The sequence below is a fragment of the Eleutherodactylus coqui genome, chromosome 6, assembly GCF_035609145.1.
Source record: "Eleutherodactylus coqui strain aEleCoq1 chromosome 6, aEleCoq1.hap1, whole genome shotgun sequence".
Classification (NCBI taxonomy): Eukaryota; Metazoa; Chordata; class Amphibia; order Anura; family Eleutherodactylidae; genus Eleutherodactylus; species Eleutherodactylus coqui.
In genome coordinates, this window is record NC_089842.1 from 17,063,950 (window position 1) to 17,334,894 (window position 270,945).

The window sequence follows — 270,945 nt, forward strand, 5'->3', positions numbered from 1 at the left end:
TTATGATCTGTGTCGGGGATCCGAGGAGAAGATGCGGCCGGGCTGACAGGTGATGTATGTGTGGTTTGCTTTTTTTCCCCCCTTCTTCAGCTACCACGTATTTTCAGGGAAGGGCTTATATTTCCAGCCTCCCCCCGAAAATCCTCCCATGTGGTGCTACAAGGTCGCGGTATCACCGTGAGAAACAGCAGCGATATCGCACGGACCAGCGATGCCGTGTAGCCCGTGTGAACGAGGCCTTATAAATAACTTTGAACGCCTGTTTCGGCGTGAATCCATCCCCAATAATCTTGTGGGGAGGGGGTCCGCTGTGCATCAACAAAGAGCAGCCAGAGACATATAATCAGTTTAATTATCCAACCACAATATAAGGCAGCGGTCAACCGCGAGGCACAGAGAATCATTAGGAGGAAATTGCCGTTAAGATGAGGCTCGTCCTGCGAAGTGTTCTAGCGGAAATAGTTCGGACAGTCGTGGGCGACCAGGTTCCAGGCTTCATCATAGGCTGCGACCACAGCAGGCAGCAGCGGCCCGGCCTCGGCCCCGTCCAGGTTCTGCACCATCTGCTGCATGCTGGACATCCCCAGGATCACAGCGTCACCGTGACTCGCCTAGAAACAAATAAAGAGTAATGTTCCTGGAGTTCCTAGAAGTCACTGAAATACTCTGGACATTATAGAGGAAGGGCAGCACAATAAGCGATCTCACATGATATTGGCACACTCCTCTCCTGACATGCTCTGTGCTGCTGGGGCTATGTGCCATGACTCTACAACCTCCCTGTAACCTTGCACGTCTTCATTCCCCCCCACAGTCTACGTCAGATAGACCCCTGTACTTTTCACTAAACACTCTGTGCTGCTGTGAGCCCCCCTAACATACGGCCAGATTCCCTCCTCCACCCCGGCTGGAGGCACAGACGGCGCACCTACCTGGAGTTTAGAATGGTGGTACATCCAGCGGAAAGCAGCAGCTGTCAGGCTGGGTCTGTCCTCGCCGTACGCCTCCTCCAGCGCCCTCTGCACCACGTCAATCGCTTGGAAGTGATGCTTCTTCCAGTATCTGTAACAAGGTCAAACAGCCAGGAGACCCTCGTTACTATCAAACAAACAGCGCCCCCCTCCCCTACCATTGAGTGCTTCGGGCCTTTGATAGACAAGTGCTGATCAATGGGATCTGCGGGGCCTTTAGGCATTCTTTACACAGGTGGGATTTGCCGTACGGACCCCCACATGGAAAATCTGCAGCATTTACAGCAGCAGAAAAGTGCATGAGATTGTAAAAGTCTTGTCCGCACATTACAGAAGTTGACCCAAGGAGCGGGGCAGGTTACAGCTCTTCAAATTAGGGGGGCAATTCTGCACCAAACTTTACATTTTTGATATGGATTTTGCTCTACAGATTTGCTGTGGAGAGCCCGCTGTGAACCGTCCGCAGCAAAATCTGCCCCATGTGAACATAGTTAAGGCCCGTATCACACCGGCATAACTGCACACACAGAGAGGATGGAACGCGTCAAAGTCAACGGGTATATTCATCTGTGTGTATTTTATATGCATTTTAGTCACGCAAAAAGCACGCCTATATCACATCTTGTATCCAAGCTAGATGCGGTACAACAGGGTACTAGAGCCTCCGTGCCCGCCAACATCACATCTTGTATCCAAGCTAGAGGCAGCACAACAGGGTACTAGAGCCTCCATGCCCGCCTATATCACATCTTGTATCCAAGCTAGAGGTGGTACCACAGGGTACTAGAGCCTCCATGCCCCCGTATCACATCTTGTATCCAAGCTAAATGCGGTACAACAGGATACTAGAACCTCCATGCCAGCCTGTATCACATCTTGTATCCAAGCTAGTGGCGGTACAACAGGGTACTAGGGCCTCCATGCCAGCCTGTATCACATCTTGTATCCAAAGTTAGAGGCAGTACAGCAGGGTACTAGAGCCTCCATGCCCCTCCTGCCCACCTGTATCACATCTTGTATCCAAGCTAGAGGCGGTACAACAGGGTACTAGAGCCTCCATGCCTACCTGTATCACATCTGGTATCCGAGCTAGAGGCGGTACAACAGGGTACTAGAGCCTCCATGCCCCCCGTATCACATCTTGTATCCAAGCTAGAGGCGGTACAACAGGGTACTAGAGCCTCCATACCCACTGTATCACATCTTGTATCCAAGCTAGAGGCGGTACAACAGGGTACTAGAGCCTCCATGCCCCCCGTATCACATCTTGTATCCAAGCTAGAGGCGGTACAACAGGGTACTAGAGCCTCCATGCCACCTGTATCACATCTTGTATCCAAACTAGATGCAGTACAACAAGGTACTAGAGCCTCCATGCCACCTGTATCACATCTTGTATCCAAGCTAGTGGCGGTACAACAGGGTACTAGAGCCTCCATGCCCACCTGTATCACATCTTGTATCCAAGCTAGAGGCGGTACAACAGGGTACTAGAGCCTCCATGCCCTCCCGTATCACATCTTGTATCCAAGCTAGAGGCGGTACAACAGGGTACTAGAGCCTCCATGCCTGGCTGTATCACATCTTGTATCCAAGCTAGGGGCGGTACAACAGGGTACTTGAGCCTCCATGCCCGCCCGTATCACATCTTGTATCCAAGCTAGAGGCGGTACAACAGGGTACTAGAGCCTCCATGCCCTCCCGTATCACATCTTGTATCCAGGCTAGAGGCGGTACAACAGGGTACTAGAGCCTCCATGCCCACCTGTATCACATCTTGTATCCAAGCTAGAGGCGGTACAGCAGGGTAATAGAGCCTCCATGCCCCTCCTGCCCACCTGTATCACATCTTGTATCCAAGCTAGAGGCGGTACAACAGGGTACTAGAGCCTCCTTGCCTGCCCGTATCACATCTTGTATCCAAGCTAGAGGAGGTACAACAGGGTACTAGAGCCTCCATGCCCCCCATATCACATCTTGTATCCAAGCTAGAGGAGGTACAACAGGGTACTAGAGCCTCCATGCCCCCCATATCACATCTTGTATCCAAGCTAGAGGCGGTACAACAGGGTACTAGAGCCTCCCTACAAGAGTCGGTTCTCCACAATAAATGATGCTTTTGCTCTTATATTATAGTCACTTATAACGACCTTACAATCACAGAGAACATGTGAGACGCACAAATATGGCATGGATATGGACTGCATTGCACCGCCCATTGTTTAAGGCTCTGACGGAGGCGGCGCACCACCTGCTCGCTGCACACGATGTAAGATCTGCCATTGAAAATAACACAAGAAACTCTGCGATCGTTTCCCTAAAGTAATGCGGTTTTGTTACAAAACTGCCTGGCATCGTTGGGGGTTGGGGAACACGTGTTGGCAAAAACGATAATCGGGTGGCGAATCACGTTCACCTGCTAGTTTCCCACGGGCGATCGCGATTTTGACGCCAGAAAATCTTGGCAAAAATCCAGTCTTTGTTCCCGCGGTCTTTGAGCGTCAGCGATGCTTTTTCTTGAGAATAATCTCACATCGCTGCTGCCGCCATGAACAAAAAAAACAACATTTTTCTCTCGCAGCACGGCCTGTGGTTTGGTCAGCAAATAAAATTTTAAAAAAAGAAACTTCATGCACGTGTGATACAATTTTTATTTTCTTATTGAAAACCCACAGAGATGCGATGCAAGACACAGCGCAATCGCAGAGCAAGTTGCATCTTTGCGAGCGCCATATCGGACAAAGCCTCTTCTTTGGCTCATTCACACGGGTGTATTTACGTTTCCCCTTACACATGTAAAGCTGCCTTAACACTGGTGAGAAAATCGAGCAAGAATCTCAGCGGGGCTGGAGGGATATCCCCACTGCTGGGAGAGAGGAATCCCCCAGTGGCCTGATGCTGGGGTTCCCCTGCAGGGGAGTAAAAGGGACCCCCCCCCATTGCTGGGAATTTCCTTATTCTCCCCTGCAGGGAAACATCTCTCTGCCCGCTGTAGGGGAATTCCTCCTGCCTCATTACCCAGCTCCCATAGGAGTCTATGGAGGCTTCTGCACTTGCGCACCAATGATAGGTCAGGTCCCATTTTTCACACAGCAGGGAATTTCAGTCGCTCGTGTTTTTTTTTTGGTGCGTCTTTTTTTTACGCGGCTAAAAAAAACCTTCGTGTGAACGCTTCCATAGGAAACTATTGACTAAGGCCGCCTGCAGACGGGCGGAAATTCTGCTGCGGGATTTCCCTCAGAATTTCCGCCCGTGGAAGCTGCCATAGGATTGTGTTAGAAAACGCAATGCTAGTCAGATGGACGCGATTTGTCCGCGCGACATCTCGGAAAACAAATTCCGCGATTTGTCCGGCATGCTCTATTTCTGTGCGGGTTTCGCAGAGGCCCGCACAGAAATGTCACTCCCCGGCTGCTGCCTCATCACAGAGCCGGAGCTGCGGGAGCAGGTGAGTGCCACGCTGGTCTCTACAGGGGCTCGGGTCGGGTCCCGCTGTGAGAATTCGCGCAGCGGGATCCGACCTGGACGTCTGCAGGCGGCCTAACAGACACGTGTTTTCTGAGCGGATTTCCCCAAATAATTGAGCCCTCAGACAGCAAGTGAAAATCATGCGTTCACTAACAGCCCAAGAAGCGTTTTTGCGCTCCCATAAATGAAACAATTAGCCAATGAATGAGCGCTGACTGGGCAAACAAACCTTCAGGCCCAATAATGGGGCATGCAAATAACACTGATAAACAAAGACCTCGCTACTGGGAGAAAAACGGGTTATTTTCATGGAATTGAGTGCTGAATCTGAAGTCAGAATTCGCCTGGGACATCTGGATCTTAAGTTATAGGACAATTACAGTTTGGCGCCGCTTGGTAGACTTGCCCACGCATTGCTGCATGCCAACATTGTAATTGCTGCCCCATTACCTGCATCACGCCTTCCAGCGCCTCATGTAACACCTCCTGGCAGCAGCGGGTTCCTGCAGCATCTGCGCACATCTGAGCGTGTCGGTAAGCTGAGGTCAGCAGTTACTACGCCTACATAATGCGAGGTGGGCCAAGTGCAAGCTTATAGCTGACAACACGGTTTTCTTACATAGCTAATAGGTCTGCTTTAGGCCGGCTGCACACGGGCGGATTTGCATTGTGGAATCTGGAGCGGGCGCCTGCCTCCACATTCCGCCGCAAATACCGTCCATAGCATGCTATGGAAAAGTCATTCTTCCTGCACATGAGCGGAAACCAATTGCGGTGTCCGCTTGTGGGGGCGGGGGGAATCGCAGCATGCTCCATTTTTGCGTGGATTCAGCACAGATGGTTTCAATTGAAGTCATTGGAAGCTATCCGATCCGCGGCCCTTGACATTGCGGAAAGGTCGCCGAATTTGTGTTATCACTAGGCGATGACGCGGGAAAAGCTGAACTTGTAAGCAACATGTCAGCAGCGGAGCAGCAACTCGGCTGCCGAACGTCGCTCCGAAGTCATTTCCTACATTCTCATCTGGAGTTTTTGGGTGAAGAACATGGGGAAAGATTCCACCAGGATATTACCACCATGGATAAGAGATATGAAGGCCACTTCAACCCCAACAGGATGGCGACTACTGCAGCGGTCAACCACAGACACTCACAAGTGCAGAAGCGAGTGCCTAAAGCCCTTGTGAACGCGCATGAGCGTTGTGAAAAGACTCAAACGAACTTTATTTACACGTTTGTTAACACGATCAAGTTTGTGTAATCTGTCAGGTCTGAAGCACAATTTAGTTGGGTACTATAGTGGTTGTGGCAGTTTCTCGCGTCCGTATGAATAGCCAATGTCAGTGCATAACTTCAGAACCCGACGTCCGAGGCAAAATCCCACTACAGATCGGGACTCTGCGCACTCGGTTTAGTACAGGACACATGAAATAGCCCAAGTAGTAGACAAACTGTTTTTTGTGCTCCAGTGTAATGGCCCCTTAGGCCCGCACTAGTGATCCCCTGTATTAGGATAAGCTCCGCAGTACTGACCTGTCCATGTACGCCCCAGAAAACCTGTTATTGAAGAACCTGCTGGGCGCCTGCTCCTTGTCCTTGTCCTCATATTTGTACCGGCCGGTCAGCAGCCCCCCTGGACAGAAGTTATAGGAGTCAGTAAAGCAGGGCTGTCAGATTCATCATCACCAAAGGCCACATCCGCATTATGGCTGCCTGCAAAGGGACGATTGTAAGGCCTCATTCACAAGGGCGTATTTGCGCTCCATATTATGCGCATTTTTTTCACGCACGTCATACGGACAGCTTAATCCCCATTGGTGCGTGTAAAAAGAAAAATTCCAACACGTCCCGCTTTCATCCGTATTATGCACCCAAATTGGCCATTAAACTCAATCCGCATGATCTGTGTATTCACTGCATATTTATGTATGAAGGCAGGGGACACTATGGAAAAAAACTTGTCTTTTTGTTTTTTGCGCACACAGTGAAAAACAAGTGAAAATACGCGTAACAAAAACCCCAAGAAGGTCCAGATATGCATCAATAGTCACAGTTTCGGTACGTGAAAACGTTACGCATTTCATAAACTAAAACGGTGCCTGCCCTAAATGTAACGACTCCCTAACCCAACTATGGCGCTCTCTGAACCATGATGAGGTTTCTCCCCGTTCACCTCTTTAGCACCTTCCTATCTTGGCAGGTGGCTTGGGTGCCGGGTAGGGCTGGCAGAGCTGAACCGCCACCTGTGCTGAACAGAATGCGGTGGAGGTGTGCCGCCACTCAGAATCCAAGATGGCAGCCGCTCCCTGTGCTGGCGCCACTCCTTCTGCGTAGCGCTGGCTGCGTCCCTCCGGATAAAGAAGAGAGCCGGTCCTTCTGCATCCGGAACTAGTCAAGGGCCACGTAATGCCCACAGGCTGAATTTGGCCCGCCACCTCATTCTGAGTTTGACACATGCGCAGTAGAGCAATTTAATTAATTGTGACCGGCAAAACAGTCGCCTCCTACGACCGGTCTACTGCAAAAATCACCCTCATGAAATAGTTGTGGGCAGCAGTGTCTGAATATAAGAATGGCGCACTCACCGGCCAATGGATTGTAGGCGTAGAAGCGGATGCCAAGCTGGCGCAGGCAGGGGAGCAGCTCCAGCTCTACTTGTCTTGTAATGGCGTTGTACATACCCTGGAGGAGAGGGGTGACATTATAACACCAGGATTGGACAAACATCCCTGTAAGTGCCCTCAGGACACGTCTAACCTTCTGGAGAACCTGACATGTTCCCGCATGGGTAAGGCCGCCTCCACACTGGCGTGAAAAATCGCAGGAGATGTGCGTGTTGCGAGACGCACAAATACGAAACCATTTCTTTTGAATGGGGTCATACACATAAGCGATGGCGCCCGCACGGCACTGCGATGCGGGAAACACATCGCAGCATGTCCTAGGTTTCCGCGAGATCGCCCATTGTCTTCAGCGGGGCTGGCGGCAGCAGCGCCAGCCCATTGAAAGCAATGAGAGAACTCTGCGATCCTCCGCCAGGCTGACAGCCATGCCAGGGAATCCCTTCATCCCCACAGTGATGCAAGGCTGTTTTCCCATGAAAATGCCTCACATACACGGGGCTTTCACATGGTGGCGAGTGCGATATCCGGCTGCGAATCATGACCCGATTTCACGCTCGCCAGTGTGAAGGAGCCCTTAGGGGAATGAAAAAGTTTACCTAGCACAGTCGAGTAAATAATATAGTTCCTAGGGCTTATTTAGAGGGATGACGTAGAATGTCGATGTCAATCGGGGTAAGGGATATAGATGCTGATGCTGTAGTGGATGATGGTTATTGCACAACTGCTGAGGGTTATTGTGCATGGCGAATGCATATTTGTGCAGCAGTGTCTGTTGTGGCCCATGTGGACATTGTATGAGTGGTCTTGATGCCAGTTACGATGGCCGTTGGAAAGTATACATGACCAGGTACTATGCTGGGTCCAGCGTCAATGTCTGATGGACGAACAGTAGGACACATCTTGCCCCATAGGATGTTGCCTGTTTCAGCACAAAAAGTGGAGCGTGGTATGCAAAATGTTGCTTTGCTGGTTGTGTTGGTGCAGTAAGCAGCAAGTATGAGAAGTAGTTGCAAGGTTGGGTGTGGCAGAGTCGTTAGACATGGAGACGCCTGCTGTGGAATAGGTTGGATGTAGTCGGGCTGTCTGGGCTGTGGGAGCTCCATTAGTAGGAGGCCACCATTAAAAGATGGTGAATGTAGAGGATTGTGAACTGCTGAGAATGACCGCGGAGTCACACCATGCCGGCTGAGGAAGACCCCATTTACACTAAAAGATGATCGCTCAAACGACAGCTTGAGTCACAGTGTTGAGTGATCATCTTTGCATAAACTATATTAGCTAATTAGCTTCTAAAAAGGGCTATGCAGGCGGAGCGGGACACTGCTGCTCTCTCTCAGCAAACAATATAGCTGTTTTGCATAAGCAAGCAGCTGCATTGTTCTCAGTGCTTACAGCTCACGTCCTGCTGTGAACTACCAGCGGGACATGAGCTGAAAGAATCTCATCAGTGCTGCCGACTGTGATAACAGCCTTCACCGCTAATAGGAGTTCAGCGCTCAATTCTAGTACACGCATTTAGACCCAACGGTTATCGCTCAAAAGATGGCTTTGAGCGAGAATCATTGTCTAAATGGGCCTTAAGGTCGGGCTCACAAAGCCATAAGCGTAAAATGCTCTATGGGTCACGTGGCATTTTACCACTGTGCAGCCGCCCGTGACCCGCCTATTGGCAGTGAAATTGTACTGCGCATGACAACGTACATCACGGACATTGTCAAGCACAGTCGACCCGTTTTTTTGTTTTTTTTTTGGGGGGGGGCTGTTGTTTAGTTTTTCCATGCCGTTGCAATAACATTGCCTATGCGAGTGTATATACGCTCCCATAGAGAACAATGGCCTATCACTCACGTATATACCCGGCAAAATAGAACATCCCCGATCTTTTTTGCGCTCAGATATTACGCAATTCAACAACAAATGTGACGGGAACTGCGTGAGGCGGTGAAATTGATTGTCTGCAGATTACCGCATATCACACGAGCGTACAGCGCACGCGTAATACGTGGTGATTGTAGTAAAAAGAGATGAATAAAGTGTCCCCCCAGCTGTCCAGTATCAATCAGCTGACGTTCAGGACACTAGAAAAGCTGAGCTGACATCCTTCCCCCTTACTAGATAGAGATTAGAAGGGTAGATAGATACCAGAGTGACAGATAAAGATATGTGATTAATAGATATGCATTGTTATGTGGAGCTTGTAGTCTGTCAGTCATTTTGTACAGTTTGTAGAAAGAAGGTTTAGATGCCTTTCCGCATATAGGAAAGCGGAGTGCTGTAGGAAGCTGTGAGCAGCAGGCTTCAAAGAGCCTGACACATCTCCCTCAGGGGGTCTTTGATGTCCTACAGCCCCTCTGGAGCCAGAGCCAGCAAATGTTTGTTAGGAAATAAGGAGAGGAAATAGGCTTCACACCTTAGTAGCTCTTTCCCTCCCTTACTGGTCCAAATGGTCGTAACTGACCTGATAACTTTTGGAGGCAAAGTTAACAAAAGAACGTGCCCGTAAGACAAAGGAAAATGTAATTTAGGAGTTATGAAAGATCTGTACGTCGCAGCCCGTGGACGAGGATATTTTGTGGAACGTTGCATCTCCGCCAATAAGATGCAGGGATTCCCGCATTTGCACGACACTCAGAAACCGAGGATTGCGTATCTCGGATCAGATGCGTCCAAAACTAATCATGCGTGGGCTCAAAACACACGTAAAATCACAACAGGAAACATCGTTGACATATTTTCATGGTGGGTCACACCCACACGGAGTTATGAAGGAAATATGTATTTCAGGGAATTAGTGTTCCAAGATGAGCCAACCCCCATGGGGGCTGGAAGGAACTATGTGGGAGTTACCCCAGTGAGAGTTTAAAAATCGCACACAAATGTGTGCTCAGGGTCAGCCCCTTGGAGGTCACTATACGTGAGGTCTGGTCCGCAGTTCTGGCGCGACTCCACGCCAAAGAATGGTAACACTCTTCTTTTAATCCCTGTTATTTTACTGTTTGTGATATCCTATGTAAGTCTCTTGCCATTTATCTTGTAACATCATTTTCGTATTTTTCTGTATATAAGCACTGCTCTAGTCTTTGAGAATTAAACTTTAAATTAATTAGTGAGCCTCGTCCGTGTTACACGAAACCATATTCTCCGAAGATTGTATTCATAAGTCATAAATCGGGTTCCAATTTACCGTAACCAAATTGGTGGTGGCAGCGTTTTGTATGCATATTGTAGAGCTCTGGAGTGCGTTAGAACGGATCAGGTGGGTGATTTGAGCTTCCGCTTCGCATGCGTGCCGAAGTGTGGGGACGCTAGATACAAACCAGCCTGTATTCTAACGACTGCCAGCTTGCAATACTGCAGAGTGTTTGAGGACCAGAGGTGGGATCGATAGGTATCGTCCCTTCCCCTCTCTCCTCTTGTCCAGTGAGGGACAAATTGTTAATAAGTGCAGGGCCAGGTGGGTTGCTGTAGAGTTGTGGCTGTGGCTCATGGTCGCTTTTCAGGAGTCTGGAAAGTTGGGTACCAGTCACTCCACAACCTAAGAGCCTTTCCTTCCTCGCCCTCGCCCTGCGTACGTGACAAATTGGTGGCAGCGGTGGGATAACGTTAACACGTTCGTGCCAGGATTAAGCAGTTAGTCCTTGTACGAAAAGAAGCACACAGTCTTTGCGAAGATTGGTGCCCTTCTTACGAGGTTTCACTCAGTGCTTTTTGTGTAAGAGACTTACGATATCTCCAGACAGTCCCCTCCCCTTTCTTCTTGTTTTCTATTCTATCTTTTGTTTGGCAAAGCGACTGCGGAAATGGCAACTAGAAGCCAGGCCGCTAAGCTAAAGGGGCAGGTGACCGAGGTGCTGGGAAAAGACGATTTCTCGCACCAAACCACAGCGAACCCCGATACAGAGATGGATTACTCCATCGGAGAAGAGAACTTTGACTTGCCTATCCGAGAGGCTCTACAACAGCTGAGTGCAAAGAACCCTAAGCAGTACATGTCATTCGTTCGCAAGCTGCAAGAAATCGCAGAGCGTGAACGCCAGGCAGAGCGAGAAGCCACAGAGCGTGAACGCCAAGCTGAGCGTAAGCATCGGCTGCGAATGGCAGAACTCGATGCGCAGATTTTAAGAGCACGGACACGTCGGTCCAACGGTATGAGGAACGTGCAACCCCAACGAGATTTCTTCCCTGTTCTAGAGGAAGACGGAGACCTGGACATTTTCCTGAGGGACTTTGAATGGGTCTGCCACCAGTACCAGCTGCCCACCGAGCAATGGGCAAGGTACTTGACCCCAGGGCTTACGGGCAAGGCCCTGGAGGTGCTTATGGAAGTGCCCCAAGAACAGAATGGTGACTACGAGGTCATCAAAGCAGCCCTGATCCGGAAGTGGACCAAGGGACAACCCATCACCCAGTCTGCGGACCTGGGAGATATCATGCTGAAGGAGCAGTTCCTGGAGACTGGTACGGAGGACATCCGCCAGTGTGTTCAGGTCTGTGACCCCAAAGCTGCAGACAGCTACGTCGCTGACCAGAGACCGAATCTTCAGATATCTGAAACCAGCTGGAGAGAGGGTAAGCAGAACAGTGACTCTGACCAACTCTTACCCCTTTGGCCTGGATCGTCAGGGGGGTCTGCTCCCTCTCCACCCTCCAAGTCTCATAGGGAGACACGCCAATGTTTTTCCTGCAACAAAGTGGGCCATGTCAGCGCCACTTGCCCTGACGTGAAGACATCCCCCTTCTCCAAGCCTCCTGAGCCTGCCGCAGGTATTATCCGGGCAGGTGGGGGTAGTAGAAAGGACACTGGCAACTGGCAAACCATCGCTGTAGGAAAGACTGTGACTATGGAGCTGCATGATACTGATGCAGAGATGACCATCATGCACACTGAACTGGTGTCCCCCACGGACATGATTCCTGAAAGGACTGTGACTGTGATGGAAATTGGGGACACCCACCCTACCCTGCCTATGATCCGGGTGGATCCCGATATGGGTGCAGGGAGGGATTTGTGGGAGGTGGAGGTATCTGATGACCTGCCTTCCAATGTTTTGCTAAGATCTGATGAAATGCACAACTATGAAGTCATTGTTGCTATGAATAAAAATGTTGATGTCATGTGTGTTCCTGCGGAGGTTGGTGATGCTCTTGAATGGTGTAGCAGTGGCAGCGACGACGCGATGTGCACCACTCTTGAGCTCACTGAACTGACGCAGCCTAATAATGTTGAGGTGTCCTGTGACACTGTGGTCCTCAGTGATGTCACAACTATGTGTGATGTCACAGAGGATTCCCCCATATCTCTGGTAATAAGTATGGACAGTGGTCCAAGAAATAACAGCAATGTGAATTGTGCTCGGTCAGAGCCTGCACGTACCATCGCATGGTGTGATGCGGCAGGTGAAAGCCGACCAGTAAACAACGCTGACCCAGAAGTATGCCCGGTTGGATTGAAAGAGGTGGCATTCCCCCAGAATCCAGCTGACATACTGTCTGACCCCAGTGGGGTCCTGTACTTGAAATCCCCCCTGGCTGCTCACACCCAGGAGTTTCATGCCACTGGGCATTCTGATGCCAGCTTGGGGGTGTTGAGGGACCTCACGAGGGAACCTCTCTCTGTGCCCGATGAAGGTAATATCCATGTGGATCTGCTAGCCACCCCGCTGGTGGACGGATCCATCAGGGACACAGATCACAGCCTGCAGCATTCTGGGGGCCAGCGGTCCCAGCTGCAGGAAGGCCTACTCCCCTTCATGTCTGCTTTCACTAGGAAACCAGGGGTGGCCCAGTTGACAGTTCACCAGGTGAACACTGGAAGCCATCCCCCGGGTAGGCAGTCTGCCTACCAAGTCTCCCCAGAGGTGCAGGCAGATATGAAGTGGGACAATGAGGAGATGTTGCACCTGGACATCTTCCAGAAGCCCCAGAGTGCATGGGCCTCTTCTGTAGTCCGGGAGCCAAAGGAGGACCGGACAACCCGGTTCTGTCTGGACTACAAGTTGAACGTCATCACTGTGTCTGAAGCTTATGCGATGCCCCGCCTCGCTGAGCTATTGGACTGGCTGGCCAAGGCCCAATACATAACTATCATGGATCTGCACCAAAGGTTTTGGCAGATACCTGAGACAAAAGAGCATCAACTACAGTTGGTCAGCTGGACCACCAATTGGGAGTGTTCCTTTTCATCCCTGAAGGCTGCTCTGTCCCAGCAGAGCGGAGTAGAGGTGGGTTTCGTAGGCGATCTGTGGGATCAACCTACTACACCCACTCTAAAAAGGGGAGGTGTAGTAAAAAGAGATGAATAAAGTGTCCCCCCAGCTGTCCAGTATCAATCAGCTGACGTTCAGGACACTAGAAAAGCTGAGCTGACATCCTTCCCCCTTACTAGATAGAGATTAGAAGGGTAGATAGATACCAGAGTGACAGATAAAGATATGTGATTAATAGATATGCATTGTTATGTGGAGCTTGTAGTCTGTCAGTCATTTTGTACAGTTTGTAGAAAGAAGGTTTAGATGCCTTTCCGCATATAGGAAAGCGGAGTGCTGTAGGAAGCTGTGAGCAGCAGGCTTCAAAGAGCCTGACACATCTCCCTCAGGGGGTCTTTGATGTCCTACAGCCCCTCTGGAGCCAGAGCCAGCAAATGTTTGTTAGGAAATAAGGAGAGGAAATAGGCTTCACACCTTAGTAGCTCTTTCCCTCCCTTACTGGTCCAAATGGTCGTAACTGACCTGATAACTTTTGGAGGCAAAGTTAACAAAAGAACGTGCCCGTAAGACAAAGGAAAATGTAATTTAGGAGTTATGAAAGATCTGTACGTCGCAGCCCGTGGACGAGGATATTTTGTGGAACGTTGCATCTCCGCCAATAAGATGCAGGGATTCCCGCATTTGCACGACACTCAGAAACCGAGGATTGCGTATCTCGGATCAGATGCGTCCAAAACTAATCATGCGTGGGCTCAAAACACACGTAAAATCACAACAGGAAACATCGTTGACATATTTTCATGGTGGGTCACACCCACACGGAGTTATGAAGGAAATATGTATTTCAGGGAATTAGTGTTCCAAGATGAGCCAACCCCCATGGGGGCTGGAAGGAACTATGTGGGAGTTACCCCAGTGAGAGTTTAAAAATCGCACACAAATGTGTGCTCAGGGTCAGCCCCTTGGAGGTCACTATACGTGAGGTCTGGTCCGCAGTTCTGGCGCGACTCCACGCCAAAGAATGGTAACACTCTTCTTTTAATCCCTGTTATTTTACTGTTTGTGATATCCTATGTAAGTCTCTTGCCATTTATCTTGTAACATCATTTTCGTATTTTTCTGTATATAAGCACTGCTCTAGTCTTTGAGAATTAAACTTTAAATTAATTAGTGAGCCTCGTCCGTGTTACACGAAACCATATTCTCCGAAGATTGTATTCATAAGTCATAAATCGGGTTCCAATTTACCGTAACCAAATTGGTGGTGGCAGCGTTTTGTATGCATATTGTAGAGCTCTGGAGTGCGTTAGAACGGATCAGGTGGGTGATTTGAGCTTCCGCTTCGCATGCGTGCCGAAGTGTGGGGACGCTAGATACAAACCAGCCTGTATTCTAACGACTGCCAGCTTGCAATACTGCAGAGTGTTTGAGGACCAGAGGTGGGATCGATAGGTATCGTCCCTTCCCCTCTCTCCTCTTGTCCAGTGAGGGACAAATTGTTAATAAGTGCAGGGCCAGGTGGGTTGCTGTAGAGTTGTGGCTGTGGCTCATGGTCGCTTTTCAGGAGTCTGGAAAGTTGGGTACCAGTCACTCCACAACCTAAGAGCCTTTCCTTCCTCGCCCTCGCCCTGCGTACGTGACAGTGATCATATGCTTATGTGAGCCCGGCCTAACTAAGAGACCGAATACAGACAGCAAGCAATGACTAGCCGACATGTAAGGCTGCTGTCACGCCTGCGGGGAGGTCAGTTCAGGGTTTCCGTTTTTCTGCTCCGTTTTTGGAGGACAGAAACTGAAATAAAACTTAAAACAACAGATTATTTTTTTCCACCATGGATTTCAAATATTTTTTTTTTTTGTTTGTTTTTAAAGAATGGAAAGCAAACAGAAGGGCTTCAGTTTCCTTCATTCAGTCAGGATTCCGTTTTTTTGGCCAGAAAAATAGCGCAGTCTGCAGCGCACTGTGGAGGCATCGTGTTTCCGGGTCGGTCGTGTGGATCTCCATCACCGTCCACATCAATGTCTACACGTAACTGTCCGATGATGACTAGAAAGGCGTCACCCACCCAAACCTCCGCACCCGTCCCCATGAGCCCGGCACCTGGTAGACGGTCGGCAGCACCCAGTTCCTCTGTTTACAGATGCAGTAGATCTTCATCACCTCCCAGGACGTGTAGTTGGACACACCCAGCTCCTTGAACTTCCCCTGCAAGAAAACCGCCGTTCAGATAAATGCGTCTTGTACCAAACTGGACTGGATGCATTTCTGCATCATAAACTGCGTCACAATCTGCAGCGGATATCAGCCGTTCAGCTACAGCTAGAAGGAGCACGATTCTACAATGCAATCTACGATAAACCTTTACCAGCGCTGCTAATGAGATTTCCTGATCGATAATTAGTTTCTAATGAGTTGGCATGTATACCAATTTTTTTTCACTGTAATCCGGCACAGGCGCCCTGGCAAACCCTCCCCGCGCCCCTCAGCTCTCCCCTACTAGCTGTAACTTCAGCAGCGTACTGCGCAGGCGCCCTGAGGATCGCTACTCCTCTGTCCGAGGTCAGATGACTGTGAAAGTAGTGCTCATTGAGGCGCCTGCGCAGTGCGCCGCTGAAGATACAGCTAGTAATAGAGAACTTTGGAAGAAAGAAGAAAAGCAGGAAGGAGAAGAGCGTAGACCTGAGGATTCGTAACGTACCTGGGGTGGAAGCCTTGATGGAGAAGATCTGTGCAGCAGCTGAGGAGAGGGGGCTTCAGTGGCTGGAGGGCTTGTCGGGAGCAGCATTGGAGATGACAGATAGCGGCTGGATTGGTGGGGGAGAGAAGGCAGTGGAGAGTGCGTGCCGCACCGCTCAATCCAGCGCACAATCCAGTGCACCGGCGCCACATAAGGAGCCCGTCACTGGGCTCTATGAGTAAGTCCTCCACAGCTACACAGGAAAGGAGAGAGGGCAGGCGCGGTGTGGCGCAGTGACCGGCGTTAGGCCCTGTGCTGAGAGGTGGCCAGGGCCTAGTGTGCGACAAGCTGCTCACCAGGCGAGGTGCCGGTCGAAAAGCAGCCCTGCAGCAACCACGGTGTGCAGAGGACAGCTGGAGCAAGAGAAGAGTGGCAGAGCCACCAGTCGGGTGGCAGGGAGCATAAGATGGCAGGCGGCTGGTCCGGTGGTTGGTGGAAGCAAGGGAGCCATAAGAAGATCAGAGGCGGCTGCAGAGACAGGGAGATGGCTGCAGTCTGGAAGGGAGCAGACGGTTAGGAGCAGAAACCCACCGGAAGACGAGATGGAGCAACTGGAAGGAGCAGCGGCTGGTGGGTCTACAGCCCCTATGCAGCTGGGCAAGTTAGCATCTATGGTCTGTGTCTATGCAACTAGTCAGGCACCTGCAGGAGTTAATTTGGGTGGTAATGTGTGGGGTGAGGGAGTGGTGGCAGGCACGCATGGTAGGGGAAGTGATTTTACTAATATGCTAGGGAGAAGGTTGGAGTTTTTGCAGCGGCAGGAGGTGAGGCCAGGGCCGTCGCCTGTGTCACCGTGGAATATGCAGTCAAGAGCGTCATCTAGTAGCAGGAGTGTCCCAGTGGGAAACTCGGCCAGGGTGATTATTGGAGGGGGTGAGCAGACGGAGAAGGAAGATGATGGAATTATTTGGACGATAGGGCAAAAAGGCGAAGTTATGTGTGCCTTCAGGGTCCATTGGGGGCTCACTTAAAGAAGGAATATATACCTAATTTGACGCCTCGGTGCAGAGGTTGAAAAAAAAAATATGGGGGCGGAGGGGGAGCTGTTTGGTGAAGGTTGATATTGAGTCAGTTTTTCGCCTACTGACAGTGGCGCTGGAGAGTATTCGGTTACTGGGAGGGAAGTTTTTTCTACTGCTCGGCGCCTCCCTATGGGAAGTTCCATCCCATGTGCGTATTCGAAGCCTTCAGTTTTTTTCTGGAATGAGTGGTGAGGGAGACCGCAGGAGTGCAATCGGTCATTCACTATCTTGATTATTTCCTGTGTGCTGGGCCTGAAGGGTCGCCTATATGTGCGACATTGTTGGGAAAATTGACATTCTGAGCTGTGGGTCAGAAGTACAAAAGGAAGTCAAAGCGTGCAAAAACAAGAACCATTGAGCCTGCCGGGGGTTAAGCCGCTAAGCAGTCTGCAAGTAAATTATGACAGGATGAGCGAATCCCTCCTATAAGTATCGCCAGAATTCCATATCCATTTTAATGGTTAACAAGTCCCGGTCCCTGATAGAGTAATTACGCTCTGCAGGAAAAAAGGATTTCGAGAAAAATTTATTTTCTTCCCCAAAGCGGCTTTTTGTAGTAAGACCGCCCTGCCCCCAGATGAGGACTCATCGACCTCAAGAAAAAAAAATGGTCTCCCCTCCTCTGGTTGGTGTAAAACCAAGGCTGCTGAAAATGCCTCCTTAAGAGCCTGGAATGCAGATTATGCCTCTGGAGACCAGTGCTTGGCATCAGCTCCCATTCTCATAGAGGCAGATATGGGTGCCATCAGGGAGGAGACATGCGGTATGAACTGTCGATAAAAATTAGCAAGTCCCAAGAATTGCTGCGTAGCTCAGAGTCCGGAAGGACGAGGCCAATTCAAAAACCTTCTTGGGGTCCATCTCTAAACCTTGCTTGGAGACAATGTACCTGAGGAAAGGGAGCGAGTCCTGCTCGAAGAGGCACTTTTCCAGTTTGCGAACAGTCGTTTCTCTCCAAGACGTTGGAGAACCGCACGGACCTGTCTTCGGTGAGTAGGAATGTATAGGGAAAAAAAAATTTGAATATCATCCAGGTAAATCACCAGACATATGAAGAAGGTCCTTAAAAAATATAGGTAATGAAATGCTGGAACATTGCTGGAGCATTGACCAAACCAAATGGCATCACAAGATATTCATAGTGACAGTCATGCGTATTGAAGGCCATCTTCCACTCATCGTCCTCCCAGATGTGGATGAGATTGTAGGAGTCATGTAAATTGAATTTGGTAAAGACCTGGGCCCCCTGTAACCGATCCAATAATTCGGAGAGGAGTGGCAATGGGCACTTGTTCTTGACAGTGATTGCATTAAGTCCTCAGTAGTCAATGCACAGTCTGAGAGATCCATCCTTCACAAAGAAGAAGCCCGCTCCCACAGGGGAAGTAGATTTGCGTATAAAACCCCTCTGTAGGTTGAGCTTGACATACTTGGCAGTGGCCTGTGTCTCTAGAAGAGATAAGGAAATAGACTCTGCCCCGTGGTCGTACAGTACCTAGCATAAGCTCGATTGGGCAATCATAAGGACGATGTGCGAAATCCTGGTAAACTTCTGGAATGCCTTGTGGTCTAGAGGATAAGTGAGCGGTGCATCCTGGATGGAAGGACCACAGGCACTTGGTATGACAGGTATCTCCCCACCTGAGCACCTTGCCCGTTTTCTAATTCAGGGAGGGGTTATGATTCTGGAGCCAAGGTAACCCCAGAAGTAGCAGACTGGTAGTCCCTGGAAGAACCAGTAAAGAGATTGACTCAGAATGGAGGGTGCCAACTCTCAATTCTATGGTCCACTGAATGGATGGCAGTTCTCTGACACATATCGAGACCTAAACGCTGGTCTCTTCCTCAGGGAGAAGGGATTGTTCTCAGTAAGAGAAACCAAGTAATCTTGTAGATATGATACCTTTTAATGGCTAACAGAAATACATGATGTTACAGTGAGCTTTCCAACCTCCCCAGGGTCCTTCCTCAGGCTGAATGAAAAGGATCTGAAGTGGCATTTATATACACACATATACTAGTGAAAGGGTACAGACATGCTGTGATTAATTTGCACTTCGAAAAATACCAGAACAGGATGAGCAAAGTAGTAAATACTCAATTAATAAATATTCAATTAGTCCAGGTTTTATGGTCTCTAAATTGGTGTTAGGGGGTCACCAGGCCAGCTTGTTCTCTCCGCTCCAGATTTCTCATATTCTCCACCAATGCAAGAGCCCCCTCCGAGGTTCATTCTGTTTTTGAGAGTATCAAGGATGGTTATAAACTTCTACTCCAAAATTCTTCTGTGACATTGGGATTTGAAATTGCCTTCAAGTGTAATAACTTTCATGTGTTCTATGTTGTGTCAGTGAATAGAAAAATGCTTCGTCACAGGTAACTCTGTCTCTCTTTAATTGTTTACTAGGTTGGAAAGCTCACTGTAACATCGTGTATTTTGGTTATCCATTAGAAGGTATCCTATCTTCAAGATTACTTGGTTTCTCTTACGGAGAACAATCTCATTTGTTGCATTTACACCCGCTTCGTCCTTCTTCCCTTCTGCACACGCTCATTAACAATGGATCAGTTAAGCGGACAACGTCGGGTCCAAACAAACCTTTCAGTTCAGTCCTGTTACCCAATGACTAACAGAGTTATAAATTATACATTTTTTCGGTCCTTTCCATTTGCTTTATGTTTTTTCAGCGGAAGAAAAATTGATGCGGTCTGGGATATTTTTTAAAAAGCAGATGTTACGTGTGCTGCTGAGACATGTTGTACTACTGTGCTTCCAGCAGCACAGCCCTCACAGGGTTAATTGATTGAGCTGGCTGGGTGTGGTACTTCCTGCTAGCCAATCTTCTGGGTCTGGGCTCACATATAAACCCAGCTCCTGGTCAGTCTGAAGCTGGTCTTGTACTGTTTTGGATGTGTCTGTGTCTAGTGTTCAGGGTAAACGGACATGAACCAGCAAGACACAGATCACACAGCAAGCTTGCAACAGACAAGGATTCATGACTGCTTACCCTGAACACTAGACACAGACACATCCAAAACAGTACAAGACCAGCTGCAGACTGACCAGGAGCTGGGTTTATATGTGAGCCCAGACCCAGGAGATTGGCTAGCAGGAAGTACCACACCCAGCCAGCTCAATCAATTAACCCTGTGAGGGCTGTGCTGCTGGAAGCACAGTAGTACAACATGTCTCAGTAGCACACGTAACAGCAGAAAACAGACAGAACGGAACTGAGGGTGCATTCACACGAACATATATCGGCTCGGTTTTTACGCCCAGCCGATATACGTCGTCCTCATCTGCAGGGGGGGAGCCTGGAAGAGCAAGGAGCAGGAACTGAGCTCCCGCCCCCTCTCTGCCTCCTCTCCACCCCTATGCACTATTTGCAATGGGGAGAGGCGGGACGGGGGTGGGGCTAATTCTCTAAAATTAGCCCCACCCCCGTCCCGCCTCCTCTCATTGCAATTAGTGCGGAGAGGATGCAGAGAGGGGGTGGGAGCTCAGTTCCTGCTCCTGGCTCTTTCATCCTCCCCCCCACCCTGCAGATGAGGACGACGTATATCGGCTCGGCGTTAAAACCGAGCCGATATACGTTCGTGTGAATACACCCTGAAGCTCAGAAAATCAAATTGGAAGCAAACCAGAAACTTTTCCCCAGTTTTGCTGCTCCTCTGATGCAATAGAACGGAAATCAAATCTGTTGATGTGAATGAGCCCCAAGAGCGGTTGGACTAGAGGCGGCATTACCTCCAGGTACAGCTCCTGGCACGCCGCCAGCGTCTCCTCCAGCGGGGTCTGGTGGTCTGGGAGGTGCAGATAGAACAGCTGAACACTGGGGGTCTTCAGTCGCTTAAGAGAGGCTTCTAGCTGCTGCCGCACATTCTCCGCCCCCAGGTTGTTCTTCCCCTCCCACGGGTTGGCTTTGGTCGCCATCTTCACTGCCAGAAAATGACAATCCTAAGTAATGGGGTTAAGCACTTAAGACCCCCCCTAAATAAACCTCAACCACACGCTCTGGAATTTAACCTTAACCCCTTAAGGATGCAGAAATTCTCATTTTTTCCTCCCCCTTTTTAAAAAAATCATAACTTGTATTTAACCATCGATGTAGCTCTGAGGGCTCCTGCACACTTGTGTTTTTCTTGTGCGTTTTTTTTTCACGCGATTGTCAATAGGACTTTCCAATGTTAAAAACGCATCGCACAAAAATTTCAGAAGCACCAATTTGCGATGCGTTTTTAACATTAAAAAAAAGTCCCATTGACAATCGCGTTAAAAAACGCAAGTGTGCAGCAGCTCTTAGGGCTCTTTTTGTGAGACGAGTTGTATTTTTAAATGGTATTATATAATGTACTGAAAAACATTTAAAAAATGGTGGAGTAAAATTTTTTATTTTTTAAAATCATTTTCTGCAGTCTTCGGCCGGCCATAGCTTTTATTTCTCCATCTACATAGTTGTGGGGGAGGGAGGGGGCTCATTTTCTGCAAGACGTCCTGTCGTTTTATTTGTACCATTTTAAGGCTGGATTCACACGAACGTAAATCGGCTTGGTTTTCACGCCGAGCTGATATACGTCGTCCTCATCTGCAGGGGGGGGGGGAGGAAGAGCCAGGGGCAGGAACTGAGTTCCCGCCTCCTCTCCACCCCCTCTCCGCCCCTCTGCACGATTTGCAATGAAAGGAGGCGGGATGGGGCGGGGCTAAGTGGCGAGAATTAGCCCCGCCCTCATCCCGCCTCTCCCCATTGCAAATAGTGCAGAGGGACGGAGAGGAGGCAGAGAAGGGACGGGAGCTCAGAGCACTGCTCCTGGCTCTTCCAGGCTCCCCCCCTGCAGAGAGAGACGACGTATATCGGCTCGGCATGAAAACCCAGCCGATATACGGTCGTCTGAATCCAGCCTAAAGTACATATGACTTTTAATTGCTTTTTATTACATTTTTTCTTGGAGATGGCGTGACCAAAAAACACCAAAACCCGCAAAACTGGTGCTGTGCAGGATAGATAATGCATTACTTTGCTAGATCCGACTCCTACAGACGCAGCGATGCCACATATGTATTATTTGCTTTATAATTTAGATTATTTTATTATAACTATAGCAAAAGTTTTTTTAAATACCTTTTATTTTTTAAAATAATAAGATTTTTAAACTAATTTTTACCCTTCCTTTGCTTAGTCCCCATAGGGGACATGAACATGGGGCTTTGATCGCTCCTGCAGTATGATACAATTCCATAGCATTACATTATACTGTGATCCAATGGGCAATCTATCAAGCCATAGCACAGGCATAATAGGCAATCTGCAATGGCAACCTGCGATCTTATTGCAGGGGGTAGTGCGGGACCCCCGAACTTTGATTGGGACATTTAAATGCTGCAGGTAAGGCCCTTTTAGACAACGAGTTTCACAAAAAAACAAAACAAACAAAACACAATGATTATCACTCAAAAAAGGTCTTGCGCAATAATCGTGTCTAAACCAGGCTTTAGAGTAGACAGCTGCATTTAAAGGGTTAACAGGTCCAATCAGCAGTGCGGCTCATCGCCCCGTGATCTCCCTCCATGTGTACCCCGAAGCAGCAGGACGTAACTGTATATCCTGTAGCATTAAGGGGTTATGGTCTATTCACACAGGCAAGTCTAACATTCCAGAGTCTGCGACTGCCAGAACTTGGACCCATTGAAGTGAATGCAGTCGCTGTTTAAAAGACGGGAAAAAAATGCTAGCGTGTCCGATGTTGGTGCGTCTTCACACATGCAGATTGTCTGTAAAGTCAAGGAGTGCATGAAGAATAAGAACGAGTTCCCCCCTCACGTGACATTTGTGCGTTCGTTCTCTTATTGTTCGTCGTTCAGTTTTTGCGCACATAAGACCCTGAACAACAATGTGAACATCTATGAAGGACGGCCCGTTAACTGTGAATGGAGGCGGGTGGGCAGGAATGATCGCCGGACGCTTCCCCTCCGTCCTGTGTAAATGTATGGGAGCAATTATCGCTGGGGTAACCGTTGGGAGCGTCTGCAATCATCCCGTGTAAACAGACCCCCAGGGTTAGGGTCCATGCACCCGACCGTATATATGGGCCGCATGCTGTCCATGTATTCCACAGCGCACCGCCCATAATAGCCTATGGGGACACACATGGTCAATGTTTCACAAGTATAGCGCAGTGTGCGGGGTCCGTCTGGGGTTTGATACCAGTTGCACACAAGGGAAGTGTGTCCGGCCTCATTAGGAGAGGCTGACCGTGTTCTCCGGGGAGATGAGGGGTCACTACTTTTTGTCACGCATGAAAACCTCTGGCAACATTTTTAATTGCCCCTAAACTAGGGCTCTGGAGAGCATATTATTATATTCCACAACACTTCTGCTCGATTCGCAACCTGATTGGTTGTTTGGGTTGGCTGATTCACAGCGATTGGTTGTTTGGGTTGGCTGATTCACAGCGATTGGTTGTTTGGGTTGGCTGATTCACAGCGATTGGTTGTTTGGGTTGGCTGACTCACAGCGATTGGTTGTTTGGGTTGGCTGATTCACAGCGATTGGTTGTTTGGGTTGGCTGACTCACAGCGATTGGTTGTTTGGGTTGCCTCATTCACAGTGATCGGTTGTTTGGGTTGGCTGATTCACAGCGATTGGTTGTTTGGGTTGCCTCATTCACAGCGATCGGTTGTTTGGGTTGGCTCATTCACAGTGATTGGTTGTTTGGGTTGGCTCATTCACAGTGATGGGTTGTTTGGGTTGGCTCATTCACAGTGATCGGTTGTTTGGGTTGGCTCATTCACAGTGATCGGTTGTTTGGGTTGGCTCATTCACAGCGATTGGTTGTTTGGGTTGGCTCATTCACAGTGATTGGTTGTTTGGGTTGGCTCATTCACAGCGATTGGTTGTTTGGGTTGGCTCATTCACAGTGATCGGTTGTTTGGGTTGGCTCATTCACAGTGATTGGTTGTTTGGGTTGGCTCATTCACAGTGATTGGTTGTTTGGGTTGGCTCATTCACAGTGATTGGTTGTTTGGGTTGGCTCATTCACAGTGATCGGTTGTTTGGGTTGGCTCATTCACAGTGATCGGTTGTTTGGGTTGGCTCATTCACAGTGATTGGTTGTTTGGGTTGGCTCATTCACAGTGATCGGTTGTTTGGGTTGGCTCATTCACAGCGATTGGTTGTTTGGGTTGGCTCATTCACAGTGATCGGTTGTTTGGGTTGGCTCATTCACAGCGATTGGTTGTTTGGGTTGGCTCATTCACAGTGATCGGTTGTTTGGGTTGGCTCATTCACAGTGATTGGTTGTTTGGGTTGGCTCATTCACAGTGATTGGTTGTTTGGGTTGGGTCGAGCAGAGGTGTTGTGGAATATAACAATATGCCTCCAGGAAGCTACAAATCACACAGGCTACTCTTTACCCCCCCCCCCCCCCCACACACACACACACACAACTTGTCCCACATATATGGCAGTTCCTAATTAGCTTCTCTTCCCCCAGGTTCTAGCTTGACCTGTGAAGTGCATCCACCTACCTCCGGAGCGGAGTCCCATCTCCCCCAGTGTCCGCTCACTTTCTCCACCGCCATAATAATGCGCAGTGTCCACCTCATCGTATCCGCGTCTCAGGAACTCCTGCATCACCTCATTACTGGTTTTGGTGTCCATAGTGCTCCCAAATCCCATGGCACCCAGCACGGTGCGAGGACATCTCTGCGGCTGCATGGTGGAAGTGAAGTGACCGAGAGGAGAAAGTCACATATTAATTAGGGAGGGCAGCCAGCCAATGAGGGAGAGGTTCAGACTGATAAAACCTGAACGGCACCCGGAACCCCTCCCCAATCACAGGTGAAGGTTCTGCAAGGTCATCACTGAAACTTCACGCCAAACCAGTGTTAATTGTTAGCAGATAGTAGGAGCGCCTCACACAGGACGGGATATTCCACTACAGCGTTACATAATATTCAGCACCCATATCTGCACTGCTAACGTACGGATCTCGGGAAAAGAACACAGCAGAATCTGCATCAAAAGCCGCAGTTCGCAGCGCAGATTCGTCGTTGCGGAATATTCCGGCTGAGAAGCTCGCTCGGGTCACATACGTGAGCGATGCTTTACCGCATCGGATAAAACCGCTGTGTGCCCTTTCTCTGGGCGGAACGCCTCGCAATTGATTTCAATGGGACCTGTAATGCATCGCCGGGCTCCCGCATGCCGTGTGATTCCAGGTTTCCCATTGATCCTCCGACGCGCGGAGAATGGACAGAGGAACAGAATTGCACAGATGTAAAGTGAGGCATGTTTGCCTGAAAATCACCTCGCATCCGCAGGTAAATCGCACATGCAGGATATCAGTAGCGGAGTCCGAAGGGTTAAGGCTGCGGTCACACGTGGCGTCTTTGGCTGTGCTTTTTGACCGCAATGAAAAGCCACATTAAAGAGCGAAGTGAAAAAAATACATCAATTCCACCATTGTGTTTTAAGGCATTTACTGTGGATTCGTACAATTACAATGAAACCGAAATTATATATCCACTCGTTGTCACCTCCCTCTCCTGGAAGTTGTCACATAAAACTTTCTCTGAGATTGTAACGTTGTTATAAGTGATTATAATATCAGAGCAAAAGGGTCATTTATTGTGGAGAACCGATCCTTGTATGGAGGCTCTAGTACCCTGCTGTACCGCCTCTAGCTTGGATACAAGTTGTGATACGGGCTGGCGTGGAGGCTCTAGTACCCTGTTGTACCGCCTCTAGCTTGGATACAAGATGTGATACGGGCGGGCATGGAGGCTCTAGTACCCTGTTGTACCACCTCTAGCTTGGGTACAAGATGTGATATGGGGGGCATGGAGGCTCTAGTACCCTGTTGTACCGCCTCTAGCTTGGGTACAAGATGTGATATGGGGGGCATGGAGGCTCTAGTACCCTGTTGTACCGCCTCTAGCTTGGATACAAGATGTGATACGGGCAGGCATGGAGGCTCTAGTACCCTGTTGTACCACCTCTAGCTTGAATACAAGATGTGATACGGGTGGGCATAGAGGCTCCAGTGCCCTGTTGTACCGCCTCTAGCTTGGATACAAGATGTGATACAGGTGGGCATGGAGGCTCTAGTACCCTGTTGTACTGCCTCTACGTTGGATACAAGATGTGATATGGGGGGCATGGAGGTATACAAGTTCTGTATGGTATCCTGCAGGGGGCAATGTGCTACTCCACAGCAAAGGCAGGATTGAGGCGTTCCCCCCGAGGTCTCCAGACACGAACGCGGCCATCATCAGCACCCAAACTAATCCTGGCTTCATCGCTGAAGACACCTGGTTTCCCTCCGAAGCGTCCAGTATTATTGCTCATGACGGCACTGCAAACCAAGGCGATGTTGGGTGTCAGAGCCCATATATGTAATGGGGGTGATGGTGGGGGTCAGAGGCCTTACGTGTAATGGGGTCTGCGAGACCAGACATCCTCTGAGAGCCTTTTATAGGCCCAAGGAACTAGTTTCAGGGTCTCTGGTGACAAGACGTCCATCTAATCACCACAACTCTCATCATTTACAGATCTGCCTGAGATGGAACCGCAGGACAAGATCTGCAGCAAAATGACTTCTTCTGTTTTAACAAAGTGTGTATATATCGTGGCATGGGGGTTTCTCACCTGGGATCTCTCGCTTGCGGATCGCCAACTTCTCGGCCCACATTGGGCAGCACACGTGTATAAAGGCTCCAGGGGACTTGGCTTTCTTTTAAATCTGGGGCATTTATTCACAGCAGCCAGCTTGTACAGCATACAATAACACCGATCATATGCGATGTGCAGGGGTCACAGCCCACAGGGTCCCAGCCGTCTGGAGGGCGTCCTCCTCCGCCGTCGGATGGGCGACTGGCCCGTACCAAACCTCAGGCTCTTAGTTCCTGACGTAGCGTTGTCATATTGCCTCACGGTCCAAACTGACCGGAACTGACTTATCTAATTCCTGCTACACCCAGGGGGTTCACACTCTGGTTTCTGTTTTTTCATGTATCGGACTGACCGTCTAGGACCTTCTGCAGGCCATTCTGATACTGCTCTCCCGATATATTATATATATATATATTGTGAGACGGTGACCGGCAAGGTGCTGGAGGGCAGGTATGTGTCGCCTAGGATGCTCTCCTATGCTGCTTTGGGGAGCGCTTGGGCAGATACGTGCCACCGAGCAGCCTGGGCTCGGTGGAGGAAGCCGGCAGTATAGTGTTAGTAGCAGTAAGCTACTAACACGTTGTAGCAAGTAAGTGGCTCCAAGCCGCATAATCTGGGCCGGCTTTTCCTGGAGTGACCAAAGTGAAGGGTGGGATGGTCACTCCCACGTACCAGGTGAGGCTGGTACCAGGCCTTATAAAGCCTGGGCCTACAGGGCCTAGAGGAGAACTGAGACCTTTGCAGGTCTGAGAGTCCTGGCTGGCTGTGTGCAGGAGCCATTTGGTTACCAGTGTGTAGACAGGGACGCTCCACGTATAGTAAGTGCTCAGACGAGCAGGATTTACTTTATGTTTGCCTGATGTTAAGGCCTGTATTTTGCTTTGTTTGCTTGGAAATAAACCCAGGCAAAGCCTGGACTAAAGACTTTATCCTATGTGTCACTGTCTCTGACTGCTTATGCCCAGGTTGCTACCGATCCTAAACGCTAATCCCTCACATATGGTGTTTGGATGCGGGCAGCGGTCTTAAAGAGACATACACCAATTAATGGACATTTTGCTGCAGCAGCTGGAGAATCGTTGCCAAGGGCGACCGCCCAAGAGAGATTGACTGGAGAGTGCTGTAACCCCCATGTCCTGGGTGAAAGCTGCAATGGCACAGCAACTAGACACTGCCAAGATGGAAGAACTGATAAAGCAGCTGGTGCAAGTTACCGTGCAACAACAACAAGCGTTTGATCAGCAACAGCAAGCGTTTGCTCAGCAGCAACAAGTGACGGCAACCCAGCAAAAGGTCCATGAGGAGGCCATGAGAGCTCAGGCCAAGACTAATGCTCCCCTGGCGGAAGCCAATCGGTTAGCCTTGCAGGAGCAACAGCGGGTTAACCAGCAGCTGCAAGAGCAAATCCTGGTGATGGCGCAAAGTGTGCAGAGGACGTCTGGTTCGCTCCCCACTACCCAGACCGCGGTGCAGGCGGCCTTACAAAAGATGACACCCACCGATGACATCGAGGCCTGTCTCGCGGTCTTTGAGAGAGTGGCCGAGAGGGAGAAATTACCGGAGCGCCTTTCCTGACGGGAGAACCCCAAAAGGCCTATTTTGACCTCGGTGAGCAGGATGCCAAAGACTATACTAAGCTGAAAGGTGAGATCCTGGCACGCTTGGGTGTGGACACCAATGTGCGGGCCCGACGCGTACATGCCTGGACTTTCACTGACGACCTGCCAGCTCGTTCCCAGATGTACGACCTGTTCCACTTGGTGAGAAAGTGGCTGCAACCGGTAGAGTCGACCCCAGCGGAGATTGTGCAAAAAGTTGTTCTGGACAAGTTCATCCGCTCGTTGCCCCCCACAATCCAGCGCTGGGTGGGACAAGGGAGTCCCCAGGACGTGGACCAACTCGTGAGCCTCGTCGAGAGGTATAAAGCCACGGAGGACTTACTGCAAGCCGTGCCTCCTCGACGTTCCAACCCCGGGAACAGCAAGTCGGCCGGAGCACCTGGTAAGACTGTTCCGTATGTAAGGGGTGTCAAAAGTGTCCCAAAGGGAGGCGGCTCAGAGGGGGATCATTTGGGACAGAAGAGGAGTCCCAACTGGACAGTCCGGTCCCGGGTAGAACCCCAAGGGGACCAGGGCCCCATACTGTGTTGGCACTGTCGTGAGCCCGGGCATATTGCCGCCAACTGTCCACTTACCGTGGAACCAATGGACTGTGACTCTGCCCGGCGGAGGTCGATGTTCACATGGCCAGTATGTTCTGCAGAGACTGCGTCAGAGACTGATCGACCATTATGTCACATAAAGGTGAATGACTTTGTGGTGACAGCTCTACTGGACTCAGGGAGCTTGGTTACGCTGGTGCACTCCAGCCTGGTCGATCCCACAACCGTCACCGGCCGACGCATGGGGGTTCTTTGTGTGCATGGGGACACCAAGGAGTATCCTATTGCCCTTGTACGACTTGATACTCCGTGTGGACTTGCCACCCATGAGGTGGGCGTCGTAAAATCCTTAATGCACACCGTGATCCTCGGGAGAGACTTTCCCCTATTTTGGGACTTGTGGCGACACCGAGGGTCGTCTGCCAATAAGGTTCATGATGATGCAAATGTGTATGATGTGTGTCCCGAACCGTTTGACCCTGAGGGTACGGTTCCAGCAGTAGGGGTGACCCAAGAGAATGGGGATAACTTTCCCTTAACAGTATTGGCAGGTGAGACGGAGGTACAGGACAAAGTGGTTGCTATGCCTGACTTAGAGGTCTCACGTGCCAATTTCGGAACTGAGCAGCTCCGAGACCCCACCTTAGTAAAAGCTAGGGAAAATGTTAAAGTGATAAATGGGGAGCCTCAATTCCCAGGGGCTGATACTGTGTTTCCACACCTTGCAGTCAACCAAGAATTGTTGTATCAGGTTGACAAGGTCCGTGGGGAGGTTGTGGAACAGCTGGTGGTACCTCAGTCCTATCGTAGGATGGTCTTAGACCTGGTGCACAAGCATGTGCTGGGAGGTCATCTTGGGAGCGAAAAGACTAAGGAACGCATCCTTCAGTGTTTTTTTGTGGCCTGGGGTACATGGTGATGTAAAACGTTACTGTGAGTCGTGCCCGGAGTGTCAAATAACAGCTCCTATGCCCCATTACCGGAACCCCTTAGTGCCCTTGCCCATCATAGAGGTGCCGTTCGAGCGGATCGCTATGGACCTAGTTGGGCCCTTGGTAAAGTCTGCCCGGGGTTACCAACATATATTGGTGGTTGTAGACTATGCCACCAGTTACCCCGAAGCCGTTCCTTTACGCAATACGTCATCCAAGGGTATTGCAAAGGAACTACTTCACATGTTCTCCCACACGGGCATACCAAAAGAGATCCTGATGGACCAAGGAACCCCCTTTATGTCAAAGGTCATGAAGGAATTGTGTAAGCTGCTGAATATTAAGCACTTACGGACGTCTGTGTACCACCCACAGACGGATGGTCTGGTTGAGAGATTTAATAAGACCCTAAAAAGCATGCTAAAAAGGGTAGTCAATAAGGATGGGAAGGACTGGGACTGTCTGCTGCCATATTTAATGTTCTCAATCCGTGAAGTCCCCCACAATCCTCCACTGGGTTCTCTCCCTTTGAATTAGTTTATGGTAGACATCCCCAAGGGCTCCTTGATGTAGCTAAGGAGACCTGGGAGCACGAGTCCACCCCCTACAGGAGTGTTATTGAACACATCTCCCTCATGCAAGATCGAATTGCGGCGGTCATGCCCATTGTTAGAGAACATTTACAGCAGGCTCAAGAAGCCCAAAGCCGGGTATATAACCGGTCCGCCAAGGTGAGAACCTTCAACCCTGGGGATCGGGTACTAGTGTTGGTGCCCACCCTAGAAAGTAAATTCCTAGCAAAATGGCAAGGGCCCTATGAAATAATTGAGAAAGTCGGAGAGGTAAACTATAAGGTGTACCAGCCAGGTTGGCGGAAGCCAGAATAGTTGTACCATGTAAACCTAATTAAGCCATGGAAGGACAGAGAAGCCCTGACTGCAGTGAGCACCCCCCATGGTGGGGTCCCAGAGGTGTGTGTATCAGGGTCCCTGTCCAAATCCCAACAGCAAGAGTCTAGGGAATTTATACAACGTAATGCGGATGTGTTCTCCGATATACCAGGGCGTACTGGTGTCATAAAACACGACATTATAACTGAACCAGGGGTAAAGGTTCAGTTGAAACCGTACAGGGTTCCAGAAGCCCGCAGACGAGCCATCTCAGAGGAGGTCAAGAAAATGCTAGACCTCGGAGTAATTGAGGAGTCGAAAAGCGAATGGTCCAGCCCTATCGTGCTGATACCAAAACCTGATGGCTCTCTGCGCTTCTGTAACGACTTTCGGAAGCTAAATGACGTGTCAAAATTTGACGCATACCCAATGCCGAGAGTGGACGAGTTAATTGAGAGACTGGGTCATGCCAGGTACTTTTCCACTCTCGACCTTACTAAAGGCTACTGGCAGGTTCCCCTTACAGAGAGCGCGAAAGAAAAGACTGCGTTTGCCACACCAGAAGGGTTGTTCCAGTATACCTGCCTACCCTTCGGTTTGCATGGAGCCCCAGCAACCTTCCAAAGATTGATGGATATCATACTCAAACCCCATCGTCAATATGCGTCAGCATATTTAGATGATATCATCATCTTTAGCGAAGACTGGGACAGCCATCTACCCAAGGTACAGGCAGTACTGAACTCCCTTAGAAAAGCAGGGCTCACAGCAAACCCAAAGAAGTGCGCCCTGGGTCTTGAAGAAGCATGATACCTGGGATATATAATAGGTAGGGGTATTATAAAACCCCAGGTCAATAAAGTTGAAGCCGTTCAGGACTGGCCACAACCCACAACTAAAAAGCAGGTGAGGGCCTTTTTAGGCATTGTAGGGTACTATAGGCGGTTCGTGCAAAACTTTGCTAGCATAGCAGCGCCCCTAACAGACTTGACCAAGAACACTAAGTCAGTCATGGTCAAGTGGAACCCTGACGCAGAAAAGGCATTCCAAGAGTTAAAACGGGCCCTCTGTAGACGTCCAGTGTTAGTCACACCCAATTTAAAAGAGAATTTATTGTCCAAACAGACGCGTCCGATGTGGGACTGGGAGCTGTTCTGTCCCAGGAAGTAGAGGGAGAGGAACATCCCGTAATTTATCTGAGCGGGAAGCTCACGCCACAGGAAAAAAATTACAGTATCGTTGAGCGGGAGTGCCTAGCCATCAAGTGGGCTCTGGAATCCCTAAAATACTACCTGCTAGGTCGGCACTTCAGGCTGATCACAGACCACTCCCCCTTAACCTGGATGTCACAGGCAAAAGGAAGAAATGCCAGAGTCACTAGGTGGTTCCTGACCCTTCAAAATTTTAGTTTTTCGGTAGAGCACAGGGCCGGAAAGCTACAGGGCAATGCCGATGCTTTATCAAGGACGCATTGCATGACTGCGAAAGGTGTCCGACCCCACAGGCTCGAACAGAGGGGGAGGGTATGTGAGACGATGACCAGCAAGGTGCTGGAGGGCAGGAATATATCGCCTAGGATGATCTCCTATGCTGCTTTGGGGAGCGCTTGGGCAGATACGTGCCACTGAGCAGCCTGGGCTCGGTGGAGGAAGCCGGCAGTATAGTGTTAGTAGCAGTAAGCTACTAACACGTTGTAGTAAGTAAGTGGCTCCAAGCTGCATAATCCGGGTCCGGCTTTTCCTGGAGTGACCAAAGTGAAGGGTGGGATGGTCACTCCCACGTACCAGGTGGGGCTGGTACCAGGCCATATAAAGCCTGGGCCTACAGGGCCTAGAGGAGAACTGAGACCTTTGCAGGTCTGAGAGTCCTGGCTGGCTGTGTGCAGGAGCCATTTGGTTACCAGTGTGTAGACAGGGACGCTCCACGTATAGTAAGTGCTCAGACGAGCAGGATTTACTTTATGTTTGCCTGATGTTAAGGCCTGTATTTTGCTTTGTTTGCTTGGAAATAAACCCAGGCAAAGCCTGGACTAAAGACTTTATCCCATGTGTCACTGTCTCTGACTGCTTATACCCAGGTTGCTATGGATCCTAAACACTAATCCCTCACAATATACACACACGCACTTTAGATTTTTCCCCTTTTTGCACAATAAAAGCCCCTTTCATACTATTTTTATTGCCTTTTGCTAAGGGATTTTTATTTAAAATACAGTATTTCTGTACAGGATGAAGTGTGTTTCATTTCCTGTGCAGGCCCCTATGCATGTGATGATACCAACTTTATTTTTAATTCGGGTTTTTTTTTTCTTTACACAAATAAAATGCAAAAGTCTGCAAAATAAAGTTAATTTTTTTAACATTAGTATTTTTTAGCATTTTTATTTCTGTTTCACCTCTTTTTATGTCTCTACAGGAGCCTTGAACCACATAATATATTGGCATTCTCCTGTACTGCGGTGTATTGTGTCTTACAGCAGTCTCCCATTGTGTAAGGTTCAGGCTCAGCTCCTGAGCCATCTATATACCATATCTGTACATCCATTCACAAGAACGGCTTCCCCCCATGACATACATGTACAGCATGGGGCTAGAAGGGGTTGAATTAAGTCCCAGGTTATTCCCAACCTACAATTCCCCATCAGGGAAGAACCAGAGAACAGAAATTGGCTTTCTTTATTTATGAAATCACTTATAAATATTCGCGGGGCGCCTCGTGGTAAAGCGGCGCCTCGTGTCGGAGTCTGAGATGAGATGATCTGTAGAAATCCCGATTCGGATGAGGCTCGTCCTGTGAAACGTTCTAACGGAAATAGTTCGGACAGTCGTGGGCGACCAGGTTCCAGGCTTCATCAAAGGCGATGACCACAGGGGGCAGCAGCGGCCCGCCCTCGGCCCCGTCCAGGTTCTGCACTAGCTGCTCCACACTGGACATCCCCAGGATCACAGCGTCGCCACGACTGCCCTAAAAAGGCGAAAATCATTAGTGTTATTACAAGTTTTATTTAACCCTCTCCTCACTAAGCAGATACACCAATAAGATCAGCGCAGACCTCGCCTGAAACAGAACCCTGCTCCTTCCTTTATCTAATGCTCAGTCTGACCTCCCACTTGTATCCATTGCTTTTCTTCCTCTATGACTGTGCCCTAAAACACTCTGTGCTGCTATGGCACCCTTAACAGAAGGTAGCATGCGGCCAGATTCCCTCTCCCACCCCAGCTGTAGGCACAGGCGGCACACCTCCCTGGAGGCACAGACGGCGCACCCACCTGGAGTTTAGAATGGTGGTACATCCAGCGGAGTGCAGCAGCCGTCAGGCTGGGTCTGTCCTTGCCGTACGCCTCCTCCAGCGCCCTCTGCACCACGTCAATCGCTTGGAAGTAATGCTTCTTCCAGTATCTGTAACAAGGTCAGACAGCCAGGAGACCCCCATTATTATCAAACAAACCCACCGTACATGTCAGTGTTAGCTAGGAGACGTTTTTCTCACCCTTGCCTTTCAAGAGCCATAACTTCTTTATGTGTCTGTTGAGTCAGCTGTATGAGGCCTTGTTTTTGTGGGACAAGTTGTGATTTTTTTTAATGGTACCATTTAGTGTAGCATGGAAAACGTATTAATTTTAAGTGGAAAAAAAGCAATTCTCTCATTTTTGGTTGGGTTTCACTTTTGTGGCATTCATGTAAAAGGGACGTGTTGGCTTTATTCTATGTGTCGGCACCATTATGAGGATACTATGTTTATGGTTTTTTTTATGTTGTGCTACTTTTAAATAATTAAAAACCTTTTAATTTAAAAAAAAAAAAAAAGCTGTCAGCGCATTCAGAGCCGCATCACTTTATTTTTCCGTATATGGGGGTGTAGGAGAGTTTGATTTTTTTGCAGAGTAAGCTGCAGTATTTAATGCTACAATTTTTGGGTTCACACAAATTTTTGAAAATGTATTTTATTTTTATTGGGAGACGGGTGAACAAAAGAAAGTAATTGCCCGCTTCACACGCAACCTGCAGCTCTGTGGCGCACATGTACATCACAGAGGGCGAAGGGATAATAGTCCTTTCACACAGACCAATTTGCTCCGATGCAAAGTGATGCACAATTCTGCTGGCAAAAGAACAAATCTGGAACTAATGAGCCATTTCAAGCGGTGCTTCTTGTTTACCGCACACGGCTGAGCATGCTGTGCAGGCAGGAAAAACAGCAGGAAAATACGCCGATAACCACAGAAAAAAAAAAAAAAGGACTGCTCCTTCCGCAAAAACCCAGCGGTGAGGTGCGCACAAATACTCATGTGCCCGTGTGAAGGAGCCCTTACATAAGGCAATACAGACTCAACGATCGTTATTCCCCAGGGACTTGTCATTCATTGGCTGCACATCTCCCCGTTTATGCATAAAGGGTACGATTAGCCAACAATTGCGCATTTCTCATTCGTCAACTAGTTTGTTGTTTTACGTAGCCTGATGATTGCGCAAATGAATGTTCAGGCAAAGTTCTTGCATTATAGTTGAGTCATGTAAAAGCCCTTTATGTCATGACGTTTCACATGAGCCATGTAATGTGGTTGGTTTGGATAATTAGACCCACGGTCGGGCTGGGATTTGTGGTGTATTACACTCATATGAGGGGGTTTCTCAGACTCAGATATTAATGAATGATCCTCAGGATAGATCATCAACATGAGGTCGATGGGGCTGCCGCTTGTCTGCAGCTACTCCAGATACCTGATCGGTGGGGCTCCATCGCTTGGCCCAGCACTGGCCTGACATTGATGACCTATCCGGAGAATCACAGAAGATCATGGATGGACTGACCTGTTCCTGTACGCCTCGGCCCAATTGTTCCCAAAAAATCTGCTGGGCTTCTGTTCTGTATCCTTGTCCTCGTATTTGTATTTGCCGGTCAGAAGCCCCCCTGTAAGAGAGAACATCACCAGTCCTGCAGAATTCACAAAAGTGACAGATTGCCGTGAAGATTATAAAGGATAGGGCTGGAATGGGGGGAGGGCGAGGCCCCCCCCTAAAATGGAAGCCCGCCATGACACGAGGGGGGAGATAGCCGGAGTTAAAAGTATTCGGGGAGTATGGAGTTAATTTTGTTAGTTGGGGGGGGGGGGGAAATTTCTAGAATTAGGGGGATAGCTGTGGGGGATTGGTGGATAAAGAAAGGGGTGGGGGAGTATTTAAGGAAGGGGGGACTGGCAGCGGCACCTTTTCAGGGAACACGAGAGAGTCCCGCCCGCCCGCCTGAGGGTTTGGGGTTGGAATTGGGGGAATATACCGTTTGTCATGTCAGCTTGGCGGGTGGGGGGTCGTTGGAGTCGGTGGAAATTGTGTGGGGGGAATCCCTCAGTGTTAAATTTTGATGTGATCTGGTGCAGGTGACGTGGCTGGTGAGGGGGCGGCAGTAGACTCCCTCCGGCTATAAGTCACAATAGTGGTTGCCAGCCTTTGGGCGGCGTGGTTGGCCCCTGAACCTGTAGTCCGGTGGGGGGGCAGTTGTTGCGTTTTTCCGGTTATGGTTGCACCAGATTTTGTGACTCCAAGGACTCCCCCTCGTTTATTGTTCATTTTTATGTACTGTTTGTCAATAAACTGGCTGCTGTGGCCAATTTAGCCAAAGAAGAAGGAGTGGCATTTTTATTGGTGGTAAGAGGGGTGGTGGGCTACAGCGTAGGTATTCTGGCCTCCACGGGTCAAGGTTCTTCTTCATGCTGGATTAAGGACTCTTGTACACGGGCCGATAAAGCGTTTAGATTTCTGTATCTTGCAGGAATCTGAAGGATTGACGCTCAGTGTAAATGTCCCAAATGAACGACCAATGAGAATTTGTTCACTTCTCGTTCGGCGTTCATTTTCTGCATGCAGATCGGCCGTGTAAGCAGGCAGTCATCCATCTATGAACAACTGCCTGCTTACTGTGAACGGAGGCGGGTGGGTTGGAAGGTTTCCCAGCAGCTCCATCTCTATTCATTGAGTGATGCTTGCTCCTGTGTGAAAGCTCAGGAACGATTATCACTGGGATGACTGTACAGCATCTGCACCCCACAGGTCTTCCCGTGTAAAAGGGCCCTCAGCTGCCCATTAACCTTCAACCACTATTGGACAAACAATACTTTGTCTGACAACTGTTTCCACTGGTTACCCCATACACATTGTTAGTGAAATGGATAGGACTCCATGTTCTATCATATGCGTAGCCATCTTTTCACTTGTCCTCTTTCTGGAGGATTTATGGATATTAAATGGATATTCAATAAACATTGAGTGAATCACTAAGGCTTTTGCTCTCCCAAGATAGCTAAATGGCCTTTAGACTGGCCAGCAAGTCAAACAGACATGTTCCAAGCTGTTCACATATGCTCCTTAACATTCTCTCTAAACAACTTATTGTTTAGAGTTACTGCACTCGTGTTCCAAGAAGTTAATCATGTATGATTTCTGCGCCTGCGCTGCGTTTGCCTGACATTTTAGATGTTAAATTCCTTATCTTGCATATTAATATTTTGTTTGTTTCATCAACCAATGGTAATAAATGAATTATAATAGATTTGAATTATTGCAATCAAAGTGTCTGCCTCTATAAAAACTGCTGCCTGCCAATCAATAAACAGATAACTTGGACCACATCGAGTAGTGTGTGGTTTGACAAGTTATTGACAGGCCAGTGTATACTTCTAACCAATCTGGAACCCAGGAGCATACCATATAGCAAATATTATTGTTTGCACTAACATGAACGTTAGGCTCAGTTAAGTGTTTGGACGCTCAGGGAGGTAAAGTTGAGTCACCCCATACATATTTGAAGGTCATCTGACTCTACTGTTATCAGCAGGTTTGGATGACTACAGTGTAATGTGTATGGGAGCCTGAAGTAGGAAACTTTCTAATCTACACCCTGCGTCTCAAGCAAAGACTGCAAACATGAGAAGGCAGTAGGGGCTCTATTAACCCCTTAGTGATGGCCCCATTGCCTTTTTACACCCTAGGTATGTGGGCTGTAATCCTAGAGGACATAAAAACATACATCTTTTGCATTAATGCCCTCTTTGCTGAGGACGTGACAGCTCCATGCTGTCAGTGCCCGCAGGTAGTCGACTGCATGGAGCTGTCATCCTGGGCTGTGGGCAGTCCCCCGTGACAACGGATAGCGCCGATCGCAATAAAGTCAAAAAAGGTTTTTAAAAAGTTAGATATTCAGCTGCCCTGATGGATCGGATCCATCAGGGCAGCTGAGATTACTCACCCACCTTGTCGGAGGTGTCCCACGGTGCACTGGTCCTCCGGGACCCGTCACCGCTCTTCTGCATATGCGCGCCAGACGTATAACGTCACGCGCATGCGCAGAAGGCCAGGAGCCCCGGTAAATTTAAAATCTCCTGGCTCCCGACTCCTGAAGATAGCCAGGAACCAGGAGATATCACCGGGTCCGTGAGCCAATGTATAGCGGCGATCGTGAAAAAGAAAAAAAAAAAAAAGTTTTAAAAAGTGCCAGTTTCACACCCCTCATGGATCCGATCCATAAAGGGAGGTGAAAATACTCACTTCGGGTCCCCTTCTGCGCATGTGCGCCCGCTGTCAATCATCGGGCGCGTGCACAGAGGGGCTCGAGCCCTGGGAAATTTAAATCCCTCCGCTCCTGCCTACCATGTGTAGAGAGAGGTCCACGGGGACATGATCACTGTTATCCAATGGATAACAGTGATCATTTAAAGTTAAAAAAAATTTTAAAAAAGGGTAAAAAAAGTTTAAAAAAAGCTTATCTTTCATCTCCCCCCACGGATCATATCCGTGAGGGAGGATGAAATGACGTACCAAAGGCCCCCGGATTTATCCGTGGACCTTACCCCCAGCTTCTGCACATTCGCCCGTCGCCAAAATGGCAGATACATGCACAAAAGCCGTGGATTGCCAGGGTAATTTAAAAAGCTCCCTGCTCCTGGCTACAAAACTTAGCCGAGAGCCTGGAGATTTCACGGGGGGCCGCGGTGAGCGGTTCCTGATCACGTGTTCGCCATTATCCAAATGGATAATGGCGATAACGTGAGAGGGAAAAAAAAAAAAAGAAAAAAGAAGAGGCTTCATGAAGCTGATGTGATCGGTGAAAGGGGATGAAACTTTTTACCGGAAGCCTCTGTATTTGACCCCAACGTGACTCTCCTCCGTGAACTTTCCCGGATTCTGCACATGAGACCGTCGGCAAAACACCAGACACATGCGCAGGAGTCGGGGAGCCCAGGAAATTTAAAATCTCCTTGCTCCCGGCGCTCAACAGTCGCCGAGAGCCTGGAGGAATGTCCTCGTCACGTGATAAAAAGGTAGAGATCTACCTTAGGCCGGTCTCACATGACCGGATAGGAATTACAGATTCCACATGTGTCTGATCCGCACTAATACGCAGATCAATCACATTGGCTTACACAATTCCGCTCACATTAGCGGGTCGGAATTGCGTAATCCACTCGCAGAAAATAGAAAGCAGCAGGTTCTATTTTACTGCGGATATCCGTGACATAGAGCCCATTGTGCTCCATGGTCACGGATATACCCGCTTCACATACGCAACTACATTGTGTACGGGCTGCGGGTACTAGTGTCATCGCTAAGCGACGGTGCGGGAAATACAGACCAAAAAAAAAAGGTGTACTGCGCATGACCGCCCGTGTAAGTACACAGTTATGTGCAGTACATTATATGGCCATACACAGCGCCACAGCCGGGCTCACAGCTAGGATTCGCTGCCGGCCTCTGCAAGTGGATTCCACATCCGGCCGTGAGCACCCAGCGTTATTCAGACCGCTACCTGTAATACGTATTTTACAAGAAGCCACCAGAACGCTCGCCTTCCTGTAGTTCCAGGAGCAGTTTGTTGAGGGCCTTCTGTTAGAGACCGCCGCACCTCGGCAAGATTACGAAGCCTCACAGAGGGCCACTTTTTACACCCCATTCCTGCCGATCAAGAAATACCCCCCAAAAAGCATGAGAAGAGGGGGCATACCCGGTTTTAGTGCCCCGTGTGCCCATCCCAACCAGCCTCCGTAATTACCCGTCTTCGGAAATACCACACAGTTTACATTATTACTTTTATCTAAGATTTAGGGAACGCCAAAAATGATGGAGGGGGGGGGGGGGGGGGGTTAAGGTGTCAATTTTTATTCCGTACAAGTGAGCCATGGGGCGTGGAATTTATTCAGTTGTGCCCTGCAAACCAACAGGTGCTCCTTCTATTATAGGCCTTGCCATGTGTCCTTTAAGTAGATTAGGACCACAATTGGTATGTTTCTGAACACGGGACAAACAGGGGGATCCATTTTGGGGTGAACGTCTTCATTCCTATGTGTGCTGGACAAAAAAACCCTGTTTTTAAATTGACAAAATTGCCAAAAAAATGAAAATCGTAATATTTTCCTTCTGCTTTGCTTAGATTCATTCAAATACTGTGGGGTCAAAATATGCAATACACCCCTAGATGAATTCGTTAAGGAGTCTAGTTTTCAAAATGGGGTCATTTGTTGGGGTTCTCTGTCGTTTTGGCCGCTCAAGGGCTCTACAAGTGGGCAATGGGGCCTAAATCACCTTCATGCTAAATTTCTGTTCTGAATGCCACTGACTACTCCTTACATTTTTGGCTCCGTTGTGCATCCAGACATAAGATTAGGGCCACAGTGGGTATGCCTCTGAACACGGGACAAACAGGGGGATCTATTTTTGGGTGCAAGTCTTCGTTCATGTGTGTGCTGTACAAAAAAAGCTGTTTTTAAAATGACAGAATTGCCAAAAAAAAACGAAAATCACTATTTTTTCCTTTTGCTTGAATTAATTCACAAACTGTGGGGTCAAAATGAGCAGTAGACCCCTAGATAAATTCATTAAGGGGTCTAGTTTTCAAAATGGGGTCATTTGTGGGGGGTTTCTGTGGTTTTGGCCACTCAAGGGCTCTACAAGTGTGCTATGCGGCCTAAAACACCTTCAAGTAAAATGTCTGTTCTGAAAGACTCCGACTACTCTTCATGTTGGGCCCCGTTGTACATCCAAACATAAGATTAGGGCCACAATGGGTATGTCTCTGAACACGGGACAAACAGGGGGATCCATTTTGGGGTGTCAATCCTCATTTTTATGTGCACTATAGAAAAAAATATCTCTTTAAAATGACATATTTGCAAAATTAGGAGATTTTATTTTTTCTCCTCTAAATTGAATTTATTCCTGAAAAAAAACAAACTGTTGAGTCAAACTCCTCCTGACCCCCTCAGTGAATACATTAAGGGGTGTAGTTTTTAAAATGGGGTCATTTGTGGGGATATCTATCATTGTGACACCTATGAGCCTTTGCAAACTCAGCTTGCTGCAAGAAAACAAAGTGTTCCTCAAAATGCTGAAAAGTAATGTTAAATTTGTACGTCATCTAAATGGTTAAAAAAAAAAAAAACAACGTTTTTCAAATTAGTATTCAGAATAAAGTAAATAGATGGAAATATATATCTTATCAAAAATTTGTACAGTATGTGCACATATTGAGATACTACAGTTGAAAATGTGAAAAAAAAAGACAATTTTTTCAAAATTCTTCCAATTTTGGCGCTTTTAATAAATAAACACATATTCTATGGGTCTATTTTTACCACCTAAATGAAGTACAACATGTGGCGAAAAAACAATGTCAGAATCACTTGGATATGCAAAACCTTTACGGAGTTATTCTATGTCAAGTGACATGTCAGATTTCCAAAATTTGGCTCCGTCACTAAGGGGTTAAAGCTGCCTATGGGGACAGATTTATTGTGGGGGACGTCTTATTTTTGCATGTAGCACTTTTTGGAAAATAACGTGGCCCACTCACCGGCCAATGGATTGTAGGCATAGAAGCGGATGCCAAGCTGACGCAGGCAGGGGAGCAGCTCCGTCTCTACTTGTCTTGTAGTGGCGTTGTACATACCCTGGAATGGATGGAATGGAGGATGATTACATCACTTATAAGGACCTTCGTGTATATACTAGGTTATACGTGATATATTATCGGTATCTCATGTATGTTAATTAATGATGCTGAGTGTCAGCATGGAATATACCCCATCAGTGTGCCAACTGCCCACCACTTACCTGATTCACACATCATGGCTGTCCCAGGTATCTCTGACCAATGATGAACAATATGCTACTATGTGTAAATGATGGACTCCATAAAGGTTACAGCTAGGTGGTAAGTAGGGAACATCCTCATTCTTAACTCTTTCCAATCCCATTTCCCTTCCACCCGCACCCCCGACTCTTATTTTATTTTGGGTGGAAAAGCACGTTGTGGATTCCTTGGAATTAGTCAACAAAAAGATAGAAAAATAATCTATAAGCAATTTTTTGAAAATCAAGCTTGAGTTAATATGTATATTTATATTACACTCTGCAGGGGAGCTCCGACACTGTATATAATAATCTTTATTTGCATAGAGCCAACTTATTCCAACTTATCGCTTTCAAGCACAGAAGAACACAGGCAATACAACAATTGCATGTGATATACAATAAATAAATGGGGTGGGGGCGATACAGGAGGTACAAGGATGGGGGGGGGGGGACACAGACAATACAAGAATTGCATATCAGTTATTAGGACGCAAATGGGGTGGGGAGGTCAGGGGGTGCAGGTGTAGAGATCGTATGCGATAAGCAGGGTGGAAGGTGTGGGGAGCCATAGGGTGGGGCGGGGGACTAGGCCAGGGGATTTGGTATGCCTCCCTGAAGAGGTGCATTTTTAAAGGCGCGTCTGAAATTTCGTGATTTGGGAATTGTCTCGATGCCCTAGGGGTAGAGCGTTCCAGAGAATGAGTCCTGCAGGCGAGCATGTGAGGTTCATATTATAGGGGTGTTTAGTCTGAGAGTGTTAGCGTTTCGGAGTGTGCAGGCTGGGTGATGTGCAGACAGGAGGGAAGAGATGTACAGTGGCGCGGTGCCATGGAGAGCTTTGTGGGTGAGGAGTTTGAATTTAGTTCTGTAATACATTGGCAGCCAATGCAGTGACTGGCATAGCGCATAGGCGTCTGAGTAACGACTGGATAGAAAAATGAGCCTAGCTGCTGCATTTAGTATGGATTGGAGTGGAGCGAGTCTAGTGCGGGGGAGGCCGATGGATAGCGAGTTGCAGTAGTCAATTCGGGAGTGGATGAGGGCGACAATAAGTGTTTTTAGCGTGCCCATGGTGAGGAACGGACGTATTTTAGCAATATTTCTGCGGTACATGTGGCATGTTTGGTCCAGAGATTGGATATGGGGGGTAAAGGAGAGGTCAGAGTCCAGTGTGACCCCAAGGCAGCGGGCGAGCTGTCTGTGGGTTATGATGGTGCCAGACACTGGAATGGAGATGTTGAGGGGAGGTCGGTTAGAAGGTGGAAAGACAAGGAGGTCAGTTTTAGAGAGGTTACGTTTGAGTATAAGGGAGGACATGGTGTTAGAGACAGCGGACAGACAGTCGGTGATCTTTTGGGGGAATGGTCCAGAGATCTCACTGGAAGAGGTGTATAGTTGGGTGTCATCAGCGTAGAGATGGTATCGGAGGCCAAATTTGAGGATGGTTTGTCCAATTGGAGCTGTGTAGATGGAGAAGAGAAGGGGAGTGAGGACCGAGCCCTGGGGTACCCCAACAGCAAGAGGAAGTGAAGAGGAGATAGAACCAGCAAAGGAAACACTGAAAGAGCGGTCAGAGAGGTAGGAAGAGAACCAGGAGAGAGCAGTATCCTTTAGACCAATAGAGTGGAGCATAGTGAGAAGGAGATTATGGTCGACAGTGTCAAATGCAGCAGACAGGTCAAGGAGGATTAGTAGGGAGTAATCACCTCTTGACTTTGCTGTCATCAGGTCATTTGATACTTTTGTGTCAGTCGAGGGTAGAGAGCGGAAACCAGACGGGAGGGAGTCGAGGAGAGAATTCTCAGAGAAAGCGTGTGAGCCTGGAGTAGAGCAGGCGTTCTAGTAATTTGGAGATGAAGGGGAGGTTTGAGACGGGTCGGTAGTTGGCAGCGTCGGTCGGGTCAAGAGTTGGTTTTTTAAGCAGAGGGAAAATGATGGCGTGTTTAAATGAGGAGGGGAAGGTGCCAGAGTTTAGGGAGAGGGTGCAGATGGTGGTGAGGTGAGTAATGAGAGCTGGGGAAAAGGAGCGGAGGAGGTGAGAGGGGAGAGGGTCGCTAGCGCAGCTGGTGGGGCGAGCAGCAGAGAGCAATCTGGAGACTTCTGCCTCTGTTGTTGGTTCTTGTATAGATAGTGAATGGATGATGGATGCAGTGCTGAGGAGACTGGGATCGGGGCTAACCATGAAGTTCTTGGAGATTTCTTTTCGAATGTTGTCGATTTGTTTCTTTGAAATAGGCGGCTAGTTCTCCAGCAGTCAGATTTGTCGCAGGGGCCTGTTCTTTGGGGCTGAGGAGGGAGTGGAAGGTGTCGAAGAGATGTTTGGGGTTGTGGGATAGTGAGGAGACAAGGGAGGGGAAATAAACTTATTTGGCATGGTGAAGGGCTAGGTTATAGGTTTCACAGATGAATTTGAAGTGATGGAAGTCCGCGGGCAGCGTTGATTTTCTCCACAGCCATTCGGCGCACCTAGAGCACCGCCAGATGAAGCGCATTTGGGACGTGAGCCAGGGTTGCCGTGATCTGCGGGGGTCACAGCTGGTGACGCTTCATCCAGGGCACGTCTGAGGGTGGAGTGGTAATGTTCAGCTGCCAGGTTAGGGCAGGGGAGGAGAGAGACAGTGAGGACTGAATGGTCTCAGCAAACTGTTGGGTGCGGACGGACTGGAGGTTTTTAGAGGTGTGATAGGAGGGTCAGGGGAGACTGGGGTGCCTGATGGAGAAAGCGAGGAGGTTGTGATGAGAGTGGAAGGGGGAGTTAGTAAAGTGGGAGGCAGAGCAGAGACAGAGGAAGATTAAATCGAGAGTGTTGCCGTCTCTGTGAGTGGGGAAGTCAGAGAATTATGACAGGCCGAGGGAGGAGACATGGCGAAGCCTGCTGTGAAATAGGTAGGTTGCAGCCTGAGAAGAGAATGCCTGAAGCCTCTCGGTCAGTCGGGCTGTCATGGCTGTGGGAGCTCCAGTCGTGGTCCTGCTGCACTGCTGATTAAGTGGGAGGCCACCATTAAGAGATGGTGAATGCAAAGGATTGTGAACTGTTGAGAGTGACCACGGAGTCACGCCATGCCGGCTGAGGAAGGTCGGGCTCAAACGGCCATAAGCGTAAAATGCTGTATGGGTCACGCAGCGTTTTACCATTGTGCAGCCGCCGGAGACCCGCCTATTGCCATGTAGGGCAGTGAAATTAAATTGCGCATGACAGCGCAACACTTGTTTAGTTATCCCATGCTGGGGCAATTACATTGTGTATGCGAGTGTATATACGCTGCCATAGACAATGGCCTATCACGCATGTATAAAAGCAGCAAAATAGAACATCCCCCGATCTTTTTTGCGCTCACGTATTATGCAATTTAACAACAAATGTGACGGGAACTGCGTGAGGCAGTGAAATTGATTGTCTGCAGATTATCACATATCACACGAGCGTACAGCGCACGCGTAATACGTGGTGATCATACGCTTATATGAGCCCGGCCTAACTAAGAGACCGAATACAGACAGCAAGGAATGACTAGCCGACATTGTAAGGCCTCATGTCCACGGGGAAAATCAGGCCCGCCGCGGATTCTCCATGTAGAATCCGTAGCGGGTCCCTCCTGCCCCGCGGACATGAGGCCTAAAAATCAGAATAAACTCACCTGCTCCGGACGATGCAGATCTTCCTTCCTTTGCGTCCAGATCTTCTTTCTTCGGCCTGGTGTATGTGATCGGCACGCCGGCAGCGTGCCGCACACATGCGCCAAGCACATCCGCCGGGCTGAGGAAAGAAGATCCGGCCGCATGGGAAGAAAGATCTGCATCGCCCGGAGCAGGTGAGTTTAATTCTGGTACGGGTCTACCGCGGATCCGGACGGCTTCCATAGGCTTCAATAGAAGCCTGCGGGAGCCGTCCCCGCGGGAGACGCGCACGAAAATGGAGCATGTCTACTTTTTTCCCGCACGCGGATCCGCGCTTGACAGGAAAAATGACATCCAATGCATCCCTATGGGGCGCGGATCTGCGTGGGGGAAAAACGCTGCGGATTTAAAATAAAAATTATCCCGCGGACATGAGGCATTCGGCTGCTGTCACACCTGCGTCAGTTTAGGGTTTCCACTTTTCTGCTCCGTTTTTAGAGGACAGAAACTAAAATAAAACTGAAATAAATGGATCCTTTTTTCCCCCTATTGATTTCACTGGGGTTTCAAAAGAAGGGCCGCAAAGAGAAAGGCTTCCATCCCGTCAGGTTTCCGTTTTTGAGGCCAGAAAAATAGCGCAGTCTGCAGCGCACTGTGGAGGCATCGTGTTTCCGGGTCGGTCGTGTGGATCTCCATCACCGTCCACATCAATGTTTACACGCAACTCTCCGATGAGGACTAGAAAGGCGTCACCCACCCAAACCTCCGCGCCCGTCCCCATGAGCCCGGCACCTGGTAGACGGTCGGCAGCACCCAGTTGTTCTGTTTACAGATGCAGTAAATCTCCATCACCTCCCAGGACGTGTAGTTGGACACACCCAGCTCCTTGAACTTCCCCTGCAAGAAAACCGCCGTTCAGATAAATGCGTCTTGTACCAAACTGGACTGGAATTAATCATCATCATCATCTCTGCTTGCTCTCAGTGAGTGGGATCATTCTTGGTTCAAAGCCCATCCTGTCCTAACACCTCTCACAGCTGAGGGTTTGTTACAATTGTATCCAGTGCAAACAATCCTCTGAAGTAAGCAGCCTTGACTTTGGACTTGTTCACATCAGTGTTTTACAACAAATTGTCTTTTGGGATGCGTTCACATGTAGCAGAAATGCTTCTGATCCGCATCAAAACCTGCATCGTTTCTGCATCATAAACCGCATCAAAATCTGCAGCGGATAATCAGCCTTTCAGCTGTGGTACCAGGACTTATAAGCTATTGTTTCTCTGTTACCAGCCCGAAGCATATTAACTATATATTGGTCTCTTACTACATAAGTATAAATGTAATTATAAGTATCTAACAGATGAAATCTAGCTGCTGTATACTAACTTCACCCTTTATTCAGTTCCCCAAGTATAAACATAATTGTTTGTGTATGCAGTCTGCTTTTACCACGTATCTAAACTTAGTGGTAGTCAGGGAGGGCGTGCAACGCTGTACCAGGAGCCTGTCCAGGGATTCATTCACTCAGGCTTCTTTCCCACAAGCGTATATTGACCGCCGTTTTCACGGCCGGCTGATATGCGCTGTGATCTGATGCATTGGATTCCAATGCATCAGCTCACATGGCCATATTCATGCAGTGTAAAAGCGCCCAGCCGGCCCAATATAGCACGGGGCATTTTTAGGTCAGGCCCAAAAGATAGTCCTGGAACTATCTTTTGGGCCAGAATACCTCGACCGCTGCATGGGCTCCCAAAGGTCTCATATCTACAAGATGACTGGGTTTCTCTTACTGAGAACAATCACATTTGTTGCATTTACACCCGCTTCGTCCTTCTTCCCTTCTGCACACGCTCATTAACAACAGATCAGTTAAGCGGACAACAACGACGGGTCCAAACAAACCTTTCAGTTCAGTCCTGTTACCCAATGACTAATAGAATTATAAATTATACATTTTTTCGGTCCTTTTCATTCGCTTTATGTTTTTTTTAGCGGAAAAAAATTGGTTGCGGTCGGCGATATTTTTTAAAAAGCAGAAAGCAGACAAAACGGAACTGAAGCTCAGAAAATCAATCGAAAGTAAAACAGAAACTTTTCCTGGTTTTGCTGCTCCTCTAATGGCGCAAAAGAAAGGAAAACAAAAACATTGATGTGAATGAGCCCCAAGAGAGGCTGGACTAGAGGCGGCATTACCTCCAGGTACAGCTCCTGGCACGCCGCCAGCGTCTCCTCCAGCAGGGTCTGGTGGTCTGGGAGGTGCAGGTAGAACAACTGAACACTGGGGGTCTTCAGTCGCTTAAGAGAGGCTTCTAGCTGCTGCCGCACATTCTCCGCCCCCAGGTTCTTCTTCCCCTCCACTGGGTTGGCTTTGGTCGCTATCTTCACTGCAAGAAAATGACAATCCTAAGTAATGGGGTTAAGCAATTGAGACCCCCCAAAATAAACCTCAACCACACGCTCTGGAATTTAACCTTACCCCCTTAAGGACGCAGCCCCCCCCCCCCCCCCCCAATTCTCATTTTTTCCTCCACTCCCCACCACCCCCCTTTTAAAGAATCCCAACCCATTTAACCATTGATGTGGCTCTGAGGCCTTTTTTGAGAGACGAGTTGTATTTTTCAGTGGTGCTGTATAATGTACTGAAAAAAGGTTTAAAAAAATGGTGGAGCGAAATGGGAAAGAAACCAAATTCCGGCATCTTTCGGCGAGTCTTCTTTCTGTGGCGTACGAACTGCAACAAAATGACCTGATAACCAAAGAATAAAGTTACTGCATTACCAAATTTATGTAGTTTTGCTATACTAGTATAATTTTTTTCTAAGGATATTTAATTTTTAATTATTTCCCGCCATAGCTTTTATGTTTCCTTTGAGGCTCATTTTCTGCCGGACGCCCTGTAGTTTCTATTGGTACCATTTTGGAGTACGTATAAAACTTTTTAAATCGCTTTTTATTACATTTTGTTTGGAGACTGCGTGACCAAGAAAGTCCCGCAATACTGGCGCTGTGTTTTTTTTGTCTGACGACGTACACCATGTGGGGAAATAGTGCGTTACTTTGCTAGATCCGACTTTAAGGGCTTATTCAGACGAACGTATATTGGCTGTGTATTCACGCCAGCCGACATACGGTGTCCCTCTCTGCAGGGGAGGAGACTGGAAGAGCTGGGAGCAGTGCTCTGAGCTGTCGCCCCCTCCCCACCCCTCGGCACTATTTGCAAAAGGGGGTGGGGCGGAGAGCAGTTTTGGGACTTAGCTCCGCCCCCGTCTCGCCCCCTCCCATTGCAAATAGTGCCGAGGGGAGGAGAGGAGGCGGGAGCTCAGGGCATTGCTCCCAGCTCTTCCAGCCTTCTCCCCCTGCAGAGAGGCACGCCGTATATTGGACGATATACGGTCGTCTGAATAAGCCCTTACAGACCCAGCGATGCCAAATTTGTATAGCAAAAGTTGTTTTTTTATTACCTTTTATTCTCTTAAATAATTAATAAGATTTTTAAACTAATTTTTAATTTTCTTTTAGTAAGTCCCCATAGGGGACATGGACATGAGGCTTTGATCGCTTCTGCACTGTAATGCCATAGCATTACATTATACGGTGATCCAAGGGGGGAGGGGGCAGTGCGGGACCCCCGAACTTTGATTGGAGCATTTAGATGCCGCAGTTAGAATAGACAGCTGCATTTAAGGGGTTAATAGCTCCAATCAGCAGTGCGGCTCATCTGAGCTATTGCGGGCGAATGTTGGCTGTAAGAAACAGCCAACACCCCACACATGTTCTCCCCCCCACATGACATTTGTGCGTTCGTTCCCTTATTGTTCTTCGTTCAGCTCCATGGAGCTACAAAATCACATATTCTACTCCTTACCCGCCACGCCGTGTATCCACCTACCTCCGGAGTGGAGTCCCATCTCCCCCAGTATCCGCTCACTTTCTCCGCTACCATAAATATGCGCAGTGTCCACCTCATCGTATCCGCGTCTCAGGAACTCCTGCATCGCCTCATCGCTGGTTTTGGCATCCATCCTGCTCCCAAATCCCATGGCACCCAGCACGGTGCGAGGACATCTCTGCGGCTGCATGGTGAAGGAAGAAAGTGAAGTGCCCGAGAGGAAAACACAATTGACGACTGCCCACCGCTGCAGGCGAGACACACCCTGGTCACATATTAATTAGGGAGGGCAGCCGGCCAATGAGGGAGAGGTTCAGACTGATAACAGGGCGGCCAAAACCTGAACGACACCCAGAACCCCTCCCCAATCACAGGTGAAAGTTCTGCAAGGTCATCACTGAAACTTCACGCCAAACCAGTGTTAATTGTTAGCAGATAGTAGGAGCGCCTCACGCAGGACGGGATATTCCACAACAGCGTTACATAATATTCCGCACCCATATCTGCACTGCTAACGTATGGATCTCGGGAAAAGGACACAGCAGAATCTGCATCAAAAGCCGCAGTTCGCAGCGCAGATTCATCATTGCGGAATATTCCGGCTGAGAAGCTCGCTCGGGTCACATACGTGAGCGATGCTTTACCGCACCGGATAAAACCGCTGCGTGTCCTTTCTCTGGGCGGAACGCCTCGCAATTGATTTCAATGGGACCCTTAATGCATCGCCGGGCTCCCGCATGCCGTGTGATTCCAGGTTTCCCATTGATCCCACAGATCCTCCGACGCGCGGAGAATGGACAGAGGAACGGAATTGCACAGATGTAAAGTGAGGCATGTTTGCCTGAAAATCACCTCGCATCCGCAGGTAAATCGCACATGCAGGATATCAGTAGCGGAGTCCGAAGGGTTAAGGCTGCGGTCACACGTGGCGTCTTTGGCTGTGCTTTTTGACCGCAATGAAAAGCCACATTAAAGAGCGTGCTGATTTCAAAAACCGTAGTGATCCTGCTGTAGTGACGGATCCGCAGTAACGCAGCCGTGGTAACAAAGCCGCAGTGACGCAGCCGCAGTGACAGAGCCGCAGCAATGCAGCCATAGCGACACAGCTGCAGCGATGGAGCCGCAGTGACGCAGCTTAGCCTGTTACTTCAAGGATGCAAAGATTTACTGGGATTTTCATTTCCACTATTCAACAGCCATAACTTTTTACCTTTCCGTCTGCGGAGCCGCAGGGTGAGCTGCCGGATTTATTGGTAACATTTCGAGGTACATGTATTGCAGAAATTACACATTTATAGAGGGGGGGGGGGGGGGACAAGGTGAGAAAATACATCAATTCTGCCATTGTGTTTTTAAGGCGTTCACTATGCGGTATACATGTCATAGTCTGTGGATCAGCACAATTACTGAAATTATATATCCACTCACTGTCAGTGCCCGCCCTCCCCTAGAAGTTGTTGGATGAAACTTTCTCTGCGATTGTAATGTTGTTATAAGTGATTACAATATCAGAGCAAAAGGATCATTTATTGTGAAGAACCGACCCCTTGTAGGGAGGCTCTAGTACCCTGATGTACCGCCTCTAGCTTGGATACAAGATGTGATACGGGGGGATAATGGAGGCTCTAGTACCCTATTGTACTGTCTCTAGCTTGGATACAAGATGTGATACGGATGGGCATGGAGGCTCTAGTACCCTGTTGTACCACCTCTAGCTTGGATACAAGATGTGATACGGGGGGATAATGGAGGCTCTAGTACCCTATTGTACTGTCTCTAGCTTGGATACAAGATGTGATACGGATGGGCATGGAGGCTCTAGTACCCTGTTGTACCACCTCTAGCTTGGATACAAGATGTGATACCGGCAGGCATGGAGGCTCTAGTACCCTGTTGTACCACCTCTAGCTTAGATAGAAGATGTGATACGGGCAGGCATGGAGGCTCTAGTACCCTGTTGTACTGCCTCTAGCTTGGATACAAGATGTGATACGGATGGGCATGGAGGCTCTAGTACCCTGTTGTACTGTCTCTAGCTTGGATACAAGATGTGATACCGGCAGGCATGGAGGCTCTAGTACCCTGTTGTACCGCCTCTAGCTTGGATACAAGATGTGATACAGGTGGGCATGGAGGCTCTAGTACCCTGATGTACCGCCTCTAGCTTGGATACAAGATGTGATACAGTGGGTATGGAGGCTCTAGTACCCTGTTGTACCGCCTCTAGCTTGGATACAAGATGTGATACCGACAGGCATGGAGGCTCTAGTACCCTGTTGTACCGCCTCTAGCTTGGATACAAGATGTGATACGGATGGGCATGGAGGCTCTAGTACCCTGCTGTACTGTCTCTAGCTTGGATACAAGATGTGATACCGGCAGGCATGGAGGCTCTAGTACCCTGTTGTACCGCCTCTAGCTTGGATACAAGATGTGATACAGTGAGTATGGAGGGTCTAGTACCCTGTTGTACCGCCTCTAGCTTGGATACAAGATGTGATACGGATGGGCATGGAGGCTCTAGTACCCTGTTGTACCGCCTCTAGCTTGGATACAAGATGTGATACGGATGGGCATGGAGGCTCTAGTACCCTGTTGTACCACCTCTAGCTTGGATACAAGATGTGATACGGATGGGCATGGAGGCTCTAGTACCCTGTTGTACCACCTCTAGCTTGGATACAAGATGTGATACAGGCAGGCATGGAGGCTCTAGTACCCTGTTGTACCACCTCTAGCTTGGATACAAGATGTGATACAGGGGGCATGGAGGCTCTAGTACCCTGTTGTACTGCCTCTAGCTTGGATATAAGATGTGATACTGGAAGGCATGGAGGCTCTAGTACCCTGTTGTACCACCTCTAGCTTGGATACAAGATGTGATACAGGGGACATGGAGGCTCTAGTACCCTGTTGGGCCGCCTCTAGCTTGGATATAAGATGTGATACTGGAAGGCATGGAGGCTCTAGTACCCTGTTGTACCGCCTCTAGCTTGGATTCAAGATGTGATAGAAGGGGGCAAGGAGGCTCTAGTACCCTGTTGTACCACCTCTAGCTTGGATACAAGATGTGATAAGGGTGGCATGGATGCTCTAGTACCCTGTTGTACCGCCTCTAGCTTGGATATAAGATGTGATACTGGAAGGCATGGAGGCTCTAGTACCCTGTTGTACCGCCTTTATTTGGGATACAACATGTGATATGGGCGGGCATGAATGTATACAGGTTTTGTATAGTATCCTGCAGGGGGCAGTGTGCCGCTCCACAGCAAAGGCAGGATGGAGGCGGCGTCCCCCCCCCCCCGAGGTCTCCAGACACGAACGCGGCCATCATCAGCACCCAAACTAATCCTGGCTTCATCGCTGAAGACATCTGGTTCCCCTCCGTAGCGTCCAGTATCCAACATTGCTCATGACTTCACTGCAAACAGAGACAACGTTGGGGGTCAGAGCCCATATATGTAATGGGGGCGACGGTGGGGGTCAGAGGCCTTACATGTAATGGGGTCTGCGAGACCAGACATCCTCTGAGAGCCTTTTATAGGCCAAGGGGGGAACCACTATTAGGGTCTCGGGTGACAAGACCGTCCATCTAATCACCACAACTCTTATCATTTACAAACTGGCCCGCACCGAATCTCAGGCTCTTAGTTCCTGACGCGGCGTTGTCATATCGCCTCACGGTCCAAACTGACCGGAACTGACTTTTATCTAATTCCTGCTACACCCAGGGGGTTCACACTCAGTTTTTTTTTTCAGGTATTAGAATGCTTGTCTAGCTCCTTCTGCAGACCAGTCTGATATTGCACTCCATAAATTATATATACATACATACATACATACACACACACTTACATACTTTGGACTTTTCACTTTTTGCACAATAAAACCCCCTTTCTATGGATACATTTTTCATATCGCTGCGTTCAAAAACCCAGAACGTTTTTGTTTTTCCGTTGCTGGAGTTGTGTATAAGGGTGCATTCACGCGAACGTATATCGGCTCGGTTTTCACGCCAAGCCAATATACGTCGTCCTCATCTGCAGGTGGGGGGGAGGATGGAAGAGCCAGGAGCAGGAACTGAGCTCCCGCCCCCTCTGCACTATTTGCAATGGGGAGAGGCGTGACTTAGCCCCGCCCCCTCCCTGCCTCATTTCATTGTAAATAGTGCAGAGGCGCAGAGAGGGGGCGGGAGCTCAGTTCCTGCTCCTGGCTCTTCCATCCTCCCCCCCCCCCTGCAGATGAGGACGACTTATATCGGCTCGGCGTGAAAACCGAGCCGATATACGTTCGTGTGAATCCAGCCCCTGCCTGTTTTTTGCACGACGAGGGGTAGTTTTTATTCGTACCAATTTTATTGCATTTTTTTGAAAAATGAACAAAAAAAGTTTTGCCAAGTTGTTTTTATTTAAAATACAGTATTTCTGTGCAGGATAAAAAGCGTGTTTAATTCATTGTGCGGGTCGCTATGCATGCGGTGATACCAACTTTTTTTAAATTCAGGGTTTTTTTGTTTCTTTACACAAATAAAATGCAAAAGTCTGCAAAAAATTTAATTTCAATATTTTTTCACCATTTTTATTTCTGTTTCACCTCTTTTTATGTCTTTACAGGAGACTTGAACCAGATAATATATTGGAATTCTTCTGTACTGCGGTGTATTGTGTCTTCATTCGCAGTACCTGCTACAGCAACCAAGTGGTCCTCCGTGATTGGATATCGGAGGGCTAATGTAAGGGCATCACAGAGGGAGATTTCTTCTATGTCAACCAGTGATTTGCTGTGGCCAACATTCATCGTGGCTTGGAGAGGCTTTATGGCCAGAACTGAAGTTATCCCTATTCCTTGCTGTTACAGCAGCACCCTGGTTGTCAGTTGCAGCAGTCTCCTGAGCATCTATATACCAGACATGTACATCCATAAACAAGAACTGCTCCCCTCCCCTCCCCCCCCATGACATATATGTACAGCATGGGGCTAGAAGGGGTTAAATTAAGTCCCAGGTTGTTCCCAAACTACAATTCCCCATCAGGGAAGAGCCAGAGAACAGAAATCAGCTTTCTTTATTTATGAAATCACTTATAAATATTCGCGGGGCGTTTCGTGGTAAAGCGGCGCCTCGTGTCGGAGTCTGAGATGAGATGATCTGTAGAAATCCCGATTCGGATGAGGCTCGTCCTGTGAAACGTTCTAACGGAAATAGTTCGGACAGTCGTGGGCAACCAGGTTCCAGGCTTCATCAAAGGCGATGACCACAGGGGGCAGCAGCGGCCCGCCCTCGGCCCCGTCCAGGTTCTGCACTAGCTGCTCCACACTGGACATCCCCAGGATCACAGCGTCGCCACGACTGCCCTGAAAAGGCAAAAATCATTAGTGTTATTACAAGTTTTATTTAACCCTCTCCTCACTAAGCAGATACACCAATAAGATCAGCGCAGACCTCGCCTGAAACAGAACCCTGCTCCTTCCTTTATGTAATGCTCAGTCTGACCTCCCACTTGTATCCATTGCTTTTCTTCCACTATAACTGTGCCCTAAAACACTCTGTGCTGCTATGGCACCCTTAACAGAAGGTAGCATGCGGCCAGATTCCCTCCCCCACCCCAGACAGCGCACCTACCTGGAGTTTAGAATGGTGGTACATCCAGCGGAGAGCAGCAGCCGTCAGGCTGGGTCTGTCCTCGCCGTACGCCTCCTCCAGCGCCCTCTGCACCACGTCAATCGCTTGGAAGTGATGCTTCTTCCAGTATCTGTAACAAGGTCAGACAGCCAAAAGACCCCCGTTATTATCAAGCAAACCCACCGTACCTGTCAGTGTTAGCTAGGAGACGTTTTTCAAGTATTCGCTTTTTTCACCCTTGCCTTTCAAGAGCCATAACTTCTTTTTATTTTTCTGCTGAGTCAGCTGTATGAGGCCGTGTACTTGTGGACAAGTTGTGTTTATTTATTGGTACTATTTAGTGTTGCGTATAAAACTTATTGGAAAACTTTAAAAAAAATTTGAATGAAAAAAAGCAATTCTCTCATTTTTGGTTGGTTTCCCTTTCGTGGCATTCATGATGCAGTAAAAGGGACGTGTTGGCTTTATCCTATGTGTCGGTACCATTATGAGGATACTATGTTTATGGATTTTTTTATGTTGTGCTACTTTTAAAAAATTTAAAACCTTTTTAATAATTTATTTTTCCATATATGGGGGTGTACAAGTTTGATTTTTTTCACAGAACAAGCTGTAGTATTTAACCCCTTAATGACGTGGCCCCCTCATGTAAGTGCAGCAGCTTTTTCTGAGGCCAGTGACGTCACGTTCATCAGTCACATGGCTCGAGAGCAGCTCAGTCCCAGTTAAAGGGGTTGAGCCGATATACCAGGCGGCACCACTATACGATGTACGGCACTGTGACTCATATGTAATGAATGGACAGCACTGGTCTGACATAAGTTATCAATATCCGAGTCTCAGAAGATCATGGGTGGACTGACCTGTTCCTGTACGCCTCGGCCCAACTGTTCCCAAAAAATCTGCTGGGCGTCTGATCCGTATCCTTGTCCTCGTATTTGTATTTGCCGGTCAGAAGCCCCCCTGTAAGAGAGAACATCACCAGTCCTGCAGCATTCACAGAAGCGACAGATTGCCGTGAAGATTATAAAGGTTCTTCTTCAGGCTGGATTAAGGACTCTTGTACCCGGGCCGATAAATTGTTCAGATTGCCGTATCTCGCAGGAATCTGAATGATTGGCGCTCAGTGTAAATGTCCCAAAAGAACGACCAATGAAAATTTGTTTGCTTCTCGTTCATTTTCTGCATGCAGACCCCTGCACAACGGATCGGCCGTGTAAACAGGCAGTCATCCATCTATGAACTGCCTGCTTACTGTGAACGGAGGCGGGTGGGCTGGCAGGATCCCCAGCCGCTCTGTCTCTATTCATTGAGTGACGCTTGCTCCTGTGTAAAAGCTCAGGAACGATCATCGCTGGTCGTCCCGTGTAAAAGGGCCCTCAGCTGCCCATTAACCTTCAACCACTATTGGACAAACAATACTTTGTCTGACAGCTGTTTCCACTGGCTGCTCCATACAAATTGTTAGAACATGGAGTCATATCCATTTCACCATCTTCTGCGTAACCATTTTGTAAGTAAGTAGCCTCTTCTCTGTCTCTTTACACTCTATTCACTTGTCCTCTTTCTGGAGGATTTATGGATATTAAATGGTTATTCAATAAACCTTGAGTGAATCACTAAGGCTTTTGCTCTCCCAAGATAGCTATATGGCCTTTAGACTGGCCGGTAAGTCAAACTGACATATTCCTAGCTGTTCACATATGTTCCTTAACATTCTCTCTAAACAACTTATTGTTTACATTTACTGTTCCAAGAAGTTAACCATGTATGACTACTTCTGCGCCTGCACTGCATATACCTGACATTTTAGATGTTAAAGGGGTTGTCTGGATTCCTGATTGTCTGGAATCGGCACACGTGATGGGGCGGAGCTACGCGATGACGCGTAGAAGGGGGCGGAGCCAGAACACCGCTGCTGACGACCCGAGCCGAAGGCAGAAGACCCTTTCTGCGCAAGCGCGTCTAATCGGGCGATTAGACGCTAAAGTTAGACGGAGCCATGGAGACGGGGACGCCAGCGCAGGGAAGGTAAGTGAATAACTTCTGTATGGCTCATATTTAATGCACGATGTATATTACAAAGTGCATTAATATGGCCATACAGAAGTGTATAACCCCACTTGCTTTCGCGAGACAACCCCTTTAAATTCCTTATCTTGCATATTAATATTTTGTTTGTTTCATCGACCAATGGTAATAAATGACTTATAATAGATTTAAATTATTGCAATCAAAGTGTCTGCCTCTATAAAAACTGCTGCCTGTCAATCAATAATCCGATAACTTGGACCACATCGAGACTTGTATGGTTTGAAAAGTTATTTCCGAGTCCGTGTATACTTCTAACCAATTTGGAACCCAGCATACCATATAGCAAATATTATTGTTTGCACTAACAACATGAACACGGGGGCTGCATTCAGACGATCGTATATCGGCTCGGTTTTCAAGCCGAGCCGATATACGTCGTCCTCATGAGCAAGGGGGGGGGGGGGGGGAGAGGATGGAAGAGCCAGGAGCAGGAACTGAGCTCCTGCCCCCTCTCCGCCCCTCTACATTTGTTGCAATGGGGAGAGGCGGGCCGGGGGTGGGTCTAAGTTCCGAGAATTAGCCCCGCCCCACCTCTCCCCATTGCAAATAGTGCAGAGGGGCGGAGAGGAGACAGAGGGGGCGGGAGCTCAGTTCCTGCTCAGAGCTCTTCCATCCTCCCACCCCCCCTTGCACACGAGGACAACGTATATCAGCTCGGCGTGAAAACCGAGCCGATATACGTTCGTGGGAATGCACCCTAAGGCTGGGTTCATGCGAGACGGATTTGCCACAGTAATGCCGCAAGGAATTTCTGTGCAGCAAATTTGCCCGGGGCTCAAACTCCCAGGATTAGCCAGCCACATGGACGAGATTTTGCAAAAATCTCATACAAAAGGGGCGGCCAATCCGTTGTGGCAAAGCTGTGCAGAATCGGCGATGAGGCGCGGAATAAACAGCTGCAGCATGTCAATTCTTTTTTTTTTTTCTTCTGTTGCAGCCTCACTGCTCCCTTTGGGATTGCGAAAGCCACAACGGAATTACGGCGGCCGAACCGCTCCAAAACCTGCAGCGAAATGCCAAGCCGCGAGATTTCCGCGGGATTTGCATCTTGTGGGAACCCAACCTTTAGGGAGGTAAAGTTGAGTTGCCCCATGCATTTTCTAAGGTCATCGGACCCTATTGTTATCAGCAGGTTTGGACGACTACAGTCTAATGTGTATGGGAGCCTCAAGTAGGAAACTTTCTCATCTACACCCGTCCTGCTGCTGCGTCTTATGCAAAGGCTGGAAACAGCAGAAGGCAGCGGGGGGCTCTATTAAAGCTGCCTATGGGGACAGATTTATTGTGGGGAACGTTTTATATTTGCACGTAGCACTTTTTGGAAAATAACGTGGCCCACTCACCGGCCAATGGATTGTAGGCATAGAAGCGGATGCCAAGCTGGCGCAGGCAGGGGAGCAGCTCCGTCTCTACTTGTCTTGTAGTGGCGTTGTACATACCCTGGAATGGATGGAATGGAGGATGATTACATCACTTATAAGGACCTTCGTGTATATACTAGGTTATACGTGATATATTATCGGTATCTCATGTATGTTAATTAATGATGCCGAGTGTCAGCATGGAATATACCCCATCAGTGTGCCAACTGCCCACCACTTACCTGATTCACACATCATAGGTGTCCCAGGTATCTCTGACCAATGATGAACAATATGCTACTATGTGTAAATGATGGACTCCATAAAGGTTACAGCTAGGTGGTAAGTAGGGAACATCCTCATTCCTAACCCTTTCCAATCCAAAGACCCGCACCCCCGACTATTATTTATTTTGAGTGGAAAAGTGCATTGTGGATTCCTTGGAATTACTCAACAGAAACCCAAACAAATGGCCCATCATGGGGATTTAATTAGCAATTTTTTGAAAATTAATAGGTATACTGTATATGTATATTACACTCTGCAGGGGAGATCTCCGACACTGTATATAATATACATATTAACTCACGTTTAATTTTCAAAAAATCATGGGACCTCTCTTCTGCGTCGTGTGATGTAGACATGCAGGACGGAGCTCTGACTTTGGAGCTCTTTTCTGCATAGTGTTAGAAACATATGTCGGACCTCGCCCAACATGGGAGCCATGCAGGGAAATTTTAATGTCAGACGAGGTCTGACACTGGATTGAAAAGGGTTAATTTGCATGTTGTATGCGGGGGGGGAAGGTGTGGGGGGGCGGAATTCGATCATCAAAGTTTCTTTTATTATGAACATTAGACTGGACGTCTCCAAATGGGGAGAGAAACCAGTTCTAGTCAGTAGGGTATATAAGGCCCCATGATGGGCAAGCAGGGGCAGACACCAGAGAGGAATGACCATGGGAGGCATCACCAGGGTGGAGACCCGAGTATGAAGGGCCCTTGTACAATAACATCACTGATTGGTCTGCAGAGTTTGGTAACATCATGTGTTTATACAAGATATTGTGACCCTCATTGTCAAAGAGACACATTTGTTACTTTTTATGTTAATTGTTATGCCAGTTTCTATAGAAAACCCCAAAAGTCCATGATAACAGTATCTTCACCCGCTGTACCATACACACTTAGGGCGGCTCCACACGGGCAATCGCGTTTTTATGTGAGAAAATAGCGTCTTTGTTCCCGTGATTTTTGCACGTTTGTGATGCTTTTTTTGTAGAATAATCTCGCCCAGCCGTCACTGCGGGGGATAAGTCAGTGGGACTTTCTGATGTTACAATCGCATCGCAACGCAAGCTTGTGAGCTGCGATGTGATAAAAAGGAGGTTCCATAGAGAAACATGGGAGAATATTAAAAAAAAAAAACGCAGACAGAGCGTGCCACAATTTTTTTTGTTCTCACAACATCGCATCAGTGAAAACATTGCTAACGGGAAGGAAACCGGTGTAAATCAATGGATTCATAACCTGCTCTTTTTTGGACTCTCATATCGCACAATTTTATCGCCCGTGTGAAACCACCGTTACTCTTTTATTTAATTTATTGCCCCCAAAATGTACAATCTAAGACCGTGTGAGGGTGGGAAAAAAAATTCTTACATCCTGAGTTCCATCCGGTATTATACTCCAGAACTGCACTCACTATTCTGCTGGTGGAGTCACTGTGTACATACATTACTTATCCTGTACTGCTCCTGAGTTACATCCTGTATTATACTCCAGAGCTGCACTCACTATTCTGCTGGTGGAGTCACTGTGTACAAACATTACTTATTATGTACTGATCCTGAGTTACATCTTGTATTATACCCCAGAGCTGCACTCACTATTCTGCTGGTGGAGTCACTGTGCACATACATTACTTATCCCGTACTGACCCTGAGTTACATCCTGTATTATACTCCAGAGCTGCACTCACTATTCTGCTGGTGGAGTCACCGTGTACATGCATTACTTATCCTGTGCTGATCCTGAGTTACATCCTGTATTATACTCCAGAGCTGCACTCACTATTCTGCTGGTGGAGTCACTGTGTACATACATTACTTATCCTGTACTGCTCATGAGTTACATCCTGTATTATACTCCAGAGCTGCACTCACTATTCTGCTGGTGGAGTCACTGTGTACATACATTACTTATCTTGCAAAAAGATGAATGAGTGGATTTCACACCCAGAAATCTTCTATAACAGCCGCGTCAAACTCATTTTCTACGAGGGCCAATTGTTATTGTAAGACAGTATAGTAATAGTGACCTCCTTAGTAGCCCCACTGGTGATAGTGACCCCCAGTAGTGATAATGACCCCCCCCATAGTGGCCCCAGTAGTCATAGTGACCCCAGTAGTAAAAGTGACCCTCATAGTGGCCCCAGTAGTAACAGTGGCTGCCCCAGTAGTAATAGTGGCCCCTGTAGTAACAGTAACCCATATGGTGCCCCCAGTAGTAATAGTGGCCCCCACATCAGACTCAGTAGTAATTGGCCCCTGGCCGGCCAGCATTTCTACAGACATTCCACTCACCCAGCCTGTAGCTCCGTTCTGGCGGCAGCCGCTCCTGAGCCTGTATCCACCGGCCTCTACCCTCTGCATCCGTGCGATGTACAGGGCGGCACACACAGACACGGCAGGGAAGAGGTCAGCGATCACTGACTGCACTGCCGCCGGACTGGAGCTGCAGCTGTGAGTGGACTGCCTATGTGGTTGTTACACGGCTGGCGGGCAACATAAAATGAGGCGGCGGACCGGATTAAGCCGGCAGGCCTTACGTTTGACACACATGTTCTACAAAGTTATGGTTTTGGAGATCCTTTTATTTAACCCCTCGAGCACCTGGTAGACGGTCGGCAGCACCCAGTTCCTCTGCTTACAGATGCAGTAAATCTCCATCACCTCCCAGGACGTGTAGTTGGACAGACCCAGCTCCTTGAACTTCCCCTACAAGAAAAAAGACAATTTAGAAATGTGGAGCCATGCAACTTTATAACAGACGTTGTCCGCTTGCTGTCAGTGAATGGAAACTTTCTGAAGCGAATACTACAGACATACAATTGTATCCTGTGAGGCGTGTTTGCTGCAACTCAATCAGTTCCATAAAACTGTATCAGGAGTCCAGGACAGGGAACAGATGAGTGTGAATGCTGCCTGTAGCTCATAGCGGACTGAATACACACTGCAGTGTAAAGCATGGGGGACAGAGCAGCAGCCTGAGCCTCTGATTTCCCTGCATGACCCCCAGCTTGTGACTTATACAAACGCACGTTCTCAGCTTCCTTCTCACCTCCCGATGCAGCTCCTGGCAGGCTGCCAGCGTCTCTGCCACCGGCGTCTGGTGGTCTGGGGCATGGAGATAGAAGAGCTGGACGCTGGACATGTTTAGCCGCTGGAGGGAGGTCTCCAGCTGTTGGCGCAGGCTCTCTGGTTTCAGGGTCTTCCCGTCCCACGGATTGGCTTTAGTCGCCATCTTCACTGCCGGAACAGAGAAGAACATTTAGAAAAGTGAATTCAACATTGGAAAATCTCCACAGATCTGAGTAAACAGGATTGTTCGCATTCACTGGATGCAAGCAGAGATCTTGACAACAGTGTGAAGTTGAAGCATAAAGTCTATTAGTAAGTTGCAGAGCTTTTTGTTACTATCCAATACTTAAAGGGGGTGTCCACTATTGATGACCTCACCTCAGACAGGTTATCAATAATTGATCGGTGGGGGTCTGCCACTTGGTATCCCCACCAATCAGCTGATCATCTAGCCTGCTGTCAGTGTGGACAGTGCTGAAAGCAGGTAGCGCTGTCCATAATGCAGTGGTATGGGTTGGTACTGCAGGCACAGTTCCCACTGACTTCAAAGCATCATCAATCTGGTCCGCTGCAATGTTGGCAGCGCTATCTGCTTCCTGCGCTGTCCACGCTGACGGCAGACCCGGGGATCCTGAGCGGCCAACCTGAGGATAGGTCGTTAATAGTAATAGTCCTGGAAAATCCCTTTAAAGGGCTCCCACACACTTGCGATTGTGTTTTTTGTTAACGCGATAGTCAATGGGACTTTCTATTGTAAAAAAACGCAACGCACGCAACTGCGTTTTTGGTGCGTTGCATTTTTAACATTAGAAAGTCCCATTGACAATCGCGTTAACAAAAAACGCAATCGCAAGTGTGTGGGAGCCCTAAGGCCTCATGTCCACGGGGGAAAATCAGGCCCGCCGCAGATTCTATATGTAGAATCCGTAGCGGGTCCCTCCTGCCCCGCGGACATGGGGCCTAAAAATAAGAATAAACTCACCTGCTCCAGACGATGCGGGTCTCCGCTTCTTCACGGCCGGATCTTCTTTCTTCGGCCCGGCGGATGTACTCAGCATGCCGCACGCATGCCCTGGGCACATCCGCCGGGCTGAAGAAAGAAGATCTGGCCGCGAAGAAGCGGAGACCCGCATCGTCCGGAGCAGGTGAGTTAAATTCAGGCGCGGGTCTCCTGCAGATCCGGACGGCTTCCATAGACTTCAATAGAAGCCTGTGGGAGCCGGCCCCATGAGAGACCCACACGAAAATGGAGCATTTCCATTTTTTTTCCCGCACGCGGATCCGCGCCTGCAGGGAAAAATTACGTCTGCAGGTATTTAACTACCTGCGGGTGTCCAATGCATCCCTATGGGGCGCGGATCACGCGGGCAGGAGAAACGCTGCGGATTTTAATTCTTAATTTCCCCATGGACATGAGGCCTAACACCTTCAGTACCAGAGATTTTTCACTTTTTTCTCTTGGTTTTTCCCCCCCTGCCCTCCAAGAGCCATAACATTGTTCCATTGACATAATTGTCTGAGGGCGTGCTTTTTGGGTAAGGAGTTCTATTATTTTTTTATTTTTTTATTTTTTTAAATCGCTGCCATTTTAATGTTCCATAAAACAGACTATAAAACCTTTAAAAATTTTTAAGTGGAAATGTTCCATCATTCGCAGTGCCGTGACACATGGGCTTCGCTCTGCGGGGCGGCACCACCACTGGGATACCAAATTTATATATAGTTTTTATGTTTTTTAAAAGTAAAAAAAAAAAAATTCTTAAACACAAATTGCACTCCGCCGCCGTATTCGGAGACCCAGAACTCTTTAATTTTTTGGCGATCTGGCTGCATGAAGCCACGTTTTTTTGCAGAGTGAGCTGCAGTTTTTATTAGCACCATTTTGGGAAACAGCAGTTCTGGCATTTTGCCATTTTTTCTTAAACAGCCGTCACTGTGTGGCATGGATATTTTGGTACTCTAATAGTTCTGGCTTTTACGTACACCGCAGTACCAAATGCGTGGGGGGGGGAGGGCTTGTCGCTGTTTCGATTTTTAAATTGGGGAAAAGTGAACTTTTAATACTTTTTTTTTTTTTACTGTTAGAAAAAAAAAAAAAAAGATTGAATAAAGTTTTTGAACACTTTTATGATCCAGCTGGTGATTATTTCACCCCTTGTACTATATTTGCAATACTCAAGTATTGCAGTATATAGTGATTTCTTTACGTTCCCTATAAAGGGCTTGATGAGCACCTATACATGGCAGCTCTGGGAGCCTTAGGCTCTGGGCCATCATGCTATCCCAGCAATACCCCCGATTGCATTGCGGAAGAGAAGGGGAGTTCTGAAGAAGTCTACCCCTCTCACCTACTGTTTAGACGCGCCGTCAGCTGAGTGCAGCATCTAAACAGTTGTGTCACTATCAGAGCTAATTTGATTGTGGCAGCAACAGCTGGCTGTTAGCTGTCAGAAGCAAGTAATAGCCACCGGGTATGGAGCAGACGTGGCTCCTGAGCCGGCCCCATACACCCTGTACCATCGGTGGGCGCACCGGATGGGGATAGATATCAGATCGCTGAGGGTCCTGGGACCACCAGCAATCCTGAGGTCAGCGCTCCTGAATGCCCCCTGTGATTGGAGCAGTGCTGCACATGTGTGACCACCACTCCATTCACTTCTATGGGACGGAGAAAGAGTGCCGAGCAAAACCATCTCCTCCTGCCCTCCAGATGTAACCGGAGCGGCGGAGGACCATGCGCACCACCACTTCATTCACATGGGGCATTTAAGTGCGCCAGTCCTGGAATCACTAGGGGTCCCAGTGGTTGGACACCCAGCGATCAGTTATTAACCCTCTCCGGTGAACGGCTGATAAATGGATTTAGTGGGGAAACTCCTTTAGGGTAAGTCACATGGCAGAATTTGCCGCTGTGAATTCCGCCTCAAAGACTGCATCAAACTCCCGTGGTTTTGGCGCAGATCCGCATGCAGAGTGCCGATGTAGAATGTTGTGTTTCGGTGGGTTTCTGCGTCCAGAACAGACGTCACTTCCTGATGCGGAAACGTGATTTTCCACTACACGATTCCGCCGTCTGATTCTGCTTATTGACGTGGCATATTCCGTGTGCGGACGGATCCGCGACAAAGACACGCGGATGTTGATGTGTTTTTTAGAGCAGAATCCCCCCGTGTGATCACAGCCGTACGTTTCATTCTCCAATGCTGGATGAGCCTTTGTGGCTCACAGTCCGGACTTCCGACCTCTCACACAGATTGCGGTGTACTATTAGTGGCGGCGCTCCTCGTTAGGTAATGATTGATCTCATTTTGGCACCGCGCACCTTTATACCACCTCTATGAGGCCGCTGCCTCCAACATAACAGGCTGCAGTGACAATCCCGACTAATGACTACGGGCCCATCACACGGGCCGGCGATTGGGCCAGGATGTTCGTAGGAACCTTCCTTTACCCAATCAGCCAATGAATGATGAAACGCTTGTACGCCCGCGGATCGCATCTTACGTGCAGCTGAAAAATGTATTCTTATCGTCAGATGTGCAGCCTGCCTGAGCTGGGGTCCGTATTCATGGTTCTGGCGCTGTATTCATGTTATGAACTTGGTTCTCATTCTATTCATGCGCCGAGCTCGGCTCTGGCGCTGTATTTATCTACTGAGCTTTGGTTCTGGCGCTGTATTCATGTTATGACCTTTAGTTCTGATTTTATTTGTGTAGTAAGCTTGTTCTGAGGCAGTTCCAAGCTTTGTTCTGGTGCTTTATTTATCTTATGAACTTCGTTCTTATTGTATTAGTGAACTGAGCTTGGTTCGGGCGCTGTATTCATTAAGAGTATACAGAAGTGGAGGTCAGAGCGGCGATCACGTGACTGCACTAAGATGTTAATCAACAATTCACGTCTCGTTCTGACACGACGCCCCGCCCACAGACCGCTTTCTGATTGGTTGCAACCATCCTCAGAGCGAGGCTTGGCCCGCACCGATCCCGGAAGTGTCTCCTCTTACCTCCAGTACCGAGATGGAGCGTCCCCAGCACCCGCTCGGTCTCCCCGTCGGCGTACATGAAGGCGCTGTCCAGCTGGTTGTGGCCGCGCCTCAGGAACTCCTGCACCGCCGCCCCGCTGGCCGCAGCGTCCATGCGGCGCCCGAACTCCATGGTGCCCAGCACGGTGCGCGGCAGTGCCGGCGGCGGAGGAGGAGGAGGCGGCGCGGTGGGCGGAGACCGAGACATGGCGGAGCGGAGGACACCGAGCGATACCGACTGCCGAGCCGACCTCAGGGACGCTGACAGCATGGCAGTTGCGCGCATGCGCGGCAGCCTCCTAGCAAGCCTGTCACGTGACCAGCAGCCTGGCTGCTTATTAATTAGTATGCAGATAAGGAGTTAATAAGGGTTAATTTTTAATTTCAGGTCTGACGACGCCATATCACTTATAATGACCTCCCTTTTTTCCAGTTTCATCATGCCTGTACTCTAGTCACAGCCAAAGCTGCATTCAGGATTCTGGGGGTTGTTGTTGGTGACACCAAAAGGGGTTTTCTAAGCAAATTACTATTGCTGACGTTTCCTCAGGCTACATAGTACTTGATTGCTGGGGTGCGCCGCCGGCTGATCGGGTGCAAGCTGCCAGCGCCAGGATACACAGTGGTTGGAGTGGAAGCCGCTGCTCTGACCATTGTGTGGCCGGTGCTTGTAAGTGCAGGCTGGGGTCTCATTACAAATCAATGGGAGCTGCGCCTGCAGTTACAAGCACTGGCCACTACACAGAGGTCGGAGCAGCAGCTTACCTCCAACCCCGCTGTAGTCATAGGAAAAGTTTTTTTTTTTTTTTGTTTTTTTTTTAATTGTTAAACTTTATTTAATTTTTTTGTACACTTTTATCTAGTCCCCACAGGAGGCTTGAACTTGCGATCATTTGATTGCTTGTATTATATATTGCAGTACTTAAGTATTGCAGTATTTAGGGAGTTTTGATATTGTCTGGGAGCCTTCAGCAGGTTTCAGGCTGCCGTGTTCACCTATCGTGCTGACGGGGTGTGGGCAGAGGGTCGCCCCCTTCCTCTTCCAGCGTTGGTGTATATGTCTTACATATATAAAGCTGTCGTATCGAGTCACAAGCAGGGGCGCACCTTGATGCTTATTTGGTATTTTGGGGAGGCGGTAAAGATGTCTTCCGCAGGTGACGTGTAATAAGGCGTCCCGGGATCCTTGTGGGCGGTGATGATCTTTTTGGAGCGTTTCCTCTGTTTCCGCTCGCTCACACATGGAAGTTTTCATTCGGAGCCTCCAGATCCAGAAGAAAATCCTGGACGAAATGGCGCAGTCTAGTAAAATGCCGGCGGGAAGCCGTGAGATAATCATCATCCTCACGGACAGAGCTGAACCCCAGCCGCGGGGGTGAGTGCGGCCTGGAGGGGGAGAATTAGGCTACACTGACCCCTGCGCTCGGAGCCCCTGTTCAAAGGCGCCATCACAGATCCGGCATGAAATGCCAGAAGAATACGTCCTGCAAGAAGGACCCTTCCATCCGGTACAATGCGGGACGGCGGAACGGAAACCGGATTGGCGCCATCATAGCCAAGGGGTCTGTTTGGTTCCATCGTAAGACGGATCCGTTCGGCAGGGGGTTCCCCATTACTGTTCCCATAGTGGAATAGGAAATCCCCAACTGGGGTGTGAACAGAGCCTTACTTCATAATATGTGCGGCTACACAAGATAGTCACGGCCTCCGAAGGGTCAAAGCTAAACCTCCCCTGTTATATACAGGATGGAGACCCCCAATTATAGGTGGGGAGGGAGACCCCTTTACAACACATTCGGACGATCTTCAGACACTTTCACTTTTGTACATGTTAATAAATCAAGCTCCCCCCCCCCCCCCCCCATTCTGCACTCGGGACCCCATAATGATGAAGTAACAGCTGGATGGTAGAAATCTATGAACCTTTTTTAAAAAGGAAGAACTAACCTTTTGCGTTCCATAAGTATTCACGCCCCGCGGTGGGACATTTGATATTTAGTACTATTTACTGAGACGGAGAGCGCCTCTATAACCAAAATCTAGAGCCTTCACAGTAATGGACAAACTAAAACGACAACACTTAATTAATAATGGTTACATCCCCCGGGCTGCATGAGCAGACACATGTAACCATTATTAATAAAGGGTTGGAGTTATAGTTTGTCTCTTACTGTTAGGGTGGATTCACACGAACGTATATCGGCTCGGTTTTCACGCCGAGCCGATATACGTTGCAGAGGGGGGAGGATGGAAGAGCCAGGAGCAGGAACTGAGCTCCTGCCCCCTCTCTGCCTCCTCTCCGCCCCTCTGCACTATTTGCAATGGGGAGAGGCGGGATGGGGCTAATTTGCGGGCCTTAGCCCTGCCCCCGTCCCGCCTCCTCTCATTGCAAATAGTGCAGAGGGGCGGAGAGGAGTCAGAGAGGGGGTGGGAGCTCAGTTCCTGCTTCTGGCTCTTCCATCCTCCCCCCTCTGCAGAGAGAGACAACGTATATCGGCTCGGCGTGAAAACCGAGCCGATATACATTTGGGTGAATTCACCCTGAAGGACACTTGGTATTTAGCTCTGGGGCTCCCATTACTCTTGATCTTCTCCGAGATGTTTCTACACTTTGACTGGCTTAAATTCAGTTGATTGGACATAATTTTGCAAGACACCCCTCCTCCCCCTTGTATATAAGAGGTCTCACCGCTCACAATACATATCAGAGCTAAACCCAAGCCATGAGGAGAAAGGAACTGCCTGTAGAGCTCAGAGACAGGATTGTGTGGAGGAGCAGATCTGGAGAAGTTACAAGGACATTCCTGCTGCTCTGAAAGTTCCCAAGAGTCCAGCCGCCTCCATAATACTTACATGGAAGAACAACCAGGACTCATCCTAGAGCCGCCGAGCCCCAAACTAAGTCACTGGGGGAGAGGTGACCAAGAACACAATGGACGCACTGGATGAGCTCCACATATTCTATGGAGGAGTATCATGCTGGGGGAGGGGAGGCCGGTCAGGGCTGATGAAAAGCTGAATGGAGCAAAGTACAGCGATAATGGAAACCTGATCTAGAGCACAAGGACCTCAGACTGGGCAGAAGGGTCACCTTCCCACAGGACAATGACCCTAAGACCCCAGCCGAGACAACACAGGAGGGGCTTAGGGACAACTCTGTGAATGTCCTTGAGTGACCAGCCAGAGCCCTGAACCCAATGGGACATCTCTGGGGAGAGCTGACAATGGCTGTCCACAGCCGGCCCCCATCCAACAAGAAGACTGGAGGCTGGCATCACTGCCAGAGGGGCTTCACCTGAGTACTGAGGACGGGGGGTGAACAGAACTGGCAACCTGAATCTTTGATTTCCTGGACAATGTATTAAATAATCGCGGGCCGCCAACACTTCTCCCAGACGGAGAGCCGTGCGGAGCGCTAAAGATTACACCTCAATCTACTGATCTGGACTCGTTACTGGGAGCTAGACACTGCTGATAATTAGTCCTAATAACAGGTTCAGCCTCAAACGTCCCGGACGCACCGTCTATTTTTCGGACATGGACAGCAGCCAATCCGTAGACATGGGGGACTGTACTCCACTTTGTCATATTGGGGTATTCAGTGCAGAATGGGGGAGGGGGGCTACAACATAACAAAATGTAATAAGGCGAGAGGCTGAAGACTTTCCGGATACATTGTATTTATGGGACAGAAGAACCTCCTCCGTCAGCACAGTCACTCTGGAGTGGGAGGAGCCTCCTTGGAAGTCATGTGACTGTAGGTCATGTGTTCAGCTGATACAGGAGCCGGCAGAGACAACAGGAGGGAGGAGAGAGGGCACCGTGCGGTGATACATTGTATCACAGGCCCCCCTGACTGATGAGAGATCTATATTCTATATCACAGGACCCCGGGGGAGGCTGTATATAGGGAGCAGCTGTCCATCAGCACATCGGTTGATACATTGTTTCAGTTTATGATTAGGATTTTACGGGAAGAGAAGAGGCGGAGATCTTGTACCGAGCGGCTGCCGGATCACGTTATCAGGTGAGGCCGGGGGTGAAGGCTGCGCTGTGTGCGGGTGCCCTGGGGTGACTGGGGGCGCTAGTGGGGAGGTTTTGCTTTTCATTCCCACTAGATACAATTCCAGGCCGGATGGGCGATTTATTATTACAGGGCTTTAACGTCTCTGTCCGTACACTTGGGCCTCATGTCCACGGGCGGATATGAATTGTGGAATTGTGGACGATCCGCAATTCAAGCCACCCATAGGGAGACACGGGCGGCTGCAGCTTAATTAAGAGCATGCGGATTTGTTTCGTGGACCTTTTGGTCTGGAAAGCAAATCGCAGCATACTCCGTTTTGCTGCGGTTGCTGCACGGGCGTCTTCCATTGAAGTCAATGGAAGCCGTCCGATCCGCGCTTCCCCCACAGCTGGGAAAGCGGGGGATTAAATAATAAAAAAAACAAAAAACTGCTGCGCATGTCCGACTGCAAGCCATGAGGACCATGCATAGTACAGCGAACCCAGAAGTAGCGCGGTCCGTGTGGATGCCACAGTCTGCATGTCACAGGTGGCTGCAGAACAGGTGAATTCCGTGTAGAATACCCCGCACGGAATCCAACCCGCCTGAGAACATGAGGACTATCTGTATGGATGTCCCCCAAAATCTACGGGACACCAAACATCCAAGTCTACTACCAGATAGAGCAGATGTGTAGATCCACTCATCACCAGTAACCTCCTCCCTGCCCTGGAGGTTGGTGGGTGAGACCTTTTGTGATTGTAACCTTGTTATAAGTGATTGTGTTATCAGAGCAAAAGGGTCATTTATTGTGGAGAACCAACCCCTTGTAGGGAGGCTCTAGTACCCTGTTGTACCGCCTCTAGCTTGGATACAAGATGTGATACAGGGGTCATGGAGGCTCTAGTACCCTGTTGTACCGCCTCTAGCTTGGATACAAGATGTGATACAGGTGGGCATGGAGGCTCTAGTACCCTGTTGTACCGCCTCTAGCTTAGATACAAGATGTGATACAGGTGGGCATGGAGGCTCTAGTACCCTGTTGTACCGCCTCTAGCTTGGATACAAAATGTGATACGGGGGGCATGGAGGCTCTAGTACCCTGTTGTACCGCCTCTAGCTTGGATACAAAATGTGATACGGGCGGGCATGGAGGCTCTAGTACCCTGTTGTACCACCTCTAGCTTAGATACAAGATGTGATACGGGTGGGCATGGAGGCTCTAGTACCCTGTTGTACCGCCTCTAGCTTGGATACAGGATGTGATACAGGCAGGCATGGAGGCTCTAGTACCCTGTTGTACTGCCTCTAGCTTGGATACAAGATGTGATACAGGCAGGCATGGAGGCTCTAGTACCCTGTTGTACCACCTCTAGCTTAGATACAAGATGTGATACAGGCAGGCATGGAGGCTCTAGTACCCTGTTGTACCATCTCTAGCTTGGATACAAGATGTGATACGGGCGGGCATGGAGGCTCTAGTACCCTGTTGTACCGCCTCTAGCTTGGATACAAGATGTGATACGGGGGAGCATGGAGGCTCTAGTACCCTGTTGTACCACCTCTAGCTTGGATACAAGATGTGATACGGGTGGGCATGGAGGCTCTAGTACCCTGTTGTACCACCTCTAGCTTGGATACAAGATGTAATACAGGCAGGCATGGAGGCTCTAGTACCCTGTTGTACCGCCCCTAGCTTGGATACAAGATGTGATACGGGGGGCATGGAGGCTCTAGTATCCTGTTGTACCGCCTCTAGCTTGGATACAAGATGTGATACAGGAGGGCATGAAGGCTCTAGTACCCTGTTGTACCACCTCTAGCTTGGATACAAGATGTGATACAGGCAGGCATGGAGGCTCTAGTATCCTGTTGTACTGCCTCTAGCTTGGATACAAGATGTGATACAGGGGGCATGGAGGCTCTAGTACCCTGTTGTACCGCCCCTAGCTTGGATACAAGATGTGATACAGGTAGGCATGGAGGTATACAGATTCTATTGGCGATTAAATCTGGCAGCCACGGAAGTTACAATGTTGTGGGGATATTCCTGTGACACTCTTGGAGAATTATAGACTGGTAGAGTTGGAAGGGTCCTCCAGGGTCATCGGGTCGGACCCCCTGCTCAGTGCAGGATCACTAAATCATCCCAAACAGATGTCCGTTCAGTCTTTGTTTGAAGACTTCCATTGAAGGAGAACTCCCCACCTCCCGTGGCAACCTGTTCCACTCATTGATCTCCTCACTGTATAATATCTAATCTGTGTCTCCTCCCTTTCAGTTTCATCCCATTGCTTCTACTATTTCCTTGTTCTTTCCTGAGTTCTGTCATTAAAAAAAATAAATTCTACACTTACCTATGCCTACCCCGTCAGTCTACTTAGTAGATCTTCACTTCACCTATCTTCTCCTGATTTCTCTACTTCCTGTGAGGTTACGTACATTGGCTGGCAGTCTTCTTTCTGCCAGCCAACATACGTTACGCTACTGCTCACAGGCCAGCAGGTCGGAGTTCTGATCTACTGCAGAGATTGCTCATGCGAGCTGTCTCTGAAATAGATTAGGCCTTTATCCAAAATTCAAGGCTAGCATGATCACTACCTCCTAAGGACCCAGACACCCCTACTTTCTCAACCATTTCCTCCCTGTTGGTAAGATATAGGTCCAAGATAGCAGATCCTCTTGTTTTCTACCTTTTGGAATATAAAGTTGTCGGATAAGAATTTGTTGGATCCATTACTTTTACCTGAAAGATTCCCAACAAATGTCTGGATCGGTAAAATCTCCCATGATCACCATGTTGTGCTTCTCTGAGAGCTTGGCCATCAGATGTAGAAAGAGTTCATCCATATCTTCTGCTTGTCCAGGTGGCCTATGGTATTGTGTGTGCGGCCGAGCATTATCCTGCTGCCTCTAGGAAGCCGCCATGAGAGAAACACATGGGGCTGCAGGATGTCCTGAACATATTGCTGAGCTGTCATTGTCCCTCGTACCACCACTAGGGGGACCGATGCCCTCACACATCCACTGGTCCCAACAGCTCCGAACAGTCTGGTCAGATGCTCCTCTCTACTGGTGGTCTGTAGGGGGCATCCTGAGCCCGGTCACCTTGTGTGCCCTCACACATCCACTGGTCCAAACACCCCCTAACAGTCTGGTCATACGCTCCTCTCTACTGGTGGTCTGTAGGGGGTATCCTGAGCCCGGTCACCTTGTGTGCCCCCATCCACTGGTCCCAACACCTCCTAACAGTCTGGTCAGACACTCCTCTCTGCTGGTGGTCTGTCGGGGCGTCCTGAGCCCGGTCACCTTGTGTGCCCCCATCCACTGGTCCCAACACCTCCTTACAGTCTGGTCAGACGCTCCTCTCTACTGGTGGTCGGTAGGCGGTCCTGAGCCCGGTCACCTTGTGTGCCCTCACACATCCACTGGTCCCAACACCTCCTAACAGTCTGGTCAGACACTCCTCTCTACTAGTGGTCTGTCGGGGGTCCTGAGCCCGGTCACCTTGTGTGCCCTCACACATCCACTGGTCCCAACACCCCCTAACAGTCTGGTCAGACACTCCTCTCTGCTGGTGGTCTGTAGGGAGTCCTGAGCCCGGTCACCATATGTGCCCTCACACATCCACTGGTCCCAACACCCCCTAACAGTCTGGTCAGAACGGCCGGTGGGGGACAATTCATTGATATGACCATCCAGCCTCTCACATCCCAATAATGCGCCCCCTTCTGGTAACGGGGTGAAATCTCTTCTCTGCGTCGTAGAGGCGTCTAGTGGCCAACAAGCTCTACAAACGGAAGAAGAGGTCACTACACACAAGGAGCCTCCGAGAGCCTCTTATAGGCCAAGGGGGGGGGGGGGGGGGGGGGAACCACTTTTAGGGCCTCCGGTGACAAGACCGTCCATCTAATCACCACAACTCTCAGCATTTACAGATCTGCCTGAGATGGAACTGTGTGCCGGGTTTTACAGCGAAACAACAGCTTCTTCTGGGGGCGGAAGGTTATTATAGACTGTTGTTGTCCACAGCGAACAGGAAGAACGAGCTCCAGCATTCTGGAGTGTGTAATAAACATCATATCATCAGCAGCATTCCTTATTTATTACCTGCATGTCTTATTTGTTTGTACACGCGGCAGTGAAGCTAAGAGGACGTCTGCAGAATTCTGAATGCAGCTCCGGATATAACTGGACTATTAGGCATGATTTAAGAGAAAGTTAGCAGAATTGTGAATGCAGCTCTGGATGTGACTAGAGTATAAATTATTATATGGGTCTGCACGCAGTGTGAACATGATATATAAGGGATGTCTTTTTGTCTCATTTTCAGGGCCGCATCATGTGGGGATCGCAGTTCTCCTGGGAGCTGGGGGGTCCTTCCCCACCGCAGAACTTCTCCGACTGCCTGAATGGGACGGCCTGGGTGTGGAACGTGTTCAACGAATGCGCGGCGAACGGACGGGATCTCGCCAGTGTCTACCTGGGCCTCTTCTCCATCTTGTGTTTTGTTGCTGCTTCCTTCCCGTGAGTAAATATTCCCATTCCTCCCAAGGTCATGTGAGGACGCGGCCGACTCAAGTGCTGACTGAAGATCCTCCGACCACAGACATCCTGTACACACTGACCCATGAGACGTCTTATGGATTCCTTCCTTAAGCTGTGGAGGAAGCCGTGTCAGCGTCTCTCCGTACTATGCACTGCAGCAGGTGTAAAGCCATTGACCCTCATGGTTCATGAATAGAATGCCAGTACTGCAGTGAAGACTGACACAGGCTTTATAATAGCAGTGAGAGAGTAGGACTTTGAAAGCAGTGTGTTAAAGCTTCCACTGCTTTCCCCTCCGGCCTATATAAGATTGCGTTCTCCATAGTGATGTCATACATTGATCATGTGACAAGTCACCTGACCACATTTTTTTTTACTAGCACTCAACAGTTATGACTTACTCACCATTGTTTGACCCTTCCCCATTACTTTACTGACTTATGGCGTCTATGGAAAGTTTGTGCCCCCCCCACACACACATAGGTACAGTAATAGCGCCATCAGCGGTTGTTGCTCCACCTCTTACGTGTCGCCTTCTGTCTTCTCAGGCAATATTATAAGTCCTGTAAGACGGGGAACATGGACCGGGCACTGTCCATCTGGTTCCTGTTGGGCTGGCTTGCCGGAGACTCCTGTAACTTTGTGGGGGCGTTCCTGTCCCACCAGCTGCCCATACAGGTAAGTAACCTCTATGCTCGTACAGAAGGGTGTGATCATGTGACCTGTGCCCGGTGTCACCTGTGTCTCTTCCGCAGACGTACACGGCGGTTTATTACGTGCTGGCCGATCTCTTCATGCTTTCTCTCTACCTGTACTACAAGTACCGGAACCAGGGGCCGAGCGGTGAGTAGATCAGACGCAGGGAAGCCCCCCTGCCCACCTTCTTAGCGGGTATGTTGGGTGCGGCTCAGTTCTCAGCTCATGGAATCTGCCCGTCCTCCGCTGGGCATCTGTGAATGGTAGCCCTTAGTACTGCAGATTGCTCCATTTAAAAGGGGACTCCACCCAAAAGTGACTGGGAGACCGGTCGCATCCCCACTTAATTCTAAAACTATAGACGCCCTACCCCCGTCCCTGGCGTAGCCCCTTTAATATAATGACCCCCTTCTTCCTCCTCCCACAGCGGCGCTCAGTATAAACGCGGTCTGTGGATTCGCTCTGTTCGGTTCTGCTGCTTTGCTGCCGATGCTGGGAAGTCGTCCGGCGTCAGCTGACCTCTCCGTAGTGAGCGCCAGACGCCTGCTTTCCACGGACGATAGCGAGGTGAGTGCCGGTGACGGCTGGGGTCCTCGGGAAGTGAAGCTTAACCCCTTAGTGACATGGACTATTTTTCGACCAAAGGACACTGCAATTTTTCGATGGATTTTCACCTCCACTTTCCGTTGACATGACCATAAATGGAATGTTTTTGGCGTGGCGCGCCGTAGTTTTTATTGCCTCCCATTTTTTGGGTACATATAATGTATTGTAAAACGTTTATTAACTCTTTTTGGAGGCGGCGAGAGAAAACCGCAACTCTGCCATTTGTTTTCTTTTTTATTTTACGGTATTAATCGTGCAGAATAAATGATAAATTCGTCTTTTGCGGTTTGTTACGATTACGACAAAACCAACATTTTTTTTTTTTCCGTTTTTTTTTTTTTCCCACAATAAACAGCGTTTTTTGGAAAATACATATATTTTTTGTATCACTGCATTCAAAGTCCCATAACCTTCTTTATTATTTCCATGGACGGCGCTATGTGAGGACTTGCTTTGGTACCATTTTGGGGTACATCTGAATTTTTTGATCACTTTTATTGGCTGGTTAAACAATGTGTTCAGTTTATTATACGGGTCATTACGGCTGCAGCGATACCCATCGGCCCGCTGCACTTACCTGGTGGAGGGCCGATGATGTCACAAAGGGAGCGCCCTTCCTCTGTGAACACTTTACAATCCAACATTGATCACAGCACGTAAGTGGTTAAGAGCTAGGAGGGGTGTCAGTCACAGCCGCCTCCCTCCCCTGCGGATGGCATGGGCTCGGTTTCTGCGCCATCTATAGGCCATAATTGTACATTCATTTGAGGGAACTGCTTCTCAGCCAGTTCGTACATTTATGCCCTGGGGCGGGTAAGCGTGAAAGGGGGTGCGCCAAGATATAAAGTTACATCCATAACTTTACGATCTCTGGGATCCCCATTGATCTCAAGAAAAGGGGTCCTGGAGGTCTCAGCGTGAATTGGGTGATGGTCACGCATTAGTGCAGCCGCTCCGTTCATTTCAATTACAAGGCTGGAGATTGCCAAGCGCTCCTACTCGGCAGCTTCTGGCGCTCCTCATTGAAATGAATGGAGCCGTGGCACACATGAGCGCCCACCGCGCCATTCATGGGGGACCTCCGGATCATCTATCCTGTGGACAAGGGATAACTTTATAACTTGGTGCAACCCTTTTAATCATTATATAAGGTTCTGAAACTTATGAACAGACTTTGTGTTTCCATTCCTCTCCCTGCAAGATCTCTCCTTGCTGTCAGTGAATAAAATGGCCTCGCATCCATTCACTGACAGCAAGCAGAGATCTAGAGGAATTGTTGAGAACAGTTCCGTCTGCAGTGTAGTGCTGTGCTTTGTTCCATATAATACATATGAGAACAGTTCATATAACGCTCTTGTGGATTTTCGTGTGCGGTTGCGGACGATCCTGATACCCCCTCCCCCGTGTGTATTTGTATATTTCAGCCCTTCTCCACCCAGGAGATCATCGGATGTACAATCGGTTCCATCTCATCCATGTTCTACCTCTGCTCCCGGCTTCCTCAGATCGTCACTAATGTAAGCACACTGCCTCTCTGTAGGGGGGGACTCATGGCCGCCAGCGGGGGAGGGGAAGATAACATGTAACCACTCACATAGATAAATGGAGAACAATCACTGGATAATGAAAAGTTCTGTAACTTTTTAATATAGTTAATCCTCTTCATTTTCAATTCCTCTGCTTGCTGTCAGTGAATGAGAATATTCTTCTTTCCACCCAGAAGCTGAAGACCTGATCTGATAATTCTCACAGCTGAGGGTTTGTTACAATTGTATCCAGTCCTCTGGACTCCAGACTGATACATTGTAACAAACTATCAGGACAGGAGGGAGATTTGTGCTGCTGTGGTGCTAAACCTTTCATTAGGCGATATAGTTTTATTATCTGGAACCAGAGAAGTTTTTAACCCAACTTTCTGGTGTTCGCAGTTCCGGAGGAGATCCACGGAGGGGCTGGCGCTGTCGCTCTTTTTTATGGTCATCTTGGGAAACCTGACCTACGGCCTCAGCATCCTCCTGAAGAACCCAGACAACGGCCAGTCTGAAGCCAACTACATTGAGCACCACCTGCCGTGGCTGATTGGGAGCCTGGGCGTCATGAGCCTAGATCTAATTGTATCCTTTGCAGGGCAGACTTCAGCTGTCTCAGCCCAGCTGCACTTCCTTCCTGCCTCCACCTGGTGGAGCCTTCCCTGTACATTAAAGGGTTGTCTTGCTTCTAGCGGTTTTGCTGCAGGAAGCAGACGCCTCCGTACATTGCCCAGTGGACGGTGTTGGTACTGCAGGCTGAGTTCCATTCACTTCAATAGGCCTGCAGTACCTACGGAGACCACTGTGCAATGTATGGAGCTGTCTGCTTCCTGCCACAAACAGCTAGAAGTGGGACAACCCTTTAAGGCTTTGTTCACTTTTGCACTATGCCTTCCGTTCTTCTGTTCTGTAATAGGAACAGAAAAAACAGAAAGCCAGATGACGGACCTCAATAGGTTTCCATTAACTGTTAGGGTACTGTACCTGTAGTGTGAATGCTGCAGATTGCCTGCGGAGGGAAAACCTTGTCGAAATCTGCAGTATTTCCACTGAGCATTGCCCGCACCAAGAGCGCAGCTCACATCGCCATCCATCAATCGCTACTGAGTGCTGCCATCTTTCCCCTAGTGACAGGCAGCCTACTTCAGCATCACCTGACCAGTGATGGCGGCACTTGCTGGCGGGTGCTGGGTGACGGCGTGCGCTGCGCTCTTGGTGCTGACAGCGCTAAGTATTCGGAGGGACCTTTTAGCCCTGATATGATCACAACATCTGCACCCCTGAAATCCACATACAAATGTCTAAAAATCTGTTACCTCTTGCCACCACAAGAGGGCGATCTGTATAGCTTTCTATTGATCTGCATTGAGCAGCATACAGGTTGCCCCCTTGTGGCCAGAACTGGAATTGCTCAATAATCTCTCCTAACTCCATACAGGATGAGTCCAATTAATTTCCTGACTCCTGAGTAGATCATCTTTCAGTTCTTCGTGTTCAGAGGAAAAAGTTCCGCCGACTCTCCGGCCGCAGAAAGAGAACCGCTGCTGCAATGAAACAAGACGGCTCCACCCCCACAGAGGATCGGCCATTCTCCATGTTTACAGCATTCCCCCTCGTCTTCCTCAGAGCTCACATGGCTGATTTTCCAGAAGACGATGTTTTTTTGTTTTAAGGGGCTTTTGGACTTTTAACCCTTTCACATGCGCTGCAGCCTCCAGCGGGACTTTTATGGGAATTTCTTTTTTTATTCTGGGCATTTTATAACACATTCGGTTATAGATGCACTTAGTGGGGTCACACAAGGGAATATGGGAATTAATGTGACTTTACAGGCTACAGAGGGAAAGTGTACTAATACTTGATGTTGTTTCCTGGACTTTCAGTCTTCGAACACATTGAAGTGCTGCTGCTCCACACCAGGAGACCAAATAAGGGTTAATTTAAAGGGATAGGCTGGTATTTAAGTGAGACAGGATGTTCTTTTGCTGCAAAAATGTGTAAAAAAAAAAAATTACATTGAAATTCTTTTAATCCGGCATTCAATAATCCAAAACTGCTGATTTATCCAGCATAGACCTTCCGTTTAACCCTTTCCAGCTCCATGACTTACATGTACATTATGAGGGAGAGGGGTGGGAGGGTTAGCCCTATATGTACGGCACACAAACGGTGCATGTTCAGGAGCCTACGGTTACTCCAAGGAGTGGAACCGTTACAATGGTTGGGATTGGAGAGGATGCTACTCTGCTGTTAACCCCTCACATGCCACAATGCATGTTGATTGCGGTATATAAGTAGTGAACAGGGAGTGTGTGGTGATTTCATCAGCCCTCCGCCATCCAATCACAGAGGGATAATAGGTTTCCATGGAACCTGGACGCCGGACAATTGTTTCCAGGTCTGCCATGGCTTGTCATAGCCAATAAAAGAGATTATACACTGCAGTACAGAAGTACTGCAGTGTATAATCTGAAGAATGGAAGGTTCCAGTCCCCTACAGGGACATAAAGAAAGTTTAGAAAAGAAAATTACATGAAAAACCTTTCTGTGCGTTTTGTATCGCTGCATCTGTAACGACCCGTACAATAAATGGAACACACTTTTTATCCTGCACAGCAAACACTATAAAAAAAAGCAGCTGAATGGCTTTTTTGTGTTAATTTTGCCTTAAAAAAATGCAATAAAAGTAATCAAAAAAAGTCATATGTACCCCGATGTGTATCCTGGGTGCACTGCCTATGGTGAGTGGGTGCCTGCCGAGACCCCGGCCCGCCCTTCATTCCCTCCTCCCTCACCTGATGTGTATACTGGGTGCACTGAATATGGTGAGTGGGTGCCGGCCGAGACCCCGGCCCGCCCTTCATTCCCTCCTCCCTCACCTGATGTGTATACTGGGTGCACTGAATATGGTGAGTGGGTGCCGGCCGAGACCCCGGCCCGCCCTTCATTCCCTGCTTCCTCTCCTTGGTTGCTCTACCCAATAACTACGGTCTTTCTGTGGCGGTCTGTTCCTTCTGTTCATCTGTCTACGCTGCTGCCTCCTGCGATCCTCCTGAACTCCTATGTAACCATGCCAACCTGTCTGTCTTTTCCTTTTCGGGATCCTTGGAGTTGTATCCCAATCTCATAGTTCCAGACTGCGGACTCTTCTCTTCTCAGAAGTTCTAGGGTTTGAAATGTGGAGATGAAAATCCTCCAAAAATTAGCACATCTTTAGGATCAAACTGAGCGGCATCCTTAACCCCTTCCTGCTATGTGACATACATTTACGTCCTGGGGCGTTGGGGTCTGTATGAAGAGAGGCTGCCTGGTGGCCGGGATCTATGAAGCACACCAGCTTCGGCCCGGACACCGCTGTGCTCTGCTACTCCTTTCCATTGAACAACCCAAGGGCCGAGGAATCAATATCTGGAGAACGGAGCATTTTGGAGATAAACCTCTGATGGGGGAGCGGATTGTTTTAGGACTTTGAACACACTGAAATAATATTCCCAAAATGGGAATACCCCTTTAACCCCTTAGTGACGGCCAATACACCTTTTACTGACCTCACTAATGAGCTTTAAATCTGCACATACATCTTTTTGAAGGTGGTGGCTTGGCCAAGTTTTGACAGCCTGGCTCCTGCTCTAATCACCTGGAGAGGAGAAACCTCGGGTCCTGGCAGTTTAACCCCTTATATGCCACAATTAATAGCAGTTGCCGCATGTAAGCAAATGACGGGGGAGGAGGCTCCTTCTGTCACCCATCGGCACGTCGTAGTGTGATGTCAAGGTACCAATCGGTACCCATAGCAGGCGGAAGCCTGACAAAGTCCTGCATGTGTGCCCTGCATCTCAGCCTATTAGGCCCGGCCTCTGGTAGAGTAACAGGCTGCTGTCATAAACTCAGTAGAATGCACTACATAAGTAATGCAGTATATTATCCTAGCAGTCATGTGATCACATCTACAAGCCCCCCCCCCCCCTCCCCCTCCATCATCATTATCATTAGGGGGTTTAGAGAGTAAAGGAGAAACTCACAAGGCCAGCAGCAGAGAGAAGCAATGGGGAGATTCCAGATTAGAAGATGGTTCTAGTCTGATGATACAGAATCATTTGGATTATCTTGCTGTGTTCATTTTGATGTTGGTACAAGAAGCTGATTGGAAGTACCCCACAGCAAGCAGTGTTAGTGAGATGCTATGTAGACCACCTGTGGTGCTCAGATCAGCAGACCTGCAGTTGGGCTGGGACACTGTAATATCTTCATGTGACATTCTTAAATATGTACTCAAATTGACCACAAGGGGGCAGAAGGCACCATGTGAAACCCCTTCAGTAGTTATCTGGGATCGTCCAAACTAAGGTAATGATCAAGAAAAGGTTGCACTACTTCTTTATCCTTGGGGTGCATTTACACAGGTGAGTGCGAGATCCCTCCGAGAAACTCAGATATCGCGCTTCTAAACATGCGATTCTGCATCCGAGCGCGATGCGTTTTGTGAGAATCAGATTGTGTCACTGAATGATCTTCAGGTGCATCAGAATTACATGGATTTTCAATAGGAAAAATTAAACCTCGCACTCCCCTCACGGACATTCTTCACACCCATTGGTGATAATGGCGCCATTTCTTTGTAACGGGTTCTATTCTCGTGTGAGATCTGTGCGCCTCGCAACAAACAAAACTTGTGCGATAAAATCCACCTTGAAGGGGTTAATCTTTTCACTGATGATCCATCTTCCGGATAGGTCATCAGTAGTTGAGGGAAGGAGGCCCACCGCTTGGGGGACCCCCGTGCATCAGCTGAGGGCCAGGCCCCATATTAAGTTTAACATGTATTTTACAAGGTCCTCCCTTCTATCTCCGGCCGTCACTTACCAGCAGATGAGGATTGGATGGTATGCAGCAGCTACACTCCTCATCAGTGCCCGCCCTCCCCTAGATGTATGTATATATATATATATATATATACACTCATCATCAGTCCCCTTCCTCCCCTAGAAGTTGTCAGATGAGACTTTCTCTCTGATTGTAACGTTGATATAAGTGATTATAATATCAGAGCAAAAGGATCATTTATTGTGGAGAACCGACCCCTTGTAGGGAGGCTCTAGTACCCTGTTGTACCGCCTCTAGCTTGGATACAAGATGTGATACGGGGGGGCATGGAGGCTCTAGTACCCTGTTGTACCGCCTCTAGCTTGGATACAAGATGTGATACGGGGGGGCATGGAGGCTCTAGTACCCTGTTGTACCGCCTCTAGCTTGGATACAAGATGTGATACGGGGGGCATGGAGGCTCTAGTACCCTGTTGTACCGCCTCTAGCTTAGATATAAGATGTGATACAGAGGCATGGAGGCTCCAGTACCCTGTTGTACCGCCTCTAGCTTAGATATAAGATGTGATACAGAGGCATGGAGGCTCCAGTACCCTGTTGTACTGCCTCTAGCTTAGATACAAGATGTGATACAGAGGCATGGAGGCTCTAGTACCCTGTTGTACCGCCTCTAGCTTGGATACAAGATGTGATACGGGGGGGCATGGAGGCTCTAGTACCCTGTTGTACCGCCTCTAGCTTGGATACAAGATGTGATACGGGGGGGCATGGAGGCTCTAGTACCCTGTTGTACCGCCTCTAGCTTGGATACAAGATGTGATACGGGGGGGCATGGAGGCTCTAGTACCCTGTTGTACCGCCTCTAGCTTGGATACAAGATGTGATACGGGGGGCATGGAGGCTCTAGTACCCTGTTGTACCGCCTCTAGCTTAGATATAAGATGTGATACAGAGGCATGGAGGCTCCAGTACCCTGTTGTACCGCCTCTAGCTTAGATATAAGATGTGATACAGAGGCATGGAGGCTCCAGTACCCTGTTGTACTGCCTCTAGCTTAGATACAAGATGTGATACAGAGGCATGGAGGCTCTAGTACCCTGTTGTACCGCCTCTAGCTTGGATACAAGATGTGATACGGGGGGGCATGGAGGCTCTAGTACCCTGTTGTACCGCCTCTAGCTTGGATACAAGATGTGATACGGGGGGGCATGGAGGCTCTAGTACCCTGTTGTACCGCCTCTAGCTTGGATACAAGATGTGATACGGGGGGCATGGAGGCTCTAGTACCCTGTTGTACCGCCTCTAGCTTAGATATAAGATGTGATACAGGCAGGCATGGAGGCTCTAGTACACTGTTGTACCGCCTCTAGCTTGGATACAAGATGTGATACGGGGGGGCATGGAGGCTCTAGTACACTGTTGTACCGCCTCTAGCTTGGATACAAGATGTGATACGGGGGGGCATGGAGGCTCTAGTACCCTGTTGTACCGCCTCTAGCTTGGATACAAGATGTGATACGGGGGGGCATGGAGGCTCTAGTACCCTGTTGTACCGCCTCTAGCTTGGATACAAGATGTGATACGGGGGGCATGGAGGCTCCAGTACCCTGTTGTACCGCCTCTAGCTTAGATATAAGATGTGATACAGAGGCATGGAGGCTCTAGTACCCTGTTGTACCACCTCTAGCTTGGATACAAGATGTGATACAGGCAGGCATGGAGGTTCTAGTACCCTGTTGTACTGCCTCTAGCTTAGATACAAGATGTGATACAGAGGCATGGAGGCTCTAGTACCCTGTTGTACCACCACTAGCTTGGATACAAGATGTGATACAGGCAGGCATGGAGGCTCTAGTACCCTGTTGTACTGCCTCTAGCTTGGATACAAGATGTGATACAGGCAGGCATGGAGGCTCTAGTACCCTGTTGTACCACCTCTAGCTTGGATACAAGATGTGATACAGGCAGGCATGGAGGCTCTAGTACCCTGTTGTACTGCCTCTAGCTTAGATACAAGATGTGATACAGAGGCATGGAGGCTCTAGTACCCTGTTGTACCACCACTAGCTTGGATACAAGATGTGATACAGGCAGGCATGGAGGCTCTAGTACCCTGTTGTACTGCCTCTAGCTTGGATACAAGATGTGATACAGGCAGGCATGGAGGCTCTAGTACCCTGTTGTACTGCCTCTAGCTTGGATACAAGATGTGATACGGGCGGGCATGGAGGCTCTAGTACCATGTTGTACCACCACTAGCTTGGATACAAGATGTGATACAGGTGGGCATGGAAGCTCTAGTACCATGTTGTACCACCACTAGCTTGGATACAAGATGTGATACGGGGGGGGGGGGGGGGCATGGAGGCTCTAGTACCCTGTTGTACTGCCTCTAGCTTAGATACAAGATGTGATACGGGCGGGCATGGAGGCTCTAGTATCCTGTTGTACTGCCTCTAGCTTGGGTACAAGGGGGTATGGAGGCTCTAGTACCCTGTTGTACCACCTCTAGCTTGGATACAAGATGTGATACGGGCAGGCATGGAGGCTCTAGTACCCTGTTGTACCACTTCTAGGGAAAGGGTTTTCTCACAGCTTAAACTTGCTTCTCACCCCCCCGTCCTTCCTGGTTGTCTGCTGACCAGGATATGTGCTGCTGCAGCAAATCACCAGCTGTAGAATCGGGGGCAGTAAAGCTGCGTTCCCACCCAACAGGTACCCCTTGAGGCTGAAAGCCCACCCAGCTGCGGCTGCCAATAGCCGCACGATTTGGCTATCGGCAGGATCGCGCTTCCATCGGCAGTAACGGCTGGGCGGAGTCTAGTCAGCAAGTGGTACCGGATAGATGGGAACGCACCCTAAAGGGGGCAATGATGAGCCGACCAACCAGCAAACAGTCAGCGGCTGATCTTCGTTTCATTAAGCATAAAGACACTCGCTGACCAGCGGTACGTCCCCCCGTGTGAACAGGGCTGTACAGCTGACCTCGGGACCACCGATCTCCGTAGTGATTGGTCGTCCCCCCGTGTGAACAGGGCTGTACAGCTGACCTCGGGACCACCGATCTCCGTAGTGATTGTACGTCCCCCCGTGTGAACAGGGCTGTACAGCTGACCTCAGGGGACCACCGATCTCCGTAGTGATTCGTCGTCCCCCCGTGTGAACAGGGCTGTACAGCTGACCTCGGGACCACCGATCTCCGTAGTGATTGGTCGTCCCCCCGTGTGAACAGGGCTGTACAGCTGACCTCGGGACCACCGATCTCCGTAGTGATTGTACGTCCCCCCGTGTGAACAGGGCTGTACAGCTGACCTCGGGACCACCGATCTCCGTAGTGATTGTACGTCCCCCCGTGTGAACAGGGCTGTACAGCTGACCTCAGGGGACCACCGATCTCCGTAGTGATTGTTCTTCCCCCCGTGTGAACAGGGCTGTACAGCTGGCCTCGGGACCACCGATCTCCGTAGTGATTGTTCTTCCCCCCGTGTGAACAGGGCTGTACAGCTGGCCTCGGGACCACCGATCTCCGTAGTGATTGTACGTCCCCCCGTGTGAACAGGGCTGTACAGCTGACCTCGGGACCACCGATCTCCGTAGTGATTGTTCGTCCCCCCGTGTGAACAGGGCTGTACAGCTGACCTCGGGACCACCGATCTCCGTAGTGATTGTTCTTCCACCCGTGTGAACAGGGCTGTACAGCTGACCTCAGGACCACCGATCTCCGTAGTGATTGTTCTTCCCCCCGTGTGAACAGGGCTGTACAGCTGACCTCGGGACCACCGATCTCCGTAGTGATTGGTCGTCCCCCCGTGTGAACAGGGCTGTACCAGCTGACCTCGGGACCACCGATCTCCGTAGTGATTGTTCGTCCCCCCGTGTGAACAGGGCTGTACAGCTGACCTCGGGACCACCAATCTCCGTAGTGATTGTTCGTCCCCATGAGCCGATTCTTGGCCCATGTAAAATGAACTGAGTGCTGACCAACACGTCGACCGGCGCTGATCACATCTGGCCCCGAACTTGGCTCTTCTGAAAGGACCTTTAGGCTCCTGTTGTAGCCCCGCCCTTTTGGCAATCAGAATTCATGTACAGACTGAGGGGGGCTGAGCTAGAGGTGAAGCCCCCTCTGATCCGCACACGAGATCTAATCGCTCTAGGATGGGGGTCCAGAGGCCATTTTATATTACTCCTGGACAACCCCTTTAAGGCGGTGAAAGAATTGTCAGTCTTCCTATAGGCTGTCGAGATAAACTTCCCGCCTTCCTCCTCAGCCGCCTTTATAGCTTTATCAGAGATGCTGTAATTCACTGCCCTCTGCTGCCTTACATTGTGGGAGTAGTAGTGCTGACATCAGGCTCTATACAGCCATCCATTTCCCACATAAACTAGGCAATCCCAGTACAAACATTATACCAGCGGGTGGCAGCAGTGAGAGGTGACTTCCTGCAGCCTGAGCGCTAACAGCAAGCCAGCAGATGGCAGTGGTGACTTCCTGCAGCCTGAGAGCCAACAGCAAGCCAGCAGATGGCAGTGGTGACTTCCTGCAGCCTGAGAGCCAACAGGAAGCCAGCAGGTGGCAGCAGTGAGAGTTGACTTCCTGCAGCCTGGCGGTTAACAGGAAGCCAGCAGTGAGAGGTGACGTCCTGCAGCCTGGGAACCAACAGCAAGCCAGCAGGTGGCAGTGGTGAGAGGTAACTTCCTGCAGCCTGAGAGCCAACAGCAAGCCAGCAGAATAGTCCCTGCAGCTCTGGATGTGACTGGAGTAGGTATTTTTGCTGATTTAACCTGTAAGTTGCTGGTCAGTCAGAAGCATACGAGTGGGTGAACGAGACTCTGGCTTCCCGCAGACCAGACAGAGAGCAGACAATCGGGACGTGATATTTAGAATCGTTTTATTGTTAGTACAGGAAGGCTCATATAGAAGACTTAAAGCTTTACAAAAAATATATATATAACAAAACAAAAAAAGGGAAAAAAAAAATAACATACCCTACGCATTCCCCAGACCGGCACCAGGAAAAATGATATTGGGGGAGGGGCCAGAGGATCCCATGATGAAAACATGAAGTCTCTTCATCCACCCTCCAGCACAGATCCGTCTATTCTTCGATAGGAGGTAACCATTGTTGGCGCTGTGGAGGGCGGAGCAGGATGTGCAGTATATAACGGGGTAACACGGGGGTGGGGCCAGTTAGCACAAAGGGGGAGGGGTGGGGAAAGCTGGAGGAACGAGCCCCAAACTGTGGCGGGATCATACAGCTTTATTGGGTAGGAGCGGACTGTGCTGAATGGCTATGTAAGTGATGCAGACAGAGACGGGGCAACAAACGGACGGGGCGAAAAAACCCAGAACAGAGAAAAAAAATTAAAAAAATCAGAGGGAGCCCATGACTGATGGGGACCGGGGGAGACATCATAAGAAATGAAAGGGGAGGGGGAGTGGATAACATTTAACTTTGCTGCTTTCTCTTCAGAGCCTCCACTAAGTCGTTCTTCAAAGCCTCCTGTTTCGATTTGTCTGCAAACGTCTGGACGGACCTGGAAAGGGGCGAAAAACGGGAGAGAGTAAGGTGGAGACAAGGTAAAACGGACCTCACTGGTCTACCGGAGGTGGGGGGGGGGGGGGGGGGTCTTGGGCAAAGTCAAGCCAACACAAGTCAACGGACTGGTAGAAAGTCTGTTGCAGGAACCATAAACTTCTGTGGAGCGCCCTCTAGAGGGCAGCATCACTGGGTATCCTCTATCAACAGGCCGTACCGCATTCATCAGTGAGAAGGTCAATCCTCCTCCTGTCACAAATCCCAGAGTCACACGGTAAAGCGGAGGACACCAGCGTATGATGGCGGTATTTATGCGTCCATAACAAGGACATGTGTCCCGGCTTGATCCCAACACTAAGCATCATGGGAAATTAGGATGCTTGGCGTTCCGAGTTAGGAGAACCAGAGTCTGGCTGGGATACATATCCATATTGGAGCTACATAAGTGCTGCTGGAATATGTGGTGCATCACCGGCCTAACGCTGAAAATCGATGCGTCCTTCAACCAGGGAAAGAGGAGCCGTGCGAGAAACCCCAATTAATCCTAGTTAGCCCAAAGCATTTATGTTACTTTGCTTCAAGAAATCTAATCCTCTCAGTATAATCAGTGCCATTACATTATTCTGCTGGCTTTACATGCAGCTGACTGGCATTGTGCTATAATTAGTATAATTACACCCCGCTCCTCCTCTGTCAGGTTATATACTATATCTCGCACTGTGAGGAATATTTGGTTATTGCCAGTTTTCACTGGCACAATCCCCTCGGCCTCTGGAGGGCGCTGCGAGTTATATACACATGCCATGGCACCCTGCTGCCGACTTATTACTGGTTTAGTAAGGAAATCCAGGGGACTGAAAAACGATGGTGAACAAGCTAGTCTTTACCCAACGTCCTCCACAGCTCATTACATGTAGGAGCCAGTGCTGAGCTGTCCAATAGCAGCCAACAGAGGGCAGCATGTGGTGGGCATCATATTTGGGGGTCTGTGGGTAAGTTTGGCCCTATATAGCCTTTCCCGTTGGTATAAACATCAGCCCTGTAAGATAAAAAGCTTCATGTGGACGTTTAAAGAAATCGTCCGGTTACAAGGGTCGATCATGTGATTGTCCAATGAAGCGAATACGAATGGTGCGAACGCGTGCACAAGCAAAAGACGAACGAGAATTCCTTCGTTTGCGGTCAATCGCATCTTTTTTTACGCACAGAACATGTATTGTTTCTGGGTTAAAAAAAAAAAGAGCGGTATAAACAGAAAATCATCGTATCGTTCATAGATGAGACTGTGGAGTGAAGGGAAGGACGGCGGCGCAGAGAAGGGCGGCCACGTGCAGCTCGCTGATTGATTGGCGTAAACTGCGTGAAAGGATGGTTGGAGAGTAGAATCCGGATGTGTTCACTCCTCGCTGATTTGCTGTGGATTTTGATGCAGTTCAGCCTTAGATTTCACCCCTTTAATTGAAACTGCGAGATCTGCGGCAGAGCTGCATGAAAACCTGTGACAAAATTGGCAACAAAGCAGCGACCTGCGAACGCAGCCTTATACAAATACACGCCACTGCGTTCACCTGGAAGTACAATTCGAACGGACTCAATAACGCATTTCTTTGATCCTTTTCTCCGACCAAGTTAGCCGCGTTTCAAGTAACCAATCAGTGAACTTCAGAAGAACCAATCAGAAAACATTACGTAAACCAATCAGTGAACTCTACGTGGGCATCCAAATCTGACAATCCACCCCTCCATGATGATGCGGTCCCATATACCTTACGGACACTCCACCCGCACACCCGACTACCTCTGCTGCGGCTTCCGGTGGATACAAGCCGATGCAGACCAAACACCCGATAAGCAAGAGTAAAAAAAAAACAAAAAAAAACGGCAGGAGCTGGTGAAGTACGCGGCGTAAACCATTTTCGGTCATATGCGACATATTTAGGCGACTGACCTGTGCCGCCGCTGGGTGAATCCGCCCTCATGCTGCAGGTTTTCAGCCCTTCAAATGAGCGAGATGAAATCTGTAGCTAATTGGCAGCGGAAAATATGTTCCACGCAGACAGTCTCTTCGCAGGATCTTAGGGTGGGCCTGCAGCACCCTCATCTATGTACCCATGGGGCAGACCGACTTCTGAAGGAGTTTTAATTAACTTCTAGTTAAAAATTCAACGACTGATGACGCTATTCCACGTGTGCCGGCGGCGGTGGGAGCGCACGTGTTTTATGGTAATCGCTGGATTGCACCTGCAGCTGGGCAATTAGAGAATTAACAGCGCCATAATGGACTTCCATTCATCCGATGCCTCACAGCTGAGGGTTTGTTACAATTGTATCCAGTCCAGACCTACGTTGCTAAATTAGTGCATAACCCCTTCGGGACCAAATTTTGAATTTTTAAAAAAATATTTTGGTTTTTCCATCCTCGCCTTCCAAAAGCCGTAAGTTGTTATTTTTCCCATTGACCTACCGGCTTGTATTTTTTAAGAGTGAACTTTAATATACCGAATAATGGACAGAAAAACTTGTAAAAACTAAAGTGGGGAGAAATTACAAAATTAATGCAATTGCACCATTTTTGGTGGGTTTAGTTTTTCATGGCTTATTGGAGCCGAGCTGCAGTACCGCACACAACCTGGTAGACAAGGGTGGCGCTGTGTTTTGCAGAAGGCAGCCGTGTTTTTCCAACCATGGACAACATCTTCAGGAAGCACCAATGTAGACAATCCGCCATGAGCTGAACAGCCGGGACTCCGGACGGTTACAATGTAATAACCGGCTTCCGGTATGTGCAGCTCACAGAGGATGGTCTGGACTGGAGACGACTGTAACAACCCTTCAGCTGTGAGAAGTATTAGGTTTGTAAGGGGTTTTGGCTTCAGGATGTGAATGACTAGGATTCCTATTTATCAACAGCAAGCAGAGATCTGTATATCAGAAAGATGTGGAACTTCCCGTTATACAAGGAGGACTCTACATAACGCTAGGAGACCCTCTGTACGCCCCCTGTAACACTGCAAACCATCAGTTCCTGCTTTGACTATATGGGGGCGCCTCCAAAGTAGGGGGCACCCTCTAGGGGGGGGGTGACTATTCTTCTTAGGATGCCATAGGAGCCCCTCCCCCATGTGCACCTTGCCTCCCACACACTACATGTGTTAGATAACATGCATCTCAGTAAACTCCACAGCGGGATTAGTCACTCCATGCAACCCCGTGTTCCGGCAACTTACCCCGCATCGGTGAACTAGCAGTCAGGGCCCGTCACCTGCCAGGAAGCTGCCGCAGTAATGCATAGCGAGAAGCTGCAAATACTGACTATCCCTTTAAGTCCTTCGTTAGGACACAGGTGGCGCCGGGTCCACACTGCATGGTCTCACCCTCATCCTGCCATGCACTGGGACGCCGGCTGGTGCTGCACGAGCCGCCCCCTGCCATGCAGTACGCTGCGCTGTCGTGAGGGCACACCATGCGGACACCACCGGCCTGTGTCAGGGAAGTGGTGATGGCAGAGGACGGACAGTGGGTACCTGGACTAGTTATCAGGCTGCAGGTAGATCTGGCGTTGCGTCAGCACCTGAGACAGCTCCCTCTGGAGTTGCCTAAATTTAACGTTGTCGGGGATTGCGTCTATTGATCTACACAGAGTCCGGCGGGAGGAGAGAGAAGCGAGAAGAAGCTGGAATGAGACTGTGACAAAACACGCAGTGGAGGGGGGGAAAAGGAAAAACCTTGCGGGTGGGGAGGCACAGGGGTGAGGGACGGACAGAGCCTAGGGGAAAAGGCACAGGGGTGAGGGACGGGCAGGGCCTTGAGAAAAAAGGCACAGGGGTGAGGGACGGGCAGGGCCTACGGGGAAAAAAGGCACAGGGGTGAGGGACGGGCAGAGCCTAGGGGAAAAAAGGCACAGGGGTGAGGGAGGGGCAGGGCCTACGGGGAAAAAAGGCACAGGGGTGAGGGAGGGGCAGGGCCTACGGGGAAAAAAGGCACAGGGGTGAGGGAGGGGCAGGGCCTACGGGGAAAAAAGGCACAGGGGTGAGGGAGGGGCAGGGCTTACGGGGAAAAAAAAGGCACAGGGGTGAGGGAGGGGCAGGGCTTACGGGGAAAAAAAAGGCACAGGGGTGAGGGAGGGGCAGGGCCTACGGGGAAAAAAAAGGCACAGGGGTGAGGGAGGGGCAGGGCCTACGGGGAAAAAAGGGCACATGTGTGAGGGAGGGGCAGGGCTTACGGGGAAAAAAAAGGCACAGGGGTGAGGGAGGGGCAGGGCCTACGGGGAAAAAAAAGGCACAGGGGTGAGGGAGGGGCAGGGCCTACGGGGAAAAAAGGGCACATGTGTGAGGGAGGGGCAGGGCCTACGGGGAAAAAAGGGCACATGTGTGAGGGAGGGGCAGGGCCTACGGGGAAAAAAGGGCACAGGGGTGAGGGAGGGGCAGGGCCTACGGGGAAAAAAGGGCACAGGGGTGAGGGAGGGGCAGGGCCTACGGGGAAAAAAGGGCACAGGGGTGAGGGAGGGGCAGGGCCTAGAGGAAAAAAGGGCACAGGGGTGAGGGAGGGGCAGGGCCTAGAGGAAAAAAGGGCACAGGGGTGAGGGAGGGGCAGGGCCTAGAGGAAAAAAGGGCACAGGGGTGAGGGAGGGGCAGGGCCTAGAGGAAAAAAGGGCACAGGGGTGAGGGACAGGCAGGGCCTTGGGAAAAAGGGCACAGGGGTGAGGGACAGGCAGGGCCTTGGGAAAAAGGCACAGGGGTGAGGGACAGGCAGGGCCTTGGGAAAAAGGGCACAGGGGTGAGGGACAGGCAGGGCCTTGGGAAAAAGGCACAGGGGTGAGGGACAGGCAGGGCCTTGGGAAAAAGGCACAGGGGTGAGGGACAGGCGGGGCCTTGGGAAAAAGGCACAGGGGTGAGGGACAGGCGGGGCCTTGGGAAAAAGGCACAGGGGTGAGGGACAGGCGGGGCCTTGGGAAAAAGGCACAGGGGTGAGGGACAGGCGGGGCCTTGGGAAAAAGGCACAGGGGTGAGGGACAGGCGGGGCCTTGGGAAAAAGGCACAGGGGTGAGGGACAGGCGGGGCCTTGGGAAAAAGGCACAGGGGTGAGGGACAGGCGGGGCCTTGGGAAAAAGGCACAGGGGTGAGGGACAGGCGGGGCCTTGGGAAAAAGGCACAGGGGTGAGGGACAGGCGGGGCCTTGGGAAAAAGGCACAGGGGTGAGGGACAGGCGGGGCCTTGGGAAAAAGGCACAGGGGTGAGGGACAGGCGGGGCCTTGGGAAAAAGGCACAGGGGTGAGGGACAGGCGGGGCCTTGGGAAAAAGGCACAGGGGTGAGGGACAGGCGGGGCCTTGGGAAAAAGGCACAGGGGTGAGGGACAGGCAGGGCCTTGGGAAAAAGGCACAGGGGTGAGGGACAGGCAGGGCCTTGGGAAAAAGGCACAGGGGTGAGGGACAGGCAGGGCCTTGGGAAAAAGGCACAGGGGTGAGGGACAGGCAGGGCCTTGGGAAAAAGGCACAGGGGTGAGGGACAGGCAGGGCCTTGGGAAAAAGGCACAGGGGTGAGGGACAGGCAGGGCCTTGGGAAAAAGGCACAGGGGTGAGGGACAGGCAGGGCCTTGGGAAAAAGGCACAGGGGTGAGGGACAGGCAGGGCCTTGGGGAAAAGGCACAGGGGTGAGGGACAGGCAGGGCCTTGGGGAAAAGGCACAGGGGTGAGGGACAGGCAGGGCCTTGGGGAAAAGGCACAGGGGTGAGGGACAGGCAGGGCCTTGGGGAAAAGGCACAGGGGTGAGGGACAGGCAGGGCCTTGGGGAAAAGGCACAGGGGTGAGGGACAGGCAGGGCCTAGAGGAAAAGGCACAGGGGTGAGGGACAGGCAGGGCCTAGAGGAAAAAAGGGCACAGGGGTGAGGGACAGGCAGGGCCTAGAGGAAAAAAGGGCACAGGGGTGAGGGACAGGCAGGGCCTAGAGGAAAAAAGGGCACAGGGGTGAGGGACAGGCAGGGCCTTGGGAAAAAGGCACAGGGGTGAGGGACAGGCAGGGCCTTGGGAAAAAGGCACAGGGGTGAGGGACAGGCAGGGCCTTGGGAAAAAGGCACAGGGGTGAGGGACAGGCAGGGCCTTGGGAAAAAGGCACAGGGGTGAGGGACAGGCAGGGCCTTGGGAAAAAGGCACAGGGGTGAGGGACAGGCAGGGCCTTGGGAAAAAGGCACAGGGGTGAGGGACAGGCAGGGCCTTGGGAAAAAGGCACAGGGGTGAGGGACAGGCAGGGCCTTGGGAAAAAGGCACAGGGGTGAGGGACAGGCAGGGCCTTGGGAAAAAGGCACAGGGGTGAGGGACAGGCAGGGCCTTGGGAAAAAGGCACAGGGGTGAGGGACAGGCAGGGCCTTGGGAAAAAGGCACAGGGGTGAGGGACAGGCAGGGCCTTGGGAAAAAGGCACAGGGGTGAGGGACAGGCAGGGCCTTGGGAAAAAGGCACAGGGGTGAGGGACAGGCAGGGCCTTGGGAAAAAGGCACAGGGGTGAGGGACAGGCAGGGCCTTGGGAAAAAGGCACAGGGGTGAGGGACAGGCAGGGCCTTGGGAAAAAGGCACAGGGGTGAGGGACAGGCAGGGCCTTGGGAAAAAGGCACAGGGGTGAGGGACAGGCAGGGCCTTGGGAAAAAGGCACAGGGGTGAGGGACAGGCAGGGCCTTGGGAAAAAGGCACAGGGGTGAGGGACAGGCAGGGCCTTGGGAAAAAGGCACAGGGGTGAGGGACAGGCAGGGCTTTGGGAAAAAGGCACAGGGGTGAGGGACAGGCAGGGCCTTGGGGAAAAGGCACAGGGGTGAGGGACAGGCAGGGCCTTGGGGAAAAGGCACAGGGGTGAGGGACAGGCAGGGCCTAGAGGAAAAGGCACAGGGGTGAGGGACGGGCAGGGCCTAGAGGAAAAGGCACAGGGGTGAGGGACGGGCAGGGCCTAGAGGAAAAGGCACAGGGGTGAGGGACGGGCAGGGCCTAGAGGAAAAGGCACAGGGGTGAGGGACAGGCAGGGCCTTGGGGAAAAGGCACAGGGGTGAGGGACAGGCAGGGCCTTGGGAAAAAGGCACAGGGGTGAGGGACGGGCAGGGCCTAGAGGAAAAGGCACAGGGGTGAGGGACGGGCAGGGCCTAGAGGAAAAGGCACAGGGGTGAGGGACGGGTAGGGCCTAGAGGAAAAGGCACAGGGGTGAGGGACGGGCAGGGCCTAGAGGAAAAGGCACAGGGGTGAGGGACGGGCAGGGCCTAGAGGAAAAGGCACAGGGGTGAGGGACGGGCAGGGCCTAGAGGAAAAGGCACAGGGGTGAGGGACAGGCAGGGCCTTGGGGAAAAGGCACAGGGGTGAGGGACAGGCAGGGCCTTGGGAAAAAGGCACAGGGGTGAGGGACGGGCAGGGCCTAGAGGAAAAGGCACAGGGGTGAGGGACGGGCAGGGCCTAGAGGAAAAGGCACAGGGGTGAGGGACGGGTAGGGCCTAGAGGAAAAGGCACAGGGGTGAGGGACGGGCAGGGCCTAGAGGAAAAGGCACAGGGGTGAGGGACGGGCAGGGCCTAGAGGAAAAGGCACAGGGGTGAGGGACGGGCAGGGCCTAGAGGAAAAGGCACAGGGGTGAGGGACGGGCAGGGCTTAGAGGAAAAGGCACAGGAAGGGTCTTATAGTAAGATAAAATAGCGTGGAGGAAAAAAGAAAACTATTGAAGGTACAAAGGACAGAAGGGCCGAGGAGAGGCACATGGTGAAGAAAAGGTCTAGAGGAATACAGGGTGGAGGAAAGGAAGGTCCAAGGGCACAGGATACAGGAGGGGGTCAATAAGCATGGGGTGGAGGAGGAGATCAATGGGTACAAAATGGAAGAGAGAAAAGACAATGGGTACAGGACCAAGGAAATGATGATTGGCCTGCATCTGGGGAGCAACTGCACCACAAGGAGCACAATACGTTACCTGAGTCCGTTGACTATGTCCTTTGTTTTCCCGAAGTATATCTCATTGAGCGTGCTCCTGATTTTGTTCTCCATGTCCTGAGGTGAAAACACAAATATTAGTGAATGTATGGAAACGTTGCAAGAGAGAAACCTACAGAGCGGACAGGAGGGCATCGCCGACGGACGAGATATACCAGAGGGAAGCTGGGGGCATGCTTGAAAAACACAACCGCCAAGCTAGTACTTGCTTTGGCACTGCGTATCATACACACCCATAGAGAATGGGAATCTTGCGCGCGTAATATGTGATAAGGGTGGAAAATTTAAAAAAAAATTAAAAAAAAAATCGCAACATGCTCCATTATCTGCGCGTGACGTACGCAATGGCTGCATGCAAGTGTGAATGGAGCAATGTTCTACTCATTGATGCTATTCACTGAGCAATATGCCCGTGTGAATGGGCCGTACCCCGATACGGGATCATGTTGCAGAAGCATTCTTCCAAAGTCTCCGCTTGCTGTCAGTGAGTGGAACAGGGCAGTCTCAGGCATATCCAGTGACTATACCATGCAAATTAATGGTGGAGGTAACCCCCTAAAGGGTAGTAACTATTGTGGGTGGTGGGTACCTGGCCCGTCATTTCTGGGCACTCACCTCTACCAGCCGCCCGATATTTGCTATGTGCGGGGAGGAGTCGCTCACAGTCTCGTCCTTTTCCATCTAAAAACAAAACACAAATCTAGTTATCCTTCCATACAGGATGATGCCGCTGCTGTCCGTAAGCCGTGACCACGGCCCCGCAGCCTGGTCTTCACAGCACGGCACCCTTACCTGCCGGGTGAGGCTTCCGCCCAGGTTCATCGTCCCTGACCCGCTCTTATTTGTCTGCAGCCATAGCATCACAGTGGAGGTCAGCTTGTAGTGAGCGGTGCGGCCGCTCGACTTCTCCTGCAAACACAAAGACGAGAATCGTATGCAACCACGAGCGTCGGCAGTCAAAATATGCAACAATTATAGTCCACGGGGTGCACTTTTATCTTGTGACCACAGGGGGGAACCGTTACCTGCACTTCCACCACATGGATGGAGTCCCAGCATCCCTTGATCTTCTTTGAACCGTCCCCAGCTTTTTTTATAAGGATCACTCCGGCAAATCCGTGGTCCAGATCCCAGAGATAGACGGAGGAGACGCCGCCTTCAAAATACCTGCGGGTGCAAGAAATGGGGTGAAAAGCACCGAAAAAAGGAGCTTGGCTACAAATATTAACAAATTCACTAAATTATATATATATATATATATATATATATATATAGTCATCCAGCTTTCTCAAGGTCAGTTAATTGAAAGTGCTGTGCCTTTAAGAAATTAATTATATATATAATATATATATATATATATATATATATATATATATATATATATATATATATATATACATACATACACACCCGAGCAATTGTGGGGGGGGTATACATATATTTAACCCCTTAGCGACAAGTATATTTTGTGCCGTAAGGACCGAGTGACATAGTTGTATCGCCAGAGCTACAGCCGTACGAGGGTTGTGTGATGCGGGACGAGTTGTGGATTTTAATGGCATCACTCTGGGGTCCATATAATGTGTTGAACGGTTATTACATATCTAATTAATTACTACTATTTTTTTTGTCAGGCTTCCAGCTGTCATAGGAGCCCCCTAACTATCTAGCGATCCCATTGCGGGGTGGCGATGCTGACGCTCGCCCCCCGTCATCTGCTTACATGTTGATTGTAGCATGTAAGGGGTTAAATGGCCAGAATCTGATAGTTCTCCATTCCTGGCAGTTACAGAAGGCGCCCGTCAGCAGTCGGTCAAGCCACCGCCTTAAAGATCTATGTGCAGGTTTAAAGCCAGGTAAAGGTGAGGTCAGGAAAAAGGTGTATTGGTGGTCACTAAGGGGTTAAAGGAGGCCTATGCTTAGCGACAGCCCCTATAGACAACATATAGCCTTCACGCATCCGCAGGCTCTGGCACTATTAAACACCTGAATCCCCTTTGCTGCCGGACGGACCTGCATGGCAGTATATGGATGACTGAGGCCTAGCGTGTGGGTGCGGCGCCTCCTCTGCCTCCGCCTGCCAAGGGATGCATTACACGCAGACCTCCTCCTACCTACAATAGCAGCTTTTGATCATTAGGAACAACATGAAACAAGCGGGTGGAGGGGGGGTGGGGGGGGCTACGGACGCCGCGGCGGCTTGATGTGGTCGCTGTTGGTGAGTTTTTACATAACGGCTTTTGTGGGTATTTGAGGAATGTGTTAAAACGACGTCTGAAACCGCAGAGAATCCCCGGAGAGGCAGGAGCAGCGCTAACAGCAACCACATGGCAGAGCCGACGCTGCAGAGGCAGGGCAGCAAGGGGTTAAAAAAAATGCTTCCCCCCTTAAGTCTTTAACTCATTACAAGCAGGTAGAAAAGTAACTAGCAAACCAATATGTACACAATTAACAGATACCACCCCCACCCCGCCCCGCTGCACCCAAACGGGCCGCGCCACCCGCCCGCTGCACCCCAAGTGTCACACCTCTCTGCCAGGACCTCAATCAGCACCTGTTTCCAATTAACCCAAAGAGCCGACAAGCCCCCCCTCTATATAACGGGCCCTTGACCTCGGCCTGTGGCTACCTCCACCGCGCCGGCTGTAACCCCACTTCGTGACCCCTTCAGCACCTACAATAGACACTATCAATATTGGCAGGAGGTCAGCAGTCTGTCCGACTGCAGTGCTGGGACTACAAGTCCCAGCATGCTGACCCTTCCTGGCTTGAAGCTACGGCCCCCCACAAGTTAAAGGCTTTAGGCTCTGACTGCCGCTTCCTCTCCCGGCACCGACTACTAGGAACATCTGCTACTAACCGCAGAATGATTGGCACGTCCTAGAATGACGCCAGCCGGGTGCTATCAGGTATTAGCAGTGAAATGCTATCTAGACGGCACAGGTGCTGTGCCCTCCCGGCCAACATGCCATGACCCTGGCGTCAGAGCGGAGCCCTCGCCAGCTGCCAGCGAACATCTGCACAACTGAGCAAGACTGGAACGCTGAAACCTGAGCAGCCGCCCGCGTCCCCGGCTCACGCCGGCCCAATCCTCCGCTGTGTCTGGGCACCTACCGGCCAAGGCTACACAGTATATACCGGCACAAGGTGGGCTTCTGTGTAATAGACCCCATCCCCCTACCACCAGATACACCTATTATGCCACCTCCACCATGTATACTGAATTCACGCGCCAAGTAATGATCAACCGATGGTGCACATACAACTCCCAGAATGCTCAGCCAGCTGAGGGCCACAGAGGGCCCCCCACTAATCATTACTTCATAGCAGAGATCTATATGCAACTCTCTATAGAACCAACAGTTCTATTTATCCTGTACTGCTCCTGAGTTACATCCTGTATTATACTCCAGAGCTGCACTCACTATTCTGCAGGTGGAGTCACTGTGTACATACATTACTTATCCTGTACTGCTCCTGAGTTACATACTGTATTATACTCCAGAGCTGCACTCACTATTCTGCTGGTGGAGTCACTGTGTACATACATTACTAATCCTGTACTGCTCCTGAGTTACATCCTGTATTATACTCCAGAGCTGCACTCACTATTCTGCAGGTGGAGTCACTGTGTACATACATTACTTATCCTATACTTATCCACAGTTACATCCTATATTATACTCCAGAGCTGCACTCACTATTCTGCTGGTGGAGTCACTGTGTACATACATTACTTATCCTGTACTGCTCCTGAGTTACATCCTGTATTATCCTCCAGAGCTGCACTCACTGTTCTGCTGGTGGAGTCACTGTATACATACATTACTTATCCTGTACTGATCCTGAGTTACATCCTGTATTACACTCCAGAGCTGCACTCACTATTCTGCTGGTGGAGTCGCTGTGTACACACATTACTTATCCTGTACTGATCCTGAGTTACATTCTGTATTATACCCCAGAGCTGAACTCATTATTCTGCAGGTGGAGTCACTGTCTACATACATTACTTATCCTTTACTGATCCTGAGTTACATCCTGTATTATCCTCCAGAGCTGCACTCACTATTCTGCTGGTGGAGTCACTGTGTACATACATTACTTATCCTATACTTATCCACAGTTACATCCTGTATTATACTGCAGAGCTGCACTCACTATTCTGCTGGTGGACTCACTGTGTACATACATTACTTATCCTGTACTGACCCTGAGCTATATCCTGTATTATACTCCAGAGCTGCACTCACTATTCTGTTGCTTCACAGTGGAAATCTCCCAGCATTCCCTACTTGTTTAGTGTCAGCAGAGAGCTTACTCTGGCGATTTGCATTCTGGGAAGATCTGCATCATGCTTGCTGACTAGTTCCAGTAACAATCAGCAGTATGGTGAGCGCAGCTGAATAAGCCGATTAGTCACACATCATCCCTTTGGTTTTGTTCTGCTCTCTGGTCACTCCCGATACATATGGCCGCCCAGCGCAGGCACGGACGCTCCCGCGACTATTCTGATGCGACTGCCGATGGTCTGAAACCTTCCTCCTGGTAGGTGGCGCTATAAGGTGCGCTCCCGGACGATGCTAGAAATACCGTGAAGCGTATAATGTAGAGCAGACGCAGCGCAGATCATGTAGCTCTCATGGCCGGGGGTCACGATGGCCCCTCAGCGCTGATTCCCGGCGCCGACTCGTAACCGCCTGTCGAGTTTTTATCTCCATAGGAAACAAAACAAGAAGAAGAACACGAAGCATCGGCGAACGGCGGCCGTGTCCCCGGGGCCCGGCACTCAGCCTGACACTCTGCCCAGGCAGCTGGAGAAACGCTTCTCCGAGGTTCAGGGGGCTGCAGAGACCGCACTCGTCGCTGGGAGCCATGACCTCATAATGACATCACGCTGTCTGCGCTGGGTCGGAGCCCATCGTTCCCGTTACCCTGGTGCTCGAGTCCCAAACAAAGGAATCTGGATTTAATCATCGTCCCACACACCGAGCGCCGCTTTATAGCAGGCAGCTGCGGACCCCCTCCCCCACACCATCCCCGGCACAGGACGACCTACAGGTCTCGGTACTGGTCGAAGGCGTTGTTGGCTTCCACCTCCAGCTTGCGCAGCCGGGCGGACGGCATGGCTCCATCTTCCAAGGGTGGGTCGTACTTATTGCTCCACGGTGACCTGTGGGAAGAGAAGAGGAGTTAAAGAAGTTGTCTGGGATTAGAAAAATATGGCTGCCTTAGTCCAGAAACAGCGCCACACCCGTCCGCAGGTTGTAGATGGTATTGCAGCGCAACCACATTATCCACTTCAGGACTGTTGATAGTTATTCGGCGGTCTTGGTGTGTATGCAGCGGCTCAGGAGTCGGCGCCACACCCGGCGGCTATCAGCTGTTTGATTGCGGCAATTTACTCTGACTGCAGTTAACTGTTAAGGTGCCGGGGATTAATCTCTTAAAGGGGTTTGCCAAGTTATAAAGCTACTTCCTATTCACAGGACGGGGGTGTGGCTGATCGCTGGGACCCCCACCAATCCCAATGAGTCTGGTCGGTCCCGAGTGACCGGAGTGGAGGGCATGCAGGCACGCCGCTGCTCCATTCACTTCAATGACAGCGCTGGACATGACTGAGGTCGACTACTTTGGCAATCTCCTGCGCCGTCATTGAAGTGAACAGAGCGGTCGTGCGCCTGCGCTCCACTCAATTCACTCGGGGAACGACTAGACCCCTGTTTGGTTTGGTGGGGGTCCAAGCGGTCAAACCCCATGGGTCATGAAGTTATTCTGTGGCTAGGGAATAACTTTATAACTTGGTACATCCACTTTAAAGTGAATGGGACTGAGCTGCAATATCGCACACAACCTGTGGACAAGTGTGGCGCTCTACCTGGAAGAAAGCAGCCATGTTTTTGAAATGCTGGACAGCCCCTTTAAGAGGTGTTTGAGCTGACGGCGCACATTACACACCAAGACGTCTAATTACCTGTAAGAGTCTCCATCTCTGTTGTAGTCACACAGCAGATAGTCTTTGCCCACCACCTTATCCCGAGCGATCTTCAAGGGCTGGTCAACCGAGGACAGAAGATCTTCACAGAGACTGGGTACCTGCGCAGAACATGAGGATTCAGTATCACAGCACTTTGCAGCAGGCAGTAAAGGGAGAGGCTAAGATGTGAATTCACATTGATCAACAGCTGTGCTCATTAAGAGGCAATTGATTTGCAGCAAGGCTGTAAAGTGAGACACTTAGGGCCCCCCTGTCCACGGACGCGATTTCGTCAGCGGTAAACCGCTGGCGAATCACGCTGTCTGAAGCTTTCCATAGCATTGCCGGCCCCCTGTCCACGAGCGGAGAATCATTGCGATTCTCCGCTTGCGGCCGGCAATTCTCTGCATGCTGCGAATTGTCACGATTCTCCACGGTCAGCCTATCAGATAGGCTTTTCCGGCGGAGATTCGTCTGCCGACTCCTGCGGCGGCAATTTGCCGCAGGACTTCGCAACGCCTGTGGACAGGGGGCCTTAACTGACTAAATAAACAGTTGAAGTTGACAACCGCACACAACCAGGCGGCCGCGGTTAAAGCAGCAGCCACTAATTTTATTTCCATGTTTGTGTTTTTACTTGAGTGGAGGAGAATAAAGACGTGTGAAGAGGGCGACCCAGAGGAGAAGGCGAGCGCGGCCGGAGAGGGGGCGGCCCAGAGGAGAAGGCGAGCGCGGCCGGAGAGGGGGCGGCCCAGAGGAGAAGGCGAGCGCGGCCGGAGAGGGGGCGGCCCAGAGGAGAAGGCGAGCGCGGCCGGAGAGGGGGCGGCCCAGAGGAGAAGGCGAGCGCGGCCGGAGAGGGGGCGGCCCAGAGGAGAAGGCGAGGGCGGCCGGAGAGGGGGCGGCCCAGAGGAGAAGGCGAGGGCGGCCGGAGAGGGGGCGGCCCAGAGGAGAAGGCGAGGGCGGCCGGAGAGGGCGGCCCAGAGGAGAAGGCGAGGGCGGCCGGAGAGGGCGGCCGGAGAGGGCGGCCCAGAGGAGAAGGCGAGGGCGGCCGGAGAGGGCGGCCCAGAGGAGAAGGCGAGGGCGGCCCAGAGGAGAAGGCGAGGGCGGCCCAGAGGAGAAGGCGAGGGCGGCCCAGAGGAGAAGGCGAGGGCGGCCCAGAGGAGAAGGCGAGGGCGGCCGGAGAGGGCGGCCCAGAGGAGAAGGCGAGGGCGGCCGGAGAGGGCGGCCCAGAGGAGAAGGCGAGGGCGGCCGGAGAGGGCGGCCCAGAGGAGAAGGCGAGGGCGGCCGGAGAGGGCGGCCCAGAGGAGAAGGCGAGGGCGGCCGGAGAGGGCGGCCCAGAGGAGAAGGCGAGGGCGGCCGGAGAGGGCGGCCCAGAGGAGAAGGCGAGGGCGGCCGGAGAGGGCGGCCCAGAGGAGAAGGCGAGGGCGGCCGGAGAGGGCGGCCCAGAGGAGAAGGAGAGGGCGGCCGGAGAGGGCGGCCCAGAGGAGAAGGAGAGGGCGGCCGGAGAGGGCGGCCCAGAGGAGAAGGAGAGGGCGGCCGGAGAGGGCGGCCCAGAGGAGAAGGAGAGGGCGGCCGGAGAGGGCGGCCGGAGAGGGCGGCCGGAGAGGGCGGCCGGAGAGGGCGGCCGGAGAGGGCGGCCGGAGAGGGCGGCCGGAGAGGGCGGCCGGAGAGGGCGGCCGGAGAGGGCGGCCGGAGAGGGCGGCCGGAGAGGGCGGCCGGAGAGGGCGGCCGGAGAGGGCGGCCGGAGAGGGCGGCCGGAGAGGGCGGCCGGAGAGGGCGGCCGGAGAGGGCGGCCCAGAGGAGAAGGAGAGGGCGGCCGGAGAGGGCGGTCCAGAGGAGAAGGAGAGCGCGGCCGGAGAGGCCGGCCCAGAGGAGAAGGAGAGCGCGGCCGGCCCAGAGGAGAAGGAGAGCGCGGCCGGCCCAGAGGAGAAGGAGAGCGCGGCCGGCCCAGAGGAGAAGGAGAGCGCGGCCGGCCCAGAGGAGAAGGAGAGCGCGGCCGGCCCAGAGGAGAAGGAGAGCGCGGCCGGAGAGGGCGGCCCAGAGGAGAAGGAGAGCGCGGCCGGCCCAGAGGAGAAGGAGAGCGCGGCCGGAGAGGGCGGCCCAGAGGAGAAGGAGAGCGCGGCCGGAGAGGGCGGCCCAGAGGAGAAGGAGAGCGCGGCCGGAGAGGGCGGCCCAGAGGAGAAGGAGAGCGCGGCCGGCCCAGAGGAGAAGGAGAGCGCGGCCGGAGAGGGCGGCCCAGAGGAGAAGGAGAGCGCGGCCGGCCCAGAGGAGAAGGAGAGCGCGGCCGGCCCAGAGGAGAAGGAGAGCGCGGCCGGCCCAGAGGAGAAGGAGAGCGCGGCCGGCCCAGAGGAGAAGGAGAGCGCGGCCGGCCCAGAGGAGAAGGAGAGCGCGGCCGGCCCAGAGGAGAAGGAGAGCGCGGCCGGCCCAGAGGAGAAGGAGAGCGCGGCCGGCCCAGAGGAGAAGGAGAGCGCGGCCGGCCCAGAGGAGAAGGAGAGCGCGGCCGGCCCAGAGGAGAAGGAGAGCGCGGCCGGCCCAGAGGAGAAGGAGAGCGCGGCCGGCCCAGAGGAGAAGGAGAGCGCGGCCGGCCCAGAGGAGAAGGAGAGCGCGGCCGGCCCAGAGGAGAAGGAGAGCGCGGCCGGCCCAGAGGAGAAGGAGAGCGCGGCCGGCCCAGAGGAGAAGGAGAGCGCGGCCGGCCCAGAGGAGAAGGAGAGCGCGGCCGGCCCAGAGGAGAAGGAGAGCGCGGCCGGCCCAGAGGAGAAGGAGAGCGCGGCCGGCCCAGAGGAGAAGGAGAGCGCGGCCGGCCCAGAGGAGAAGGAGAGCGCGGCCGGCCCAGAGGAGAAGGAGAGCGCGGCCGGAGAGGGCGGCCCAGAGGAGAAGGAGAGCGCGGCCGGCCCAGAGGAGAAGGAGAGCGCGGCCGGCCCAGAGGAGAAGGAGAGCGCGGCCGGCCCAGAGGAGAAGGAGAGCGCGGCCGGAGAGGGCGGCCCAGAGGAGAAGGAGAGCGCGGCCGGCCCAGAGGAGAAGGAGAGCGCGGCCGGAGAGGGCGGCCCAGAGGAGAAGGAGAGCGCGGCCGGCCCAGAGGAGAAGGAGAGCGCGGCCGGAGAGGGCGGCCCAGAGGAGAAGGAGAGCGCGGCCGGCCCAGAGGAGAAGGAGAGCGCGGCCGGAGAGGGCGGCCCAGAGGAGAAGGAGAGCGCGGCCGGAGAGGGCGGCCCAGAGGAGAAGGAGAGCGCGGCCGGAGAGGGCGGCCCAGAGGAGAAGGAGAGCGCGGCCGGAGAGGGCGGCCCAGAGGAGAAGGAGAGCGCGGCCGGCCCAGAGGAGAAGGAGAGCGCGGCCGGAGAGGGCGGCCCAGAGGAGAAGGAGAGCGCGGCCGGCCCAGAGGAGAAGGAGAGCGCGGCCCAGAGGAGAAGGAGAGCGCGGCCGGCCCAGAGGAGAAGGAGAGGGCGGCCCAGAGGAGAAGGAGAGGGCGGCCCAGAGGAGAAGGAGAGCGCGGCCGGAGAGGGCGGCCCAGAGGAGAAGGAGAGCGCGGCCGGAGAGGGCGGCCCAGAGGAGAAGGAGAGCGCGGCCGGAGAGGGCGGCCCAGAGGAGAAGGAGAGCGCGGCCGGAGAGGGCGGCCCAGAGGAGAAGGAGAGCGCGGCCGGAGAGGGCGGCCCAGAGGAGAAGGAGAGCGCGGCCGGAGAGGGCGGCCCAGAGGAGAAGGAGAGCGCGGCCGGAGAGGGCGGCCCAGAGGAGAAGGAGAGCGCGGCCGGAGAGGGCGGCCCAGAGGAGAAGGAGAGCGCGGCCGGAGAGGGCGGCCCAGAGGAGAAGGAGAGCGCGGCCGGAGTGAGTCCTGCGCAGCAGCCTAATTAGCTTACGTCTGGGAGGAAAGGGGGCCCTTAACCCTTCACACACCACAAATTCACAGCAAGTGCGAAAAGATACAATTCCTCCAATGTATTTGTTTCTAGGAAAGTGGGTTAAAAACCAAGGTGGCTGCCAATAAGAAGTTCTTTACTCCACCAGCAGACTACTGAGTGCAGCTCTGGAGTATAATACAGGATATAACTCAGGGTCAGTACAGGATAAGTAATGTATGTATACAGTGACTCCACCAGCAGAATAGTGAGTGCAGCTCTGGAGTATAATACAGGATGTAACTCAGGGCCAGTACAGGATAAGTAATGTATGTATACAGTGACTCCACCAGCAGAATAGTGAGTGCAGCTCTGGAGTATAATACAACATGTAACTCAGGATCAGTACAGGATAAGTAATCTATGTACACAGTGACTCCACCAGCAGAATAGTGAGTGCAGCTCTGGAGTATAATACAGGATGTAACTCGGGATCAGTACAGGATAAGTAATGTATGTACACAGTGACTTCACCAGCAGAATAGTGAGTGCAGCTCTGGGGTATAATGCAGGCTTGTATCTTAGGATCAGTACAGGATAAGTAATGTATGTACACAGTAACTCCATCATCAGAATAGTGAGTGCAGCTCTGGAGTATAATGCAGGCTTGTATCTTAGGATCAGTACAGGATAAGTAAACTATGTACACAGTGACTCCACCAGCAGAATAGTGAGTACAGCTCTGGAGTATAATACAGGATGTAACTCAGGAGCAGTACAGGATAAGTAATATATGTACACAGTGACTCCACCAGCAGAATAGGGAGTGCAGCTCTGGAGTATAATGCAGGCTTGTATCTTAGGATCAGTACAGGATAAGTAATGTATGTACACAGTGACTTCACCAGCAGAATAGTGAGTGCAGCTCTGCAGTATAATACAGGATGTAACTCAGGAGCAGTACAGGATAAGTAATGTATGTACACAGTGACTCCACCAGCAGAATAGTGAGTGCAGCTCTGCAGTATAATACATGATCAGTGATTACTCCAGTGCTCAAGAAAGGAACTTGTATGCAGATGAAAGAAATTAGCAAACCAAAACCAGCGGCCGCTCTCACTATGGACTGACTATACTGCACCTGGTTGTGGGGTTGGGGGGGGTCTCAGACTTGGGTGGGCTAGAGAGCATGTACAGGTCATGTATTAGCATGGTGTGTGGAAAGATCGCCTATCAGCGCCGAGAGGTTGGGTGGTAAAGGGTACGGAAATCTCCGGATGAAATTGGGGAGGGGGTAACAATGAAACTTCAGAAAGTCTTCAGGGGACATTCAAAGAGGTGGAACACAAAGAGAAGACAAATTGAAAGAAGTTAATGAGATTCTGATAGCCGTGTGCGGAACAAGGTTTCTCTTGTCATACCTGGAGCCGCGGCCCCCTCCCCCGCCCCACTCAGCCAGGTATGTGAACAAACTTAATTAAATTTAACTAGTACAAGACCGACGGTACAAGACTGTGGCCATTGTCCGGGGCAGAAACCGGATCCCTAAGAGATGGCGGGCGGGTATATGGAGCAAGAGGGAAATGAAAGCATCCAAGCGGTCACGGCTGACAGGTGGGAAGTGGACAGGAGGCTCCGGCGCGGCTCCACAGATCTCCTTACAATGGAGCCCGGAGGTTTCTTGCAATCGCTCTCCACCTACAACATTTAAGTGGTGATGTATGAAGGAAACAAAGGGGGAGCGAAGACCCCCTCCCGCCGCCCCCCGCAAGGACAAGAGAAGGAAATGCCGTAGAGATTGGGGGAAATGTAGGCCATGTATGTTGGGGAGCCACTGGGGATGCCTAAAGGGTTGCCCCACTGACAATGCAGCTGTGTCCGGCACCCCCCATACTAACTGATGGCAAAGCTTATGACGGGGCAACAATGTAACTGCAGAAAGTTCCTTTAACCCCTTCCTGCCCAAGGGCATCAATCTACGCCCCAGCTGGCAAGCAGTTCCCTGCCCATGATGTACACTTACACCTAATGAATGGCACTGGCTCAAAAGCAGGGATCGACAAGAACACTTTTCCCCCCAGTGTTAACCCCTTACATGCCACGACCGATGTGGATTGTGGCAAGTAAAGGGTTCACAGAGGGAAAGCGCCCCCTCTGTGAGGTCACTGGTCTCTGTAACCACAGTGCGCCGATGGATTGTCATATAATGGCGCTCGGGTCTGCCGTGGCCTATGAGCGCCATTCGGTTTACTGGTTCAAGTTCCCTACAGGGACATAAAAAGCTGGGGGGGCGGGGTTATAGAAATGAAAATATAAACCCTAAACATTTTTTGCGCCCTTTTCCATCTTCGTTAAAAAAAAAAAAAGACAAAAAAACACAAAACGCATGTTTGAATCGAAACGTTCCGTAAATTGAGCGTATTTTTATCCCGCACGGCAAACACTAAAAAAAAACAAAAAACTAGAAAGTGAAGCAATCAAAAAAGTTATACATTTCCCAAAACGGTAACAATAGAAACGTCAGCTCGCCCCGCAAGCAACAAGCCGTCGTACGGCCGCGGCGATGGAGAAATAAAAGTTATGGCTTCTGAAAAGTGGAGATAAACCCCCAAACATTGTTGCGTCCTTAGGGCCAAAACGGGCCGTGTTACTAAGGGGTTAGGCGTGCGTTCACATGTGGGGACTTCGGTGCACCAAATCTACTACCGCATGTGTGAACGCACACCCTAAATATCTTAAGTGTAGAGTTCAGGTTTACAGGGACGGTAAGCACAGCAATGGCCGCCCCCAGGGGTGCACAGGCTGCAGTTGGCGGAGACCCCCTTCTACCTGTGGCAGCGGTTCCTCCCTGAGATAAAGGCCACAATCCACGGCTTCAATAAGAGGATATGAATGACGTTCCGGATTAGTTCCGGTCCGTCTCGCTGCAGTCACGCTCTCGCCCCCGGCCGATGAGGATCACGAGACGTGTGACTGACAGGGCGGTTAATGTGATCTAATTATCAGCGCTGGGAACGTGACGGCGGCCGCGCCAGGAGGCTCCGCTAATGATGGTAAACAGTCTGGGAACGTTGTGCGGAGGCCACGAGGTACAGAATACGCTTGTTTTTCAGTCTCACTTGCTGAACGATTTGATTATAGAGCCCCGCCTGAAGGGGGCAGCAGAGAGACGACACCTGCATAATGCAAGAATCTGCTTACTGGAGAAGTAAAGAGATTATGGAAGGCGGCTTAGGATGTATTCTGGGACGGTCTACATTTTTCTATTGATGACTTTCAGGTCATTAATAGATGATCAGCGTAGTTCGCCGTCACTGCAGGCAGCAGAAGGCACTGAACATAGCGCCCAGGTTGAATTCAGTGCGCTGCAGTACCGGCCCGGGCCACTGCGCTGTGGTCGGTGCTTTTTGCTTCCTGCACTGACAGCAGCCCAGGAATTAGCTGATCAGTAGGAATTATTCAAACAGCATCAATAGAAAAAAAATAAAGTCCCAGAATTCCCCTCCAAGTGATGGAATATCACAAAAGTCCTACAAGATTTAAGGGCCTTTTCTACTTTTAGAGGGGCGGAGCGGCAGGGAGACCCTAGAGCCGACCTAGGAGCGGCGGGGGGGCCCTAGAGCCGACCTAGGAGCGGCGGGGGGGCCCTAGAGCCGACCTAGGAGGGGCGGAGCGGCGGGGGGCCCTAGAGCCGACCTAGGAGGGGCGGAGCGGCGGGGGGCCCTAGAGCCGACCTAGGAGGGGCGGAGCGGCGGGGGGCCCTAGAGCCGACCTAGGAGGGGCGGAGCGGCGGGGGGCCCTAGAGCCGACCTAGGAGGGGCGGAGCGGCGGGGGGCCCTAGAGCCGACCTAGGAGGGGCGGAGCGGCGGGGGGCCCTAGAGCCGACCTAGGAGGGGCGGAGCGGCGGGGGGCCCTAGAGCCGACCTAGGAGGGGCGGAGCGGCGGGGGGCCCTAGAGCCGACCTAGGAGGGGCGGAGCGGCGGGGGGCCCTAGAGCCGACCTAGGAGGGGCGGAGCGGCGGGGGGCCCTAGAGCCGACCTAGGAGGGGCGGAGCGGCGGGGGGCCCTAGAGCCGACCTAGGAGGGGCGGAGCGGCGGGGGGCCCTAGAGCCGACCTAGGAGGGGCGGAGCGGCGGGGGGCCCTAGAGCCGACCTAGGAGGGGCGGAGCGGCGGGGGGCCCTAGAGCCGACCTAGGAGGGGCGGAGCGGCGGGGGGCCCTAGAGCCGACCTAGGAGGGGCGGAGCGGCGGGGGGGCCCTAGAGCCGACCTAGGAGGGGCGGAGCGGCGGGGGGCCCTAGAGCCGACCTAGGAGGGGCGGAGCGGAGGACTTACAGATGAAGACGACTGTTCTTACCAAGTCAATGAGGTCACTGAGGTTCTTCTCGATCTGTTGTGGAGGGAGACGCCTCATTAAATCCAAGGCACAGTCCAACTGCTGGTCACTCTGCAAGACAAAAAGTAGAAGAAAGTAAAATAAAAGTCTGAAGCGTCACCAAAACCCTCCACTCCCTCCCCCGACCGTGCCATAAACTATCCGACAGCCCCAGACCACTGCCTGCAGCGCCCCCACCTGCACAGCCTACAGATAGGACGCGGCGGTACATTACGTGATGGGAGCCCCTCAGTAAATACGGATAACATTCGGAGGCTCGCGGTTTGCAGGAAGCCTCTATCTAGTATGAGCTCTGGCAAGAGGGAGCTATTGCAGCATCCTCCAGCAGGTGGCGCTGCTCTCCTCCTGCAGCAGAGATAAGACTGGGAAAGTATGGGATCAGCACATTGTGACCCCGGGGTCCTGGCAGTGTTTACCCACAGACATGCCAAGCGCACACCCCGGGTATCTGTGCTCACCACTGCCATACTTATGTAATCTAATGGAGCGTTTATTCTTGGCTGACAAATTGCTTCCCTCTCAGAAGCCATGGCTTGTAAACTGGAGGGGGCGACGGACAGCGGAGGGGGAAGGCGGACAGCGGAGGGTCATCTAATCAGGTGATCATAGTGCCCCCGGTAGTGCCCACACCCCATACAGTGCCCCCGGTAGTGCCCACACCCCATACAGTGCCCCCGGTAGCACCCACACCCCATATAGTGCCCCCTCCAGTGCCCACACCCCATACAGTGCCCCCTCCAGTGCCCACAACCTTACGCGGTGCAGCGCCCGCTGCCCACAGACATGCACGGCAAGCAATCTTCATGCTGCATCCTGTGTATAATTTGCACCACAATCGGCAAACTGTTTGTGTGAATCGCCCCACTGAACTCCATGGGTTTTATGCCCTGTGTACCATCGGGTGTATTCATGCCTCTGTGAATGAGCTGAGGCACGACACTCTAGTCACATCCAGAGCTGCATTCACAATCCTGCTGGCTTCTCCTTGGAATGTGGTTGTTATATGCTCCAGACGTATCCGGGCATTATTCTGTAACCCGAGGGGGTAAGTCACACGTGATGCCAACATACAGCTACATACGTGCTACAGCGCCCACAGCGGAACGGAGAGGTAAGAGCCAGCGGAGGCCAGCAGAAGAGCGGCTGCAGCTCTGGAAGGGACTGGAGTACAAGACCTGCCGGGCTACTCAGCATATAACCCTTCAAAACTGCAAGCGAGAGGTTAAAGGTCACGTGTGGCTTCTGGACACGGAAGGACTGAAGGAGGAAGTCAGCGAACGTGAGAAGACGACGCAACGCAAGGCGCAGAAAGAGGAAACGGGACGGAGAAACGTGTGGACAGGAAATAAAGGGCAGATCCCCCGAACCGCAGACATCTGGAGACGGCGATACTGCGCAGGGGGTGCGATATATATATATGCTACATACAGTCCATATACGCTGTCAGATAACCCTCCGTCCCCAGAAGTTGTTGTTCTGCTGCAGACCCCGGCATGCGGTTCCATCTCTGGCAGATATACAAATGATGAGAGTTGTGGTGATTAGATGGACGGTCTTGTCACCCGTCGGCCGCACACTCGGGGGTCACAGGAAGCCCCCACAACACTGTCGCACGTCCATGGCCGCCCGGTAGATGATGTATGTGAAGGGTATGGGAAGTGATATCACACGGTGTGATAACGGCAGCAGCTCTCCCACAGCCCGGTGACCCCACATGACATCATTAATCTCGGCCCCCCAGCAGAGACCCTCGCAGCTGCAGCGCTGGAGCCGTGCGGAGGATGGTGGAGCCGCACCTGCGGGGATCCCGGCGCAGCGGCTCAAGTTATCCGCCTGCAGTCATTTCCTGATGTTATCAGGCGCTACGTGACCCAGAAAATCCCCGCTGTGACCTGGCGGGGGCGCAAGACGGCACTGATCAACGGTATCTGATGATGATCAAAGCAATCATGGCGGCTTAACCGTATGACACAACGCTGACAGCCGGCGGCGGCGATGGAAGCCAGTCCGGGCACCAAACGGGTCTGCGGAGAACCAGACCCGGGTGCGGAAGTTGTATATATCCAGCTCTTGACTGCACGCCTACCGAGCGGCTCGAGCCTCGCCAGTCCGGGCGCCGACCGCACTCCGGCGCAAAATCTGGGGAACCGAAAATAACAGCCAAAAAACGGGCAAGAAAAGTCTTACTAAAAAAAAAGGAACCTGAGAGAACGGCCAACAAGTGCCCAACGACGGCGCGATAACAGTCATATCGCATGCAGGAAGAACCTACTGAGGATTATACAAACACGTGACAGCGGATGGGGAACTCCCCGACGCACGCGCTGCCGGTCGCAAAGGAAGACGAACAAGAGACCGATGGATCGTTGGACAAGGCCCCGTACGCCAGGAGGCGGCGGCCATGGGCTTTAGCCTGCCCTGGCATCGAACACGCTGCGGCCATGCGGAAGACAAATGGGAGTCCTATGCCAACCAAGAGGCAACAGTCAGGACCCCCAATGGTCAGGACCTCCGACGGTGACCAGGAAGGCGTCCGCCAAGGCTGCGTCTTATCCCCGGCACCCCACAGCCTGTATGCCGAGGAGATCTTGAGGCAATGCGGTCTAGACGAATCCAAGATCGGTGGAAGAAACCTCCCCCGTCTCAGATCTGCAGATGATCCAACCTTGTGGCCGGAAGTCAGGAAGATCTTCAACGACTGATATTAAGGAAGTGAAGCAGCGGCCAAGACTTGGCTATTAAGACCCCCGAGATGGTGGCGACCGCCGGGAACAGTGCAGGAAAATCAGCAAGCAACAAATCCAAGCAGCTTAAGACTTCATCTTCGACCGCAATGGAGGACGGGAAACCGAAAGCGAAGACATGAGCCTCGCAACGAAGCGCCGGACAGTCGACACAATCATCTCTCCAATCACAAGTTACGGCTGCGAAGGTTGGAGATTGAAAACAACGGACCGGGGGAAGATGGATGCCTTCTAACTTTGGTGCTGGAGGAAACTCCTACGGATTCCTTGGACCGCCAAGATCAAGAAGAAAACCGTGGCAGACCGCATCGAGCCGCGGTGCTCATTGGAGGGCAACATTACGAATCCGAGACGCTCATACTCCGGCCACATAATGCGAGCGGATTCATTAGAAGAATGGATTATGCTTGTAGCGGTCAGCGGCGAAAGACGACCCGGGCGCCAAAGAACGCGGCTTGATACGTATATTGAAAAAATACTGCACATATCCTGCAGTTCTCACACTGGCCACTAGAGGTAATAATGGCATCGCCGTGCCGTTCTGTGCCGCAGCCTCGATAGGAGCACACTGGCGGGGTCTTAAAGCGACCCCGCAGTCCTGGACGAGCAAAGATGGCGGCACCACTTGTCCGACTGCCTGGCGTTCACTACGTATTAGTAGGCAGCAGCGGTCTAAGGCTTCTCCCGAATGCGGCGATTTAGACGGGCAGACTAATCGTTCGCTCGTAAACCGCTCAGTCGTTCGCAGTCACCGTAATAATGATTGTTAACGACTCAACGATCGCTGCTTTCACACAATGTGTAAACGAGCGACAATGTCTGCATTAGGCTGCCTGTCCACGGGCGGATCTCCGCTGTCACAAATTTGGGGCAGCCATCTTGGTTTGTCCAGAGCTGGAGGGTCACTAACCTCTACAGGAGAGCGTTGTGGGCATTTGCTCTGTGACCTGTGTATGGAACTGTGGTGAGCTGTGACCATCACCTATAGATTTGTATAGGAGTATGTGTTGTGGGCATGCTCTGTGCAGGGAGGGGGAAGAAGTGAGCTGTGACCATCACCTATACATTTCTATAGGAGTGTGTGATATGGGCATGATGTGTGCAGGGAGGGGGAAGAGGTGAGCTGTGACCATCACCTACTGTGAATGGTGGATCCTCTAGGACCTGTTGCCACATTTGTCATCATCAGTACTTATCAAAGCATTGCTGTGCATGGGATTCCCTGATGTAAAAAAACAGGGTGTGAACTTTAGTGATACCCATGAAGGATGGGCAGGTCCGTATACGGGGGCCAGATCCTAGGACCAGAGCGGCGGGGCCGTCTACGGGGGCCAGATCCTAGGACCAGAGCGGCGGGGCCGTCTACGGGGGCCAGATCCGAGGACCAGAGCGGCGGGGCCGTCTACGGGGGCCAGATCCGAGGACCAGAGCGGCGGGGCCGTCTACGGGGGCCAGATCCGAGGACCAGAGCGGCGGGGCCGTCTACGGGGGCCAGATCCGAGGACCAGAGCGGCGGGGCCGTCTACGGGGGCCAGATCCGAGGACCAGAGCGGCGGGGCCGTCTACGGGGGCCAGATCCGAGGACCAGAGCGGCGGGGCCGTCTACGGGGGCCAGATCCGAGGACCAGAGCGGCGGGGCCGTCTACGGGGGCCAGATCCGAGGACCAGAGCGGCGGGGCCGTCTACGGGGGCCAGATCCGAGGAACAGAGCGGCGGGGCCGTCTACGGGGGCCAGATCCGAGGAACAGAGCGGCGGGGCCGTCTACAGGGGCCAGATCCGAGGAACAGAGCCGCGGGGCCGTCTACAGGGGCCAGATCCGAGGAACAGAGCCGCGGGGCCGTCTACAGGGGCCAGATCCGAGGAACAGAGCCGCGGGGCCTTATACAAGGGCCAGATACGAGGAACAGAGCGGCGGGGCCGTCTACAGGGGCCAGATACGAGGAACAGAGCGGCGGGGCCTTATACAAGGGCCAGATACGAGGTACAGAGCGGCGGGGCCGTCTACAGGGGCCAGATACGAGGAACAGAGCGGCGGGGCCTTATACAAGGGCCAGATACGAGGTACAGAGCGGCGGGGCCGTCTACAGGGGCCAGATGCGAGGACCAGAGCGGCGGGGCCGTCTACGGGGGCCAGATGCGAGGACCAGAGCGGCGGGGCCGTCTACGGGGGCCAGATGCGAGGTCCAGAGCGGCGGGGCCGTCTACGGGGGCCAGATGCGAGGACCAGAGCGGCGGGGCCGTCTACGGGGGCCAGATGCGAGGACCAGAGCGGCGGGGCCGTCTACGGGGGCCAGATGCGAGGACCAGAGCGGCGGGGCCGTCTACGGGGGCCAGATGCGAGGACCAGAGCGGCGGGGCCGTCTACGGGGGCCAGATGCGAGGACCAGAGCGGCGGGGCCGTCTACGGGGGCCAGATGCGAGGACCAGAGCGGCGGGGCCGTCTACGGGGGCCAGATGCGAGGACCAGAGCGGCGGGGCCGTCTACGGGGGCCAGATGCGAGGACCAGAGCGGCGGGGCCGTCTACGGGGGCCAGATGCGAGACCAGAGCGGCGGGGCCGTCTACGGGGGCCAGATGCGAGGACCAGAGCGGCGGGGCCCTCTACAGGGGCCAGATCCGAGGAACAGAGCGGCGGGGCCGTCTACGGGGGCCAGATGCGAGGACCAGAGCGGCGGGGCCGTCTACGGGGGCCAGATGCGAGGACCAGAGCGGCGGGGCCGTCTACAGGGGCCAGATGCGAGGACCAGAGCGGCGGGGCCGTCTACAGGGGCCAGATGCGAGACCAGAGCGGCGGGGCCGTCTACAGGGGCCAGATGCGAGGACCAGAGCGGCGGGGCCGTCTACAGGGGCCAGATCCGAGGAACAGAGCGGCGGGGCCGTCTACGGGGGCCAGATCCGAGGACCAGAGCGGCGGGGCCGTCTACGGGGGCCAGATCCGAGGACCAGAGCGGCGGGGCCGTCTACGGGGGCCAGATCCGAGGACCAGAGCGGCGGGGCCGTCTACGGGGGCCAGATCCGAGGACCAGAGCGGCGGGGCCGTCTACGGGGGCCAGATGCGAGGACCAGAGCGGCGGGGCCGTCTACGGGGGCCAGATGCGAGGACCAGAGCGGCGGGGCCGTCTACGGGGGCCAGATGCGAGGACCAGAGCGGCGGGGCCGTCTACGGGGGCCAGATGCGAGGACCAGAGCGGCGGGGCCGTCTACGGGGGCCAGATGCGAGGACCAGAGCGGCGGGGCCGTCTACGGGGGCCAGATGCGAGGACCAGAGCGGCGGGGCCGTCTACGGGGGCCAGATGCGAGGACCAGAGCGGCGGGGCCGTCTACGGGGGCCAGATGCGAGGACCAGAGCGGCGGGGCCGTCTACGGGGGCCAGATGCGAGGACCAGAGCGGCGGGGCCGTCTACGGGGGCCAGATGCGAGGACCAGAGCGGCGGGGCCGTCTACGGGGGCCAGATGCGAGGACCAGAGCGGCGGGGCCGTCTACGGGGGCCAGATGCGAGGACCAGAGCGGCGGGGCCGTCTACGGGGGCCAGATGCGAGGACCAGAGCGGCGGGGCCGTCTACGGGGGCCAGATGCGAGGACCAGAGCGGCGGGGCCGTCTACGGGGGCCAGATGCGAGGACCAGAGCGGCGGGGCCGTCTACGGGGGCCAGATGCGAGGACCAGAGCGGCGGGGCCGTCTACGGGGGCCAGATGCGAGGACCAGAGCGGCGGGGCCGTCTACGGGGGCCAGATGCGAGGACCAGAGCGGCGGGGCCGTCTACGGGGGCCAGATGCGAGGACCAGAGCGGCGGGGCCGTCTACGGGGGCCAGATGCGAGGACCAGAGCGGCGGGGCCGTCTACGGGGGCCAGATGCGAGGACCAGAGCGGCGGGGCCGTCTACGGGGGCCAGATGCGAGGACCAGAGCGGCGGGGCCGTCTACGGGGGCCAGATGCGAGGACCAGAGCGGCGGGGCCGTCTACGGGGGCCAGATGCGAGGACCAGAGCGGCGGGGCCGTCTACAGGGGCCAGATGCGAGGACCAGAGCGGCGGGGCCGTCTACAGGGGCCAGATGCGAGACCAGAGCGGCGGGGCCGTCTACAGGGGCCAGATCCGAGGAACAGAGCGGCGGGGCCGTCTACAGGGGCCAGATCCGAAGAACAGAGCGGCGGGGCCGTCTACAGGGGCCAGATCCGAGGAACAGAGCGGCGGGGCCGTCTACAGGGGCCAGATCCGAGGAACAGAGAGGCGGGGCCGTCTACAGGGGCCAGATCCGAGGAACAGAGCGGCGGGGCCGTCTACAGGGGCCAGATCCGAGGAACAGAGCGGCGGGGCCGTCTACAGGGGCCAGATCCGAGGAACAGAGCCGCGGGGCCGTCTACAGGGGCCAGATCCGAGGAACAGAGCCGCGGGGCCGTCTACAGGGGCCAGATCCGAGGAACAGAGCCGCGGGGCCGTCTACAGGGGCCAGATCCGAGGAACAGAGCGGCGGGGCCGTCTACAGGGGCCAGATCCGAGGAACAGAGCGGCGGGGCCGTCTACAGGGGCCAGATCCGAGGAACAGAGCGGCGGGGCCTTATACAAGGGCCAGATACGAGGAACAGAGCGGCGGGGCCGTCTACAGGGGCCAGATCCGAGGAACAGAGCGGCGGGGCCGTCTACAGGGGCCAGATCCGAGGAACAGAGCGGCGGGGCCTTATACAAGGGCCAGATCCGAGGAACAGAGCGGCGGGGCCGTCTACAGGGGCCAGATCCGAGGAACAGAGCGGCGGGGCCGTCTACAGGGGCCAGATCCGAGGAACAGAGCGCTGGGGCCGTCTACAGGGGCCAGATCCGAGGAACAGAGCGGCGGGGCCGTCTACAGGGGCCAGATGCGAGGACCAGAGCGGCGGGGCCGTCTACAGGGGCCAGATGCGAGGACCAGAGCGGCGGGGCCGTCTACAGGGGCCAGATGCGAGGACCAGAGCGGCGGGGCCGTCTACAGGGGCCAGATGCGAGACCAGAGCGGCGGGGCCGTCTACAGGGGCCAGATGCGAGGACCAGAGCGGCGGGGCCGTCTACAGGGGCCAGATCCGAGGAACAGAGCGGCGGGGCCGTCTACAGGGGCCAGATCCGTGGAACAGAGCGGCGGGGCCGTCTACAGGGGCCAGATCCGAGGAACAGAGCGGCGGGGCCGTCTACAGGGGCCAGATCCGAGGAACAGAGCGGCGGGGCCGTCTACAGGGGCCAGATCCGAGGAACAGAGCGGCGGGGCCGTCTACAGGGGCCAGATCCGAGGAACAGAGCGGCGGGGCCGTCTACAGGGGCCAGATCCGAGGAACAGAGCGGCGGGGCCTTATACAAGGGCCAGATACGAGGAACAGAGCGGCGGGGCCGTCTACAGGGGCCAGATCCGAGGAACAGAGCGGCGGGGCCTTATACAGGGGCCAGATCCGAGGAACAGAGCGGCGGGGCCGTCTACAGGGGCCAGATACGAGGAACAGAGCGCTGGGGCCGTCTACAGGGGCCAGATCCGAGGAACAGAGCGGCGGGGCCGTCTACAGGGGCCAGATCCGAGGAACAGAGCGGCGGGGCCGTCTACAGGGGCCAGATCCGTGGAACAGAGCGGCGGGGCCGTCTACAGGGGCCAGATCCGAGGAACAGAGCGGCGGGGCCGTCTACAGGGGCCAGATCCGAGGAACAGAGCGGCGGGGCCGTCTACAGGGGCCAGATCCGAGGAACAGAGCGGCGGGGCCGTCTACAGGGGCCAGATCCGAGGAACAGAGCGGCGGGGCCGTCTACAGGGGCCAGATCCGAGGAACAGAGCGGCGGGGCCTTATACAAGGGCCAGATACGAGGAACAGAGCGGCGGGGCCGTCTACAGGGGCCAGATCCGAGGAACAGAGCGGCGGGGCCTTATACAGGGGCCAGATCCGAGGAACAGAGCGGCGGGGCCGTCTACAGGGGCCAGATACGAGGAACAGAGCGCTGGGGCCGTCTACAGGGGCCAGATCCGAGGAACAGAGCGGCGGGGCCGTCTACAGGGGCCAGATCCGAGGAACAGAGCGGCTGGGCCGTCTACAGGGGCCAGATCCGAGGAACAGAGCGGCGGGGCCGTCTACAGGGGCCAGATCCGAGGAACAGAGCGGCGGGGCCGTATACAGGGGGCAGATACAAGCAGCAGAGCGCTGGACACATCAGGCTGGAGACGCAGCTGCTCACAGACCATGGCAGGTTACGTTGCAGCGCCGGAGGGAGGTCAGCAGCGCCCCCTGCCTCGTCCACATGCTGCGCGCTGTTTATCTTACTGACGGGATGTTTATCTCTCTAAGCATCATTTTTCTCCCCTTGTTAAAGGCAGCGAGGAAATCGGCCTTCCCTTTCATCCGCTGCCAACACTCCCATCCGCGAGGGGGTCGGCGGGACGCCGCGCTGCGAGCAATATGCGCTGTGGCCGCTCTGTCGGCAGTCGGGAACCATTCCGTAGTGACGCCAACCGTTACCCCTACTGTCACCCGCAGCTCCCCCTGCAGGACGGAGCCGCAATAAGCAACGCTCTCTAATTAATTCTACTAAATTACAAAGACACTCGAGTCGTTAAGGGGTTTCACTCATTTTCAACTATTTCAATCCGTGGCAAAATCTGCAGCATTTCTGCATCAAAATTCGCACCGTCGGCGCAGATTGTGACCAGGAATGAGAATCCACGGTGGAAGTGGACTGAACGGAGCCGGAGACTTCTCACAGCTGAGGGTTTGTTTGGACGGTACGTTCTCATATATTATGCATCAGACTCCTATTACAGCCCGGAAAATCCACATTAAAGGGGTCCCCAAAGGCAGCAATCAGGACTGAGTGCAACCGCGCAATATCACGCTCCCCCCCCCCCCCCAGACAATCTTGCTCCACCCCATTGTGGGTCTTGAGGGGCGAGGGTGCAAGTATTTGAGCTGCTGATTCTTCCCCAGCCCCATCTACCATAAAGTGAGCTCCCTGTTTTGCAGCATCTGGACATCAGACACACGTTCCATACGGAGCAGCCTGGGTCCTGTAAGGATGGCACCGGGCTCCCTGCGGTGCCTCCCACTTGGCCCGGGCTGGTAGATGCTGGAATGTGCTGAGGCACGGAATAGCAGAGCCGGTCGGGTATCAGGTTGTCGCTCTGGTCAGCAGTGAAAGCTGAGAGGTGACAGCTCCCTGGTATGTGGAGTAGAAGCGGCGATGCCCGCTGCGGTCACTACTGTACAGAGGCGACTCCCAACCTCTCCGTTAGTCGAAGTGGCGCGTTGGACGCTGGGAGCTTTACCGGGTCGCAGAGCGAACGCTTATGTAATTTTTCAATTTTTTAACAAAAATATAAAAATCTTCTATCCTGCTGCCTGCCCCCCGGGGGTCACTATTCGCTGCCCATCAGTTATGTTGTCCTGTGCCCCCTGGCCCCTCAATCAGGTAAGCAGTCTTGGTCCACAGCTCTCTCCTTGCCACCCTTGCCCTTCATTCAGGTCCCTTTGCTCCCCTTGCCCCCCTCAGCCTGCTACCTAGTTCCTGATCCACAGCTCTTCCCTCTTAGGTAGTTGGCTCACGGATCTCCCCTTGCCTCTATGCAGTCAGGTCTCCCCCCTGTGCCCTCATTTCCCGGCCCACGACTCTGCCCTTGTGCCCGCGTGACCCCTAGTCGGGCCACAGCTTCCCCCGTGCCGATCAGTCAGCTCATTCGCTGGCGGTCACGTCTTTCCCCTTGTCCTCCACCCTCCTCAGCGGGGTCACCAGTTCCAGTCCATGACTCTGCCGTTGCCCCCATACCCATCCATCATGCCACAAGTCCCGGGCACGGCTCTCCCCTCTTGGCAGGTTGTGTGGCCTACTGGTATATGCATTTCTGAAACTGCGCACAATTCTGCAGATTGATGCCATGCCAGCGGCATGGTACTCGCCCGACGTGCCGCTAGAACTTCAGTGAGGCATTCTGTGCCTCGTGCCATCACCGGTAGTCTTGGACCGCCGCCGGCGGATACAAATGAACAATTAGCTCCATGCAAACAAGGATAAAGCAATTATCGCAACGACGGCCGAACATCTCATCAGCAGAGGACGGCGATGGTTTACCGGGAATGACCCCCGTCAGACGGCGCCAGAGCAGACATGGAGATCGCCCGCTCTAGCGGCTGCCTGGATGCTGACTACCTGTTTAAAGAGACAGCGGACGTGTAGAATGAACTAATGCAGCAGCGCTGATGAGAAGAGCAGAGCCGACGGGTTAGGCTGGTAATCCCATTAATGCCGATCTTCTCACGGGGGTCATTCTACGCCCCCACAGCCCATAACACGAAATAAATCCTACGACCGCCCGCAGCTGGTGAAGACGTGATGTGAGAGACGTCCGCCGGAGAAACAATCCCAATCACGTCCCGGACCGGGAGAGCGGACCCCCGCAGGATGTAGAACCGTCCGGAGGGGCTGCAATCACAGAATGGGGAAGAAGGGGGGTCCGGGGCGCAATATATACAAGGAAATATCGGAGGATAATGACAAATTATTACTCCCTGTTATCAGCCATTTCAGTGCTGTCCTCTTTTAACGCTCCAGTACTGATATATGATGTAAATGTCTGCAGGTTATATCAGTACTGGAGCGTTATAAGAGGAGCGGCTGATATCATACATGATGTAAATGTCCCTGGAGGTTATATCAGTGCTGGAGCGTTATAAGAGGAGCGGCTGATATCATATATGATGTAAATGTCTCTGGAGGTTATATCAGTGCTGGAGCGTTATAAGAGGAGCGGCTGATATCATATATGATGTAAATGTCTCTGGAGGTTAGATCAGTGCTGGAGCGTTATAAGAGGAGCGGCTGATATCATACAAGATGTAAATGTCTGCAGGTTATATCAGTGCTGGAGCGTTATAAGAGGAGCGGCTGATATCATATATGATGTAAATGTCTCTGGAGGTTATATGGGATATCACCTGCTCCTCTCATATCGCTCCAGTACTGATATATGATGTAAATGTCCCTGAAGGTTATATCAGTACTGGAGCGTTATAAGAGGAGCGGCTGATATCATACAAGATGTAAATGTCTGCAGGTTATATCAGTGCTGGAGCGTTATAAGAGGAGCGGCTGATATCATATATGATGTAAATGTCTCTGGAGGTTATATGGGATATCAGCTGCTCCTCTCATATCGCTCCAGTACTGATATATGATGTAAATGTCCCTGGAGGTTATATCAGTACTGGAGCGTTATAAGAGGAGCGGCTGATATCATATATGATGTAAGCGTCTCTGGAGGTTATATGGGATATCACCTGCTCCTCTCATATCGCTCCAGTACTGATATATGATGTAAATGTCCCTGGAGGTTAGATCAGTGCTGGAGCGTTACAGGAGCGGCTGATACACATATAACCCCCAGAAGCATTTACATCATATATGTGATATCAGCTGCTCCTCTTATAACACTCTAGTACGGATATAACCTCCAGAGATATTTACATCATATATCAGTACTGGAGCGTAATAAGAGGATTAGCTGATATCAGTATATACTGTATATGATGCAAACGTCTCTGGACATATAAGGACGCCGTATTTAAAGCTCCACCCACAGCGCCTCGTGTCACTCGCAGTACGCTACTGTCACCAAACCATCCCAAATCCTCAACATACTCGACAAGTACTTACCTTGTACCTATCCATGGCCGTACACAGGGGAGCGTATATGTCTTGTGTGGTGAGAAAGCCACTGCCTGATGAGAGCGTTGGGAAACCGCCATACACAGATGATCGGCAGGTTATACTCCTATCACATCCAGAGCTGCATTCAAAAGCTCTGCTGCCTCCCCATGGAATCAGTCTGCACTGCGGCGACCGGCAACTTTTATTCTGTTTCTTCCATACTGGCCTACATTATAGTGCTGGGCATAAAACGTTACATCTCTCCCAATGCATTACAGCAGGCATTCTGAGCCAACAGCAAGGTGGAAGAATTGTGAATGCAGCTCTGAAGGCGAATGAAGATGCTCTTCTATATTCAACAGTGCCTGGTGCAAACATCACGTCTCCCACAATGCCCAGACCCGAACCAGCAGGGGTAAGCCTCAGCGATATTACGTCCTGAAACCTAACAGGAAACCAGAAGAAATGTGAATGCAGCTTTGGAAGTGACTGGAGTATAAAACTAAATATTTACAGAGAGCCCGAGATTAAGTTAAATCCCACCATCAGTAAATAGCCGTGATGCTTTGCGCTTCCACAGTGATCAGGAAGGTGGCGGCGCCAGCCTCACCATGGCACAGAGGGCATAATATACAGGTCACCCCATACTCCGGAGCGGAGAGGATCCATCATAAGTCGTCAAGTCCTGTCTGACAGTCTGGTTGCTAGGATACCTCTTAGCAACCAGTTCTCTCAATGAAGTTGTGGCTCCCTAGCAACTGGAGGCGCAGAAGGGACAACGAGGCTCCGCGGAGCTCCGACCTCACCAGTCTCTTTCCTCCTGCCACGTAAGGCCGTGGATCCTCGGAGTCTCCGTCGCAGATTTCCGTAAAATCCTTCATGACTCCACCCCTTTTTCTTTTTGTTTAATTTTCGGTTAATCCGAAAGTGAAGTGAAATTTTTTTTTTTTTACAACGCAATTCTTGCAGACGACGTTCACCGTGCGACATAAACCATCCATTACTTTGGTAGATCGGACTTTTACGGACGCAGCGATTCTAAATATGCTTTTGGGGTTGTTTTGATTTTTATTATAAATGTAGAAAAGAGTTTTTGTAAACTTTCCTTCTTTTTAGAACTTTAACTTTTACATTACTTTTCAGTCCACACGGGGGACTTGAACTTGTACTCGTTTGGTCGCTCACAAAGTATAGTGTAATACCATGGTATTGCATTGTACTGTTTTCTGACAGGCAGGTTACACTACAAGCATGGCTTGATAGGCAGTCAGCCGCAGAAGCTCTAGGGCCATTCAGAACCCCCACCCCTCTGCCCGTCAATGGAATGGTACCTTGCTACCTCATTGCAGTAAGGGGGGTGATGGGGGATAGATCCTGGGAAGTGAAGGGGTTAAAGTCCAGTCATTTCTGCGCCATTTAGGGTAATACCAGACCCCATAATAACTGCCGTAGGACGTATCTGGTCGTCCGGGGGATTACCATAATGCATTCTGATGTGAATGAGCCCTCAGCCTCCTGCAGTCGGCGCGGTCCGGCTCATCCACCGCCCTGCGGGTCGTCGCGCTTCAGCTTCCTCCATCGTATGAGCTGCGTTTTTGGTACTTTATTTCTGGCCGGTCAGAAGGAGGAGGACAGGAAGCGGCTGACCGGAGACGCCCTCGGGGTAGGGTTACCGCAGATGTGGAAGCACTAATGTGACGGAATGTGGAGTCCAACGCTGCGCCGCCCGGAGACGGGCGCTGTAATATAATGTAACCAGCCAGGCTCGTGTATGGAGTGCTCGAAGGACGGGGTGCGAGTACTATCCACACATCCCATCCGCGGGCGAGTACACCCCCCCGCCCGTATAGTCAGAGTGCGGCAGACCCAAGATACACATCCCATCCGCGGGCGGACCAGTACACCCCCTGCCTGTATAGTCAGAGTGCGGTAGACCCATGATACACATCCCATCCGCGGGTAGACCAGTACACCCCCCGCCCGTATAGTCAGAGTACGGTAGACCCATGATACACATCCCATCCGCGGGTAGACCAGTACACCCGCTGCCCATATAGTCAGTACGGTAGACCCACGATACACATCCCATCCGCGGGCGGACCACTACACCCCCTGCCCGTATAGTCAGAGTACGGGAGACCCATGATACACATCCCATCCGCGGGTAGACCAGTACACCCCCCGCCCGTATAGTCAGAGTACGGTAGACCCATGATACACATCCCATCCGCGGGTAGACCAGTACACCCGCTGCCCATATAGTCAGTACGGTAGACCCACGATACACATCCCATCCGCGGGCGGACCAGTACACCCGCTGCCCGTATAGTCAGATTACGGTAGACCCACGATACACATCACATCCGCGGGCGGACCAGTACACCCCCTGCCCGTATAGTCAGAGTACGGGAGACCCATGATACACATCCCACCAGCGGGTAGACCAGTACACCCCCTGCCCATATAGTCAGTACGGTAGACCCATGATACACATCCCATCCGCGGGCGGACCAGTACACCCCCTGCCCGTATAGTCAGAGTGCGGCAGACCCATGATACACATCCCACGAGCGGGTAGACCAGTACACCCCCTGCCCGTATAGTCAGAGTACGGGAGACCCATGATACACATCCCACCAGCGGGTAGACCAGTACACCCGCTGCCCGTATAGTCAGAGTGCGGTAGACCCAAGATACACATCCCACCAGCGGGTAGACCAGTACACCCGCTGCCCATATAGTCAGAGTACGGTAGACCCATGATACACATCCCATCCGCGGGCGAGTACACCCCCTGCCCGTATAGTCAGAGTGCGGCAGACCCATGATACACATCCCATCCGCGGGCGGACCAGTACACCCCCTGCCCGTATAGTCAGAGTGCGGCAGACCCATGATACACATCCCATCCGCAGGCGGACCAGTACACCCCCTGCCCGTATAGTCAGAGTACGGCAGACCCATGATACACATCCCATCCGCGGGCGGACCAGTACACCCCCTGCCCGTATAGTCAGAGTGCGGTAGACCCATGATACACATCCCATCCGCGGGCGAGTACACCCCCTGCCCGTATAGTCAGAGTGCGGTAGACCCATGATACACATCCCATCCACAGGCGGACCAGTACACCCCCTGCCCGTATAGTCAGTACGGTAGACCCATGATACACATCCCACCAGCGGGTAGACCAGTACACCCCCCGCCCATATAGTCAGAGTACGGTAGACCCATGATACACATCCCATCCGCGGGCGGACCAGTACACCCCCTGCCCGTATAGTCAGAGTACGGTAGACCCATGACACACATCCCACCAGCGGGCCAGTACACCCCCCGCCCGTATAGTCAGAGTACGGTAGACCCATGATACTTCTGTAACGCAGTATTGATACAAATTTGCTACAATCTGAAACATTCTCGCGGTCACAAAGGTGTTACTTGAATTCCGTGGGTAAGCCGTGTATTGCACCGCGGTTTTGCCAAGAATTCCCGCCAGTCAGCTGATCAAATTGAAGGTGGCGCTCGGGTGAACACTGCTGTCACTTCAGTCCTTACTGGGCACAGCTCTGTACACTGGATAGTGACTGTGCCTGGTATTGCGGCTCAGTCCCATTCACTTGAATTCGACTCACTGCCCTCAAGCCATGTGACTGATGAACGCTGACTGATGGCGCTGGCTCGAGCACGTGGTCTCTACAATCAGCTGATCGAGGGAAAAAAACCATCCACGTCTTTCTGCCACGGACCCGCCCCATCAATTGGCAAAATCTGTGGGTGCATTTGGGAATCGGCAGCGCTGTCCAGAAAATGCGCATTTTTTTTTCCACACATGGAATCTACCAGCAGAAAAAAAGCAGCAAATCGCAGACCGACCGGCCATTAATAGGGATCTGCAGCAAACAAAGGGGCAAATCAACGGCAGAAGTCCGCGGCGCTAATCACACGGACAGAACTGGCATGGAAGGTGAAGCTATTGGTCTGAAGGGGTTAATCCCGCAGGAGGTTTCTCTCGGACGGATCGTCGGCGTCTGACAAGTCTCCGCATGTTTGGAGTTTGTACGATTCTTGCTCAAGACGCGCCGTCGTCTTCTACGGGGGCGTAAAACAGATCGCAATCACGTCAGGCGAACGCGATCCCTTTAGAACGCCGGAACAAAGGAAAACCAGAATGAGGAAGTGGAGAGAAAAACGGATGCAGGACATGCAAATCAGGCGCGGGAAGACGGGGGCGAATACATGAAAAAACACAGAAAACACATGTTTCACGGACCAAGAATCGCGCGCACTTAATCCCCGCCTCGTCACGCAGGCGTATTTTTTCTCCGTGTATTCCACGGCCTGAAGCGTGCAGCCGAGGTCTAAACCTGCGCCGTCACCAAAGCAACTCCATGAGGCCCTGAGTGGTCGCAGCGGGCCGACAAGCTCACGCCACGCCGCGTCACCATCTTGTTCACTGTACTAGAAGACTGGTATCAAGCAGTTAACGGACGCAGATATTAACGACCGCCAATAATGAAGAGGCGGCAACCCTGCGCCAATTATACAAGATCAATCTAGAATTCCTGACCAGCCTGCAGCTAGGAGGGATCGGGTCATGTGACATTCACCACAGTGGCTGCGCCATATTTTTTGCTCGCCCTCTGGTGATTGTTTACCACAGATCCCGTACGGTAAATGGCGCACATTGAGGTGGCGAATGTTAAGCCACACCCCTTGCCGAAGCATGAAAAAACACTTGGCTCGGCATAGAAGGGAAAAAAAGAAATGGCGCAATATGGTGATCACTAAGATAAGTGCCGCGATGACAAGAAATATCGGAGGGCAGCAGGACTCACCCTGTGGTAAAAAGGAAGCGTTGTGGCCGCGCTGCCCACATCCTCCACAGCACATTACCCATAATGCACAGCAAGGCGAACCCCGGACGGAGGGAAATGCCACACAACATGACAACCACTCAGAAAATGTTCTGCTACCATGAGATTCCTGCACGGGCCCAGCTCACCGCAGCCCGCCGTCCCAGAGCCCCCGCACGGGCCCGGCTCACCGCAGCCCGCCGTCCCAGAGCCCCCGCACGGGCCCGGCTCACCGCAGCCCGCCGTCCCAGAGCCCCCGCACGGGCCCGGCTCACCGCAGCCCGCCGTCCCAGAGCCCCCGCACGGGCCCGGCTCACCGCAGCCCGCCGTCCCAGAGCCCCCGCACGGGCCCGGCTCACCGCAGCCCGCCGTCCCAGAGCCCCCGCACGGGCCCGGCTCACCGCAGCCCGCCGTCCCAGAGCCCCCGCACGGGCCCGGCTCACCGCAGCCCGCCGTCCCAGAGCCCCCGCACGGGCCCGGCTCACCGCAGCCCGCCGTCCCAGAGCCCCCGCACGGGCCCAGCTCACCGCAGCCCGCCGTCCCAGAGCCCCCGCACGGGCCCAGCTCACCGCAGCCCGCCGTCCCAGAGCCCCCGCACGGGCCCGGCTCACCGCAGCCCGCCGTCCCAGAGCCCCCGCACGGGCCCGGCTCACCGCAGCCCGCCGTCCCAGAGCCCCCGCACGGGCCCGGCTCACCGCAGCCCGCCGTCCCAGAGCCCCCGCACGGGCCCGGCTCACCGCAGCCCGCCGTCCCAGAGCCCCCGCACGGGCCCGGCTCACCGCAGCTCGCTGGTCCTAGAGCCCCTTCAGTAGGTGATTGCCCGCAAGCAGCTCTCCTATTTGTTTTTTTTAATCAGAGTTCTGGATTTTTTATTCTATTGTCGTACACCACTGCAGGGGCGGCCATCTTGTCTGCCCTGTTCACAGCACTTACAGAGACACTTTACAGCAGCCTTGTGGAACAGATAGGAGGGAACGTACTTCTATGGGCAAGTATTGTAGCATGTTCTGTGATCTGTGCAGGGAGGGGAGGAGGCGAGCTGTGACATCACCGTCAGACTTCTATGGCAGAGTGTTGTGGGCACACTCTGTAACCTCAGCAGGGAAGGGGAGGAGGTGAGCTGTGACATCACCTACAGACCTCTATGGTAGAGTATTGTGGGCACACTCTGTAACCTCAGCAGGGAAGGGGAGGAGGTGAGCTGTAACCATCATCATTAAGGTTTCTTTACACGGCCGAATCCAACACAGAATATGTCGCCTCTCAAAACAGCAACAGAACTGGGGATTTCTTCCGCAGCCATGTCCGTGCCCGGCTGCAGATCCGAGAGCGGATTCAGGCCTTCTCATTAACCGACACGGAATCCGTGTCAGGAGGTGACGGCACTTTTTTCCTCCACTTGAGGATTTGAAATCTGAATGCAGGAAATAAATTGGCGCGGTACAGATTGCGTCCCGGACGCACCCGGACCGCGCATTTATTGTGGAATCTGAAGCAAAATTAGTAGGGTGAACATACTCACAGACTTCCATGGGAGTGTGCTTATGACATTACCTGTGCAGGGAGGGAGAGGAGGTGAGCTGTGACTACCTTACTGATTTCTATGTTATGTCGTGAGCATGCTCTGTCACCCATGCAGGGAGGGGGAGGAGATGAGAGACAATCACCACATTGAATTCTATTGGAGTGCTGTTGGCAAGGAGGAGATAAACTCTGATCATCACACTGATATAAGACAGTGTTGTGGGCAATGCTCTGTGACTGCTGCAGGGAGGGGGAGGAGGCGAGATGTGACTGTCTCCTATTGTGAATGATGAAACCTGTGTTATCTACATACAGGTGTCACCTCATTGTAATCCTGTCTGAGGAACAGGATGGGTCAGACTATTACTAGGCCTAGTGGTCGGTGTGAGAACTGCAGGATTTTAGGGGATGGGCGGTATACATATACAGTATAGACAGCAACAGAAAATTACTGAGAAAAAATCATGAAAAATTATAAAAAATTACCCAACGTAAAAATGTGATTTATATGAGGCCAATTTCTGATGACACGCCCCTTTAAATCCAGAGACTGAGGACTTGTTCAGGCCTGATCCTTCTCACAGCTGAGGGTTTGTCATACTTGTATCCAGTCTACACAATCCTCTGTGAGCCCAACCCCCAGGCTGATACATTGTAACACAGAGCATGGATACACATGTAACAAACCCTCAGCTGTGGGGTAACAAGGATGTTTCCATTCACTGACAACAAGCGGAGATCAAGAAAACAAAGGAGCTGAACACAAAAGTTATTAGAAATTGACGAAACGTTACAAACATTACATAAGATATAAGACGGCCCGGCGTGCCCAGACGTAACCAAAGGATTTAGCGTCCGGCGCAATTCAGGACCATCACGGCGTCCAGGGGTTATACAGAGGGGCTGACCTCTATATAGGGACGGGACAGTGTATAGGGGGTTATAAAGAGCGGCTGACCTCTATATAAGGACAAGAAAGCGTACAGAGGGGTTGACCTCTATATAGGGACAGGGCAGCGTATAGGGGGTTATACAGAGGGGTGGACCTCTATATAGGGACAGGACAGCGTATAGGGGGTTATACAGAGGGGTGGACCTCAATATAGGGATAGGGCAGCATACAGGGGGTTATACAGAGGGGTGGACCTCAATATAGGGATAGGGCAGCATACAGGGGGTTATACAGAGGGGCTGACCTCTATATTGGGACAGGACAGCGTACAGAGGAGTTGACCTTTATATAGGGATAGGACAGCATACAGGGGTTATACAGAGTGGCTGACCTCTATATAGGGACAGGACAGTGTACAGGGAGTTATACGGAGGGGCTGACCTCTATATAGGGACAGGACAGCGTACAGGAGGTTATACGGAGGGGCTGACCTCTATATAGGGATAGGGCAGTGTACAGAGGGTTATACAGAGGAGATGACCTCGATATAGGGACAGGACAGTGTACAGGGGGTTATACAGAGGAGATGACCTCTATATAGGGACAGGACAGTATACAGGGGGTTATACAGAGGAAATGACCTCTATATAGGGACAGGACAGTGTACAGGGGGTTATACAGAGGAGATGACCTCGATATAGGGAGAGGACAGTGTACAGGAGGTTATACAGAGGAGATGACCTCTATATAGGGGCAGGACAGTGTACAAGGGGGTTATACAGAAGGGCTGACCTCTATTTAGGGACAGGACAGTGTAAAAGGGTTATACAGAGGGGCTGACCTGTATATAGGAACAGGACAGCATACAGGAGTTATATAGAGGGCTGATCACTATATAGGGACATGACAATGTACATAAGGTTATACAGAGGGGCTGACCTCTATATAGGGATAGGACAGTGTACAGAGGGGCTGACCTCTATATAAGGTTAGGACAGTGTACAGAGGGGCTGACCTCTATATAAGGTTAGGACAGTATACAGGGGATTATACAGAGGGGCTGACCTCTATTTAGGGATAGAAGAGTGTACAGAGGGTTATACAGAGGGACTGACCTCTATATAGGAATAGGACAGTGTACAGGGGTTATACGGAGGGGCTGACCTCTATATTGGGATATGAGTGTACAGAGGGTTATACAGAGGAGCTGACCTCTATATAGGGACAGGACAGTGGAGAGGGGGTTATACAGAGAAGCTGACCTCTACATAGGCACAGGGGGTTATACAGAGGGGCTGACATCTATAAAGGGATAGGACAGTGTACAGAGGAGCTGACCTCTATATAGGGATAGGACAGTGTACAGAGTGTTATACAGAGGGGCTGACCTCTATATAGGGATAGGACAGTGTACAGAGGGTTATACAGAGGGGCTGACCCCTATATAGGGATAGGACAGTGTACAGGGGGTTATACAGAGGAGTTGAACTCTATGAGGGACAGGATAGTGGAGAGGAGGTTATACAAAGGGGGTGACCTCTATATAGGCACAGGACAGCATAAAGGAGTTATACAGAGGGCTGATCACTATATAGGGAGAGGACAGTGTACAGAGGGTCATACAGAGGGGCTGACCTCTATATAGGGATAGGACAGTGTACAGAGTGTTATACAGAGGGCTGATCACTATATAGGGAGAGGACAGTGTACAGAGGGTCATACAAAGGAGCTGGTCTGCATATATGGTGTATAAGGGCTTATTTCTATATAGTGTACAGGGGATTATATACAGGGGCCTGGTTGGTGTACAGGGACAGGAGAGTGTACATTAGGTTATATAGAGTGCTGATCTCTATATGTAGTATATAAGGGGTTTATCTCTCTATATAGGGTACAGTGGCGCCAAAACACGAAAATACTAGTCGTACGAGCTCCACCGTGCCGAACTATAAAAATATACAGAGGGTCTGGTCAGTATATATAGTGCATAGGGGTTTGTACAGGGGTTCTCTATATATAGGGTACAGATTATTTGGAGGGCTGGTATGTATATTTAAGTGGGTTTTGACTATATAGTGTATGGGGGGTTACAGATGGGCCAGTCTGCTTATGTAGTGCATAAGGTACAGGGGGTTACATGGAGGGCGGGTCTCTATATACAGAGGGTCTGGTCAGTATATATAGTGCATAGGGAGTTATATACAGGGCTGGTCTATATAAAGGGTACAGGTGGTTATACATATGGAGGGCTGGTCTCTATATACAGGGATCGGATCTGCATATATAGGGTACAGGGGGTCATATACAGGGCTAATCTATATATGGGGGTTACACAGGGGTCTGTGTGTATATATAGATCTATAGTGTACAGGGGGTGACATAGGGGGTCGGTCTGGGTTTATATATGGTACATGGGTTATATAGGGGGTCAGTCAGTATATATAATTACAGGGGGGGTTGTATATATGGTTACATAGGGGTCGGGTCTGTATACATAGGGTACAGGGAATTATATACAGGCCTGGTCTCTATATACAAGGGATTACATAGGGGATCGGGTAGGTATATATAGGGTACAGGGGTATTACATTGGGGGTCAGGTCTGTGTTTATATATAGGGGGGTACAGTGGGGTTACATAGGGGTTGGATCTGTATATATAGGGTACAGTGGGGTTACATAGGGGTTTGTATACAGGGACAGGCTGATCGTTATACACAGATATCCGCATACCCCCACACTGAGCCGCCTATATGTGACGCCACGGGTCCTCAGCTGTCCCCCTTACGCGCCCCGGACCCCATGTCGTCATGGTGCCCGCAGGGTGACGTCACGGGCGCAGTGTGACAGGCTGATCCCGGGCTGTCACCCGCGGGCGTCCTCCCTTCCCTCCCACAGGAGGGCGTCCCCTGCCGTTACCATGGCTGCGGTGGGTGAGGGCCGGGCTCTCCGGTGCGGTTACGGTTCGGTATCGCTGTGCCCCGTAGGCCCGGCGGCGCCTCCACTTCCTCAGGACCTAGGAGTGAACATCCGGGTCAGCGGACGCTGCCACGCCCACCACACTCACCGCCGCCTCAGCCAATCAGAACGTCTCCTCCCAGCCATCACCAAGTATGGAGAGCGTGACGTCACTGACAGCGAGGAGGAGCGGAAGGGGCGGGGTCAGCAGTCAGCATAGTAATGAGAGGGGAGGAGATTGACGGGAATATGGGTGGGGCTGATGGCGGTCATAAGAATGGGAGGAGCGGGGGCAAATATATAATCATCAGCATCAATGTGCGCTCTGAAATGATAGTTAAAACATACAGTACCCTATGCAGAGAAGTCCAGGCCCCTGTAGCATCTGGCCGGGCTCTGGATGATGAGCATTGTTCTACTCCTTCGGCGCTAAAGCACGAAAATACTAGTCGTACGAGCTCCACCGCGCCGAACCACGAAAATACTAGTACTAGCTCCACCGCGCCGAACCACGAAAATACTAGTACTAGCTCCACCGCGCCGAACCACGAAAATACTAGTACTAGCTCCACCGCGCCGAACCACGAAAATACTAGTCGTACTAGCTCCACCGCACCGAACCACGAAAATACTAGTCGTACAAGCTTCACCGTGCCAAATCACGAAAATAATAGACGTAGAAGCTCCACCGCGCCGAACTACGAAAATACTAGTTGTATGAGCTTCACCGTGCCGAATCACGAAAATAATAATCGTACGAGCTCCACAGCGCCGAACCACGAAAATAATAGTCACACAAGCTTCACCGCGCCGAACCACGAAAATACTAGTCGTACGAGCTTCACCACGCCGAATCACGAAAATACTAGTCGTACAAGCTTCACCACGCCGAATCACGAAAATACTAGTCGTACAAGCTTCACCGTGCCAAATCACGAAAATAATAGACGTAGAAGCTCCACCGCGCCGAACTACAAAAATACTAGTTGTATGAGCTTCACCGCGCCAAACCACAAAAATAATAATCGTACGAGCTCCACAGCGCCGAACCACAAAAATAATAGTCGCACAAGCTTCACCGCGCCGAACCACGAAAATACTAGTCGTACGAGCTCCACTGCGCCGAACCACGAAAATACTAGTCGTACAAGCTTCACCATGCCGAATCACGAAAATACTAGTCGTACAAGCTTCACCACGTCGAATCACGAAAATACTAGTCGTACGAGCTCCACCGCGCCGAACCATGAAAATACTAGTCGTACAAGCTTCACCATGCGAGTCACGAAAATAATAGTCGTTCGAGCTCCACCGCGCCGAACCACAAAAATACTAGTCGTACAAGCTTCACCGCGCCAAACCACGAAAATACTAGTCGTACGAGCTCCACTGCGCCGGACCATGAAAATACTAGTCGTACTAGCTCCACCGCACCGAACCATGAAAATAATAATCGTACTAGCTCCACCGCATCGCACCATGAAAATAATAGTCGTACGAGCTCCACCGCGCCGAACCACGAAAATACTAGTCGTACGAGCTCCACCGCGCCGAACCACGAAAATGCTAGTTGTACGAGCTCCACCACACCGAACCACGAAAGTACTAGTTGAACAGGCTCCACGAAGCCGAACCACACAAATACTAGTCATACGAACTCCACCGCTCCGAACCACACAAATACTAGTCGTACGAGCTCCACCGCACTGAATCACGAAAATACTAGTCGTACTAGCTCCATCGCCCGGAACCACACAAATGCTAGTTGTACGAGCTCTACCGCTCTGAACCACACAAATACTAGTCGTACGAGCTCCACTGCTCCGAACCACACAAATACTAGTCGTACACGCTCCACCGCGCCGAACCACACATATACTAGTCGTACGAGCTCCACCGCCCCGAACCACGAAAATTTGAATACATTTCTCTCCTCCTTGACAACACTGTTTCGGAGTCGCTCGCTGCTGCTCTCCCCTAGGGGATGTCTTCGGACCATCAACGTACTTCACCCCAATTGATTTGAAACACCCCAGTGGACCCATGAACTGACCGGTTTCCTTTCATTAGGACCGGTTCAGTTGCGGTGAGTTTTATTTTATAACTGTTCCTGATTGCAACCTCGTTATACACCATCGGAGCGCCGCTTCTGATTTTCTGTTTATTCCGAACCACGAAAATACTAGTCGTACGAGCTCTACCGCGCCGAACCATGAAAATACTAGTCGTACGAGCTCCACCGCACCGAATCACGAAAATACTAGTCGTACGAGCTCCACCGCGCCGAACCACACAAATACTAGTTGTACGAGCTCCACCGCGCAGCACCACACAAATGCTAGTCGTACAAGCTCCACTGCTCCGAACCACACAAATACTTGTCGTACGAGCTCCACCGCGCCGAACCACACAAATACTAGTCGTACGAGCTCCACTGCTTCGAACCACACAAATACTAGTCGTACGAGCTCCACTGCTTCGAACCACACAAATACTTGTCGTACAAGCTCCACCACGCCGAACCACACAAATACTAGTTGTACGAGCTCCACCGCGCAGCACCACACAAATGCTAGTCGTACAAGCTCCACTGCTCCGAACCACACAAATACTTGTCGTACGAGCTCCACCGCGCCGAACCACACAAATACTAGTCGTACGAGCTCCACTGCTTCGAACCACACAAATACTAGTCGTACGAGCTCCACTGCTTCGAACCACACAAATACTTGTCGTACAAGCTCCACCACGCCGAACCACACAAATACTAGTGGTACGAGCTCCACTGCTCCGAACCACACAAATACTAGTCGTACGAGCTCCACCGCGCCGAACCACACAAATACTAGTCGTACAAGCTCCACCGTGCCGAACCACGAAAATACTAGTCGTACGCACTCCGCCGCAACGAATCACGAAAATACTAGTCATACGAGTTCCACCGCACCGAAACAAACAAGTACTAGTTGTACGAGCTCAACCACACCGAATCACGAAAATAATAGTCGTACGAACTCTACCGCGCCGAACCACGAAAATACTAGTCGTATGAGCTTCACTGACCGAACCACAAAAAGACTAGTTGTACACGCTCCACCACGCCGAACCACACAAATACTAGTCGCACGAGTTCCACCGCGCCGAACCACACAAATACTAGTCGTACAAGCTCCACTGCTCCGAATCACACAAATACTTGTCATACGAGCTCCACCGTGCTGAACCACAAAAATACTAGTCGTACGAGCTCCACTGTGCCGAATCACACAAATACTTGTCGTACGAGCTCCACCGTGCCGAACCACAAAAATACTAGTCGTACGAGCTCCACTGTGCCGAATCACACAAATACTTGTCGTACGAGCTCCACCGTGCCGAATCACGAAAATACTAGTCGTACGAGCTCCACTGTGCCGAATCACACAAATACTTGTCGTACGAGCTCCACCGTGCCGAACCACAAAAATACTAGTCGTACGAGCTCCACCGCACCGAATCACGAAAATACTAGTCGTACGAGCTCCACCGCGCCGAACCACACAAATGCTAGTCGTACGAGCTCCACTGCGCCGAACCACACAAATACTAGTTGTACGAGCTCCACCGCGCAGCACCACACAAATGCTAGTCGTACAAGCTCCACTGCTCCGAACCACACAAATACTTGTCGTACGAGCTCCACCGCGCCGAACCACACAAATACTAGTCGTACGAGCTCCACTGCTTCGAACCACACAAATACTAGTCGTACGCGCTCCACTGCTTCGAACCACACAAATACTTGTCGTACAAGCTCCACCACGACGAACCACACAAATACTAGTGGTACGAGCTCCACTGCTCCGAACCACACAAATACTAGTCGTACGAGCTCCACCGCGCCGAACCACACAAATACTAGTCGTACAAGCTCCACCGTGCCGAACCACGAAAATACTAGTCGTACGCACTCCGCCGCAACGAATCACGAAAATACTAGTCATACGAGTTCCACCGCACCGAAACAAACAAGTACTAGTTGTACGAGCTCAACCACACCGAATCACGAAAATAAAGTCGTACGAACTGTACCGCGCCGAACCACGAAAATACTAGTCGTATGAGCTTCACTGACCGAACCACAAAAAGACTAGTTGTACACGCTCCACCACGCCGAACCACACAAATACTAGTCGCACGAGTTCCACCGCGCCGAACCACACAAATACTAGTCGTACAAGCTCCACTGCTCCGAATCACACAAATACTTGTCATACGAGCTCCACCGTGCTGAACCACAAAAATACTAGTCGTACGAGCTCCACTGTGCCGAATCACACAAATACTTGGCGTACGAGCTCCACCGTGCCGAACCACAAAAATACTAGTCGTACGAGCTCCACTGTGCCGAATCACACAAATACTTGTCGTACGAGCTCCACTGTGCCGAACCACAAAAATACTAGTCGTACGAGCTCCACCGCGCCGAACCACACAAATACTAGTCGTACTAGGGACTTTGGGTGCAAATAGAGCATGCTGCGTTTTTTCATTGAATGACCGAATCGCGCAGGGTATTGCGCATTGGAACAATCCCAATGAAGTCCATGAGTTCTATTTTCTGCGTATTGCACACATAAATTTTGCGTGCGCAAATACACCCGTGCGAAGGAGGTCTATGGCTGTATTTACATGGGTGATTTTCACGAGCGGACGGAACTCACATATAAAAAGAACTCATTATTTTCAGCAGGTTAATTTACACGAGGGATTTTTTGCGCGCACTGATAATGCGAGATCAAACAATCGCAGCGTGTCCTATTTTTGGACAATTCTGCCTTGAGGATTGCTCATTAATTTTGCGGTAAAACCGCTTCAAAGGTTCTTTTTTTTCCCGCAGCAATTCCGCACTGTGTGTACCCAGCCTTAGTTGGGGTTTGCATGGGACGGAATTGCCATGGAATTTACATGCAAACCCTCCGCACGGAAATTCTGCGGCAATAACAATAACAGCAAAGTGGACAAGATTTTGAAAATCTCGTCCACAAGCCGCAGAAATAAGCCGCGCAAAACCTGTGCGGTGCTGCATTCCATTCTGCAGCATGTCAGTTTCATTGCCGTCTCCACTGCAGAATTCCCAATAAAACCATTTCAAAGCCCGCGCCAAAAGGAAATCAGTCCTGTGTGGCCCCGCCTTAGGCCGGCTTCACAGGACTGAAATCTGGTATCGGCGTACGTGCCGAGGATCCGCAGCAAACCGCACGCATTGAAAGATATGTACTTTGGGGTTTTTGCTCACGCTCGCAAATATGAATCGCGTATACCACGAGTGAACGGCCTCCATTGACGTAAATGGAGCTGCTTCACAGCCCAGAACCACTGCGGGATTGAACCAAATGCGGAGTCAGACCCGATCGTGTGAATCCGGCCATAGGTTAACTTCACACAGGTGAGCGCGATATGGGGCTGCGAATCCCACCCCCATATCGCGCTCGCTATCCTTGCATCACTTCAATCGGAGACCTCGAATCACATCATGTACACCTAGTGGATGGTGCGATGCTGACCGCTGGCCCGTTGAAAACAATGGCACTGCGATGCGAGAGCAGCACAAGATAGTACATGATGCAATTTGTTTCTTGCATCGCATCACGGTGGCATACGGGAAAACATCGCCCATGTTTATGACCCCATTCAAAACAAGGGGCTCATATCTGTGGGTCTCTCAATGCACAAATCTGGCACAATGGGACGGTAGCCTGAGGGTGTGTTCACACAGTGGAATCTGACGGCAAATTCTGCCTCTAAAAACCGTGTCAAAATGCGTGACATTCTGCTGAACTCCAGCTTGGATACAAGATGTGATACAGGCAGTGATGGAGGCTCTAGAATCCTGTTGTACCGCTTATAGCTTGGATACAAGATGTGATACAGGCGGAGATGGAGGCTCTAGAACCCTGTTGCACCACCTCTAGCTCGGATACAAGATGTGATACAGGCGGAGATGGAGGCTCTAGAACCCTGTTGTACCACCTCTAGCTTGGATACAAGATCTGATACAGGCGGAGATGGAGGCTCTAGAACCCTGTTGTACCACCTCTAGCTTGGATACAAGATGTTATACAGGCGGGCATGAAGGCTCTAGTACCCTGTTGTATCGCCTTTAGCTTGGATACAAGATGTGATACGGGCAGGCATGGAGGCTCTACCGCCTTTAGCTTGGATAGAAGATGTGATACAGATGGGCATGGAGACTCTAGTACCCTGTTGTATCACCTCTAGCTTGGATACAAGATGTGATATGGGGGGGCATGGAGGCTCTCGTACCCTGTTGTACCACCTCTAGCTTGGATACAAGATGTGATACGGATGGGCATGGCGGCTCTAGTATCCTGTTGTACCGCCTCTAGCTTGGATACAAGATGTGATACGGGCGGGCATGGAGGCTCTAGTACCCTGTTGTACCGCCTCTAGCTTGGATACAAGATGTGATACAGGCGGGCATGGCGGCTCTAGTATCCTGTTGTACCGCCTCTAGCTTGGATACAAGATGTGATACGGTCGGGCAATGAGTCATACAGGTTTTGTATGGTATCCTGTGGCATATCACCCCACATTTGCTGTAATTGAGCCTCTATATCATGCAAACACATAGGTTGTGGAAGTCGTCATCCCAGATGATTCTGATGTGTGACAATATTGTGGGGGCTTCCTGTGACCCCCTTGTGTGTGCGGCCGAGCATTATCCCGCTGGAAGCCGCCATGAGAGGAACACATGTGGCTGCAGGATGTCCTGAACATATCGCTGAGATGTCATTGTCCCTCGTACCACTACTAGGGGGGACCGACTGTCGTCTGCCCCAAGACCATCACACCAGTAGGGGGCAGTGTGGTGCTGCTGGATTTAGGCGCTCACCCCGAGCTCTCCAGATACGAACACGGCTGTCGTCAGCGCCCAAACTAAACCTGGCTTCATCGTTTAAGACACCCCGCCCGTGTATTTCGCAAACAACATACAGGCCCGTAGTAGCCTATGGCAATGACCCAGGCGGGGTCTGTGAATATCGGACAGCAGACGAGGCGCCATCCGCATGCTGTCTGATGTGGGTTGGCTGACGATGGCCTACGGCTGTTGTCACTCGGTGTAGTCGAGATGCGTTATTCAGGTTTGTGGTACAGTTTTATAGTATCAAAAACCATTGCAAATTCACCAATAAACGGCTCGCCATTTTTATGGTGTTGACTGCACCCCGTGAATGCAGCTTGAAATGGGTGGGCAGCTTTATACCCCAAAATGTTGGGGTCATTCAGAAGGGGGCATATGGGAAATCTTGCACCATTTTTATAACTGGCACCCCATGGCATAGTGCCATCCCTTGTGTGGATGCTTGTTACCCCATCTGACGACTACACCATTTTGTGTATGAGATGCAATGACTGTCACTACAAGAGACATTGTGACACTTTGTTACTCGCAATAAAGTTATTGAAACTACCAAGGTCAAGACCACGTGGTGAGTCTGCCTGCCGGTAACCTTGACTACAGGAGGAAACGCCAGTCCCTGCTTATTCTCGCGAGATCTCACGTCGTTTACTAGTGCGGCTGCCAGGATTTCTCGCGAGACTTGAGTCTCCCCGCTACTCCTCTGCACTAGGTTAAGATGTCGGAGTCTGAGCTCGGAAGGAAGTGGGACCGGTGCCTGGCGGATGCGGCTGTCAAATGCGGTAACGTAACTGGAGGGGGGCAGACCGGTGTGGACATGGCGACCGTGACAACCATACATACATGAGGCTGGCCTGTGTGTCCTGGTACCTCATGTACTTCCTGCCAGCCGTCATGTATGTACAGGAGACATAGGGACACATGTATAAAGGGAGGACATGGCCTCCGGGCGGCCTGGTGTAATACTTCATGTATAGGACGAGTCCAATCCACTCAGCACAGTGCAGGTCGGTGTTGGAAACCGTCAGCAAGTTTGTAGATGGCCCCTCCCAATGTTGCTTTGAAGCTGCAGAATAGTGAGTGCAGCTCTGGAGTATAATACAGGATATAGCTCAGGGTCAGTACAGGATAAGTAATGTATGTACACAGTGACTCCACCAGCAGAATAGTGAGTGCAGCTCTGGAGTATAATACAGGATGTAACTCAGGATCAGTACAGGATAAGTAATGTATGTACACAGTGACTCCACCAGCAGAATAGTGAGTGCAGCTCTGGAGTATAATACAGGATGTAACTCAGGATCAGTACAGGATAAGTAATGTATGTATACAGTGACTCTAGCAGCAGAATAGTGAGTGCAGCTCTGGAGGATAATACAGGATGTAACTCAGGATCAGTACAGGATATGTAATGTATGTACACAGTGACTCCACCAGCAGAATAGTGAGTGCAGCTCTGGAGTATAATACAGGATGTAACTCAGGATCAGTACAGGATAAGTAATGTATGTACACAGTGACTCCACCAGCAGAATAGTGAGTGCAGCTCTGGAGTATAATACAGGATGTAACTCAGGATCAGTACAGGATAAGTAATGTATGTACACAGTGACTCCACCAGCAGAATAGTGAGTGCAGCTCTGGAGTATAATACGGGATGTAACTCAGGATCAGTACAGGATAAGTAATGTATGTACACAGTGACTCCACCAGCAGAATAGTGAGTGCAGCTCTGGAGTATAATACAGGATGTAACTCGGGAGCAGTACAGGATAAGTAATGTATGTACACAGTGACTGCACCAGCAGAATAGTGAGTGCAGCTCTGGGGTATAATACAAGATGTAACTCAGGGTCAGTACCGGATAAGTAATGTATGCACACAGTGACTCCACCAGCAGAATAGGGAGTGCAGCTCTGGAGTATAATAGTACAGAATAAGTAGTTTATCTTGCATGGTATACACCATCAGGGCAAAAAAAAGCAGAACACCAAAATTACACTTTTTTTTTTGTCATTACGTCTCCTAGAAAAAAAATTGCACAAAAACCAATCGAAAAGTTGTATGTATTCCAAAATGATACCAATAGACTACAGGGCGTCCCGCCAAAAATGGGTCCTCAAACAACAAAATGAACAGAAAGCTAAGAGTGATGGCGGTCAGTAGATGGCGGCAGGAGATTAATGATTTGTTCATACATTTAGTGTCTTGGTGCCGTGCGCTCCCGTAGGATGAAGTTAGAATGACCTTTTCTTTTTCATTCCACTTATATTAAACTTTAAACCTTTTTTTCTGTTCTCTATATGGTACATTAAAGCGATCCTCCAGGCCTGGAGGAACAAAGATGGTTGCAGCAGCTTCTCTGACTGCCCGATGCACACTGTGCACTAGCATGACCAGGTATTAGTGTATCTTGACACCACTGGTAGCTAGGGGTTTGACAGGTGGAACACCCCTCTCACACCCCCAGCTCCCGATAGGGTCAAGAAGCAAAGGTCCTGGAAGGAGCTGGGGAGGCCACTTGCAGAGTGGGGGACCCGAAGTGGGTGACATGCTGCAGGAGGACTGACACCCGAGGACCTCGGTGACAGTGCTCCCGCCTGCTTTTGCCGCAGGGGGAGCCGACACGGGAGCCTACAGTCCGTAACTTCACCGGGGACAGCAGTGCCAGCGCTCCCACCTGCTTGCACCTTAGGGGGAGCGCAAGGGGGACGCAAATTTACCGGTTGTGCAGGAGTGGCACCCGGCAACAACACCGCCGACGCGAATTACCCCGCTCCCGGCTTGTTTGGCCGCGAGGGGAGCAGCAACGCGATTGCACAGTGCCGGGTGAGCAACGGCATCGGGGACAGCACTCCATGCGCTTGCGCCTGCTTCATCCGCAGGGAGTGTCTGTGTGTCTGTGTCTCTGTGTCTGTGTGTCTGTGTCTCTGTGTGTCTGTGTGTCTGTGTCTCTGTGTCTCTGTGTCTCTGTGTCTCTGTGTCTCTGTGTCTCTGTGTCTCTGTGTGTCTGTGTCTCTGTGTGTCTGTGTCTCTGTGTGTCTGTGTCTCTGTGTCTCTGTGTCTCTGTGTGTCTGTGTCTCTGTGTCTCTGTGTGTCTGTGTGTCTGTGTGTCTGTGTGTCTGTGTGTCTGTGTCTCTGTGTCTCTGTGTCTCTGTGTCTCTGTGTCTCTGTGTCTCTGTGTCTCTGTGTCTCTGTGCCTCTGTGCCTCTGTGTCTCTGTGTCTCTGTGTCTCTGTGTCTCTGTGTCTCTGTGTCTCTGTGTCTCTGTGTCTCTGTGTCTCTGTGTCTCTGTGTGTCAGCAGTCAGTAGGAAGCCGTCCAGCTATTTGTGTCACGGATGGAGTTTTAGGGTGAGGGGTAAGTGTAACAGTTAGCCTTATAATAAAACTGTAAGGCTAACTGTGACACTGAACCCCTCAACCTAACCCTCCATCCCTGACAGAAATAATAAAACTGCTGGGTGGAACGGAGGTGAAGGCCTCATGGATGTAAGCTGCTGCATGAGCTTAGTGGGCTGCAAGGACCTGCAGCCCATCCAGCTCTGCAGCCAATCAGGTGCTGGGGGGGGGGGGGGGGGGGGGTCGCATGCCCCCCCTCCCCGCCATCTTTGATCTCCAGGATCAGAGGGTCAATTTAAATAGTACTATTGAAAAATAAGACTCGTCCCACAAAATACAAGCCCTCGCCCAGCGGTGTGGGGATGCAGGAAAGCTGGGAGGAAAAGGCAGAAAGAGCTGAGACATTACCGCGTTAAAGAGGTTTTCTAAACTGTTGGCGACCTTTCCTCGGGTTAGGTCATCAGTAGATAATTGCTTGGAGTCCACTGCTGGGGATCTCCACCAATCAGCTGATTCGCTCTAGAGTGAGCACCGCCCCCTCTTCTCTGGCTTCTGCCATCATGTTCATCAGTCACATCACCTGACAGCAGCTCAGCCCCATCCAGGTCAATGAGATTGAGCTGCAATGCCAGGCACAGCCACTATACAATGTATGGCGCCGCACCTCGTATGACTGAAGGGGTTATGGCGCTCACGCAAGCATTGCTGTCATGTCAGTCAGCTGGTTGGTGGGGATCCTGAGTAGCGGACCCCCAGCAATCATATTGATGACCTATCTTAATGATTTGTCATCCGTGGTTTAGTCTCAGGAACCCCCTTAAAAGTCGTCTTATGGGGAAATAAGTTATTTGGTGCTTGTCATTCTGAATGCTCCACCGATGGCCCGAAGCCAGAGGCGTCCCCCGGCCCGGCACTTTAGTTCCCTTAGAGGCCGAGACCTCCACTGTGTTGGACAATTGTATGAAGGGGCCCAGCAGCCACCGTCTTACATGTCGCAAACACACGGGGGCGCTCTCTGCCCATATGCAGAACCTTAGAGTTCTCAGCGCTAAACCTTATTTGTAACTTTACTGCCCCCAACTGATCCCGGCCGGTATGTCCCTGCAGTCTGTCCTCTGGTGGTCATTACATTACATGGTTTTGTATCATCTGCAAGTATCAATATGTTACTGTACAATCCATCTACCAGGTCATTAATAATATATTTAAAAGAAGAAGGTCCAGTACTGCCCCCCTGTGGTACCCCACTAGTAACGGTGACCCCTCCAGTACAGCCCCCTGTGGTACCCAACTAGTAACGGTGACCCCTCCAGTACTGCCCCCTGTGGTACCCAACTAGTAACGGTGACCCCTCCAGTACTGCCCCCTGTGGTACCCAACTAGTAACTGTAACCCCCTCCAGTACTGCCTCCTGTGGTACCCCACTAGTAACTGTGACCTCCTCCAGTACTGCCCCCTGTGGTACCCCACTAGTAACTGTGACACCCTCCAGTACTGCCCCCTGTGGTACCCCACTAGTAACTGTGACACCCTCCAGTACTGCCCCCTGTGGTACCCCACTAGTAACTGTGACCCCCTCCAGTACTGCCCCCCTGTGGTACCCCACTAGTAACAGTGACCTCCCCAGTACTGCCCCCCTGTGGTACCCCACTAGTAACAGTGACCTCCCCAGTACTGCCCCCCTGTGGTACCCCACTAGTAACAGTGACCTCCCCAGTACTGCCCCCCTGTGGTACCCCACTAGTAACAGTGACCTCCCCAGTACTGCCCCCCTGTGGTACCCCACTAGTAACAGTGACCTCCCCAGTACTGCCCCCCTGTGGTACCCCACTAGTAACAGTGACCTCCCCAGTACTGCCCCCCTGTGGTACCCCACTAGTAACAGTGACCTCCCCAGTACTGCCCCCTGTGGTACCCCACTAGTAACAGTGACCTCCCCAGTACTGCCCCCTGTGGTACATCAATAGTAACAGTGACCCCCTCCAGTACTGCCCCCTGTGGTACCCCACTAGTAACAGTGTCCTCCAGTACCCCACTAGTAACGGTGACCCCCTCCAGTACTGCCCCCTGTGGTACCCCACTAGTAACAGTGACCCCCTCCAGTACTGCCCCCTGTGGTACCCCACTAGTAACAGTGACCCCCTCCAGTACTGCCCCCTGTGGTACCCCGCTAGTAACGGTGACCCCCTCCAGTACTGCCCCCTGTGGTACCCCGCTAGTAACGGTGACCCCCTCCAGTACTGCCCCCTGTGGTACCCCGCTAGTAACGGTGACCCCCTCCAGTACTGCCCCCTGTGGTACCACGCTAGTAACGGTGACCCCCTCCAGTACTGCCCCGTGTGGTACCACGCTAGTAACGGTGACCCCCTCCAGTACTGCCCCCTGTGGTACCCCGCTAGTAACGGTGAACCCATCCAGCACTGCCCCCTGTGGTATCCCACTAGTAATGGTGACCTCCCCAGTACTGCCCCCTGTGGTACCCCACTAGTAATGGAGACCTCTCCAGTACTGTGCCCTGTGGTACCCCACTAGTAATGGAGACCTCTCCAGTACTGTGCCCTGTGGTACCCCACTAGTAATGGAGACCTCTCCAGTACTGTGCCCTGTGGTACCCCACTAGTAACAGTGACCTCCCCAGTACTGCCCCCTGTGGTACCCCAGTAGTAACGGTGACCCCTCCAATACTGCGCCCTGTGGTACCCAACTAGTAACGGTGACCCCTCCAGTACTGCCCTCTGTGGTACCCCACTAGTAGTGGGGACCCCCTCCAGTACTGCCCCCTATGGTACCCCGCTAGTAACGGTGACCCCCTACAGTACTGCCCCCTGTGGTACCCCGCTAGTAACGGTGACCCCTCCAGTTCTGCCCCCTGTGGTACCCAGCTAGTAACGGTGACCCCCTCCAGTACTGCCCCCTGTGGTACCCCACTAGTAACGGTGACCCCCTCCAGTACTACCCCCTGTGGTACCCCGCTAGTAATGGTGACCTCTCCAGTACTGCCCCCCTGTGATACCCCACTAGTAACGGTGACCTCCCCAGTTCTGCCTCCTGTGGTACCCCACTAGCAATAGTGACCTCCCCACTACTGCCTCCTGTGGTACCCCACTAGTAATGGAGACCTCCCCAATACTGTGCCCTGTGGTACTCCACTAGTAACAGTGACCTCCCCAGTACTGCCCCCTGTGTTACCCCAGTAGTACTGGTTACCCCTCCAATACTGCGCCCTGTGGTACCCGACTAGTAATGGTGACCCCTCCAATACTGCGCCCTGTGGTACACCACTAGTAACGATGATCCCTCCAGTACTGCCCTCTGTGGTAGCCCACTAGTAAGTGACCCCTCCAGTTCTGCCCCCTGTGGTACCCCACTAGTAAGTGACCCCTCCAGTTCTGCCCCCTGTGGTACCCCACTAGTAACTGTGACCCCTCCAGTTCTGCCCCCTGTGGTACCCCACTAGTAACGGGGACCTCCCCAGTACTGCCCCCTGTGGTACCCCACTAGTAATGGTGACCCCTCCAATACTGCGCCCTGTGGTACCCAACTAATAACGGTGACCCCTCCAGTACTGCCCTCTGTGGTTCCTCGCTAGTAACGGTGACCCCTCCAGTACTGCCCTCTGTGGTTCCTCGCTAGTAACGGTGACCCCTCCAGTACTGCCCCCTGTGGTTCCCCGCTAGTAACGGTGACCCCCTCCAGTACTGCCCCCTGTGGTACCCCGCTAGTAACGGTGACCCCCTCCAGTACTGCCCCCTGTGGTACCCCGCTAGTAACGGTGACCCCCTCCAGTACTGCCCCCTGTGGTACCCCGCTAGTAATGGAGACCTCCCCAGTACTGCCCCCTGTGGTACCCCACTAGTAACGGTGACCCCTCCAGTACTGCCCCTTGTGGTACCCCAATAGTAACGATGATCCCTCCAGTACTGCCCCCTGTGATACCCCACTAATAACACTGACCCCTCCAATACTGCCCCCTGCGGTACCCCACTAATAACACTGACCCCTCCAATACTGCCCCCTGTGGTACCCCACTAATAACAGTGACCCCCTCCAGTACTACCCCCTGTGGTACCCCGCTAGTAATGGTGAACTCTCCAGTACTGCCCCCTGTGGTACCCCACTAATAACAGTGACCCCTCCAGTGCTTTCCATTGATCTCAATAGAACTAATGACAGTCCAGCTCTCTCACTCGCAGTTGGTGTCTTGGTATCTGTATTATATTATAGAAGACAATGACAGTCGGGTACAGCTGCCACTTACATGCCACCTGCCTACTACTTGGCGCTTCACACAAGTACATATCCGTGGCAGATGCCCACGGCGGGATGTCATTTCTGTGGTGGTTTTTCTTTTTTTACCGAGGTAGAATCCATGCAGGGAAGCCATGTGCCGGACTGAGCGCGCGACTTATCATAACGCTCAGTAACCCGCGTAGCGCAGCAGACGGCGCCGTAAGTTATTCGTGCCCCAACTTTGCGCTGACAAATCAATGCCATTTTTCCGTGTCCGTTAGTAAAGTAGCGCTCCACTTTGGCTTCCGCTCCTAGTTCTTTCGGTGGGTGAGGGTTCTGTGTGGCGGCGGCAGACCCGGTCCGTTGCGTGTTACTGGTCATGTGACCGCTGTCTGTTTTGTTTGTGCTCTTTTATACACAGCTTGTGTTTGTTAACCCCTCAGATGCCGCTGGCGCCTTGTGCCTGGTTTACCCCGGTGTGATTTCCTCCCTCCAGGTCATGTGAGGGTAAACGAGCGCTCTCATTCCTCAGTTATTTTGGTAGAATAATCCAAATATAACCGCTTCTCTGCCGGCTGCCAAACAGCTGCACCAGCGAATAACAAACCCCGCTGCGTTAGAACTCTGATTTACTAACAAACGTCCGGAGGGCCGAAACGGGAATGTAATAGTGCTGCCCCTCACCTGGATGTCAGCTGTTGCTGTAATACACAGAGCATGTTTCCTGGCTATAGTTAGAGTACATAGGGGCAGTATTATAGTAGTTATATTCTTGTATATAGGAGGCAGTATTATAGTAGTTATATTCTTGTACATGGGGGCTGTATTATAGTAGTTATATTCTTGTACATAGGGGGCAGTATTATAGTAGTTATATTCTTGTACATAGGAGCAGTATTATAGTAGTTATATTCATGTACATAGGGGGCAGTATTATAGTAGCTATATTCTTGTACATAGGGGGCAGTATTATAGTAGCTATATTCTTGTACATAGGGGGCAGTATTATAGTAGTTATATTCTTGTACATAGGGGGACAGTATTATAGTAGTTATATTCTTGTACACAGGGGGCAGTATTATAGTAGTTATATTCTTGTACACAGGGGGCAGTATTATAGTAGTTATATTCTTGTACATAGGGGGCAGTATTATAGTAGTTATATTCTTGTACACAGGGGGCAGTATTATAGTAGTTATATTCTTGCACATAGGAGGCAGTATTATAGTAGTTATGTTCTTGTACATAGGGGGCGGTATTATAGTAGTTATATTCTTGTACATAGGGGGCAGTATTATAGTAGTTATATTCTTGTACATAGGGGGCAGTATTATAGTAATTATATTCTTGTACATAGGAGACAGTATTATAGTAGTTATGTTCTTGTACATAGGGGGCAGTATTATAGTAGTTATGTTCTTGTACATAGGGGGCAGTATTATAGTAGTTATATTCTTGTACATAGGAGACAGTATTATAGTAGTTACATTCTTGTACACAGGGGGCAGTATTATAGCGGTTATATTCTTGTACATAGGGGGCTGTAGTATAGCGGTTATATTCTTGTACATAGGGGGCTGTAGTATAGCGGTTATATTCTTGTACATAGGGGGCTGTAGTATAGCGGTTATATTCTTGTACATAGGGGGCTGTAGTATAGCGGTTATATTCTTGTACACAGGGGGCAGTATTATAGCGGTTATATTCTTGTACACAGGGGGCAGTATTATAGTAGTTATATTCTTGTACATAGGGGGCAGTATTATAGTAGTTATATTCTTGTACACAGGGGGCAGTATTATAGTAGTTATATTCTTGTACACAGGGGGCAGTATTATAGTAGTTATATTCTTGTACACAGGGGGCAGTATTATAGTAGTTATATTCTTGTACATAGGGGGCAGTATTATAGTAGTTATATTCTTGCACATAGGAGCAGTATTATAGTAGTTATATTCTTGCACATAGGAGCAGTATTATAGTAGTTATATTGTTGTACATAGGAGCAGTATTATAGTAGTTATATTCTTGTACATAGGAGGCAGTATTATAGTAGTTATATTCTTGTACATAGGGGGCTGTAGTATTATAGTAGTTATATTCTTGTACACAGGGGGCAGTATTATAGTAGTTATATTCTTGTACATAGGGGGCAGTATTATAGTAGTTATATTCTTGCACATAGGAGCAGTATTATAGTAGTTATATTCTTGCACATAGGAGCAGTATTATAGTAGTTATATTGTTGTACATAGGAGCAGTATTATAGTAGTTATATTCTTGTACATAGGAGGCAGTATTATAGTAGTTATATTCTTATACATAGGGGGCTGTAGTATTATAGTAGTTATATTCTTGTACATAGGGGACTGTAGTATTATAGTAGTTATATTCTTGTACATAGGGAGCTGTAGTATAGCAGTTATATTCTTGTACATAGGGGGCAGTAGTATAGCGGTTATATTCTTGTACATAGGGGGCTGTAGTATAGCGGTTATATTCTTGTACATGGGGAGCTGTAGTATAGCGGTTATATTCTTGTACATAGGGGGCAGTAGTATAGATGTTAAATACTTGTACATAGGGGGCAGTATTATAGTAGTTATATTCTTGTACATAGGGGGCTGTAGTATAGCGGTTATATTCTTGTACATAGGGGGCTGTAGTATAGCGGTTATATTCTTGTACATAGGGGGCTGTAGTATAGCGGTTATATTCTTGTACATAGGGGGCTGTAGTATAGCGGTTATATTCTTCTACATAGGGGGCTGTAGTATAGCGGTTATATTTTGTGGGAACGAAGTAACTCTTTGTATTCTCCAGCCTCTGCTTTGTGTCTCGGTCCGGGATAGGACTGTTCTCACTCCTGAACTGACTACACTATAGTTTTTGCATTGTTTGAATGCTTCGCTGTGAGGAGAACAACACGTTTGGTTTTAATCTACCCCCCCCCCCCCCCCCCCCCCGCTTTGTTCTGAACAAATATCTGCTGCAGAAAGTACATTTACCATGCGAGGAATTAAAGGGCAAATTCAATTAATGTTGGAGAAGCGGCCAAGTCGTCCCCTTCCCTCTGCTGATTAAAGTGAGATGTGCGCTATTTCTGTGAGATGAGTCACTGCAGAGTTATTACATCCGTTCTACATCATGCTCGGTCCGGGGCGGACACCCCACGGAGTTGCTGCTCATGGGCATAAAACACTGAGCCAGCCATCTAGTGGTCTGCCCGAGTGACAGGTGGTTCCTACAGAAGATGAGCTTCACAAGCAGTGTCTGAAAAAGATAAGCGGGTCTGACGGCTGCTTATCCTTCACCATATTGAAATGGGCATGTACGACTGATGCATGTTTATGGAGGACGCGGGGAAGCGCGGTTAGCTGGATGGCCGCCTTTGCTGACTTTGAGTTCACGTTTGCACATAGTTTTAAAGTTTACAACTTGGGACGTGTTTAAGGGCTTCAGAGCTGCACTCTGAATGCTATAGACAAGCATTAGAGGTGGTTTTACGCGGTCAGATATAGTGCAGGTTCAGCTCAGCAGCTGTCAGGAAAACATTCTGCTCGTGCTCGCGTATAGCACCGTAACACCCCAAAGATTGGGCCAATGAATGTCCTTGCCCATCATCGGGTGGTGTAGAATGCCCCAAGGGTACAGGCCAATGATGCGACTGCCACCCGGTGCACCCCTGGCGGCCAGTAGCTGCACAATCTTGCTGATAATGCTGGCAAGGTGGTGCCGCCATCATCCGCCGTGGGTGGACGGGGTTATGGCTGCACGCGGTTATTGCATTGTCAGATTGTACTCTTAGGGCTCCCTCGTGCGGGCGTATTTCTGTGCTATATGCAAAGAATAGAACCCATTAACCCGCCTGTCCGGATTTTGCACGTGCATTTCAGTTGCACCAAAAAAAACCAAAAAACGCTGTATTCTCTACTTTTCTGCAGTTTGTGCCCCAACGGACGCCATAGAAGTCAATGAAAGGTGCAGAAATGCGCGTGAAATACGCAAGGAAACGCGTTAACGATTAACAGCGGTGCGGCTTTGTTTGATGTGCGGAAAAAGCACAGTAAAATACGCCGATGCGCGTGCAAAAAAAGCATCATTCAGTGAGCAGAAAAGTTTTGCTGAGGCGCGTGCAAATGCGCGCACGCTTGCGTGAAGAGGCCCTTGGTCTGCATTTACATGAATGAACAGGAGATCTGTTCGAGAAAATCGCGTCGCCTCGCTGTACGTGGGAGTTTTATGCACATGTTGCTCCAGTACTTACAATGATGCGCGATGTGACTTTTTTTTTGCCTTCCATAGGCAATAATGGGCGATATCACCCAAAAATGAGACCTATTGCAACTTTTCCATCCTACACCCAATGCAAATAATGAGTTCTATCTTGGCGTCTTGCAACACACAAAATGCGCACAATTAATTCGCCCTTTTCAAGACCGTCTTAAAGGGGATTTTCCAATTTTTTTAAAATGTCATTAATATTTTATTCCTCCCATCCCCCTCAATTATTAGCATGCCCAATCCGGAGCTGGGATGCCACTCTGTGCCCTGGCACTATATCATCAGACCAGTGGCATTTGCCATCTCCTGGCCCTGATGATGTCCCGTAAAAAAGTCACATGGGCTTACACGGGCGAGCGATATCGGTCAGAGACGTCATTGATTACCTGTTTCTGGACAGAATGCAGGAGCAGTGGAGATGTGAGTTTTTGGGTGTGGTTTTTGTTTATCTATCCCCCCCATCCCCCCCAACACACACACACCACTATCAATGCAGTTTTAGTTGGACATCCCCTTTAAGACACTCTGACGTAGTTGGACGTGGACAGAACGGCATCCCCATGTGTGCCCCCTGTCAATTTGGGTTCGTTCTGGACTTGTTTAAGTTGTTGTGGGTGTGGCTGTCAACACGATGCTGACAGATTCCAAGGGGCAGTCGGCAGAATTGCGAATGCTGCTCTGGGTGTTGCTGGATTGTGAGACATGCGAAATCAGCGCTGGTTTACAGGTTAATTCGGCATTGTCAGTCGGTTATAGCTAAGCGCATGTGAAGGCGAGGCTCTAAAGGGGAGCGCTGTTATAAAATGTTGGTGGATATCCGCAGGTACTGGACGGAGTACAAAGTTTAGTTCTGTAGACAGCCCTGTAATAAATGGAGTGAGTCATGTCCGGATGATTTGGGTATATACCGCCCCTCTAAGTGTGGAGGAGGGAGTGAGGTCATCCCACTGTCCACTCACTGCTGTGCAAATAGAGGCCATAGCAACTCCGGAGACTCGCGGCCTCACAGTTTCCACATTGATTGATTAATGGCTCCGGCTAATACACAGCGGTCCAACGTGAAACGACTTTTGTTGCACATGGATCCGTTCACCGCATCTTGGAAGAAACGTCTTATTGGCGAGCCATTTTCTTTTTATAATAAAACAGGAATTTGCAGTCCGGTTACAAAAAAAATATTCCATCCATTTCTTGTATATACTTATCCTCCAGTCACATCCAGAGCTACATTCCTGCAAGTTTACTTCTTTGTTCGCGCTCCCAGTCTGCCACCCGGCTCGTTTGGTATCTGTGCAGATATATGGGAGTGTAGATGTGGGACGACCTCCATGCTTATCAAAAAGTTTTCGAAAATACCCCAAGATCTCCTTGCCCTCGTTGGCTGCTGTTTGCACCCTGTTTCATGTGTCTACGTTATGATTCTTCAGGTCGTCTTCCGCAATTTTCTGTGGTTTGTGATCCATTTTCATAGGGGCGTTTAACAAGCCTACAATTCTGCCAGTAGTTCACTGTCCTGACTTTCTTGCCCTTAGGTCCCTGCTGCATTTCTCCGCTTCAGGTCCAGTCAGCAAGAAGGTGGTATCTCAATGGCCACCCTTCTGCTCTCCCAGGACCATCGGGCATTCAGACCCATTCTGGCCAAATGGTTACTAAGCCTACTATAGTGTGAGTGTGGATCGTATCGCATTGTCTGCAGATCTGTCAGCCTGCAACCTGTAAGTGCAAAGGTAATGCCTGTAAAGATGGCTCTTCTCCTGTTGCTGTAGAAACATCCTTATTACTGCAAAAGCTCTGTACCTAAGGCTGGGTTCTCACAGGGCGGATTCTCGGCGAAAATCTCATGCTTTGGCCGCAGCGAAAAGCTGCGAGATTTCCGCCCGGAGAACCGCTGCTGCAAAACCCACGGCGGCTTTGAAGTGGCCCGGCCGCTCGCTCTTCCGCTGCGGCCGGCACTCCCATAGAGGAGAGCGCGGCCGCAGAGGAAAAAAAAAATTAACATTCTGTGGTCGGCAAATACGCGCCACAGTAGCGGCTTCTGCTGGCTTAGCCGCAGTGGATTTGCCGTCCTTTGTGGACGAGATTTCTCAGAAATCTCGTCCACATGGCTGGCTAATCCCGGGATTAGCGGCCCCATGCGGATTTGCCGCGGCGAAATTCCACACGGAATTTCCGCGGCAAATCTGCCCCGTGTGAACCCAGCCTAATGGTGTTTTTTCACAGGACGACCTTTCGGGCATAAGTGGATTGCAGATAAGCTGGAAGGGAGACCCCTAGTGGCAGCCATGTCAGACGTGTTTTAAAGCAACAGCATTTTTAATGCAAGTATATAGCAGAAATGATGAGACTCACGAGCCGGTAGAGGAGCAGAAGTTGGGGGAGAAGTTAGCGCCCCTTTTGGGTTCAAGAATGCAATGATTTATGGGGTCTCATCTAAGCTCCCGGGGGGTTTGTACGTCTGTGAGATCAGTTATGACGTCTTTCAGGTAGCAACCAGTACTGGCGAGGCAGCCCCCGGGTGATTTTGGCAAAGGCAACCCTTAACGTAGGGATATAACATAGTGTGTAAGGCTGGAAGAAAGACCTACTAGTCCAGCATGATACCCCTTGGGGGTTGGGGAAAAATGGGAGAATTGGTGAAGGCGACCCTTGGAAGGCGGGATGAATGGGTAAACTGGTGAAAGTGACCCTTGGAAGGAAGGGGAGGGTTAAATTGGGAAATTGGCTAAGGCGACCCTTGGAAAGGTAGGAGTGGGTGAATTGGGGAGTTGACGAAAGCAACCCTTGAAGGTGGATGGGGGAGTTGGCAAGGGTGACCCCTTAAGGTGGGTGTGGGAGGGGACAAATGGGGATGTTGGCAAAGGTGACCCTTGAAGGTATCAGAGAAGCAAATGGAGGAGTTGGCGAAGGCAACTCTTGAAGGTGGGGGGGAGCGTTTGGGGAACTTGGCGAAGGCAGCCCTTGGGGAGAGTGGGGAGAATTGGTGAAGGCAGTCTTGTAGGTGATTTGGAGGCGGAACGCAACATGCTGAAACCTGCTGAGTGTTCCCCATATTGGTGCAACTTTGGGCTTAATGAGCGGATATCATACATAGTGATCTACTGTGGCGCCCTCTGCAGTATGTAGCTGGCGGTCCACTTCTGGCTGTATTCACATGCGGCAGATTATTTGCAGACCTCCTGGGGCTCTTCTGCCGTCTGCGTGGGGATCTCTGTACGTGCCAGATGAACAGGACCGTCCCCGATGTGACTGCACCCCAATACTGCCAGCCCCTCTCTGCAGTCCTTGAGCACCGGGGATTTTGGTGAATTACATGAATGGATTTAATAGGAAGTGTTTTTATGTACTTTCCTCCTGGCTGACAATGATAAAACCGCAAGCGCTGGCTTCTCGTAATCCCAGGCGCTTGGGACACATCCTGCTCTCCGCGGACTCTGCCACCGCAACCACCGATCCCCTAATCCCAGACGCTTGGGAAACGTCCTGCTCTCCGCAGAGTTTGGCACCGCGGCCACCGATCCCCCTAATCCCAGACGCTCAGGACACATCCTGCGCTCCGCGACTCTGGCACCGCAGCCACCGATCCCCCTAATCCCAGACGCTCAGGACACATTCTGCGCTCCGCAAACTCTGGCACCGCAGCCACCGATCCCCCTAATCCCAGACGCTCAGGACACATTCTGCGCTCCGCGACTCTGGCACCGCAGCCACCGATCCCCCTAATCCCAGACGCTCAGGACACATTCTGCGCTCCGCAAACTCTGGCACCGCGGCCACCGATCCCCCTAATCCCAGACGCTCGGGACACATCCTGCGCTCCGCGACTCTGGCACCGCAGCCACCGATCCCTCTAATCCCAGACGCTGAGGACACATCCTGTTCTCTGCGGACTCTGGCACCGCAGCCACCGATCCCCCTAATCCCAGACGCTCAGGACACATTCTGCGCTCCGCAAACTCTGGCACCGCGGCCACCGATCCCCCTAATCCCAGACGCTTGGGAAACGTCCTGCTCTCCGGAGTTTGGCACCGCAGCCACCGATTCCCCCTAATCCCAGACGCTGGGGACACAGCCTGCTCTCCGCGGACTCTGGCACCGCAGCTGCCGATCCCCCCCCAATCCCAGACGCTCGGGACACTTCCTGTTCTCCGCGGACTCTTCCTGCGTAGTTCCTGCATATTTGCGCACGCACGTTGATTTCAATTGGCTATTATGGTGCGTAATATGTGGTCTTTTTTCACGTGACTGAAAGTCGCATAAAAAATGCACAACTTTAAATGAACTCATTGAAACAAATGGGCTCTATTCACTGCGTATTACATGCGTTCAGCATACGCTGCGTATTAACACTCATGTGAATGAGCTCTGAAGGTAGGAATCAGCGGGGTGTCTGCAGCTGATCTGCCTTCAAGACCCAACAACTCTTCACGGCAGATGGTATTGGGGGAAGAGAGAGAAGCATCGGCCATGTTGAATTTTATGCCCGCCAGAGATGGCTCTGGCGGTGGGTTGTCCAGCCATGGCTTTCTCCACTCTACTCATGGGAAATAATCCGCTGAACTAGTTCTATTCTTGTACATAGGGGGCAGTATTATAGTAGTTATATTCTTGTACATAGGGGGCAGTATTATAGTAGTTATATTCTTGTACATAGGAGACAGTATTATAGTAGTTATATTCTTGTACATAGGGGGCAGTATTATAGTAGTTATATTCTTGTACATAGGGGGCAGTATTATAGTAGTTATATTCTTGTACATAGGGGGCAGTATTATAGTAGTTATATTCTTGTACATAGGGGGCAGTATTATAGTAGTTATATTCTTGTACATAGGGGGCAGTATTATAGCAGTTATATTCTTGTACATAGGAGGCAGTATTATAGCTGTTATATTCTTGTACATAGGAGGCAGTATTATAGTTGTTATATTCTTGTACATAGGAGGCAGTATTATAGTAGTTATATTCTTGTACATAGGGAGCAGTATTATAGTAGTTATATTCTTGTACATAGGGGGCAGTATTATAGTAGTTATATTCTTGTACATAGGGGGCAGTATTATAGTAGTTATATTCTTGTACATAGGGGGCAGTATTATAGTAGTTATATTCTTGTACATAGGAGACAGTATTATAGTAGTTATATTCTTGTACATAGGGAGCAGTATTATAGTAGTTATATTCTTGTACATAGGGAGCAGTATTATAGTAGTTATATTCTTGTACATAGGGGGCAGTATTATAGTAGTTATATTCTTGTACATAGGGGGCAGTATTATAGTAGTTATATTCTTGTACATAGGGGCAGTATTATATTAGTTATTTTCTTGTACATAGGAGGCAGTATTATAGTAGTTATATTCTTGTACATAGGGGGCAGTATTGTAGTAGTTATATTCTTGTACATAGGGGGCAATATTATAGTAGTTATATTCTTGTACATAGGGGGCAATATTATAGTAGTTATATTCTTGTACATAGGGGGCAGTATTGTAGTAGTTATATTCTTGTACATAGGGGGCAGTATTATTGTAGTTATATTCTTGTACATAGGGGGCAGTATTATAGTAGTTATATTCTTGTACATAGGGGGCAGTATTATAGTAGTTATATTCTTGTACATAGGGGGCAGTATTATAGTAGTTATATTCTTGTACATAGGGGGCAGTATTATAGTAGTTATATTCTTGTACATAGGGGGCAGTATTATAGTAGTTATATTCTTGTACATAGGGGGCAGTATTATAGTAGTTATATTCTTGTACATAGGGGGCAGTATTATAGTAGTTATATTCTTGTACATAGGGGGCAGTATTGTAGTAGTTATATTCTTGTACATAGGGGGCAGTATTATAGTAGTTATATTCTTGTACATAGGGGGCAGTATTATAGTAGTTATATTCTTGTACATAGGGGGCAGTATTGTAGTAGTTATATTCTTGTACATAGGGGGCAGTATTGTAGTAGTTATATTCTTGTACATAGGGGGCAATATTGTAGTAGTTATATTCTTGTACATAGGGGGCAATATTATAGTAGTTATATTCTTGTACATAGGGGGCAATATTATAGTAGTTATATTCTTGTACATAGGGGGCAATATTATAGTAGTTATATTCTTGTACATAGGGGGCAATATTGTAGTAGTTATATTCTTGTACATAGGGGGCAGTATTGTAGTAGTTATATTCTTGTACATAGGGGGCAGTATTATAGTAGTTATATTCTTGTACATAGGGGGCAGTATTATAGTAGTTATATTCTTGTACATAGGGGGCAGTATTGTAGTAGTTATATTCTTGTACATAGGGGGCAGTATTGTAGTAGTTATATTCTTGTACATAGGGGGCAGTATTGTAGTAGTTATATTCTTGTACATAGGGGGCAGTATTATAGTAGTTATATTCTTGTACATAGGGGGCAGTATTATAGTAGTTATATTCTTGTACATAGGGGGCAGTATTATTGTAGTTATATTCTTGTACATAGGGGGCAGTATTATAGCAGTTGAGATCCCAGCTATCATCTATGTGTTTTCCATGTGCTTTGGGATTATTACTGTTACTAGTATGTTCTCCTCTCTCGCCCCAATATGGTACGCACCCCTCGGTGCAGCTAATAGATGTGACCTCCTCTCCTCCTCCGGTTATTGCAGTTAACCTTGATGTGTCATTGTCTTATTATGTACGGTTCCTGGAAGCGAGCGCTCAGCGCAATTCTTAGTGTTTTCTTTCTTATTTTTTTCTGTTCGTGTCTTTTAACTTTACAGGGAAGAGCTCAGATCCGGATGAGACCGGGAGACTTTGTAGCGTTTCCAGGTCTAATTTATTTTCCGAAGTTTCATTAAATCTGCTTCACTATTTTTGGAAATAAATCGTCATGAAGCTCAGAGAGTTTTGCCAGAATTAAGACCTTTCTTTGTGCGTTGATTCCGGAAAAACAGCTGCATGGAATTTGACAGAATTGGCAGTTTAATAGCTCAGAAAACTTTTCAACCTGTGTACCCGGAGCTTATGGGGGCTTCAAAGATCTCCGCTCCTGACACGTTATAAAACCAAGTAAATGAGCCTACTGGCACGGTGACCGCACCGCTGCTGGTCTATCAGTCGGTCACTGAATTTATACCTCGCCCCGCAGTCACTGCGAGAAGGTAAAAACATCCCCCACAATGCCCTGACGGCGTCTTATTCGGTCAAGTTGTTGGAAATGATATTTAGTTGTTTCTTCGTACATGTTGGGGCGACTGAGTGATGTGGGACCGAGCCCCGTTATGCTCTGTTCCCCCCCTTCCCCTGGTGGAAATGCTGTGGATTTTTCGTGGCAAAATAGCCATTTTCACACCAAAACCGTGTCAAAATCCGCAGCTAATTTCAGCCCGCACATTCAGCTGCCGCACTCTCCTCTGGACACGGAGCGCTGCAGCCGCAAGAGCGGAGCGCACAGCGTCACCAGGCAATCGTTACTAAGCGCGTCCCACTTCCGCATCACCTGATCGGCGGCACAACCAAAAAAAAGTAAAAATGCAACAAGAAAGTGTGCAAAAGGAAGCCGCAGCACCAAACTAGTTTGCTGCTTTTGCAGAAGTCACTTTTCCCCTTTTTTTGCGATTGCCATGCGTTTTTGCGAGAAAACTGCACTGATTTTCACGTTGCATAAAATTGCATGTTTTTTCAACAGTAAAAGTAAAAAATCGCAGGAAACTTGTATTTACGTACAAGTGTGGTGGGTTTTCCCCCCTCCCGTCTGACCCAGGAAATAATGCGCGCCGCTTAAACAAGAATCGCTAAAAAATGTGACAATAGGAAAAACTGCTCACGTGAATAAAAACGATTGAGATACTTGGGTTCCTTTCACATGCGAGTGCCGACCGTATCGCAGTTGGACGGAGCTTGTCCGTAAAACCTGCCTGTCTGACTTCACCGTTACATTCAGGATGCTGGGAAAGCTGGGTGACGCCTGTAAGAGCTGCAGCCTGTACTGATGGGCCGCTGTTCTCCAGCAGCGACAGCCTCATTCACCCGGGAACATCGGGTGCAGAATCTGCATCGAATCCGTGGCGAATCCGCGCCACATTAGTTCTATAATAAAATAATAATTATCTTTATTTTTATACTGCCGATTAATATTCCGCAGCGGCGGGAGCGACTAGTTCTGCAGCGGCGGGAGCGACTAGTTCTGCAGCGGCGGGAGCGACTAGTTCTGCAGCGGCGGGAGCGACTAGTTCTGCAGCGGCGGGAGCGACTAGTTCTGCAGCGGCGGGAGCGACTAGTTCTGCAGCGGCGGGAGCGACTAGTTCTGCAGCGGCGGGAGCGACTAGTTCTGCAGCGGCGGGAGCGACTAGTTCTGCAGCGGCGGGAGCGACTAGTTCTGCAGCGGCGGGAGCGACCAGTTCTGCAGCGGCGGGAGCGACCAGTTCTGCAGCGGCGGGAGCGACCAGTTCTGCAGCGGCGGGAGCGACCAGTTCTGCAGCGGCGGGAGCGACCAGTTCTGCAGCGGCGGGAGCGACCAGTTCTGCAGCGGCGGGAGCGACCAGTTCTGCAGCGGCGGGAGCGACCAGTTCTGCAGCGGCGGGAGCGACCAGTTCTGCAGCGGCGGGAGCGACCAGTTCTGCAGCGGCGGGAGCGACCAGTTCTGCAGCGGCGGGAGCGACCAGTTCTGCAGCGGCGGGAGCGACCAGTTCTGCAGCGGCGGGAGCGACCAGTTCTGCAGCGGCGGGAGCGACCAGTTCTGCAGCGGCGGGAGCGACCAGTTCTGCAGCGGCGGGAGCGACCAGTTCTGCAGCGGCGGGAGCGACCAGTTCTGCAGCGGCGGGAGCGACCAGTTCTGCAGCGGCGGGAGCGACCAGTTCTGCAGCGGCGGGAGCGACCAGTTCTGCAGCGGCGGGAGCGACCAGTTCTGCAGCGGCGGGAGCGACCAGTTCTGCAGCGGCGGGAGCGACCAGTTCTGCAGCGGCGGGAGCGACCAGTTCTGCAGCGGCGGGAGCGACCAGTTCTGCAGCGGCGGGAGCGACCAGTTCTGCAGCGGCGGGAGCGACCAGTTCTGCAGCGGCGGGAGCGACCAGTTCTGCAGCGGCGGGAGCGACCAGTTCTGCAGCGGCGGGAGCGACCAGTTCTGCAGCGGCGGGAGCGACCAGTTCTGCAGCGGCGGGAGCGACCAGTTCTGCAGCGGCGGGAGCGACCAGTTCTGCAGCGGCGGGAGCGACCAGTTCTGCAGCGGCGGGAGCGACCAGTTCTGCAGCGGCGGGAGCGACCAGTTCTGCAGCGGCGGGAGCGACCAGTTCTGCAGCGGCGGGAGCGACCAGTTCTGCAGCGGCGGGAGCGACCAGTTCTGCAGCGGCGGGAGCGACCAGTTCTGCAGCGGCGGGAGCGACCAGTTCTGCAGCGGCGGGAGCGACCAGTTCTGCAGCGGCGGGAGCGACCAGTTCTGCAGCGGCGGGAGCGACCAGTTCTGCAGCGGCGGGAGCGACCAGTTCTGCAGCGGCGGGAGCGACCAGTTCTGCAGCGGCGGGAGCGACCAGTTCTGCAGCGGCGGGAGCGACCAGTTCTGCAGCGGCGGGAGCGACCAGTTCTGCAGCGGCGGGAGCGACCAGTTCTGCAGCGGCGGGAGCGACCAGTTCTGCAGCGGCGGGAGCGACCAGTTCTGCAGCGGCGGGAGCGACCAGTTCTGCAGCGGCGGGAGCGACCAGTTCCGCAGCGGCGGGAGCGACCAGTTCCGCAGCGGCGGGAGCGACCAGTTCCGCAGCGGCGGGTGCGACCAGTTCTTTCACACACGAATGGGAAATCTGTATGAAAAAAAATGCCCGGTCACGTCTTGATGTGGATACAGCGCCAAATCTGCATCAAGGAATCCGCACAGCCATGGTGGCCGCCGCAGATTTGTGCCGCAAGTTATAGAGGCTGAAAAACCTCATCGGATTCGCCGTGTGAACTTCCCCTTTATGTGGACTTCATGCAGAATGAGCACAGATTGCCATCGGATGCGCAGCGAAGCCCGCGTGCAAATAACCGGAAAGTGCTGCTAGTTTTCTCCAGCATTTCTGCCGCAAACTGTTAAACTCCAGTTTCCCGGAGAAGCTGCGGACGCCCCAACGGCTGCCATATTGGGCGATGGCCTTCCTTCGCCAAGTAATATGACTTTGAATTAAATGAAGGTCTGGCCAGCAGGGGGCGCCTCGCTCCCCATCCTACGTCTGTTGGGAAGTTTCTGCTTTGGGGAAGGATTTCACTTCAGTTGCTTCTATTAGCCTGCTGGTCTGACGCTGTGCAGACAGTGCTCAGTGATCCCCCGTAGGGGGCAGCACCACATGCGGCGCACATAGCTCCTCGCTGACTTTCCTCCCTATAAACAGCATAATTACGGTCGTGTTTGCAGATCAGCGGAGTCCCACAAACCACAAGGAGCCGTCTGTTCGCTGTGATCGGCCGCTGCGTGACATCCTCCCTCTTATTGTTTCTCGGAGTCGGGGTTTATTTGCCCCCTCGATGTTTCCAGCTTTCTTTGTGTTTGGGGACCTAAATCCCTTAGTGCAGCTGCTGATCGCCGCCGCTCGTCGCTGCGCCTGTAGTTGTCTCACTCGCCCCTGATTACATGTAATTGTATAGCAGGGTGCTTGGATTCGAGCCCTGGACACTGTCCCTGGATGTGAGTGGGTGGCACCAGGATGATGGGGGACGGGGGTTGTCTCTATACTGTTGGCCCCGGGGGATTTGGGGGGCGGGGGGTTCTCTACATTGTTGGCCCCGGGGGATATAGGGGCTGGGGAGGGTGTCTTTACATTGTTGGCCCCGGGGGATCTGGAGGGGGGTGGCGTCTTTACATTTTTGTCCCCGGGGATTGGGGGCAGGGGGAGGTCTCTACATTGTTGGCCCTGGGGAATTTGGGGAATAGGGGAGGTCTCTACATTGTTGGCCCTGGGGAATTTGGGGAATAGGGGGTGTCTCTACATTGTTGGCCCCGGGGAATTTGGGGGATGGGGGGTGTCTCTACATTGTTGGCCCTGGGGAATTTGGGGGATCGGGGGTGTCTCTACATTGTTGGCCCCGGTGGTTTTGGGGGAGGTGGGGGTGTCTTTACATCTTTGCCCCCGGGGGATTGGAGGGGGGGGGGCAGGTCTCTACATCGTTGTCCTCGGGGGATTGGAAGGGGGTGGGGTGTCTCTACATCGTTGTCCTTGCTATTCCACTTTCTACTTCTCTTATGGGTCAGGACTGGATGTCACCTCCTGACCATGAGAAAAGCAGGATGTGGCAGGGGTCCAGGCGATCAGCTGATGGACAGGGATCCCAAGCAGTGGACTGCCATCAAGCAGGAAGAGCTCTGCACACATTGCTGTGGTCCGGGTTGGTATTGCATTGAGTTTAATGGGAGCTCTGCCCGCAATACCAGCCCACAGCACTGCAATGTGTACGGAGCTGCTAACTTCCTGCTCCATCCTCGCTGATAGTGGCTGGAAGAACAGCTGATCACAAGGGGTTCCAAGTATCAGACCCCCACCGATCAACTATTACTGACCTATCTGGAGGAAAGGTCTTCAATAGTGTATAAATGGGCAACCCCTTTAACCCAGCATCTGTTAATTCAGAAACTCTGATCCTTTTGGGCTTCCCACGTCCCATTCATGTCGGACGAACGGAACTGCACCGTATATAACAGTTGCTGATAAAGAGAAGTTGAAGCCCCTCTGGTTGTTTTATCGTGCCCCCCACCTCCTGCATCATTAGCGGGGGTACATGGGCTGTGGCAACTGGTAGTTTAAAGTGGTTGCGGGTGGTGGATTTACCTTGACATAGTATTGGGATATGTCAGGCATATGGCGCCCACACACATACCCGCCCCCCCGCCATATGGAGCCCGTTCCTCTCCTGCAGCCGTAGCCCCATGCGTTATACAACAGTTAACAGGCGCAGCCGGCCGGCACACTTCCCCTCCACAGGAAGCTCTCCGAGGTGAGATGAAACTTATTAAATGGAAAAATAGCGCTTGGCACGGAGTGGGCAGTCTTGTGCCGGCATGCCAATGTGCTGGAGTATTGTACTCCGAGGCGAAAGGAGATTTTTTTTTTTTTTTTCCATTTCCTAGAACACTAAAAGCCTTTTTTTCCCCTCTTTTTATTCTGGCCACATGAAATGGTTTGCAGTGAGCTGACAGGAGAACGGCCGGCCGCAGGCTCTGCGGACCCCCTCGCCCTGCCGCATCCTGCCGGGTCCCCTGTCCATGAGCGCTCAGGGGGGGCTGCTGCCTTGGACCTTGCAGACCACCGTCCCACGCTGTTGGCGGCAGTGAAACCCTGTGGGGGGGGCAGTTATATGCCCCCCATACTGTCTGAATACCCTTATGTGAAGGCCGGACAAAAGATCTTGATGATCGGCGCTGGTTACATGGCCGGGATCGTGTTGCGTAGAAGGAGCCGTAAAACGACCCTCCGGTCCTGGAGTGTTGGAAGTAATTAGTACAAGTAATGCTGGTTTTACCGGTGAACTCCTACGGAGCGCCATTCATGTGACTGAAGTACGGTTTCATGTCTGATTATTTGCAAATGAAACGTAATCGCTGTAGAAATTAAAAGTCCAACTACACTGCCCCAAATTTCTCGCTCAATTTCATAAAGGCAGAGAGTTGCATGATAAAATTATGCTTTTGTGCAGCCACCACTAGGGGGAGCTCACTGCATGCAGATTATACAGCCACCATTATGGGGAGCACCATGTATACAGATTTATACAGCTGCCACTAGAGGGTGCTGACTGCAAACAGATATATACAGCCACCACTAGGAGGAGCTCACGTTATATGATATAGGCAGCCACACCTAGGAGTGCAATACATACAGATTGTATAGCCACCACTAGGGGAAATTCATCGTATACACATTATACAGCCACCACTAGGGGGAGCTCCAAGTGAAAACCTTATACAGACACCAGTAGGCAGAGCTCACTGTATACACATTATACAGCCACCACTAGGGGAGCTCACTTTACACGAGATAGACAGCCATAACTAGGAGAGCAATATATACAGATTGTACAGCCACCACTAGGGGGAGCTTACTATCTACAGATTGTACAGTTACTACTAGGAGTTTATATATATATATATATATATATATATACACACACACACAAACAGATTTATACAGCCACCACTAGGGGGAGCTCACTTTACACGAGATAGACAGCCATAACTAGGAGGGCAATATATACAGATTGTACAGCGTCCACTAGGGGGAGCTTACTATATACAGATTGTACAGTTACTACTAGGAGTTTATATATACACACAAACAGATTTATACAGCCACCACTAGGGGGAGCTCACTTTACACGAGATAGACAGCCATAACTAGGAGGGCAATATATACAGATTGTACAGCCACCACTAGGGGGAGTTCACTATATACAGATTGTACAGCTACTACTAGAAGTTTGTTTTTATATATATATATATATATATATATATATATATATATATATATATATATATATATATATACACATATATATATATACACACACACAATAGGGGGAGTTCACTATATACAGATTGTACAGCTACTACTAGGAGTTTATATATATATATATATATATATATATATATATATATATATATATATATATATATATATATATATATATATATATATATATATATATACACACATACATACACACACACTAGGGGGAGCTTACTACATGCAGATTCATACAGCGCTCATTGAATCCAATCATGACCCTGTATGCAGTGAGCTCCCCCTAGTGCTGGTTGTAGGTAGCCACAATCTCCTCACATAAGACAAGCTTGAGTTTTGCACCAGAACACCAGTAGCTGCAACGCCTAAAAGGGGATGAAGCAAAATGAATCGGCGCAGAGTGTTCTACTTTCTTGTAGGTAATGATTGGCGCCCTCCAAGGCTCGTGTACTGCGAGCGATGCCCAGTAGGTGACGCCGTTGCTTGGTGATTGTCCGTGCGCTGGGCTCAGCCTGTTCCTGAGTCTTCAGAGCGATTTGACACGCTCCTCCCCACCATTCATCATGAAATAGCTCTCATAGCGATCGTGTCCGGGCAGAGAGACGCGCCGGCGGCTGCCAAGAAAATATTTTCCTGATAATGAGAAATAAAATCGGATAAATCCTTGCGCCTCGCCCCGGCATATTCCTGGCACGCTCCATTCACTGATAGCGAGGTGTTAATCTGAGCCTCATATATCCACATTCCCGGCCTCTCGCTACGCCCCTGCTGTAGGTTACTGCGGGTGGTGGGGGCTTCATCCAGAGCCTGAGATGTCCCAGAATCCCCTCAGTAGTTGGGGTGTCCTCCTTGTGGGGTTGTTAACAGGGTTGTACCAACGGTATGGGGATAACATGGTGATTGTTGGGGGTCTCACCACTAAGACCCCTGTATCTCCAGAATGGGACTGCTTTGTCCCTGCAGGGATCACCTTCCACCCCCGCAGTGATGTCGGCACGCACGATCAGCGCCGGATTCGTTTCAACAGGGCTGACAAAAACACTTGAACGGCGCCCGCTTGGGTAGTTGCATGAGCCCCATTGAAAGTGAATGGAGCGTCAACGTGCTTGCATGACCAGCGCTCCATTCAGTGTCGACCACACTGCGGGGGGTACAGTAACCCCAGCCGTGAAGAGCACAGGGGACCACGTTGCTCTCAAGACCCCCACCTATCAGCAGGTCATCCCCTGTCCTATGGATAGGTACAATCCCTTTAACTTTTTTTGGAGCCTCCTGCCCAGTTTTGGCACCAAATAGGACAGTATGCAGTGCCATTTCACTGGGCAGAACGTTGAGTGACCTGCCGAAAGCCAGATGGACCCCTTTTACAGTCAGTGGGGTGCGTTAACCACCAAAGAAATCTGGCATGTGCAGGGTCCGGCGGTTCTGGTTTTTCCATTGTTTGACTCCGTGGATCGAGCCAAACAATGGAAGTCCTGCAGAGAGGACCGAACACAAGTGTGAAAGGGGCCTCGTGTGTCAGAAATTTGCAGCTCAGCGCCAGATTCGCACTTGGATCTGCCCAGGGATCTAGCCGCGTTGGGACCGGTCTGCGTACGGACACCCAGCGCGGTTTCTGTGTCTGGATTTGATATGTTGGTTCTTTCAGCATCCGATTGAATGCACATGGGGCAAAACAAAACATGGTTTTCGTCACCGACTCTGGTGAATGGGGCCATACCCAGCTTTTCTAGTCTTCTGAATGGCAAATCATATAAACATCTTGGCGCAAAAACTAGATTTCCCAATATTCGCTCGCAGAAAGCTAAATTGGCGTCCGCTCGTCTTTAGCAGAAACAGATATCGCTTGGAAACAGCGGAACGGAATTTCTAATCCTCGGCTCCGGGGTTTTTAGAGGAGGTCCTGAAAACAGGTTTGGCGCTTCCTTGTTTGCTTCTAACACCTGCTCATGTTATGCAGAGGAAGAGCGATGTTAACACCCCCCCCGAGTGTTGGCGCGCCCCGCTAATAAATCTCAGGATTTGGCGAGCGCGGCAGCGAAGAAACCAATAAACCTATTTAATCAGCTCAAAGGTCAAAAACTAAACTCCTGCACTTCACCGGCCTGTATGTCACCTACAGACGAGGCTGACCCCCGGCCTGCAGCCTCCTCGCCCCCTCCTTACAGCCTCCATCTCCAAAGCCAGTCAGCGCCGCACGGATTTGGCAGCGCCGCTCCGCGTTCTGACAAAGTGGTTTTCCCTGAAACATTTATATTTTTTGTTCTTTGAAATCGCCGTTACTTTGTGTTCTGCCAAAGTGTCTGCGCTGTAACGGAACGCCTGATAAGAGACCCCGGGCTCTCAAGATTGTTTCTTAAAGGGACGGTCCAGAATTAAAGAGGACTTGTCACTGGACCGAGACAGCGGGGCTGACTGTATGACCCTGACCGTGATTCTAGCCCCCTCTGCTTTTTTTTTTTCCCCCCCCCCCTTTCAATGCTCCTCTCCCTTCACCCGATGGGCTCTACTTAGGTCCGGCTGTGGTCAATGTGTCAAGTGGGCGGTCCCCAATACTCACTGCCAGTCAAGTGGCAATCGCCCATTTGACACATTGTCTGCACGGTAGCCGAAACTTTAGAAAAAAAAATAAAAAAATTTTAAAAAAGCGAAAAGGGGTGTATGGAAATAAAATAAGGGGGCGTCAGCCAGGCAGCGGCAGTTCGGGCGGCGGCAGTACAGGCATACAGCTACTGATATAATCACTTGAAATTCCTCCTTTTAAGGCCTCATGTCCACGGGGGAAAATAAGATCCGCTGCAGATTCTCCATGTAGAATCTGCAGCGGGTCCCTCCTGCCCCGCGGACATGAGCGCCGAAAATAAGAATTTAAAAGCATTTACCTATCCGGCGCGGGCGGGGAAGGTCAGCTGTTCCTCACGGCCGGATCTTCTTTTTCGGCCGGCGGATGAATTCCTCACGCCGGCGGCACGTCGTCGACGTGCCGCGCGCATGCGCCGGGCACATCCGCCGAGCCGAAGCAAGGAAGATGCGGCCGTGATGAAGAGGAGACCTTCCCGGTCCGCTACGGATGGTAAATACTTTAAATTCCTATTTTAGGTCTCCCGCGGATCCGGACGGCTTCCATAGGCTTCAATAGAAGCCCGCGGGAGCCGTCCCCGCGGGAGACCCGCATGAAAATGGAGCATGGTCCAGATTTTTCCATGCTCCATTTTTTTTAAAATCCCTTTTATTGACGATCCGCGGGTATTTATCTACCCGCGGGTGGTCAATGCATCCCTATGGGATGCGGATCCGCATGCGGGAGATCCGCTGCGGATCTTAAATCATATTTTGCCCGTGGACATGAGCCCTAAAGGGATTCAGTCACCAGGTTCATGAAGTTTTAACTCTAAAGCTGAGCTCCGAGTCACGGAGGGGGGCCATGCTGACTTCTCCCTGCCCGCAGCGTGCAGAGTGACCGTAATCTCCCCATTTGTGTATAGGGAGAAGTCAGCATGGCCCACCTCTGGGACTCGGAGCTCAGCCTCGAGTCAGACTTCATGAACGCAGTGACTGCATCCCTTTAAGCGTATGTTCACATGTGACGGATTTGCTGTGGCTTGTTAAGCATGCTGTGGATGTTGCTGTAAAACGTGCCGTGTGTGAACATAGCCGGAAGCTTTACTTCAGGGCCAGCAGACTGCGGCCTATTGCTCTGCTCAGCCTGAGCCACCTGGTTCATAAGCAGACTGGTAGGACAGAGCAGATTTCTGTGCGGTTCAGTTTGTAGGCACATATAGTTAAACCACTGTAACTTTTTTGTTTTTAATTAAGCACCGATTTCAAGATCTCTGCTTTCTGCCAGTGAATGGGATCAATTTCTGTGTGCATGCCTGAGCCAAAACCCATCCGAATGTCCCATCTTGACTGATGTATGGCTCGTTACAGTTGGTTAGGATGTTAGTTTTTTATTTTTTTTTCATCAACTCACAGCAAGCAGAGATCTTGATGAATAAAAAAAATGCACGCTGGCTACCAGCGCCTTGTACTCTGCAAGTGCATGCTGGGTACAGAGCCGCCTCTCCAGCAGTGAAGGGGTGCATGCGGAGGACTCTTGGATCGGTGCACGCCGTCCACTCCTTTCCTTGCGGTTGTAGCCGGCTGCTGTCCCTCTCCTGGGGTAATGAAGAAAGTGTGCGCAGCCTTCACACTGTGTAATAGTTTCTTGACTCAGATTAAACCCTGTTCCCGACAAACGCTGGGCGTCTCCAGCGCGGGATTCTGGGAGCTTGGCACTGCCTGTGTTTTCCTTCACTTGCCCTGCACCTCTCCGCGTTCACAAAAATACCAAAAAAAAAAAAATAATTCCGCCTGTCCCAGGATATTTGCAGATAACATAAGAGAATCTGCTGGTATAAACGGGTCGCACGAACACGCTAACGATTACGTCACTCGTTCAAACAATAAATTGGCTCATCTGCTCTTCACAGCCCTAAACTTCACGTCTGCTGAGTCGCTTCACTTTGTACATATTGTTTTATAGATTTCTGATTTATATCATTAAAACCTTTAATTAAAATTTCTTTAAAATGTCCTGGCACTGTCATGTGACCTGAGAATAAGGTACCTTGTGTACATGAGGAGCAGCACTATATCTGGCCATTGTATGACTTGTATCCTGTATTTATCAGCAGTTTTCTCAGCTGCAGGTGTCATCTCCAATTGTCAGTCTTCTCTGAGCTCCTGGGTGTAGACTGCTGCTGTGTCGTCTCCATACACTGTACACAGAGAGAAGAGGGGATCCTGCTCTCCTATCTCTGAGTCGGTGGGTGTATACTGCTGCTGTGTCTTCTCCATACACTGTACACAGAGAGAAGAGGGGATCCTGCACTCCTATCTCTGAGTCGGTGGGTGTATACTGCTGCTGTGTCTTCTCCATACACTGTACACAGAGAGAAGAGGGGATCCTGCACTCCTATCTCTGAGTCGGTGGGTGTATACTGCTGCTGTGTCTTCTCCATACACTGTACACAGAGAGGAGGGGATCCTGCTCTCATATCTCTGAGTCAGTGGGTGTATACTGCTGCTGTGTCGTCTCCATACACTGTACACAGAGAGAAGAGGGGATCCTGCTCTCCTATCTCTGAGTCGGTGGGTGTAGACTGCTGCTGTGTCTTCTCCATACACTGTACACAGAGAGAAGAGGGGATCCTGCACTCCTATCTCTGAGTCGGTGGGTGTATACTGCTGCTGTGTCTTCTCCATACACTGTACACAGAGAGGAGGGGATCCTGCTCTCATATCTCTGAGTCAGTGGGTGTATACTGCTGCTGTGTCGTCTCCATACACTGTACACAGAGAGAAGAGGGGATCCTGCTCTCCTATCTCTGAGTCGGTGGGTGTAGACTGCTGCTGTATCGTCTCCATACACTGTACACAGAGAGAAGAGGGGATCCTGCTCTCCTATCTCTGAGTCGGTGGGTGTAGACTGCTGCTGTGTCGTCTCCATACACTGTACTTATAGGAGAACGGGATATTTTTTCCTCCATCTCTCTATAGTGTACCTTCATAACTAGCAGCATCATTGAGGACATGATACAGCAGTACAGAGCAGTGTGGATGTGATTTCTGTAGTTGTAACAGGTTCAGCCAGTTTTGTTTGCATGTGTGTTCTTCTGCAGCAGCCCCCTCCTCCTTTCTCCAGAGACATCTATGACCAGCATGAGTAGACACCCCCTCCTTCCTTTCTTCCCGCGATCTGTCTTGTTATCTCTGTTACTAAGGACGGACTTCACATAACAGTTAGTGGACAGCAAATTAGAAGGAAGGGAGCCCCCTAGTGGATGACCATTCAGATGAATTTTTCAGCACAAACCTCTGACTTTAGGTAAATGAACTGATTTGCACTTTTGCTCTTTATCACATTGGCTGTCAGATAAGCCCACGTTGGCAGGGCCCATATAGTGCCCAAGTGCTGGCGCAGGTGGAGCCGAGGGAGACATTCCTATCCCTTGTTGCGTGTTTATTTAACCCTTTCCCATCTGCATTGCCTCTTGCTGTGTATTTTCTGGGATGGGAGGGCTGCCCCTTGCAGTGAGTGATTCTGGCCTGCGGTGGGGGCTGCGGGGCGCCCAGCCATGTGGGGGTCTTATTCCTTCATCCTCCAGGCTTGCACAGCACATGTTGCTTGCGATGCTTTGAATTCTCCCCCTTCTATCCTATAAAATCCAGATGCGGCCGCCGGCTGACGACCGCGTTGTGTTCCAGTCGCATCTGCACTTTCTCAGCCGTTACTCTCAGCCCGTCTGCTCGTATCCGCAGATCTCTGAGCCCATCGCGGGTTGAGCCAAGCGACCTCGACGTGTTTGGCCCAGAACTCGTTTTACGAGGCCGAGGCCCCCGCTATTGTCACAGAATATTGCGTGGATCCGTTCCAGGTGCCGCGGCCGAGCCCGTCATTTGTTTACCATTGTTTTCCCGGACTGGCTGGAGATCTGTGTATCCGAGAGCGAAAATGGGATTACCGGATTGTCCTAATCATTATTAAATCTCTCTTAAATCTCCGCAGTGCCCTGAGGGGAACAATGAAACGGCCCGGAGCATGCACTTGCCGAAAGTTAATCACTTGTTGAAGGGAGTTGTATTGGCCATCACCGCCAACCTCTTGTATCAGGGATGTGGACAGAAAGGTCTCCCGTCGTGTAAAGTATTCACGCCCCGGGCCAGCCCGTCATTTTAAAGAGGTTGTACCGAGATTACACGTTCTCCATCTACAGGATACATGGTATGTAGGCCGAAAAAAAGCCGTGTCCATCCAGTTCAGCCCATTAACCCCCAATGTTGATCCAGAGGAAGGCAAATAAAACTTAAAGGGGTTGTCCCGCGCCGAAACGTTTTTTTTTTTTTTTTCAACAGCCCCCCCGTTCGGCGCGAGACAAACCCGATGCAGGGGTTAAAAAAGAAAACCGGATAGTGCTTACCTGAATCCCCGCGCTCCGGTGACTTCTTACTTACCTGGTGAAGATGGCCGCCGGGATCTTCTCCCTCGGTGGACCGCAGGTCTTCTGTGCGGTCCATTGCCGATTCCAGCCTCCTGATTAGCTGGAATCGGCATGTGACGGGGCGGAGCTACAAGGAGCCGCTCTCCGGCACGAGCGGCCCCATTGAGAAAAGAAGACGACCGGACTGCGCAAGCGCGTCTAATCCGGCGATTAGACGCTGAAAATTAGACGGCACCATGGAGACGGGGACGCCAGCAACGGAGCAGGTAAGTGAATAACTTCTGTATGGCTCATAATTAATGCACAATGTACATTACAAAGTGCATTAATATGGCCATACAGAAGTGTATAGACCCACTTTGTTTCGCGGGACAACCCCTTTAAGGGAAAAAAAGTCCTTTCCCCGACTCCAATCTGGCAATCGAAATAATCCCTGGGTCAACGAAGCATGGAGGATAATTTGTTGATTGTGGGAGTCTCACCGCTGACAACCCCCCCTGATTTCAGGAAAAGGGGTCCCACTCCATTCACTTGCATTAGGAGTGCGGATATAGCCAAGCTGCAAGCGCTCGGGTATTTCCGTCAGCGTCATTAAAATGAATGGCGCATCAACCGTGCATGCCCAGCCAGAACTACGTTCATCCTGATGTCATTGTGGGGGAGAAGCGTTCTCAGTAATAGACAGAAGGGTACACAGGACCCCCCCCATTCTCAAAATCAAAGGTGGGCAGCATCGATGAGACTCCTGCCGATAAGCGGATTGTCCCCTAAACTGTAGATATCCTGCGGATGAGGGATAACGTGTGATCTTGGTACCGCCCCTTTAAGGGCTTATTCACATCCGTGTGTAGACGGACCCCTAATGGTCAGTCAGGGTATTCGTACATGGACTAATTATCTGTGTGGGTATCAAACAAATTGCAGCGTGCGTCATCCGTGTGTCGTGCGATGTTTGCGCCCAATTACTGCGCAGACAATAAAGCCATGACCATGTGACTTGGCCTAAATCGACTCCACTGCCCGTAGTCCTACAACTGTCCGAGGATTGACCGGTTGTCAAACAAGTGTTCCCCACATTCATCTGTGTTTAGGGAGGTAAGCCGCAATCAGACCGTTCTGGCGGTGACTTGTCTCCCAGGCAGTAGGTGATAAAGGTCAATTCTGGTCACCCCTTTAATGCCTACTGCTACGGTGCCCATAGGGATGCCAACAAGACCCTTAAAGGAACTCCCATCTTATGAAATGATGGCATGCCATTAGGATCGGTGGAGGTCCGAACTCTGGGCACCGCAGAATGAGGGGTCCGCAGCGCTGGTTTAAAGGGGTTTCCTGTGACCGCAATACTGATGACCTACCCTAAGGATAGATGTGCGCCGTCCCTCCGTCCCAGGCCCCAGCGGGATCACAAGGACGCGGTTGGGCGGCACACGGAGGGGTTTATTAAATGCTCATGAGGTCATTGAAAATGTCCAGGTGTTCGCACTGACCCTGAAACCTCGCAGCTCCGTCCCAACGCACTTCGCCAATCATATGTACATACGGTGAGAAGGCCATGTATATGCATGGAGACAGCCGGAATACATATATACCCTGAAGCTCTGCATTGCCGGAACCTTGGGGTCATAGGAGGTAATTCAGCCTGGATATCGGTAACATCCAAATATAAGTAGGACTGCGTCAGTCCTGTGGGTGGGGGCGCAAGGAAGAGAGCGGTCCGCTAAAATACCAATACATGATGGAGAGTATCTAGTGCGCTAAAGCGGTGACAAACCAAGATGGCTGCATCGCCTCTCCATATAATGCACACCTTGTATTATTATGCGTCGGTAGGCCAATACACCACCCGCTGCTCTGATTGGCCAGCAGCGTTCACATAAGTACCCCTGGCCAATCGGACTACTGACGCACAGCGTAGTCAGAGAGGCGGTGCGGCGAGGACCAGAGGGTCACTTTTTAAAGGGCTTGTACCACATTCGACTTTTATATAATCATAGGATAGGTGATAAGTCTGGTGACCACTGAGACCCCCACTGATCCACAGGACAGGGACCCCACAACCCCCACATTGCTCATGCACTGCAACCCCTTTACCATTATGGGGGTCCATGAAGTTGGCCATCATGCAGTAATGGCATAGAGCCTTGACTAAGTGTCGGCCGTCACTTGTAAGCCATATGCGCAGGGCAGTTGGTCTCCTTCATCCCATCTAACCTACATGATGATGATAAGACGTGGCGCAGCTCTCCGGCCCGCCTCAGGTCTCTGTAGCGTTGCTCGCCGGCTGACTCCATGCGTTTCCTTGGCAGGAGGCGCTCTGTTGTTCTGGTTGCTGTGGACTCATCTATACAAGTTGCACAATCTTCCCCCTGCGTTGTTTAAAGGTGCGGTGGTGGGGGTTCACATAGTTTATCTAACGCTCTGCAGGAGTCGGGCCTCACCGTTTGAAGTGCAGGCTGAAGGGGACAAGGCTGTGAGTTTAATCCTTCCCATTCAGGGGGCAATGGAGACCCTCAGAGGGTCCGGACCATGCACATCCAGTTCATCCAGAAGGGGACAAGGCTGTGAGTTTAATCCTTCCCATTCAGGGGGCAACGGAGACCCTCAGAGGGTCCGGACCATGCACATCCAGTTCACTGGGCTTCATTTCTTCCTTATTTACCTCTGTGAGACCCCCAGTGTTAGGCCTGATAAGCCACAAGAAATTAAAGCGCTCAATCACCTGTAGGGGTCTCTGGTGTCAGAAACCGCAAGGACTTCAAACACCGCAGCAGCTTCACCTATGAAGTTTCACTTCTATGTGATGGGATGCATAAAAGGTAATTCCATAATGTACCGCCCCTTGTCAACAAGTCGCACTGATGATGCACGTTGGGGAACTGCGGTACATGCTAAGTGGTAGTAAGTATGGGGGTCGCTCCAAAACTAATGCCAAGATGCACAATCTCTGGGAGAATGCAAGTTTGGGGCAATCGGCGGGTGCCAAGGGTGCAGCCCCGGGCAAACCACTGATCGTGCTGGGGGAAGCCACTGCGCGCCTGAGCCTTCCCCCTGCAGGGGAAATGTAGTATTACAGGTCCGCCAGGAAGAGAGCCGCCTCTACTGATTGGCTGGCTGTTGTGGGACATACAGGGGGTCCTGAGCAGGGAGTCCTATAATTTGACATTCATACGCCCTGATAGGCCTATGAACAGAGGATGCCATCTTGGCGCAACTCTTTTTTAAAGGGGTATCCCAGTAACTGGATGGGGTATAACTGATAGATCGGTGGGAGTCGGATCGCTGGGACCCCTGTTGATCTAAAGAACGGGACGTCACTCCAGTTAGAGCTGCGATGCAAAGGCAACTGGAAGTGGAGCTAACGGGACCCGCCTTTCTCGTGGTTGATGGGGGTCCCAGCAGTCGGACCCTCACTGAATAGCTAGTTATCACTTTAGATGGGTTACCTTTTAATCGTGCCCCTTTTAACTGTGAAATTGTAACTTTTTGGACAACCTATCGAATTTATTGCCCATGCATTTGGGGACGGGTCCTGGAAGAGATCCGGGGAGTATAGGGAGTCGGATTTTCAGGCCCCGGGGGGGAAAACAATGATGCAAATGAGCTCATGCATTAATCCCATGCTCGCCAGTCAGGACGGTGATGTTGGGCTGTACGTCCTCGGCCGGGTGGAGTAGAGGCAACGGTTAACAGGTTGGATGGTAATGGCCATTTCCCGCGTTCGCCCTGTGTGGCTTGACGTTTACCCAGCTGCGCGCTCGCTCTCGTGTTTCGCAGCCCCTGCTGAAGCCGTCATGTATTTGTGCGCTCTGGCGAGCTGGCAGATTATCTCGTTCTTGGAAATGCTTGCACGAGTATTTCTGAAGTGATCGCTGCAAAGTCAAATAAACAAACCCTGGTAATACTGGCAGGAGCGGCTGTGCAGAACGTCCTGCGAGGGGATGGCCAACCCTGCGAGCGCCAACTCCTCTAGGTGCACAATGTACACAACTCGTGTGCAGAACTCCAGTGCCGTACGATAAAACCAGCTGTAGATTATATATAAAATACACAACGTTGTGCAAATAGTCAGTAAATGCAATGTATTATTTTGATCCTGAGTTACATCCAGTATTATACTTCAGAGCTGCACTCACTATTCTGCTGGTAGTCACTGTTTACATACATTACTTATCCTGTACTGCTCCTGAGTTACATCCTGTATTATACTCCGGAGCTGCACTCACTATTCTGCTGGTGGAGTCACTGTGTACATACATTACTTATTCTGTACTGACCCTGAGTAACATCCTGTATTATACTCCGGAGCTGCGCTCACTATTCTGCTGGTGGAGTCACTGTGTACATACATTACTTATCCTATATTGATCCTGAGTTACATCCTGTATTATACTCCAGAGCTGCACTCCCTATTCTGCTGGGGGAGTCACTGTGTACATACATTACTTATCCTGCACTGATCCGGAATTACATCCTGTATTATACTCCAGAGCTTCGCTCACTATTCTGCTGGTGGAGTCACTATGTACATACATTACTTATTCCGTACTGATCCTGAGTTACATCCTGTATTATACTCCAGAGCTGCACTCACTATTCTGCTGGTGGAGTCACTGTGTACATACATTACTTATCCTGTACTGCTCCTGAGTTACATCCGGTATTCTACTCCAGAGCTGCACTCATTATTCTGCTGGTGGAGTCACTGTATACATACATTACTTACCCTGTACTGATCCTGAGTTGCATCCTGTATTATACTGCAGAGCTGCACTCACTATTCTGCTGGTGGAGTCACTGTGTACATACATTACTTATGCTGTACTGACCCTGAGTTACATCCTGTATTATACTCCAGAGCTGCACTCACTATTCCGCTCCTCAGTGTTACCCCCGTGGGTTATCTGTAACCCCCAAACCCGGCTCTCCTTCCCCCATAAAACAGGCCTGCGGCCCTCGCTCCCAGTCGGGGGGGGATGTGCTGCGGCTGGACGTCCCGGGGGCTGATGTCGTTGGTGATTGGGACCGGAGCGCTGATATTCCTGGGGCTCGGGTCGGGTTGCACACAAGCAGACATGATAGGACGGCCGATAGCAGCAACACCCTAGAAACAGGAAAGTATGAGGCACGATTACTCTTTATTTGGCACATGGGGTCGGCGCGGACGCCAGATCCGCTTACTGCGAGGAGGCGATCTTCTTCTATATAAATATAGTTTATAGCTCTGGCGCCGGGGTGCGGAGGATGGGAGCTGCAGGTGACCCCGAAAACAACGGCTGCTGCAAGAATTGGGCTCCAGCTGTTCCAGGTGTCAAGGGTTAAAGGGTGACCGTGCGAATAGCGAGTGAGGGGACTGACACATTGCACCAAACAGAGATCTCAGCCGCTCCGAGTCTGAGAGTGTAACACGGCTCGTCCTGAGCTTCATGAGCGACAGAAATGTGGAGATTTGCGTTTCGTTCTGTTGCTTCGGCTTTTTCTGTTCAGCTCAAGACAGCGGTGAAAGCGACCGCGTCGGATGCGGCCCACGTCGGACCTGAACGGTGCAGGTGGAACCCGTTAAGCAAAATGAGCTCCGTCAGGCTGCCGTTACGCAGATGAAATGACACAGAGAATGGAAAGTACCTGCAGAGCGCCCTCTAGTGGAAGGTGACGTCTAAGTAATATGTCACTTCGTGTGGAATCAAGGTTCCGCCATATAAACACACCCTAAAAAGAATTTGGCGTAGAGTCCACGTTTTTAACGCACTGTGTGGTGCGGGGGGCGGACTTCTGCTTCATTTATTGGTATAGTCTTTGCGGAAAACCAAATGAGGAGTATGCATTAAGAAGTGGCGTGTTGCTTACGTCTACGCAAATCCACATCGCGTCAAAAGTGGCGAATTTGCTATGAAATCAATGCAGATTTAAGGCTTCTAGGGGTTGCTGGTTATCAGACGCTCCGCTCTCCCGCTAATCACCGGCTGCCATCAATGCAGATTGCGCCGGAAACAATTTGTGTCGCCATTGCAGCGGCGCAGGTTGGAAGTGCAGGCGCAGCTCCCACTAAACTCCATGCATTACCGACCCAGGCCACTATCTGCAACCGGCGCTGTCCTCACAGACAGCCTGGTGAACAACAGGTTGGCGGGAATCCTTAGTGGCGGATCAACTATTGATGTGCTGTCCTAAAGATTGCTCATTAGTATTAAAGTTTCGGAAACCCCTTTAAGGCCTCGTTCACGTCTGCCCGGAGCCTCCGTCGCAGATTTCCGTGAAAATTCCTGACCTCTATTTGCGCCGTGAAAGTGTTGGACTGCAGAGTGGCCGAGTGCCGAAATTCATGGACGCCGTCCGACGCTGTTGGGCTCCGGCACGAGCCTTGTCCGGCACTTTGGCTTTTGCCGTTGTTCGACTTCCAGGATGGCGGCTAACAAAGTGAAAGCGTAAACGAGACCTTTCGGAGTGTACGCCCCTCCGCGAGCGCTGTAATGGCGGCCGTCAGCGAGCATCAGGCGGCATCCCATAACCGGTGGCTGCACCTATCAGTAATGGAGATTGATGGGCTGCCGGATTGATCTGGCGGACTTCTCGTGCGAGGGGTTTAGACTTTAACAGCTCGAAACGAGGCGTTGCCCCCCCCCCTCCCTTCGCGGCCGCCATATGCGAGCGATGAAATTCCATCCAACCCCCATCACGTCGGGCCTTAATCTCGTTGGCAAAGGGGCTCTTGGCATGCGGCTGGTTAATGGCGAGAAGTAAATGAGGCAGCGCAGGGCTGTTTTTTCAATTAAGCGTTTGAAGCCGTCACAGAGAAGGTGTAAATGCCGCGCTTTTTGTGCGCCCCCCGCCCCTCGCTGCCTGCAGGCGGCTCTGGAAAGTCTCTCCTCGTAGGCCTCTCGCCGCACGTTTATTGGAAGATAAGCCTTTCATGTTTTATTGTTATGAGCGTCGGCTGTCCTGGAGGTGCCACTTCTTAGTGGAAACAGCTGCGGCGGGATCAGGTGCCAGCAGCCCCCATGTTATGGCGGCGACTTAACCCTCGCACCGCCGGAGGCGCCGCTTCTTTAGGTCGATCGACCTTTTTTTTTTCCCCCCCTCTTTTGTGGATGCGAAAACTCAACCGTGAATGCTGGGAGTTGTAGTCCAAGACGCCGGATGAAGTGGCCGGAGGCGTCTTTCAAGTAGCCGCATCTCCCAGCCGAAGTCGCCTTTAATTGATTGATTTATTCTTCGCCGCGGCTGACGTGAAAGCCGAGGATTTCCTGTTTTACTAGTGACTAATCTGTAGGTAACCGGAGCGCAAAGATGTCGCCTCGATGCTGCGCCGAGGAACGAATCGCCCGTGGCAGATCTCCATCTTGGGGTTTATTCGTATGGGACGTTTTTCACATCCGTGCGCGTTCGTAAGCGGCTGCACGCCGACCCGCTGGGATGCGACGCACGTAGTGGAAAATGTGCTGAGTTTGGAAAATCCACGCCAAAAAGTGCATCAAAATCCGCGGTTCTCTCGCTAGTTTTGCGGTCGCGTAAATGCGCTGCACGTTGACTCAAGCGTTACGTGTTTCGTATAACACGCCAAAATAGCTGCTGCAAATTTTTCACGTACATAAAAGATCGGTGTGAAAAATGCAGTTTTGGTCGCCCAACGGCGTAAATCAATGGTGTTTTAGCGCTGCGTATTCGCATAAAAAATGTCCGTAATACGCAGAGCCCGTTCGCTTGCGGGAGTTAGCCCTTAGCAGAGGGGTTGATGCAGTTTTTGTAGCGAAGCTGCAGCCGACTTCACCGCATATCTGTTGGAATCGGCTGCGGATTCGCACAGAATCTGCGTCAATATTGTGCGGATTTTGGCGCAGAATTTACACTGCGGACAATCCGCTCCGTTTTCCGCTATGTGTGAACGTCCCCTTACAGTCGGTGGAGTCTACACTGACCGTACAAAGAAGTCGCCGTATGTCCAAGTCTGGTCCAACTTCTCAGACATCATACGCATGTTCCAGTCAATGGATGCGCAAAACAAGGATCTCGTACTGCGAACATCCGCGCCGGTAATCGCCGCCGAGCAACACCAGGAAAAATACCGACTGCTTCCGTTTGATTGACAGAAATAAAAAACGGACGCACGGCGCGGACCGATGCAACACGATCGGACTCGGGGATGAAGGTCGGTCTGTTCTGTACCGACAAAAAGTCACCGCGCTCCTCAAACCAACGTCCATCACCAGGCGCATAAATGAAGGACTGCCCATCCGTCCCGGGCAGAAACTGAACAACTAATGAGAAGCGAAAGAATTCTCCTTGATCGTTCAGTCGGGGGGTGCCTTTACACTGAGTGCTAATCTGCCCATGTAAAAGCGCCCTTACACATATGGGCTGAAAATACACCGTACGCCGGTTTACAGTTTAAATCTACATAACATATTAAGTAACTGCTTTATTTTAATTTGTACTGATTTCTTATCTAACCGTCTCGTACTCCACTCACATCCAGAGCTGCTTCCGCTAGTCGATCAGCAAAATGAGCATTCATGGTTTTGGGGAGCCAGGAGAGATGGCGGTCGGTAGAGTGGGAGTCCATGTGAGTGGGAGGAGTCTGGAGAGATGGCGCTCGGTAGAGTGGGAGTCCATGTGAGTGGGAGGAGTCTGGAGAGATGGCGGTCGGTAGAGTGGAAGTCCATGTGAGTGGGAGGAGTCTGGGGAGATGGCGGTCAGTAGAGTGGGAGTCCATGTGAGTGGGAGGAGTCTGGAGAGATGGCGGTCGGTAGAGTGGAAGTCCATGTGAGTGGGAGGAGTCTGGAGAGATGGCGGTCGGTAGAGTGAGAGTCCATATGAGTGGGAGGAGTCTGGGGAGATGGCGGTCGGTAGAGTGGGAGTCCATATGAGTGGGAGGAGTCTGGGGAGATGGCGGTCGGTAGAGTGGAAGTCCATGTGAGTGGGAGGTGTCTGGAGAGATGGCGGTCGGTAGAGTGGAAGTCCATGTGAGTGGGAGGAGTCTGGAGAGATGGCGGTCAGTAGAGTGGAAGTCCATGTGAGTGGGAGGAGTCTGGAGAGATGGCGGTCGGTAGAGTGGGAGTCCATATGAGTGGGAGGAGTCTGGGGAGATGGCGGTCGGTAGAGTGGGAGTCCATGTGAGTGGGAAGAGTCTGGAGAGATGGCGGTCGGTAGAGTGGGAGTCCATGTGAATGGCAGGAGTCTGGGGAGATGGCGGTCGGTAGAGTGGGAGTCCATGTGAGTGGGAAGAGTCTGGAGAGATGGCGGTCGGTAGAGTGGGAGTCCATGTGAATGGCAGGAGTCTGGGGAGATGGCGGTCGGTAGAGTGGAAGTCCATGTGAGTGGGAGGAGTCTGGGGAGATGGCGGTCGGTAGAGTGGAAGTCCATGTGAGTGGGAGGAGTCTGCTGGTCGCAGCTTCACGGTACCTACAGTTTATCCGCAGCCAGCCCGTCTGTCTTCTATTGCCATTGGCTCTCCGATCCCAGAGCGCTCCGTTATAAGGGAAGTAGATGGATTCTGAGTGCAGCTCTGGATGTGAGTGGAGTACATAATATGACAGCAGATGACAGATTCACTGTTCTAGTTCTATATCATTAGATCCACATTGCGGCCGCAGCGCCGTACCGCAAGCAAATTGTGCACGTGTCCACTCGCCACAAAGCTCTCATGGGCCGCTGGCGACATGCTTCCTCGCCCGTCATGCGATCCGTCCGCACCGTTCATTTCCTCGCTACTCATAGCACTAATGTACAACAAGGCTGCGGAGGACGAGACTGATCAAACCTGCACTTGGCGGCTCATAATGGGAGCGGGCGCTAGAAACTGGGATGATATTGGGTATTTTGAGATTTTTGTTTTTCATTATTTTCGCCTGCCGTGGTTTGGAGGCGGAGCCTTCGGGAAACTTTTATTTCTTTTTATGCCAAATCTCTGCTTTGTGTTCATCCGGCTGCCACAGAAAAATGTTCTCTGACTCCCCAGCGACTCAAACAAATCTGCGTGCTACAGTGAATGTACTGAAGCTCTTACGTTGGGCATCGCCCTCCTCGTTGTGACGGGGGTCCCTCCGCTGGACAGACCTGGCTGCTCCCCGTCTAGATAGATCCGTCTTGTATATAAGTATGGATGTAGTAAGTAACTCTTTGCTTTCTGCTCCGCAGGTGCCGGACTCGGACTGGGGATTGTTTTCTCCGTCATCTTCTTTAAAAGTAAGTTTCCACTTCAGCTCTTCAAAGTCCACGTCCCCCCCATCGCTATACTGTGCGGGCATAGGGGTCCGCTCATGGACTTCATCGTGTCTACGCTGAACGGCCCCTTTATTAAAGAATCCCATCTAGTAGCGCGTTGGACTTGTTTTGGTCTTCACAACCTCAGCAATTTGCTATCGTGCAAATTCCAACGAGGCCCGGTCATCGGTGCTAGACTTTCTCTTGTAACGGTGTGAGGAGTGCACCAAGAATGGCGCAATCAAGAAAAGACATCCGCGAAAGTGAATCCTGTAGACAGAAGCAGAAAGGGGTCTCGGGAGGATGTCAGGAATCATCCGGACTAACAGGTCCTGCACAGTTGGGACCTGTTAGTCCGACTGCGCTGATTGGCCGCCAGCTTCCTTCTCGTCATCAGGATCTCAGGTCCTGGCAGTCAAAATAAAGTAATGGTCAGCAGCAAAAGAACAGTGGAGAAACTACATACCTCAATAGTTCAATAGGAATAGCCAATGCATGCCACCAAGAGGGTTTGAACTGCAACCCATAGGTCAGTGTTTGCCAACTCCAGTCCTCAAGGCCCCCCAACAGGTCCTGTTTTCAGGATCTCCTCTAGTAAGAACCCCTGTGGGAATGTCTTAGGCATTCACAGGAATGACATCACCTGTGCAATACTGAGGAAATCTTGAAAACATGACGTGTTGGGGTCCCTCAGGACCGGAGTTGGGGAACACTGCCGTAGGTAAATGAAATGGCAAAATTATGGCAGCAATGAAAAATGCAAAAGAGTAAAAAAAAAGTAATATATAAGGGGTCGCCTTTGCTACCAGGGCCACCAATATATAAGGGGTCGCTATTACTAGTGGGGCCACCAATATAAGGGGTCGCCATTACTAGTGGGTCCACCAATGTAAGGGGTCGCCATTGCTAGTGGGGCCACCAATATATAAGGGGTCGCTATTACTAGTGGGGACACCAATATAAGGGGTCGCCATTACTAGTGGGTCCACCAATGTAAGGGGTCGCCGTTACTAGTGGGGCCACCAATGTAAGGGGTCGCCGTTACTAGTGGGGCCACCAATGTAAGGGGTCGCCATTACTAGTGGGGCCACCAATGTAAGGGGTCGCCATTGCTAGTGGGGCCACCAATGTAAGTGGTCGCCATTACTAGTGGGGCCACCAATGTAAGGGGTCGCCATTACTAGTGGGGCCACCAATGTAAGGGGTCGCCATTACTAGTGGGGCCACCAGTGTAAGGGGTCGCCATTACTAGTGGGGCCACCAGTGTAAGGGGTCGCCATTACTAGTGGGGCCACCAGTGTAAGGGGTCGCCATTACTAGTGGGGCCACCAGTGTAAGGGGTCGCCATTACTAGTGGGGCCACCAGTGTAAGGGGTCGCCATTACTAGTGGGGCCACCAGTGTAAGGGGTCGCCATTACTAGTGGGGCCACCAGTGTAAGGGGTCGCCATTACTAGTGGGGCCACCAGTGTAAGGGGTCGCCATTACTTGTGGGGCCACCAGTGTAAGGGGTCGCCATTACTAGTGGGGCCACCAGTGTAAGGGGTCGCCATTACTAGTGGGGCCACCAGTGTAAGGGGTCGCCATTGCTAGTGGGGCCACCAGTGTAAGGGGTCGCCATTGCTAGTGGGGCCACCAGTGTAAGGGGTCGCCATTGCTAGTGGGGCCACCAGTGTAAGGGGTCGCCATTGCTAGTGGGGCCACCAGTGTAAGGGGTCGCCATTGCTAGTGGGGCCACCAGTGTAAGGGGTCGCCATTGCTAGTGGGGCCACCAGTGTAAGGGGTCGCCATTGCTAGTGGGGCCACCAGTGTAAGGGGTCGCCATTGCTAGTGGGGCCACCAGTGTAAGGGGTCGCCATTGCTAGTGGGGCCACCAGTGTAAGGGGTCGCCATTGCTAGTGGGGCCACCAGTGTAAGGGGTCGCCATTGCTAGTGGGGCCACCAGTGTAAGGGGTCGCCATTGCTAGTGGGGCCACCAGTGTAAGGGGTCGCCATTGCTAGTGGGGCCACCAGTGTAAGGGGTCGCCATTGCTAGTGGGGCCACCAGTGTAAGGGGTCGCCATTGCTAGTGGGGCCACCAGTGTAAGGGGTCGCCATTGCTAGTGGGGCCACCAGTGTAAGGGGTCGCCATTGCTAGTGGGGCCACCAATGTAAGGGGTCGCCATTGCTAGTGGGGCCACCAATGTAAGGGGTCGCCATTGCTAGTGGGGCCACCATTGCTAGTGCAGGCCACCAATATAGGGGGTCGCTATTACTACACATGGCAGATTAGTTGTTGAATTTACAGTCGCTGTAGCAGCAAAGTGGATGAGATTTTGAAAATCATCCACATGGTGTGGAAACAATCTACACAAAACCCAAACGATGGAGGTAAAAATCATATGTTGTAATAAGCCACGCCCCTAACCACCAAATAGCAACACCCCTAACCACACCCCCTTTTGCTAGGGGTGCCTCGCCATAAAAAAAAAAATACTTCCCAGGGGTGCCCCAAGGCTGAAAAGTTTGGGAAACGCTGGTCTACAGGATCCACTTTCACTGGATGTTTGGTTTTTTTTTCCCCTCGATCACGCCATTCTTGGTACACTCCCCACACCGTTACATGAATAATATCCCACGCGGTCGGCAGTGACATCCCAGCCCCGGCTAGTCCAGCCCCGATGACCGGCCTCGTTGGAAGTCGCTCCGATCGCTGGATTTTCCCATCTAATGTGGATTTACATTGAAACTGATCCACGGAAAACTTGTCACATGATCTTACGCTGCGCTCGGGGGTCACGGGGAGAATCTCCATACAGGGAAGTACCAATCGTGAGCGGGCCGGGGCTTTAATAGAGGGGCCATTCAGTGTATTTTTAGCGGTCTGTGCATTAAATCCCCTTCATGAACACGCAACATTAAATGCTGCCTGTAGTCACCACTAGGGGGAGTTGAGTGCAGACTGCTTTATGACTTGGATGAATGTATTATCTGTATGGTGGTGGCAGAATGATGGGGTTTGGCCACGCGGGGGGTGTGGAGAGTTGGGTGTTGTAATGTCTGCCCTCATGTGTTCCATAGTGGGGGGGTAGTAGTGTCGTTATCTGAATCCGCCTTCTACAATGTGAGCGTAGTAACATGACGAAGCCCCTGACGTGTTCTCGGAGCCCACGGCACGCTCGGGCCACACAGGCAGCGGCTCCACCAAGTAAACGTTCATCACTTCCAACCCCCCCCCCCGCCCCAACTAAACCACAGATCAATCAGCATCCACCAGGAGGATCGGCCGCCGAGGCTCGTGCCCGCTGACAGCACCGCGCCCGCCGCGGGAACGAGACCGGATGAAACTGTAAACTTCTGCAGTCCAGATGCAGGTGGTGGGGGGGGGGGTTATTCTCCAGATGGGCAACTTTAACCAGTAAGTGCCCAACAATACCGCCTCTTAGGGAGTCGAGGAAATCACAGGGCGCCACCTATTGTACACGGTTGTAGATTAGTGACAGCACAGACTGGCGACACCCGCAGCCCATGCTGGCATTTTATCAGGACATCTCATCACTAGTGGCACATTATCACTTATAATGCCTCATTGATCTGTCGCCACAGACCCTGGGTGTCGTTTTCAGGACTTGTCCCCTGGGTGGGTATTTTGGTTGTCCCTGAACTTTTCCGCAAACCGATAGGAATTAGTAAGACCTGGTTCAGAGCAGATTTATGCAAAAGTCCCCAACAAAACAATGCTGCATGCTGGGAAAATGCCGGACTGCATAGTGCTAGCCAAATGGAACCCACAGCCATTAGAGGGGTTCATGTTGGCACTATGCTGTCCCTGGCGCTGCCATGCTAGGACAGAGCCCAACAACAGAAAATGAAAGCACAAGTCAGCGAGCCTTAATGGTTACGTGACAAATCAGGACGTGTTTATTAGAGAGGTGTGGTTGCAGGGATTTTGTACTGACAATATGAATTAAAGGGGTATTTAAAGGGATTTTCCAGGGCTTGGAAAAAAAAATCAAAAAACTAAATGAGAACAATTGAGATATATATATATAATGCTTGGAGTTTGTTCATATGTTTGGTTTTTTTTCCCCATAGATTTACGCAGATTCCGCCTCCAATCCCTGGCAAATCTGCATCCCATTACTTTTAAAAGGCCACCACGGCAAAAATAAAACATTTTCTCATCCTTGCCCCCATCACATGATTGCCTGTCGCAATCTGGAGGTCTCCTCTGTATATTCCAGTCCCTTCCCTGCAGTGCAGACCCTGTCTGATGCTTATCAAGCACCACCTTGAAGCTGTGTTGTTTTGTTTTTTTTAAACTTTCAGTTTCAAATTAGTCCCATAATGCATCAGCATAGAATTAGCTGAGGTTGTACCATTTTTGCCTGCTGGGTGAACCGTTTTATTATCATTACCTTCTATGTTCACCTAAATCAGCTACAGCCCATAAGTATACAGTCAGGAGGCTGAGATGTGATCTCCTCTATTATACCTGTGTGATCATTATCAGTAACTGTGACAGGAGTGTCTGATCCCCTCTAGGCAGCTTGTATGGTAGGTTCATGTCAGTGTCACACAGACTGAGTGCATCTGAGCTGATCAGAATGGAGATCAACTAACCAAGGTAATGCTAGCCAACTTGTATATACTGGGGGGCTGAACCACAAGTATATAAGTACATGGAGCCAGCGTTCTTGTGTATGATTGAGTCGGGGAAAGTAGCGACCAACTAAGTGAGCATTCATGTTCATGGGTAGCCAGGAGATATGGCTGTCGGTAGAGTGGGAGTTTGTGTGTAGGGGGGGGGGGGTCTGGAGAGATGGTGGTCTGTAGAGTGGGAGTCCATGTGTATAGGGGGTGGAAGTCTGGAGAGATGGCTTTCGGTAGAGTGGGAGTCCATGTGTATGGGGGGGGGGGGGGGTCTGGAGAGATGGCGGTCGGCCTGGCGAGCATTCAGTAAATGTGAGATGTGAGTGCGGGATTTCCATCTATTATTGGAGGGAAATAATGGTCAACTGTAACTTTCCATTAAAACTCATGGAGCTCCAAACCAAGGACCAGGGATGTAGCTAAAGGCTCATGGGCCTGTGTCCAAAAGTTTACCTTGGGGGGGCCCCCCAACTTCTTTAAGCCCCAAGGACTCTTCACTGTATCCGTAAAGCTTAGAGAGGGTTAAATGTCTACTTGTGGCCCCAAGTAACTAATGAGCCTTTCTCTTTCCAGGAAAGACGTGGCCCATCGTGTTCTCCTCCGGCATGGGCTTAGGAATGGCTTATTCAAACTGCCAGCATGACTTCAAGTCTCCGTATCTTCTACACGGCAAGTTTGTCAAAGTGAGTGAAGAGGAATTCTGCAAGATCCCAGCCCGCCCCCTCCATATGTTCACACTGAGCAGCGATGCTAACTGACCCCGGGCCTCGTTCACACCCCGAAGAACATGCTCTAAAATGATTTTAAAAATGCAAACCGTTTAGCATCGGCATAAATGGCGCTATTTCTAAAGCAGTTAATGTGTGATTGCCTTAAAAGGGGTTGTCCAGTTGTAAACTATTGATGGGCCTATCTGCAAGATAGGCGATCCATAGCAGATTGGTGGGGCTCTGCTTCCCAACACCCCTGCTGGTCAGCTGTTCGCTGGGCTGCTGTGCTCATGCACTGAGCTGATGTTTGCAGGAAGCAGACAGCTCCATTTCTACTGCAGTGGACAGCCTTGGTATTGCAGGCAAAGTTGCTACTCATTTCAGGGGCTACTTAGCCTGCAATACCAAACCTGGCCACTGCAGTGGGAAGGGAGCTGTCAGTTTCCTGCAAACATCAGCTCAGTGCATGAGCACAGCAGACCAGCGAACAGCTGACCAGCAGGGGTGTTGGGAAGCACACCGGCCCAGAAAACAGGTGACCAGTAGGGATTCCGGTTTGCCGACTCCTGCTGATCTACTCTTGATTGCCGTTCCTGCAGATATCAATAACTGGACAACCCCCATTAACCGCTATTATGAAATAGGGATGCGTCTGTGCAAGTGCCTTCGCTCAACAATGCTAAACTACTCTGCCCAGGTGTAGGCCAGCCAACCGGTTTGAAGCTTAGAAAACGGCGCACGTGCGTTAGACGTTAATAACGCATTTTACTGCTTGTAGAAACAGCATTCAAGTTTTCCATGGCCGCCCCTGAAGGAACAATCCCAGAACGGCCTCTCTAAACTGCTGCAAGATCAGGAAAAAACTGAGTTATCACAACCCGTTTTTTGCGGTGCGGACTTCATGCAGCTTTTGCTTCATCGCAGTAGCTTGTGAGTCCGGTCATTGGCTGGGAATGCGAGACTTGCCAACGGCTCAACTCCCCGTGAGGTCGCGGTCGCACGTCTGGATCCACCGCCACATCTGCAGCATAGTCTGCACTGTGGATTGTAATTGCGGTTTGACACCACAATACGCCTTTATGAACATAGTCTGAAGTCGGCTTTTGTGAAAAGTCGCCACATTTTTTAGGGCTTTCTTAAAGGGTAACTAGACTTTATAAGAAAAAACTTCTGATGTGCCCGAATGAGGGGTCAGAAGTAGGGATGAGCGAGCGTACTCGGAAAAGCACTACTCGCTCGAGTAATTTGCTTTATCCGAGTATCGCTGTGCTCGGGTCTGAAGATTCGGGTGCCGGCACGGAGCGGGGAGCTGCAGGGGAGAGTGGGGAGGAACGGAGGGGAGATCTTTCTCTCCCTCTCTCCCGCCCGCTCTCCCCTGCTCCCCGCTGCGACTCACCTGTCAGCCGCAGCGGCACCCGAATCTTCAGGACGAGCACAGCGATACTCGGATAAAGCAAATTACTCGAGCGAGTAGTGCTTTTCCGAGTACGCTCGCTCATCTCTAGTCAGAAGCTTAGATTGAAGGGGTCCCAGCACTGAGACAACACGGATGGGAATAAGCAGAAGGACTCAGCTGTGCCCATTTGGTTGTTTCTGTCCCTGCTTGGAGCGCCATATGGGCTTCATAGTCGGTACAGCAATCGCTGATCACAGCTGAATCCGCATACAGGCGCCTGCCCTGGCGACTGTTAGGGCTCTGTGTACTCTGACCGGTCGAGGGTAACGGTCACATGGGGTGTACATGCTGTGGATTCTGTGCACGGAAAATCCGCAGCTTTTAGAGTACAAGCCGTGTGGATGACATTTTAAAAACCTCATCGGCGCGGTGCGCAAACATTCGCATTATGACGTCTGTTGCGGGTTTTAAATCTTCAGCATGTTAATTGTTTGCTGCGGATTTCTCGCTTTGCAACATAAGTAAAATGTGCAGCGACGTCCGCATGGCGTACAGACTGTGTGACTACACCGCAGGACGTCTGACTTGGCGAAGCTTCTCTTTCTTAAAGTTGTTACTTTGACAACTTTTTGTTTTTTTTTGTTTTTTTTAAGCTGAATGTTCTTTAAAGTGACCCTCCAGGGTTGGGGTGTATAACTTGCACTTGTTCTTCTCTGCCATCCATCCGATCCACCGGTTCTAGTCCTGGTTTCTGCCGTCCCAGGTGGCTGCTGCAATTTTATTTGTAGCCAATTGCAAACTGGGCCAGTGCTGTCTGATTGGCCAGTGCAGACTGTATGAGCAGTCCTGGCCAACCAGAGGGCAGGTATAGTCTAACATGACAGTGCCTTGTGGGGATTAGGTAGTCTGTAGTTTGTGTTGGGCGTCCCAAGAATGGGACCTGAAACTGGCAGAGAAGGACTACTGCAGGTAATGTACCACCCGCCCTCTCTGGTCCTGTCCCAAAAACCGCGGCGCGCTCTGGGTATTGTTCGTTTTTGTTTTTTTTCTTTTGTCTGTGGCGTTTTTCCAATAGGATTCTCAGTACGACTTGAAAACCCTCAGGAAAAACACATGTACAAAAAAAACAACAATAATGGCACACTACATGAAGAAATGTGAAAAAATGAGGTTTTTTTTTTTTCTAGTTTTTTTTGTTTTTAATGTAGTTTTAAGATCCCCAAAATAAGACCCCACAGCAGCCCTGAAACCGTAACCATTCCGGCTTTAAGAAGCGAGCAAATTTTTTTTCTTAATTAGTAAATTTCTTTGAATTTTGGAAGGTTACTCGGCCGGACCTACATCAGAATGTGCGGGGTCCCGGAACAGTTAAATCCCTAATTACCTCCAAATGTGTTGTGGTGGTTAATGGCGCAAGGACTGCTAACTGCCTAATTATTTAATAGCTGCTGGGGAACAGTGTGGAAACTATTAGAGAACTATTGGAGCAGCGACTTATAGCAAAGGAGCCTGGGAAGCTGGAGCGATCCCTCCTGGCTGCTTAAAGGGGCCTTCTCTAGCCACCACGAGACTTGTTAAAGACCGCCATGGAATCGTCACTCTTTTGATGGCTGCGAGAGTTCTCCCCTGTACAGAGAAATACATTGAAAATGCAGGCAATCGCTTAAATAACAATTCCTTAGCATGAAGAGAATAGCAAGAGAGCTGCAGGGACAAACAGACGGCGTCAGGCCAGCTTCACCCGAGATACCACTTGGGAAGCTGGAGCGCTCGCTGCGTACATGGGTACTGGCCCCTTTAAATCCCGCTGACTCCACATGTGGTCTTGTTGCAGGATCAGTGAGCGTGTGCGGCCTTCCTCTCGGAGAGCAGCTGGACATCTGGATCCCTGCAGGATGCACAGGAGCCCCCCAGCCCAGGCTTCTCGGGTTTATCTACAGCTCGCAGTTCTCATTTGTTTTATATTTTCTGTCACAACAATTAGGGTAATAAAGATAAAGATCGGTAATTACATGCTGTCCGACTCTGCGTACCGTCTGCTGTGCCGATATCTGGGGAAGAAGACCTCCTAAAGCCCAGCGAAGAATGAGCTTATCCCATAGTGCCTAAATGTGTTTGATGTATGCGGTACTTGGGCTAGCGGCTCATGGCTATTACCGTACTGATGCCTATTCTCAAACTATAAATTCTGGGTCAGACTGCTCCCCGCCCCCCTTCTGGGTCAGACTGCTCCCCCCCCCCCTGCTTCCCCCCACCCGCTTCTGGGACAGACTGGTCTTTCCCCCCGCCCCCCTCCACCCCCTTCTGGGTCAGACTGGTCTTTCCCCCCGCCCCACACCCCCCTCCTGGGTCAGACTGGTCTTTCCCCCCGCCCCACACACCCCTCCTTCTGGGTCAGACTGGTCTTTCCCCCCGCCCCACACACCCCTCCTTCTGGGTCAGACTGGTCTTCCCCCCCCCCCACCCCCCTCCTTCTGGGTCAGACTGGTCCTTCCCACGCCCCCCCGCCCCCCTCCTTCTGGGTCAGACTGGTCCTTCCCCCGCCCCCCTACCTTCTGGGTCAGACTGGTCCTTCCCACGCCCCCCCCCCCGCCCCCCTACCTTCTGGGTCAGACTGGTCCTTCCCACGCCCCCCCGCCCCCCTACCTTCTGGGTCAGACTGGTCCTTCCCCCGCCCCCTTCCCTCTGGGTCAGACTGGTCCTTCCCCTGCCCCCTTCCCTCTGGGTCAGACTGGTCCTTTCCCCGCCCCCCCCCCCCCCCCGCCCCCTTCTGGGTCAGACTGCTCTTTTCCGCGCCCCCAGCCCCATTCTGGGTCAGACTGCTCTTTTCCCTGCCCCCCTCCCTCCTTCTGGGTCAGGCTGCTCTTTTCCCCGCCCCCCTCCCTCCTTCTGGGTCAGGCTGCTCTTTTCCCCGCCCCCCTCCCTCCTTCTGGGTCAGGCTGCTCTTTTCCCCGCCCCCCCCTCCTTCTGGGTCAGACTGCTCTTTTCCCCGCCCCCTCCTTCTGGGTCAGGCTGCTCTTTTCCCCACCCCCTCCCCTCCTTCTGGGTCAGGCTGCTCTTTTCGCCCCCCCCCCCCTCCTTCTGGGTCAGACTGCTCTTTTCCCCGCCCCCCCCCTCCTTCTGGGTCAGACTGCTCTTTTCCCCGCCCCTCCTTCTGGGTCAGGCTGCTCTTCCCCCCCCCCCCCCCTTCTGGGTCAGGCTGCTCTTTTCCCCGCCCCCCCCCCTCCTTCTGGGTCAGGCTGCTCTTTTCCCCGCCCCCCCCCTCCTTCTGGGTCAGGCTGCTCTTTTCCCCGCCCCCCCCCCTCCTTCTGGGTCAGGCTGCTCTTTTCCCCGCCCCCCCCCTCCTTCTGGGTCAGGCTGCTCTTTTCCCCGCCCCCCCCCCCTCCTCCTTCTGGGTCAGGCTGCTCTTTTCCCCGCCCCCCCCCCCCTCCTCCTTCTGGGTCAGGCTGCTCTTTCTCCCCCTCCTCCTTCTGGGTCAGGCTGCTCTTTCTCCCCCTCCTCCTTCTGGGTCAGGCTGCTCTTTCTCCCCCTCCTCCTTCTGGGTCAGGCTGCTCTTTCTCCCCCTCCTCCTTCTGGGTCAGGCTGCTCTTTCTCCCCCTCCTCCTTCTGGGTCAGGCTGCTCTTTCTCCCCCTCCTCCTTCTGGGTCAGGCTGCTCTTTCTCCCCCTCCTCCTTCTGGGTCAGGCTGCTCTTTCTCCCCCTCCTCCTTCTGGGTCAGGCTGCTCTTTCTCCCCCTCCTCCTTCTGGGTCAGGCTGCTCTTTCTCCCCCTCCTCCTTCTGGGTCAGGCTGCTCTTTCTCCCCCTCCTCCTTCTGGGTCAGGCTGCTCTTTCTCCCCCTCCTCCTTCTGGGTCAGGCTGCTCTTTCTCCCCCTCCTCCTTCTGGGTCAGGCTGCTCTTTCTCCCCCTCCTCCTTCTGGGTCAGGCTGCTCTTTCTCCCCCTCCTCCTTCTGGGTCAGGCTGCTCTTTCTCCCCCTCCTCCTTCTGGGTCAGGCTGCTCTTTCTCCCCCTCCTCCTTCTGGGTCAGGCTGCTCTTTCTCCCCCTCCTCCTTCTGGGTCAGGCTGCTCTTTCTCCCCACCCTCCTTCTGGGTCAGGCTGCTCTTTCTCCCCCTCCTCCTTCTGGGTCAGGCTGCTCTTTCTCCCCACCCTCCTTCTGGGTCAGGCTGCTCTTTTCCCCGCCCCTCCCTCCTTCTGGGTCAGGCTGCTCTTTTCCCCGCCCCCCCCTCCTTCTGGGTCAGGCTGCTCTTTTCCCCGCCCCCCCCCTCCTTCTGGGTCAGGCTGCTCTTTTCCCCGCCCCCCCCCCCTCCTTCTGGGTCAGGCTGCTCTTTTCCCCGCCCCCCCCTCCTTCTGGGTCAGGCTGCTCTTTCTCCGCCCCCCCCCCCCTCCTTCTGGGTCAGGCTGCTCTTTCTCCCCCCCCCCCCCTCCTTCTGGGTCAGGCTGCTCTTTCTCCCCCCCCCCCCCTCCTTCTGGGTCAGGCTGCTCTTTCTCTCCCCCCCCCCCCCCCCCCCTCCTTCTGGGTCAGGCTGCTCTTTCTCCCCCCCCCCCCCTCCTTCTGGGTCAGGCTGCTCTTTACCCCCCTTTCTGTTATTTCCCTGTCCTTACTAACATTTGGTCATCCTGCAGCTTCCGTTTTCAGTATTCTCTTCCCTACATCAGGTTTATCCTCCGGCTCCATGTAGATTTCATCACCCCAAGGAAGCTGACAATCTCACAGACCTTATGGGAAGCCTCTACATGTGGAATTACTAAACCTCTGACTAAATGTTTCCACCCGTAGTTGTTGCTATAGATTATTGCACCACTAACCTCTCTAGAGAACTGCAGAACATCGCTTCGTCCTCTCTACCTCCTGACAGATACGTAGTGATATACTCTGCAGATTATTACACCTTACCTGTCTAGAACTGCAGAACATCGCTTCGTCCTCTCTACCTCCTGAATGGTACATAGTAATATATTCTGCAGATCTCTACAGGTGAAAGATGGAATAATCTGCAGAATATATCACTCCGTCCTCTCTAACTCTTGGAGATGCATAGTGATATATTCTGCAGATTATTCCATCAGTCACCCCGGGACATCGCTCTGCCCTCTCTACCGCCTGACATATATTTTACACATTATTACACCACTGACCTCTATTCTAGAAATACAGAATGTCTGTATTTCCAGGCAGATACATAGTAATTGACGCCTAGAGATCTGCAGAATATTGCCCTACTTCCTGACAGATACATAGTGGTGTAATAATCTGCAAAATGCACCAGTATGTACCTGTCGTGAGGCAGAGAGGACTGTGCGATGTTCTGCATATCTCTAGCGAGGTAAGTGGTGTAATAATCTGCAAGATGTACCACTAACCTCTCTAGAGATCTGCTGAGCATCGCTCTGACCCACCTACCTCCTCACATAGTGATATACTCTGCAGGTTATTACATGGACTTTGTGCTGATCTATGGAAAAAGGAAGAATTGATATTAAAGGGCGATGAACAGGTTCCACAACTGCAGTTGCTGTAAGCCAGATCACATGCAGCTTCTGTAGCTGTAGTCCTGTACACTTGATCAAACGTCCCCTAGTAGGGGCACAGTTCTATCTAACCAATCCCTGGCCTAGTCTAATGGGAGCGCTGGCTGCATGGGTGCTCTGGCGCCATCTATCGGTCAGCAATGACAACCACATGAAGCTGGGACTCCCCACGCTGGTGCGTTATACACTCCACTTCTACAATGACTAACCTGCTACAGATTATCTGCCATTAATAACACACTCCTTTATGTCAGCGTGACCTCTCATTCCTGCTGGCGTCTGTATGAAATTAGTCATAGACATAAGTATTCATCTGATGCCAGCAAGAACCAGAGATCATCCTGTCTGGTAACAACGCCACCGCTTCACCCACCTGAAATCCTCTGAACCCGTTGGTTGGCCATGGCGATTATTGTCACATGGATTCAGCGTTTGGAGGAATCATCAGTGCTAATTATTAACCATTCGCTTCATTAAACAAAGGATGAAGGTAATTGTGTGCGTTCCTGTGTACGATCCGCGTCTCTGAAGTACAAACAACTGTGCGGTACGAAAATAAATGTCAATGGCCAACTTCATGCGCTCATCCAATCTTCTGTAAATAAAGCTCAGTTGTACAATGGAAGATTATGCAGCTTTCTAATATACTTGTGCTTCCTTACAATTTGCAAGATCTCTGCTTGCAGGACACCTTTTTTTTTTTTTTTTGCCTCTTTTTGCACTTATGAGCCACTTCTCTCCCTGCTACAGTCATCATTCACCGTTAAAATTCATACACCTGAGATAAAGGTGGATTATCAGCTTCACTGAGGGATTGGGTTATCTGCTGCTGCCCATAGAAAGCTATGGGTTTGGGGAACAGCTGCAGTGAGAGAGAAGCAGAGATGGGTAAGGCTGGGCTCACACCAGTGTTTAAAGGGGTTGTCTGGGACTTTTACTATTGACGACCTCTCAGGATAAATCATCAATGGTTGCCCCGTGAGGGGGCCACTGCTTGGGATCCCTACTAATCTCTTGGCCTGCTGTTGGTACAGATAGCACTGTCCGTATTGGTACTACAGGTACAACTCTCGTTGGATTCAATGAGAGTTGTGCCTGTTGTAGCAACTCAGGCTGCTATAATGTTGATCTGCTTCCAGCGCTGTCCACATTGACAGCCCCCCCCCCCCCCCCCCCGACAATCCGCTGACTGTCAGAGTAGCAGATCAAGTATTGATGACGTATCCTGAGAATCGGTCATCAATAGTAAAAGTCCTGGACGACCTCTTTAAGGGCTCCATTCAGCTTCTAATATTGGAGCAGGAAAAACAGAATTCTTACTGAATCGATCTGTTCTATAATGTAACCGAATGGCATCAACATGGACCCCATTGCCCATAACGGGGGCCGGCCATGGTCCATATTTGCCTGATCAGATCTTTACGGGAAGTGCCGAATGTAGATGGGAACCTAACCTCAGTAGGGATGAAATGAGGCAGTGTGGACGTTTCCATGTCACAATGTTATCCCTATGGGCCTTGAATTCCGCACCTGTTAAAATCAGCGCGTCTTTACTTAAAGGTCCCAAGATGAAGTTCTGCAGCAGAAAAGTTTTCCGTTGCAGAATTAAAGACGTCTTTCAGAATTCGTGTTGCAGATTTCTAATTCTGCAATTAGTCTGTGGAAAAAGGCACAAGAAATTCCGCAGTTGGCGCAAGAAAATCCACACTAATTGACAAAGTCGGCATCTGCGCTGCGTCCTTCAGACCATTCCGTCCTCTGTGAAAGGAAGAACAATGAAGAATAACAAGTGTGCTATACAAGAGAGCATTGCCTTCAGAAAGGGAACGTCCTTATTAACAATACATGTTTCCAGGCTGGATCGGCGCCTTCATCTGGAGAGATTTAGCACGCCAGTTATCCTTGATTGGTTGCTCTGCCAGTCCATCACAGGAAAGGCTCTTAGTGCATTGTGCTCAGCACTAAATGCTGCAAGTATTAAAGGGGTTGTCCAGGGTTAGAAAAACATGGCTGCTTTCTTCTAAACACAGCGCCACCCTTGTCTGTGGGTTGTGTCTGGTATTGCAGCTCCGATCCCATTCACGTCAATGAGCTATAGTACCACACACAACCCTATGGACAAGGGTGGTGCTGTGCTTGGAAGAAAGCAGCCATGTCTTTCTAACCTGGACCACCCCTTAAACTTCCCTGCATTGACAATTGTCCATGTTCCATTTGCCCTTGCTGCACTATGGCACGCTCTTTTGTCCATTTCATCTAGTTGGTAAAGGAAGAAGCACTTTCTGTAATGAGATGTGATACAAAGTTTCTTCTCTTTGCTTGTATTATTGATTTCTGGAAAGCTGTTTATAATTATGGGGTACAGATACATTGTTCTTGCACTGATACTTTATAACAAACTGTTAGAACAGGAGAATCGTTGTGCTGCTGTGGAGGATTGCCATGGCTGATACATTGTAACAAACTCTGTCACAGGTTTTCAGCCATTGGATGTAAACCAGAATGTTCCCAGTAAGCAGAGAACTTGAAGACGGAGAGAAATTAAATCCAAAGTCCATTAGAAAGTTGCAGAACTTTTCCTCAAACCCTGAAGGAGTCAGCTGACCCGCGCACATGGGCTACATTGAACCCTATAGCCCCCCATATAGGGGATGGGTGAAAATTTTTGGTGCCAAAGTGTCCAGCCAGGAATTCCTCAGTTATTAGTTTGACTTTTTAGCTGAAGTGATGATGAAATTCCTAGAGACAAGAGACCACAAGCAGATGCCACTCCACCCACCCTCCAGATCCCTGTGCTCCCTCCCTCCCCTCCAGTGTCAGCCAGTACCTGCACCCTGCAGTCCCACTGCTCTGAGATGCTGGGACTGAACTCTTGATGTTGGTCCCAAGGACTGTGCACACAGCTGCCTGTCCCCCCTTCTCCTCCAGGAGTGGGCAGAGGAGGATTTTGGATGTCTTTTCCCTATTAGGAGAGGCGGGTTCAGTGCTGACTTGTGTTCTGCAGAGGAGACAGCTCTCTCCTTCCCTGCTCTCTATTTACTGGGGTCCTTGTTTTGCAGCCTGATACAGGAGCCCTGGATGGATTGCAAGCCTTAGGGAGCACTGTATGGAATTCCCCCTGACTCTCCTCCTGGTAAGTTCAGTCCACTTTCCTCCTAAACATAGAATATGGATTGATCTCTGTAGATGGAGCAGTGAAGGGATCCCCTATAACCTGCTCATCTCTTTGTATCCAGAGGCTACTTGAAGACTTTGCAGAAAGCCATCCAGAGGGGGTTAGACTTTAGATGTTAAGCTCTTGGTGCAAGCAACTATTGTCCTCCTGTTCCTGCACGAGCAAAATGGAGCACATGAGTCTTAGGTCCTTTCATGCTTTTGACTGTTGCAGTTCTCTAAATGGTAACCCTAAGATGATTGGTAATGGGATGCTATACAATTGGATTGCTTTGGACCCCCCAAGTGGAAGATGCCTCTATAGGACAAACCACTTTCCAAAGTAGAATTTAGGGCTGCTCTTCTTCTTCAGTTTCTGGCACTCACCATCACCAACCTAACTTATAATCATCCACATTAAAGTGTATCCTCATAACTATGGTCTGTCCCTTTAAGATCCTTTGTTAAAATGCGGCACAAGATTTCACACCTCCGTTCATAAAAACGTATTGAGATATTCGCAATAGTCATTATATTTGAGGTTGGACGATCAGTACAAGACAATCCCGAAAAAAGGCTCTGTCCAGATACTTTGCTATAGTGACCGGACTCATCCCGGCAAGTGTTGATCGAGCACCTTATAGAAATGGTCACGTGACCTAAACAGGCCTGAACATACATCTATAATGAGTAGTAATAACCCACATCCACAGCCAGTGTCTTTCTTTATCTGCTGCCCCATATAACGCTACATTGCTATCTTCTATATAGTTCTACATGTTTCCACCAGACCGCTAACCCCTCATTATTAGTGTGCATTCTAGCCAGAGATCAATGACCCCCCGCCCAATAATAGTAACATTGTCCTCGCTTCCCTCCAATATCACATTTTATCTGCCCTTGACTTATAAATGCTGTTGTCCCTTTAAATATTGAACCCATCCCTCTATCAAACTATGATATGCACGGTGCATATAAGTAGAAAAATACCCCCTCTAAAAAAAGCAATTTGCTACCCCTTCTAAATACTAAAAGTGACTACCTGCCCCCAAAATATTGCCTCTACTCACCTGACTGCTCTGCTCAACTGATGAAAGGGATAAATTCCTCCAAACGCATAATTTCTCCCAAATTACCAAATACACCCCTCTCCGAGCCTCTCCAAAAAGTCACCTAATCCGACCCCTAATTCATAACCTTAAAGCATGAGAATTAATTAAGCACATCCGCCTGCGGACCGCACTCCTGCAACCGCGTCCGGATGACCCGATCACCCGACGCGTTGATCCATGTAGTTTTTACCGTTCTCCCTCAGCAATCAAATCGGAGACCGTGGAGCTGAACCGCCGTAAACGGCATCCGAACGTGTTCTCCGTCATAGACGTCTCTCTCAGCTGCTCCTGGAGTTTTCATCACCCACCGTCGCATTCCCCATGTGGCGTCACGACACGATATTCTCATTTATTTTCTACGCTTGTGTGTTTTACGGAGTTATTTATAGTGATGGACGGACGGGGTTTCTTCTTGTAACAAGGTGGAAATCTTTGTGTATGGCCCTTTAAAGAAAAAAAAAATGCTCATTCTGGGATTCATGGAGTACATCCGACAGAAAATGGCGCTTCAGATGTGCGCAGTATTGATCAACATCTCGCCGTGGTTCGCTTACGGCTAGGTGCACATTTGTGTTTTTAAAAAAAATCTGCAAAAAAGCTATTTTTTCATCCGTGTGCAGCGCTGTGTGGCCTCCATATTCAGTCTGTATGTCCGTTTTTTTTACTTCTGTATGTTATGCGTCTTTCACCTTCGTCAAAAAAACTGGCGCAAGGCCAATAATTTTTTTTCACTTCTTAAAAAAAACTCTCATCCATAAAACATCAAAATGGTGCATGCGATGAGTTTTTTTTACGTAATCCATATCTGCATGAAAAAACTTGCTAGTATGTGTTGCGCCAAAGAATAACATGGGTCCTAATGCTGCCTGTGTATAATCCGTTTTTTTAACGGACTACACACGGATTTAAAAATGCTGGTGTTGGAGGGTTTGTAACACTTGTAAAAATAAGAAATGGACGCGGCGAAGTAATACGAACATATCCTCTAACCGTACCAAAAACGATGGCGCCCACAGAAATCAGTCTGACCGCCTTCCAGTTGATATGCCGCTAATTTGGCGAAACGAAAACAAATGTATCCTATACATATCATACAAGGAGACACCTGACGCTAGTCGTGCCCAGCCATGTGATAAAGTCCCGCCATACTCGGCGCTCTCCGGATTGCAGTGTGTAATGATAGAGATGTAGCAGAGCCGAGTTTATTTGCCACTGCTGATGGTGATATCACAGGTTGTAGCGAGGCTTTCCATAACCTAGGGCAATGATTCAGATTGGTGCCCTAGCCTTGTATCCTAACACCCTTGCAAAGGAAGAATGGCTTGTTGGTGCCCCCTGGCATCCAGCCCCCCCACCCCACCCCCCAACTCCTGCGCTCTCATTGGTTTTCAAAGATCATCTTAATGATCTCAACATCTTAACATCATCTTCATCATTAACCCCGCTGGCACTTGGGCCCCTGGGACAACTGACCCTTTAGTGTGCCTTCACATGGGACATCTCACTGATTGCGATACAGTCAGCTATTGCACATGAAAAGGACACCCTGCTTGCAATGTGTTAATCCACGTGAGCGATTTTTCTCTTGGACCGACGGTTCGAGATTGGAAGATCGCCGCATGTCCTGTTTTGGGGTGATTCTGTCTCAGAATCGCCTATTATTTCCTACGGCTGCAAAAAAAATTTTTTTTTTCTTTCCTATTAAAACAATGTGATTTTTCGGTTGCAGAGGCGCGATGGGTTTAGTTTTTTTTCAGCAGCAGAAATCACGTTTGCGAGCATGATATTGGTCCGAGTTTCTCAGATGGATATCCCACTCACCCGTGCGAACGCACCTTGCAATTGCATGGAAAATGGGCAGCTTTTCACTGACCAAAATCATACGGCCAAAGAGCTGCGACCGACTGGGAGTCTAAGGTCACGCTCCACTACATGACCCCTCAATGCACCAAACATCCAGTTAGAGGACAAACTCAGCTCTGCTATCTCGACGCGTTGAGCTGCACGAACGCCCTGTATGTTTTTCTGGCTTTTGATGTGAATACAATCTCTTCATTTCCTTCTTTCATAGATACATAAATCCTAATTTTCTCACTGTTAGGGCTACTATACGTTTTTTTTAACGCTGCGTTTTTTTTTCAATGGGACTTTCCACTGTTAAAATCGCAAGTTTGTGCTTTTGCGATTTTTGTGTGATGCGATTTTAATATTAGAAGGTCCCATTGAAAAAAAAATGCAGCGACATCGTGGCGTTAAAAAAAAAAAAAAAAAAACGCTAGTGGGTAGAAGCCCTATGGCTGCTTTCACACCTGCGTTAGGGTCAGTTCGGAGTTTCCGTTTCTCAGCTCCATTTTTGTAGGGGAGAAACTGAAAAAGAAAACGGATGTGTTTTTTTACCCCGCTGATTTCAATTGGGTTTCTATTCCGTTTTTCTGAAACCCCATTGAAATCGGAAAAAAACGGATCTTCCAAAAACTGAGTAGAGAGACGTAAACTCTGAGCTGCCGCCAATGCAGGTGTGATAGGGCCTTACGGCTGGTATGTTTAGTAACAGTGTTGCATCTTCTGATACATTGTATCTGTTTGTTTCCTTCGCTCTGCGCTGCACTGATTAATAACATAATTTGGGGATGACGTAATCCTCTGTCACGCTGAGCGATTGCCATGTTGTCAGTAATCGGCCTGTTGGATACAAAGTGACCGTTGACGACACTGACCATTGCTGGCCCGTTAAGGCCGGCTGCACACGGACATATTTGCGCACACAAAACACAGTGAGGAGAACGCACTGATTTCAATGGGTTTGTTCACATGCGTGTATTTTACGTGCGCTTGTGCAAAAAAATATAGAACATGGCCTATCTTTCTGTGCATTTGCGCACTATATGCACACCTCGTAGAATCAATGGAGGATGCGCATACGTGCGTGCAATACGCAGCGAGATGCATGAAACGCTGTGTAATTGCGCAGGAAAAGAACACATCTGGAACTCATTAGCCATTTCAATCGGTGCATTTGCCGCGCAAATGAACATGCGGGTAGAAAAAGTAACGTAAAATACACCAATCCACACGCAAATAGTTGTGCTAAGACGTGCGCAATTGTGCCTATGCCCGCGTGAAGCCATCCTAAGGTCCATTTACATGGAAGACTGCTGTCCCACGGACTGCCGCCCGACTATGCATACACAGGAGCAATAGTCATTCCATGAATGGAGGCAAAGCAGTCAGGAAACGTTCTAGCCGGCTGCCGCCATTCGCAGTAGAAGGCCAGTTGCGCGGCCTGACAATCGCTGACAGATGAGTGACTTCTCGCTCAGTGCCCTGTCAGCGGAGATTATCACCTGAATTTTTGGCTGATTTACCCTAATCTGTGATACCGTCTCATAAGTTCTGCGGAACGTCTTTCCGTTTGATCCAAATCCGTATAATAAGCACAACGTATTTTGCAGTAGAGGAAAGTCTCGGTCTGTTCCCGTATATAAGTACCATACAGATGTAGCCAAGTCTAACCGGACTGGGATAATGTTCTGCTAGAAGTTAACTACTCTTAAGCCACTGCAAAGCTATTGAAAGCACAAATAAGTCGTGGCGCAGAAAGTTATGCAAGTCGGGGTAGTTTGTCTGCACCTTTATGCTGGTTGACCATCTCCAGATTGCTTTAGTAGAGTTTGTAGAGTATTACTGCCCTTGTTCTGTATACGGACTGCAGCCTAAGAGCCGGATCTGGCGCTATGTCTCACTACTAGAGATGAGCGAACGTACTCGTTTAGGGCAATTATGCACTCAAGCACCGCTTTTTCCGAGTAACTGACTACTCGGGCGAAAAGATTCGGGGGGCGCCGGGGGTGAGCAGGGGGTTACAGAGGGGAGTGGGGGGGGGGGAGAGAGCTTCCCCCTGTTCCCCACTGCTTCCCCACTGCTACCCCGCTCCACCACGCCGCCCCCCAAATTTTTTCATCCGAGTAGTCAGTTACTCGGAAAAAGCGGTGCTCGAGTGCAAAATCGCCCAAAACGAGTACGTTCGCTCATCTCTACTCACTACTGATGTCCTATATGGAGATAACAGTAGCGTACTTCAATAGGAAGGCATGGATGCGCTACATGATGGTATGACGCACGGGCTCCTAGGGGCCCTGGAGTATGCATTACAATTTGATGTGACTTAGGGCCCTTCTACACGGGCCGATACATTCAGGAATCTGAATGATTTAGCGTTCAGTGTAACTGCATGCACGGACTGAATGACATTGGAGAATTCGTTTGCTTCTGGTTCATTATTCAGCTTCTGCACGAAGAAAACTGAATGACGGATCGTCCCCTGTGAACAGGCAGTATCACTTATGAATGACTGCCTGTTTACTATGAATGGATGTGGGTTGGACGGAACGATCCCTGGGCGCTGCACCTCCATTCACTCAGTGATGCTCGCTCCTGGGTAAAAGGGCAATTTTTATTGCACTGCGAGACGCACAAAACGCGCATGAAAATGGAACCCAATACTGAGAGATAGAAAAACCACAGCATGTCCTATTTTTCTGCAAGTTTGCAGGAATCTTGTCCGTCGCTTCCATCATGTACGTACGAGTTTCATTTGATTTTTTAATTTTTCCTGCATGCGATTTTAGGTGTGAAATTCGCATGTGAAAATGATGCAATGCAATTTTCTCGCAAAACACGTGCAATATTGTGTAAATATGGCCGTAGAGAAGCGGAAAGCGAATTCTGCTTCTCACATTCTACTCTTAAACTTTGCAATTGGGTTTGACTCCCTGTCGCCTATAGAGGCCACAATACAAAATTGAAATCCATGTTCCGGGCCCCCAAGAGCCCGTGTGCCGTGCCATCATGTAACCCATCCATGCCTTCCTGTTCAAGTATGCTATTAAGTCCTATAATAGTCCTATATTTCAATATAAGGCACCAGTAATGACATATAGCGCAGGATCCGACTTCCTGCACGCTCCATTATGTGTTCTGCTCTTCTCTGTAGGGTGCATACAATCCCATTACCGGCCCCTGTTCCTGCAATGGGCACCAAGATGTAATATTTTACTACCATGCAATGTTTCTCTTTGTATCCTGAATGTAAAGCTGGCCATATACATTAGCAGGCAGTCATCCAAAAGGGGCGATGGCCGACTGATATCCTGTGAGAAGATGATCAGCCATATTGGCTTTTATCAAGCAGTGACGCACGGCTAAACTTGAGGCGTTTAGAATGATGAGCATACTACTAGTATCTCGCACCCCTTCATCATTAGCACATGAAGGGACTTAGTTATTTTCTGGGGTTCACTCGAAGAGTTCTCCGTAACCTGCAGTTCTCAGCTGTTGAGAAAGTACGACCCTCGCCACATCCTGACATCCCGTCCTGGAGGATCTCTGCTTATTTACCCGATACTTAATAATATTTACATTCAATGAGACATTAATGTAATCTAAAACCTAACATTGCGCAATTTTTACTTCCTGCTGCTGAGATTCTGCGGTGCAGCTTCAGCTGATTACAAACATATCAGAACACCTCCGTCACAGACCGCAGAGTTATAAGAGGGGATCGTAGCTACAACACAGTCTCCTCACGCAAACACCGCATCACCGAGTGCACAGAAATGTGGGACTCAGTCCGACACAAAGTGTAAATTCACAGGAAAGTCTGGAGACTCACGAAGAGAAAAATGAACTATTACCTCAACATAGCTGAGTGACCAGAACAGTAACTACTACAATGCTGCATCCTATATATTAGAATATAACTACTATAATACTGCCCCCTATGTACAAGAATATAACTACTATAATACTGCCCCCTATGTACAAGAATATAACTACTATAATACTGCTCCACATGTACAAGAATATAACTACTATAATACTGCCTCCTATGTACAAGAATATAACTACTATAATACTGCCCCCTATGTACAAGAATATAACTACTATAATACTGCCCCCTATGTGCAAGAATATAACTACTATAATACTGTCCCTATGTACAAGAATATAACTACTATAATACTGCCTCCTATGTACAAGAATATAACTACTATAATACTGTCTCCTATGTACAAGAATATAACTACTATAATACTGCCTCCTATGTACAAGAATATAACTACTATAATACTGTCTCCTATGTACAAGAATATAACTACTATAATACTGCTTCTATGTACAAGAATATAACTACTACAATACTGCCTCCTATGTACAAGAATATAACTACTATAATACTGCCTCCTATGTACAAGAATATAACTACTATAATACTACCCCTATGTACAAGAATATAACTACTATAATACTGCCCCCTATGTACAAGAATATAGCTACTATAATACTGCCCCCTATGTACAAGAATATAGCTACTATAATACTGCTCCTATGTACAAGACTATAACTGCTATAATACTGCTCCTATGTACAAGAATATAATTACTATAATACTGCCTCCTACGCACAAGAATATAACTACTATAATACTGCCCCCTATGTACAAGAATATAACTACTATAACACTACTCCTATGTGCAAGACTATAACTGCTATAATACTGCTCCTATGTACAAGAATATAATTACTATAATACTGCCTCCTATGCACAAGAATATAACTACTATAATACTGCCTCCTATGTACAAGAATGTAACTACTATAATACTGCTTCTATGTACAAGAATATAACCACTATAATACTGCACCTATGTACAAGAATATAACTACTATAATACTGCCCCTATGTACAAGAATATAACTACTATAATACTGCCCCTATGTACAAGAATATAACTACTATAATACTGCCCCCTATGTACAAAAATATAACTACTATAATACTGCCCCTATGTACAAGAATATAACTACTATAATACTGCCCACTATGTACAAGAATATAACTACTATAATACTGCCCCTATGTACAAGAATATAACTACTATAATACTGCCCCCTATGTACAAGAATATAACTGCTATAATACTGCCCCTATGTACAACAATATAACTACTATAATACTGCCCTCTATGTACAAGAATATAACTACTATAATACTGCCCCCTATGTACCAGAATATACCTACTATAATACTGCTCCCTATGTACAACAATATAACTACTATAATACTGCCCCTATGTACAAGAGTATAACTACTATAACACTGCTCCCTATATACTAGAATCTAACTACTATAATACTGCTTCCTATGTACAAGAATATAATTACTATAATACTGCCCCCTATGTACAAGAATATAAATACTATAATACTGCTCCCTATGTATAAGAATATAACTACAATAATACTGCCCCCTATGTACAAGAATATAAATACTATAATACTGCCCACTATGTACAAGAATATAACTGCTATAATACTGCCCCCTATGTACAAGAATATAACTACTATAATACTGCCCCCTATGTACAAGAATATAACTACTATAACACTGCCTCCTATGTACAAGAATATAACTACTATAATACTGCTCCCTATATACTAGAATCTAACTACTATAATACTGCCCCCTATGTACAAGAATATAACTACTATAATACTGCCCCCTGTGTACAAGAATATAACTACTATAATACTGCCCCCTATGTACAAGAATATAACTACTATAATACTGCCCCCTATGTACAAGAATATAACTACTATAATACTGCCCCCTATGTACAAGAATATAACTACTATAATACTGCCTCCTATGTACAAGAATATAACTACTATAATACTGCCTCCTATGTACAAGAATATAACTACTATAATACTGCCTCCTATGTACAAGAATATAACTACTATAATACTGCCTCCTATGTACAAGAATATAACTACTATAATACTGCCTCCTATGTACAAGAATATAACTACTATAATACTGCCTCCTATGTACAAGAATATAACTACTATAATACTGCCCCCTATGTACAAGAATATAACTACTATAATACTGCCTCCTATGTACAAGAATATAACTACTATAGCACTGCCTCCTATGTACAAGAATCTAACTACTATAATACTGCTCCCTATATACTAGAATCTAACTACTATAATACTGCCCCCTATGTACAAGAATATAACTACAATAATACTGCCCCCTATGTACAAGAATATAACTGCTATAATACTGCCCCTATGTACAAGAATATAACTACTATAATACTGCCCACTATGTACAAGAATATAACTACTATAATACTGCCCCTATGTACAAAAATATAACTACTATAATACTGCCCCTATGTACAAGAATATAACTACTATAATACAGCCTCCTATGTACAAGAATATAGCTACTATAATACTGCTCCCTATGTACAAGAATATAACTACTATAATACTGCCTCCTATGTACAAGAATATAACTACTATAATACTGCTCCCTATGTACAAGAATATAACTACTATAATACTGCCCCCTATGTACAAGAATATAACTACTATAATACTGCCCCCTATGTACAAGAATATAACTACTATAATACTGCTCCCTATGTACAAGAATATAACTACTATAATACAGCCTCCTATGTACAAGAATATAGCTACTATAATACTGCTCCCTATGTACAAGAATATAACTACTATAATACTGCCCCCTATGTACAAGAATATAACTACTATAATACTGCCCCCTATGTACAGGAATATAACTACTATAATACTGCTCCCTATGTACAAGAATATAACTACTATAATACAGCCTCCTATGTACAAGAATATAGCTACTATAATACTGCTCCCTATGTACAAAAATATAACTACTATAATACTGCCTCCTATGTACAAGAATATAACTACTATAATACTGCCTCCTATGTACATGAATATAACTACTATAATACTGCTTCTATGTACAAGAATATAACTACCGTATATAAGACGACTTTTGAACCCCGAAAAATCTGCTCTGAAGTCGGGGGTCGTCTTATATGCCGGTAATACAAAAAAAAAAGTGTCAAAAAAAAAAAATCAGTACTCGCCTCCCCCGGCGTTCTGTCGCGCTCCGGCAGGCTATCGCTCCCATCTGGTCCCCGACAGAACATTGCTTTCTGAATGCGGGGCTTGAAATCCCCACCTCCAGAAAGCTAATACACACGCCGTCAGCCAGTTACAGCCATTCAATGACATCATTGAATGGCTGTGATTGGCTGAAGGCGCACGTGTGTTAGCAATCACACCCATTCAATGATGTCATTGAATAGTGTGATTGGCTGAAGCCACGTGTGTTTTAGCCAATCACAGCCATTCAATGATGTCATTGAATGGCTGTAACTGGCTGACGGCGTGTGTATTAGCTTTCTGGAGGCGAGGATTTCAAGCCCCGCATTCAGAAAGCAATGTTCTGCCGGGGACCAGATGGGAGCGATAGCCTGCCGGAGCGCGACAGAACACCGGGGGAGGTGAGTACTGATTTTTTTTTCCTCCACTGTATTACCGGCGTATAAGGTAAAAGTTGGGGGGTCGTCTTATACGCCCCGTCGCCTTATACGCCGGTATATACGGTAGTATAATACTGCCTCCTATGAACAAGAAAATAACTACTATAATACTGCCCCCTATGTACAAGAATATAACTACTATAATACTGCCCCCTATGTACAAGAATATAACTACTATAATACTGCCCCCTATGTACAAGAATATAGCTACTATAATACTGCTCCTATGTACAAGACTATAACTGCTATAATACTGCTCCTATGTACAAGAATATAACTACTATATTACTGCCCCCAATGTACAAGAATATAACTACTATAATACTGCCCCCCTATGTACGAGAATATAACTACTATAATACTGCCCCCTATGCACAAGAATATAACTACTATAATACTGCCTCCTATGTACAAGAATATAACTACTATAATACTGCCCCCTATGCACAAGAATATAACTACTATAATACTGCCTCCTATGTACAAGAATATAACTACTATAATACTGCCCCCTATGTACAAGAATATAACTACTATAATACTGCTCCTATGTACAAGAATATAACTACTATAATACTGCCTCCTTTGTACAAGAATATAACTACTATAATACTGCCTCCTATGTACAAGAATATAACTACTATAATACTGCCCCCTATGGACAAGAATATAACTACTATAATACTGCTACTATGTACAAGAATATAAGTACTATAATACTGCCTCTTATGTACAAGAATATAACTACTATAATACTGCCCCCTATGGACAAGAATATAACTACTATAATACTGCTACTATGTACAAGAATATAAGTACTATAATACTGCCCCCTATGTACAAGAATATAACTACTATAATACTGCCTCCTATGTACAAGAATATAACTACTATAATACTGCCCCCTATGTACAAGAATATAAGTACTGTAATACTGCCTCCTATGTACACGAATATAACTACTATAATACTGCCTCCTATGTACACGAATATAACTACTATAATGCTGCCCCCTATGTACAAGAATAGAACTACTATAATACTGACTCTATATACAAGAATATAACTACTATAATACTGCCACTATGTGCAAGAATATAACTACTATAATACTGCCCCCTGTGTACAAGAATATAATTGCTGTAATACTGCCCCCTATATACAGGAATATAACTACAATAATACTGCCCCCTATGTACAAGAATATAACTACTATAATACTGCCCCCTATGTACAAGAATATAACTACTATAATACTGCCTCCTATGTGCAAGAATATAACTACTGTAATACTGCCCCCTATGTACAAGAATATAACTACTATAATACTGCCTCCTATGTACAAGAATATAACTACTATAATATTACCCCCTATGTACAAGAATATAACTACTATAATACCGCCCCCTATGTACAAGAATATAACTACTATAATACTGCTCCTATGTACAAGAATATAACTACTATAATACTGCCCCCCTATGTACAAGAATATAACTACTATAATACTGCCCCCTATGTACAAGAATATAACTACTATAATACTGCCTCCTATGTACAAGAATACAACTACTATAATACTGCCCCCTATGTACAAGAATATAACTACTATAATACTGCCCCCTATGTACAAGAATATAACTACTATAATACTGCCTCCTATGTACAAGAATACAACTACTATAATACTGCCCCCTATGTACAAGAATATAACTACTATAATACTGCCCCCTATGTACAAGAATATAACTACTATAATACTGCCCCCTATGTACAAGAATATAACTACTATAATACTGCCCCCTATGTACAAGAATATAACTACTATAATACTGCTCCCTATGTACAAGAATATAACTACTATAATACTGCTCCTATGTACAAGAATATAACTACTATAATACTGCTCCAATGTACAAGAATATAACTACTATAATACTGCCCCCTATGTACAAGAATATAACTACTATAATACTGCCCCTATGTACAAGAATATAACTACTATAATACTGCTCCTATGTACAAGAATATAACTACTATAATACTGCCCACTATGTACAAGAATATAACTACTATAATACTGCCCCTATGTACAAGAATATAACTACTATAATACTGCCTCCTATGTACAAGAATACAACTACTATAATACTGCCCCCTATGTACAAGAATATAACTACTATAATACTGCCCCCTATGTACAAGAATATAACTACTATAATACCGCCCCCTATGTACAAGAATATACCTACTATAATACTGCCCCCTGTAGCTGGAGGATGACGTATATGATATGGCTGATACGTCGTATGGTCTCTCTATAAGAATTTGACTTGTGACTTTCGACCAAATATTCTCAAAAACAAGAAGCTCATAATTTCCATACTTTATTATTGGGGAAGTGACTTTGGGGAATTTCGGTCGTGGGAAACAGGTTGAGGCAGAAGTATGAGATGAGAAGGGGAAGGCCGGGGGATGTAAGCTCAGAGTTCTGCTGCACATCTGTGTGGACCGCGGCGATCCGATGCCTTCTGGGAGTGTGGGGTGTAATGGGGGACATCCTGTCCGATCCCCGCACAGCAGACGGGATTAATGCAGCTAATAGATGGGAAGAAGCAGACCTGCTGCCGACATCTTGGATCCTTCTGTTTGTTCTTCGCAGCCTCCTCATCCGTTACTAATAATGGTTATAATAGTCAGTGAATCCTCCAGCTGAGAGGCGCTATTAGTACGCTTCATATTGTGTACAAGTATGCAGTGGTACAGAGCCTGGTATATACTGTGCAGAGCACTCTGTATACTGTCTGCTCCATTGTTATCAATGATACATATCCACTCACTGTCAGTCCCCTCCCTCCCCTAGAAGTATATATATATATCCACTCGTTGTCAGTCCCCTCCCTCCCCTAGAAGTATATATATATATCCACTCGTTGTCAGTCCCCTCCCTCCCCTAGAAGTATATATATATATATATATATATACACTCACTGTCAGTCCCCTCCCTCCCCTAGAAGTATATATATATATATATACACACTCACTGTCAGTACCCTCCCTCCCCTAGAAGTTGTCAGATGACTTTCTCTTTGTGATTGTAACATTGATATAAGTGATCACAATATCAGAGCAAAAGCATCATTTATCGTGGAGAACCGACCCTTGTAGGTAGGCTCTAGTACCCTGTTGTACCGCCTCTAGCTTGGATACAAGATGTGATACGGGCAGGTATGGAGGCTCTAGTACCCTGTTGTACCGCCCCTAGCTTGGATACAAGATGTGATACAGGCGGACATGGAGGCTCTAGTACCCTGTTGTACCGCCCCTAGCTTGGATACAAGATGTGATACAGGCGGACATGGAGGCTCTAGTACCCTGTTGTACCGCCCCTAGCTTGGATACAAGATGTGATACAGGCGGACATGGAGGCTCTAGTACCCTGTTGTACCGCCTCTAGCTTGGATACAAGATGTGATACAGGTGGGCATGGAGGCTCTAGTACCCTGATGTACCGCCTCTAGCTTGGATACAAGATGTGATACGGGTGGGCATGGAGGCTCTAGTGCCCTGTTGTACCGCCTCTAGCTTGGATACAAGATGTGATACAGGGGGGCATGGGGGCTCTAGTACCCTGTTGTACCACCTCTAGCTTGGATACAAGATGTGATACAGGGGGGCATGGGGGCTCTAGTACCCTGTTGTACCGCCTCTAGCTTGGATACAAGATGTGATACGGGGGGCATGGAGGCTCTAGTACCCTGTTGTACCGCCTCTAGCTTGGATACAAGATGTGATACGGGGGGCAAGGAGGCTCTAGTACCCTGTTGTATTGCCTCTAGCTTGGATACAAGATGTGATACGGGTGGGCATGGAGGCTCTAGTACCCTGTTGTACCGCCCCTAGCTTGGATACAAGATGTGATACAGGCGGACATGGAGGCTCTAGTACCCTGTTGTACCGCCTCTAGCTTGGATACAAGATGTGATACAGGTGGGCATGGAGGCTCTAGTACCCTGATGTACCGCCTCTAGCTTGGATACAAGATGTGATACGGGTGGGCATGGAGGCTCTAGTGCCCTGTTGTACCGCCTCTAGCTTGGATACAAGATGTGATACAGGGGGGCATGGGGGCTCTAGTACCCTGTTGTAGCACCTCTAGCTTGGATACAAGATGTGATACAGGGGGGCATGGGGGCTCTAGTACCCTGTTGTACCGCCTCTAGCTTGGATACAAGATGTGATACGGGGGGCATGGAGGCTCTAGTACCCTGTTGTACCGCCTCTAGCTTGGATGCAAGATGTGATACGGGGGGCAAGGAGGCTCTAGTACCCTGTTGTATTGCCTCTAGCTTGGATACAAGATGTGATACGGGGGGAGGGGGGGCAAGGAGGCTCTAGTACCCTGTTGTACCACCTCTAGCTTGGATACAAGATGTGATATGGGTAGGCATGGAGGCTCTAGTACCCTGTTGTCCCGCCTCTAGCTTGGATACAAGATGTGATACGGGGGGCAAGGAGGCTCTAGTACCCTGTTGTATTGCCTCTAGCTTGGATACAAGATGTGATACGGGGGGAGGGGGGGCAAGGAGGCTCAAGTACCCTGTTGTACCCCCCTAGCTTGGGTACAAGAGGTGATATGGGGGGCATGGAGGCTCTAGTACCCTGTTGTACCGCCTCTAGCTTGGATACAAGATGTGATACGGGGGGCAAGGAGGCTCTAGTACCCTGTTGTATTGCCTCTAGCTTGGATACAAGATGTGATACGGGGGGAGGGGGGGTAAGGAGGCTCTAGTACCCTGTTGTACTACCTCTAGTTTGGATAAAAGTTGTGATTTTGGAAGGCATGGAGGCCCTAGTACCGTGTTGTATCACCTCTAGCTTGGATACAAGATGTGATACGGGCGGGCATGGAGGCTCTAGTACCCTGTTGTGCCACCTCTAGCTTGGATACAAGATGTGATACAGGCAGGCATGGAGGCTCTAGTACCCTGTTGTACCACCTCTAGCTTGGATACAAGATGTGATACGGGCAGGCATGGAGGCTCTAGTACCCTGTTGTAGTGCGTCTAGCTTAGATACAAGATGTGATACGGTCAGGCAATGAGTCATACAGGCTCTGTATGGTAACCTACGCCATATTGCTCTACATTTGCAGTAATTGAGCCTCTAGACTTTTAGGCTGTGGAAGTTGGCGTCCCAGATGGTCCCATATATGTTCTATTGGTGATACATCAGGCAACCGGGCAGCCATGGATGTGTGACAATGTTGTGGGGGCTTCCTGGGACCCCCTTGTGTGTGCGGCCGAGCATTATCCTGCTGGAAGCCGCCATGAGAGGAACACATGTGGCTGCAGGATGTCCTGAACATATCGCTGGGCTGTCATTGTCCCTCGTACCACCGCTGGTGTCGGAGTGATCGCCTGACTGTTATGGGGCTCTAATCAATATTGTGCATTGGGGTCCCGCAGCTCTACCTCCGCTGCTGCAGGGTCCCCCATGTTACTGGTCACCCAGCTTTCTACTTACTGGGATTTCTCGAGTCGGCCTGGCACTGTTAATGGGTTTTGCTTCTTAACTCCCCAGCAGAGATCTCGCTGCCCCATAAGAGTCTATAGGAAGCTGCTACTATTTCCCAGACTCCTCTAAGTTCAGAGTCGTCCCTCTCTAGGGGTCGCCAGTTGGAATTTGGGGTCCTGTAATTGGTGCCTGAGGGATGATGATGTCGATGTTTTTGGGCTCAGAGGCTCTTCGTACCTCATTAGTACAGATCTCATAGGAGAGGGGAGACTCCCAGCCGAGGATCAGGGATCATAGTCACAGGATTACGGGGGCTTCAGGGGCATGTGCAAGTAATTTACCAGTCAGGGAACGGAACTACTAGAGTCACAGTTATGGCCAGGGACCAAGGCCGCTTACTGCCACTGCCAGCCTTAGGGTAGAGGGCACCAGAAAAGAAATAATATATTATTCTGAAAGGCAGTCTGCAAGATAGCAGCCTACCCACAACTGAACTGTGGTGATATACGGTACCAGAACCAAGCTGAAACTAACTACATCACCAGAATCAAACTCATAAAAAAAGCATCAGAGCTAACCTCCGCACATAGATACAATAACAGAACCAAGCTTATAACATATGTACAACACCAGAACCAAGCTCATAGTGAAAATGACTCACCAGAACCAAGCTCAGTATATAAATACAAGAAGAAAACCAAGCTGACTACATAGATACACCAGAACAAGCTGACAACAAATACAGCACCAGAACCAACCTCATAGCATAAACAGTGCTCTAGAACAAAACTTAGTACATAAATACAACATAAACAAACTTCAGTACATGGAACCAAGCTCATAATATAAATGCAGCATCAGAACCAAATTAATTACATAAATACAGCACCAGAACCAAGCTCAGTACATAAATACAACACCAGAACCAAGTTTAGTACATAGATACAACACCAGAACCAAGCTCAGTACATAGATACAACACCAGAACCAAGCTCAGTACATAGATACAACACCAGAACCAAGCTCATTGCAAAAAATTGCCACAGAACCAAGATCATTACATAAATACAACATAAACAAATTCAGTACATGGATACAGCACCAGAACCAAACTCATAACGTTAATATCTCAGCAGAACCACACTCATACCATGAATAGTTCCCCAGAACCAAGCTAAGTACATAACTACAGCACCAGAACCAAGCTCATGACACGGATAAAGCACCAGAACCAAGCTCATGACATAAATAGAGAACCAGAGCCAAACTCATAACAGCAAATACAGCAACAGCACCAAGCCCATAACATAAAAATAGGTGGTTGTGTTTCGGTGGTGCTGTGGGCTGACAGCGGCGCCTCAGAATATCAGAGGGGAGGAGACAGAGCCAGGCTGAGTCATGTAGTTCCACAAGACGCTGTCACATGCAGGGAGATCATCTGGGGCGATTACCCCCAGCCTACATCTGCTTGGTGACCCCGCACAAACTGATGGCTGGCACCCTGCGTATCTGCACAGGTCACACATAGTTAGGCCGGACATGGCAGGCGCTAAATCCAATAGGAACACACAGAGAGGTGATGCAACTGCATAGGCTGCGGAGGCCGACAGGAGATCAGGTGTGACTGCAGGACGTATATCAGACCAGTCTGTATACACTACATCTCCCACAATGCACTACAGCGGAGCATTAAGGTCTTTTGAAAGGATTGTCCCCATTGCATGTCAAAAGAGCAGAGAGGCCCCTCTGTAATATACCGCACTCCGCTGCATTGCATTGTGGTAGATGTAGACCGCTGTATATTGTCTATGGTGTGAAAAATAAACTCCCAGAATGCAACATTGTCTTCGCAGACATAAGAGTAGTAGAGTGCAGCCTAACGAACCAAGATGAGCAGAATTGTGAATGCAGCTCTGGATGTGACTGGAGTATGAGGCAGGATATGACTTAGAGATGGCAATGATGACATAAAACCCCAGAGCTACCAGCAAACCAGCGGTTCTGTCAACTGTGACAAAAGAGCAGAATTGTAAACGCAGCTCTGGAAGTGATTAGAGAACATAACGTAACTTGAGTTCAGACCTCCTCTTTGCAGGTGGTGAGGAAGCTATTGTTCTGTGTTATCAGTCATTCCCTATGTGTCATCATATAATTGGGCACATGTACCATTCAGGGATTTGGAAAAGTCGGGTGACGAACTCTTTGAGACCGGTAATGGTGGCCATATTGGTTGTGACCCCACTTTCCCTGCAGCGGTCTCTTCATTAATGTGTCAGGTCCCTTTAAATCCAGTATGCAGACTCAGGAGGCCTGGACAGCCACAGCGGATCTGATTCTGCTGGGACTTGTAGTGCCTTTCCCCACACCTGGGTGTGCTGCGGACACTGAGGGGTTAAGCGGTGCGGTTGGTGGGGAGACATTGTAGATGGAGAGATATGAGGCCTTCATGTGCAGCCAAACTGAATTCCTCCCTGAGGCTGCGGGACATTCCTGCTCAGGGGGAGATGAGGCGTCTGCGCTGCATGTGAAGGTGATTGCAGACACACATCCCTCTGTCTACAGGAGGACAAATCACTGACCCCGGGGCCCCCAGGGCCACAGAGCAGGAACTGGAACCCATTACCATACACACAGCATCCAACACACCTGACACCTGCGAATCCTTCCAGCCCATGTGTGATACCAGCTGCTGAGCCGCGTATCTAATCCCACCATGTGTGATACCATTAACTGAGCCGTGTATCTAATCCCACCATGTATGATACCATCTGCTGAGCCGCGTATCTAATCCCACCATGTGTGATACCATCTGCTGAGCCGTGTATCTAATCCCACCATGTGTGATACCATTAACTGAGCCGTGTATCTAATCCCACCATGTGTGATACCATCTGCTGAGCCGTGTATCTAATCCTATCGTGTGATACCATCTGCTGAGCCGTGTATCTAATCCTGTCGTATGTGATACCATCTGCTGAGCCGCTGTATCTAATCCTATAATGTGTGATACTATCTGCTGAGCCGTGTATCTAATCCTACCATGTATGATACTATCTGCTGAGCCGTGTATCTAATCCTACCATGTGTGATACCATCTGCTGAGCTGTGTATCTAATCCTACCATGTGTGATACTATCTGCTGAGCCGCTGTATCTAATACTATCATGTGTGATACCATCTGCTGAGCCGCTGTATCTAATCCTACCATGTGTGATACCATCTGCTGAGCCACTGTATCTAATCCTACCATGTGTGATACCATCTGCTGAGCCGCTGTATCTAATCCTACCATGTGTGATACTATCTGCTGAGCCGTGTATCTAATCCTACAATGTGTAATACCATCTACTGAGCTGTGTATCTTATACTACCATGTGTGATACCATCTGCTGAGCCGTGTATCTAATCCTATCATGTGTGATACTGCCTGCTGAGCCGTGTATCTAATCCTATCATGTGTGATACTGTCTGCTGAGCTGCTGTAGCTAATCCTATCATGTGTGATACCATCTGCTGAGCTCCTGTATCTAATCCTATCATGTGTGATACCATCTGCTGAGCTCCTGTATCTAATCCTACCATGTGTGATACTGTCTGCTGAGCTCCTGTATCTAATCCTATCATGCGTGGTACTGCCTGCTGAGCTCCTGTATCTAATCCTATCATGTGTGATACCATCTGCTGAGCTCCTGTATCTAATCCTATCATGTGTGATACCATCTGCTGAGCCGCTGTATCTAATCCTATCATGTGTGATACTGTCTGCTGAGCTCCTGTATCTAATCCTATCATGTGTGATACTGTCTGCTGAGCCACTGTATCTAATCCTACCATGTGTGATACTGCCTGCTGAGCCGTGTATCTAATCCTACCATGTGTGATACCATCTGCTGAGCTCCTGTATCTAATCCTATCATGTGTGATACAATCTGCTGAGCTCCTGTATCTAATCCTACCATGTGTGATACTGTCTGCTGAGCTCCTGTATCTAATCCTATCATGCGTGGTACTGCCTGCTGAGCTCCTGTATCTAATCCTATCATGTGTGATACCATCTGCTGAGCTCCTGTATCTAATCCTATCATGTGTGATACCATCTGCTGAGCCGCTGTATCTAATCCTATCATGTGTGATACTGTCTGCTGAGCTCCTGTATCTAATCCTATCATGTGTGATACTGTCTGCTGAGCCACTGTATCTAATCCTACCATGTGTGATACTGCCTGCTGAGCCGTGTATCTAATCCTACCATGTGTGATACCATCTGCTGAGCTCCTGTATCTAATCCTACCATGTGTGATACCATCTGCTGAGCCGTGTATCTAATCCTATCATGTGTGATACCATCTGCTGAGCTCCTGTATCTAATCCTACCATGCGTGATACTGTCTGCTGCCTCATTGTATCTAATGACGTTGGTTCTTCTGCTGATGGCTTCGTTCTCTGCTCGTCCCGCCGCTCGTGTATCTCTGAATGCGCCGTTGTCTGCTCACAATGGCCGCGCCGTGATTATTATTCCGGACGGGCCGCGCCATTCTCTGTGCAGCACCTGGTACATTGTGGTCTGGAGACACAAACATCCTGAGATGGGCCGCGCTCCAGGGTCATGGAGTCCGTCTGCAGATGGAAACATCCCCCAGCTGCCGGGAACCTTCATCACACATTTATTTACATGTTACTGGGACTTCATGGCCCATCATCCCTCACACTGACTCACAGGAAGGGCCTGGGAAATGTCACAGCCGACTGCAAGCTCCTCCGCTATGTGTGCAGCGACTATAGCCCTGGTATAACATAAGCATTGTGTTCTTATATACAGCGTGCTGCTATAACCTGGATATAATTATATATGTCCAGCTGGTATAAGTTATACATCTCCTGTATATAGTGATAGGGAGCATGCTGGTATAACCTGGGCATAATTATATATGTCCAGCTGGTATAAGTTATACATCTCCTGTATATAGTGATAGGGAGCATGCTGGTATAACCTGGGTATAATTATATATGTCCAGCTGGTATAAGGTATACATCTCCTGTATATAGTGATAGGGAGCATGCTGGTATAACCTGGGCATAATTATATATGTACAGCTGGTATACGTTGTGCATCTCCTGAATATAGTGATATGGACCAGGCTGGTATAACCTGGGTATCTCCTGTATATAATTATATATGTGCAGCTGGTATAAGTTATACATCCTGTATATAGTGATATAGAGTATGCTGGTATAACCTGGGTATCTCCTGTATATAATTATATATGTACAGCTGGTATAAGTTATACATCTCCCTGTATATAGTGATATGGACCAGGCTGGTATAACCTGGGTATCTCCTGTATATAATTATATATGTACAGCTGGTATAAGTTATACATATCCCGTATATAGTGATATGGAGCATGCTGGTATAACCTGGGTATATTGTGTATTAAATTATATATGTACAGCTGGTATAAGTTATACATCTCCTGTATATAGTGATATGGAGCATGCTGGTATAACCTGGGGATCTCCTGTATATAATTATATATGTACAGCTAGTATAAGTTATACATCTCCTGTATATAGTGATATGGAGCATGCTGGTATAACCTGGGTATCTCCTGTATATAATTATATATGTACAGCTGGTATAAGTTATACATCTCTAGTATATAGTGATATGGACCATGCTGGTATAACCTGGGTATCTCCTGTATATAATTATATATGTACAGCTGGTATAAGTTATACATCTCTAGTATATAGTGATATGGACCATGCTGGTATAACCTGGGGATCTCCTGTAAATAATTATATATGTACAGCTGGTATAAGGTATACATCTCCCTGTATATAGTGATATGGAGCATGCTGGTATAACCCGGGGATCTCCTGTAAATAATTATATATGTAGAACTATTAAAAAGTGGGGATATTCTGGGTGTAAACGTCTTTTTCAGTGTAAACTATAATTAATAAGGTCCCATTAGAACTGACTATATCTTTATTTTCATCGATATCACCAGCAATACATTGTATATAGATTACATATGACCCTATACCTTGGGTGCTGATAGTGTGTTGAAGCTCCCACTCCCAGCATCAGGCTGTCAGCTCATGTAATGTAGTTCAGTGCAGTGAAGTGTAGAAAAACGCTTTCAGGTCACCTGGGGTCAGTGGTTTGGCTGGGGATTCCACTTCCTACAAGCGCTTAACATTATAGAATTATGAAACAAATTATAAGACAGAAATAAATGTAGAGCGACCTCTGCTGGACATTGTTGTAATTGCCACTAGAAACTGATATAAATCTTAAAAGAATAAAACTACTATTATACTGCCTCCTATGTACAAGAATATAACTACTATAATACTGCCCCCTACATACAATAATATAACTACTATAATACTGCCCCCTATGTAGAAGAATATAACTACTATAATACTGCCCCCTATGTACAAGAATATAACTACTATAATACTGCCCCCTATGTAGAAGAATATAACTACTATAATACTGCCCCTTTGTACAAGAATATAACTACTATAATACTGCCCCCTAGGTACAAGAATATAACTACTATAATACTGCCCCCTATGTACAAGAATATAACTACTATAATACTGCTCCCTATGTACAAGAATATAACTACTATAATACTGCCCCTACATACAATAATATAACTACTATAATACTGCCCCCTATGTACAAGAATATAACTACTATAATACTGCCCCCTATGTACAAGAATATAACTACTATAATACTGCCCCCTATGTACAAGAATACAACTACTATAATACTTTCTCCTATGTACAAGAATATAACTACTATAATACTGCCCCCTACATACAATAATATAACTACTATAATACTGCCCCCTATGTACAAGAATATAACTACTATAATACTGCCCCCTATGTACAAGAATATAACTACTATAATACTGCCCCCTATGTACAAGAATATAACTACTATAATACTGCCACTATGTACAAGAATATAACTACTATAACACTGCCCCTATGTACAAGAATATAACTACTATAATACTGCCCTTATGTACAAGAATATAACTACTATAATACTGCCCCCTATGTACAAGAATATAACTACTATAATACTGCCCCTATGTACAAGAATATAACTACTATAATACTGCCCCCTATGTACAAGAATATAACTACTATAATACTGCCCCCTATGTACAAGAATCTAACTACTATAATACTGCCCCCTATGTACAAGAATCTAACTACTATAATACTGCCCCCTGTGTACAAGAATATAACTACTATAATACTGCCCCCTGTGTACAAGAATATAACTACTATAATACTGCCCCCTACGTGCAAGAATATAACTACTATAATACTGCCCTCTATGTACAAGAATATAACTACTATAATGCTGCCCCCTATGTACAAGAATATAACTACTATAATACTGCCCGCTATGTACAAGAATATAACCACTGTAAGTGTACTGGTCCGATTGAGTTGTGTGATGATTCTTTCTTCTTCTCTCCTCTCGTATCACTCCAGTTCTAGGTGTCGATGATGGTCCGGTTTCTGATCGGCTTCCTGTTTCCGGTCTTCCTCTTCGGGGCTCCGCCTCCCATTAATAGGTTGGCACTTTTTCCTGATAAGAGCGCCTGGTGTGAGGCTAAAAACATAACACAGATTGTGGGGCACAGCGGCTGTGAGTCAAAGTCTATCCAGAATAGGTAAGTGACCCTGGTGGTTGATGTTTTGGAGAATACTGTAATGATGATAAACTTTTTTACATCAGTTATTATCCTTACGAACCTCATTATACAGACTCTGTTTAGGTGTGTTTAAGTCCGCCTGCACACCAGCCAGTGTCCCGTAACAGTGTCCTCACAGCACCACCAGCCAGTGCCCCCATAAGTGTCCTCACAACATCACCAGCCAGTGCCCCCATAAGTGTCCTCACAACATCACCGGCCAGTGCCCCCATAACAGAGTCCTCACAGCATCACCAGCCAGTGCTCCCATAACAGAGTCCTCACAGCATCACCAGCCAGTGCTCCCATAACAGAGTCCTCACAACATCACCAGCCTGTGCTCCCATAACAGCGTCCTCACAACATCACCAGCCTGTGCTCCCATAACAGCGTCCTCACAACATCACCAGCCAGTGCCCCCATAACAGGGTCCTCACATCATCACCAGCCAGTGCTCCCATAACAGCGTCCTCACATCATCACCAGCCTGTGCTCCCATAACAGCGTCCTCACAACATCACCAGCCTGTGCTCCCATAACAGTGTCCTCACAGCACCACCAGCCAGTGCCCCCATAAGTGTCCTCACAGCACCACCAGCCAGTGCCCCCATAAGTGTCCTCACAACATCACCAGCCAGTGCCCCCATAACAGTGTCCTCACAGCATAACCAGCCTGTGCTCCCATAACAGCGTCCTCACAACATCACCAGCCAGTGCCCCCATAACAGTGTCCTCACAGCATTACTAGCCAGTGCTCCCATAACAGTGTCCTCACAGCATCACCGGCCAGTGCCCCCATAACAGTGTCCTCACAGCATCACCAGCCAGTGCTCCCATAACAGTGTTCTCACATCATCACCAGCCAGTGCTCACATAACAGCGTCCTCACATCATCACCAGCCTGTGCTCCCATAACAGCGTCCTCACAACATCACCAGCCAGTGCCCCCATTACAGTGTCCTCACAGCATCACCAGCCAGTGCTCCCATAACAGCGTCCTCACATCATCACCAGCCAGTGCTCCCATAACAGTGTCCTCACAGCATCACCAGCCAGTGCTCCTATAACAGTGTCCTCACAACATCATCAGCCAGTGCTCCCATAACAGTGTCCTCACAGCATCACCAGCCAGTGCTCCCATAACAGTGTCCTCACAGCATCACCAGCCAGTGCTCCCATAACAGTGTCCTCACAGCATCACCGGCCAGTGCCCCCATAACAGTGTCCTCACAGCATCACCAGCCAGTGCTCCCATAACAGTGTCCTCACAGCATCACCAGCCAGTGCTCCCATAACAGTGTCCTCACAACATCACCGGCCAGTGCCCCCATAACAGTGTCCTCACAGCATCACCAGCCAGTGCTCCCATAACAGTGTCCTCACAGCATCACCAGCCAGTGCTCCCATAACAGTGTCCTCACAGCATCACCAGCCAGTGCTCCCATAACAGAGTCCTCACAGCATCACCAGCCAGTGCTCCCATAACAGTGTCCTCACAGCATTACCAGCCAGTGCTCCCATAACAGTGTCCTCACAATAGCACCAGCCAGTGCTCCCATAACAGTGTCCTCACAATAGCACCAGCCAGTGCTCCCATAACAGTGTCCCCACAACATCACCAGCCAGTGCTCCCATAACAGTGTCCTCACAGCATCACCAGCCAGTGCCCCCATAACAGTGTCCTCACAACATCACCAGCCAGTGCTCCCATAACAGCGTCCTCACAACATCACCAGCCAGTGCCCCCATAACAGGGTCCTCACATCATCACCAGCCAGTGCCCTCATAACAGTGTTCTTACAGCATCACCAGCCAGTGCCCCCATAACAGTGTCCTCACAATAGCACCAGCCAGTGCTCCCATAACAGTGTCCCCACAACATCACCAGCCAGTGCCCCCATAACAGTGTCCTCACAGCACCACCAGCCAGTGCCCCCATAACAGTGTCCTCACAGCACCACCAGCCAGTGCCCCCATAACAGTGTCCTCACAGCACCACCAGCCAGTGCCCCCATAAGTGTCCTCACAACATCACCAGCCAGTGCCCCCATAACAGTGTCCTCACAACATCACCAGCCAGTGCTCCTATAACAGTGTCCTCACAACATCACCAGCCAGTGCCCCCATAACAGTGTCCTCACAACATCACCAGCCAGTGCTCCTATAACAGTGTCCTCACATCATCATCAGCCAGTGCTCCCATAACAGTGTCCTCACATCATCATCAGCCAGTGCCCCCATAACAGTGTCCTTGCATCATCACCAGCCAGTGCCCCCATAACAGAGTCCTCACAACATCACCAGCCAATGACCCAATAAGTGTCCTCATAACATTACTAGCTAGTGCTCCATAACAGTGTCCTCCTTTACCAGTCCCAGTGTCCTAATAACAGTACCAACCTAAGTGCCCTCATAACAGTGGCCCGCTGTACACTAGCAGGTAACTTTCTTACTATGCTTGTCACTGTAAAGCAATCTGTGACTGCTGACTATGCAGGGCTGTGCTGCCCCTCTCAGAGTGTCCCGCTTGGTTGTAGATGGATTTTGTCACCACTTTTGCTCTTTTTGCTTCCAGGGCCTGCCTGGGTCAGTGCTTCAGTTACAGCGTCCCAAACACGTTTCCTCAATCAACCGAGTCTCTGGTGCACTGCGACTCGTGTATGCCGGCCAAGTCCATGTGGGATGTGGTGAGTATCTCATACTACACTCTGTAATAACAAGGTGACCGGGCTCAGGACCCCCTACAGACCACCAGTAGAGAGGAGCATCTGACCAGACTGTTAGGGGGTGTTGGGACCAGTGGATGTGTGAGGGCACACAAGGTGACCGGGCTCAGGACCCCCTACAGACCACCAGTAGAGGGGAGCGTCGGATCATCTGACAAGCACCAGCAGCTCTAACAGTTTCATTGTCCGCCATCCAGAGACAGGGGGCGCCATTGTTACATTCCTGTCTGTCGGAACCATTTCCAGGCACTGTTTGCAATGATGTCATGAGTGATGAAACTAGATGCTACAGAGGGGAGCTGGGTTGTCGTTAGTGACGAATCCAGGTTTAGTTTGGGCGCTGACTACATCTGTGTTTGTGTCCAGAGACCTTGGGGTGAGCACCTACATCCTGCCTTTGCTGTGGAGCTGCACATTTCCCCCTGCTGATGTGATGGTCTGGGGGGCCATTGCATATGACAGTCAGTCACCCCTAGTAGTGGTAGGAGGGACAATGACAGCTCAGCGATATGTTCAGGACATCCGGCAGCCACATGTGTTTCTCTCATGGCGGCTTCCAAGAGGCACATCTTGTATCCAAGCTAGAAGTGGTACAACAGGATACTAGAGCCTCCATGCCCACCTGTATCACATCTTGTATCCAAGCTAGAGGCAGTACAACAGGGTACTAGAGCCTCCATGCCCCCCGTATCACATCTTGTATCCAAGCTAGAGGCGGTACAACAGGGTACTAGAGCCTCCATGCCTGCCTGTATCACATCTTGTATCCAAGCTAGAGGCGGTACAACAGGGTACTAGAGCCTCTATGCCTGCCTGTATCACATCTTGTATCCAAGCTAGAGGCGGTACTTATAACAACGTTACAATCACAGAGAACGTTTCATCCAGCAACTTCTAGGGGAGGGAGGGGACTGACAGCGAGTGTGTGTAAGACCAACAGAGTAAATCCAAATAGCAGTCCCAGATTACGTCCCAATGTGGTCCATCTGGACGCCGTCCTACATGGTGCCCGGCAGCTCTAGCGAGGAGACCTCCAGAGCACATTTGTGAAATCCACCACCAATTTGATGAATAAAAAAACTTTAAAAACCAATAGTGACGGCACCGGTTGGCCTCATCTCCAACGTGTTCACAGCGCTCATGATTTAGAGCGGTCACACTGGATACGCTTAGGGATAGGGAAAAAACTGAATCCAGGACAAGAAACTAAAATCTGGATATCCTCTTAAGGCTGGGTTCACACAGGGCGGATTTCCCATGGAAATTCCGTCCGGAATTTTGCCGTTGCAAATCCCCCTGCGGCCGCTAATCCCGGGATTAGCCAGCCATGTGGACGTGATTTCTCAGAAATCTCGTCTATACGGGACGGCAAATCCGCCGCGGCGCGGATTCGCCTGCCGCAGCATGTTCATTTTTTTTTACTACTTTTGCTGCTGCCACGCTCTCCTCTATGGGACCGCCGGCCGCAGCGGTAGAGTAAACGGCCAGGCCGCTTCAAAACCCGCGGCTAAGAGCGCTTCTCCCGGCGGAAATCTCGTGGTTTTTCGCTGCCCTCAAACCGCGAGATTTCTGCCGGGAATCCGCCCAGTGTGAACTCAGCGCAAGAGTCAACTCTGAGATGTTAGGGAAATCCCCAACCGGCTCCAGAGGAGGTCAAGATCCCTCCAATGTCAGAAGGTGACCAATAGGGGGATTCCTGTTCACGGCGTTCAGCCTCTATGGACAGTCATGTCCCATAGGGAGGTATTGGGCAGGGACGGGGAGTGGTAATAACTATTTAGAGGGGTTCCATCAGCAGGACCCCCACCATGATCAGCTCTTTCCAATGCCTCCGTTTGTGTTTTGGGACAGGTCACGCTGGAGTGTCCAGGAAACGAGGAGGTGCCGCGGGTGGACAAGCTGGTGGAGAAGATTCTGCGTTGCAGCTGTCAGGCATGTGGCAAGGAACTGAGCCAGGAGGGAGCCATGTTTAACGTATACCTGCACACAGCCGAGGAGACGCCATCTCCTGCCGAGAACATCGGACGACACCAGCACCAACAGGAGGAGGAGTCTCCACCTACCGCTCAGCGGGATGGAGAGAGTGAGGAGTAACGGGGGGTCCAAGCCCCAAAGACTTGTCTCCCCCTACAGGCCACTGACACCCCAATGCTGCACCCCCTCCAGAGAATAGGCCTGGGGCCTCCGCATGGACTAAAGATCTTCACTCCAACCATCCACTGACTCCTCCACATCTCTCACTGGTTTGCAGCCCAAGTGCGAAGATGCCAAACCTTTGATCTACAGCATGTGTTGATCCTGAGCTGGTGCATCTTATACGCTAGTCACATCCGGAGCTGCATTCATAATTCTGCTTTCCTGTTATTTCTTGGGTGCATAGCATATTGTGGTGCATTCTGGGTGATGTAATAAAATATATAGCCTTCACAATCCAATGCAGAGTGCAATCAGTTAGGGGGGGGTGTCAGCATAGTGTGGACTGATAAGTGCTAACCAGCAGAATGCTGCTCTGGATGTGAGTGGAGTAGAAGATCAGTGCAAGATAAATATATCAAAATGACTGACCAGCATATGCTGTTGTTAATTACAACCGGGTCCGTAAAGTCTTCACTCTTTTCACTTTATGTTACATTTTATTATGTTGTGGTCTTGTGTATATGAACAATATGTATATGTAGTCGGTGCCCCATGATGACAGTGGGAACAAAATGGCAGGAATTTACCATTTTGCATTGACATAAGTATTCACACCCCGCACTCAGTTCTTAGTTGAAGCCCCTTGGGTATGGTGCCACAAGGTTTGCACACCTGGATTTGGGTATCTTCTCCCTGAGGTCCCTTGTGCTCTAGATCATAGTTACATAGTATGCAAGGCTGAATAAAGACAAGTGTCCATCCAGTTTCCACCCCCCTTGTTGATCCGGAGGAAGGCAAAAAACAGATCAGGTTTCCATCTTCTCTGTACTTGGCTCTATTTAGCTTTCCATCCACCCTGACCGGTTTCCCCCTCCCCCAGCACGATGCTCCAGCACCAGGCTTCCCTGTAGGGATTGGGCCGGTGATGAGCAGCGCCTGGTTTCCTCCACACAGAACACTTAGAATTGATGCCAAATTTGGTTCCATCAGAGCAGAGAATCTTGTTTCTCGCAGTCTGAGGTCCTTTAGATGCTTTTTGGTAACTTCAGGCGGCTTTCATGTCTCTTACCGAGGAGGCTTCTTTCTGGCCGCTCTGCCATAAAGCCCAGATTGGTGGAGGTTGCAGTGATGGTCGACCTTCTGGAAGGTTCTCCCATCTGCACAGGATCTTTGGAGCTCAGCCAGAGTGACCGTTGGGTTCTTGGTCGCCTCTCTCACCAAGGTCCTTCTCCCCTGATGACTTAGTTTGGTGGGGCGGCGGCTCTAGGAAGAGTCCTGGTTGTTCTTCCATGTAACAATCATGGAGGCCGCTGGGCTCTTGGGAACTTTCAGGGCAGCAGAAATGTTTTGCAGGTTCACCAGATCTGAGCCTCCACACAATCCTGTCTCTGAGCTCTACAGCTCTTTCATCATCATGGCTTGGTTTGGCTCTGATCTGCATTGTGAGCGGTGAGACCTCATATACAGCTGTGTGTCTTTTATGTTCAGTCTACTGAATTTACCCCAGGTGACTCCAGTTCAGGTGCAGAGACATCTCAGAGATGATCAAGAGTAACGGGAGCCCCAGAGCTAAATATCAAGTGTCCTACCGAGGGGCGTGAAGACTTATGTCAATGTGAGATGTTAGTTTATACAAAGATTTCTACCATCCTGCTCCCACTTCATCATTATAGGGCACTGAGGGCAGATTGATGGGGAAAACATGACTTTTTAAAAAAAAATTTGTACAAGGCCACAACATGACAAAATGTTGCAAAGATCTGCAGACTTTCCAGACAGACTGTATAAGCCTATTCAGAGGCAGAGCTCCGCACCCCCATATGTTATCATTGCTTTGTCTGTTTTACCCAATCCGCTGTGGTTCGATTAGGAATTCAGTGCACAATTATTATTCCGTGACTCTAGACAGCCGTGTGGTTTACATTGCACTTTGACACTGATGAGAGCGTCTTAGCACCAATTCATGGTCTCCTACATGACGACCATTAATGACAGCCCTTGCAGTGCCCATCGGGGTTGTCACTCAGCGGTCCACAGACTTTACACCATATAAATCTTTTTTGTTTTGCAGAGTTGCAGTATGTGTCAGTCTTCACTGGCATTTTTTTTGCATTCTATTCCTGAAATGAGAATCTCAGGATGACCAGGGCTACAGATCCCGCTCACTTAGAAGAGTGCAGATTGTGCTGCAGCATGGATTTGTCAGAGATGTAATAAAGTGGAATGTAAATTGTATGAAGAATATATTCTTGTGATCACCATCAGGTACTGCAGTCTATTCTATGGCAGGAAGTGTAACAAGCTAGGTAGGAGGCCAGTGTCAGTGAATGATGGGGGACAAGATGGTATGTGGTGGGCTCTGCTCCTGGGGACAGGGTTGTGGTGCAGGTGCCTCAGGAGTCAGGAAGACATTCTAGTACAGAGTGTCATTCAATACTGTCAATCTCCAAAGTTTCAGTTTAGGAGACGGTGACTGGAGATACCGCTGTCTACAACAAAATCCTGCAACATTGTATCTGGCACCTTCCTCAGACTCATCAATAAGACTGCTGATAACTTTCCCCGGACCCGCTGTCTGCACTTATTGCTACTCCTCATGATTCTTCCTGAAGGTTCTGGAACTGTACAAGAGTTTATAAAAACTTTTGTGGTCCTCCAGCAGCCGAGGGGAAGAACTAATCCATAATACCGAGTAACTGAGGCTGTTCTGTCCTTCTATATAATACTGTCTGACCCTCCAGTCACCAACTCCGATATAGACATCAATTCAGCCCATACAAGGAGGAGATCAAAAAATATGAGACCATCACAATGTGTAAAACACATATTTATCCCATTCTCCAATAGCAAGATTCACACCCACTAGTGACGATTCTGGGTTACTACACAAATAGTCAGGAAGGTGTCGTCTTCGCTTCATCACCTGCTCATTTCTGTTCTTTTCCGTGGCTGTGAATGAAATGTGGCTCCTCCTGCTGGCAGTAAATAGGAACTGCATGTACCTGCATTCATGTGCTTGTGATATTCTCCATGGTGCTGTCACTTTATCATCCGTATACACACACATCGGTCTGGACACGTGTAAAGGCTGAGCACGAAATATAGTCGGCCTCATGCAGCAAAGTTGTGTACAACAAAAGTAAATCCCAAAGCAACCAATCAGAGATCAGCTTTCATTTTACCAGCGCAGGTTAAGAAATGAAAGCTGTATTGTGATTGGTTGCTATGGGAACAAGGACAGTTGCAGTTCTAGACAGTTTTGATAAATGAGGCTTTTGTATATAGGATCCTGAGAGTTTATATTAAAGAGGATTGTAGAGAGATTCTGGAATATTCCGTCTTTAATTGCAATAACCATTCCAAAACCCCTCGCAGGTTAAACCAACACCTGATTATTCAACCACCTCGTGAACGCTTTGCTTTATTTATCTTGCAACAATCCTTTATACTACAATCACATCCAGAGCTGCATGCAAAATTCTGCTGGTTTTACAGAGTGAAGTTTGTCTGCTGCTCCCTGGTGGTCTCAGGATCACCATATGGTAGTGCATTATGGGAGAAGTCTGAAGATGGCGCATCTACAACTCCTATAATACACTGCAGTACTCCGTGCCTATGAGAGCTACATTTAGAATGCTGGCTTTCTATTAGCTCTCAGGCTGTAGGACCCCACACCTCACTACTGCCCCCTGCAGAGCATATTCAGTGGGGAGTCTGTCAGCCTGGCATAGGGTACCTTCACATGGGATGGAATATTCCGCTGTCAAAAAGCGCAGCTCTACGGCCGGCTTCACACGGGGCGTATTCCCGTCGGAAATCCCGCGGTTTGGCCGCAGCCGAAACCGCGAGATTTCCGATGGGAGAACCGCCGCAGAAAAACCCGTGGCGGCTTTAAAGCGGCCCGGCCGCTCGCTTTTCTGCCGCGGCCGGCGCTCCCATAGAGGCGAGCGCGGCCGCGGCGGAAAGAAAAGATAAACAGACATGCTGCATATTCTGGAACTGCAGCCGCGGTTTCAGCCGGACTTACTGCGGGGGTTTAGCCGTCCCGTGTGGATGAGATATCTGAGAAATCTCGTTCACATGGCTGGCTAATCCCGAGATTAGCGGCCGCGGGCGGATTTGCCGCGGCGAAATTCCGCGCGGAATTTCCACGGCAAATCCGCCCTGTGTGAACTTAGCCTGTGTTTTTGCAAAATGAACAATGTTTTTTTTGGCGCGCATCGGCGTATTTTACTGCAGTTTATGCCCCCGCATGTTCATTTGCACTCGGCAATGAAAGACGCACCAATTGAAATGGATAATTAGTTCCAGAAGTGTTCATTCTGTAGCGCAACTGCGCAGTGTTTCACACATCTCCTTGCATGTTGTGTGTGCATTTGCACACGCTACATGGATTTCTAAGGATCTTAGGTGCACAAATATGAAGCTGCGCTCCATGTGACGCAGAGTGCTAAGGCAGCAGAATGAAGTCCTAAGCTCTCGCTCACGACCTGAAGGTTGTGAATTCAATCCCCACGTGGTTCAGGTAGCCGGCTCAAGGTTGACTCAGCCTTCCATCCTTCCGAGGTCGGTAAAATGAGTACCCAGCTGGGTGGGGGGTAATAAATAAATTACCTGAAAGTGCTGCGGAATAAATTGGCGCTATACAAATAACAAGATTTAAATAAAGTATGTTCTTGTTTTTTGGTTTTTTTTGCACGACCAAAAAGCGTCTGCAAAATACGGAAATGTGAATGAAGCCATTGAAATCAATAGGTTTTATCCTGTGTTTTGCGCACACTAATACACCTGTCTGTCGCCGGCTGGAGGCCTCATTCACACGGGCATATTTACGCTCTATATTACGCATTGATTTGCACTGGGGTATTCAGACACGCATTTTTCACGCGTGTGGAAAAAAACGCAGCGCGTCCTATTTTGGTCTGTATTACACATTAAAGTGAATGGGATCACGGAATTCCGCAGTGAACATGCGCGATACATGCGTATTCGCTGCCATTTATTTATGAAGGCAGAAGAAATCAATATATTCCGTCCCGCGTGAAAGCGCCTTCAGAGATTCCAGTAGCAGCCAGCAGCTTTGTAAGTAACCGGAGATTAATACTATGTGGTGAAATCCGAAGCAGATTTTTGCGTGTTGATTCCGCCTCTAAAACTGCGGCAGAAATCCGTTGCCAAGCTGCGTATTTTGCCGCGGTTTCACACGTAGATTCACCCCTTTTAGTGGGCAAAATCCGCTTGTGGAATTTCCGGCGCGATTCTCAGCACATTCGCCTTAAGCAGTGACGTATCAGACAAGTCACTTCTTACCGCAGTTCTTTGCGGCGAGTCCCACGTGCGGATTTTGCCCACTGACAGGGCGGAGTCTGCGGTAGAAGCTGGGTTTTTGCTGCGGTTTTAGAAGTGGATTCCACGCAGAAAGATCCACATCAGATCCTGCCATGCTGCGCGTACTTTACGGCCGCGGTCCTGCATCCATATCAGAGCCGCAGGGGATTTTCCTGTTGTGGATCTCACACCTTAATCCGTGGCAGGACTCCAAGTCTGAGCCTCAGAGTTCTGCTGTGGATCCACACGCAAATTTAGCGCCAGTCACTGCGGCAAAACCGGATGCGGTTGTGGAACGTGGCTTCCTTGTCAAATTTTTTCTCCGCAATGCGGATTTCACAATCCGGGCTTCATAAACAACTGTGTAGATTTCTGTAGTGTTCTAGAGAATGCGCCGCAAATATGGCGGATCTACACAGGAATCCGTGGTGGAAATTGCGCCGTGTGAGACCTGAAGACTCCGGATCAGCCAGGATGAGTAAAGCCAAGGATTAGCAATATTTCTCAGCGTTCGGCCTGTGTCACATGGACTAATTTGTGCACAAAAAATTTGCGCCCGAATACGTAAAAAATAGAATTCACTGTTTTCAATTGGTTCATTCGCACAAATAGGTCCCAACATGCTCTGGTTTCCTGCACATTTGCGCAGGAGAAAAACAGATCATGTACTCATAAAACTAATTGGCCATCTCAATGGCGGACAGCATCGGTACGAGTCTTTGTGCGCACGTTTGCGCACAACTTGCATGGACAGAAAATACAGCAAAAAATGCTGTTTCACACACAAATACACAACGCCCGATGCGCAAAAAATCAGCACAAATGTGCATGCAAATACGCATAGTCTCGTGTGACGCAGGCCTTCGGCCAGCTTCACGTGCGGCAGTGCATTTATGCGTACATTTGCACATCATATATGCGCAACGGGTGTTGTGTATTTGTGTGTGCAACAGCGTTTTGTACTGTACTTTTTGCAAGTTGTGCGCAAATGTGCCTGTGCGTGCTTTACTGTCATTTTTACGTGCGGATGTGGTGCATATTTGCGTGCGCCAAAAAACACGCAAGAATGCTCTCATTGATTTCAATGGGCAATTAAGTTAAATTAGTTTAATATGGGCTGTGTCCGAGCGCAATACGCACGAAAATAGAACATGCTGTGTATTATTTTGCGCAAACTAAATGCACGTGTAAAATACGCTGATGTGACCGAAGCCGTGGGTTCTATTCATTGCATATTGTGTGTGCAAATTTTTCGTGTGAAATATGCTGCGCAAATGCGTTAGTGTGAATAAGCTCTAAGGCCGCGCTCACAGGTAGCGTGAATATTACGGATTTCCCACACGGAAAATCTACAAAATTTACCGCACAATGTTGGATAAGTGGAGGGGAAAATCCGGGCGGAATCCACTGCGGAATTGGCGTACGCTGCGAATCTTTAGCGTGGATTTCACCTCTTTAAATGTGGGAGTGAAATCCGCGTCACAATCTGCACGTAACGTGGATTTTAGTCCTGTGGAAAATCCGCTGTCTGTGAACGTGACCTGATGATGGAGATTTCACCCGTGATGTTTGGGGTGGAGTTGTGATTTGCGCTGCCCCGCTTCTTCTACCGCTCTGCCCACCACGCGAGTGATGCGACATTCCCGCAGGCTGGCGGCTCCGGGTTACTTTATTCGCACCAAATCAAAAATATCGGCTTCATTCACGTAATATTCCTGTTCAAGTATGAAGTTTGTTGTCGCACGCTTACAGTAACGGCGCCCGGCGATGACTTTGTGTAATCATCTCCCCGTTCCTCTTCCGCGCCCCCCGTGTCTTCACCGTGTTTCCTGTAAACGTGTTATTTTTAAAATAAACGTAAAATATTATCACCCCACAGCCTGCGCCAAATCCTCAATGGACTCAACTCGCCTGATGCCGCTTATACTGATCAGCGGCGCCCAACGCCACGGAGTATTTCAGGTCAAGAGCATGCTGATTTTGGGAGCTCACAGGCAGAGAGTAAGGCTGCTCTAAAACACGTGTTCGCAAAATGCTGCGTTTGAAACAGATTTTGCGCTGTGTTTTCGAGCACATTTTGCGTTAAGAAGCGCGAAAGCGCACGAACACAGCGTTCAAAAGTCGTGGCGTTCGCTAGTCTGCAAGACCCTATTAAAATTAATGGAAGCGTTTTACAACGCTTAGAACGGCGTTTGGAATGCCGCGCTAAACGCTGTAAAAAGCAGTCTGTGAGAGCGGCCTTCAGCCGGCTTCACCCCGGCGTATTCGCGCGTGCAGGACACTGTGAACAGAACCCATTGATTCAAATGGGTTCATTCGAATTTCCGTATTTTTCACTCACATTTCAGTCGTGCTCTACGGTTTTGCGATTTGCGCACCAAAGGTCCCCATAGAAGTCAATGGGGGGTGCAAATGCATGCGCAATAGGAGATGCGTGAATCCCTGCGCAATTGGACTGGAAAAAGAGCGCAGCGGAAAATAATTAGCAAGATCAATTAGTTTGTCGCGTGTAAATGAGCATACAGAAAAATTACAGTGCGATGCGCCGAAACGCGTACAATGGAGTCTTGTTTAGTGCGCTAATACATCACAGTGGGAGTATTTACAGTCCGTGGCCATCTATGTATTTTACGGACAGCACTTGGACCATTATAGCTTATAATGCTATACGCATGAACGGTCCACGTGAAAAAAAAATCACTGCAAGTCCTACTGCCGCCCAAGTTCGCAACACACATACCCCCCTAAATAGGAGGAGGAGACGGATCTCGCCAGCAGCACAGAGTGCTTCAGGAGCGGAGAGGCTAATCTTGTTGGAGGATACAGACTGCGGCCGGTTCCATGATTTTTGTGTTGCGAGACGCACACATATGAACCCCATTCTTTTGAATGAAGTCATACATATGAAAGATATTTTCCCGGATTACACCGCAATGCGGCAAACAAGTCGCAGCATGTCCTTGATTGTTTTCAATGGGACCGGCAGCATCATCGCACTACATGCTGGGTGAGCGCCATGCGAGGTCTCCCCATCGAAGACAATGGAAGACATTCCGCGATCCTCCGCCGCGCCAGAGGATTGCTACTTTCCCGAAGTGATGCGAGGCGGTTTTGATAGAAAAAGGTTTCGCTTCCGCGTGGAAATCGCTTGTTAGCGAGCGCGATATCAGGCCGAGTCTTACGGCCCAATATAACACTTGCCTGTGTGAAATTAGCCTGAGAGGTACATAATGGAAGGAGCAGGGTCCTTGCAGCACGAGCGGATTAGAATTGCGTTGTTCGCGCACATAATACGTGCTACATCGCGGCAATTAAAGTATGGAGCCAATATAGGGGTCGCAATTACTACTGGGGCCACTATGGGGGGGCACTATTACTACTGGAGCCACTATGGGGGTTCACTATTACTACTGGGGCCACTATGGGGGTCACTATTACTACTGGGACAACTATGGGGATCATTATTACTACTGGAGCCTCTATGGGAGTCACTATCACTACTGGGGCCACTATGGGAGTCACTATTACTACTGGAGCCTCTATGGGAGTCACTATTCCTACTGGGGCCACTATGGGAGTCACTATTACTACTGGGACCACTATGGGGATCACTATTACTACTGGAGCCTCTATGGGGATCACTATTACTACTGGAGCCTCTATGGGGGGGGGGGGGCACTATTACTACTGGGGCCACTATGGGGGTCACTATTACTACTGGGACCACTATGGGGGTCACTATTACTACTGGGGCCACTATGGGGATCACTATTACTACTGGAGCCTCTATGGGAGTCACTATTACTACTGGGACCACTATGGGGATCACTTTTACTACTGGAGCCTCTATGGGGGGGCACTATTACTACTGGGGCCACTATGGGAGTCACTATTACTACTGGGACCACTATGGGGATCACTATTACTACTGGAGCCTCTATGGGAGTCACTATTACTACTGGGACCACTATGGGGATCACTATTACTACTGGAGCCTCTATGGGGGGGGCACTATTACTACTGGGGCCACTATGGGGGTCACTATTACTACTGGAGCCTCTATGGGGGGGGGCACTATTACTACTGGGGCCACTATGGGAGTCACTATTACTACTGGGACCACTATGGGGGGATCACTATTACTACTGAGGCCACTATGGGGAGATCACTATTACTGCTGGAGCCTCTATGGAAGTCATTATTACTACTGGGGCCACTATGGGAGTCACTATTACTACTGGGACCACTATGTGATCACTATTACTACTGGGACCACTATGGGATCACTATTACTACTGGGACCACTATGGGAGTCACTATTACTACTGGAGCCTCTAAGGGGGGGTACTATTACTACTGGGGCCACTATGGGGGTCACTATTACTACTGGGACCACTATGGGGGTCACTATTACTACTGGGACCACTATGGGGATCACTATTACTACTGGAGCCTCTATGGGAGTCACTATTACTACTGGGACCACTATGGGGATCACTATTACTACTGGAGCCTCTATGGGGGGGGGCACTATTACTGCTGGAGCCTCTATGGAAGTCATTATTACTACTGGGGCCACTATGGGAGTCACTATTACTACTGGGACCACTATGAGATCACTATTACTACTGGGACCACTATGGGATCACTATTACTACTGGGACCACTATGGGAGTCACTATTACTACTGGAGCCTCTATGGGGGGGTACTATTACTACTGGGGCCACTATGGGGGTCACTATTACTACTGGGACCACTATGGGGGTCACTATTACTAATGGGACCACTATGGGGATCACTATTACTACTGGGGCCACTATGGGAGTCACTATTACTACTGGGACCACTATGGGGGTCACTATTACTACTGGGACCACTATGGGGATCACTATTACTACTGGAGCCTCTATGGGAGTCACTATTACTACTGGGACCACTATGGGGATCACTATTACTACTGGAGCCTCTATGGGGGGGCACTATTACTACTGGGGCCACTATGGGGGTCACTATTACTACTGGGACCACTATGGGGGTCACTATTACTACTGGGACCACTATGGGGATCACTATTACTACTGGAGCCTCTATGGGAGTCACTATTACTACTGGGACCACTATGGGGATCACTATTACTACTGGAGCCTCAATGGGGAGGCACTATTACTACTGGGGCCACTATGGGAGTCACTATTACTACTGGGACCACTATGGGGATCACTTTTACTACTGGAGCCTCTATGGGAGTCACTATTACTACTGGGACCACTATGGGGATCACTATTACTACTGGAGCCTCTATGGGGGGGGGCACTATTACTACTGGGGCCACTATGGGGGTCACTATTACTACTGGAGCCTCTATGGGGGGCACTATTACTACTGGGGCCACTATGGGAGTCACTATTACTACTGGGACCACTATGGGGGGTCACTATTACTACTGGGGCCACTATAGGATTCACAATTACTAATGGGAGCACTATGGGGGGATCACTATTACTTCTGAGGCCACTATGGGGGGATCACTATTACTGCTGGAGCCTCTATGGAAGTCACTATTACTACTGTGGCCACTATGGGAGTCACTATTACTACTGGGACCACTATGGGATCACTATTACTACTGGGACCACTATGGGATCACTATTACTTCTGGGACCACTATGGGAGTCACTATTACTACTGGGACCACTATGGGGATCACTATTACTACTGGAGCCTCTATGGGAGTCACTATTACTACTGGGACCACTATGGGGATCACTATTACTACTGGAGCCTCTATGGAGGGGCACTATTACTACTGGGGCCACTATGGGAGTCACTATTACTACTGGGACCACTATGGGGATCACTATTACTACTGGAGCCTCTATGGGAGTCACTATTACTACTGGGACCACTATGGGGATCACTATTACTACTGGAGCCTCTATGGGGGGGCACTATTACTACTGAGGCCACTATGGGGGTCACTATTACTACTGGAGCCTCTATGGGGGGGCACTATTACTACTGGGGCCACTATGGGAGTCACTATTACTACTGGGACCACTATGGGGGTGACTATTACTACTGGGGCCACTATAGGAGTCTCTATTACTAATGGGACCACTATGGGGGGATCACTATTACTACTGAGGCCACTATGGGGGGATCACTATTACTGCTGTAGCCTCTATGGAAGTCACTATTACTACTGTGGTCACTATGGGAGTCACTATTACTACTGGGACCACTATGGGATCACTATTACTACTGGGACCACTATGGGATCACTATTACTACTGGGACCACTATGGGAGTCACTTTTACTACTGGAACCTCTATGGGGGGATACTATTACTACTAGGGCCACTATGGGGGCCACTATTACTACTGGGACCACTATGGGGGTCACTATTACTACTGGGACCACTATGGGGATCACTATTACTACTGGAGCCTCTATGGGAGTCACTATTACTACTGGGACCACTATGGGGATCACTATTACTACTGGAGCCTCTATGGGGGGGGGGGCACTATTACTACTGGGGCCACTATGGGAGTCACTATTACTACTGGGACCACTATGGAGATCACTATTACTACTGGAGCCTCTATGGGAGTTGCTATTACTACTGGGACCACTATGGGATCACTATTACTACTGGGACCACTATGGGATCACTATTACTACTGGGACCACTATGGGATCACTATTACTACTGGGACCACTATGGGGATCACTATTACTACTGGGGCCACTATGGGAGGGGGGGGCACTATTACTACTGGGACCACTATGGGATCACTATTACTACTGGGACCACTATGGGAGTCACTATTACTACTGGGGCCACTATGGGAGTCACTATTACTACTGGGAACACTATGGGGGTCACTATTACTACTGGGGCCACTATGGGAGTCACTATTACTAATGGGACCACTATGGGGGATCACTATTACTACTGAGGCCACTATGGGGGATCACTGTTACTACTGAGGCCACTATGGGGGGATCACTATTACTGCTGGAGCCTCTATGGGAGTCACTATTACTACTGGGGCCACTATGGGAGTCACTATTACTACTGGGACCACTATGGGATCACTATTACTACTGGGACCACTATGGGATCACTATTACTACTGGGACCACTATGGGAGTCACTATTACTACTGGAGCCTCTAAGGGGGGCACTATTACTACTGGGGCCACTATGGGGGTCACTATTACTACTGGGACCACTATGGGGGGTCACTATTACTACTGGGACCACTATGGGGATCACTATTACTGCTGGAGCCTCTATGGGAGTCACTATTACTACTGGGACCACTATGGGATCACTATTACTACTGGGACCACTATGGGATCACTATTACTACTGGGACCACTATGGGGATCACTATTACTACTGGGGCCACTATGGGAGGGGGCACTATTACTACTGGGACTAGTATGGGTTTCACTATTACTACTGGGACCACTATGGGGATCACTATTACTACTGGGGCCACTATGGGAGGGGGCACTATTACTACTGGGACTAGTATGGGGATCACTATTACTACTGGGACCACTATGGGGATCACTATTACTACTGGAGCCTCTATGGGGGGGGGGGCACTATTACTACTGGGGCCACTATGAGGGTCACTATTACTACTGAAGCCTCTATGGGGGGGCACTATTACTACTGGGGCCACTATGGGGGTCACTATTACTACTGGGGCCACTATGGGGGTCACTATTACTACTGGGACCACTATGGGGATCACTATTACTACTGGGGCCACTATGGGAGGGGGGATCACTATTACTACTGGGGCCACTATGGGGATCACTATTACTACTGGGGCCACTATGGGGATCACTATTACTACTGGGGCCACTATGGGAGTCACTATTACTACTGTGGTGACCTATATAAGGGATTACTATTGCAGTATGTAATACATATTAAAATATACCGTGCCGCGTATTTCTTCACGCAATCGCATATTGTGTGCAAAAAATACACTAATGTGAACCCATCGAAATGAATGGGTTCTATTCACTGCGCAATATGATGCGCATATACGCTGGAATGAACGCCTTACTACCGTATACAGTCTTACAACTACAATCGGCCCTTCGATGACGCACTGAAAAGTAAAAGCGATTTTCAATCTTTAGTATTGACACAACATGTGAATTTCCCGCCCAGGAAGCGAAGGGAGGCGGATGTTTTCACGAAACGCATCGCGCTTGCGGGTTTAAGTGCGATATACGCCCGAGCTTCATGGGCCGATATCGCACTCGCCCGTGTAAATATGGCGCAACGGTAAGACTGAGAGTAACATGGTAGCACACGTGATTGGTCAAGCCGATAGCTGCGGACAGTGGGAGGAGCCATATCTCAAGCAGCATGGTGGGTTTCACGAGAGACTGCAGCATTTTCAAGTCTGTCCTGGTGATGAGGAGGGTATCATATATTATGGAGAGGGGAGGAAGGGGTTAAGGTTGGCCCACTGGATAATATGGAGAGGAAGGGGTTAAGACTGGGGACACTGGATACTGCAGAGAGGGGAGGAAGGGGTTAAATCACAGCGCAATAACATGCAGGATACGAAGTGTCAGGTCCGTTGTTATAGCAACCGGAGGGCGCTAGGGAAGAGATCACGTGGGACATCATGGGCGGGATCTAACAAGTATCCATAGCAATGGTGACAGGGAGACGGGAATGCCAGTCAAAGACGGCGGACGGTGATTGGATGAAACTGCCGTCAGTCAGCCAGCTTCGGCAAAGGTTGATGGGCGGGACTTGCTGTCCGTCTTCCGGTTCCGTGTGTGAGGTGAGACTGAGGCCGTAATGGGGCAGTGAGCCGGGAGCAACGGAGGGAGCGGAGCCGGGACGAGGCCCTACACACGGGAGGACACAGCGCGCTGCCGCCGGGAGAGAGGTGAGGGGCGGCCGCGGCCTGTGGGAGAAGCGCGGCTGTCAGCAGCTGGAGCCGCCGGGTTACATCATGTCCTGTTATGTCACCTGCAGCCCTTCTCCTCCCCGACTGCTCCGTGTCACATCCATGAGCGGCCGGGAACATCCGTGACGTGTGAGCCGACTGCGCCCCCTGCCGTACATGTGTGAACAGCCGCGTACAGCCGAATACTACATATATACCCATGTATACTACATATATACTACTGTGTACCCCGGAATGGTACCTGTACGCCCCCGTGTACCCCCGAATACTTCATATATACTACTGTGTACCCCGGAATGGTACCTGTACGCCCCCGTGTACCCCCGAATACTTCATATATACTACTGTGTACCCCGGAATGGTACCTGTACCCCCCCGTGTACCCCTGAATACTTCATATATACTACTGTGTACCCCGGAATGGTACCTGTACGCCCCCGTGTATCCCCGAATACTTCATATATACTACTGTATACCCCCGAATGGTACCTGTACGCCCCCGTGTACCCCTAAATACTACATATATACTACTGTGTACCTGTACGCCCTGTGTACCCCTGAATACTACATATATACTACTGTATACCCCCGAATGGTACCTGTACGCCCCTGTGTACCCCTGAATACTACATATATACTACTGTATACCCCCGAATGGTACCTGTACGCCCCCGTGTACCCCTGAATACTACATATATACTACTGTGTACCCCCGAATGGTACCTGTACACCCTGTGTACCCCCGAATGGTACCTGTACACCCTGTGTACCCCCGAATGGTACCTGTACGCCCTGTGTACCCCCGAATGGTACCTGTACGCCCTGTGTACCCCTGAATACTACATATATACTACTGTATACCCCCGAATGGTACCTGTACGCCCCCGTGTACCCCTGAATACTACATATATACTACTGTATACCCCCGAATGGTACCTGTACACTGCCGCGTACCCCTGAATACTACATATATACTCTTGTATACTAAATATATACTACTGTATACCCCCGAATGGTACCTGTACGCCCTGTGTACCCCTGAATACTACATATATACTACTGTACACCCCCGAATGCCACCTGTACCCCCTGTGTACCCCCGAATGCTTCATGTATACCCTCTTATACTTCATATATACTACTGTATACCCCCGAATGGTACATATATAAACCCGCCCTCATCACGGACCCCCGACTACTACATATCAACCCCTGCATACACCTGAACACGGTATATAGCCCTACATATATACCCAGTGTACAAGCCAATGCGGCACCTGCGTCCCCCCTCCCCCGTCCGTCCCCTCCGTGTATGCTCTGATGCGGCATATGTGCCCCGTGTACACCCCTGCTGATGTATACAGTTTTACTTATATACCCCCATATACACCTATGTACTATATATTGTCCTACATATAGTGCGTCACGCCTGCTATAGCCGTACATATACACCCCTGTATGCATCCAGACTCGCACACATCACCCATATACTGCCTACTGATACATATGGAACCCCATATATGTCTTTAGGGTTACACAGTACTAGATGTAGTCTGACACTCGTTATAAGGACCGCCGGCTGGTCGGACCCCATAGAAGAACGACTGGAGGGCAAATCACTGACAACATTCTAACAATGATAGAAAGGTGTCGGACCACAAAGGACATCGCAGCCCACTGTTTATGGGGCAGCAGACTGGCATAGTGCCCATGTGATTCTATTCACCACCCAAAACACCTACGATGGGCAGATAATGGGCCATGGAGCAATGGAAGAAGGCGCCCGGTCTGAAGAATCCCTTTATACGCCTTGTGGAGGACCAGATGCATCACTGACCCAGGGAGGAGATGGCACCAGGATGGAAAGATGACAAGATGATGGGCAATGTGCTGCTGGGTACTTGTGTCCTGGCATCATGTGGGGGTGACGCGTACCTGAAATTGTACAGACAAGTACCCCCTTCATGGCAGCGCCCCCATCAGGATAATGTGCCCAGTTGCGCTGCAGGAACTGCTCAGGATCAGCTGGGGTGAAGGTGATGACATCAGATCGAGAGGAACAAGTCGGATCCACGGAGGTCGCGCTGGGCCACTTGCAGGATCCACGGGGGCCGCACTGAGCAACTTGCAGGATCCACGGGGGCCGCACTGAGCCACTTGCAGGATCTCCTGCTGATACCGGGGGCACTCCAGAAGTCTGCTGGGGTCTGGCCTGACTGGGTCAGAGGGGGGGGAGGCTATATAAATTAGGTAGGTGGTTTTGAAGGGGTCTTCCAGCCAGGTCATGCTGCCAGTGCCAGGATACCCAGGGGTTGGGGCAAAAGCTGCTGCTCAGACCCCTGTGTAGAGGCCGGCGCTTGTAATTGCAGGTGCGGCTCCCATTGATTTCAATGAGACCCCAGCCTGCAATTATGAGCGTGGGCCACTACACAGGGCGCTGAGCGGTCTGAGCGTTTGCCTGCGCCGCGGTGTTGTGCTTTTAGCGCAGTAACACCGCAGGCAAAGCAGCCGCTGACATCAGCACTTTGTTTCTCTTCTGGTGGCATGGAACGCTGCGCTCAAAACCGCAGTAAATCGCTGTGCGCCCCGCTCTACCTACAGTGCTGAAACCGCTCCCCATTGATTTCAGTGGGTAAAGCATCGCGCTTGGAAACGTTTAAACACCCGAAAATAGAAAAGCACTCAAACTGCGGCATTAGAAACGTCGTGCTCGAACGATAGTCTGAGAAGTCCCATTGAAACCACCTGACGCGTTTAGCTTGGCGGCTGAAACACCGCACTAAACATCATAAAAAGCGGGCTGAAGGTCGAAAAAAGTAATTCCGGTATTCGCACTGTGTAGAACAAATAGCGATATATTCGGACCTCCTTGGATGCGGAGCGACCAATTACACTTCTGTTTTGTTTTTCCTACATAAAGAATGGGTAAAGGTTTTTTATAAATGTATACATTTTTATGTTTTTAAAAAAAAAATATTAACCCCTTCCCAGCAGCATAATGTAAATTTTGTCTTTGCAAAGGGTGTATGGAGTGGGTACACAAGCAGAGCCCGCTCCTTAGTTGGCGGCTGCCCGCTCCTTAGTTGGCGGCTGCCACCAGCAATGGCCATGATAGGAGTTGATTGGTTGCGGTCGTTAACTATTTGGATTCTGCTGTCAGGAGAGAGTCTCCCCAACTGGCTGCTTAGACGTGTGGTCAGACTGCCAAGTCCAAATAGTTAACAGCCACAATCAGTCAACTCCTATCACTCCTATCTCCCTTATTTGCATATTACCCAGAGGAGCATGCATGGCCTTACAAGTCTCCTCACTCACCTTCTAGGTGCTCTTCTCAAGGAGAGACAACACACTTTCCGACTTTGTCCTTATTACACAGTAATACCTGCCTAATGCTGCATAGCGCCTCCCATAGGGCAGCTAGATGGGTGGCTATGATGGACCGCTGAGCTCTAGTCCCTGCTGACATTTTGGAGACCTCACCAGCAACCACTGTCCCTGTCATTCAACTTTGATCTATCCCCCTATCCTATATCATTTAATCGTCAAATGACTTGGAAGATTTGCCTTTCCTGCCACTAGGGGGCATGGTAATACTGTCATATGAACCCTATTAGTGCCGCAGACAACTGAGGGGTGCTGCTAAAGGGAAGCACAATGCATCTCATACAATGCAGGAGTCATTCTGGCTCTTATCAGTAGCAGCTTAGCCATATCTGTACATTTTCAGTCCTGAATGCAGCTCTGGATGTGACTAGAGATGTATGATTTCAGTTTCTGCTGTAAGTTGCAGCTTATCATAAATAATGTCTTCTCTTTTCCAGTGAGACGGCGTGAGATATGGGACACCGAAAACTGCACCTCCACTGGCGGTTTCTGGTATTTCTGATCCTAGCTCTCAAGATCCTCTCGGCAGTCGACTTTGACCCCTACCGTATTCTGGGAGTGAGCCGGACAGCAAGCCAGGCGGACATTAAGAAAGCCTACAAGAAATTGGCCAGAGAGTGGTGGGTGCAGTTACCATGACGATCAACAACATGGCGCAAACATAGAAACGCAGATTATCAACGTGCGCCTCGAGTCTACAGATGTTCGCGGTTGTTTTAGATGAGCTGATTATCGTTTGAACGAGCGAGTGACGTCACCGCCGGCTGTTCGCTGTCGTACGGCCTACATCGTTGGCTCGTTCAAACGGGAATCATTCAGTCTTTCACATTCACTATATAAGTGAGAACCACTGAAGGAGCGCTGCTTAAACGGAACGATCAGTGAACGAGCAAACGATGAGGTTTCTGCCTGCATTAAATGAGAAGTGAAGGATTATTGTTTGGGCTTTGGCTCGTGAGTAGACCCAACAATTATCATTCACTTCCTCTTATTTGACAGCTTTCAAAAAAATAAATAAAAACTATAATCGTTCCGTCTAAAAGCACCTTTAGGCCCCCTGTCCGCGGGCGATGCGACTAGATAGGCTGACCGCGGAGAATCGGGCCAATTTGCACCATGCAGCGAATTGCTCGCCATGAACGGAGAATCACAATGACTCTCCGCTCGTGGACAGGTTCCGGTGCTTTCCATAGCAATGCTATGGGAAGCCTCGGCCGGCGTGATTCGCCGTGGACCCTTACTGCTCCTGATGATTCAGTGTTATTTCATGTTTATGTGCTGTTAAATTTCCCGCTGTGGCTTATTTTAGCTTTTTAGGTCACACAGATTGTTTTTTTTTTTTTCTACTTTTCATTTCTGCAAACTGAAAAATTTGTCTTGTTCATTTCAGGCACCCCGATAAAAACAAGAACCCCGGTGCAGAAGATAAATTTATCCAAGTCAGCAAAGCCTATGAGGTATGGAAGTGGTCTGGTTAGGGCAGCCTTAGGCTGGGTTCACACAGGGCGGATTTGCCGCAGAAATTTCGTCCGGAATTTCGCTGCAGCTAATCCTGGGATTAGGCAGCCATGTGGATGAGAGATTTCTCAGAAATCTCGTCCACATGGTATGGCGAATCCGTCGCGGCAAAGCCGGCGCCGAGGTGTGGATTTCCTGGCTGCAGCATGTCCATTCTTTTTTTTCTTAGTTATGGCCATGCTCTCCTCTATGGGAGTGCCGGCCGAAACGGAAAAACGTGTGGCCAAACCGCTCCAAAACCCGTGTCTAAGTGCCATGGATTTTGAAGCAGCGCTTTCCCGATGGAAATCTTGCGGGGTTTTTTTGCTGCAGCCGAGGGCATATATGCCTAAGGACATATGGAAGCTTCCCCACTGCTTTACTGAGGAAGTGGGTTGTCCAATAGCAGAGGTACACCACATGCGCTTCTCCTGGTCATGTGATGGGAGGTGTTGTCTAACTTAAGTCCATAAGTTTGATGAAACCATGCAGGCTCTGAAAAAAAAGAGGCAGAGTCAACTGGCTGTAATCGTGTTTAATTTCTCAGAAATCTGCAAGCCGCAACACAACCATAAATACCTCTATTAGTTTGCGATGTCGCAGGGCACACTTAGACCTTTGGCTGCACAACCTTTTATCTTAGCTGAAATTGCTGTTGGATCATAGCTTAAATCTTTTGTAACCTCTGACCCTTTAGATTCTTTCAAATGAAGAGAAGAGGACAAACTACGACCGCTATGGAGATATAGGAGAGAATCAGGGTTACTCCCAGCAGCAGCATCACCATTTCCGCCATTTCCATGACAGCTTCTACTTTGATGAGTCCTTCTTCCACTTCCCCTTTAACTCTGAGCGCAGGGATTCCACAGATGAGAAGTATCTCCTGCAGTTCTCCCACTATATCAACGAGGTGGTTCCTGACAGCTTCCGCAAGCCCTACCTCATCAAGATCACTTCCGATTGGTGCTTCAGCTGCATCCACATTGAACCCGTATGGAAGGAGGTGGTGCAGGAGTTGGAGGGGTTAGGTATGTGTTCGCTCTTGTCTATACTATGACCTAAACTATAGGTTTAAACTCCACTTTACATGCAGAGTAAAATTACATAAACGGTATACCTGCTGTGTACATACATTACATATTCTGTATTATACTCCAGAGCTGCACTCTCTCTTCTGCTGGTGATATCACGGTGTACATTTATGGTTGACTTGTTTGAGTTTATCTATCTAACGTTTGTTCTATCATTTCAGGTGTTGGCATAGGAGTGGTGCATGCTGGGTACGAGAGGCGGCTGGCTCACCATCTTGGTGCACATAGCACCCCGTCCATTTTAGGTGTGATTAATGGGAAGATCTCCTTTTTTCACAACGCCGTCATACGGGAAAACCTCCGACACTTTGTGGAAGGTTTACTTCCGGGAAATCTAGTGGACAAGGTGAGACACTGCCACTGAGATCACTGGATGGGGTGAAGCCAGGGGCTCCTGAAATCCTCTTACATCCATCCATTTGTTCTCTCTTCCAGATTACAGATAAAAATTATATCCGATTCTTATCCAACTGGCAGCAGGAAAATAAGCCCCACGTCCTCCTGTTCGATCAGATGCCTCCTGTCCCACTGATCTACAAGGTAAGGGCCAGCGATCAGGGGCCACACACATTCTATGTGTAGTATATAGTCTAGTTCTAGTATAGTATACCACTTAAAAAGATAAAAGGAATACTTAAAGGGGTTTCCCATCTTGGCTTTTCACAGCCAAGATAGAAAAACCGTCCTCTTGTTTCTGGCCACCTGTCTGAAACAGCCAAGTGGGTCAGCCAGCACAGTTTACTTAGTTCTCGTGGAAGTGAATGGTAGCTATGGAAACATGGCACAGCTCGTTACGTAGTTTCCTTAACTCGCCAAGTTACAGTAATGGCATAGCCTGCTTTGCTATGCTGTTTCTATAGCTTCTATTCACTTCCATAGTCACTGGCTGGGTGGCTGGCCACAATAGCACTGGTTTCTCATCTCAGCTTTGAGAAGCCGAGATGGGAATACCCCTTTAAATCGCACATTGGTAAAGATTTTCAACTTCAGTCTTTCGTTCGAGATCTGCGGTGTGATTTAAGTGTTCCCTTAATCTGTAAAGAGAATGGGGCGCCAGTGGTGGATGTGCCAATTCTGGTGTTCTTTTGGCGATTGCCGGTCGAACTGCATGGTGCTGGGCTATCAACATAAGCCCACTACAGGACATCGGGCCCTCATGGAGTCTGTTCCGACGGTAGCCCACTGGAGGTCATTTTGTGACTGAAAATCTAATGCCAGTGTAAGGCCGCCTACACACGGCCGGGTTGGATCCTGCTGAGAGAATTCTCGCAGCAGGATGCGACCCGTGCCCCAGTATTCACCTTATACTCGCCCATCTGGCGTCTTCACTCTCTGCACTGGGATGTGCCGGCTGGCGCACAGCCGCACATGCGCAGTGCAGAACCGAGGCGTCACCAGTAATGTTTCTGTGCGGGCCTCTTCGGGGCTCACACAGAAATAGAACCTGTCGCGATTTGTTTACCATGCGAGTTTTCATGCAGTCAAATCGCGGCTGTCTGCATAGGATTGCATTATCTAATGCAATCCTATGGCAGCGGGCAGGGGCGGAACTTTTGCAGGAAATCCAGCCGTGGAATTTCCACCTGTGTGTAGGGGGTCCCTAATGTACCCTTAAAGGGTTTTCTCATCTATTAATGTTACGGCATATCGCTAACATATGCCATAACGTTTTGATTGTGGGGGTCCAACTTCTGGGACACCTGTCTTTGGAATCAATGAAGGGACTTTTTGCATGTCTCCATCCCAGTGACGCACTTGAATGAGGCTGCGGATGGCTGATGGGAAATCTGAGGCCCTTATGTCCACGGGCCAGTTGGATGCCGTGAGCGGGAGCCCACAGCGGAATACCACCCTGCCCGCGGCAAGAGGACATTACTCTAGATCCTCTACGTGGCTGTGCGGGTCTTCCATCTTTTCAATGCGAATGTGGGTGGGCACACCACCACACATGCGCAGTGGATTGTCCCTCCCTCCCACAGGATCCGTGGCCAGAATGCAGTGTCAGCTGCGAGCAGGTTGCAGATCGGATGGCATCCATTGACTTCAATGGAAGCCGTCCATCCGGGACTCGCAGCGAAATGGAGCATGCTGCGATTTTGTTTTCTGGACGAAAAGGTCCTCAAATCAAATGCGCATGCCTAAATGCAGCTGTGGGCACTCATGATTGTCTATGGGCGGCTTGAACTGGGGATCATCCGCGGTTTAATTCCGCTTTTTAATTCCGCCCATGGACATTGGGCCGTAAGGATTCCTCCCTTACTATGATGAGAGTGCCACTTTAATTCTATCTGTCTACAGTCCATACTGACAACATGGATTCATTAACTCTTTTTCTGTTTCTTACAGCTCACTGCATTTGCCTACAGGGGTTACCTATCATTTGGATATGTGGACCTTGGCCAACGGGAGACAGAACAGATGAGCAGTCAATACAATATTAACATGTATGCCCCAACCATGCTGGTCTTCAAAGAGCACATTCACAAGCCGGCTGATGTGGTGCAGGTAAATTCTAGTATATGGCTGCTTTTGTGGCACATTGAGGGGGGCTAACGAGTTGGAAGTAATGCTGTGGAGGCCATATTACTGTCCTGCAGCACCACCGATTATAGGGTGGCAGGTGAACTGTGTATTGCACATTTTAACTTTAGGGAAAGGGTATCAGTCTTCTGCACCCCTGACTGAAGCCTAGATGAAATGAACATTAGATATAATTTTTTTTTATCTGTCTCTTTCTAGGCACGTGGGATGAAGAAACAAGTAATCGATGACTTCATTTCTACCAACAAATTCCTCTTAGCAGCCAGGCTGACTAATCAGAAGCTATTTCAGGAGCTGTGTCCTGTAAGGAAATCTCACCGTCAGCGCAAGTAAGAATCGCTACTAAGGTCATACCGTATGTACTGTGATACACAGACAAATATAGCAGTACATCATATTCTGTATATGTTAACCCTTTCCAATCCATTTATTTTTTCTCATCCATTCTTCCTAGCACCAAATAAATTGGAGCTGGGGAGAATGGCTGAGAAAAATTTTTTTCCTTCACCCTCCTGATCTGACAGTTCAGGAGGGGGCCTGCAGTCACATCACCATCGGGGGAATCGGAAGTAATACTTCCGCATTCTTCCTTTAGCCTTCCGGCTTGGCGATCATGTGACAGCTGGGGTCAGGTGACACCCAGCGGTCACATGATTGCCAGGCGGAATGCGGAAGTAATGCTTTCGCATTCTCCCTTCAGCCTCCCGGCTTGGCAGTCATGTGCCAGCTGGGGTCAAGTGACATCCGGCGGTCACATGATTGCCGGGCGGAACGCGGAAGGAATACTTCCGCATTCTCCCTTGGGCCTCCCGGCTCGGCAATCATGTGACTGCTGAGGGTCAGGTGACACCGGCGGTCACGTGATCGCCGGCCGGAATCTGCGTGCATTACATAGCGCTAATTGAGCGCTATGTAATGTGTAAAGGAGAAGGCAGAAAGGGTTAAAAACCCTTTCTGCCTTCTCCTCGATGGGGGACCAGTGCAGGAGTGCATGTGCACCCCTGCACTGCAGTGTCGGGCCTGTCCCGACATCGGAGCTGTGGAGGAAAATGATGATGTCGGGGCAGGCCCGACATTGGATTGGAAAGGGTTAAAAGTGAATGCTGTTTTATGGTATCCAACCCCTGACTGCAGCAGTTCCTGCACTTCCTGCCCTCCTGTTGATGAAGTTGTTTTGTTTTTGTACAGATATTGTGTCGTTCTCCTCACCGGGGAGGGGGAGCCATTCCACAATACCTATGAAGCCTTCCTTGCTTTTGCGTCGGCTAATACCAAGGACACAGTTCGATTTGTCCATGTCTTCAAGGAACGCCAACGAGAGCTCACTGGCTTGCTGCTAGGGGAAGATATAAAGCCTGGCGACTCCTCCGTATGTACTGTAATGTTTAGACTGGCTGGGATATACTCAGCTGCATTATAACTGAACTGTATTACTGGCTTCTGTGGATCAGAGACATGAAACTGTCCACTAAGGCTGCCTGCTCCATAGAGAACAGTGGTTTACGTTATTTTATACTCCTGCAGGTTTCGATCCTGGAAAGACGGAACTCAGCCGGCAGAATAGTGTATAATACCCTGGCCAGCGTCTGGAGTGGCAGCGAGGAGAACAAGTTTGTTCTCTTGGATTTCTTAGATCAATTGAGGAAAGACCCCAGCGTCTTGTCTTCTGAGACCATCCTGTCTGATTTAAACGATGAGCTTGCGCCTGTAAGTGTTAGTAACGAAAAAGAATCTTCTATAGGTACATAAAACTTTAGGTCCCACTTTAAATAACTCCCCTTTTCACACTACAGGGGGGCCCTTCCATTTTTGGCTCCCTCTGTTAGATAAGGGCTTATTCACACAAGTGATTTTTCACGGCCCTGTGCTTGTTAATATTTGCAGCTGACAGCACCCTGACCCCTTACAGTTAACGGGGCTATGCAGGCATGAGTGTTACTACACGGACCGATGCTCCATGTCAGACAAGTCACTCATTTAAGTCAGTGAGTGCAGAAAGTAAACCATGTACATGGCTGACATGCATATGCACTCTGTCTTTCACAGATCATTGCTAAGCAATGCTATGAGGAAAACGAATTGGGCCTCCGGTTGTTGGGGGTGGGGGGACTGGATGACAAATGGATGATGCATGGCTGTAAAAAACACACGCAGCACATACAGATACAATACAGTCATATAAATGGATTAAAATCAGTTCTTTTTTTTGTTTTTTTTTGTTTTTTTTAATGGACCATATTGGACACTCATCTGCATAGGCTCTAAGAAGATGTTGTATCCATAAATGGGCAGATGCTCTAGAAGTCAAATACAATCAGATCTGCACTGCTCTTTAAGGGCCTTTTTACACTGATTATTATTCAGATTCTTGCTGGATTGCAGGAAGCTGAATGATCGTTCAGTGCATATGCTGCCAGCGACTGAATGATAATTCGTTTGTCATTCAGTTCGTGCAAGCGAAACTTCAAAGCACAAGAGCGATAATTGCTGGGACAACCGTCAGGCGCATTCGTACCCAACAATCGTTCTGTGTAAAAGGACCCTAAGACGTCTCTTGTACGATCCATAATCTCCCAGCTCGTAGAGCGCCTGCTAAATTGGGGTTAACATAGTTGGAGGTGAGACGGATCACTCGGCCTCCTGCACCTCCGATATCTGCACACTCCTCCTAATTGTATTATATCTTCTTGTTGTTAGGTGTTTCTCCTGCGCTGGTTCTACACTGCAGTTGACTACTGGTCAGATGTATGGGAGAGCGTCTTACATAATAACTGGTAAGTCTTGCTCCAGTACAGCGGGTCACTGCTTCCTAACGTTTAATCCTGGAAGGAGATGACCCAAAACTTTAGCCCCTCTGCACTTCCGGTATCATAATTTTGCTCAAGGGATCAAAACAATCATGGCCTGTTTTAGGGTGGACAATCAATGTTTGATTCTTTGACCTCCAGGACTCTCACTAATCAGAAGAATCAAAGTTATGGATGAGTCGGACCCTCACCGATTGCACTTATCCTAATGATGGGCCATTAGGGTTTGGTAGTGCATTTTCCCATTAGGAGGCTGTATAATGCTGAACCGAGCTCCATAAATAAGTTACATTTATTGTGCCATGATGGATGTGTAAGTCTAAGGCCGCCTGCAGACGGCCGGGTCGGATCCGGCTGCGAGAATTCTCGCAGCGGGATCCGACCCATGCCCCTGCAGAGAGCAGCGTGTCACTCACCTGCTCCCGCGCCCCCAGATCCTTCATGTGCTGGCGCATGCGCAGACCGGAGCCGACTGCCGGGGAGTGACATTTTTGTGCGGGGCTTGCAGAGATATAGAGCATGCCGCGATTTGTTTTCTGCACGTGATTTCGCACAGAAAAATCGCGGCCGTCTGCATAAGATTGCGTATTGTAATGCAATCCTATGCAGGCGTGTACGGGCGGAAATTCCGCCCATGTGCAGGAGGCCTAAAGCCTGCATGGGGTTAAAAACCTGTACTGCTGTTCTGTTAAAGAGGTTTCCCAGGACTTTACAATTGATGACCTATCCTCAGGATAGGTCATCAATAGCTGATTGGTGGAGGGTTGTCGCTCAGGTCTCCCTAGCTTACAGTGGAGGTGGAAGCTGAGGGCTCCATCTGCATTGCAGCCACCTGAGTTGGAATTGAATTGATTTCATTGAACTGTGCCTGCAATACCAACCCAGGCCACTGCAATGTGGGCAGCACTGCCAACTTCCGGACTGACAGCTGGGCCAATAACAGCTGATCACGAGGTCCTGAGCAGCGGACCCCTACCGATTAACTATTGACCTATCCTGAGGATAGGTCATCAATTGTAAAGTCCTGGAAAACCCTCTTAACATTTTGTGCATTGCTGTCTGATATCTGAATGGGAGAATATTATGTGTGTCTCCACAGGAGGGAGATGATGCCGCTGCTGTCTCTGATTTTCTCGGCTCTCTTCATTCTCTTCGGCACGGTGATTGTGCAGGCATTCAGGTAAACGTGGATTTTCTTGGAGATGTAATTTCTCTGGTGGGATTAAGACTTGCGTTAACCCTTTGTCTGTCTTCTGCAGTGATTCCAGCGATGAGAGAGATTCTGTTCCATCTGATAAAGAAGAAACAAGCGACAAGGAGAGGAGCAGCGAGACCAACTTCACCAAGGAGAGTACCAGGTAAGATGGAGGTGCCTGGCAAAGGTGTAGAAATGGCAAGTAAATGTTTCTTGCTCCATCATTGACACTTAAAGACTCAACTCACAGGAAATGAAGCCAGATGCAAGATATATACTGCAGGGATAGCTCAATCGCCATATACCCTGCTATCATTGACTCTTACGCTCCTTATTTCCTGACAGGGTTCCTAAGAAAGGCTTTGTGGAGGTGACGGAGTTAACAGATGTGAATTATATGAGTAACCTCGTCCGCCTGCGTCCAGGCCATATGAACGTTGTCCTCATCCTCTCCAGCTCCACCAAGGCCAGTCTGCTGCAGAAGTTTGCCCAGGAAGTATACACATTTACTGGGTGAGTGCAGTCTGGTATGAACGTGGGCTAATTGCGAGTTTAAGGAATCTCTCCATATAATTGTCATATATGCATTAACCCCTTCAAGACCAAATCTATTATGGTGTCGAAGACCTTTTAAAGTTTTCATTTTTGTGTCCCCACACGAAGAGCCAAAACTGCAGTAAGATAAAGTCTTGCTATAAAGTCCATGCACCTTCTACTTCAGAGGGGGGACAAGGCAGTTGTTAAAGAGTAACTGCAATTTTTAAAAACTTTTGCCATGTCAGCACGACATGTCAAGTTTCCATTAATGGAGCTTCAGGTGCTGAAATAAGGGGCTGCAGCGCTCACCTAAGCGCTGTGCCCATTTGGCTCGCTTTGCTGCCTAAGTGCTCTTTTCAGCAGCTGAAGAAATCTACACATCAGTCTATAGAAGTATATGCATCCATACTCAGCTGCCGAAAGGAGCCGATCAGCAGCAAAGACAGCTGATGAGGCGTCGGCCTCTATTTTAGAAGTTTTTTGTTTCCAGCATTTGTGCAGCATTGCGTAGTCGACTGTGCTATTGTTTGGTCTAAATCCTGGAATCAAATGGAGGCCTTGCAGCTTTGCTCCTTGTTTGACTAAGTGTTTCCCTGAAAATAAGACACTGTCTTATATTAATTTTTTGCCCCAAAAGACAGTGTCTTTTATTTTCGGTGGGGTGGGGGTAGGGGTCCTCGTGCTGGTCTCTTGCGCTGCGGCAGGCTGCAGTGTAATCCTCAGTGTTGACACAGCACTCTTACCGGTGACGGGGCTTTGAATACTCTGCCTCCAGCAAGTGAGTGCTGTGATTGGATCATGAGCGCCGTTGCTCAGCTAATCAGAGCTGGTGCCCGATGAACCAATTACAGCCATTCAGTGATGTCATTCAGTGAATGGCTGTGAATGATCGAGCTCTGGCTCTGATTGGCTGAGCCAGTGGCGCTTGTGATCCAATCACAGTACTTTCTGGTGACGGGGTTTTGAATACCCCGCCTCAAGCAAGCGAGTGCTGAGGACACGGCAGACTGCCGCAGCGCTGGACACCAGTGCGAGGGACTCAGACGCCACCGCCTAGGTGAGTACTCCCGTCAGAAATCTCGCGGTTTGGCTGCAGCAAAAACTGCGAGATTTCCGCCGGGAGAACCGCGGCGGCTTTGAAGCGGCCCAGCTGCTCGATTTTCTGTTGCGGCCGGCGCTCCCATAGACGAAAGTAAAAGTAAATAGACATGCTGCATCTTACATGCTGCCGCGGTTACAGCCAGACTTGCTGCAGCGGATTGGCCGTCCCGTGTGGACTAGATTTCTGAGAAATCTCGTCCACATGGTTGGCTAATCCCGAGATTAGCGGTCGCGGGCGGATTTGCCGCGGCGAAATTCCGCGCGGCAAATCCGCCCTGTGTGAACCCAGCCTTACCGGTTTTGTCTTTTTTTTTTTTTTTGCTGCGCGGCATACGTTTGTGGGAGAGCGGCAGATTTCTCCTCCATAGCCCACAATGTATACATGCAGAATTTCCTGCATCTTTATTCTGCACATGTGAAGGGTCCCTTAGTGCGATCCTCCAGTCCCAGACGAACCAAGATGGCCACGCGGGTTCTCTGACTGCTTGATGCACACAGCGCATTAGTATGCATCGATGATCTAAGACATTACGTGCTGCTCTGACTAGCCAATGCGGCTCACGCTGGCTGCTCTGGCCAATGAAGGCAGCATGTAATGTCTAACACCCTGTGTATTAGTATGCATCATTGGTCTATAACGCAGTTAGAGGAGCAGTTGCAGCCATCTTGGTTTATCAGAGACCAGAGAAGTCTTTTGTACAGGTTTTAGGCTTTATGTTACATCTGCTTCTTATAGTGCAGTTACAGCTGTTTTGTCATGCAGTGGATGTAACTGCATGCCCATGTGCAGGAAGGAGTTAATAAGTTTGCTTTCAAGGTTGGCAAGCTGCCTTGTGTCTTCTCTGCCCTCCACTCAGTTCCAGTCAGCCTGGTTGCTAGGTACTCATTAATGGAGAGTGCAGATGTTACCGGCAATCAGTCTGTCCCAACTCAATGATGCATTGTCCCTGTGCCAACAGCTGAGAAGGGGGTTAGCAGCCTGGCAGGGATGACATGCCAGCCCTCCTCTCAGCCTGGCATACTGAATATTTTCTCCACCTGAATGTGTTTAGAATAATTTTGACTAAGTCCTCCTCATATTACTGATTTTTTACTGATGAACTGCACTTTGTAAAACTTTTTGACATGTCAAAAGTTTTGATCAGTGGGGGTCTGCGTGCTGAGACCCTCTCTGATTGCTTGGACAAGTACTGTAGCCCCTTCCTTTCAGTGCTATGCCCCCTTGGTTCCTCTTAGCAGCTGAAGACAGACACATAGACTTCTATAGTCCTCTGTGCACCAATCTTCAGCAGCTGAGCGGAACTGTAGGGCAGCGAAGACAGCTGAAGGGGCACAATGCTTGTGTGAGTGCTGCAACCCCTTATTGAAGCGATCAAAAGGGGTCTCAACACTCAGAGCCCCACTGATCAAAACTTTTGACGTGTTACACTGACAAGTTTTTAAAAAGCGCAGTTACTCTTTAAAGGGGTTGTCCAGCTGTAAATTACCGATGACCAATCTACAGTAGATTGGTGGGCGAGTGCAGTACAGGACCCCCACAGATTAGCTGTTTGCTGGGCCTGTGTGCTTGGCATGCAGCTGATTTCTGCAGGAAGCAGACAGCTCTGTCCTTACTGCAGTGGCAAGGCTCTGTATTACAAGTCATTCACTTCAATTGCAATTTAGCCTGCAATACCGAGCCTGGCCACTGCAGTGGAAACATTGCTGTCCGTTTCCTGTAGAAACCGTCTCTGTGCACAAGCACACCAACATAGTAAATGTTTGATCAGCGGAGGTCCCAGGTGGCAGAACCCCGCACATCTACTGCTGGTAGCCTGTCCCGTGGATAGGGCATCGCAAGTTTACAACTAGACAACCCCTTTTAAGACCTTCCTTTTTTTTTCCTGTTAGTAATTACAGATCGTCTGTAATTTGGTTTGATGCTCTATGAGATCAGAGGACATCAAAACTGATCTGTAACCTGTTCAGCTCTGCTACATGTGTGTATATCTCTCAGCAGAACTGTTCTAGTGACACCTGAACGATGATGGCATCCATGTCTGTATAATGCACCTATATAGTAATGCACATATATCTTCTGTCACAGGAGCAGCTCCCTTCACTTCTCCTTCCTCAACCTGGACAAGCATCGCGAGTGGCTGGAATACCTGTTGGAGTTCGCCCAGGATGCAGCACCCATCGCCTATCAGTACGACGAGCATTTTCTGGAGCGCGACTACACCGGGTACGTGCTGGCTCTGAACGGACACAAAAAATACTTCTGTCTCTTTAAAGCGCAGTCCACGCTGGAAGATGAGAAGCTCTCAGATGAGGGAGACCTCTGCTCTCCCAGTGGGGACGGTTTAAGGAAGATTTCCCTGGGGTCCGGGGCGGGCCACATAAAGAAGAAATTAAATAAGCTGTCCCTATGGATGGAACGCCTACTAGAAGGATCCTTACAGAGATTCTATATCCCCTCCTGGCCGTCACTGGACTGACACTACACGGGGAATGGGGCGTTCAGTCCTACCAAACTGTGAACATTTCAATGTTTGTCCTGATGCCAGGATCCTATACGCTGTGACGGCGTCCTCCAATCCTGCCAGGGCCAAACATGGATGGATGAGGGAGGGGCGCTTGTTTTTTATGTGAAGCGAGCGCTCCATAATGACGCCATTGACTCGATCACATTCTGCCTGCTTATGTCTTAAGTTCTCTTCAGCTACATCAAAGAGCTTTAAGCTGCCTCTGAGGATCCAGGTACGACACCCGCCGTTCTGTAAAACCTGAACTTCATTCTCTCGCCACCTTCTACCCCCTCAATGATGTTCAGCAGATCATTATTTTTTCTTTTCGACCACTAGAGGTCCTTAGTGAGTAACAGCGCCGTTGTCGCCGCCACCCAAGCCCTGCAGTCGCTGTATCCAGTCCCGATGCTCTCGTTAGCTCCGAAGTCATCCGTGAACTAAGCAATAAGGCGCTATTCGCCTCCTCTGCGGGACAAGATGCACACCAATGCTTTATAGGCTCCGATCCTGGAAACTCCACACAATCAAGAAGCCGTCTCGCTAATCACAGCAGACATAGGGGGGCAGGGGTTCTCTTTTAAACATTTCTGTAGATGTTTCATAGTTATTGATAGCATTGTGGCGCCGCCTAGTGGGCACACTTGAAATCCTGCCACGCTACAACACAGAATTTTCTTTGTATCAAGGAACAATGGTCCGGCCTGTGGATTTTAATATCCGTCATTTTCTCCAGAGCTGCCCCCCTCCCCTGATACAGACTACCCCACATATTTATGTATACAGCCAGTGAATGTAGATTATTATTTTCATTGGGGAGAGGGGGGCACATATTTATCTGCAGTCAGGTTTTCCTTTCCATTTGGATATTTAAGGTTTTTGTGTATTTCATCTTTACTGCCAAAGTTTTTTTTTTGGTCTCTGCAGATGAAGCGGGCAACATGAGATTCTTAACCCCTTCATTGATGGAGCCTCGTGTAATGTTTGCCCCACACTAATATATGAATTCTTATAAAGGGCTTTTGTAGTCCAAAATCCCCGACTGGTGTGAAAAGCTGCATACTTCTGCGCTGCCTCGTGTTGGGCTCTAACGAGCTCATAAAATGTGTATATGTGTGTGTTTCTGTACGGGAGAGATGATCGGAGCTGTTGATTCGCTCCTCTTGCCCAAAAGTTTTATTTGGTAGGCCTTTCCCAAAAGCCATTCACGGCTCCTAAAAACCACACGTTGCTGCCGCTTTTAGTTTTTAGCAATTCTTTACTTATGAGCTTACTTGAATTTTACATAGACGGCTCTTCATGCGCTCCATAAATCGATGGTCTCGGCTGGGAAACTGCACTTGCATCAACTACTGCCACCACATGGACAGTTTGACAACTGCAGACTGAAATAAGTCGAGCTGCAGCAATAGGGATGGGTATGTTTGGGGTTAGCAGTGACTCCTATGATTATTGGCCTTTAGGTTACTCCTAAAGTTACACCCGTATGTTTATTTTATTTTTGTCCGTCCGTATGGCGTAACGCATGTCTGTCAGTCTTGCAAGGTCCACAGTGTCTAGAGGCTGGCTGGGATTGTTGCATTGATATTCTCCTACTCCCAAAGCACTGAAGATTTTTAATTCCGCACCCCCACCCCATGCTGCGATCTTTATTCTTTACAGAGGGGAAAAAATGAAATATACTAAAATCAAAGCTGTAAAAGTTTGTCTGAACGACCGGTTTGCACATTTTTTTTTTTTTTTGTAGGAAGAAAATAACTTATTTAGGTTTTTTATATTATTTTAACTTATCGTTATTTGTATTTTGTTTTTTTTTTGGTTGTTTTTAAGAGAATTACTGCATTGGAAACGGAAATAAACTATTTTACTGTGTGGAGTATACAGCGTCTTGTGGTGTGGGGGGTGGGGGAGGGACTTAAAGGGATAATCCAGGCAAAGCTGATATACTGTTAGATTTGGTGCAGGACCTGAGCTTTAGGCTACCTTCACACAGGCGACAAGGTCGTGCGATTTTTCTCGCGGTGCGACAATGCTGCGAATCGCATTTATGTGAAGCCTGTGCTTTCCTTGGGGTTCCTTCACATTTGCGATGTTTTGTAGCATGCGAAAATAAGCCCTAGCTTATAAAACCCAAGACACTTGCATCTCTTGCTAGAGGCAGGGTATTCAAGCCCCATTACCAGGAAGAGAATGCTCTCTGTGTTGAAGACTCCCGGAGCGCCGCAACCCAGCGTGAGGGACCCAGACACTGCCTGCTAGGTGAGTATTAAGACACTCCCCCAAAAAATAAGACACTCTGCCTCTTGTGGGGCAAAAAAATTATATAAGACAGTGTCTTATTTTCAGGGGAACACTGTAGCAGCAATATCGCTGTTGCCCATGTAGAAGAGGCCTAAATGGCATACATAATTATTGTAGGATATTGTATGAATCCTACAACAGGAACTGCCTTGAGAAGGACACAGACACCTCTATAACAGTTACTGCTGATGAGCACACAGCTCCTGTCACAGTTATAATAGAGATCATCACAGCTCATCCTCCTGACTGTACACTGATGGTCTGTAGCTGATTTAGGTGAATATACAAAGTAACAATAATTTCCCCCAAACAGGCAGAAATGGTAAAACCTTTAGATAATGCTGTGCTGTTGCATCATGGCACAGAGGTGAAAGTGAAGACTCTCTAACTCTTAAGATGGTGCCTGATAAGCATCAAACGGGGGGCTGCACTGCAGGGAAGTGGCTGCAATACACAGAGGAGACCTCCAGTGTGAGAGGCAATCAGGTGCAGGGAGGGGAAGGGGAAAATATTGTATGTCCTGGAGCATTAAGGGGCTAAAGGGCCACTCCACGAAAAACACATCGATGGGGGTCGATCCTGCTCTATACCATGCGGGTGCCAGTTGTTTCTTACAGGTGACACCCACATTGTAACCGCTTTGACTAGCGCCGCTCATCCTGCCAGCGCACATGGAGGTTTCCCTCTTGATCTTGTTGGAATAGTAAGAGGAAAGTTCAAAAGGCCGCCTGCCCCCACCATACTCCAGTGTTCTTCCTGTCCCAACGGGATACAGAGGGAGTCCTCCATGTGTACCAGAAGATGGACGATGGAAAGCGCTCCCCGCGGCAGGCCGGTCTGGTACCCGCTCAGGAGAGCCGAGACGGCCTGCGGATCCCTGACCCTGTGGAAATGCTGCAGCATCCCTGCAGATGGGTGCCGCGGTTAGTGGCAGCCGGCACGGGATGACGACGCTCTCTAGCGAGTTCAAAGATAGACTCTTGTTTGCACCTGAGGACACACAATTGTGGCGTGAGGTCCCTGAAGTGGACATCCAGGTGACGAGGCTAATTAAAAAGACTTACCTGCCTTTAGAGGATGCGTCACAATTTAGAAAAACACCTATGGACAGGAAAAGTCTATTCTCTCCTTAATAAAAGAGCTTGGGCAGCCACAGCTAATCTAATAGAAGCTCCTATAGCGGCTCCATCCCTTACACGATCCGTGCTCCTATGGCTCTCACAGCTGGAATCGCTTTTAAAGCAAAGGACCTCTAGAGAGGAGTTACTGAAGTGCGTCCCACTGCGTAAGAAGGCTAGAGGATTCCTGGCAGATGCATCAGGACACTTTGCTGCCAGGAATGCAGTACTTGGCTATTCCACTAGGCGGGCGCAATGGTGTAGAGCTTCGGCTGGAGACACGGTCTCTAAAAATATGCCGTTTCATCCCCCTTCAGGGTGAATATCTGTTCGGTCCAGTGTTAGACTTCTGGAGAAAGCAGGGGATAAAAAGAGAGGATTCCTGGACTATTATTTCCCTAAAAACAGCTCGTCCTTTTGCAAGCAGGCGTACCAACTTAGGCAGCAGAGAAGCAGATGGCCTTACCCTAAAGGAGGGAAGGGTAAGTGTCTCCTCTTTCCCCCCTAGATCCGAACACAAATAAAGCTATAGGTCCGGTTAGGGGGTAGGCTATCTTAGGGAGATGGATCCAGATTTCTGGAAATCACTTGGTTCGGCTTTTCATCCCTACCCCCTAGAAAATATTAGGTCACCCCCGTTCAAACACCTCTTCTTCAAGCAAGATTGTAGGAAAAGGATCGGAATTTATTACAAATGGGAGCGACTATCCCTGTTCCTAGAAAGGAGCGCGGTCTTGGTGGTTATTAGAGATGAGCAAGTATTGCCCTTAGCGAGTACCTGTCCGCTCGAGAGACAAGGTTCGGGTGCCAGCTGCGGGGGAGAGCGGGGAGGAACGGAGGGGAGATTTCCCTCTCTCCCCCCCGCTCCCCCCTGCTGACTGCCGCAACTCACCGTTGCCCCGCGCCGGCACCCGAACCTTGTCTCTCGAGCGGGCAGGTACTCGCTAAGGGCAATGCTTGCTCATCTCTAGTGGTTATTCCTCTTTATTTTTGGTGCCAAAGCCTAATTGGTCTTTCAGAACCTTACTTAATTTAAAGTCCCTTAACACACACAAGCTTCTCTCGGGCTAGGGTGGCTTATTAATTTTGAAAAATCCAGCCTAAATCCAGATACTCTGAAAACTTTCCTTTGCGTTCTCTTGGACTCTTCTAAGGGTTATTCATTTCTGCCTCAGTCTAAAAGGAAGGATATTATTCTCTCTATTAGTAAATATAAGAAGAGGGACTGGATGTTTATAGAAGAGAGTATGAAGGTCCTCGGGCAAATGACAGCGGCAAATGAATTCAATTTATGGCTGAGCACTGCCTCTGATTTCTGAGTGCTGTGACCAATCACAGGCAGTGCACAGCTTTCTGGAGGCGGGGATTTTTAAATCCCTATCCACCAGAAAGTGGTTCAAAGCAGTACCAGCATGGAAGAGAGAACACGTGCCAGAGCCCCGAGAGCGGTGGAAGGTGATGTATATATTTTTTTAAATTTTTTACACTAGCTAAGTAGCATTTTCAGGGAAGGGCTTATATTTCAAGCCCTGTCCTGAAAATCACTGCGGGGGTCTCCTGCATCCCATTGAAAGCAATGGGCACGGAGCTTCAGTTACTCACATTTTTAACATGCGTGGAGCGGGCTTTTTTGCGCACATAGCTGCACAAAAAAAAAAAGCTTAAAGAGTCAAAAGGAGACTACCTCCAGTATATACTCCAGGGCAGTGTCTCCCTAACTTTTTCAGCTATGGAGCCCTTTCTGAAGCAAGTTTCTCGTGGAGCCCCAAGAAGGGGTTTAATGTTTAGTTCTATCTGTCTATGCTCTATGAGGCATATTCCACTTGATACGTACGCAGAAATATGAATAATAAGGTGTATATATATATTAACTAGCTGATATACCCGAGTTCTTTGGTACTGGTGTTTATCTGTTGTTCACACGGAAAATCTTATGGAGTCGTGGTTACTTTAGAGATATCGAGGAAAAAAATATGTTCACCATTTTGCATAGTTCTTTGCGTTACCCAGGAAACATCACGGGGAGGTAACCATGCGACATTTCCTTAATATAAAATGACATCGGGAAGTGAGAGAATTAGATTACGTACGTAAAATTTGGCCGCTAATTCTTTTGCGCTTAGAATTGAATAATCGAGTTGGGACCCATTAGCTTTTCCTATTTATGACATAATCAATGCTCGTGCCAAATTTCATGTTTCTATGACACCGGAAAGTGAAATAATTAGTGGCGAGTCAGTGAGGGCTTTCGTCTTTATATATATATATATATATATATATATATATAGATAGATAGATAGATAGATAAAGGAATCAATAGTAAAAAAGAAGTGGAGACAATATTATTTATTCAAATCTACAAAATTATATAACAACCAGCTATTGTTATACGGACAGATCGCAGGCAGCAGAGATGGAAGGCTGTGAAATAGAAGGTTCCTAAACCCCCTTCTCTACCTGAAGCTGGAGGTTTAGCAGTGTGGATTACAAAAGGGGTGATTGGGGTGGCTGTGGGCCCCCTTATAGTCTCGGGTCGGGGCGGTCGAGACTCATATGATTCGCGTTGCTATATCAACCGCAGGTCCTTGACGTTCATTTCCCCAGTGCAGGCTGTCCGGACACCACTGCAGCGGTGAGTAGAGTGGGAACCTAGTTGCTCCGTTGGGGCATCTGATAACACTCGTGAAGGCCACTTTAGTAAACCCGGCTCTAGGGTATGGAAGAAATTCAGCCACTGGTGCAGATCAGAAAGCCTCTACAGAGCAGATTTGTAAGGCCACAACGTGGTCTAGCCTCCACACATGACTTAAGCACTATCGCTTGGATCTCCATTTTGGTAGGGGGCTGGCTTTTGGCTTTTGGTGGTGCCCCCCACCCTAATGTTACCGTGATCATTTGGTGTTGCCTCCATGTGTGCTGTCAGGATGGACGGAATTGTAAAACTGGAAACTTATCATCAATTCCTTTTCCATGAGTCCACCTTGCCAGCACATACTTACCCACCCTTGTAGATTATTGTATATTGTGCATGTAACAGAACCGTGTGCTTTAAACAGCAATAGAAACAATTGGGCCAGGTATCTGCTGGGATCATTTGAAGCCCCTGGAGAATGGTGGTGGCCTTAAGAACTCTCCTCTTCCTGTCCCAACGAGATCAGGAGGGCAACAACCTCCATCAGTGGTCATGATGGACTCATGGAAAAAGAGTTCACAGTAAGAAGAATCCCCATTTCACACTACTTTCAGTACATTATACGGTACATTAAATAGTACCGCTGAAAAACACAACTCTTCCCCCCAAAAAAGAAAAAGGAAAACAAGCCCTCAGACAGCTGTGTGGACATACATGTAAAATAAATAAGCTATGATTTTTTTTTTGAAAGTGGGGGAGGGAAAACCAGAAATGAATGGGGGGAAAGAAGGGCTTAATGGGTTAAAGGAGTTGTGCAAACTTTTTTTAAAGTTATTCCCTGCTTCCAGGATAAAGCATAACTTTGACTGCTGGGACCTCTCACCAATCTTGAACAGTGGTCCTGAAGGTCTCAGCATGAATGAAGTGGTGACCCTGCAAGCACATCCCGCCTCCATTCATTTCAGTTACAGCACCGGATATGGCTGAGTGCTTGTAACCGGCCATTTCTGAAGTGAATGGAGCCATGACGCACATGCTTGACTTCACTCGTGGGGACTGCTGTTCTCTAGATTGGTGGGGGTCTTCACAGATCACAGGGTGAATAGGGGATAATTTTCTAACTTGGCAAAACCCCTTTAATAGGGATTCCCGTTAGGCAGCTTTTAGGCACTGTTTGTAGAAAATGTATCATACGGCCAATGTAACATTCCTGGCTGAATGTCCCCTTTCTTAGAGCTTCTGGCCCTCTCACGATTGGTGCTTTCCTGGATGAAAATGATCCCCGTGACCCCAGAGTGCAGCATAAAATCACCTGATCAGTTTCAGGCCTCGGTCACACAGGCGTTTTTTTTGCGTGATTTGCGAATCGCATGACAGATGCGCATCCGCAAATCGTGTGACCGGGGCCGACGATTTGCCGAAAAATCTGCAGCTGGCAGCGTTTTTTTCGAAACGGCCCAGCGCTGCCCGCTATCCTCTGCCACAGCTGTGGCAGAGGAGAACAATGTTTGCGCATTGAATTCAATGGAGCCGGCAATACAGCCGGCTCCATTGAAAGCAATGGGCTGCCGGCAAGGGCTGGATGAATTTTCAGGGAAGGGCTTAAAATATAAGCCCTTCCCTGAAAACCATCCTAAAATGTGTAAAAGTAAAAAAAAAAAAGTATACTCACCTTTTTCTTGCAGCCGGAGTTCAGCCGCGTCCAGCCGGCAGTTCTCCTGAACTGCTCTGTGTAGTATTCAGCAGGCGGGGATTTAAAATCCCCGCCTGCTGAATGGGCTGTCTCTGATTGATCACAACCCTCACCAATCAGAGGCAGCACTCACTCACCTATTCATGAATGGGTGAGTGAGAGCTACCTCTGATTGGTGAGGGCTGTGACCAATCAGAGGCAGCCCATTCAGCAGGCGGGGATCCCCGCCTGCTGAATACTACACAGAGCAGTTCAGGAGAACTGCCGGCCGGACGCGGCGGAACTCTGGCTGCAGGAAAAAGGTGAGTATACTTTTTTTTTTTTTTTACTTTTACACATTGTAGGATGGTTTTCAGGGAAGGGCTTATATTTTTAAGCCCTTCACGAAAATTCATGCCGCGCTCGGCGGCAGCCCATTGCTTTCAATGGAGCCAGCAGTATTGCCAGCTCCATTGAATTCAATGGGCGAACATCGTTCTTCTCTGGAGAATGATCTTTATAGTATATGTTCTCAATGGGGTCGGCGCTGCTGCCGCCGGCCCCGTCGAGCGCATATATAGAACACAACGATGCACAGATCGCAGATAGGCGCGTTCTACGAATCGTTGTGTCCTATAATTTATCGCACATCCACATAAAAGGCGGACATGTGACCGATCCCATTGCGAAGCATTGGGTCTATATCTATGCGGATCGCATGCACATGTGCAAATCGCGGGAAAAAACGCCCGTGTGACCGAGGCCTCAGTGTGAATCCATAATGGATCTGTGTGACTTCCAGTGAGGCCGGGTCGTTGGTGCTGGACCAGCCGGGGCCGTGATGGTGTTTTCTGGTGTAATGGTGTGGAGAGCATGCAGAGGATATACATTACATACAAAGCACTGTAGTTTCCAGAATTTGTTCTGGTGTTTCTTGATCGTTGATTTTTTCTTTCTCTCACAATGCCGCGTCCGCGGAGAACGACATCTATAGATTTTTCTTTTCTGGCTTTTTTCCATTGGTTAATGCGTTGGTTTTTTTTTCTGTGTTGTTTAAAGGAAGTGTCACTTATTTCTTTGTACTATAAGTGGAATGTTCTGTACGCTGTGGGATGGTAAGTGGAATCCATAGATGCTTTTATTTCTGTTCTGCGCGACTCCACCGTCCAGATACTGTCCTTCTACTTATCCCGTGCCATATCGAAGTAGCTTTGCGCCGACCGATGGGCGTCAGGGCGGCTCTTTCACTCCCCAGTGTCTGAAAAACCTCCCCTTTCCATCCTTAGTGGCATCTTCAGCTTCGATCTCGGATGGTGCATGCACTGTGTGTCCTCGATCAGGTCCAAAATCACGCGCATGCGCCGTTAGTGCGGTACAAGCACGGTGATGATGGAATAAGTGACGTCTCAAGTGGGTGAAGCAGGAGACGTCAAAAGGGAACGTTCTTCAAACACTGGGGAGGGAGAGCCCGGCCCGGAAACAGGGCTTTACAATCCTCAGCATGTCCGTTTCTGTTGTGGATTTCATCCATTCAGACGTGAAGTCTATGGCCACATATACAGATTTTGCTGTGGATTTGCTTTAGGATATCCTGCCCCATGTAGATCTATCCCTTAAGCCGGGTGCACACGCGACGTGAGACTTCATCTCAACAGCCTTGAGCATTGGGCAGCACAGTGGGATCGCCTGTTCATCTGTGAATTACACGGGGATAGGACAAGCCAGGAGTTGTTCCCCATGTGGACCATCAGTCTGTATAAAAGAACATCCATGTGCATGGCCCTACAGGCTATTATGGAGTCTTGTGCTGTGCATGGAATTACACTGATGGCACACGGCCCCAAAATATGCTGTTTAGTGAGCTGAAGGTATAATATTAAAGGGGTTTTGTCACTACCCCAAAAACTTTTTCTAGCAGCAGGGCCTGGTGTCAAATAAAAAAAACAGTATATTTGCCTCCCCCTCTGTTTCCCAGGATGCAGCTGGGCGGCTCCCACGGTCCTTGCTTCCAGGTGTATTGCCTGCCAGAACTTGGATGACTGCTGTAGTCAATCAGAGGCCGTGTAAAGATCTGGTTCAGGTTTGGAGTCCCTTGTTATAACCGGTGCAGATCGGTTGTGTGCTCATAGAAAGGCAGAGGTCGGTACACGGATAGGCATCAGTTCACGGTACAGAGGAACAGGCGGGTAGTGTAGTCAGGGAAGCCAGAGGTCGGTACACAGATAGGCATCAGTCCACAGTACAGAGAAACAGGCGGGTAGTGTAGTCAGGGAAGCCAGAGGTCGGTACACAGGTAGGCATCAGTCCACGGTACAGAGGAACAGGCGGGTAGTGTAGTCAGGGAAGCCAGAGGTCGGTACACAGGTAGGTATATCGCGTACCAGACTGGAGGAGCGACAGGTGGGGAGAGCCTGCAAGTTTAGAATCAAGGACAAGTTTAAGGACTCCAAGTCGAACATGATCAGGAACATAGTCTGTTTTCCTCCATCCAAAACCCCTTCTTAAAGGAGAGTTGCACGTCCTTAGAAGGATGATTGAGAAAGGAATCCTTTTGGTGCCCATCTTTGAACTTGGAAAGAATTCTTTTGAGTCAAGTATTCCTAGGAAATGTTTTGGGGACAACAATGTGCAGTCTGTGTTAGCCCCCCTCCTCCGGTTCAGCAAGGATCCTGGACAAGGTTATTGGCCTTGAGATTTCTTGAACCAGGCCGATAAGAAATGATAAAATTAAATCTGGAGAAGAACAAGGCCAAACGGGCTTGTCTTTCCAACAGCCTTTTAGCCATCCTGATACACTCTACATTTTTGTGGTCCATAAGGACTAATACCTGATGATCGGCACCTTCCATAAGATGTCTCCATTCGGAGAGGGCAACTTTAGTGGCTAACAGCTCTTTATTTCCAATGTCATAGTTTCTTTCAGCTGGTGATATGATGAGACAGAAGTGCACATGGGTGCAGTTGCATCTTGTCTCCGATTCGTTGACACAAGACGGCTCCCACAGGAAAATCGGAGGCATCCACTTCCCCAACAAAGGGTAGCTCTGAATTTGGATGAACCAGAACTGGTGCAGAAGTGAACAGAGTTTTGAGTTTTTCAAAGGCGCCTCTGAAGACCGTAAATATGTTTTGGCTTTCTTAGTGAGTGAAGTGATGGGTAGGATGATTTTTTGAGAAGGCTTTTATGAACCTCCCGTAGAAATTCGTAAACCCTATAAAGCGTTGAACATTTTTTAAATTTCTTGGAGTGGGCCAATCAACCACAGCTTTAATTTTGCTAGGGTCCATACTTTGATCATCTGGGGAGATGAGATAGCCAAGAGATTGGATCCTGGTTTGTTCAAACTCACATTTTTCCAGTGTGATGTGATGTTCCAAGACCAGCCGGACATGCCTGCAATGTTCCTCCAAGCTGTCAGAAAATATAAGACTCTCATCGAGGTAAGCAACAACATATTGATCCAAAAAATCTCAAAACACATCATAAATAAAATGCTGAAAGGTGGCAGGAGCATTGCAAAGGCCAAAAGACATAACCAGGTATACAAAATGTCCATATTTTATTCTACAGGCGGTCCTCCACTCATCCCTCGGGTGGATCCGTATGAGGTTATAGGCCCCTCTCAGATCTAGATTAGTAAAAATCTCGGCAGAACTGAGTATTTCCAGCATTTCCGGGAGTAAGGGGAGAGGGTGTTGACAGTAATTTTATTTAGTTCCCTTTAGTCAATGCATTGCCACAAGGTTGACTCTTTCTTTTCTACAAAGAGCAAAGATACCCCAGCTGGGGATGAAGAAGGTCGAATGAAACCCTTCTTGAGGACTCTTTAACAGGTTCTCCGAGTTCCTTTAACTCTGGTTCGGAAACATTGTTAATTCTCTCAAAAGGAATGGTTGTTCCAAGGAGCAATTCTATTAGATCAGAGGTTCACAAACTTTTTTTTACCCCGTAGACCACTTGTTGATTTTTTTTTTTTTTCCGTAGACCCCCTGCCAGCCTAAGGCCGTCTGCATGCGGGAGCCCTCAGCGGAATCCGACTCTGTGCCCAGCCGGCATCCGCACCTTCCTGTCATTTCTTCTTCTTTTCTGTACTGTGGATCTGTCCTGTAATGCCTTATCACTTGGATTAGCGATCATAGGCAACGGCAAAGCAGGACGTCTGTATCTGGCGTCCTGTTGCCTTGGCAACCCATTGGCCCTCTGCAATTACATCACGGGGGTCTGATGACGTCACAGAGGGAGCACACTCCCTCTGTGAGCCATTTACATGTAGATTGCGTTGTGCAAGCAGTTAACAGCGGGGGGCGCAGTCCCGATGGACCCCCACTGTTGCAGCGGGAGGCTGGCTATCAGTAACAGATGGCTCCCATTGCCGGATAGTGCGGGATCTTTTCTGATCTCCCGCTATACCCATGTCATAAGTGTACATCCTGTTACGTTAAGTACCCCGCTGCCTGGACGTTCACTTACGTCCTGCGGTGGGAAGGGGTTAATCTTTCTGACATTCCCCTCTCTTACACCCAATGGGCATTATTACAAAGGGGCCTAATTTTTTACAGCCCTGAAGGGCCTCCACCCTTCCTCTCAGAAGCTTGTTCTACATAGGATTCATCGTAGAGATCCATCTGATCCGATGACTAACGATAACTTGGAACGAAGAGCGCTGGAGGACTTGCTACAGGAACAGAGTGGAGAGGCTCCAGGTACCTTTCCCAGTTCTGTTCAGCCTAAATCAACGATTTCCCCCTCATTGTCCATATGTCCTCAAATCAAGGTTTTTACCGAACTGGTAGCTGATGAGTTGAAGTCTATGGACCGGTGTGCCAAGGTCAATACTCTTACACAAGCAGAGCGCATGGCATTAACCCCGGGGCTTAATATTTGCAGTGTTAGGAGGGAAGACGTTAGGGAGATCCTGGCTCAAAAAGAAGCAAAATGGATAATACAGTTGGACACAATGGCTGCGAAAGGTCTAAATGAGGCATTGAGTTCTGCGCCCTTTTCGTGAGTCCTCATGTTTCATATTCGATTGTCTGATTTGTGTTTTTTTTTAAATTCTTTTCACATTTGTACATTTGTGTTTCTTTCACAGATCTGCCTGTTGTTATCTGATGCGTTTTTATATCTGCCTATTCTGTATAATCGGCATGATTGCTACTAGAGATGAGCGAGCATACTCGCTAAGGGCAATTACTCGATCGAGCACTGCCCTTAGCGAGTACCTGCCCACTCGGGAGCAAAGATTCGGCTGCCGGCGGCGGGCGGGGAGTGGCGGCGGAGAGCGGGGAGGAACGGAGGGGAGATCTTCCTCCCCCCCCCCCCCCCCCGCTCCCCCCTGCTCATGGCCACAACTCACCTGTCACCTGCGCCAGCAGCCGAACCTTTTCTTCCGAGCGGGCAGGTACTCGCTAAGGACAATGCTCCGTCATCTCTAATCGCTACTAATTGGTTGTGTTACTATTATAGGCGACATGACTTGAATATGTATTATAAAGATGAGATCTCCAAAGATCCGGTCGTTTCAAGTCACTTGAAGAAGAGTTGCTATCTACTCTGTCTCCCCATGCAAATAATTTTTGTACGTTTTTCTTCCTTTTTGGGTTTTTTGCCCCATAATCTGTGTTTTTATTTGCTTCTTTATAGTAGCATCTTGGAGATCTTTTCTCCCTTTATGTTTTGCACTGTTTATACACTTGTCACAATCTGATTTTATTATGACTATCACCCAGCTTTCCGGTGGTCCTGCACGGCCTTTTCCTTATATGTAGGTGTGGTTGTGTATTCTGGCTCTCCACGAGTCTTGCACGGCCGTTCCCTTATACTCTTATTACATTTTTGATCACTGGCACTTTCACGTTTATGACATTTACATACGTTATCCATTACTAATTAGATTTTAGTCTGCCTCATATATTCTGCAAGCCTGCATATACGGTATCTCCAACGGCTGAGCACGAGCGCCTGTTTGGCTCGGTGGGGTGAGTTGGACGTGACGTCATGGCCTCTTTCTCTCTCTCGGTGTTCATTTTTGAATGCCCAGATGCTGTGCTGCACCTCCTCTCTCCAACACTGATTCCTCCAGGCGCCACTATCACTGACCGGCTGTAAGGGGTCTAATTGTCACGAGATTTTGGAAACTTATATTAAAAGTGATGTTGTTGTAAGATTTTTCTGCACATGTGCAGTTTTTTTTAATAGGCTGCCATCTTGGTACACCCATAGCTTACCTAGTAATTCACTGCAATGCACTTTGAGAGCACTTTATGATGTCCCTTCCTGTTTAGACCTCACACACATGCAGTGGCCACTCATTATTCACCATTACAGTACTATATGGGGGGGGGGGGCTGTGATGGAGACATTACCCCTTGACAAAGAGGTTGAAACACACGTTGGGGGTGTTGCTGCATCATAGGTGGGTGCTCTGCATGCGTCTGACATGTTCATGGCTGACACTTAATCATAATATTATACTTTTTAGGGGCTT

The 270,945-nt window shown here is 50.0% G+C and overlaps 8 protein-coding genes across 10 annotated transcripts; 4 read left to right on the top strand and 4 right to left on the bottom strand.

Annotated features, from left to right (window-relative positions):
* Window positions 1-334: 334 nt before the first annotated feature.
* Window positions 335-24,777, bottom strand: LOC136631885 (aflatoxin B1 aldehyde reductase member 2-like). Its single transcript, XM_066606357.1, has 7 exons — window positions 24,554-24,777; window positions 20,777-20,967; window positions 15,370-15,474; window positions 7,024-7,120; window positions 5,972-6,071; window positions 933-1,062; window positions 335-611 (listed from the first exon to the last, which is right to left on the bottom strand). The coding sequence occupies exons 1-7, from the start codon at window positions 24,741-24,743 to the stop codon at window positions 450-452; spliced, it is 975 nt and encodes a 324-aa protein (XP_066462454.1). The 5' UTR covers window positions 24,744-24,777; the 3' UTR covers window positions 335-449.
* An 8,561-nt stretch (window positions 24,778-33,338) lies between these two features.
* Window positions 33,339-49,517, bottom strand: AKR7A3 (aldo-keto reductase family 7 member A3). Of its 2 annotated transcripts, XM_066606359.1 has the most exons (7): window positions 49,314-49,517; window positions 47,618-47,808; window positions 46,214-46,318; window positions 41,523-41,619; window positions 35,495-35,594; window positions 33,952-34,081; window positions 33,339-33,646 (listed from the first exon to the last, which is right to left on the bottom strand). In XM_066606359.1, exons 1-7 carry the CDS (start codon window positions 49,501-49,503, stop codon window positions 33,485-33,487), a joined length of 975 nt encoding a protein of 324 aa, XP_066462456.1. In that variant the 5' UTR covers window positions 49,504-49,517; the 3' UTR covers window positions 33,339-33,484. The 2 variants fall into 2 exon arrangements, with proteins under 2 accessions (XP_066462456.1, XP_066462457.1); XM_066606360.1 differs by lacking the exon at window positions 46,214-46,318.
* A 4,347-nt stretch (window positions 49,518-53,864) lies between these two features.
* On the bottom strand, window positions 53,865-66,063 carry LOC136631884 (aflatoxin B1 aldehyde reductase member 2-like). The gene is made up of 7 exons (XM_066606356.1): window positions 65,753-66,063; window positions 61,730-61,917; window positions 61,282-61,386; window positions 58,371-58,467; window positions 55,797-55,896; window positions 54,934-55,063; window positions 53,865-54,665 (listed from the first exon to the last, which is right to left on the bottom strand). The coding sequence occupies exons 1-7, from the start codon at window positions 66,054-66,056 to the stop codon at window positions 54,504-54,506; spliced, it is 1,086 nt and encodes a 361-aa protein (XP_066462453.1). The 5' UTR covers window positions 66,057-66,063; the 3' UTR covers window positions 53,865-54,503.
* A 3,468-nt stretch (window positions 66,064-69,531) lies between these two features.
* Window positions 69,532-79,798, top strand: SLC66A1 (solute carrier family 66 member 1). The gene is made up of 8 exons (XM_066606361.1): window positions 69,532-69,797; window positions 74,110-74,303; window positions 74,873-75,002; window positions 75,080-75,167; window positions 75,448-75,587; window positions 77,051-77,143; window positions 77,555-77,740; window positions 78,628-79,798. The coding sequence occupies exons 2-8, from the start codon at window positions 74,119-74,121 to the stop codon at window positions 78,706-78,708; spliced, it is 903 nt and encodes a 300-aa protein (XP_066462458.1). The 5' UTR covers window positions 69,532-69,797; window positions 74,110-74,118; the 3' UTR covers window positions 78,709-79,798.
* A 7,056-nt stretch (window positions 79,799-86,854) lies between these two features.
* CAPZB (capping actin protein of muscle Z-line subunit beta) lies at window positions 86,855-132,400 on the bottom strand. 2 transcript variants are annotated; one of them, XM_066606362.1, is made up of 10 exons: window positions 132,243-132,400; window positions 109,629-109,718; window positions 101,445-101,566; window positions 100,530-100,643; window positions 96,496-96,637; window positions 96,263-96,379; window positions 96,086-96,151; window positions 95,451-95,527; window positions 91,044-91,151; window positions 86,855-87,517 (listed from the first exon to the last, which is right to left on the bottom strand). In XM_066606362.1, exons 1-9 carry the CDS (start codon window positions 132,243-132,245, stop codon window positions 91,049-91,051), a joined length of 834 nt encoding a protein of 277 aa, XP_066462459.1. In that variant the 5' UTR covers window positions 132,246-132,400; the 3' UTR covers window positions 86,855-87,517; window positions 91,044-91,048. The 2 variants fall into 2 exon arrangements, with proteins under 2 accessions (XP_066462459.1, XP_066462460.1); XM_066606363.1 differs by lacking the exon at window positions 91,044-91,151 and having other exon boundaries at window positions 132,243-132,399.
* A 7,448-nt stretch (window positions 132,401-139,848) lies between these two features.
* MICOS10 (mitochondrial contact site and cristae organizing system subunit 10) lies at window positions 139,849-190,449 on the top strand. Its single transcript, XM_066606364.1, has 4 exons — window positions 139,849-139,985; window positions 181,636-181,683; window positions 186,906-187,015; window positions 190,273-190,449. Exons 1-4 carry the CDS (start codon window positions 139,922-139,924, stop codon window positions 190,279-190,281), a joined length of 231 nt encoding a protein of 76 aa, XP_066462461.1. The 5' UTR covers window positions 139,849-139,921; the 3' UTR covers window positions 190,282-190,449.
* A 6,325-nt stretch (window positions 190,450-196,774) lies between these two features.
* Window positions 196,775-228,051, top strand: NBL1 (NBL1, DAN family BMP antagonist). The gene is made up of 4 exons (XM_066606365.1): window positions 196,775-197,097; window positions 220,726-220,907; window positions 223,504-223,615; window positions 225,506-228,051. Exons 2-4 carry the CDS (start codon window positions 220,738-220,740, stop codon window positions 225,746-225,748), a joined length of 525 nt encoding a protein of 174 aa, XP_066462462.1. The 5' UTR covers window positions 196,775-197,097; window positions 220,726-220,737; the 3' UTR covers window positions 225,749-228,051.
* Window positions 228,052-239,926: 11,875 nt separating this feature from the next.
* Window positions 239,927-258,606, top strand: DNAJC16 (DnaJ heat shock protein family (Hsp40) member C16). Its single transcript, XM_066606367.1, has 15 exons — window positions 239,927-240,056; window positions 243,899-244,081; window positions 244,852-244,918; window positions 245,656-245,986; window positions 246,211-246,395; window positions 246,485-246,589; window positions 248,396-248,554; window positions 248,789-248,919; window positions 249,779-249,959; window positions 250,115-250,297; window positions 251,288-251,364; window positions 252,497-252,577; window positions 252,657-252,755; window positions 252,938-253,105; window positions 256,317-258,606. Exons 2-15 carry the CDS (start codon window positions 243,915-243,917, stop codon window positions 256,705-256,707), a joined length of 2,325 nt encoding a protein of 774 aa, XP_066462464.1. The 5' UTR covers window positions 239,927-240,056; window positions 243,899-243,914; the 3' UTR covers window positions 256,708-258,606.
* The last annotated feature ends 12,339 nt before the right edge of the window (window positions 258,607-270,945 follow it).

What these genes read in the sequence shown, in the direction of transcription:
- CAPZB (XM_066606362.1), bottom strand. An exon ending in TTCGACCAGTACCGAGACCT is followed by an intron (nt 96,638 to 100,529) that starts GTAGGTCGTCCT and finishes TTGCACCCGCAG; the next exon opens with GTATTTTGAAGGCGGCGTCT. An exon ending in TCCATGTGGTGGAAGTGCAG is followed by an intron (nt 96,380 to 96,495) that starts GTAACGGTTCCC and finishes TTGTGTTTGCAG; the next exon opens with GAGAAGTCGAGCGGCCGCAC.
- SLC66A1 (XM_066606361.1), top strand. Translation starts at nt 74,119, where the DNA reads ATGTGGGGATCGCAGTTCTCCTGGGAGCTGGGGGGTCCTTCCCCACCG. An exon ending in TTTCCACGGACGATAGCGAG is followed by an intron (nt 75,588 to 77,050) that starts GTGAGTGCCGGT and finishes TGTATATTTCAG; the next exon opens with CCCTTCTCCACCCAGGAGAT. An exon ending in TCATGAGCCTAGATCTAATT is followed by an intron (nt 77,741 to 78,627) that starts GTATCCTTTGCA and finishes ACTCCTGAGTAG; the next exon opens with ATCATCTTTCAGTTCTTCGT.
- LOC136631885 (XM_066606357.1), bottom strand. Translation starts at nt 24,743, where the DNA reads ATGCAGCCGCAGAGATGTCCTCGCACCGTGCTGGGTGCCATGGGATTT. An exon ending in GATGGGACTCCGCTCCGGAG is followed by an intron (nt 20,968 to 24,553) that starts GTAGGTGGATGC and finishes ATTTTCTGGCAG; the next exon opens with TGAAGATGGCGACCAAAGCC. An exon ending in GCCAGGAGCTGTACCTGGAG is followed by an intron (nt 15,475 to 20,776) that starts GTAATGCCGCCT and finishes GTTTTCTTGCAG; the next exon opens with GGGAAGTTCAAGGAGCTGGG.
- AKR7A3 (XM_066606359.1), bottom strand. Translation starts at nt 49,503, where the DNA reads ATGCAGCCGCAGAGATGTCCTCGCACCGTGCTGGGTGCCATGGGATTT. An exon ending in GATGGGACTCCACTCCGGAG is followed by an intron (nt 47,809 to 49,313) that starts GTAGGTGGATAC and finishes ATTTTCTTGCAG; the next exon opens with TGAAGATAGCGACCAAAGCC. An exon ending in ACCACCATTCTAAACTCCAG is followed by an intron (nt 33,647 to 33,951) that starts GTGGGTGCGCCG and finishes TCGCCTTTTTAG; the next exon opens with GGCAGTCGTGGCGACGCTGT.
- LOC136631884 (XM_066606356.1), bottom strand. Translation starts at nt 66,056, where the DNA reads ATGCGCGCAACTGCCATGCTGTCAGCGTCCCTGAGGTCGGCTCGGCAG. An exon ending in TGCCTACAATCCATTGGCCG is followed by an intron (nt 55,897 to 58,370) that starts GTGAGTGGGCCA and finishes TCTCTCTTACAG; the next exon opens with GGGGGCTTCTGACCGGCAAA. An exon ending in GCCGAGGCGTACAGGAACAG is followed by an intron (nt 55,064 to 55,796) that starts GTCAGTCCACCC and finishes ACCTTGTTACAG; the next exon opens with ATACTGGAAGAAGCATCACT.
- MICOS10 (XM_066606364.1), top strand. Translation starts at nt 139,922, where the DNA reads ATGTCGGAGTCTGAGCTCGGAAGGAAGTGGGACCGGTGCCTGGCGGAT. An exon ending in GGATGCGGCTGTCAAATGCG is followed by an intron (nt 139,986 to 181,635) that starts GTAACGTAACTG and finishes TCTGCTCCGCAG; the next exon opens with GTGCCGGACTCGGACTGGGG. An exon ending in CTCCGTCATCTTCTTTAAAA is followed by an intron (nt 181,684 to 186,905) that starts GTAAGTTTCCAC and finishes TTCTCTTTCCAG; the next exon opens with GAAAGACGTGGCCCATCGTG.
- DNAJC16 (XM_066606367.1), top strand. Translation starts at nt 243,915, where the DNA reads ATGGGACACCGAAAACTGCACCTCCACTGGCGGTTTCTGGTATTTCTG. An exon ending in GCAGGAGTTGGAGGGGTTAG is followed by an intron (nt 245,987 to 246,210) that starts GTATGTGTTCGC and finishes CTATCATTTCAG; the next exon opens with GTGTTGGCATAGGAGTGGTG. An exon ending in AGCGTCTTACATAATAACTG is followed by an intron (nt 251,365 to 252,496) that starts GTAAGTCTTGCT and finishes GTGTCTCCACAG; the next exon opens with GAGGGAGATGATGCCGCTGC.
- NBL1 (XM_066606365.1), top strand. Translation starts at nt 220,738, where the DNA reads ATGATGGTCCGGTTTCTGATCGGCTTCCTGTTTCCGGTCTTCCTCTTC. An exon ending in TCAAAGTCTATCCAGAATAG is followed by an intron (nt 220,908 to 223,503) that starts GTAAGTGACCCT and finishes TTTTGCTTCCAG; the next exon opens with GGCCTGCCTGGGTCAGTGCT. An exon ending in CCAAGTCCATGTGGGATGTG is followed by an intron (nt 223,616 to 225,505) that starts GTGAGTATCTCA and finishes GTTTTGGGACAG; the next exon opens with GTCACGCTGGAGTGTCCAGG.